General features: G+C 33.2%; 3 protein-coding genes across 10 annotated transcripts; 2 read left to right on the top strand and 1 right to left on the bottom strand.

The window, feature by feature from the left end:
- Window positions 1-19,577: 19,577 nt before the first annotated feature.
- LOC124368513 lies at window positions 19,578-30,713 on the top strand. Its single transcript, XM_046825758.1, has 2 exons — window positions 19,578-19,695; window positions 29,746-30,713. The coding sequence occupies exons 1-2, from the start codon at window positions 19,673-19,675 to the stop codon at window positions 30,260-30,262; spliced, it is 540 nt and encodes a 179-aa protein (XP_046681714.1). The 5' UTR covers window positions 19,578-19,672; the 3' UTR covers window positions 30,263-30,713.
- Window positions 30,714-69,976: 39,263 nt separating this feature from the next.
- Window positions 69,977-235,612, bottom strand: LOC124368992. 5 transcript variants are annotated; one of them, XM_046826586.1, is made up of 18 exons: window positions 235,406-235,612; window positions 233,151-233,357; window positions 229,285-229,541; window positions 225,878-226,227; window positions 211,920-212,072; window positions 200,987-201,251; window positions 198,496-198,589; window positions 194,208-194,419; window positions 186,306-192,771; window positions 125,886-125,987; window positions 121,262-121,517; window positions 97,150-97,238; window positions 96,183-96,254; window positions 93,730-93,851; window positions 93,052-93,211; window positions 85,755-85,911; window positions 79,041-79,159; window positions 69,977-70,275 (listed from the first exon to the last, which is right to left on the bottom strand). In XM_046826586.1, exons 3-17 carry the CDS (start codon window positions 229,530-229,532, stop codon window positions 79,044-79,046), a joined length of 8,862 nt encoding a protein of 2,953 aa, XP_046682542.1. In that variant the 5' UTR covers window positions 229,533-229,541; window positions 233,151-233,357; window positions 235,406-235,612; the 3' UTR covers window positions 69,977-70,275; window positions 79,041-79,043. The 5 variants fall into 5 exon arrangements, 4 of the variants coding, with proteins under 4 accessions (XP_046682542.1, XP_046682543.1, XP_046682544.1 ...); XM_046826587.1 differs by lacking the exon at window positions 233,151-233,357; XM_046826588.1 differs by lacking the exons at window positions 69,977-70,275; window positions 79,041-79,159; window positions 85,755-85,911; ... (3 more) ...; window positions 97,150-97,238; window positions 121,262-121,517 and adding an exon at window positions 160,312-160,431 and having other exon boundaries at window positions 235,406-235,611.
- Window positions 235,613-238,960: 3,348 nt separating this feature from the next.
- LOC124368991 (transmembrane and ubiquitin-like domain-containing protein 1) lies at window positions 238,961-268,045 on the top strand. 4 transcript variants are annotated; one of them, XM_046826583.1, is made up of 5 exons: window positions 238,988-239,098; window positions 245,018-245,070; window positions 253,566-253,744; window positions 258,525-258,972; window positions 266,854-268,045. In XM_046826583.1, exons 3-5 carry the CDS (start codon window positions 253,582-253,584, stop codon window positions 267,242-267,244), a joined length of 1,002 nt encoding a protein of 333 aa, XP_046682539.1. In that variant the 5' UTR covers window positions 238,988-239,098; window positions 245,018-245,070; window positions 253,566-253,581; the 3' UTR covers window positions 267,245-268,045. The 4 variants fall into 4 exon arrangements, with proteins under 4 accessions (XP_046682538.1, XP_046682539.1, XP_046682541.1 ...); XM_046826582.1 differs by lacking the exon at window positions 245,018-245,070 and having other exon boundaries at window positions 238,961-239,098; XM_046826585.1 differs by lacking the exons at window positions 238,988-239,098; window positions 245,018-245,070 and adding an exon at window positions 239,147-239,359.
- Window positions 268,046-288,358: the final 20,313 nt, after the last annotated feature.

Below are 288,358 nucleotides of genomic sequence, written 5' to 3'. Positions count from 1 at the left end.
CTCGGTGCCCTACAGTTCACGTTTTTGATTCCACCGTATCTCTTGAGGCTGCTAAATAACTACCTTAGGGATCGGAAACTGGTCTTTGGAACGTTGGACGGACCTAGTGGTAGGGAAGTGACGGCAGGTGCTGCCCAAGGCACGATTCTTGGCCCAGACCTGTGGAACATCATGTACGACGGGGTTCTTCGTATGGAGATGCCGCACGATACCTTCCTCGTTGGTTATGCAGATGACATTGCCGTAGTCATAACCGCGAGAGAGTTGGATGAGGCGCAGAGATTGCTAAGTCTAGCTCTGAGGCGAATACTCTGCTGGATGGGTGAGCATGGACTGTCTTTGGCCACCGAGAAGACAGAGATCGTGCTTCTCACCAGGAGGAGGATAGATCCCTAAGGAGGATAGATGACTAAACGTCACAGCTAAACGTCAACACGGAGCTCATCGATACCAAACGCTGCGTCAAGTATCTAGGAGTGAGAATGGATTCCCGTATGACATTCTGGGACCAGATCACTTATGCGGCCGAGAAAGCTGAAAGGATTGTGGCCAATCTTAGTAGGCTCATGACCAACGTCAATGGACCCGCGGAGGGTAAGTGCCGAGTCCTCATGTCCGTGACGAACTCGGTTATCCTCTACGGTTGCGAGATCTGGGCGGATGTCATGCGGCAGAAGCGCTACAGGAGGAAGGTCGTGGCGGTGCAGAGGAGAGGAGCTCTCCGGATTTCATCTGCCTATCGTACCGTTTCGGAGCCGGCCGTCCATGTGATTGCGGGGGTAATTCCCATAGATCTTCTAGCTCTTGAGCGGAAGCGTGTCTACGATGGGAATGGCACTGTCAGCCGTGCTGCTGCCCGTTCGCACACAGTGGATGAGTGGCAAACTCAATGGGAGACGGAGAGTCGAGGACGTTGGTCTTTTAGGCTCATAGGTGATCTGAGGGGATGGACCGAAAGAGAGCATAGAGAGGTAGACTTCTACCTTACCCAGCTTCTCACTGGGCACGGTTGTTTCGGCTTCTACCTCAACAGAATGGGGAAGATCCCGAGTCCGGAATGCCAGTACGGGGATTTGCATTCGGACGATGCCCTGCACACCTTCTTCAAATGTAGAAGGTGGGAAACGGAGAGAAGGGAGCTTGAGGCAGCTATCGGGCGTGTTTCGCCGGAGACCCTTATAGAAGAGATGTTGTCCAGTCCCGAATTGTGGAGCGCTGTCGCTGCGTTCTGCAAGAGGGTGCTAAGGCAAAAAAAGAAGAGAGCAGCTATAAAGCACCAGAATAGCTCATGTCGGTGGATTTTAGAATGAAGTAATGCCCATTGGGCGAACGATGGCACCCTCTTGAAGTAGTTGCAGAGATGCGTTCCCGAGAAGGGTTCCAATGCCTGGACCGGTAGGTTTTTAGTGGGTGAGAGTCCCACACACCAGGGCGAACATCTTTCCCTGACGGTGCATAATGCATTTTCCTATCGTAAAAAAACTACTACTACTACTACTACTACTACTACTACTACTACTTATACTACTACAGCTACTACCACTGCTACTGCTGCTTCTGCTGCTACTTCTGCTGGTACAGCAGCTCTAGTTGCTGGTGCTACTATTACAACTGCTGCTGTTGCATTTATGTCTATAAATATACTTATTTTTATATAAATAAACATATTTACGTTTATCCATTTTCAAAAATTTTCTTTCCAACGTTCATTCTGAACCTATAACGGAGTATAGTGCCTTGACACAAGGATTATGATTTCTTCGAGATTTAGATCTTTGGGGTCATGTTACTTTCAAAGAGGCCATAGATTAGACAGACAATAACTTGATATATAAGTACTTAAATACTACTGTTATGTGCTACTAGTGTGAAAATATTTCTTTCAATGAGTCTTTTATTGGTGGACACCCCTGTTTCGGACGAATTGGTATTTTATTTATTCAATGTTCCGGAAGATTTTTACAACATAAATAGGATCAATTCAATAGTGTTCTATCCCTCTGAAAGCATGCTTGCATGCCTCTATAAAGCTAAGTATACAGTATACAGCTAAGTCCTCCACCATCATCAAAGGTAAATTCTCTTCTTGCTCTATTATGTTTTAGTTGATATTTTGATCAACCCTCAATGAAGATGCATTAAAATAAACTTAATGAATGCGTCATCCAACTCCATCAAAGCTTATCTGCTCTATCATACCATAATTATACTTACTCCTGCTATCACGTAAGGTACAACCCAACATATGAAATCAATCATATCGTTATTATACTTACCTTTGCTGTTATGTACAGGACAACCTAATATATATGCTCTGCAATACCTACCATTTTATACATACTCCTGCTATCACGTGTAGTACAACCAATCTTACAGGCCTTTTCATATCATTAAAATATAATGATATATTTAAGGTTACACTGTTTGGGACAACTTGGTCAATTTGTCATATCTATTATAATTACCTCCATCTGTCATATATACAAAAAAGGAGAATAATATTTTTCCTTGTCTTCACTTTACATAACTATGATGGTAAGTGTCGATACAATGCGAATTGTGAGTTTAACCTCATTTCACCCTCCGTTTAGTCTAGAATCTAAAATCTAAAACTGGCACAGTCTTTCACAAACATTTCAATCTAACATCTCCTGGAGTTCATATATTAGACTAGTATGAATATAAATGTAAATATTATGTGTTTTATATATAATATATGTGTATTTATGTGTTTTTAATACACTCAACCATTCAGTGACATGTCTGGCACGTATGTCAATTAAAGTGCCATGTGATGTCATGCCATTACAGGGAGTGTAATCACCCTACTTCCTCAGGCTAACATCTGCTCTACTTCAAACTTTCCCCGTTTTTTGTTTCTGAGTTGAATACAGATATGGTAGATGGTAGATAATGTTTAATACTATCAGTGTTTCAAAAGACTTAATTTATTTGGATGGAATGTATGTTTTTAAACTACTATGGTTTATACTAAACGAACATGAAATTCTTATTTAAAATCATTCTATCTGTTATAGTTTTAAATACAATCCCAATTGAAATGATTTGGTGAAAATATCTTTGATTTGTGACACAGATGTAGCATTAATTTTCATTTGCCTTTAGTTAAACTAATGTCCAAAAGCTAAATAATATCTCTTTTAGAATTTATGTTTTTGTAAATGTTAAATAATTATCAAAGTAAAAATCTTTAAAGCAATTTAACAACCCAAAAAAATATTTTCTCTTAATTAATATTTCAATACTTTGTTTCGTTAGATATGTTTCATTAACTAGAGGTGCCGTTTAAGAATAAAAGGTTTCTAGAACTTCAGCAGAGAAAATGACTTTCATTCCTTGGTGCGAAGTATTTAATCCGTATCAGATGTGTGCAATAATATAATTTTTAAACTTTGGAGAATAACAGTGAATAATGTCTAATAGTAAAATAGCTATATAAATATCCGCTAGTTTAACAACTTTTATAAAATTTAGTATAGCTGCTTGAGTTGAAAAAGTGTCATTCTAGAATTTGAATAGAATAACAAATTTAGTAATTGAAAACTTCTTATACATGTAACTACCTGCGCCTCATGAGGAAATCATGTCTATGCTGTACTCATCTACGGGGTTATTTAGTTGGCATTTTCTCCTGGCGTAACTACATTATTCCTTTGTCTCACTTATTTCATTAAATACAGAAATGCTAAAGCAAATATATTTATGACAACATTAAATGTGAACTTTATCAAGAAGAAGCTCATTTTAAGTCTGACTGTGCCCTTTCTCAAGAGCCACCGACATGTGCGGGGATCTTATCAAAGAGAATAAGGAGAAAATTAAATAATTATGATTAGCATTACATATATTTCCACAGAGTTCTCCGCCAACAAGCATCTAATCTCGATGTCAATATCCTGATGTATATTAAAGCTAGAAGAAAAGTGATGGGGAGATACATTTTTAAAGTTTTCACTCATGTCAACATTTATCAACTAGTCCTAATCCTCCAAATATGGAAACCTCTGCTTGCTGCAACTTCTTCATTACCTCATGAATGTCATGTATTATAGTTTTATATATAATAATTCTGTAATCAATGATTAAGTTTCTTTATTGACATATCTTCGAACGGAAACTCAGAAATTTAGTTTCGGAAGAAGCCATTGTAGTTCAGTATTCAGTACGCTTCCATAAAGTTGAACTATATTGTGTTTTGACTCACCTTACTCTGTAACTCAATAGATTCATTTATGAAGGAATTAAATCCGTACGCTCTGGACAATTGGTATTGGTATGGCGCTCATTTGGTGTACAAAAAATTACGATAAGATATTGTATACTTTATATATATATATATATATATATATATATATATATATATATATATATATATATATATATAAATTTTAAGAACATACTGTTAGCTTTGCAAATGTTTTTGTAGGTTTATTACAAATGGGGAACTCAAGGAGAACGTTGGTAATAAGACTTCTAAACGCTAAAAAACATTTGATCACTTTTAACTAACTGCAGATTGAGTTGTTAATTTACAAAGTTAAATGAAATTACTTGCTCGACTTATCGTAGACAAGATGTGCGAGTTAAAGCAAAGTTAAATTTTGTATTCTGAACTCGTTTAACAAGAGTTATTACTCTTAATTTATATGAAGTAATTTAAATAAATGATAAGCCTATGTTAGACATCTTGTTCTTTTTACAAAGTAACTTAAATGTTAGCTATAACCAAACGCCATAGTTCGGCGTTATGGCGATAGGTGTTGTGTTAGTTTTACATGGATAGCGTAAAACTAATTTGTGTGATATTTTTTAGAACAGTAACCCTTTACTCCTTATATTTTACTAGATGGTAATCAGATTTTCTATGCATATATTGATGTTTTACCTCTATTTTGATCTGAGTAGAGACAAAGCGTTTGTTTGTTGGGAAAGCTATTAATGTTTCCCTTTGGTAATAAAAATATGAATACTGTTATTTGCATACTTTTGTGCATCAAAATGCTATTGAAAATTCAAAATAACTTTCAATGCTTTAAAGTTAAATTTTATTCGAAACATACAGTTAAAATATATAAAATAAAACCATTTATATTTAACTTTATTGAAATTGCATTTTTAACACATTAAATGTTATTCCTCGTGTACAAAATGCGAACTAACTGTATTTTATCGTAATTAGAACAAGTATTAACTATATAAATAAGCCGTTTCAAATTATTATCCAATACGTTTTCAGTGAGCAAAAGTTCTTTGAAAGAAATTAACAGTAACTCAACGACATCTGTTTTTAGATCAAATTTAACTTTAATAGATTTAATTTAAACCTATAATAGATACCACTACGATTGTTTAAATTTAATATTTTTTTATTTTTGTTTATAAAAGTCTGTCATCCAAAGACAGCATTAAATTTGTATATAAATCTCTAAAGCTTTCTTGAAGCATCTCTAGTTACACGTATGCGAATAGTACTATTTGATATCATTATTTTTATATTTAGATCATATACATAAACCACAGTTAAAAGTTATTATTTTTAATCAAAGTAATAGAAACTGACTAAAATGCTTTTGTTTATTTTATACATTTTATTTTATCATGTCAATAAAAGAAGAATTAGTGTTTTGAAATCTTTACTTTTATCTTTTCTTGGGAATGTAACTTTTGTAGAACAGAAACGATATAGCCCTGCTCACATCTGAGACACATTGTGGGCCAGATTATCACTGAAGGCAGATGAAACCTGAGTTTCACGGACCAATAGCGGTGGCCATTCAGCCATTCATCAATCAATCCTCCCTCACACGCTGCCTCAGTTATCGGTTAGTCAAGTACCGAGTACAGTGGCAAAACCACTTTCAAATATACTCAGATATTTATTTCGCTGGTTTGTGTAGTATATTCATTACAGTTTAATATAGCCTATTTCTACATTTATTAGCTCAGTGTTATGGTACTAGCCAGAGCTGAATATTCCTTTGTTAGGATTAGTACATTGGGTGGGAGTTCACAATATATACTATTTTATTTAATAACACCAAAATTAATCAACTGAATGTCCACACATGCACCCTAGATTCGTTTTCCAATTCATTTAAAAACAATTCCATGATGACCTCCTCCAGTTATACTCGTCCAAGCTCTCGAAAAAAGAGGGGTTAATTATTTTATTTGTTATTGTTCGTTTATCTTGAACTGTTTCTACATGCGGCTTTATTTAATTTATAATAATAATAACACTGTCTTTATTATATTAGTATTAGTTTAATGTGTTCCATTAATCAAAGATAATATTTAATCCATTCACTAACATTTATCATTCAGAACACAAATTAATAATTATATAATCAAAAGTAACTATTTTAACCCATTAGAAACGCTATTAATGTGCTTCATAGTTTTCTTATTCAACGTAATTATCGTATGAATATCTGGGAATGCATAATGCTTTACATAGCACAACAAATGAAAATATTTATGTGAATTCAAATGAATTATTAATAAATATTACTCATTATATGCCAAGTTTTTATGCTCTTAAAAATGAGGGATCACTTGAGAGAGGTTTTCATTTGAAATGTTTTAGTTTCCCCCAAAACCCCGCATTTTTTGGGGACAAACAAATCAAAATTACCAACAGAAACTCCCTTTTCCACATTATACCACTACCCAAGGGATATTTCCTTATATAAACTTTAGAACAAAATCGAGGGTGGGAGGTCCTTACTCTTTATTCAACCTGTATGTATTACTATGTTAAAATGTGATGAAACTAAATTGTTAATAGTTTGACAAACACATGGCTCTTTATTACTAAAGTTAGAAATGGAGATCATGAGATCCGTTCTCTCATCTTGGAAACTAAGTTGGACTTTATGATGTATCATTTCAACATCTTTTCTGTGAGGTAATGTGAATTTAACGTTGTTGACTTTAGGTTAAGTTATGTGATTTTAAGCTATGTTTCTTTTAACCTCTATATGAGCTTACTTAACTATCGTTAATTTTCGACGTGCATAACAATTATATGCGTAAGTAGTTCAGGCCTTACAGAGGTTTGGTATATGTATATCATACGCGATGTATAACACTTATTCTGACACAATAGAAGTTGAATATTCTGCATAACACAGGCATTAACAGCTCAGCTTCTCATTCTTTGCTTGTGGTACGGTAACTAAGACATCCAACTAATGCTGAGTTTGGAAAAGGTTCTACCATATAATGTACGTGAGCTAACGCCACTTCCTATTTTGAAATATCCATAGAATTAGCTCTCTTTTTAATTCATTTACGTTTGATTTGAATACTTCGATTTCTCTAAGCAAGATTTACAAACTCTTTAGATACATTTTTAGGTTGTCTCCCTAACTCCTTGTATTGGGTTTCACTCCAAATTGTAAAAATCTCCACTATCTCGTTGCCATGGGCTGAACAGTGTGTCTATTAATGTCAAATGGTGCAGTGTAGCGGGTACAGCGGTTATAGCGAGATAACCAAATCAAGCAACGCGGACAAGTCGAGCGTTGCTGCTGCTTGATGGGTGACTGCCGAGCGATACTGTCCTTGCAAGCACTCCGCCTACTACGCCATTCGTGGTGATTCGGATATAATCTGTCAGCGAACACTTAGTCCTAACTTCACCTGGTGAAATAAGACGTTCTTTGCCTTTTTGCCCGTAACGTAGCTGTAGTGGGAAGTGTTTATTCAATGCGAATGTTGAGTTTAGCTCCAGTTCACTTTCCGCTCAATGCAGCGTCTGAACTCTTGATACTGGGACAGAAATTACTCCTGGTAAATGGATTCTACGTCCGTCTGAAGATATCCAAAAACCTTAGGCGATGAAGACCTTCAAACCTAATGCTTTGCATCGTTTCAATCTCAGAGACACCTAGACTGTAAAAGAGCTGTGACTGGTGTCCTACTCTGTATAGTTGAATGAAAAGTAAAACCTAGAATCGGAAAGGTGAAATCAGTGTTGTCAGGGCTCCGTCAAAAACGAAACATTTTCCATTGCTATTTACATAAAAACTGATAGCTAGCTATTGTTATTAAATAATTTTACTTATATAATTAAATGCAGAAATATTCGAGGTAATGTTTAATACAACTCCCGTTATTGTATTTTTTTAGTTACTTTGTGTTTTTCCACATTTTTATACATTTTTTGATCAGAGTTCATCATTTCATGCAACCGGTGAACTGATGTAGTAGCAAGTTATTGTGAACAAGGATGGTACTAGAGGCCACAATTACGCCCCGAGTACCCAATTTGACCTCATCATGGGCTGTACTGTGTACATTATTTACCACTTGTTATCGATGATTCCGGTATCTATCTATTAACCCATTTTCATTCATTTATTTAACACTTTAGTTTTAATAGTTTATTAATTAATATGTAGCCGTGAAAAACAACATAGGACGTGAGAACAGATTTGTTATGAGGTATCACGATATAAGCAGACATCTTTTACTCAGTACTTTAACGGTTTGCAAGTTAAGATTGACAGGTAGTTGCTTATACGGTTTGCAGCTTATATCAACAGGTAGTATTCCGAATACTCTTGATTAGTGACAACGCTAGTTTGCGAAACAAAGAAGGGCAACGCTACCTCACCAACCTTAGGACCCCTAGGCTTTAAGGTATGGCGAATGTTCTAACTTCATAACAATCTATCTCTGTTTAGTACGAAAATAAAATGTTTAGTACTCTTGCTCGTCTAGATATATTTTTCAATGTTAGCAATATAGAACATTACCCTAAGATGGGATATAAAATATTATGACTTCGTTAAAAAAACCTTATAAACGTCATCTAAGTGGCATATTGAATAAATTAGTGTGACTAGTAACATAATGTCGTCATTTGAAGGACAAATCGGACATAATGACTATACTGGGAACTCTATTTCCAACTCTCAAAGTTATATAGAATATATTATTGCAATGTGAAGATTATCAGCTTTGGAGCATTCTGTAAAGCAAGTTTCATAGCAGCATAAGAATTCACTAGTTAAAATTTATAGGAACAACATATTATTTATAAAATCTTGGTTTTCTAGACCTTTGTTATTAAAAGGTCTGGTGTATGAAAATAAGCGGGCTTGGACAAATGAATAAGCAGAATTATAAAATAAAAATGAATTTTCATGTTTAATTTAATTTTTAAGATCGTATCAGTAGAAAATATTATTCAAGCGTGACCTTGACTTCTATATTTCTATAACAAATTAACAATTTGCCATTACAATATTTTTCTTTTATTACTTACGCAATACAGTCAGTACTTGTATCTAGATTATCCAAAATTCTGGTAATTCCAAAATTGATATAGAATCCCTCCTGTTGTCATCTATTTTAATCATTTGATAATGCCTCTAAACAGAGAACTATAGCAAGTGTAGATAGGATTATTTGCATTAACATTATCAGAATAAACGCTTCTTGGTGATTATTCGAGAAGTATTATTCTAATAATGACGAGTATGTCAACACATTTTCATTATTTTGAATTTTTTGTACTGATAAAACATATTGTATATAAACTCGAATCAGGGTATATGTATTGAAATACATTTTAACCGTATAAAAGGGTAATATTTACTTTAAATCATTTTTGTGTTAATTTTGAACTATTTCGTTTTAATGTTATACAATTTAGTCTCCTTAATATTTTACTATAAAATTAAAAACTCGTGAAAACGATGCTGAAAACAAGTTATTATGACAAGAATACTATTAAATCTTTAAAAAAGTTTAAAATTTAGAAAAATTTGAAATATGACGATGGTGAATTTTCCTAAATTTTGGTATGGTGTAGAAGGGAAATATTATGAGAAAATGATCATGTTCCACAACATAAAAACCAGGAGTAAAAATATATAACAACAATTTTGATGTAATACATAAAGCCTTAAATATCGCAAGTTTTCGGCCGCCATTTTATAATGAAAAATGGTAGTTATGTATATCTTAATAAATGTTTACACTCGAAAAATCTAAAGATTTGAACCCCATACTTACGTATTTTAGTACAGTCTGTACTTAAAAATTCGTGAAAACTTTTAAATCATGATTAGTTCTACGTGAAAACCATTTAACTACAAAATTTCGTTCTCTCACAATTGAATTAGACGCCTTATATGAAACATTATGAATAAATTTAGGTAATCAACGATTTAAATATTGACGTTATGTAAGGATTCTTTCAATTGTGTATGTTCAAAGCTAGGTAGTTTGTTTATGCTGTTATGTTACTGATCTAATCCAAAACAATTAATTACATTTCCAAAATAAATAGTTAATGTTTTAACAAATAACGTCATTGTCCTCGTAATAAAAATAAATAATGATGTTCTTAATGCAAAGGCGTTATTAAATTCGAATTATAAATTAAAATTAAATTTTAATTTATTTTCAGCACCTTATTCCCCCTGGATGGTCCTGATCGAACAACAATTCTTGGTTATTAATGAACTATATTATTATATGGTTCATAAAGAACCATAGTAGGTGCACAGCATTGTTGAACTTGTTCGGTGACTTTTTTGGGGCTAGGAACAAAGGCAGAAATAGCACGCTTGTTATGCTTGACTTTCCACTGACTTTTGACTCCTTGAGCCACAATATGCTGCTGGCAAGTATGCACTATTTCGGGTTTGGCAACAGTGCAGTGGACTGGTTCAAATCTTATCTTGGGGAGAGATTTCAGATAACGAAAATTGGCACCAGTAGTACACCTCCTCTTTTAAAAACCAGAAGTGTCCCGTAAGAAAAGTAATTCGGGCCTTTGTTGTTTTCTTTTTACACTGCATAGCAGTCAGAGTGATTGTTGCACTGCACTCTTCGTGCATATGCTGACGGTTTGTTAGTCAATCTGTCGTATGAACCGAATTAGTGGGAGTAGCCATTTCCGAACATAAGCACCGATATTAACAGTATATAAAAGTGGTGTATCCAATCATGTCCTCAAGCTTAATCTTTGTAAATGCCCAGTGACTCAGCAGCACATCACGTGATGATATGTGTGGAAGAGAGTCCTGTGCAAGTTAAGCTTGAAGGTCAGACTCTGGTCGTGTGTGAGACAGTGAAATCTCCTGGAGTGGTACTGGACAGTGACTTGTCATTTTCTGATCTTGTGATATATGCTTGCCAACGGGCTCTAGGTAGATTGAGGCTTATTGTTTCGCGGCTTATGGCAACCGCGTCTCAAAATAGGATGCAAACCGAATTCAAAGAATGCAAAACGTCGCATTGCGGTTTGTCTCTAATCAGAGGAAATTCTATCATATTTCTGCTTACTGAGAAGTTATACATATGATACCAAAGGAAACAATGATTATACAGACATGCTGTTTGGTGCAAGGATCAGTGGAAAAGTTTCTTATACTGAATGAGAAGCTCTCACATCGGGTGGAGGTCTCTCGGCGCTTCACCCGGCAGAGCGGGATGCCTCATTTGCCAATCGTTCTGCACATTAGAGATATGGAGAAAAGGGTTTAGGTTTATCGGCCCAAAACTGTACAAATACCTCCTTCTGTATAAACAGTAATCTCGTTCACTTATCCTGTACTGCATTTAAAAATTTTAAATTATATATAGTGTATATGCTGTAATATTTATTGTAATAGGTTATTTTTTGTTAATTTGTTTAATTTAGTTAGTTAATTTAAGAAATGTTTACTTCTTTTGAAAACCGGATGTATCTGAAAATCGCTCGACAATATAAGGATATTTTATAATTAATTTCTTCTCGGCAAACTGTCATTATGGGGGCCAACAAAACACACAATAAATTAGCTCAGTATAAAGTGTTTTCCATCTAAATTTTTAAGGAATTAAAATTTCTAAATGTAAGTTTCTTTGTAAAAACCTACAGAGCAACAGAACATCCTTGCATCTATAAAACAATCTAGTGGACCTACCAAGCTATGCAAAAAGCAATAGTCACGGCTATAAACTTAAGTAGAAGTAGGTTACAGTGTGTATGGCGTGTCTACAAGACAGAACTAGATGACTAGACGACGTATTTAGGAGTTAAAGTGGGTTGTATAATCATACTGAACATTTACAAGAATGTCCTCAATCTATAAGACACTCATATTTAGTGTTTTATGATCCAATTGTTTATAGATCGTCATATATACTTATTTCTTTAGTAATGAAAGATAATACACTTTATTAGCTTAAACTTGTTTGAATAAGTCACAACAATCATGTTTTTTAACAATAATATAAATACGCATAGTACGTTTTAACAGAATAATGATTAGGAGAGTAAAATCAAGTTAGTTGTTGCAACTAAAATATTCTTGCCATAATCAATTAATTATCTTGTAAAAAGCGATGACTCCATTTTAAAGATTTAAAGTCATAAATCATATTATGATAAATTCTACTTATGTTAAAGCTGTTATTCTTGCATGTATTTTAATTCTCACCTAAGCTTATATGAAAAATCTGTAAGCTCGATCTGAATGGGGTTCCTTATATTATGAGGCTTCAATAATAATTATACATTCAATGTAAAAATATATAAAGGTAAACAAAGTATTAAAACATACCTTAAGATGAAATACGGAGATAAGGTCTGTTAACAAAAATGACTACAACTCGGTCTACTAGAATTCTTATTTAAGAATAATAGCCTGTCCCTGTATTTAAGAATAATTTCACACAATCGATACGAGGAAAATTTCACTAAATTCAGTTATATGCATTTATGCTATTCATCTTGTTCTGTTGCTGAAAGTTGCTTTCTAAAATTGCACTGCTATTACAATCATCGCGACGTTGATAATCATAGTAAATGTTTATAAAGGAACATTGGCCCTTACCATACAAGTAAAGTAGCCTTTCGAACTGACATACACTGCAATAAGGGTTGGTTGAGTTTAATAGGCAATAAAACAGCAATAAATTTATATTAGAATATTTCCTATAAAACCAATTCTGGTGGACTTTATTGAATTGTATATGTACTAGACATAAAAAGGTCGGTTAACAAATTAGGCGCAGGAAGCATTTATTGCAGGCCACGGGTTCAATCGTAAGAGGCGAGAAAATTAAAGAAATAAAATGAAAATGAGAAAACTGGCTTCGGTTTCTCTTAACAAATGTGAAAGTTTAACCAGGAATAATGTCTGACCTGTACACCTGGGGCAGACACGACATTCATCCTGTCAAGTTATGAAATTGTGTATAAGAAGACTCGCTCTCAGCTAATTATCTCTGTTATTTCATTTAAAAAAATATAACTTCGGAGAAATTAAAATACTAAATGATTAGATGTTATCCTTAAATAATGGATGGAGTTTTCTCTTAAAAGTTCACACTGTTTCTAAAATATCGGTTATTTTAAGTGGAAAAAGGAACTATGAAATTCATTACTATGTTAAACTAACTAAGGTAAATCATAAACCTTTACAGTCATACTAATAATTTTTCTGAAAGTAGGTAAATGTGTATCCCCACAAATTCAGTGAATTCAGTTATTATAGATACGTGTTTAACACCCCGTTGGGTTGGAACTCTAACGTTAGGTATACTGTAGTGTTTCAAAAATTTACAATCCATTAAGGAAGCTCTGAATATATTCTTACTATTTACCTGGCACATTCCTCGATGTTATAGTCAAGTAGCAGGACATTGTGAGTGTGATAAGAAATCTATCACATTTTTACTGCAGGAAGCAATGCAATTAATTTTCAATGCCATCGATAATAATTAATAATGTTATGGTTTTTATAATAATTATACGTATTTTGACGTCAACTACTAAACATTGAAAACTGGTTTAATTATTTAATTATTTATTTTGCTATTCAATTTATCACTTGAATTCATATTATAAATAAAATTCAGAATCATAACAAAACATGATAGTGAAACAAAACTTCGTTATCACGAAAATAATGGCGAAAATTTAATGTGAATGTTTCTTGCTGATATTCTTCCATTACTATTTACCATTTTCTAAAAAAACCCTATAGTTATACCTTTACAATTTTTGATGTTAAATGAAAATGAGGTTTAAGAGTTTCACTGTAATATTTTATGAAAACATTTTAGTTTCAGAAATTTTAAAAATAAACTGCAATTAGCGTAAAAATACTCTTACTTTATCTATTTTGGTGATAATAGTAAAACGCAATTGTCTGTGTAAGTGTTTACAAAAACTGCCATGCTATAATTTTTGAAGTTCTATATATGTATAGTTTTCTGTCAATGACTCATTGGAAGAATAAAATCTCAAATTATAATTACCAAATAATCTCACACAATTGTGAATTATTTCTAATAAATGATTGTTGTTTTCTTACAAAAATAGCGCATTTCACGTTTACTAAACACCAATTTAATGAAACAGGAAACCGCTGACAAAGATTATAACACTTATATAATCAAGTATAACACTCATCTGAAACCAATTTTGATGGATCTTTAATTTATGTTAGGGTCTGAAATAAAAAATTATTTTTAATTGCCCACCGGTCAAAATAAGTTCCACAAAATGTATATGCCATTCATTAAAGTACTTAAAATTATCCAGCTTTCAGTGTTTTAGTGAACTTGATAATAATATAACGTTAACATAATTTTTATTTACGTTAACTTTGTAGATCAGAATCTAAGGGTTCAAGTGGAAAACAGTTTATTTAGCAAATGCTTATAATGATTAAATAATATATATGATAATAATGATTAAGTGATTATATTTAGCAAATATATATATATATATATATATATATATATATATATATATATATAATATCTTAAATATGGCAAAAATCTTACACCTACGGGTAAATTTGGCAGCGGAAGAGATATTTCCTCATGAACTGGTATATAAATGTGGCATTTTTATTGGAACTTTCGGGAATTTTTCATGTTGGTGCCCTTATTGTAATAAACCGAGATACTTTTCGAATACACTCGCCTCCCCAGTTTCTTTGGAAATTGAAAACAATTCCTTCCATATCATATCACAGCCTAAACGCTATTAACCTGTTCCTTCTGCAGTACCGGTTATAGTGAGAAAAGATAAACACTAAGTAGAAATTTTCAGGCTTAATAATGAACAAAACAAGTAAGCGATGCTAATTTAAAATATACATTTAGAACTATTTTCTGAAGCGCATCAAAAATTTATTTATAAATATTATACCCACAGGTACACAGGAAATATTTTTAAAAAAATAATGAAAACAACCCCAGTGAAAACAACTACGGCTAATTATAAGGAAAATATATCACTACCTCGAATTTATAAATCTTGATCAGGTTTTAAAAATGAAAGTCAGATTTATTATTCAAAGGACTAGGTTGTTGATCTTGATTTTCGGTCTCTGATTCGGTGCAATAAAGTGAAATTATGAGGCCTCTGGAATGTGTTGTGGTATTGGCAGAATCCAGCTACCTACCCTTCAATCCATAATCCATAGCATCCTCACTTATAAAAATCCATTGCAAGATAATTTGTTCTGCTGCCATAAAATATAATGCATACTGCAATGTCGTTGTTTGGAGCTAGAGGGGTGAAAGAAGGCAACCCCTTGCCAACTTTCAGTGTTCTGAGATAGATATATCATAGAATAAGAAGCCTCAAGGCTTATGCATGATATCGGCATTCATTGAGGTATGCTTTGTTGGTGACACAAATAAGGAGAACATCGGTTATGATATCTACCCGGATATATCATCTGAACTGGTACATCAACTACAAAAACCGAGGTAGTTTCAATGCAACCACGTGCAGAGAAATGGCGATTGTCATCGTTGGTCAGGATTTTGAGAGCAGGGATGTAATAATTCATATCAGAGGCGATAACATGGCCTTGACCTTTGAGAGTGACCACACATAATATTATAGTCACTGCGCGTCACTTGGAGTAGAAGTGGTTTACTTATTATATTCTTTTCTAAATAGAATTCACTTCAGTTTATTACTTAAATATTCAACTCCCATTTTATATCTTAAGTGTTTTTCAATTAGGCAAATATATTGTAATATCGCACAAAATTTTAAATAACAAAATAGAACTTATAGGAAATTATTTAAAATATAAGATATAACTTCAATGTGGACAATCTAGTATGATAAAACCAAAATGTACATAAAATAATATTCATAGCTGAAACAATTTGTTTTAATTTTGTATATTAAAACTCTTCTTACATTGTTAAACTTGTGTACAAAAACTGTATTACCTTATATTGAGTATAAATATTTATTTATTCATTATAATATTTATCAAGTTGTTCATAAATTCGGAATATACCATATCAAATGTCTTGTAAATTTTTTAATGATTAAAAGATTTCTTTAAAACTCTAACACTAACGAAGAACCTTAAAATATTTCACAACAAATAAATCTTAACATTTTCTCAGTTAAATATTTTTTAATAATATGTACTTCGTAATGCATCTATCCATTACACCGCTTATGAGTTAATGTTATATAACACACTGCTTGCACATTTTACAAGTATATTTTCATAATTTATGTACTTTACAATGCGCTAATTAACTATTACAACCATTATTCAACTGACGGTATATAACGCGTCTTATAAAGTGTTCATACTAGCATATACTGAATTCAAATTTACACTTCAATGTTTCATATAATTATTTCTTGTATAGTAAGAAGACCTGTATTTCTGTTGATTTAGTTCAGTTAAGACAAACTATATAAAGTACGCGCATACGTAAATAAATCTTTATTTGGCACGTAAATAAAGTGTTTGTTTTAAGGAAACTAGAATCTTAATACCTCTCCTATATTAGAGATAACTGTTACAGAGCTGTTTTAGAGCTTTGTTTCTTTTATATAATATATTTATTAAAGTAGAAAAGTCTGGTTGCTAAGTGGAAAAAATTAAGCCGGCCAGCTAAATGTTTTACCAAAGAATAGTAAGAAGAAAATGATCAACTGGTTGAGATGTGCGGTGGGCAAAATATTAAATCAACCAACGTGAAGCAAAGAATTCGTGAATGAGATAGATGGTAATCATCTAGGACGTTTTGACGCATTGTTTTACTTCGAATGTTCATACACCGAATGCTCCAGCTCCGAAAATGAAAAATCGTCCCTACACCGAAAAATATTTTCGACGTTGGAACGGTTTTGTAATAGCTTGCTGAGTTTGATGAGTTGTGTTGTCGACTACCGCGAGCCGGGAAGGTTTAAGCCCGTTTTTCAGGGCTTCTTAATATTGCATGGCGCATACAATTTTATAATTATTCTGATTTTGTACAACGTGGTCATTATAATGCGTGGAGCACTATAGTGTAGGTGCTCTGTTCTCAATCTAACCTAAACACTCCCAGTACTCTGGAAACAAACGGCCCAGATTACTCAGCATTATTGTTACGTCGCATATATTGTACCGTATTGTGATTGCTCTAGTTAATATTTAATTTAAAATACGAATGTAATAGTTTTATTATTTTAGTAAAGATTAATAATTAAGATTGAAAAATTTCACTAATATAAGCATTATACTACAAATCGAGATGAAGCAACAAATATTAATTAATTGCATTTGCATGGTCACCAATAGTCTAAACACACTTCTTATCAGTCAGTTGTTCTCCCTTTTGACTTATCGGAACCTACTTGAATTAAATAAATGAATACTAATTTTATATCTAATATTTTCCAAGGTATCATTTTGCGTGGCTTACAACTGCAGTTGTTACTTTGATTCTGAAATTTTGCATTTGCCTTGCATTTTCTTGATTATTATCATTTTAGTTTTTGCTCATTTTTACAATTTGACGGCCTTTATATTTAGCGCCCGGGGTAAGAGCACCGAACACCCCCCTTCCCTGTTCAACTAGTTACGTCTCTGGCGTGTTGTATTTAGTTTGACTGTCTTCGCTATCAAACTTTCTTAGACCAAGCAACAAGATCAACTATCCTAAATGTATTGCAACTACAATAGCTGATTTGTTTAAGAATAAATAATAAATTGATATAGAGCTCACACCCGGTGGCAATGAATGTTTCACCAATTTAAGGAACATTTTCTCCAGGACCATTTAAACTATAAAGTGCATAACTTAAACACTTTGCCTATTATTTTCCTTTTAATTTTTCGTGTGAATAGATGCTGATTAACTGTGTTTTTTGTAAATAAATTTCACTTAACCGTTTTCCTTGTCAACTTTTCTGGTAAACGAAACCTCGCTAGTAAAACATTAGGATGATTGTTCTCTGCTTTATCAGATAATTATCTAGTGATTTTATTATTTACCGGTCCACTAACTTTATGCATGCAAGTTCGTAGCGTTACAGATAGTAATATCTGAGAAGAATGGTTCGTAAATCAAGCTGTGTTATCTCCGGAGTCAACTGGTTAATTAAAAAATACGTAGAGATTGAGGTGATATAAGAACTAACGCCAATACCTGACATTTCATAGTCATCTTGCGCGTCTTGAAGATAGGAGGTTCGTATTTAACATTAACAATAAGCTGTTCTAAACTTATAATTAATAGCACTTTTTAAAACTCTATTAGCTCTATTAGGGCCGTTTTATGTTACAGTTGTTATTTTTGTCAAAGTATCTGTAAAATATATTTAGTATTATGATTAGAATGTTTAAAAAAAGTATATTTGCTGTTTGTAACATTGAAGGAAACATATAAAAAAGGAGTGTTTAGATTTGATTGCTGACAACTAAATATCATCTCAGCTAGAGGTACTTTTGCTCTAAGCATAAGAAACTTTGCAGTATTTTAAAAACTATATTCTATAAGGAAAGATCAGTTGTTTACAGTAAAAATTTTTAACTTCTGGCCTATGGAATGATAAAGTTGTAAATATATCTATAATTTTATTTGTGTTATCATTTAAACTACTATTTTAATTTTTTAATTTATTACATTAAAATTTATGATTTTATCGTACCATATTTCACAGTAAAAAAATAAAAAAGCATGTGTTTTTTATTAATGTAAATTGTATGATTATTTTATTTGGGACTATATTCAATCACTAACAACATAATTTATGAGTAACAATGTGCTGTGCTAAAAAGACTAATATTATTTTTAAACCCTAACGAAATTATAACTTTTAAAGAAATTTTGTAATTTCTGTATTTACATCGTATTTATTAATGTTGATAATACACTTTTACTTCTAAATACAAGCGTACTGGGTAGAAAAATGATGGAACTTGACAATATAGTTTGTTGTGTTTATATTATCTTAACGAATAATAAAAACAGCCTACAGCCTATTATCGTGCACGGAAGGTATGCTTTCAAATAAAATACAAACATGATATAAAATTGTATATAGAGAAAGTTCAATTGCTAGTTCTCTATGAAACATCTAACTGTATTTTTAAATAAATTGTTATGTTAATCGTATCTTTAAAGTCTTTTACACCATGTAAAGTTAGTTTTGGAAGGATTAAAATCAAGGCTAAAATGTAAAAATCTTTAGACCAAAGAGCAATTATAGACCCAAATTATATATAGCATTGTAAGGTAAACAATATTTTTGATCCTTAACTTTAACATCCTGATCTTGCTCTAGACAGACCAAAAGACCTTCATATAACGTGACATTGGGTTGTCGCCTCTTCTCTTCCTGTCACGCTCTGCCAAAGTCAGTGAATAGAACTGAGTCATGGATACGCCTTTTAACAACAGGTTAGTTTAGAGTGATTGTTCAAACTCTAGTAAAAACTATAGTTTAGGATATTTAGTTTCAAAATAAATATACAGTTAGTTTATTGGTTTGGTAATACCACTACATAATCCAAACTAAATTGGGTGTATACCGCTTGCACCGGTTTTGCGCTATGAGCACCGCAGGGGATTACTGGGAAGAGTGACATTTTGTACAGCCCTGACTGACTCGACTAGATAGTCGAGCATTAGTACCCTAAGTGTGAAGGAACCCCTCTAGAGAGAAAAACTCGGAAAAATTAATATTCTTGAATTGAAGACGACAACGTAGTTTAAAATAGGTACAATAAAATAGATATTATAAAGAATATTATAGAATTAGTTCCAACGGTTCTTTATTAAATAGTTTCAAGTATGTTACAAATAATGAGTACAATAAAGAAATATTATTTGGCCACAATGTCCAATTGGCTTGTATATACTTGTAATTATTGTTCACTGCAACGTACTGAGTCAGCTGAGTACAAGTGGCCACACTATCTTGGACCACGTATTTAGTAATATAAACAAAATCATTCTTTGACAACGATAAATTTATTGTGTTAATAAAGTCACCTCCCTAATAACTTCACATCTAGAATCGTACTAGTGCAGTAATTTAATGTTTTCAATGATAATAACATTTAATTTTTAAAATGTAAAAACTGTACAATTATTATTTTTATAACACATTGTTCCTCCAAAGACTTATTTCGTAGGAAATATGATACATATTGTCCCATAGTATAAAATCTTTTCCGAAGTTTTTCGTACAATATGAAACTAAGATATCTGCTTACAGGAACTTTCATTCATATTACCCTAAACGTTTGACAAATTTCATGGCTAAAATTTAATTATTTAAAAGAAATGTTACTTACTACTCAGCCGAATCGAATGATGTGTTTTCGTGAATCTTATTCTCTTAAATATTAGAATAATCACATTTTGACCCAAAACTCAACTCACCCTAAAAACTCAATCATGCAGAGCAAATGAAGTTTCATTTCTCAGTTTTAATTTTTGTGCCTTTTCCTTTAATTAAGTTTTGTCACTTATTAACCTAGGCTGCAGACTGAGGCCACAACGAAATTAGCCCGCGAAGCGACCAAGAGTGTCCCTTTCAAGATCAAATCAAATTCTCAAATTTCCTTTTAACACAGATATTTGTAGGGATAAGTGCATTGTACATTTCTGATAACTATTTGGGAAAAAATAAACTTGTCAATAGATCCATACGCTTGTGCCTGCGATAAATTTAATAATAGGGTAATAGGGTGTTGCTTTATTTTTCTAAATTGAGATTGCCATTGGTAAAACACAAGGATGACGGTAATATATATTTTACGATTGTGTTTTAATGATATTTTGTAATTATTAGTATTAATAATTATTTTTAATCCCAACGGTGAAAATTGTTATGTATGACTGTGTTGTTATTTTCTATGTAAATAAAAGCTTGAATGCTTTGCACAAAAGGCATTAGTTGCACTTTTGGAGTTTATCACCACAATTACAATTAAAAAAAACACAGCTGCAAGCTTTTGAGAATGTTGTTTTTAACATGACTCGTTATTAAAAATAAACTGCTTAGAAAAAGGATAAAGCGAAGATAAGCTCATAGAAGTGGAACATTGACGAAACTAACTTAAAGCAGCTTAAATAATATTGCAGCGCCTTCTTACGTAATTCCAAATCTCTTGAAAGAAAAATTAGCAAATAAATCGCACTCATAATAGCCAAGGATGCTTTTGCACCTGGTTTTAATAATAACCAGGATATGTATTCATTACTTTACTTAGCATTCCACACACCAGTGTCCAGTTATAACTGTACAACTTACAAAAGCGAACAAAACTTATTTGAATTTTCATACTATGATTAGTAAATTACATTTCTCACACGTTGTTATTTATTTTTCAAAGGAAATTACATTGAAATCTGTGCTATTTATCACTTAACCAAATATTTATCTGAAGTATATAACATGACTAATGTTAATTAAAGAATATTCAACACTAAATCTATAAAGTAGTAAGGTGTGTTTTTTGTGTTTATCCGGGAGATCTGGAGAACGGTAATCTAGCATTCTAGGAGTCTTATACTATCGTATTTAGCATGATTTGCCGATTTAGGAACCGCATAGGGTTTATTTATATAAATGTATTAAGTTATTGATCTACACAAACATTTGCAGTATACTTTTATAAACATAATGCATCTGTTATTGTTCTTCATTTCAATTCTCATTAAATAATTTTGATTGACGAGCAGATTTTATATACCTGAAATATAAGCCACCCTTCCCCCAACCACATCAAACAATACCATACTCAGATCATAATCATAATTTCTTTATTGCGTGTTTGACAATATATAACATTGTATTGCAATAGTCAAATGCATCATAAAATATATCCTAACTACACATTCACTCACAGTCATACTTACATCTCAGCATTCTCACGACACAATCACACAGACTTCGGATCCATGATTTTCAGTCATCACAAACCTCATCATGAATTCATCAACCGAGTAAAACGCAGGCGTCTGAGACGAGTTTTGAATTGATTGAGGTTGTTGGAGTTTTTGATATCCTCAGGGAGCTTGTTGATTAGTCTGACACCCACCTGCTGAGGGAGGTGTTGCGATAATGTCAGTCTGCGTTGATGAGTTCGCAAGTTGTCTCTGCCTCTAGTTTCATATTGGTGAACGTCCCTGCCACTTATCAAGGCACATCTCGATCTGCAGTACACGATCACCTCAAAAACGTAAAGGCAGGGCAATGTCATCAATCCCAGCTCCCCGAAAGATGCCCTGCACGTTTTAAAATTATTCTGACTGCTTTTTTTGGAGCCTGAAAACCCGCTCCATTTTGTTTTTGGCACATCCTCCCCAGAGTCTTAATCCATACACAAGATGTGGATGAATTAGGCCATTTTTAGAACTTCTAGGGTACAGAACTTTGCTAGGTGCCGTAGGGCAAATATGCCTGTGGTAACTCTAGCACAGATGCTATCAACATGATCATTCCAGGTCAGTCCTCTGTCAAGGAACACACCCAGAAACTTTGTGGAATCTGTATCCTCTAAAAGGACATAGTCCGCAAAGACAGAAGGTCGCATCGCATGATCATGCTGACGAAGACAAAAATTGATGACACTTGATTTTGACTGGTTTGTTGTCAAGTTCAATTCTGTGAAATATTGAATGCATGCGTTCAATCCCACAAAAGATTTGATTTCCAGGTCTTGTTTTGAATTGCTTTTGAAACAGAGAGTTGTGTCGTCAGCATATTGAACCAGTGCCCCAAGTTGGATTACTGAGTTCAATCTACAGACATAAATCAGGAAAAGGAGAGGTCCAAGGATAGATCCCTGAGGGACACCATGAGCCATTTTGATTTTGCTGTAAACGACGCTCGAGATCATCACACGCTGATCTCGATCTTTTAGATAAGAAGTGAGCCATAAGTGTGGGAGACCCCGGACGCCACATTTTTCTAGCTGTTGCAGCAGTGTCCCGTGATGCACACAGTCAAAGGCTTTGGAAAGATCGAGGAATATGCTTAGCACATGTTCACGACCTTCCAATCCATCGACAACATTGTCCAGAAGGCTGTTCACCGCGTCAATTGTGGATTTGTTTTTTCGGAATCCAAATTGTTCTGGATTCAGAATTTTGTTTTTTTTTTCTAGAAAGCTTTCCAGTCTTTCATAGAATAATTTTTCAAACATTTTGCTGAACACAGGGAGAATTGAGTCTGGACGATAGTTGCTTGCGAGGCAAAGATCGTCTTTTTCGAAAATCGGAATGACTTTGGCAGTCTTCAAAGAAGATGGAAAATCTCCAGTTTCAAATGAGAAATTGATCAATTTTGTGAGCGGTCTCAAAATGTGCTTGTAGCAACGTTTGAGTAGCCACACTGACATCCCATTGGCGTCACTGGTTTTTTTTTAGTTCAGCCTCTGTATGACATTTGCTACCTCCCCCTCCCACACAGGGGCCAAGGCCATAGATACAACCGGATCACTGACTTCTCTTCCGTGTGACTGAGATTCTTTAAATGACGAGTTCATTGTAGCCACGGTAGAGAAGTATTTATTGAATTGGTTAGCCACTTGAAATTGATCTTCGTAAATTTTGTTTTCAATTTTGATTGCAATCGGTTGGGAAGACTTTTTTGAATTTATATTCAAACGAGAAAGGTTGTTAATAATTTTCCAAGCAGTTTTTGAGAAATTTTCACAATTACCTAATGCTCTATTGATGTCATAGGCTTTGGCGGCTCGTATGACTTTTCTATAGATCCTGCGGTATGTTCTAAAGAAAGTTTTGAAATCTTCGTTTTGGGTTCGAATAAAAATATTGTGGTAGAATTTAAGCTTGTCTCGAGATATAAGAATTCCTTTAGTCAACCAGCCATTTTTCAGTGGTTTTTGATTTTGTTTCGTTTTTTAAACGGACAAGCAACATCCAAATAATAATTGAAACCATTACTGAAAGCTTGAAACCTGTCCTCAACATTCTCAAAATCATTTAAAAATGCCCAAGACTCGCGCTCCAGCAATTTATTCAGTCGTCAAATGTTTTGAAAATTGACAGATCTTGCAATTTTATATTTTGGGTTTTGATTTTCCAGCTTGCATCCATGAACCAGGACATCCTGCGCAAATTGGTCAGAGATCGCAGTGTTGAAAACAGAGACCGTGGTGCCATGAATGTTGGTGATCACATTGTCGATGGCGGTGCTCGTCGTAGCGGTCACCCGTGTTGGTGAATTCACAGACCAATTTAGGTTGAAGGAGTTCAGAATATAGCGCAAGATGATTACTTATGAAAAATAAAGAATTCTAAATAAACCATTATTATTGATTTGTCTTAAAAAATATGAGGAATACATGTTATATATGTACTTGAACCTAGAACCTAGCTGATCACTGTTGCGCTGAAACCCACGTCAATTTGCTTGATAGGTCGGATTTATTACTTCGGCGCTCAGAGAACATGGCACTCAGTGCTGGGCACTTTTGCGCTGACGATCAAGATTTTAATGAGTTTTATGGCCGAGTCAACCGATATAGCGATGTGCGCCGATAGTCCGTTCCTATTGTTGTCGACACAATAGGTCGAGAACTCGCTTCTCCCGACCTGACCACAGTCGGTGTGACACACTAGGATTGATAATACAGCTCTGAGCAACTAGGATTATTGGCAAATATTCTATGCTGTATGTTTTAAGAGATAAGCTTTTGAGCATACAGCTAAGTCCTGTACAATATATACGCTAAGCTAAGGTATGTACAATATACTGCCTCCTAAGCCTAAATGGCGTATCTCAGTATTTTCCAAATGTTCTAGAGAAAGAAATTATTAAATGTATTACAGCACAAATTTAAAAATCTAATATTATGTACATTTTTACTAAGACACACAAATTTTAATACTTTGTTTTTATATATGTGTTCATTGATTAATAGTCACTAGTTTTTTAATGATTTAAATGAGATACGCCTTTTACCTTAGCAAGTTTTTTGGGTGAGATGTGTCATTTGTACCTATCTCAAAAATTATATCATCATCTAATTTATGATAATGTCTATAGTACAAAATTAGTTATAAGAGTTTATTTAATACAATATACCTTTCTTCTACATTGAAAAGAAACCGTTTTGAATGATTTCATGGAGAAAAAATCGTTGAGAAATTAAAATAATATTTTATTCAATTGACATTAAATTAAATGTTTTAAATAATTTTCAATTAATTCAATTTGTTTATTAAACGTTTGTTATCTCACTGCATTGTTCCTAAGATTCTGGAAGATTTTCCCAGAATATCTGTCTTGTTTTGTCGATAGTTCCACCTAGGGTTTTTAGGATGTTTTGGTGTAGATAAGGCATCGGATTTCGTGAACTCTGTCTTCATAAAGTTGACCTCTATGTAATTTTCATCGTTTAAGTCATTCTTGTATTTAGAGATTTTAGTGTCTCTTGTAAAAAATAATTTCCACCATATCATGCAGGCACGGTCTGGGTGTTAAGTGGCTAAGTTTTTATTGAGAAGAGTAGTCATTTCACATAAAAAAAGTCCCTCAAATCCGTTGAGTACACTTCTGTCTTCAGTGCAGTCTTTCTAACAGCATCGAAAAAATCCTCAAGATCATATAGTTTGTTGCCTTTCCTTTGCATTGACAGCTGCACCTAGTGATGAAAAGAATCAGCAGCCATGAAGGTATCATGACTTTGTAACAGGTTCTAAGTAACGAAGTATTATATCCTCAACATTAATTTCGCCCGACGAGTGAACAATAATTGTGAAAAAAGAAAATAATGATCAGCGTATATTTTGTGCCGAGCAGTTATCTAGCCATAAAGTAATGGGCTTTAATTTCTTTTTTGAAGTGAAAACTTCTTTAGGCGCGTTGAGCGTTTTGGTAGAGGGTAAAATCCTCGGTTCGCGTCACCGACATGCTAATGATACTAACCTGCATGAAAAAGTCAGTCTCGCTGTGTTTTTTAACCGTAGACTTGGCCGCGGACTACTAACCTGCATGAAAAAGTCAATCTCGCTGTGTTAAAACTGTCCCGGCGGAGTATGAAAACAGACTGCGAAAATCAGTGACCTTTACGGCTTCCTCTCGCGATTTAAAAGTGAAGCCAATGTCGTACAATTCTGTAAGATGCGACAAATTAAAGCTCTTAATATTGGCAATCTATTGGTTACATTTTTAAATATTAAAAAAATTTCGAAATAATTTTGATTATTGTTTACATTTTACATAGCGTTTACAATGACAAGAAAAAAGTAGTAAGCGAGGATTTTTTTTATTTTTTGGTCAGACAAAATTTGTCAGCGAGAAAGTTGTGTGAAAATAGATGAATATTTTTTTTTTGTAATTTATCATTTTTTTATTGGAAGTTTAGTTTAGCCTATAGTAGCGTATGAAGTGATGAGTGAACGTTTCTGCCGGAACTGTAGTTGGCGCATTGGCTCACTGATACCGTATTAACTCAATAAATTAGTTTATTGTGCAATAAAAATACCTTTACGAAAGAACCAAGTTAATTTAACTAATTTATTAGTTTTAAAAATATTGTGGGTTTAATTGTTATATACTTGGTGCAATTATATACTTTATCCGTAGCAATAACTGTATTATTTACAACGGTGTTCAACTCACTGTTGTTCACTCGGTGTTTACTCACTTGTATTCTATGTTTAACTAACTATTAATATTGAGCAATTACAACAAGTATAATGATTGCATTGAACTTTTTTTCATTAAAATAATATTCTTTAATACTTACAGTACTTTTTTATTAAGATATTGTTAAGATAATTGTATATTAATTATTTTTTCAACCACTTTGTATTTATATTTTGTTCATGATTTGTTTAACCCATCATATGTAACTAATAAATAAAACATAAAAAATTTCATATAATTTTTGCATATAGTTTTAATTACTCTCAACTTAATAGTTCCGTTTTCACTTCTATCGGCAGTCCCACGACTGCTACTGTTTTTTTTTTTAATTAACTGGTATAGTTAAAAACAGATAAGTTCATCTTTCAATGTTCCAAATAAACCCTCATTCCGTAGGGCTGCAAAAGTATTTTATGGCTTTTGCCATGTGCCAATTGGAAAAAAACTTTCGTTGTTAACAACTATTCTGTGCATGAATATCGCACTTTGGACAACATCTAGCATTGGCAGCATGATGATGTTTTCCACGTCAGCACAGAAAATTATTGAATCCATTCTTTATCTTCTCAGTATTTTGTTCTTTATTTGATTGCTTTGTTATTATTAACTTTTATTTTTTTTTTTGCAAACTTTACATGATTTGTCAAGATATTTCTTTTGTGTGAGAATTACTGTGTACATTGAACTCTTAACAACTTTCGCATTCTTTATGGCCCAGTTTTAAAATTGACACACTCATTAACACGAGCAACAGTTCGATACTTTTCGTAGGAATAAAGGCTTCAATTTTTGTTTCAAAACCATTGTGCATTTTTGTAAATTTCAAATCAGTAGGTAATTATAATCTTTGAGGAGCATGCTCTCTTCAATTATGAGAATTTTCGCCTTAAATAAATTTATATTATTATGTATAGGCTCTTCATCGATCTTGTGTGGTTCGTGTGATTGATCCTCGTTTGTCTTTTTCTGCAAATACTTTTTCTATACAATTTTTCAGAACTGTTGGCAAAACCTTCTTGTTTTGGTCTTATCATATCCCAGAGAGCCAAAAAATGTATACCCTATTTTTAAAGTACCATTTACATCTTTCAGTGACAAGAATGATAACTTCTAAATTCTGTATCATTTGCCACTGCCCTTTACTTTACTAGCATAGCTGATACATGATAGAACATAAACGATTTTCTATCATTGGGATTTTGAATGTTCCAAAACTCAGCATTTATGATGAGCCACCTTTCTTCAGAGATCTTTGAAGAAAACTTATAGTGACACTTGTTAACACTGTGTTTTTGAATGATTGTATTGAACTTAATATTTTTGCGTTCTTCAAGGAGCAATTTATGTTTCTTTCTCTTTCTTATGTTACCTTTCTTCCGTAAATACGTACATAGTCATGAACTTTAACTTAAATATTTGTATAAAGAAAAAAACAGGCTTCAGAATGAGATTATGTTGGCTCCAAAATGGACAAAAACGTATCAAATTGTTGTAATTATAATTTAAATATTGTAAAAGTTAATATTTAGTAGGACAATACAAGTGAAGAGGTGATGATACTATTACTGAGCTATTCCTGAATGAAAAATAATAACAATGTAGTGATATAACTCTGATGAGGCATAGCATGTAATTTTTTCTTCATTTTAAGGCGACAGTTAAGTTCAAAACATACCCTTCCTCACTAAACAGCAACAGCTGATTTCCTTAACAATATAGTCAATATAGTGTTTCGTTATGACTTTATTCCTTAGCAAAAGCCGGATTTTTACTGCAGCATTAAGTAAGCAAAAGAGCGTATCTCTGAGCTAAGACTTTATTACTAAGTAAATTGAGATATGTTAAAATTGCTTAGTATTACATATTTTTTGAGACGCGACTTATTTTTTTAGTAATTCTCTACTATTTTTATGCGAGATACTTCTCTCTTACTTAGAATCTAGGTCGGGGAGATACTTAACTATCCTATAGGAACAAAATCTCAATAACAACAAAAACTTTAGATACGACCTTCAGGCTTAGGAGGGCAGTATAGGTAGTTTGGATGTATTAAAAATATATCTATTTATGTTGGACATATTTATTTGTATTATAATTCATAACTAACGTCTCCACAGTCCCAAAAGTGTAACCATTTTATAAAATAATGGGTTTAAATGCAAGCACATCTTTATTTATTTAATTACCTCATATAAAAGGGAAAAAGTTAAATAAATAGTTGTGCTATTTGCTATCAATTTTAATTATTATATGATACTAAAAATCATATCTACATTTCGTATTTTTTTAAATTATTCTTATTTACATACATAAAAAGAAGAAGTTTTCTTCAAAATTTCTACACAAGTATTTTTTTCCTGTGCAGAATTATTTTTCAGGGACGCCATATATTGAAGTGTTTAAACGTAGCTAGAGTTTTACAGTTGTACCTTTTACACTACTATTAGTGTTGGTACGTAAATTAATTGTTCATTCATAATAATGATAATCTAAATAGACTGTTGAGACGGAGAACTTGGGTCTTGGGTAACAGAAAGGCGACTGCTGGTGCATAATGACTGTCCCTGAAAATTGACCATCGGAGCAAATTATATGTAATATGGAGAGGAGCTCCGACATCGGCGCATATTGACTACTCCCATTATTTTACGCGGGTCGCTAACGTTCTAGTGGGACGAATCCAAAACAGTTTGGCACAATTGTTCATATAGTTTTTTGTATTATTTGACAGTTTTGTAAATATAAAGTGTAATACAATTTTTATATGAGTACTGTTATGGTTCTTATAATATAGGTCTAATGTTTTCCTTCCTTTTCAGTAATGATGAACCTCTACCGCCGGAAGCAATGTTAATCGATTGTGATCATGACGGTACCAATGAATCTAGCGAAGCCGACACTTATACTTTTCCACCACAAATTGATGATCCACAAGCACAGGAGGCTGACGATTCTGAAGATCCAGAAGGTTCTATTGCGCGATTGGTTCAAGATATGACAGAAGAAGAAATTCAATTTTTGTGTATGATCTATGAGAATGATTATCGCGAATCGAACCAAGGAATAGAACAGGCTTCGAACCAACCTAACGAATCACTGAGTACAACGTCTAGAGACCACTTAGATGCAAATAACCAGCCGCATTATAGTGGTCGCATTGAAATTCCAGAGCAACTACAGGATTCTGCTCAGCAAGGTTTTGCTGGTTCTGCATCACAAGACGAAGATTATGACAACTCTAACCCTCCGAAACGACGAAAGATATGTCACACTGAACAGGTTCGGCAGATACTGCAATTTGCCAAGAAAGCAGACACTACTACTAATAAAAAATAAAACTATGACTAATATCCATCAATTTGAAATTATTGCCACATCGTCCAAAATTCAAAAAGAAAAATAAGGAAACTTGGGTCCAAGGGATTTACAATCTACAAGTCTAGAAAATAATATTTTGCCTCAAATTACTTCTTTAGGGAAGGAACACATTAGACTCCTTCATGACGGAAGATTTCGCTTGAGAAATTTTTAAATGTTCAGGTACGTTTCAAATCAAATTGATGGGTTTACTGATTCAGACAAGAAAATTATTGTGTTAAGTAAACTTTTTACCTATGAAAGCTACATAGATAAAAAACAATACGTATGTCGTAGTTTGGAAAGCAATTAATACATACGGTAAGTGTTGTTCAAATTTACTTGTATTAAAAGGAGACTACTCTGTGTTTTTCAGTAATGTGTAAACCATTTTACCATTCTTAATGTCAATAAATGAGTTTGTCTATTACATAGAATATTTCTTTGCCTTACCTCAGTGGTTCGTTAACGACCCATGCTATAAAATCAAGAAACATCATAAAATTATTGAAAAAGATATTTACTTGTATCATGACATTATTTTTTACAATTATAAAGCAATTTAATAAAATTAGGAAACATTGGGGGCTTTAACTGGTTAAATTATATATATATATATATATATACTATATACATATTATATACTTGATCTCTGAGGTTGTAGTAATTAATACTAAGTATTGATAAGATTACTTATAAGTTTAATTCTACCAAATAAAACTTACAAGCACTACTTTTAGATGTTACATACAAAATTAGACTTAGCCTTGTCGCTGCCAAAATAGAGAAGTAATAAACTAAATAATATCTTGGGGGTGGGCCTGGTGGATCCAATTTTCTTTGGATTTTTGCCTACGAACTTAATCACTCAATAAAACCTTAAAACGACTTCTCGTCACGCAGATGCCAACAAACAGACCGCAGCGTCAGCATCTTGGCTCGACATTGTAGCTGTAGTCATAAAAAGGGAGAAAAGAAGACTATAAGTCTAGAACATGAATACTCGAAGTACTCGAAGTTGAACAAGAACTCGCCTAAAACAAAATTGTGGCGGTATTAGCCATTTATCAATATAACTTATAATCATGACAACGTGGGCTTGTGAGATAGATATCACCACAATTAATATTTGTATTAATATGGGAAATAAAACATGATCATAGGTAAGTCACTTTACTATTTACAAATTCACTTTATATTACATTCAAAATAGATGTCTCGCATGAAAGGGCTCATTTATAAAACGAAAATGTAAATTTTACTTGCGGACAAGGTGCGCGAGGAGTTGCTCGGCAGCAAGGTCTTCAGCTACAAAGTTCAAGAGAGGAAAAAATTAATACGCGTGCCAATTAGGTTATTATTCCGCCAAGAGTTTAGTTCCAAGAACATCGGAGTAATGAGTAACAGGGCAGATACAATACGATTACTGGATATCTTACTGATACCCGCGACTTCGATACCTTACTCCCAACATCAAAAAAGAAGCTTTATTAGTAATTGCTCAGAAGCGACATATAATCTCGTCAACCTGAGTATTTTACTTATTTTATACACATCTAGAATAGTAGCCAAAATTAAAATACCGAATGTCAAATCTCCAAGAGTGACCGCGTCCTAGATCTTACCGAATAAAACCTTGAAATGTTGGTAATTTTTTTCTTTTTCTTTCATAGCGCTAAACCATAAAATTTGGTGAAAAATTTAGAACTTTTTTTATAAGAATAATAACGTTCTACAATTTGAGGAAATTGGTTAATGTAGGTAAAATAGTTTGGTACGTATTACAGTCAAAAAAACATACTAGTGGCAACATTTTGTACAGTAGAGTTAAATTTTTAGCAACAATTGGACCATGGCTAGACCTCTTTATTTCAATCAGGAAAGGACTTGTGTTTAGTATTTCTCAGCAGTTTGCTGACCGTTGACTGGATCGGAACCACGGACCGGCTTGATTATTTTGTTTAATTAGTGGAGGCCTGACCAAATCACCTAACTCTTCCTACACCGCTCACTTCCTGCTCACTGCTCAAGCTGATCTACTAGTTTCAGTTTATGATAGATCTTTGAAGTATCTTATATAAGTAATTAGTAGGCCAGTGCAATTCCCAATAGTCACCAATTGTAAGTCGCCTTCTGATTCTATGATTTATTTCAATATTTGCATTGTAACTTAAATTTAAAATAGTTTCCTGGTAATTTGAGAGTCTGGAAAATTGTATGTATTAAAGAAAGAAGTTTCCGGGATGTTTCAAACTTTTTTTATTTGTAACCTTTGGGATTTTTTAAATTTTAGATTTTTAGTAAGTTATATAATTTTGACATAAATTAATATTTGTTGCAATTTTCACAAATTTAATTTCCAAGCTATTTTAATTTTACGTTCAACTTTTTGAGGTAAAATTAAATAGCAATTTGATCAAGATTTGTAAAGAAGGCTGAGAAGTATTTCTTAAAACATTTTTAGTTGCTTTTTTGTTGCAGAAACGCAACGTTTACTTTGGAAGATGCCAGACTATTTAGTTTTTTGTGTGTAAATGAATTATGTATTCAAAACACGAAGCATTGTATCACTTCGTAAATTAGTTGAAAAAATCAGAACATAGAATAATCATGTTCATTAAAAATATAAAAAACTTTCAATTCAGGCGATTTCAATTAAATAAGATACTCTTTAATCAAAATTTGCTGTGTATCGTAATAAATTCAGAATACGGTACAATTTCATAGTTTTATTCGCTAATGCAGAATGCGGTAACCCAAGGAGGTCGAAAATATATTTATCCATCTTTTTGAAGAGTGGAATATTTGCTCGTTATATTTGTTTTTGTAAGTGGATGACATTTCCTCTTCAGAACTACATATAAATTTGAATCAATGAATTTGAAGGCCAATGTGTAACATGATGTATACATATAGTTACTACTCAACCTTTTAAATTAAAAGGTCAGTGCCCCTAGGTCGTAAGTCATGAAACCGATATCCATGACATTTTTGTCATTTCGTGTATATTATAGTGTATGTAGTTTGTTCTTTTTTTTAATTTAATATATAAAATATGTTTGAAACACTGTTTCTAGTTTGTAGTTTACCTTTATAGCCTCTACGAGCAAACATGATTTGAGTTTGGTGCAGCAGCTTTCAAAAGTTCATCGATGGTTCGTGAGTAATACTGCGAGCCTTGAAACTCTTTTAGCTGTTTTTAACACGAATGTAAATACAATCATTAATTTATTTTTGAATTGAATAAATACACTGAATTGCATTTATAACACAGACAAAGCATCAACTATAAAATACTCATACATTATTAAAGTAAGTTATGATAGATTCGTTCCTTCAATGAGATATGTTTTAGGTTTACATTTCGAAATAAGGATTCGGTGTTTAACAAAATTTGTACGGATGTTTTTGTTCACTAACGAATGTCTCATGAAACATAACATTTCTTATCCACTTTGTAATAAATAACGATAGCAAATATTTACAATGATATTTCATTTACCCACTTACTCATTTAGTTTTATGCCCAGAAGAACAATATAAAACTCAAAACTACGTACGTTTTTATTTTATTCGTAAAATTATAGTCCCATTGTCAAAATATTGTTGACATTCATCCAAAAACTTTGTTTACACATTTTATACGGTTTGTATATTTAAACTACGGAGATTTAAAAATGGTTTCGGATATTTATGAAAAAAATACAAAATTCAAAACACTAAAATTTCTTTGGATGCATATTAAACCTTTAAGATGAGACACATCCCATAAATTCTATGACCAAAAATATGAAAGTAAAAATGTTTGAAATTTAACACTTTTCCCAAGGGGTGAAACTTGAATTTGGTTTTATTTAAGAGAAAGTAAAATACTTGAGCTCAAAGGAAAGACTGAAGGAACAAAAAGGCATTCAAGAACCGATATACACTAAAATGATAACTTCCTGTTGTTATAAATGGAATGATAATTAAAATATACATATACACTGTTAGAAGTAAAAATATTAAGTACCTGTTTATTTCATCAAAAGAAGTAGGTATTTGTTGAAAGAAATAGCTTTGGCAACAGGTAAAAGCTTTTAGTGAGCAGGACGCAGCCAAATTGATAATAGCTTTGTTATCCTTGCAATGGAGGTAAAATGCTTTCACTTGAGCTGCTGAATAATTAGATTGTGGGGAACACTCTGACTCGGAGTGTTTGTGTCATTACTGGTGACGGGGACTGAAAATACCGTCTCAATTTTACTGTAGCGTTTCTTTAAAATTATCCCTAGATATTTACTTACCATAGGAGTTTAATACTGTGCTTTAGTTTATTTTCTTTAATTAATTCTGATTTACAATTTGCTTAATTGCTTAAGAGGTTAAAATGGTTTTTATTGCATATTTTCATCGTTGAATGTTACTAAGTACAGAAGTACTAGATGAGAAATAACGGTTAGCGATGACAAAGGTCAGTCAGCGTCAGTTACAGTTATGGTACATTACTGATATCTCTATATCTTGCGGTGCATACGCCACAGACTTCACTGTCTATCTCGTTATACTTTGAAATAGAATTCATGTTAATGTTAATAGTAGAAACTGTTTTTTAGGTGACGAGGAGATATTTAATATCATATTGGTACCACTTAATGGTACCTTGGCTCAGCTTAGTTTTAACGGGTAGAGTTTCTTTGTGACGGTAGAACATGAACAGCCAGAAGTTCAATTTGTGAACATATTATCAAAATTCGAGTTAAAGTTTCTCAATGCTGAAACTCGCCTGAAAACGACGTTAATTGCAAAAGCATTTTACATTACAGATGATTTCGTCAATAGGAGACCACAGAATTAGGAGACTGAATGGATGCTGCAGTGGGAAAATGTGATAGATTGAGATGAGTGAAATGTGGAAGAGTTAATGTAACAACTCATCAACTCGTGTATCAACTGTTAAGTTAATTTACTTCTATTACTGTTATTGTTACACTTGCAACGTAAATATCCTTATCGTCAATGGCGGCCATAGGTTTGTTGCGATGGTTGGCCATGAGCCGCTCAATGTAATCCTTATAACATATTATACGTAAACACGAAATTATCAAGAATACTTTCAGATTCTCATTCTAATAGGTATTTTATGGTTTTGTAAAATGTAATTAGATCGGGGGATTGTTAGAAACGTTTCAAAATAAAAACATTTCCATGTAACATAATTATGCTGTGTGTAACTACTCATTGAAGACTCTTTGTTTGAAATTTATTTTTGTTGATGGAAGGATTGTGAAGGAAAACCGATTTTTCCGGACATTTTCCATCGTTCAGTGAAACAAAAAATCAGTAACACTACGATTCGAGATCTGTGGGAGAGAATGGGTAGAGCTCTCTTCGTGTTAAAGCAGTCAGCAAACCAAAACGTAATGAAGGACCTTTCACTGGCCGCTTTGGCCGGTAGGGGCTGAAACAGAGGAAGACTGCCCTTCTTTCAAGATGGCTTAATGTCCATTATCTGGGATTGTTGCACCATGGTATCTTGACATGAGGTGCCCAAAATCGCTCCCCTTGGACATCATGTCTCTCCAAAAGTGCCATAGAAAACTTCATAGTTAGTAGTGGTTTCTTCAATTCTTTTATTTTTGATAAAATATGTTTTTAAATATATTTTAAAACACTTTCATTGGAACCCATAACCTTTAGCGCAGGGCATACTCGGTGTTAGAACAGGAACAGCTTAATATTTCATGGATTCCTTATATACAATTTAGTTGGCATCATTAGCTTTGGTTCCACAAAGAAATTTTTGTGATAATCAATTTAAGAGAAAAACAAATAGGAAACGTTTCAAGAGATTCCAGTTCAATTATAAAATAGGAAATAATGATTTAATCCGTAATTCTGCATTATGATGAAAGTCACAGTGTTCAGTGTGATGCAACTAAGCAAACCGACATTACAATACAGATGTGTACACTAACACGGGAACAGGTAAACCACGAGACAGGGAAAGAGAGAGAGCACAGGGTAACGTTGTAACAGTTAATTAAACGACGGTATAATTACTCTCGTAGTGTTACACATTCACCCGAGTATACATAAGAGTACTTATCTGGTGGCGGCTAACTCGGGAACAGGTAAACCACGAGACAGGGAAAGAGAGAGAGCACAAGGTAACGTTGTAACAGTTAATTAAACGACGGTATAATTACTCTCGTAGTGTTACACATTCACCCGAGTATACATAAGAGTACTTATCTGGTGGCGGCTAACTCGGGAACAGGTAAACCACGAGGCAGGGAAAGAGAGAGCACAAGGTAACGTTGTAACAGTTAATTAAACGACGGTATAATTACTCTCGTAGTGTTACACATTCACCCGAGTATACATAAGAGTACTTATCTGGTGGCGGCTAACTCGGGAACAGGTAAACCACGAGGCTGGGAAAGAGAGAGCACAAGGTAACGTTGTAACAGTTAATTAAACGACGGTATAATTACTCTCGTAGTGTTACACATTCACCCGAGTATACATAAGAGTACTTATCTGGTGGCGGCTAACTCGGGAACAGGTAAACCACGAGACAGGGAAAGAGAGAGAGCACAGGGTAACGTTGTAACAGTTAATTAAACGACGGTATAATTACTCTCGTAGTGTTACACATTCACCCGAGTATACATAAGAGTACTTACCTGGTGGCAGCCAACTCGGGAACAGGTAAACCACGAGACAGGGAAAGAGAGAGAGAGCACAGGGTAACGTTGTAACAGTTAATTAAACGACGGTATAATTACTCTCGTAGTGTTACACATTCACCCGAGTATACATAAGAGTACTTACCTGGTGGCAGCTAACTCGGGAACAGGTAAACCACGAGACAGGGAAAGAGAGAGAGAGAGCACAGGGTAACGTTGTAACAGTTAATTAAACGACGGTATAATTACACATTCACCCGAGTATACATAAGAGTACTTATCTGGTAGCAGCTGATTGCGACTAACGGTAGCTCTAACAATAACTCAGTTGGAGCCAATTAAACAATGTCACCGTTTCATCAAACATTTGTTTCGGAACTACCCAATAAAAGTGACTAATGGTACGTCATCGTTTTATTGATAATAGTTTAATTAAAAAACTCTATTCCACACGAATAGTTTGGGATTTCTTCTTCCACTTTAACCAAACATTTCAATTAAAACATTTATATAGGTATATTGTGTTTCGTGTCATTCATTATCAGTTACACCGCTAACTACTTCTACATGTAGTTAGGTCCAGTGTGACCACAAAAGAAAATTACTATTAAGAGCAATGGAATGGCATTTCAAATTATAATATCCGGGAAATAACCTATATGAATTATTTATGTTTTGAATAGCGTATGTACACAACGCCCTCCTCGTAACTAACCATTCTCTCCCAAGGAAAATTATTTCGGGAATATGATTCTCCTTGCCATAAATTAGTCATGTAAGGGAACCAAAATTGTTTGTTTGAAATTATTCTGAACCGAAATTCTACCAAAACTTGGCTTTAATAAATGATCTTAGAACCCAATCTACTATAATCTTCTAGGCAGATTAGTAGAAGCGTTCCTAGCGATCTTCAGGAGTAAAGAAGAAATAATTATGACAGGCTATAAATAAATACTTTATACATTATCGCGACCATTAGCTTAATATTCCTTAACATATGTTTCATCCCAAAAATACACGGTCTTCACGTATTTTAATTGTACGAGTATATTGAGGTTTTTCAAACTTATCGTAATTTCTTATGGAAAATTAAATTTCATTGCTATTGTTTTTATACTAGTGAAACATATTGAGACATAACTATCTTTCCAATGTACAAACAATGCTGGTTATTACGCAAAATATTGTTAATATACATTTAACTTCTATAGTGAAGTCGTCCCCAGCCAGCCGTTAGCCGCCGAGGGCACCGACTCCTACTGCTTTCCGACCGTACTCAGATTCTCCTTCAGGAGTGAACCCTATATTAGGAGATTATTCTTAATTGTATTTCCTGAAACAAACGGTACATTTATATCCAAATTGTAGACTAAACCCTGCGCTGGTATCGCGCTTACTCTATCCTCTCTTAAATATTATTGCTTTATATATAATAAAGAAGAAAGGCCGCCAACCAAACTTTAATGAATTTCATACGCTAATTTTCTATGTCAGAGATTTTGTATTCCACACTTGCCCAAATGACATTAGTTACATCTACGTTATCACAACTGTGAAAAATTCAATGTTAAACTAACCCAACTACAAATATGACAACTCGATCTGCGAGTTAATATTCAAATACCACTGTGAAAAAAATTGAAATAATAAAACAATTATATTGAATTTTTATCCACCCCACTGGCCTTCAAATATTAAAAGTAAAAAAAAAGTAAAGAATGTCTTATTTTACCAGGCGAAGATAGGGCTAAGAAGCCCTCTCCAACACTTAACGTGGAGACCAACGGCTTAAATATGGCTTCCGAACCACCACCAATGGCCGGGCAGGCGGCGAGGACAGGATCGCTTAGCGGTCACCTATCCAAGCAGCGGCCACGCTCGACGTTGCTTGATCTGGTTATCTTGCGATAACCGCCGTACCCGCTACACTGCACCATTGGCAAATAATATAACAAGGTGGCATGGTGGTTTGTATAATATTTTGTTTTTAAATATTGACAAATAGTTAAAAACATTGTACAATTTTAAAAGTGACCAATCAAAGTAGCACCTATATTTTGAACCAAACTCATCTTGAAACCTGACTTTTTCCTCAAAGAGGAGCTTCCTTTACACCGTTAGCTAAGACGTCTATAATTATATTGTTGGCAATCAAATGCAGAGCACAACTGGTTAATCTACTTTACAAAGATTACATGTTATATCAAAATCAAAATGTGAGAGTTCTCTGTGCAATCCAAATCGATCCGAATCGGTTTTTTCACTTGCCGGAGTCTTAAATACAAAAAAATTGTATTTGTAAAATAAACACGAAACAGAAATGATTCGTGATTATTTTAATACTTGGTATTGGCTGGCGCTGACGAGTTTTATGAGCAACATTAGGAAATGTACTCAATCAATGATTTAACTTCTAAAATATCCAAATGCATGAGGAAATATAAAAGTTTCAACTCCTGCAGCACAACGGATCTATTTTGCGTGATTTTTAACTTGGATATCGATGATAACGTAACCGACTGCATTTATCAAGCAACTGGGGTAACCTAAAAGGTCATTTAAAACGTGTTTGGGAAGTTCCCAATACCAGTAAACACATTGCCTTTTCTCCTACTGACGGACAGTTATGCAATGATATGTTGCTACTAAGTACTGCTGTTTATTATTACACCTTTGGATTTTATTTTTCGATGCACATATTATTTTTGATTTTTTCTTTATTCTTTTACTATAATTTTGTGTTTTACTTTCGAGAAAAATTATTAATTCAAGATTATTTCCAACAGTTAACTATTGAGTCAGAATATGAATTAACCTATTTTTAGATAATATAGGCTAGTGGTTGAGTTGATTTATAAACCGTTATTGTCATGTAATGTCTTACTTTTGTAATAAGTTGCAAAGAATTCTGTATGTTTTCAATTGTGAAATGTTTACTTGGGCTTCAAAAAATTATGTGTTGGCAATTTTTTTATTTTTATTTCAAATATTTAATTTATTATTTCAACATAATAGCACATTTTCCAATAGCGCAGTGTAGCGGGTACGACACAAGATAACCGAGCCAAGCAACGTCAAGCGTGGCTACTTAGCTATCTTGTCCTGGCAAGCGTCTCGCCTGCTCGGCCATTGGTGGTGGTTCGGAAGTCACATTTTGTCTTTAGTCCTCCGGTTAAGTGTCAAAGAGGGATATTTAGCTCTAACTTCGCATGGTGAAATAAGACACTTTCTAATCCATATGATACTCTCAGTTATTTTGTTTAATTCTCCAGCTCCACGTAACATTCCTGTACCTTCAGATATAAATTATTTCTTAAAATTTTAAGGTATACATTGATGGTATACGTTGATAAGTACAGTACCGGAGTCAAAAACATTGAGCACTCGGATGCCATTATTGACTTCAAATCCAATAAATCATGAGTGTTCAACAAACTCTCAATTCCCAGTTTCTTTATAACATTAAAACCGTAAGTAACCCTGTAAAGAGTTCATTTAAATAAATCTGCGCCTTCCTTACTACTTACACAGAGAAAGGTTGAAAGTCCAAGTTGTTCATTCCAAAGATACGGAAGTAAGTAAATTTTGGATGTTATCATTTGTGTACCTCATGCCATATCCTGCAGTATAACGATGAGAACATATTATTTTAGCTTTAGTGGGTTATAATAATTTAGACCTTTTATAATAGAGAGTTTTATATAAGATTTTCCTGAATTAAGAACCAATAACTCTCTAATACAATAAATCTACAAAGAATTAAAGAAACGAGTTGAAATTTTGCAATTTTGCGAAGTAAGTAAATTTTAGATGTTTATCCTCTGTGTACCTCATGCCATATCCTGCAGTATAACGATGAGAACATATTATTTTAGTTTTAGTGGGTTATAATACTTTAGACCTTTTATAATAGAGAGTTTTATATAATATTTTCCTGAATTAAGAACCAATAACTCTCTAATACAATAAATCTACAATGAATTAAAGAACCGAGTTGAAATTTTGCAATTTTGCGAATTAAGTAAATCTTGGATGTTATCCTCTGTGTACCTCATGTCATATCCTGCAGTATAACGATGAGAACATATTATTTTAGTTTTAGTGGGTTATAATACTTTAGACCTTTTATAATAGAGATTTTTATATAAGATTTTCCTGAATTAAGAACCAATAACTCTCTAATACAATAAATCTACAATGAATTAAAGAAACGAGTTGAAATTTTGCACAACACTCACATTTACACATGAAAATGTGTTGAATAAGACTAACTAAGAACACAAGAACCCAGATTACCTCCCCTAGGGTTATCTTTACCTTCAAATAAATCTTGAATCTTAAGTATTAAACACTGAATCGAATGGACTGTATAAATCCACATCGAACTCATCACATTTGTTGGAAGCAGCAGAAATGTTTGTGCAAATAATTTACGAACTTATATCCTATGACACCACTTCATAAAGCAAATCTTACAGGACTTATATTTAGGTAACTAGACCAACCAACTCTCCTGTTTAATGCAATTGTGAAGAATAATAAATGCCTTACTCATTGAATAATCAAGATGAATCTTTATAAATTTGTAATTTAATTATAAGTCGTGTTTTAGTTAAAATCACTGTGTTATATAAGTGTGAAAGTAATAGGTAACATAATTAGTTAATTAATCTTAAATATTAAATAAGGAACAAATATTTATTTCAAAAAAATTAAATTTGTATTATGTACTACCCTATTTAATGTAATAAATTTTGGCAAAGGTTTCAAACCATATGAACCCCATTTTGCAATTAAACTAGATTGGACTTATGGAAAACACAAGTGTCCTGCTTGCTCCCCTGATCTGACTTTATTACACATTTTATATTGGCTGTATTTAAACATCACTGTATCCAAAATATCGAAGCTAACAATTTTCGATTTTTTAAAATAAAACAGGTCTAACTACGATTTTTAAAATCCAGATGTAAAATGACTTTTAATACATGTTGGCTTCTTTTAAAAATGTCTTTGAAGACATGCTATACAATCATATATTATCATATATTATATCACTGTAAGCTTAATAACAAGGGCATTATCATAACTTAAATAAATATAACGTAGAGTTGAAATAGAAATAATAATTAAATTTGTACCTAAAATAAACATTAATTTCAACCTATTGCGTTCAGATGTAAACTGTAATGTAATTTGTTTTATGCAAACATAAATACGAATGTGATTTTTATTGGAAATTTTAGAACCCGAGTCCTTTAATATGTGATCGTATTTCAGTTTTTGAATCGATTCTGGACTCTGTTATTGAGATTTACTTTGAATTTTAAACCTCAAACAACTCTGATGATAAACCTGTAACTTTTATTGAAATTATTAGAGCGAGAACGAAGCATATTAAAATCATAAACCGAAACAGAAACCAATTGACTTGAGTGCAAAACTACAAAGGCAATATTTCGTCAAGCGTCATAAATATTCCACAATAGAACTCCTATCGTTAATTATAGATAAGACACCCTGTCTTGTACATGCGTGTTTATTGTTTTTCCTTTTTCAACCTAATGTTTGTATTTGTGATTTTTTAACATATTCTCTTTACATTACAATGCCAGCCACGCCTCATATTTAGTTTTCTTAATGTTTTAGTGAAAATGTAGCACAACTTTTCTATGCAATGACATTTTCACAGCTATATTAATTTGTATTATTATTAATTGTGATTTTAGTTAGAAACAACAAAAATCATTTTACGAAAATGATCAAAATAGATTAGAAATTAGATCTCAAAATAGATTTTAAAAAGATCTCATTCTCAAAAGTTTAAAACATTTACAAGAGAGATAATAATTGATCAAGCAATTCACACGTTTTAATTTAACTACAAAATGTTTTGTACTAATTAATTTGTTAATAAATTGCTTTAAAAACCGCATGTTACCAAAGATTTTCCGGGAGTGGATTTCTGGGCCTCTTTTTCAGATGTGGGGAATAGTTTAATCCATAGATAACCCTACAGTGTCTTTACTAAATGATTTCTCATAATTGTACTGCTGACAAAGGCAATGGTGAAATATATTGGCTATGTCGTCAGACTTACCGTAGGTAAAATTAAAAAACAATTCTCCATCTTACTGAACTTAATCCAAATCGTAAAATCTGACTGATCTCTCAAGGTGTAATATTTTTTAAGTTGTAGTTTCTACCATCTATTGGCTTTTCAACGGTAAGGATTTAGTCAAAATTTTTAGATCCATGTTTTATGAAACTCATGTGTTAGCAAAAACATGATTTAAACCAAAAACGTCATTGATAATAATATTTTGGATACATTCACATGTACACTTGCATGACGAATTATACAATAGTCGGAAAAATATGTGTTTCTCTCGACAGTCCATGGGAGAATGGACAAGCGGGCATTTACGAAACCCATTTTTCAAAACAGGGAGTCCATTTCCACCAAAATTCCTAACTTTATGTATTTTAGTAAAACGACGTGTAAATTTACAGCGCTTATAAAACTCGTTTCTTCACAGTAAATTTCATTGCAACAATTCCTTATCAATGCTTATGGTGGTTACTTTAAAACCACCATATACTATTATGAACGTACCGCAATAAAGTTCGTTTCGTTAAATAATTTTAGCGCTAGTTTTTAAAGAGAACAATGTTGTAAAACCAAAAACAGGAGTTGTTCACAATACCACAAGTTAAATTACGTTTCTCTTTGAATAATTTACCCAAGTTCATGCAACTAGATGAATTGGTAAAACCTGTGGAGAAATTAATAAATATTCAATCTGGCTAACATTTTTCACTTCAGGTTTCTCCTTCCTGTACTAACTGAAGTCAAACACCTTGTTATTTATTCTTTTTAACAGGTGGAATTTATATATTTTCACCGATTGACGTTTGAAATATATATACTCATAAGCTTTACTCCAATTTCCTCTTTACATAGCAGTGATCATGCACAGGGTTCGATAAACACTGGGATCTGTTAAGCTCCATGACATCAGAGACCCAGAGGCTTCCAGCCCTCCACTCGACCCTTCCTAGTCACTGACTCCCACTTTGTGTTGTAATTAATTAGTGACACTCTGCAGTCCCCTGTACCTCACGCACGTATATATGATACAAGGTATATCAATTACTTTCTACGAGATGGATCTCTATTTATAACCTAAAGTGCAATTTGACGCAATCCCAACTAAAACTAAAAATAGTGTTTATTAACCATTATATATTTATAGTTTAATTATTATATGTTGTGCTGAAGCTTCTGTAAACTATCCTATTTCAATCAATCGATTAACATATATTACAAGGTATCTTAATTTATAAGTACATTGTATTTAGAGTTTACAAGTAAAGCCAAAAACAAAAAATTTGTGTTTTAAATTATTTTATTCACTAACAGCAGAGACGAAACTATTGGTTCCCCTCGTTGATAAGTTTTATTTTGAATATTTCGATAGTCATTTTTCTAATGACTTAAACAACGAATATTGTTTTAACAAGGAGGGTCGTTGAATTAATGATTAGTTTTACATTTATGCACTTTATTTAAAAAGTAAAAGATGATGATAAAAGAGTTCAACGTTTTTATCATTTCAAAAGTAAATGTATACTCAAATTTCGTGGCCGTAGTAATTTATCAGTCCTAAACAAATTCTATTTGTTTATATGGCTTGTTACGCTAAGTACCCTTAGTTACAATAATAAAAAATCAATACCTTAAACTATTAACGAAAACAAATAACTTATATATAAAATTAAGCTTAAATATTTATAAAGGTAAATAATAGGACACAAACACCATGTGGCCAAAATATTCATTTACTACATTTTAACAGATTTTAATTATAACGTTCAATTCTAAATATTTTGGGATTTAGAATTAATTGTGAATTCTCACATGGAAATGAGGAAAGACATTAAACGTATAACTGTCTGTTTGGGAATTATGCACAAAATTAATATAATAGAAGTCTGTTAGGCCTAAATTTATAGTAAGATTGAAGTATAATGTTAATACTATTTTATGAATATAAACAGTTAGTGAATATATTGTAAATGCTATTTTCAAAACTTATCATTAAAATCTAAAGTTTTTGTCCCAATTACTGCAATTCAGTGAAGGCCTAAATATATTCAAAGTTGTAAGTAATTAGTATAAAGCTGAAGCCTCCACATAATTTAATCAGACCACTAACAAAATGTTAATTTTCCATACTACCGCAAACTTACCTTTAGTGGGACTTTCTCCCAGCCAAAAAAGTGTGATTAATATCTTTAGAAATGCTACATCTGATCATAATGCTCTATGAAAGCTCTATGGAAGTTATCTCTCGGTTAAGATTGTGCAATCCGTGCCTAGTTCAGTTAATCTCGTTTAAATTTGTTTAAGTCATTTATTTAAGTCACGTACATTTAAGACATCTTTCTTGAAGACAGGAAATCTGTAAAAGTGTGTGATGTTTCTAAAAGGATTATATTAGTATATTATAATATAATATACTAGTAGGTGTTTAAATTAGTATTGGGGCCATCAAGCTCACATATGTAAATAAATGCCTGAAAGTAGGTATTGTATATTTTTACAGTAGGGCCTATGACTATGAAAGATAATGCTGCCGGCGCCGTCACATGGAGATATGCATTCTAAATCTACAGGATAGTCTTAGGTAGGTCTCTGTGTACATCGATCAGGCTTTTTAAGTGAAAATACCATAATTTTTACAATAGTGCTACTGACGAAGTTAGTCATTTTAGTTGTGTACACCGCTACTACGAGTGTCATTGTGACCATTCAGACTACCAAGTGTCTGAAGCCAACCATAACTCCGAGGTTGAGGATCTACTTTTAACCTCTTTTGCTCTAACATTGTCTACAAAATCACAGAAAAGTGTCTTTATTGTCGAAAGAAAGTTGGGTTCTTCATCCTCTACTCTACAAGATATATAATCAGAATATATGTGAAACCTGTCTTCTCCAAGAGGAATTTGTCTCTCCATACATATTGCTTAAGAACCGACAAATACAGACGCCCGACCGGTGTGAGAGATGCTTTGAAGTAACCTTCAAGTCACTAAGAACCTTAGCGTAAACAGTTGAAGGAAATCATGAGGACAACCTGCGAAGAGTGAAATTTTTACTTAGTGACTACCATTTAGGAAAACGATATGTACCTCGACCACATTGAAAAGAAACCTCTTCCCATTAATACTTGAGACCTATAATGTTTAAGAAATCGATTATTACTAAATACATATTATAAAACAGATTTTTTTTTTCATTTTTGTTATTTGAAATAGTAGCATCATTGGCATCAGCAAAGTTTTATAATATTTCTACAAAAAGGCACGACTTTTAGTTTATTTGCATACGTTCATAATTGTTTGGCTTCTAAATCATTGTTTAAATTAGGATTAACTTTAGTTTTACGTCTCCCTATAAAAAATTCTTTAAATTCAAACTAAGTAAATAACAATGCAAATGTGAATATATTGCCAATCATATACACTGACATGTTAAGTAGTATCCTGTTGGTTAATATATTCAATTTTATTTCAAACTGTATTAATGCACTTAATCCTGTATTTTATTAGCATTTATCGTGAATACAAGGTAATCATGATTAACTTGTAAACTGTTAGTGTATAGGACCAAACATACTACTGACAATTGGTCCAACAACCCGCTTAAATACAAAATTCCAATGCGAGGTAAGACTACACTATTGTTTGTGGACCCAACGACCCGGTTGAATAAAACCATTGATGAAGCGGTCGATTAACCCGCTCGGCAATTACTCTACTACATCTGCCGTTCCTCTTGTGCTTTAATAAAATGTTGATTGTCAGCATTGCAGAGTAAATGTTAGCATATTTTATGAAAAATAGCTGTCTATATAATATAAGTGTTATAAATACGAATTTATTACATTTGCTACTAATATAATAGCTATTAAATCAAATAGAAGCAGGGTATTAAATACAATATAAATGCATACAATATGAAACTATCATAAATTCAAGCTTATCAAAAACTGGGCACAAGGGAATAATTAGACTCCTAACATTTTTATATGTAACACTATATGTTGTGAATAACCTTTTAGAGCCTACTGAAAACCTAAAATATTAGTAAATAAAACACCGTTTTTAGAAAACAGCAGCCATAAATGAAAACTTTCATTGTTAGTATTTATTAATCTTCATCCGATTTAAGGCTATAGAAAGCTCTTTTTAACAACCAACATAACAATACAACTGGAGTGTCAACTCTCTCCCTACCGGACTGGCCTGTTGCCTGCTGTGGTATAAGTGTAATATTCCGCCAGTTACAGTCGCAACACTGAGTGTTTCCTCGATGTATTTCATTTTCTAAATTTTACCTTTTAGAATAGGCAGATAGAGTACAATTTTTCTTCTTTAATTTTAAGGGTTTCTTGACGATTTATATGTGTTTCGAGACTCCTATCAAGATTTATCTTCTAAGCCGGAGGGACAAAAAATGTATCTCTGAAATCACCCACTCATTCTGCTGTAGGGTAGGATGAAATGTTTTAAACCTCAACAAAGTAAACGTCAAGTCTTTTATTGCCGTTGATAATAATACAATTATGTGGCGAAAGTCACACCGAATAAATCTATAATTTTTACATTCGTTCACAATACCACATTCAGACCTACAATCGTTACATTCATCCATACCACTTACTCGCCAGTGTCAGTCTTCTAGATTGGAGGTCTCCCAACTATAATTCAAAAACTCGTCGACGCTATAGAATGCTTTAGATGCTAAAAAGCGCTTCAGACGAGTTTTTAACGCCTTGGGCGTTTGTACGTTTTTCATGGAATCAGGCAATCTATAGCGGCACTCGCCGCAACTGTTGATGAAACGGACACCTGCCTGCGAGGGCAGGTGTTCATAAACCACCGTTCTGTGTCGCCCAGTACGGTAGTTGTCTCTGCCTCTCGTTTCATATTCATGCACATCATGGCCCCTAGTCAGGGCACATTTTGACTTACAGAATAAAAATGCCTCCAAGATATAGAGACATGGCAGAGTTAACAGCTGCAATTTTTTGAAATCTGGTCTGCACGACTCTCTGAAGTTCATGTTGGCGATTGTTCTGATCGCTTTCTTTTGAAGCCTGAAAACTCTCAAAATTTGATTGTTTGAACAAGCTCCCTACAAAATCACTCCGTAGGAAAGATGTGGGTAAATCAGGCTGTAATACGCCGTCATCAGCACCTGACGGGCAGTATTTGACTAAAGATCTTAAAACATAAAAGCCAGATGCTAATTTTGTACAAACTGAATCAATGTGAACATTCCATGTCAAACCTCGATCAAGGTATATTCCAAGGCATTTGGAGGAGTAAACTTCTTCTAATGTGGACTCTACCAGCATGATGGAAGGCCCACACCCAACGTCCATTGGCCGCAGGGCGAAATTCAGAAAATTAGATTTTGTGGAATTTGTTTTGAGGTTGAGGCTGTGAAAGTGTTGGACACAGTTGTTAAGGTCAACAAAAGCTTTTTGTTCCAAAACTTCTTTTGATTTTTCGTTAAAACAGAGAGTCGTGTCATCAGCATACTGCACGAGATTCCCGTACAGAAGTGATGACTCGATGTCATTGACATAGACCAGAAAAAGGATTGGGCTGAGGATGGAGCCTTGGGGAACTCCATATCTCAAATCCAATGGACTTGAAAGGTGATTTGTAATTTGGACAGTCAGTGTTCTATGGCTTAGAAATGTTTTAATCCACAGCAGGAGCACACCTCGAATGCCATGAAATCCAAGTTTGTCAAGAAGTGTATTATGGTCAACACAATCAAAACAACAAAACTATGGCCGTTATTTTTACAAACGGTTTTATTTTCTTAAAATTAATCCCTTGTTCTTTTTTATGCTTTTAAATAACGGCAATCAAGATAAATTACAGGAATTAGTGTTCTGCTAGATAGCAAGCAGATTCAACCACATGCCTTCGAACATCACGGAGTCGGTGATAGTTATTTTTGGGGTATGTGCAATAGAATCGTGAAAAAGTATAATGTGCAAGATTTAGTTATTCTTACAGTAAACTAGCTCATCTTTTCTAAACGCGTCAGCAGTATTTCGAAAGCTATGTGGAGTTTTTGCTCGGTCCAAAGCCATCTTGAGGGTACGCCACCAGTGCCTGGAATAGGGACGGATGTTATTTAGATACAGCAACCAAACTTATGCCTTAATTGATGGTCTGCCTGAGTTAACTGAGCTGGTTGAAGAAGTTGTGCAAAAGAAACTAGAAGGTATTGTTTTCTAAACACGTTGGATGATAGACTTGTGTTTCTATTTCATACAAGGTGATACAGAAGCTTGGTGAAAGCTTTTTAAAGGTCAAAATAGACTATGGAGGTTTAATTATAGACCAATCATAGCTAGAAATGAAGACAACTTAGGGTCACCAACACTGCTTAGAAGGAAACCATATTCGTGTAGATATATTAGAAAGAGCACTCAACCTTCTACAGTACTGTAGAAATATATTATACAAATTTTATTATAAAAGCCATAAATCGCTATCTGTTTATACCGCTGTTACGCTACTGGAAAAGTGACTGCATGTGTTTCAGGCAAATGTTTCGTTCTTTAATATATAAATTGCGAAAAGGTTTAATTAAATTTCTTATTGAATTAAAATTTAATTTCTTTAGGCTATTTGTGCCACTGTAGCAGAACGTACAGTCAATATTGATCGACCAATACGAGAGAAATAATATCTAACATAAAAATCACAAATAGTAAACATATAGGTCTCCACGCGCAACTGGTTATCGAAGGAATGTATGTAAACTAAATATTTCTCAAACTTTGCCATAGCACAGTTGCATTAGTCACAAACCTATCACCGCATATTTTGAAAAGTTTTCAGGTACGAATTCGGATCTCCTTCACCACTTAACGAGTTGTAGCTTTTACAACCACCCAACGGGACAGTAAATCCGGGACAAAAGACATCTAACCCCATAAGGAATAACAATTCAATTCAAATTCAATTCAAAAAACTATTTATTTCGGCAAAAAATATATACATTTGTACAAATTATAACATAAAACCAAAACTAAAACTAAATAAAGTAGGGATCCCATAGGTAAAGTAAGTATTTACCGCTCACTCAGCCTTCTATGGACTGAGGTACCTTAGGGTCCAAGATTAAATTTTCCAAGATTTATTTTAAATTTTGCAACTACAAATTTATTAAATTTGTCCTACCAATTGCTAGAAATTGTATTCTATGATTTCAAACCTGTGACAGACCTCTAGGCATAGTATGCATCTCTTAATGCGTGGGAAGCAACATCTTCGTGGAGGTGGTGTTGGAGGCCTTGGTGAGGGCGATCATGTCTCACTAACAGAACCCAGGCATGGTATGCATCTCTTGTTGCGTGGAAAGCAACATCGTGAAGGTGGTGTTGGAGGCCTTGGTGAGGGCTATCACACCTCAGTAACAGAACCCAGGCATGGTATGCATTTCTTGTTGCGTTGAAACTGCATCTCTGCAAACTGAATCTATGCATCTCTTGAAACAGAACCCGCACTCGCGCACTCTTACTGGCCTAGTTCGATACGGTACCTATTTCTCAAAATATGTACATACTACATACAAATATGATCTGCATTAACGAGGGAACAAAATGATACACATTACGCCTATCTAGGAATAAGGAACTAATTAACAATGACAAATTAACGGTCGCAACAGAGCTGGTGGTTTGCCTGCTATTATGCTTACAATTTTGCGGCTTTTTTATATTTTTTCAAATAATGTAATAGGTATGCCTTAAACATTCTTGTAATAATTGTTTAGCAGTATGTTGAAAAATACAGACACACGTTTTTTTTTATTAAAATCACATGAGATATTTCACACTGAACACATTTAGTTAAATACAACGTACAACATTCTTGAAGCATTACTAATGAATGTGTATATTAGATTTCCTTGGGACATCTGTTTGAGAAAACTTTTTCGTGTTCAAATTTAATTAAATTTTAATAATATATATATATATAATATATAATTAATTAATATATATATATAATATATAATTAATTAATATATATATATATATATAATATATATACTTAATTAATTTCAAATTTTCGGGAAGATACACACTATTTCAGGTTTATATTTTTCCGTCCACCCCTACTTATGATAGATATTGGCCTGCATCCTTAATTGAAGTTTCTTCAATAGTTAATTCATCATAAATAATAATATCTCTTCAAGCTGAACACTTATGAGAATTTACTATTCTTTTTGCTGCACAACCGGTTACATATATATATATGGTTAAATATATATATATATATATATATATATATATATATATATATATATATATATATATATATATACATATATGTATATCACATAATAGGTAATAGGTTAGTCAGAGGAGCTATTCTGTATATATAGCTAATCTGCTCGTTTTGAGAAATGTCATAATTCCTTTCTTCATCTAGCACCAATATAAAGTCATCACATTCATTTTGGCCTACTTCACCTTCGCTTTCTTTTATGCTCAAATCTTTAATAGAAAACTCTCACACTTTGAAAGACTTTAATTTGAGATATAAAGGCTTTAAGATTATTTTCCGATTCCAAAAACTCTGTTATGTTGATGAGATCATTTCCGCCACTCATTTGGCGGTTCTAGCCAAACCTTGATTCAATGTCATCATTTTGAAATGTTCCTATTAGAACACATTCTAAAATACTTCTTTGGATATTTACACATAGCTATTATCGACAAGGTTGTATGTTTAAGTGAAAAATATGTTTCTTTGCTAAGCTTGCTACAAAAGCTACCCTATTTTTCCTTTCGCCTGTAGTTTCAAATGAAGACCATTCATCTAACCACTTAACAAATTCTTCCTACAAAACCATAGCCGGGCCTTTTTCAAACTTAGTTGGTTCTATGAAAATATTTTTAGACTTGTGTCCTATTATTGTACTTGTTTTATTTACTATGGTCAACCATATTTATTACTTTTAGAAATTCACAAGTTTCAGTTATTTCTCCTGCGACAATCTGTAGGATGTCTTGTACTTTTTTTATTTACTATGGTCAACCATATTTATTACTTTTAGAAATTCACAAGTTTCAGTTATTTCTCCTGCAACAATCTGTAGGATGTCTTGTACTTTTTTTATTTACTATGGTCAACCATATTTATTACTTTTAGAAATTCACAAGTTTCAATTATTTCTCCTGCAACAATCTGTAGAGCAGCTAAATTTTTTCATCGAAAAACTTAGAACACAACGCAACATTTTGCCTCTCTATACTGCTCGGGTAAAGTCCATGTTGACATAAGGATGAAGCTTCACAACTTTGTTTTGTTGCATTCTGTAAATATCCTTTAGATTGCTTACCTTTACGTGCATACAATTTTGAGAATAAATTATTTTTATTAGATCAGACTCTATATGCCTATGTGATTTAACAAAACCTCAGGTTTAGGAAACCTAAATGTTTGTTGATAATCACACTGATTCAACCACTTATTACGTATTGATATGATATGATACTTATTAGATATGAATAATTTATTCGAAAAGAAGAAAACGGGGAAAAGATGCAAATATCTTCTGTTCAGGACTTACAAAAAGAAGCTGGGATTTGACGTATTGACTGAGGTGGGAGGAGTCGTTCAGTGGTGTTATTATTGTGTTAGAATACTGTATCAAGTTTAATGGTGCAAGTGAATGAGTCGTACAATTAAGCACTCTCCCATATATATTTGTTTAAATAAGAAGTTTTAGGAAACATTATGATTAACTGAAGTGTGGATAAAACTTGGGGAAGAGAACAGGTACCATATGGACGGCTATGACTCGCTCCTGCAGAACAAGCCACATAACCAGGCCGGTGGAGTTGTAATCTAGGTCTTGACCTTGACCTACACGCACCGCCTTATCTTACCCACAGCTGAACTCGCTGTTTTTTTACTATAAATTACGACGCCCACTGCGACCGGCCCGGATTTCAATATACACGTAATGAAATGGACAACTGCCCACTACGACCGGCCTGGCCTAGCCCAGCCCATCAGGACGGAATCGGCCCATGCGGCACCGTCATAGAGGTTCCAAGAGACGACCGGGACCGAATAGACACCAGCCGGGCTGGGCTGGGCCGTGCCGATCGCAGTGAGCTCCGTGCTTAAACGTAAACAATTTTACTACTATTTTATATACAGGCAATGTGTAAAGTTCACTTATAAACAATTCGAAAAGAATTTTTTTTTAATTCAAATTATGCTACAATTATTATGGACAATGTAAATATTTTTGTTTTGAATGGCAAAAATAAGAGGCCTCCTAATAATTATTCAAATTTAGTATCAGCATACACGTTTCATAATTGTACACCAACTAAAATAATGAATGACAGTTGTTCTTGTATTGATCATGTACTAGTAAGGAATTAGGAATTACAGGTGAGCTATAGCACTGTTAATTTAGGTATTACATACCATTATGGCTTGAATGTTATCATTTTTGGCTCTGATCTTATTAAAAAGAAATTCTAAATTTGTAGACTATAACAAATTGGGAAGACTATTAACCTTAAGGGACTGGAGATGTGTTGAAAAGAGCCAAGGGATTGGAGATGTGTTGTAAATAGCCAATATGTAAGCCTAAACATGCTTTGAATGAATTTTATACAACCTACAATATTGTTTATAAATCTTCATCTACTTTAAAAAAAATAATAAGCAAAAACAAAATATGGAAGGAATATATCTCATTATTTAATCAAAAACATTGAAAAAGTGTTATATAAGACCTATTGTACAAATACGCTTAGTGTGCAGTTAAAAGAAGAATATAATAACCTATCTATAATTCAAATTAATGTATAAAGCATGAACAGCTTAATTATTATTCTAGGTTAATAGGTAATTAATACTAAGAAGTACTGGGGTGTACTTATGAAAATACTAAACGAAAGAAATAGATATTTAAACAACATAAAGGTGAAACGTTATCCAGTTAAACTAATGGGAAATGAGGCTCTGATTGTAAATGTATTGAAATTTGTTTGAATAAATATTATGTTAATGTTGTTTCAAAACTTAAGAAAAATTAATTTGGATGACTTTTTCCAGGAACTGATGTTTTATTAAATAAATTTGATATAGGTGAAATACATATTCATAGAATAGTTTGTATAATGAAAAATAAGTAGTTCTGGATTGGATGGTACATGTAGCATAGTCTAAAGAATAATATAGATATATTTGTACCTTTATTATATTCTATTTATAAAAAGTCTCTTGAACAAGGATTATTTCCTGATGAGTTTAAAATTGCTGTAGTTGTACTTCTGTATATGAACAGGGATGTCTCTGATGTGTCATCATATCGCCCAATATTGCCATCAATGCTATAGCTAAGATATTTGAGGCTTTATTTAAGGAAAAGCTGCTAAAGTGCTTTCAAAACTAATTTATTTTATAGCTATCAACATGGTTTTTTACCTGGTAAGGAAACTGACTTGGCAGCACAACATACAGTGTAAGCTGCATCACAAATTCAATCAGTGCTCATAACTAAGTCCTCGCTACTTTATATTTTAAAACAAGCCTTTGACCTTTTAGATAAATATATATATATATATACAAGAATTTAAAAAATATGTAATTGGAGGCTCAACCTTGCCTTGGTTAGTATATTTGTGCAAACATCGAGGACAGGTAGTAAAAATAAATAATGTACTAAGTGAGGTAATGGAATTATTTTACGGAACAACATAGGGGGTAGTTTTGGGTCCTGTCATGTTCTTGATTTCTATCAATGAACTCTTGGATATTGACCTTCACTCCACTTTGTTTGCATATGCTGATGATACAGGTTTGGTTTATTCAGCTGGCCACATAACCTATCTTAAGGGTAAAACTGATATGGACTTAGCTAGAGTGTCAGAATGGCTAATTGGGAACAGGTTATTAGTTAATGTATCTAAAAATAAATGTATTTTGTTTTATGATTATGGTAAGTGTTACCATAATGCAGCTCTCTGTACATCATATCAATTTAGAAGCACTTCAACTAGCAATACAGACCACTTTAAATGAGTTATGTTTCATAGTAGTTCATTTCCATATAGAATCAATTTCCAAGTTACCACACTGTTTTATTTATAAATTCCAATAATCAAAAGTGTTCCATGTGCCGCAACAGTAAGCCTAAGTCAGATTTACAGCACATATTTTATTTATTTTTTATAGCCACCAATGTTTATATAATTGTTAATCTTCGAACATGGAAATAGTTTACACTGTTAAGTACTTGGGAATGTATGTTGATTCTAATTTGAAATGGACATTCCATGTCAAAAAATCAAATGATTTAAATTTAATGTCGATGTGGCTAATAAAAACATGTTCAAAGCATATTTTGAAACCATTAACCCAATTAGTACATTTCTCTTTTGAACAAAGAGTTTCCCCTTACTCCTAAAAACCACGAAAGTAAACCCGTTTTTCAAGAAAGATGATTTCCACTCCCCACATAATTACCGGCCTGTCTCAATTTTGCCAGTTTTGAGCAAAATATTCGAAAAACTTTTCTTGGTAAGAATGCTTCAATTTTTGAATAAGCACAATCAGCTATCTGAAGACAAGTTTGGCTTCAAGAAGGGTAAGTGGACAATAGACGCAGTTGTACGTCTAGTCTATATGGTTGTAGAGGGGTTAGAACGTCGGGATCCCACATTGAGTATATTACTAGATTTATTGAAAGCATTCGACTGCGTTGACCATGTTACAATGCTTGACAAACTTGAATCACGTGGCATCCAAGGCGTGCCTCTCCAGTGGCTCAGGTCATTTTTAAGCCACAGAACTCAAATTGTCCAGATCTCAAACAAATTATCTGAACCAATTCACCTGAGCTATGAAGTCCCATAGGGCTCAATTTTCAGTCCAATTCTCTTTCTGATCTATTTCAATGACGTAGGTTTATCAATTCTGCACGGAAAACTTGTGCAATATGCTGATGACATGACTCTTTGTTTCACTAGCAAATCAAAATTGATTCTGGAACAGCAGAGTTTTGTTGAGATCAACAACTGCGTCCGACATTACAACAGCCTCAATCTTAGGACAAATTCTGCAAAATCTAATTTTCTAAATTTTGCTTTGCGATCAGTAGACAGGCTTGACGAGCTAGCTGTTATGTTGGCTAACACAATGCTGGAAGAAGTCTACTGCTCGAAATTCCTGGGAATATACCTAGATCAAGGGTTGACTTGGAATAATCACATTGATCACGTTTGCTCCAAATTGGCCTCAGGCATTTATGTTTTGAGGTCTCTAGCCAAATACTGCCCTAGTCAGGTTCTGATGATGGTGTATTATGGTTAAAAAAACAGAGTCAATACGGGTCGACCACTTTGAACGCAACAACTTGTTCTCAGAGTCCAAGCACGGATTTCGTGGGGGTAGATCAACAGTGACTGCGGTTTCACATGTTAGCTCGAGGATTCTCAACGCCTTTGAGGAAAGGGCTCTACAGCTCTTATCCTGGTAGACCTCAGCAAAGCTTTCGATTGTGTGTCACATGAAATGCTGTTACAGAAGCTGTAGATCTATGCAGTTCAACAGGAGGTACTGCAGCTACTACAGTCCCATCTGCAGAATCGTAAGCAGGTGGTCAGTCAGGGGGGCCAACTCCAAACCACTACAAGTGCACCAGTGTTCCACAAGGATCTGTTATTGGGCCAATTCTGTTTTTGATCCTCATCAACAATATCAGCTTGCTTGGTGATTTAGTGTTATTTGCAGACCATACGACCATTCTGTCTGGTGGTGATACTCCTGAATCTGCTGCTCTCCAAGCTGCCAAGATCTTTGCCAGGGCTGAAGATTGATTCTCAGCAAATAGGTTAAAGCTGAATATGGACAAAACGCAAGAGATGATGTGCACCTTGAGTCGAACCACTGGCTGAGGAACAAACACAACTAAACTTTTGGGCTTCACTCCTGACCCAAAAGCTGTCTTGGAGTGCACATATTGAGACTGTGTGCACAAAGTTGGCCCGTGTGACATTTTTGCTGCGTAAACTGACTCTCCTTCTTACGGTGGAACATCTTATCACCATCTATCATGGACTCTTCCATAGCCACCTAAGCTACGGGCTGTTGATGTGGGGCCATGCGCCTGGCTGCTCACAAGTGCTCCGGTTACAGGAGAAGGCTGTGCGCATCATCTGGGTACCTTGACCATTGTAAACCCATCTTTGCCAGACTGGGGATCTTGACTGTCTATAGCGGGTACATAAATGTTTAATGTACTGCCTAAACAAGTAAGGCATCTACGGCTGGAGGTCTTCAAGTCTAGGGTCAAGACTTGGCTGCTGAGGAGAGCATTTTACTCACTGGAAGAGTTTTTTAGTAGCGAGTTTGACACTATCTTGCCACCACAGCCTGTGTAAATAATGTAAATAGTTTGTAAATAGCTAAAATTTTAACAAAATGACTTGTATATGGCTAAATTTTGACACCATCGATCCAGCTACCTGGTCAGGGATGCAGATAAGTATCTCATGGGTTGGTGTTGTGGGGAGCTTGTACAAATAATCAATTTATGAGAGTGTTCAAGCTGCAAAAACAAGCGATCTGCATTATCGCTCAGTTGAAATTTAGAGAGTTGTGCAAGGAAGCCTTCAAAAATTTACAACTGTTGTCGCTGCCCAGTCTCTACATCTTGGAAACAACTCTGTTTTGTATGTCTAAATGTACCATGACGATTGACCGAGACATACATGCGTATGAGACTAGAGGCAGAGATAACTACCGAACTGGTAGACACAGAACAGTGGTTTATGAACGCTTGCCTTCACAGGCAGGTGTTCATTTCGTCAACAAATTACCAAATTCAATAAAAAACGCCCAGGGTGTTAAAAACTCGTTTGAAACGCTTTTTAGTGTCACAAACATTTTATAATGTAGGCGAGTTTTTAGCATATGATTGGGAGACCACCAATTAAAAAGACTGACTGAATCCGTCACCGGAAGTGGAAATCATTGGTGACAGAATGGATGTATGTAAATTTTTAAATTGTATGTTTGAATGAGATCTATTGTGGGGTTTATGACAAAATTCTAGCAAGTAAAAGTTGACTTTTGCCATGCGTTGTAGAACGTTCCAGCAATAAAAATCTGATTTGATTTGATTTGGTGCATAGATAGAAAAAGCTATTTTTTCAATAATAATATTATTTCTTTTGATCAACTGTACGAGCTGAAAACAATGATGTGTATGGATAAGCATCTGCAGAGATTTCCTTTTAAAATAACATATAGAGAGACAAGAGCTGTGTAATTCAAATTTCTTCATGTACCAAATTATTATAAAGAAATTGCACAGCAACAATTTTCCTATTTTGGCCCAACTTTAATAAATTTGTTATTAGATAAGGCAACAGTATATTCATTGAAGGAAAGCCTAAATTCAAGATGAAGAGTACAGAGCTCGCATTAGAGGCATGAGACACATACAGACTGTTGATCGTTAGTGCAAGTGTGTGTATATATTATTGTTAAATTGTTATAGTTTTACATATTTGTTATTTTGTTATATAATTACATTTTTTACATTGTTGTTATTTATAGGTAAATCTTAAATATTTGTTGTTTTCAAATATTATTTGCATTCAATCTGTTGTATATTAATCATTGATGTTTTCTTGTGTTTGTTTTTCATCAATTGTTAATGTGTGCTACTGCAAGTATTTATCATATAGGTTACTTGTGCTATGTAACTTTTAGTTACCACAGATAGTGATTTGCTAGTGCATGAAGAGAACTGAACTGTTCAGACTGCTAAAGTAAAAAGTTAATTTTATTGAGTTATGCCACCTTACATTCCGTGTGCACTAAAAGGTGCTTTTGGATTATATGTAAAATTACATTTTTGTATATAATTTAAATTGCATGTAATATAAAGAAAATATTGACACTCACGCATGCACACACACAGACAATTACTTTTCTATATATTTATAATTACAGTGCAACCTCGTTAATTCAGACTAGCCAGGACTGCGGCCAATCCGACATAATCAATATCTGAGGTAAACGAAAAATGTTGAAAAATAATAAAAAACAGGTAAAAAATACAATATTTGTTCATTGCGTGAAGACACTTAGAATACAAATCTTAATAAAGTTACGGTATATAAAGTTTAACTTTTCTTAAAGATTTCTGTTAATTTGAGTTACGTCAGCTTTGAACACTGCTTTTGGCCGTGCGGTCACACATCCTTTTCAACATGAGAAGTTCGGTCGGATTCGTTTCTTCTTGTTCAAAATAAACCATTAACTCGCCCAAATGAGATACTGCTTCTGTATGGCTTATAACTGTAATATTTTCAATGTTTTCTCAGTATCCTCCCTGTTATTATTATTATCATTGTTCTTCATTTATGTAGCCAACCACAAAGAAACATTTATATGTCACAAAATATATAGTGACTCAATTTTTTGTTGACTTCTCATACAACAAATTAACCATGCAAACAAACCACAAACAATGAACCAATTTATTTGCCCCCTCTAATTGCCCAGCTTACTTCATAACATGCTATCCCAATAGCCCACAAATACCCCTTGGGATTAATATGTGGTTGATATTTCCTGATTTTTGTTCCTATAATCAATATTTTTACCAAAGTGTTGTTTTCTTACATGTTTGACCACATATTACAAATACTTTGCAAGCGCTGATGATATATGTAATGTAAAAAACTGAGTAATATAGACATTTTGTAATTAAATTTGTGACTAAAAGCTTATTTTGAGATTGTAAATAGGTGATCTACGAAATTGCTAAGATTTATTACTTAACCACATAAAAAATAAATATTGAAAATCAGTAACATTTTTAATAAAAGGTTGATTCATGACATAATAAAAACACGGTGTTTACTTGCACCATTTTACCTGCTTCTGTTTTCAGTATAAAAATGATCTTGTTGACACAGTAGAATTAAACGCAATACATAGCAATTTGAACTATTTACAATATACAAAATATCATATGGGTAAAAAGGATTAATTAAAAGAAATTATTTACGTTCAAAAAACATAAACCATCATTTAAGAATAATAAGTTATGGCAACAAGCTATGTTGGAAAAGATCGACTGGTGCAAAGTTTAAGTGGTAGGAGTATTGGATGGCAGGTGACTAGAACCACATGGATAACTAGAAGAATGCACGGCTGTGGAGCATGAACTGCATGCATATCAAGCATTGGAAAACAATTTAATTTATTTGATACACGAATATATTTAACTCACCCACTTATTTGTGTTTCGTTAGTTTCAATACAACTACTCACATATAAATATTATGGATGGAATAACAACAATATTACTATTGAGCAAATGAACAAGGTAAAAAATGTATTCAAAATTCACTTTTTGAAAAACAGACTAAATACAAAATTATGAGTTTGTTACAAATTTTGGAATCAGACATGCTAATGTAAATCTTGACATTTGTAAATCTTTTATAAAATTTCTAGAACCAAAATATACCAACTTTACTAAATTTAAACACTAAAATACATTTTGTAAAATACTTTGAAAAATATTATTAATTATCTTGTTTATTGCGTCTTAAAATTATACAAAAAAGTTAAAACCTTTTTAAGTAAAGTTTTTAATTAAACTTATTGGTTCTTCTGAAATACTCAAGAACAAATCAAACTAATACTTGTTGACTAATATTTGTTGTGATTGGAAACGTAAAGAACATTTTACTGTTGGACACTTTATTATACAAAACAATAGAGTTCTATCTACACATAATATGATGAAATTGTAATAAATCTTTCAAAACTGTACGGTAATTCAATTAACTATTTACAGCATTATGTTACCCTTAAAGCTATTTATATAACTTCATATTATTTTAAACTATAATCTGTATTGCAAGCTAATTTAAATGTTTCTATCTAAATTGAACATTGTGAATAAATATTTACAGAATTAATTATGTAACAATCTAAATTTTTTAAATTAAATTATTATGAAAAAAATGTATTGTGCCTAATAAATTATTGTTGTTTTTTAATACCTAAACATGCAGGTACTGAAAAATGATTGTAAAATATAAATTTATTAACAATTATTTAACTAAATAAGAGTAGGCAAAAAATGTATATCTGCAGTCAGTTCAGTTAATCTTCAGGAATCTCAATCTGAACAAGATTAGAAAACTATAAGTATAACAATAATTACAAGGCATCATACATTCTGTTATGTAGCCATTTAAAATATTGATTAAGCAAAACAAAAATGTTCACAATTGCAGTCAGTTTAGTAAACCACTGTGAAAATCCATTATGAACACTGTGTTTTTGAATATTAATATAAAACTACCATGTAATTTATGAGTAAGCAAAACTAAAGTTCTTATGACAGCAATTACTTCACGCAATTACTAAACTTCATTCAGTGTGCTTATGCTGAACTAAGTTGTTAAACTGTAGAAATGCATAAGAAGTTATCATATACAAAAAATTAAAATATTGATGTACAATGATCAGATGAAATATCTGGTAAGCAAATTAAAATTTCTTAAAGCAGCAGTTACTTCATGTAATAATTATGAGATCTACTCACGGGCAGGTTTTTTTTTCAAAATATAGATGTACATGTTAACAATGTCTTTATAATTATGTATAAGTGATAATCTAACAAATATTACACCCTTAAAATATGAATACACAATAATAATTTTAAATATCAAATTACATTTCTCACAACTGCTGCCAATTTTAGTATTCTAAACTGAACTAAGGGTGCTCATTCTGAATAATTTTTTAAACCTGTATATGAACAAGACAATTTATACTAAACATTATTCCTCTTTATATATATATATATATATATATATATATATATATATATATATATATATATATAAGAGCAAGTACTTTTTGTGATTCAATGTTTATCAAAATTAATTTCGGTTATTACCATTTAATTAATGTAAATAAAAGTTGTTTGACAGGTATTTGGTCTTCCGATCATATGTTAGTTTGGTTATTTAAACGCATATGTGACAGATACGGCAAAATACAAAATAATTGAATCGTAAAAAGTAAGGGCTCTGTGGTGTAATGGTAGTACATTCACCCGGCAAGTGAGAGATCCGGGTTCGAGTCCCGGTGGAGCAAGTACTATATATATACGGGTTAATAAAAAGTCTGGAGACCCCCGACTAACATTGTAACGGCTCACACGAGAAAAACTAAACTCGCCACACATTTATGTTATATTATGAGGTACTTTTTGGGCATAATTACTGCTTCATTCACAAACCCAAAATGGGGGATTTTGGGGGCAGCTCAAAAATTTTAAATGTAAAGCACCATCAAGTGACCTGTCATTTTCAAGCCCCTGATAAAAGAAAACAAACAACGCAAACTAGAGGTCTCTATCTTAACCCAGTAAAAAATTACTGCCAATTGAAAATTTTATAAGCCAGAACAAACTACTTACAATATAGAAATAAGTAACTTTTGGGGCAGCTAAAAACTGTCACTTTTAAGCACCAATTCATGTAGTGCAAAAATCATCATTTGTCATTATACAACTACCCTCCAAAGGATATTGGTTTGTTTAATTCCGTTCAAAAGCTAGAAGGGAGATGGGACTTTTGGGACACCCGGTATATGCATATTGTACTTGCAGAGTGAGTGTTTGATGGATAATTCCGTCATGTAGGTGTGATATTGTATAACATGATGTTGGTTAAAGTCTCACTTGTTTGGCTACTTGCATGCTTTTGTAATTCACTCAATTTCTTCCATCAAGGTCATTACATTCATCTCCCACCTGCCCTCCCCCCCATGCCACCATCACCCCTGCTGCCATCTTCCCGCCTTCTTCTGGCCAATGGTATAAATTGGCAGAACAAATCATTGTCAGACTGAGATCAACCATACACCAAAGATGACAGGTATAAACATCCAGAATAAATTCATACAGAGCTAATGATGTGTGTATACTCGTGTTATATATGCCCATTATGTACCAAAAAATATTTAGTCCAAACTAAGGTTCATATTACATATTCTAGGTCATTCTGTAACACGTTATAACATAAAAATATTACAAAATTGTTGGATTCCAACCACTTTTAATTACTCATGCAATTATAATTCAGCTCTTGAAGAGTTAAATATATGTAAATATATTGAACAAATATTCAAGTTCAAGTGATCACCAAAGTGAACTATGGGTACTCATTTTGAAGGTACTCACACCTTCCTACACCTTGACATGCTCCATCATCGATGTTGCCTATAAAGTTTCATATTGTTATTATTTTATATAAAGTTTCATGCATAGCAGTAGTCTCCCTTCTCTTGTCTAAACTGAAAATAAATCATGCAAGTTGATAACAGCAGCACTTTTAAGTGTGTAATAGTTGTTGAATTGTTTAAATTATCTTAATAGCTTTTATGTTAATATACAAGGTGTTTGAAAAGTCTGGGTACGGCTTAATATTTTACAAACCATAGCAGATAACATCTATAAACTTTGCACAGTGTCATATGGCTATGTAAACTATTTTTCCTTACTATTACCATGACATGCAAACCATGGGGTGACGGCCCACAGAGGAAAACATGGAAATCTTAAATGAAAGCATGGGTCGAGTGATACCTCATTTGAAAGAGCTCACTTAGTAGAGTGTAATGCCGCAAACCACATGGTTTATCCAATCATAAATGGCGGGTTGTTTTAGGTACACATTGTGAAGTACATTATGCACTGCCATTTCTGACTGGATCCAGTAGACCAGTGGTTTCACTGATTAGTATTTATAAAAAATAACAACAAAATTTAATTAAAAAATTAAGTGGTTAGTTAACTATTTCACCAACAAAGAACAATGGTAGAACTTAAGTATTGATATTATCCACTTTAACATCTTTAAATGTTTAAACTAATTTATTTAAGAGGAACTTGGATGTTTACTATTGTAAAAGTTTCCATTCATGGATGCTGTCACTTTCTAATGTTAGACAAAATGACCTGGGTTTTCCCTCCTTATCATTTCAGTTTGTTATCAACAACAGACAAAGTCCTATATCTATTAATTCCTGTTATGGGAAATCACAATGTCAGTACTCAGTCCTTTCAGATTTTTTGTGAGTGCGCGTACAGTGTTAGTTGTTTCTAGTTTAAAATTGTTGAATTTCCAGTTAGTACCGAAAGAGAAATGGAATTATCAGACATTGACAGAATTAATATACTCATTATGAGGGGATATGGTGACCTCAAGCCCTCTTACCAAACCGTAGCAGATTTATTTCATGAAAGATTTCCAAACAGACCACCTATTTCAAAAAATGGTGTTGTCACCACCGTCCGCCGTTTTGAAGAAAATGCAACTGTAAAAGATCTTCATTGCAGTGGCAGACCTAAAACAGCGACTAATGAGGACATGGCTAACGACGTACTTGTAACAGTCATTGAAGAGCCACATTCGACTACCAGGAATCTTGCTACTGAGTATAATATTAGTACATATTCTGTATGGAAAATTTTAAATTCTAACAATTACCACCCTTACATGGTACATCTTGTACATGAACTATCCGAGGACGATTTTGATAGACGTATCGAATACTGAGATACAATGATGCAAAAGTTACATACAGACCCGAATTTTGTTAACAACATTGTTTTTTCAGACGAAGCAAGTTTTTTGTTAAATGGAAATCTCAACCGACATAACTGTCAGTACTGGTCAGATACAAACCCTCACTGGATGAGAGAAGCTCACACCCAACATCCATAAAAAGTGAATGTTTGGTCAGGCCTGATAGGATCCAATGTAATCGGTCCTTTTATTATCAATGGAAATCTAAATGGGGATATTTACCGCAACTTGTTGGTTGACAGAATTATTTCAGCTATCCGAAATTTGGGATTAAATTTTGATTCTGTTTGGTTCCAACAAGATGGAGCGCCCCCTCATTATGCAGTAAACGTACGTAATCTTTTGGACCAAAAATTTCCAGAACGGTGAATAGGTCGGAGAGGAAAAATAGAATGGCCTGCTAGATCACCAAACCTGTCACCTTTAGATTACTTCTTTTGCGGATATTTAAAAAATAAAGTTTATCAAACCAAGCCTTATGACATAAACGACTTTAAGACAATGAATATTACATGAAGCGGCAGAAATACCTCCTGAAATACTACGCAATGTTATGGATGGCTATTTAAACCGGCTAGCTCACTGTCAAACTGCAATGGGAGAACAATTTGAACATTTATTGTAAATAAAAGGTTAGTTGCAAATTATTAATAAGTAAGTACTTTGTTCTAAGATTGTATTTTCACATGGTGAATAAAATAGCATTGCTAGTGTGTAACTATGTTAATTCATAAACATCAAGACGACGAATTCATTTTAGTTTTATTTCTTGTGTTATAAATTTAGGACATAATTTGCTAATTAAAAAAAAGTCAGTGAAAACACATCGGTTAGTAGAGTGAAACACTGCCTACCGCATCAGAATATGACGATCCAGTCAGAAATGGCAGGTATCAATATTATGCATTTACAGAATAGTTCTGATTTGTCTGGTCATTTTGTAGTATGACGGAGGATCCTGTCCCATGGTGACCAGACCAGGAGTCTATTAATTATGTTTTGTTCACAACAATAATAACATTACAATTAGATATAACATTAAATTAAAAATAATTAAATCTGCGCATATATAAATAATATTTAGTTGTAATCAACTCATTAACACCTTAACCCTGGAAGCGTCGAACAACCCATTTGGTGTCAATTGCGTAACTTCCAATGTCCGATCAAAACCAAATCGTATTTTACCAATAAAATGGTAAAATAAAATAAAAAGCGTTATTAACAGTCAAAGACCCTTGAATTATACATCAATCAAAATCCTATGAGTTGTTTTTAATGTTTAGGGATCTTAAATTTTCTTTATCACAAAGTTTCTAGTTCACAATCTGTGTGTTTTTCCCAGATGGGATTTTGTTGTTAGTCTATGAACAGTGGAGATTGTTGTTTGTAAACAAATAATTTTGTTCTTTGTTCAGAGTTTTTATTTGATATTGAGCAAAGTTTGATCATACACTATTGATTGTACTGAAGTATATTGATCAAGAATGTACTGAAGTACATAGTTGATGTAGATCAAGTAATATTTGTGAAATTCTAATGGAATGCAACATGACTGACTTTTTAGAATCTGAAGTAGAAGTGTTGCATCTTGTTTCCTTTTTTGTTTTTTTATTAATTTGAAGTAAAAAACTGCCACATACACTGTTCTATTTCACAAAATGATTTACATCATAGGTAATTTTATTATGGTTATTTCATTGTATTTGGGTCATTCCATGTCAGTTCAACCAGACCATTTCACCCACCATCTCAGATTTGTATGAAACTTTGTACCTTTGTTCTAGATAAGTAAAACTACCAAATTTGGAATTTTTATCTCGCTTAGCTTTCCAGTTATAGCACTTTAAAGTTTTTACATTTTTCAATTCCCGTACTCTGGATAGCACCAAACAAAATATGACATAGAAAAGAAAATAATTTCTCATTTTCCTTATTTGACACTCAATCTTTATGAAATTTTCAACGCAGGTTCCTTGAGTACTCAGGAATTTGAAAAAAAACTAATACCTCAATAGTCCAAGTTGAACGTAATATGTTATAAAAAAAATTACATTTTTTATTTTTTGCTTAGTTTTAAAAACTCAAACATGTTTAATGTTAAATTCAATATCTCAAAAATGGAATGAGATAATCAAGAAATCTTTGTTCCTAAATTATCTGCATGGCATGGGCTTTAATTTAGTAAAATAGTTATTCTGTGTATTTTGTTCCTTCTATTTCTTAAGTGAATTGCAAGTTTCAATATGTTTTTTAAAAGTGATGTGAGGTTCTCTCATTCCCAATGAATTGACAGGCTGCAGTTACTCTGCACTCTGACTATTGATTATAAGTCAGTCTATTGCTAGTGCTCCTGAGTAAACATTGTTATAAGTGGTGTTTAGCTTTCTTTAGTGTATGGGTAAATTTATTTATGTTTAATCTATGTTTATTTATATGAATTCAACGTAATACAAATTTAAATACACAAAGATAATTAGTTTTTAATTTAAATTTTCAGTTAATTTGTTTGGTAAAGTTGTTTCTACTGAATTGCTTACATTTTTTGTTTTTTCATAATCCAATTATGATAAAGAACAATTTAACTTGCTTTTAAATAAAGTTTGATTTGAATTGGACAGTAAGTGTAGTATAGGGTTATTAAAACTGATAGAATGCCACAAAACCATGTATGTCAAAAAAGGGGTTGGAAAATGTGTGTGATCTGTCTGAAGAAGAGCTTAACTTGATTAAGATAAGAAGTGATTTACGTAGATAGTAAAGAAATAATAAACATCTGTTTTCATCATAAGAGTTTACAATTGACAAAGTACGAATTCCTACAAAAGGTGTGCTGTGACTCATATAAAAATCACAAGAAACCCATTAAAAATAGTTTAATGGTAGTACATTTATAGCTGAGTGAGGCCTGTGTCACAAAAGGTTTAAAACTAAAAGTGAAACCTGGGGAAAAGTTATGTACTAATTGCTATAAAACTATATTCTCAACTCCAATTGACTGTGAAGAAGAATCTGAAGATGATGATGATTTTATGATGTCAAATGAAACTGAAACTCAATTATAAAAAGAAAAGGCTATTTATTCTTTAAATGCTTCTTTCACGGATGTAGCGTGTTCACCTTTCAAATTACATGCATTGAATGAAAACTTCAAAATTGGTTATGCTCAAAAAACTAGAAAAACTACAACAAAATGTTAAAATGAAAATTGAGACAGTTTTAGATGTTGAAGTGCCATCAAAAGTACCTAAATTACAAAAAAATACTGAGCAAAAAGCAGCAGAAATTGACTTACTTGTTGAGAACATAAAAAGTGAACTGACCAAACTTTCAACAAAGAAGAAAATACAACTACTGACAATTCCCGCATCACTGAATTGGTCAAGAACAAACATCAAAGATACTTTAAAGTGTCCGATTATTCTGCGAGACAACAAAAAAATTTTATAAAGAAAAAGGGTTTTTGGCAGAACCTGAAGCAAGGAAACTAAAGAAACTGAGTCCCAAGGTTGTTGAGTTAGTTGTCAATTTCTATCAGAGTGATGAGCAGTCGAGAGTTTTACCTGGTATGAAAGATGTAGTAAGCTAAGGGAAAAAACAATATGAGAAGAAAAGATTATTTTGAAGTAATCTGAATGAAAGTTTTGCAAACTTTAAATGGTGAAATGTTTGCCCCAAATGGTGTGATCACCATCCAGATCTGGCTGGTGCCAGTGGAACTCACTCTGTCTGTGTATGTCCTATCCATCAAAATGTAATACTTCTAATGCATGCAGCACAACTATAAGAGAGTTACAAAGATCTACAAAAACTGGTTTTGTTACACAGATGGTAACACAAACATCAACTATTGATGAATTTGTTGATGAACTGTCGTCCAAAGTACAAAAGTTAATCCCTCATTCTTACATTGCCAAAAGCCAGTCAAGCTACTTTAAAAGCCTTAAAGATGCTTGAGTGTTACCACTGGACCTCAGACTCCTGCATCCAGCAATCATTAATTTGTGTATTGACCAGGAAAAATAGTCTCATCCCACTGTATCATTTCCGATGACTTGAATCAAGATGTTTGTATGGTTTATAAAATTCAAGAAACCCTAATAGAATTTGTCAAGGACCATTTTCTTAACATCACAGACGTTCATTAATTACAGTGACGGTTTGTACATATGAAAATCTCTGGTACTATGGAATAATAACAAATGTAGCCAAAGAAGATGGAGATGTAACAGTAAGTTTTTTCACCTAGCAGGACCATCCCCTTCTTTTTACTGGCCCGGACGAGATGATGTATGTAACGTGCCAATTCCACAAATCCTTGCAGTGGTTGAGCCTTCACACACCTCAACGGGAAGGACATCAATTCCTACCAGATTATTATGACACTAGTAAATTAATACTACTTTGTACGTTTAGATTACCCCTTTTTTGTTATAAATTGCCTTTTAACCGTTTTTTCTGCACCCCATGTTTTGGAGATTTCAAAACACTAAAACGAACATATGCAGATCTAAACCTCAATAGTGTAGTGTATGGTTGGAAAGCTTATAAAATGGCACAGTTTTTAAAAATATTTAGCTACCTTCTTGTATACAGGGTGTAGAAAAATACAATAGACCAATGTTTTTTTTATTTGTAACAGATACTTAAATTTTAAACTTTGGAACTATTAACAATGGAGTTTTTATTATTGGTCCTTTAAAATTTCCTAACATTGATTAAACGTGCTTTAAGAGTTCATGCCACTGATGATGAAAACTTCCAGTCCACGTAGCTCCTGAACCATTAGAGATATTGAAAAACTCTCAAAAGCAAAAATGTCTTATTTTTTAGAGTAGAATCTAGGGTGTTCCATAAAAGATTTTAAAGTTGGCCGCCATATTGGAAAATGGTGGCCATCTTCAAAAAATTTGAAAGTGTATTCCTGAGTGAAACTTAAAATTGAGCAAGTTCCAAATTTAAAGTGTGGAGCTAAGTTGTGTAATTAAAAAGTTAGCTATTGGATCACTTTAAAAAACTCACCTGGTATACTACTTTATACATATGCTACATAGAAGATTATTTGTACAATTTACAAAGGTCGTTGTAAAACTTTTAACCATCAGTGTGCACTTTAGAATTTCTGATAGACGCTTCCAGAGTGAATTCTTTACAAGATCAATACTTAATCTCAAATTTACACTTATAATATGTTTTCTATTATGTAAACATTATTATCTTTAGTTTTTAGTTATTAAGAATGAGACATAAAAATATTAATTGTGTTTAATGCTTTATTACATATTAGTTGCATAACAAACTAACTTTTACTGAGTGTAGGAAACATTATGCTACAATTGAAAAATTACATCTCATCAAAGTGTCTTTTCAAAACAGGAAAGACATAGCTGCGTGAAACTTTCCTCTTAATTGCATGTGTGATTTTTTTAATGCATTATACATGCAAAGTAACAAACTGTTATTATTTCATCATCACTTAGAATAAAAAATTTTACGTAAATTAACACAACAAATAACCACGTAGTGAAATACAGTCAGAGCTCCAAACCAGATTCTGAAACAGAAAAACACATTATACGTAAGTATTTTTGGTAAATTACTGTATTGATAAATTAAAGTAATTTAATTCTAGAATAAAGGGACAGCTTCCGAAGGATTAATGGTTAAGGAAAGGGACTGATGTCCAGCCACTCCTTAATAAAGTATCTAATTAGCCCGTGCCTGCAAGATGCTGAGGGAGATAATCTAATCCCACGTAATAAATTGTGATCATTTTATTATATATTATATTATATATTATTATCTCCCCAGCACATTATAGCATGTTAGGGATGTGTTACTATTCGTGTCCACTAGCCTAGACATTGGTACTAACACTAAGGTATGGTGTTCCTACATTAACTCCCCTGCATCTCCCAGCTCATTATAGCATGTTAGGGGTGTGTCGCTATTCATGTCCATTAACCCAGACGTTAGTACTAATACCAAGGTACACTGTTCCTACACTAACGCCCCTGCATCTCCCAGCACATTATAGCATGTTAGGAATGTGTCACTATTAATGTCCATTAACCCAGACGTTAGTACTAACACCAAGGTACCCTGTTCCTACACTAACTCCCCTGCATCTCCCCAGCACATTATAGCATGTTAGGGATGTGTTACTATTAATGACCATTAACCCAAACGTTAGTACTAACTCCAAGGTACACTGTTCCTACACTAACTCCCCTGCATCTCCCCAGCACATTATAGCATGTTAGGGATATGTCACTATTAATGTCCATTAACCCAGACGTTAGTACTAACACCAAGGTACACTGATCCTACACTAACTCCCCTGCATCTCCCCAGCACATTATAGCATGTTAGGGATATGTCACTATTAATGTCCATTAACCCAGACGTTAGTACTAACACCAAGGTACACTGTTCCTACACTAACTCCCCTGCATCTCCCCAGCACATTATAGCATGTTAGGAATATGTCACTATTAATGTCCATTAACCCAGACGTTAGTACTAACACCAAGGTACACTGATCCTACACTAACTCCCCTGCATCTCCCCAGCACATTATAGAATGTTAGGGGTGTGTCACTATTAATGTCCATTAACCCAGACGTTAGTACTAACACCAAGGTACACTGATCCTACACTAACTCCCCTGCATCTCCCCAGCACATTATAGAATGTTAGGGGTGTGTCACTATTAATGTCCATTAACCCAGACGTTAGTACTAACACCAAGGTACACTGTTCCTACACTAACTCCCCTGCATCTCCCCAGCACATTATAGAATGTTAGGGGTGTGTCACTATTAATGTCCATTAACCCAGACGTTAGTACTAACACCAAGGTACACTGTTCCTACACTAACTCCCCTGCATCTCCCCAGCACATTATAGCATGTTAGGGGTGTGTTACTATTCATGTCCACTAGCCCAGACATTGGTACTAACACTAAGGTACGCTGTTCCCAGATTAATTTCTCCTGGATCTCAGTACTTTATATCATGGCAGATAGATGGAGATTATAAACCATCTAGAGAAGAAATTAATGTTACTTTTGATGAATAGTATACATTAAATTCATTCACAGTAGTCACAGAAGTCTAATAAGATAAATCCAACTCAGGATGTAGTTTCAAGGAAAGTATTTCGACAGAGTCAAACTCTAAATAAAAAGTTAGAAATCTAAGTATAGCAATCCTAACTTAAACACAGATTAAATTAATAGCCGAGTATCCCTAGCCGAAGAGTTGGACGAAATAGAACCCTTCCAGAAAAATAAACTTGACTTAGAAAGGTCTGCACGGTTAGTTGAACAAGCTATAACAAAGGCCTACGAGAACAACTGCCCTCTCAGACAAAAAAGGCTGAAGAAAGATGTGCCTTGGTGGACTAGGAGGCTAGAGACACTAAGAACTAAAACAAGGAAATTACTAAAATGGGCAAAAAGGACATACGATCGGATCCCTTATCTACACGCCAAAAACAAATATAAAAGAGAATTAAGAAAGAACAAAAGAAGAACCTGGAGAAATTTCTGCAAAAAATACAAACAGCCTACAAGAGGCTGCCAGGCTTAAAGAAAACTCTCCAAACTGATCACACTAACCCAATCAGTTCCTTAGTAAAGGCTAACGGAGACCTTACAGTGAACAGGAAGGAGACCTTAGAACTGCTTCGGGAGACGCACTTTCCGGGGGTCACTTGACTCAAAATGAGGAAATTTATTCTCTAGTCAAGGGGAGATCCAGTCGAGATGTTGCAAAAGCCAGACAGCGGTCTAAATGAAAGAATTAAATGGATTGTAGATATTAATATTCAGACATCCAAGACGATATAAAATATTTTTTTGATTAGTAAGCTCCGATTAAATACTCAGTAAAATTTATTACTAGATTTTTAACTATGAAATATTATCTGGTTTTTCTTACATAAAAATCACAGTTCTAAATAAAAATAATGGATTTATTTTAAACTGGCAAATTAAAAAGTTCAATGTTTCAAAATTTTCATCACTCTATTTTCCACAAAGAATTGACAAACCGGTTATTAATATTAAAAAGGTCCTTGGGCAAGGAATAAAAATTTCAGTTAAATATATCAAACTAAAAAAAATCAGAGCTCTCTTCTGAAATAAAATAATAAAGTTTTCAAATAAAAATCAAATACCACTTGGAAATAACTAAAATTATAAAATGTTCACTTCTAACTAAGTTCACTCAAAATTCAAAAATAAAAAATCAAACTTCTCTTTCCACTAGTTGTACCTTAACTTTCAAGTCTTTGCAATTCAGATACAAGTCTCTCAAACAATTATTAAAGTTCAATTAATTTCCAATTAATAATTCACAATAAAACAGTTCCAATTAAATATTAATAAATTACTAAATATCCAAAATTCAATCAAAGTTATTAACAAAGTTCAATTATAATTCACTTTTCTTGCAAGTTTGAACCAAGTGTAACTTGTTTGATTCTATTGTGCTTTATTGTTCATTAAGAATCAGTTATGAAGATTGCTCTGTAGTTTCTATAAATTTAATTTTTCCTATAAAAAAAGAAAAAAATTAATTTAATATCAGATCTGGAAGACTATTTCAATATAACGTACAATAAATTTGGTGCTTACCTCAAAATCCCTTGTGGAAAAAATTTAGAAACATGGCGCGCACTGTCATCAACTTAAATCACGATAATTACCAAAAGAAGGCCGAAAAGTATGAGCTGGAAGTTTTTATACTTCCCCTTCCTCCCCCTTCTGATGGACATCCGCGGCGTTCTCTCATTGGCCCAGCCGTATCCAACTTAAGAACAATAGCCCTCTCAGATCTGAAGTTCTGATCAATTCAAGGCAGTGAACCACCTTCCTAATAATTTAAAGTTACCAGCACTAACTTGCCAAAGGATTACATATTCGTATTTATCCTAACTTTTCACAATCTAATTAAAATTAAATCCCAATATTTCTTTCCCAAAAATTTCATTTAATTTAAGTTTTAATTAAAAAATCAACCAATGTAGCTTTAAAAATGCTACACTATTGAATACTCTTATCATTCTGTTCAGAAGCAGTTACGCCTTAGGATATATTCCAAAAAACTGGAGGACAGCACTGATGGCGTTCATGTGGAAAAAAGACAGGGATCCGACTCAACCCAACTCGTACAGACCCATAAGCTTAACCTCTCTCATGGTGAAAACTATGGGAAAAATAATAAATAGACACATTAGGGATGAAACCTTACCAGTTCACCCACTCAGTTACCAGTCTCACTCAACATGCTTATATAGAAGGTAAATCAACTACCACCGCTCTTTACAGCTTAGTGGAAGCAGTGGAGAACTCCTTCAACAAAAAGGAAGCCCTAGTCAGCGTCTTCATGGACATTGAAGGAGCCTTCGAACAAGCTGCATATCAATCCATGGAGCTATGGAACGTTTTGGAGTTCCCTAAGATGTTGTCAAATGGACAGTAACCCTCCTAAAAAGCAGACAAGTAAAGGCAAAGTACGGAGACGAATCTGCCACAATCATGGCCCGGAAAGACTGCTCCCAGGGAGGAGTTCTGTCTCCTCTCCTGTGGGCGATGGTGGTAGATGATCTTCTTAGCAAAGCAGAGAAGAGGGGAACAAGGCTACTATGCTATGCGGACGACCTAGTGCTTATGGTCAAAGGAAAAAACAAAGGCACGCTGGAACGCCTAATTCAAGAAGAATTAAACCTCATAAGCAACTGGTGTCATGGGGAAGGTCTACAGATCAACCCATCTAAAACAAATATAAAAATAACCTTTGCCAGGAAAAGAAAGTTCCAGCTAACACAACCTGTCCTGGAAGGAATCAGAATAAAACAAACAAAGGAAGTGAAATATCTGGGTATAATCCTGGATGAGAGGCTTACTTGGAACTCACATATTGAGAACATAATATCCAATAATATTCAAAGCAACAATGGCCCTTGTGGCCTGGCCTGTACGAGACTTTTTGGATTTAAATGGGGATTGAAACCAAAATGATATACTTGGATTTATAAAAACTATAAAAAAAACAAATGGACACATATGCTGCCGTAGTGTGGTGGCCGAAAGTAGAACAAACAACAGCCGCTAAAAGGCTACAGAGTCTTCAAAGGCTAGCTTGCTTAAGCATTACAGGAGCAATGAGCCCCTGCCCAACACTAGCAACTGAAGCGGTCCTGGGCAATGAAGCTTCTAGGAACAAAGGTAATAAATACTACCTCCTTAGAAGGTCACATGAATATAATGCAGGACTTTCCTGAGGCTGAAATGCTAACCAATGTGTCAGAAGCAATGGTTAAGAAATACTCCTTCGAAAAACCATATACTGTCTCTATCGATAAAAGGGAGAAATGGATTAAAAAGGAGGCCTACCCTACAAAAGGAGTCCTGAAGTCTTACACAGATGGTTCACGCCTTGACTCTAGGGCAGAATACGGAATATACGGACCAGGAGTTAACATAGCAGTGCCCCTGGGAAAACATGCCACGTTCTTCCAAGCGGCAATAGACTCATGCTCCAGAAGACAAATGAGGACAAAACGATTAAAATACTTGATACTTTATGATAGTCAGGCTGCACTAAAGGTACTTGATACCTGTTCGTATGATTTGAAAGCAGTCTGGGAATGTAAGAATGCTCTAGCTGAGCTGGCAACGAATAACAGAGTAACACTCGGTTGGGTGTCGGGTCATGAAGGCATTCATGGAAATGAAAAAGCAGACATCCTTGACAAAAAGGGAGCGTCGTCCACAATGGTGGGGCCTGAATCAGGCTGCGGGATAGCTTTCTCTAACAGCAAAGCTCTTGTTAAAGATTGGGGAAAAGAGGATAAGAAACATTAATTGGAGTAGAGCCTCAGGATTAAGACTATCCAAAATGTTTATCTCTCCTTACGCTAAAGGGTGGGCAGCTCTCTTAGATCAGAGTAAGGAGGATATTTGAGTGATATTAGGGATGTTGACAGGACATCGCCCCCTAAGGAAACATCTTATGAGGGTGTGCCTTAGCCAGACTGACGAATGTATGTAGACTCTGTGGAGAAGAGGAGGAATCAGCAGAGCATATTTGGTTGATTGTCCTGCGATCTCAAAAATTCGGAAAAGATTCCTGGGAGCATATCTCCTCAGCCCCAAGGATATCAGAGAACAGGAGCACTCAAACTTGCCCCTCAAGGAGCCCCTGTAAAAGCCTCGTACTTTGAGGACACAAAGTTAAGTAAGGGAGGCGCAAAGGTCCTTTTAGGACTAAGCGCGGGGACAAACTGTCCTTTTCCCTCAGGACAAAAAAATGTTTAATTAAATAAGAGGGAAAATGAGGCTGCAATATGTAAGTAGGACAGTCAGGTCTATATTTTAAACAAACACAATATTAGCCAACAGTAACCCACGACTTCAGGATAAGGATTGCCTTTACAGATTAGAAGACAAAATGATATATTGGCAGATAAGTTAACAAATTATACTATATAGGTTTCTTGCAAACTTACCTTGTTTTAACTGAGCCTGTATAAAAAATAATAAACTGTTCCATATGATAATTAATTAATAACATTTAAAGTGATTCATAAATAACTTATTACAATAAATTTGATAACAGAAATCTCAAACGTTTGACTTAAAGTTGTTTTAATGTTTTTTTTTTCTCTCTTTTTTGTGTAGAAACAAACAAATAGACATCTTATACATTTAACTAGATGAGTAAAAGAACAAGACACTACACATAGTTACTAAAAAATGCATTATATGGTAAAAACAAATTCTTCCCAAATACATTTATCTATGTTCTATCTAATATAATAAGAACAATCATTACTTTAAAGTGGGACAAACAGCAGGTTAATTTCTAATTCCAGCAAAATTTTACTACAGTAGACTTCCAATATTTCGGCATACAATGGTCCGGACCATCCAATGGTATGGCACCAACATACGTACTGTATGTAAGTACATAATTAATTTGATTTAATTTACAGTACTACTAGTGAAAACATGCTTATACCGTAAATTGTGTTGAGGAATACAGTAGGCCCAGTGTACTTGAAAATGTTCTGCAAGCTTCCTCATTTGAGATCGGTGGTCTATTCAGACCGGTCCGCTTTGTTTTGTACTGTAACTTTCAGTTCGCCATTTTCTTGTGTGTTTGTTCATTGCATCACTTAGTCCAACACACATTTACTTGCTCTTGTGATTTAGCTCAATAGAGTGAGGAGGTTAAAAGTTGATTGTGTATCAGTGATTTCATAGTTCGTACTCTGTAAGAGTAAACTAACTTTGAAGTTAAAAGTGCGTTTGAAAGAAAGGTGAACATGTTTTCTAAACCATCAATAAGTGACTAAAACACAACGGGGCAAAAACGAAAATATGACACTCTCAGCATCAATCAGAAGGTAGAGATCATAAAATGTTTGGAGAAAGGTGACAATAGAAGTTTTAATGAAAGAATTAACATTGGTTCTTCAACTATTTATGATATTATAAAATTAAAAGATGAACTTATGCATTTTGCTTCTCAGTCTGTAATAGCTAGCAAAATTGATTCTCTGCAAACTTCAAAAGAAACCAAAACTGGAAGAATTGGACAGCATACTTTGCAAATAGTTAAGTGCAAAATGAGCAGATAGAAAGCCTATTAAGGGCTCTATAATTATTTAAAAAGCTAATAAATTTTTATAAGATTTGAACGTTTCAGATGGTGATATAATTATTCAGAAGGTTGGCTGAGAAACTTTAAGTTTCGTCATGGAATTCGTGGACTTGATGTAACGGAAGAGACACTATTAGTAAATGGTAACTCATCAAAACAGTACAATGACGAGTTTTAAAACAATTACTGAAACCCTGTCAGCTGATCAAGTGTACAATGCCGATGAAACAGGCTTACTTTGGCGTTGTTTGCTATTACTGTTTTTAGATAACTTTGTTAACGATAATACAAACAAACAAACAAACTAAATCTGCCAGAAGATTGTGAACCCCTCCTTATTTTGGACAAGTGGAAAGCCCATCCACCTATAGCTGAGTAGTTTCTGGCAACATACATGCACTTTTTCTACCACCAAATGTTACCTCCTTCATCCTACCCATGGAGCACAGTGTTATCCATAACTTTAAATGTTTTTACAGGAGCTCCTTCATTCAAGGACTTTTAAACTCGGACTGTGATGTAACTGACAACAAAATGTATATCAAGCATACTGTGTATGCTATTGCACTCTCATGGTCTCAAGTTAAGAAAGTCACTTTACACAGGTGCTGGAGAAAACTTTGGAAACACAATGCAAGCAACAAAGATGGTTCAATAACTCAAACTATTGAGAAAATTTGGATACAGTAACTGAATTGCTTGATGTTAGTCTAGATCTAGAAACAACCCTTTAGCAAATATTCACGAAGACAAAATTGTAGATTGGGTTGAGATTCATCTATTGAGGAAAACTTACACATGAAGCAATTGTTCAAAGAACCGTCCATTCTCAACCCTTGAATCTTGAATAGTGTGAATCAGACAATGAAGAATAGAAGAAAAGGAATGAATCAGCTGTGTTGAAGCAAATCAACCAAATCAGCAGTATAATTATGTTAAATTTTACAGTTTAAAATTGATTCATCAATTATTGTTAATTATATGTGTATTTTTTAATTTCATTTTATTTGAAGCAGCAGATAGATACATTTAAAAAGTTTACCACTTTTGCTGAAAAAACTCATGTTACATTTTATCAGAAATCATTGATTTGCATATTGTGAGAAATAACATTAAAAAAAATGATTCTAGAAAACAAAAGGACATTAGATATATTTTTAAATAAGATGTAAATTTACAAAATACAGTAAGACTTAACTTACTTCTAATATGCTGTCCTGAATATCAATTCAAAGTTTACTGTACGCCTTCTTTAGTTATGTTCTCGCATATTATGGTTTTACCTTAGTTATGTATTTAATTTTAGAAGTTATAAAGTTTTGTTTAGTTAATGTTGGTTAATGATCTGTTTTTAAAATGTAGTGTACAGTAGAAATAAGTTTTGTTCTATACTTTACAGTAGTTTTTAATTTGAAACGTTTATCCTTAAGTTCTTGGTAATAGATACAGTACTGTATTTACGTTTTAACATTATGTTACGGCTGTATTCTCTGTATGAATTATGATTCAGTGATCACCCACAGAAAGTACTTTAGTCCAAAGACTGTATTTAAGTCGAATTATCCAAAATTTCCGGTAATCCGGTACCAGAAATGTCCCGAACATGCCAGATTATGAGAAGTCTACAGTATTTAAGTACCTCACCTCTCATTTGGTCTTCGGTTTCTGTGGTGCTGGGGGACCAAACTGTACTGTGGTTGTATGGGTGGTTGTAGTACTGCTGTGATGCTGTTGGTAAAGTGGTGTCAATCCTTCTTGCAACACTGCCAACAAAAAGAAAATGCCATAATAACATTTCAATACATTAATCAATTTTTAAGTACCAAACATAAAATTACACAGAGCATAATTACTAAACAGTATTATGATTTTTGTACATAACTGTGCGACATTTAATCCATCATATTTTAATTTCAACTTCAAAAGTACATAACTACACAATGGTTTTAGTAAATTGCATAATACTTTACACAGTCAAATGATCAGTATTCAAATGTCTTGCCAATTAAGAATGAAACGTGACGAATACAAACTAATGGTATGGCACAGTATGACAAGTACAAATATGGAACCAGTGTAACAAAACAATAAAACATGAACAGACAAGTCACAGTGGCATTAATAACGCAAAAAAATACACAAATATCATGAATTCACATAACATGAACAAAGGCAGATGCACTATACACTAAAGAATCACAACTTTCCCTTAAATTTACGTGGGCTATCCAGAAAGTAGATTACGGTTTGCTCTGTAGCTGCTAGGGGTAGGGCTTTTGCCTCCATTTTTATATCAGGGCGTTTCTCCATTTAGAGGCTATCAAGCCCTGCTAGTGAGTGGTTTTGTCACTCCTTGTTGTTTTACAATAGCATTTTAAAATGTGTGACACAATTGAAAATCCCACAAGTTGTGAAATGCGGTCGGTAATACAGTTGACTAAACACAATAAATCAATTGAGATTTATCGCCAACCCTGTGAAGTTTATGCAAACAATGTGATTACTGAAGGTGGAGTGTGTCAGTGGTGCATTAGGCTTAAAAATAGCCAAACTAATGTGCATGATGACGAACAAAGAGGACGCCAAACATTGTGACCGATGAAATTATCTTAGTTTTCCTCCAATTTTAAGGAATTTTGTTACATGAAATTGTTAGGCAGAAGTTAGGTTACCATAAATTTTGTGCAAGATGGGTACAAAAAATCTTAACAGAAACCCATAAAAATCAGCGTATGGCTGCTTCACTCACATTTTTTGGACATTACAAAAAAGATAGTGACTCGCTGCTTGATCGAATTATTACAGAAAACGAGACTTAGGTAAAACACGTGAACTGCAAAACCAAATTATAGTCTATAGAGTGGAGAAACACACACTTCCCCAAAAAATCAATGGAAAGCATGCAAACATTGTCGGAAGATTATGGCAACTGTTTTTTTGGGATAGGAAAGGAGTTCTTCTCGATTTCTTAGAACGTGACACAACCATAAATTCTGCAAGGTACTGTCAAACCTCGCAAAAGTTATGAAGAGCAATACAAAACAAAAGCGCAGAGGAAAGTTAAGCTTGAAAATTTTGTTTTTGCACAACAACGCCCGACCACACACAGCAAATCAGACTAGAGAAGTCCTGGATGCTTTTAAGTAGGAGGTGTTTCCACATCCGCCTTACGGACCGGACCTTGCACTCAGCGACTACCACCTGTTTCAAGCGATGAAGACCTGGCTTGCGATGCAGCGTATTGATGACTATGCAGAAGTACGGGAGGGTGTGATTACCAGGTTGAAGTTTCAGGAAGCAGAATTTTATAGTGCTAGAATTTCAAAACTAGTATAATGAGTATCTAAATTTGTATGGTGACTATGTTGACAAATAGTATTTTAGTGTCACTTTTAAATGTATATAATATAATTTTTTTCTTGTACTTTGTTTTTTTGTTTCTACCAGAGCATAGTCTGCTTTCTGGATAGCCCACGTATTTGAAATCTAGGATAGAGGATTAAGGGTTTCACAATATACGTACAATAGTAAACTGCTCGTAAATTTATTCACTAAATCACATTTTCTATTTTTCTTTTCCAACTTATCAGTTATAATTTAGTAATAAAATCCCAATAATGAAGAATAAACTAGTTAGATACCGCCCACACTTCTGAGGCTAAGCTTTTAACAAGGTGTTGAAGTTTAATTGTCTTATAAATAGGAATTCGTCTCAAATCCCATATTGTTTCACTTCAGTAGCTTAAGATTTTAGTGCATCAATGTTGATTATCTGTTAATACTAAAAGTTTATAATTTATATACAAAAATACTATAAAATAGGAATCCAAAAGATTATTCTTGGAATAATCCTGATACCTAAAGCAGAATAAGAAAGAGAGTGATGGACAAGAGTGGTAATTTGTGTATGAGAAACCTGCTCGCCTCTAGACCCTATTAATTCTCCCTCTAGCATATCACACCAGACCTAAAGAAATTTAAAATTCAGTTATGGAAATGATTCTGATGCCTCAAACATGCTATACTTAATTGGGAAGAGCTTCACCCATCACTATAATCAATGATCACTTGTCTCAATGATTCTTCTAATAGTCATACAAATTTGACCATCAGAAATTGACAAGTTAAAATTATAAAAACTGTTTCAATCCCTTTTGTTGCTACATTTGAAGAGGTAAATATAGTAATGAATATGAGTGTACTATTTATAAAAGACTAAAGATGGTGGGTATTATTATGTTTTCCTGTATTATGTCAAGTTGCAGGGAAGGTGTAAGGTTTCCTTTCCATACTAATTTAAACAACCACACCCTTCCATTTATTTATAGTACATTATTATGAAGTTTTGACTGCCCCACAAAAGGAGGGGGCTTTGCATTGTCATTTTGAATAATTCAGTTTAATTATTTAACATGTTTATTAATTTAATCTACCAATTTTTTTCTACATAAATAATAATATTTGTATTTTTCTTCTACTGAAATACAGTTATGAGTCTCATGGTTACCATAGCCTTCACAACACATCACTAACTGATTTTAAGATCTTTTCCATTCTATTACAATTAATAAATGAACAATCCTGTGTTACCTTTATGATTCAAATTCAAATTCAAAATATTCTTTATTCATTTGTATACACATGTAGTACAGAATAGTGTCAAATTATTATGTAAATATTATAACTACTTATATTATTGTGCCAATGAAAATATTGATATAAAAGTACGCCAATTACCCTTGATAACTAACTTAGACCTAATCAAGATTAACTAACATACACTTTTTCAGTAGATATTTTATAAATTTGTTGACCCAAATACTAACTATTTCTATGATTATAAAACTCTTCTAAAGAGTAGCAAGATATGGTGGTAAGAAATGTCTTTAGTTTTCTGATAAATATTGTCATATTCTGTTCATTGGTAATGTTTTGAGGTAAGAGTACTGCATAAATTTTAGTCCTGCAAAAGTTGTTTTTTTTTTTATAGAGTTCCAAATTATGTCTATCACTAATAAAATGATGCCTTGTATTATATGTGTGACTTTGTGATATAGTGGGAATATTAATTTGTTTACAATATTTAACTGTTTCTAAAATATACCTATCAAATACCGTTAAAATTCCTAGTTCTCGGAAATGCATTTTTACTGACTCTTTACCAGCCAAGCCTAACATTATTCTAATTGCTTTTTTCTGTAATATTAATAAGTAATTCAAATTCTTTTTTGAAGTTCCGCCATAGATTGCTATTCCATAAGACATATGGGAATCAAACAAAGAAAAATATATAGTTTTAAGTGAAGTGAGGTTACAGTATTGTTTCATTCTGCCTAATGCATAAATACTAGATGATAAATTTTTTGACACAAAGCTTACATGATCATCCCAACTTAAATTATTATCTATAACTAAGCCAAGAAACTTTGTACTAGTTAATTGTTCTACTGAATAATCTTCTATTGTTATCAATGGATTTATTGTTTGTCTATTTTGTTTGGTGTGAAAAGAAATAAAGTTGGTTTTACTGGTATTTAATAATAAATGAGCTGAATTTAAAAATTGTTTTATTTTTGCCATTTCCGTTTCTGCTTTGTGTTCAATTTCCTGTTTATTTCTTCCTGAAAAGATAACATTAGCATCATCTGCATAGAGAATCATACCAATGGCATTTTCCTCACATATAGAAGGGAGACCCGTCAAATAACACACAAACAGTAGAGGACCCAAAATGGAACCTTGTGGGACGCCACACATAATTTTGTTTAGTGATGACCTATAGCTTTCAATGTAGTTTGTGTGTTGATGTTTTATTTCAACATACTGATAGCGGTCTTGTAAGTATGACTGGAACCATTTTAACTCTTTACCTTCAATACCAAGTCTAGTTAGAATTTTGAATAATCGTTCATGTGAAATACTATCAAAGGCTTTAGATATATCCAGAAATACGCCAATAACATTTTCTTTTTTGTCTATTGCATTGATAATTGTTTCTACGAAATTAACTCCCGCCGTCACTGTTGACCTACCTGTTCTGAAACCATGCTGCTGGTTGTCCAGCAGCATATTTTCCTCCAGATAATGAACTAACTGATTGTGCACCACTTTTTCGTATATTTTTGAGAAGACTGGTAATATAGATACCGGTCTGTAGCTTCCTATTTCCTCCATTTTACCCTTTTTAAAGATTGGAACCACTTTAGCAATTTTTAGTTGATTTGGAAATATTCCGGAAATTAAAGATGAGTTGATGATATGTGTTAATGGTTTTAATAAATAATCTTTTGTCTCTTTTATCAGACTCACAGGTACTTCATCAAAGCCCGAAGAACTTTTATTTTTAAAAGATTTAATAATATTCAGAATATCTACATCGGTTACAGGAGTGAATCTAAAACGGGTTTGAGAAAACCCCAGCTCATTTGCTCTATCTATCAAAGCAATATTATCTGTACCAGACTCGTCTATGAGGTCACCTAATTTTTCTTTTAGTTTTTCTTGAACCGTATTAATAAAAAAATCGTTAAATGCCGTGCATATTTTTTTAGGATCACTTACAGTTTCCTTTCTCAAATGTATCTTAAAATTATGATTTTCTTTTTGTTGTTTACCGACTTCCCTATTAATTATTTCCCAGGTAGCTTTCATGCAATTATCTGAATTTCCTATTTTTTTATCATAGTATTGTTTTTTTGCTTCAATGATTTTACTTTTGATTTCTCGTTTTTTTTTTTCCTAAGGTCCCTTTTAATTCCCTCCTCCCTTGTCTCCCTAAACAATTTACTAAGCTGTAAGATCTCCTCCTTGCCTTCCAGAATACTTTGATTCACCCATTGATTGGACTTATTAGAATTTTTACTAACATACATTTTAGGGAAATTACTGTTAAAATAGAACATAAAAAAATTGAGAAATATCTCATACTTTAAATTGACTGCAGCCTGGTAAACTTCCATCCAAGACTCTACCGCAATTTCTCTGGAAAAATTTTGTTTATTTGTTTTATTGATTTTTCTAGTTAGCTGTTTGTAATTTACATTGTTTTTTTCGGTATTTTTAATTATTTCGGTAATTTGTGCGTCATGGTCTGACAATTAATTCTGTTATGATGCCGGTAGTAACTAAATTTGGAATGTTGCTAATGCAGTTATCTATGGCTGTTGAGGTTGTTGCGGTTATTCTTGTCGGGAAGTCAACCAGGTATTTCAGATTGAAAGCAGTTAAAACATTTACAAAGTTGGTATAAGATACATCCCTAACCAGTACATTTATGTTAAAATCACCTACAATTATTATATTACTATTGTTTTTTAATAAACAGTTTAACAACAATTCTAGTTTCTCAAGAAAATTGTGTTCATTACATCTTATTGGAGATCTATAAATGCAAACTAATGTAATGTAATTTTGTTCAATTTTAAATTTAGTCATACAGTATTCAAAGACTTTCTCCTGTAACAGTGATTCACATCTAGGTTGTATAAACGCCTGAGTTTTTATACTATTTTTTGCTAAGATCATTACTCCCCCGCCCCCTGATTTTTCCCTCGCAAAACTAGCACAAATCTTGTAATTACTGACATTTACTCTTTCTATGTCGTGCTGCGAAACCTTATGCTCGCTTAAAGCTACAAAGTCAGGTTTCAACTCTTCCAAGGTCAAACTTAGCCCATCGATCCTAGACGGTAAATGCTGTATGTTTTGATGAAAAATTGAGATTGTGATATTTTTAGATTGAAAAACTGTTTTTTTTGGAACTGAAGGAATGGTTTTAGTAGAACTATTGGATTGAACAGTCTTATCTGAACTATTATTTTGGTAATAACTTGTTGGTAAGATGACCCTAGAAGAGTTATTTACATTGTATCTAACGGGTGATTGTGTAGTAAGTTTAAAGGGGTGCCTGGAGAAGCTGACAAGGATTCATTCGATTTGTTCAGGTCAGTCCGATTTGATTCCATTCCTGTTCCCCACTCCCCTACTGAAAAGAATGTCTAAATATGACATCAATTGACATTTGACTATTTAGCAGCTGCACAGTTGAGGACAGAAAATTTGAATCCTTAAACATCAAACATCACACACAGTATCCCAATGTAAAGTAAAATGTCTTATTTTACCAGGCGAAGTTAGGGCTAAGAAACCTTCTCTAATACAACCTGAGGACCAACGGCTCTAAGGTGACTTCCAAACCACCACCAATAGCCGGGCAGGCGGACTGCATGCAAGGACAGGATCGCTCAGCGGTCACCCATCCAATGTAAAGTATGATGTGACAGTGTACTAGGTATTGTTATAACAGTCTATTATTACTGGACATGACACAAAAAGGATCAATACATATACATTTATTACCTGTAAATGGTTGGGGTGGAACGTACATGAATCCAGGTGGTGGAGGAGGATAGTGAAACATAGGGGGTGGAGATCCTGGTGGTGGGGGAGGAGGAGAACTGTCATCCTCGTCCTCGTCATCCTCTCCATCTTCTACCCTGATGATCCTCACTTTTACCTATGGTAAAAATGTATCATGGTTTGACTGAACAATAATTTGTTATATTCTAAGGAATTTTTAGTATACACTGGTTTACTGTATAATAAATGTGAAAAGGTTTTAATAAGTATTATATAAAGATATAATCCGAGTTTTGATTGCTTTGAAAATTCTGCGTCAAAAATGGTTAGACAAACTTATAAGGCTCTTGGGGAGGCCAACAAATATTTTTGTGCCATTCTTATAACTATGGTTATGGTGTATTTTTTAATAAAGAATACAATTTTCTATATTGTACAGTTTTACATAGAAAAGCGCTTGGAGAAAACATAACAGATTTAAAACGTTTCCAAGAATTAACAAAAAAAGGTATAATTATTTTTTAAATAACAAAAATACATAAAATATCAACAACTTAAAGGTGTTTGCTACTTACTTAACATATAAACATTTGTTGGTTTGTGCATTTTTTATTGTATGGATTATATAATACTATATAACATTTATACAACATAATTATCTGTAAAACATCAGTATATATATATATATATATATATATATATATATATATATATATATATATATATATAAAACATTGAATCACAAAAAGTACTTGCTCCAGTATATATATCTTCCTCTCTTTTCTCCTTCCAAAACCCCAGATTCTTGTATCTTTGATAATCATGTCCTAACCATTTTTTCTGAAACACATAATGTGTTTATAAAAACCTTTTTACAAACAGGAATTTCACTTCCTTATTTGGGCAAAAAATATACAAAAGTATATGATCTTCGAGACTGTTCTTTTCCAGTTGTTTTTCTCTTAGTGGCTATTTTTTACATATCTCACAATGTATTCCCTTTGCAGTTGGAGGCTTCCAGTTCCATAGAAATCAGTCAATATTTGTTGTCTTTCTTCATCAGCAAATTGAGTTTATATTATTTCCCACAGTAAAACTAAGACTGACAGCTGCTACTTTTGTTATTGCCAACCTCTCCACGTGAAAAATCCCCTCGAAATTCACAGAATGGCTATTAAATGTTAATGTTTAACAGCACTAGAAATATAAGAAATATACATTGAACGACCTTAGTTCATGAAGTTAAGTGATTATTACTCAAAATAACAGATACACCAGTATGTCTCTGCCCTCTAGTGAACTGAACAAGTTTCGAGTTAAGAAACATATGGGCGTAAGTGCAGATACGCCTCTATGTCTCTGCTTCTAACAGCTGAACAAAATAGACATATGGTCATAAGTAAAGATAGGTCTGTATGTCTCTTGTATTGAAAGCATAATGTTAGATACAACCCCAATATTTTTCACAATAACTTTTAAACCGTAGGAGATGCAGATACGCCAGTATGTCTATTAAATAGAGCGCATAAAACATAGTGGGGTTATGGTCTTATCTCAAAATCGATAATTTTTCAGTTACGCCCTTATGTTTATTGCACGACTAAAATGTATAACCGTAGACTACGGTATCTAAAATACTAAATAAGTATTCCCTATAGGTCTGAAGTACAATAAGTGGCCACCATCACAATCGAATTATTGATATTTCTGATTAATCTATCTAAACTACCGAATTATATTATAATTATTTAAAATTACAGTATAGTATCGGAACTGGCCAACAGAATTTAAATTATCTAATATACTAAATAAGTATTCCCTGTAGGTCTGAAGTACAATAAGTGGCCAACCATCACAATCGAATTATTGATATATCTGAATAGCCTATCTAAACTACTAAAATGACGATCCGAATTAGATTATAGTTATTTAAAGGCTGAAGTATAATAAGCGGCCACCATCTCAATTGAATTATTGATATTTCTGAATAGCCTATCTAAACTACTAAAATGACGATCCAAATTATAGTTATTTAAAGGCTGAAGTATAATAAGCAGCCACCACCTCAATCGAATTACTGATATTTCTGATTAGCCTATCTAAACTACTGAATTTCATTATAGTTATTTAAAATTACAGTATAGTATCAGAACTGGCCAACAGAATTTAATTTAAAACCAACTCCTAAATTATTAACAATAGTTATTGACACATGTGATTCTCTATTAATTTAATATTACAATTAGCACTCACACAATAATTACACAATGATACAAAACAACACACAAATTTGATAGCAGCACAAACTGTCGGGAAAACCTGGAATTAAAATAGAAAAACATTTGAAACTGCGATCGTAGCGCATTCTGCTGGATCCAATTTAAAACATACCAAGATAAAAAACAATTTATTTATAAACAAAAAATTAACTGATCAATCGCTGCACATTTAATATTTACGAATTTCAGTTAAAAGTGTATTTTACTAAAACTTCCAATTTTATGTCTGGATAACCTCTATTGATATTCCTGAGTAACCTATCTAAACTACCAATTTTCATTATAGTTATTTAAAATTACAGTATAGTATCAGAACTGGCCAATAGAATTTAATTTAAAACCAATTCCTACACTATTAACAATAGTTATTCACACATGTGATTTGTATGCTACTTAATTTGAACTTATCTGACCAATTTTGACTGCAGATTAAAAATGTAAATTACAACAAATTATTTTAAATCCATTAGTTTAAAACTTGATTATCTAAAATGTTAACAATAGTTATTCACACATAGAAACACAACCTTTTGATTTGTATGCTGCTTAGGTTATTTGAGGTAATGCGACCAATAATCTCTATTAATGTACTATTACAATTTTAGCACTCACACAATAATTACACAATGTTTTATTTTTTATTTTCTTCTTTTTGCCTGTTGGCTGGCCTTTATAAACTTATAACGCGGCCACGTAGTACACTTTTTATAACTTCATTCTATTATATTTTAATGTTATTTGCCGTATTTACTTTTGAAACATGAACCTTACAAAACAACACACACACATTGATAGCAGCACAAACTGTCGGGAAAACCTGGAATTAAAATAGAGAAACATTTGAAACTGCGATCGTAGCACATTCTTCCAAGATCAACACTTAATATTTACTAAGAATTTCAGTTAAAAGCTAAAACTTCCAATTTTATATCTGGATAATCTCTATCCTCCAAAGTGAGTACAGAATATATTGAAATAAGAAGTGGTGTTATTTTTATATGTTTATGCTTACTCTATGCTTTCAAGACTATAATTGATTAAACGTATGGCTGTGTTGTAATATTATAATGTTTACATAGAACAATTGGTGAAAATTTAACTTTGCAATCTGCATTAGACTACTGATCAAACACTTTATAATAATGTAATCTAAATGTAAACAAATGTTTCTGCCTCTTTGGTGAACTTCAGCTGAAAATATTCACAGCTGTTAAGTATCAGTTCACTTTTTATTACGTGTCGTAGCGCAGTCTGTCGGATCCAATATAAAACACTCCAACATCAACAATTTATAATTAAAAATTTAATTAAATTTGACCGAATAAATAACTATAATGAAATTCAGTAGTTTGGATAGGCTACACAGAAATATCAATAATTCGATTGTGATGGTGGCTGCTTATTATACTTCAGCCTTTAAATAACTATAATCCAATTCGGATAGTAGTTTGGATAGGCTATTCAGAAATATCAATAATTCGATTGTGATGGAGGCCACTTATTATACTTCAGCCCTATCGGAAAACCATCTAATTTGTTTATGTACACTCCTGAAGGATTAACAAAAAATATTGTACATTCAATAGCATTACGATAAATTAAGTTGTAAATTAAAAAAATATACTTGTTATAAAATTAGTAATTTAAAATTACAGTATAATATCGGAACTGGCCAACAGAATTTAATTTAAAACCAATTCCTACACTATTAACAATAAGTAGTTATTCACACATGTGATTTGTATGCTACTTAATTTGAACTTATGTGACCAATTCTGACTGCAGATTAAAAAATGTAAATTACAACAAATTATTTTAAATCCAATTAGTTTAAAACTTGATTATCTAAACTGTTAACAATATTCACACATAGAAACACAACCTTTTGATTTGTATGCTACTTAGATTATTTGAGGTATGCGACCAATATACTCACTTCAATAAATTTGCAAAATGAGTTCAATAACTTTAATAAATAACTATAGTTTTTTATGCACTTCAAACATCTTCAATCTCTATTAATGTATTATAACAATTAGCACTCACACAATAATTACAGAATGTTACAAAACAACACACAAATTTGATAGCAGCACAAACTGTCGGGAAAACCTGGAATTAAAATAGAAAAACATTATGGCTGTGTTGTAATATTATAATGTTTACGTAAAACAATTGGTGAAACTTCATCTTTGCAATCTGCATTACACTACTGATCAAGCACTTTACAAATTTAAAATATGAACTTTCTAAATTTTAAATGTGAACAAATGTTTCTGCCTCTTTGATGAACTTCAGCTGAAAATATTCACAGCTGTTAAGTATCAGTTCACTTTGTATTACGTGTCGTTCGTAGCGCAGTCTGGCGGATCCAATGTAAAACACTCCAACATCAACAACAATTTATTATTAAAAAATTAATTAAATAAACTATTTAAATTGGACCGAATTGTGAATCTAAACCATTCTCGGATCCACCTGAAGACACACAAAAAGTTTCATTAAAATCGGTCCACCCGTTTAGGAGGAGTTCAGCCTCACACACACGCACACAAGAAATATATATATATAAAGATATATATATATATATATATATATATATATATATATATATATATATACTGCCATACAAATACTAGCTTGGGGAGGTTATGTGTACTTTGGAATGAAACAAATATGGTCTACAATAATTAATAAAATGTTGACATTTTTATTGTTAAATTATTAAAATCTTTAATAACACAATTTAACAAAAAACCATCTTAAATCAAAATAACCTGATTTTTTTAATGAAAAGAATCCAAAGTGGATTTTTGTAAGTAGTGGTAGCTATAATATTTGTAGATGCTTAAAGGGATATTGTTGAAGGAAGCGTACAAAAATAAGAGGGAAGACTCTTTTTGGATTCTGGACGTAAAAACATAATTTTTAAAGAAGAACATTTTTTCTTACAAATTTTACATCTATTATCCTACATTAAAAATTCTGAAACCGAAATAAAATTATATTTCTAGGTGGTCAAGGCTGAAGATAAAGTAATAAGAAACTAGCACTGCAAACTGCAGGTGACCAAAACAGTGGACTGGGATGTCCAATTGAGAGGTAATAGTTGTTTGTTGCTCCTGGCTTCTGCAAACGTACTTTTAAGTGGTCGTGCTCGCTTATGCATTGATGGATTTTGTTAAAACAAGTACCGTTGGAATTACAATTAAACTGTTCTAAGAGTTGGTGTTTAGTAAATTGTGTACAACTAAACTGGTTGTTTTGTTATTTGACTTTAAAAATTTTTAACAGGCATAAATTTGTTAATATTAAAGAAAATAACACAACTTTTTTAAATTTTACTCTTATCTATTTAAAACCTATGTTCCAAATTTGGCTTTAGCTTAACTAGTTTTAGAGACAATAATTTTTGAATACAAAATAAAAAGTGGCAGCTAGCGACTAAATGAAACATTTCTCGACCTATGTTTATATGATATTTTTTGTATGAAATGATGAGGACTACCAGCCACAGAAATTTGTAACACCCTTTTGTGAACACTCTGTATATATATATATATATATATATATATATATATACACACACACACACACACACACACACACACACACACACACACACAGGGTGATTCAAAAAGAATACTACAACTTGTACAAATATGTATTTAATGGAAAAAAACATAATGGAACCTTCTGTTATACATCATTACAAATAGTATTTTTTTAAATGTTTTCACACTCAAAAACAAGTTCAGAATGTTCAATATGACCCCTTCCAGACACTCAAGCAATATCAACTCAATACTCAAACTCATTCCACACTCTCAGTAGCATATCAGGCGTACTGGTTTGGCTAGCTGTTGTTATTTCTTGTTTCAAATCATCATTGGTGGCTGGGAGAGGTGGCCGAAACATCATATCTTTAGCATAAGAAAAAAAATCGCAGGGGGTAAGGTCAAGGCTTCTTGGAGGCCAGTGATGAAGTGCTCTGTCGCGGGCTGCCTTGTGGCCGATCTATCACCTCGAAAAGTTGACGTTCAGGTAGTCACGGACAGATAAGTGCCAATGTGGTGGCGCTCCATCCTGCTGAAATATGAATTGTTGTGCTTCTTGTTCGAGCTGAGGGAACAGCCAATTCTCCAACATCTCCTGATACTGTAGTCCAGTTACAGTAGCACCTTCGAAGAAAAAGGGACCAAAAACTTTATTGGCTGAAATTGCACAGAAAACGTTCACCTTAGGCGAGTAATGTTCATGCTCAATTGTTTCCTGCAGATTATCAGTGCCCAATATACGGACATTGTGCTTTCCCGTATGTGTGTTCATCACTAAACACAATCTTTAAAACGAAAGATTCATCTGTTTCCACTTGAGCAAGGATAATCTCACAGAAATTTATTCCTTTAATCTTATCAGCTGCAGAAAGGGCTTGAACCAATTTCAGACGATAGGGTTTCATTACTAACCTTTTTCGTAGGACTCTCCATACAGTTATCTGTGGAAGTTGCAGCTCTCTGCTAGCTCTTCGAGTCGATTTACCTGGGCTGCGAACAAAGCTTTCTGTAGGCGTGCTACATTTTCATTGCTCGTGCGGGGTCGTCCAAAACTTTTCACTTTGCACAAACACCCATTCTCTGTTGCCATTAACATTATCTGTTGCCGATGGCCGATGGCAATGTTGTCCCATAGCATCAATGGCTCTCAAATACCTTTGTCAAAAGTGTAATGTCATTGTGAATTTGAATAAGATTACGCTCCATTTTTCAAGCAGTAGAGATAAATCAGCCAACTCTTCTAGAGCATTATAAATAATAGCATAACACCTCTGCCCTATCACTATACTATATTTTTCTCAGTTCACCAAAGTAGAAAGAAGTCAAAGCTATCAAACTCAATTGTTTCATACAATTAGGAATTAGTATAACTGAGCTTTGGAATCATTAGAATTCTACTAACTTACACTACTAACAATAACTTAATAAACTACAACATTGGATATTTGATAAATTTCATACCTTGCGTTTCTTCTTGTTTTTCTTGAAGAGTTTTTCTTTGGGTTGAGGTGGAGGAGATTGTGGGTGTTCTTCATTCGGAGCTTCATCCCCTTCCCCTGGCTGCACTCCATCAGCAAATGAAACACTCTTCCGGACTTTCTCTTCCTTCAAGGGTTTCTCTCTACAATCAGACAAAACATCACAAATGCACATCAGACAAATGGTACTTTTAGTTTAAAAGCAGACTTTTGTTCAATACACTTATCAAGTTGATACTGACATCATTGCTTGGAAAAAGTATCAACACTAAAAATAAATTACTGTAATAACTTACAATTGCTTACAACTTATAAACTTACATTGCTTAATTAATAACTAATAAGTATTGTTGGTCTAGACAAAATCCATATATATTTTTATCTAAGATGAGATATATTTGTTAAACTATTAAAGACTAAGGTTATTTTTTAATTGTAAACACAGAGTAACTGATTATGTTTAGTATACTTTTAAGAAAAATTCAATATAAAAAATAAAAATGTTAATATCATTTATGTTAACCATTATATTTTGTACATAATATTTTTAGCCATTATATTTTGTTAACCATTGTATTTGTATACAATATTTTGCTAAACATTACATTTTGTATATAATATTTTGTTAACCATTACATTTTGTATATCATATTTTAATTACCTGAAGCCAGGTGATATTAGAATTCCTTTTTCAGGAGGCGGAGGAAGAGGAGCTAACACTTTGGCTTTGGCTGGAGTCACCATTACCATTGGAGAAGGCTCTTCTGCTTCTTCCACTACGTCCTGTGAGAACACAATAAATTGCAAATGTAGCATTTGTAGGTGACTAAATAACTCATGAGAGTCAGAAAAACAGAAAATAAGTTCAGTCTGATACAAAAGGTTCCTTTTTTCCCTAAACAAAATCATTCAATATGGTTCATGGATCACAATAAGGTGAAAATAATAGAGAAGAATACATTTAACAGTTGTTAAAAAAAGTTCGATAGCAACAATCCCCATTAGAATGGTACATGGTCCAGTAGTTGATATATTTTGGCAATTATAAGAGAAAAACAAAAAATATTAAAGAATATTATATCCACATTCACACAAAGAAATGAATAGAACATTCAAAAAGCTTGTATTTAATTGGGATAAATAGTTCCTTATTTATATTAAATAAACATATGATCCTTGTTGTCCTTGAAATGTCAAACTAAATATTCATTTTTAGTTTGGATGGTTAATTTGTACAACACTGATGATATGATGACTATGAAGGTTGGCATGAGACTCGCAACACTTCCAAACATTTAAAAACTCGATCGTCTTAAAACCTAAGGAACAAATATTTTAATACAAATACATATGTTTGTAAAAACGTAAAATTGATTTAGTTACAATCTACCAGAAATTGTATTTGTTAACATATTTACTTATAACAATGAAATATATATTTTATATACTTTCAAAGGAATTGTTATATTTCAGTTTTTTTTTTTCGTACAGAAAAACAAACAAGAGTTTTAAGAATTTGTCATTTACGTTTATATATAAATCATGCCGTTACGAATATATACGGTCATTTACGTTTGTTACGTGTTTTATTCTATTGAAAAGTTTTTCTAATAACAGTGGTACAAACCTTTAAATAATATGAACACATGGTTGACATCATTTATAACCAATTCAAACTGAAGTTATACAATGTTTGGATAAGTTCTTTGGCTAATCCCAACTAATAAAAACTTTCAGGATGGTGGCTATTAGCAATTGTACAAAATTTCGGTCTGGGATATTTTACAACATAAATTAGAATTGAGACAAAACTTTTAAACAATTTAAAGCTATTGTTATTCTTAATATGTTTTTCCATAAAAGCAGTCATTCAAAAGTTTTAGAAGTATACAAAAAAATGTAAACTTATAAAAATTCAAAATAACGGGAAATGTTAAATCTACCTTTCTTCCAACTAAGCCAGAAGGGAAATTTGACCTCTTGACATAGTTTCAAAAGTTGTATTGTGGCTGTTGTTATAACAATTCTCCATATATTGGATTAATCTGGTAAAATAATTCATAGCTATTTCTTAATCATCTTGAAACATATAAAGAGTTAAATAATCATATAAATTGTTTGTTTCATATTGATTATTGACTATGTCCGATGGAAGATTTGAAGGGATAACTGGATTTCGATGCTTTTAACTAGTCATTTGTCTAATCACTAATTGAAACTTTATGTTTTATAGAATGCATGTTCATAAAATTGCATTATTTCCTGATTTTGTACAATCACAAATTGGTGGATGGTAACCTTTTTGAAACTTTCTATTGGTTGAGAGACTTTTATTGCTAAATAATTTATCCAAACAATGTGTAAGTATTGTCTTAGTACTGATTTTTGTTTGAATTGGCTAGAAATTATGACATTTAACCACTATTTCCACAATATTACTGTATATTATTCAACACTGCACCGTTTTAATTTAATTATTTACCAATACGGACACAATATTACAGTTTTTAACACACTTTAATGTTACATAGTAATTGACAAGTTTTTATTGCACTTAAACTTTTTCGACAACTATTGAACCTTAAGGTTGACGGCCATTCCCAATTTGAAAAAGAATGGTTATATTTAACTCTTTATTCATGTTTTATTTTTAAAGTTGTAAAGACCAATTTTAGCAAAATTTTGCTATCTCACATTGTTTTGTCAAACTTGAAGTTTTTGTTTACAAACGTTACATTTGTATGTTCAACCTCTAAAATTAATATATAACAAGACAAGTGTATATTTATTGGTACATAAATAATCTTCAGAATTTTAAGAAGACAGCAATACCAAGATAAAAATATATGCTATGAATTTCTAAAAGAATGCATGCAAAACATGAACTAGTTAGTACCCTGCTACTATAGAAACTGCCAGATGTAGGGCTTCAGAGTTTTGAAAGAGGGAGATGAGCAGGTGGGACAGATAACTAATTCTTGGTACTTGGAATGGAAGGGGAATGGGCCAGCAAGCTGTTTCATTGCAGGAATGGTAAAAACCAGGAAATGATGATGTTCATCATTGTTAGTGTATGCGATGCTGACGCATGCACAACCTTAAAGAATTATGTACCTCAGATTGTTTTGCCTCTTCAGACTCAAGTTCTGAAACTGAAGGATACGTATCCTTCAATAGTAATGCCTTCTGTAAACATCAAAGTACAATACAATTAAAAAGCTGTTTTTAGATTGTAGTTAGTACACATTATAAAGACAACTAAAACTATAGTATTGATAGATAAACGAAAATACTAAAACTATCCGTAACAGACTTTTGTACTAATACAAAACCAATTTTAAAATAAAATACATTTGCTTATCAGCTTTCTTAATTTGAATATTATTGTAATTTTCCTTCTAATGGATTATTCTAACAAAATAGTGAAAGAAAATGATGATGATTGTGTCACATTTTTTTAATATAAAGTAATTAACTGATGTGGAGTTGTTTGCACCTTACCAAAAGAAAACAAAAGAGCTTAGTATTTGTGAGCTATATCTGTAAGCTTTGACTGTAGGTCGTGCAATACATTTTGACTACATAGCTTCAGTATTCCTCCACTACTCTAAATTTAAGTTATTGTGTTATTATATTTTCCATCAAATAAGCAAGTGAAATCTGTATACTGGAAATCCAGGACTATTAATAATAATGAGTCTATTAATCCAATAAGTGTCTTAATAAAATACATGCAAGAACCAGGCAATTATTTTCAAAATAACTGTTTTGTGATTTACTTGAATATGGCTGTAGAGCCGTTTTCGTCACAGTTACAACAATTAAACATCACCTGTTTTTATTCATTCATCTAGATGTGAAATCTAATATTTTTGTTGCTTTTGTTATAACCTTGCTTATCTGTCTTTCTAATACAAGGCTCTATTTACTAAATTACTTCTCCAACTCAAAGGAACTGAGCCATATGAAATCTAAGCCAAAGGTTGTCTTTTTCTTAAAACTACATTGTCATTTAGTAAAATGTCGAAGCTAATACACTGACAATAACCTGAATCTGATAGAGATATTGCCATATACATACCCTAAGCATTTGTTTTGATATTTTCTGCTGCCGCTTTATTTCTTTTTCTCTTTTCCTTTTTTCCTTTTCCATTCTTCTTAAAGCTCCGTCTAAACATTCAAGAAAGACAATGACAAGCTGGTCACTCAAAATCTTTGTTCAAATGCCTAGCAGAATTCATATAATAAGGAGCATTATGTATAACAGTAGCTTGCATATTAATCATAGAATTCTTTTAAAAATTAAAATATAGTATTATAAAGCTATTCCGCATTTTAGACCATATTTAAACAGGATATAACACATGGTGATTATAAAACAAGTGGCCTACTGTTTTATTAATATTGTAAAACACATAACTAAACCAACTATTACTTCAACAATTTAAAATTCTGTTCACGAAAACTATTTGATACAATTTTTGGTATTCTAATTTATTGTGTCTGTCGGTAATTAAACTGGCTGAAAAGGCTCACTCTGTACTAACAGAAGTAACTGGAATGATTTAAAGATATTTTACAAGAGAACTTAAAAATCTTTAAAGGTAGAATAATATTCTATTCTCTCCAAAATTTAAGTGGGTTTCTAAGCGCACCCTGAGGCAATCGTCTACTTTCTAATGATCAGTACCGGTGCTTTTTAAAACTGTTTTTCGTGTAAAATATATAGGTAGTTTAATATAGTGATTAAATTATACTAATTGTTAAATAGTACTTAACACTATGAATTGAAAGAAGATGTCATGTTAACTGTCTACAACTTATATGCAACATTCAAGATTACATTTGTAATATCACATAACAGCCTTGGCTTCGAAGATGCTTCCTTTACCAGTTTTGATAAATCATGTTAAACCATATTTCCAAACACTAAAGGAACTAGAACAAATTATGAAACAATTTAGAAATAACATAGAATTAATTTGGTTGTCTGTTGCAAATTGTGAGCTAAATGCAATCATACTCATCTGGGCACATGTAAAGGGGGCTGTTGCAAAATGAAATAAGATACAATTCTGAAGAGAAAGAAAATAGTATAAACATTACCAGAGAGTTGTGCTAAGAAAAACACATTTTTATCTGTGATTCAAGAACTAAGGGCAAAATATATGAAACATGCCATGAAAGCAGAAAACCACTATTGGGGAAAGGATTACCTTACTTAAGACCTAACACAAATTCAACCAATAACTGTAAATCTTCAAAGCTCAGACTCTTGTTACAATATAGAACTCCATGATAACTCTCTGAAAGAAATAAATAAGTTGCCACAAAATAAAATAAAAATACAAAAACATAATAAATAAAAACCAAAACAATTTGAAAGCTGCCAATGAAAGTTCCAAGCCCTTATGGGAAAATTGATAGGAAAGTTCAACAGTATTCAGCCGGTGAGGGCACAGCTTGGTAAGCCATGCGAAAGGGACCAACACGAACAATGGTCTGAGAGTGGCAAAAATCATTATTTTATTAGTTACCTAATTTTAAAATGTTGTATTTTTCTAATCAGAAGGAAGTACAAACAAATCACTTGACATTTTTTAAATAGAATGATTCAGGTTTGAGGTTTCATACAAGCTCGGAAAGTCAGAGATATATTGGAAATACCGATTGGGCACATTTTTACATGTCGACTTAGAACTTCAGTAATTTTTGTTGAATAGAGCAATGTTACTTGGTATCTCTCTCCCTTATTTACTCACGACTATAGCTAAGATGTTAAACAGAACACAGCATTTATTTTATACTTGTTTTGATATTTAAAGATTAATTTGACAAACATGACAAAAATGCTTAATACTTGGATTAAAAAAAACTCATTATCAATATGTGCCAAAGTGAGCTTACGATCAAAATATTCATTAGGATATGTTTAAACAAATCAGGAAATTCCTGCAGTAACCTACGGCCTTGGTGGACTTATCCTTAGATTGCTTTATATATCAGCTCTATCTGAAACGTCACCGTACAAAGATCAATTACTCTAAATTGATTTGATTAGATAATTCAATTCAATTTGCTTACTCATTTTGTTCATTAGAGTCAGTGATTAGTAATAAAAGGAAATATTCAGAGCTCTTAAATTGAGTTAATTTATGACCCTTAGAAGGTGCACATGGTTTGAACAAATGTAAGCAGTAAATCCAGTTGCGCAATGAAAAGCTAATCCCAAAGGGTACACAACGTTATATCTCAAATATAAAGTAAAATAAATATTCTTCTTCATTTTAATATAAAATGACAAGAAGTGGGTTGAAATAAGAGAACTTTTTCAAAAAGCGTAAAATATTTAAACACAGCGTATTTAAAAACACATGATGTATCAAGGATCTCAGAGCAAGAGCTCAGGTACTCCGCGAATCGTTGGGCCGAGTACACCCATTGGGGTGTATTCAAAACTGTCTAAGCAAAGTAAAAATATAAAGATTTTTGACACTGTTTCATTAGAAGTTTCAGGGGAACTGATATCATCTGCACACAACATTACAAGAAAGGAAGTTTTATTTTAAAATAAAATAATCTCTGCACACATCATTAATCCAGGAATGTCCAGTGATTGCAGTTTGCTCAAAGATTATCCATTGAAATACGAATTAATATTCATCCTACTTGTGACAAAGTTTTAAATGCAAAAGAGCAAGGTTATTGAAACAACATGATATTGAAATTTAAGAAACATTTAATAGAATGCCTTTACAATCGTTGTTTGACCATATTAGCGATAAGATTTTTTTTCCTGACTCAAAAATTAATCGGAAATATTAAAGATCAACTTATACTTAAGTTTGCACACCAATAAAATTTTAATTTTAATAAGAAACACCAGTATTAATGGAAAAAAGAAGTTCAAAGAACAAATAAACGAAATCTCACGACTAAATTGCTAATAAGGCTGTACGTAACTGTCAATCACATTTTAATGTTCTCTACAATAGATGAGAAAATGGTAAAAGTTGTTCCCTTGACCTTGTCATTACTTGCCCAACGTCTGTTTGCCCTATTTGTAAAAAAATCCCCTTGCATATGAATAGCCTATTCATATAACTTGAGTTCCTTCAAAGCAAACACGTAGGCTAAACACAAAAATGTATGGAATTCATATTACATACACTTTACAATGGTTGTTTCGAAGCTTGGGTTGTGATAGCACATCGGTACCATAATGAGTATAAGCAAAAATTCCAAAACGAGTACGTGATTCATATCTGTATCTTTCTCTGACATCTTTTGTACAAGTATGTATCTAGATAGAGGATACTAGTATTTTATTTTAAGAAAATTAAAGATAAGCTTCTACTAAAGCTTGCAGACCAATTAAATTCAAATTAAAAAAGAAACACCAAAAGCCATGAAAAAAAGAAGTTCAAAGAACAAATAAACTAAATTTCCATTACTGAAAGTTCACGATGACATCAATAGGCTATCACTAATAAGACTTTAGCCTAAGTAACTGTCAGTCATATTTTCATGTTTTCTACGATAGATGAGAAAATGGTAAAAGTTGCTCCCCTGACCTCCCATTACTTGGCCTACGTCTGTGTGCCCTATTAAAAAAAAAATCCCGTGCATATGAATAGGCCTTGTATTGTACCTTCCAGATAGAAAAAATTTTGCAAACCATTGTTTTCTGTATATAACAGTGTTTGTGTGGAAAATGTATAAATGTCCTAACTTAAAACCTTGGGATCTTATCTTGTTGATTGATCTAATTCTGTTAATTGAGGTAACATCGGCTTACCCACATGCATACAATAATCAGCACATCCAAATAGGTATAGAAACGTAATATTTATTTATATAGTCCAAACAATTAATAAGTTGTAGAATTTTAGCGTTTGTCGAGCACTGTAAGCAGCAATCACTTTACCGGCTCTGGCAGCCGATTAATTACCTCATGAAACTTGTACAAATATAAACCTTTTTACATTAATTGGATTCATTTAACGTGTTTCGTAATGATAAAATGTAACTGTAACTTAACTTACCCATCGATTACAACGATGCAAAGACTATAACTTTACGATCTCACAAAATCAAGAAACCGTTCAATTAGATAATGTACACCTTATCAATCCTCTATTGTTACACTAAAATTAAAACGGAAGTTGACGGGTTTTAAAAGAATACAAATCTATAGATGATGTACGGTAAAAACAAATACAAAATTTGTACTTTTTCAATTTAAACAGCGATATAAACTATTAGCACTTGAAATACAAATATTAAACCTTTATGAACTAACGTGAAATTCAGCGATTTGAACAATGAAATGGTTCAATTTCTTATAGGCCAATTGGTTTCCTATAAACATCATTTCCTTTAAACTTGGGTTATATAATTTCTTCGCCAACAGTATATATGTATATGAGTATAATACGTTAGTGTTAAATATTCACGATGTTGTAAACATATTGGTAAACAGTTTTAACTAGACTATCATAATGTAAACTATGACAGTAATTACAATTTAATGGAAAACCAATTCTGAAGATGATTTAAAAATAGAGCATATATATTCAACTCAAGCATAATGGATTTAAATTTGCACATTGATTTAGTATCCTGATAAGTGTAATCAATCACAGCTCTTACTTTACGAATTTAGATTGACCGTGTCATAAAATAATGGACTTTTTGAACTATAAACATAAAACTCGAACTATAAATGTAAAACTATAATAGTTTTTTTTATCATATAAAAATAGCCTATGTTAATACAGTATGAACATTTTGCACAATTCAGAAAATTAAATGGTTAATTAAATCTAAGTTCTCTTAAAATGTATACATTTATTACTCCAATAGTTATAACATAAAAGTTAATTTTCACAAGGTTTAACCGAATTTACGTTATCTTTATTCCTTGAAAACATCTGTCCCGTTTAAATGTGTTATTCGGATGAAAGGTTCTTATCTCGCGTATTATCTGACAGCTCGAGTTAGACTTTGAACTGTGTCTACAATTAGCTACATTACAACCTACAAGGTTTAGGCTAAAGTAATCGCGTTTATATTTCAATTCCTCTTCCTAAAGACATAATGCAACGAACACAACTCAACTCTTACTATCAAATACTAATATTCACATATGGCCATCAAAGAGAAAATATAAAAAAAAAGCGCGGGAAGACGTATCCCAATAAATGTTATCCTGTATGCGGGGGACAAGTGAATCGGATGGCAGCGACCAGGGTCAAATGCAAAGGTGGTGGATCCATCCCTTCTGTGTTTATAGTCCGTCCGATTCTTGGAAACAAATCCCCACGCACTTCATGCGTCGCTGTCGCTATCGTTCCGCTGGCGGCCGGACTGAGTAGACTACACGTATGAGTTATGAGTATTAATGCTAAAAACAGAATGCACTACTTTTGTTAAAAGATAAAATGTACGTATATGAATGGGATGTTTAGAAAATTAATGAACTGCTTATTTCCAGTATGTACTCAGTTGAAAACTCATGCAAAATATCTTCCTGTATACTTGTATCTGTCGGTCAAGCAAATACATCGTCAACGAAAAAATATTTATTTTAGAATAGTTTTGAAAGTATTTCTTAAGAATTAGCATTTTAAAACATATTTAGTTATAATCACACGAAGCAACCTAATATCTTGTCACATGAAGCTTCATATATGTTTAAAGATAACATTTACTAACATGTACGTGAAACTAAGGAATCAAATCACTAAACGATTTGCATTTTTTTACTAAATTCAGAAAGCTTTCCCTCCAATTCAGCCGTTTTTCCCGGGCCTCAGTTAAAATTGTAGCTTTTCTAATAATTTACTAGTTCATGCACATCAACCTCCTTTCTTTCTGACCTGATCCCTTCCTTGTTATAACTTTTCTTTCTTTGATAATGTTTCATCGAATATGGCGAGGGCCATATATATGGTGGGGGTATTATTCAGCCCACTACATGAATTTGTGCTATCAATGACAAAGATGTTTTGACCAACTAAGCTTACTTCAGGTACATTATCTATTAAAAATTCTTTGTTTACAAAAATCCACACTCCATAGAGAAATTTCAGAGCGACATGATCAATATAAGTATCATAAAGGTTTTCAACTACTTCTCGCAATCGAGATCCAGAAGGTCAACCACGAACCTATCCAACCGAGTCTAGGCTCTCGGAATTTTAAACATTTCTTTGATATCGGGAATATAGTAATTCAATCCCTTTTACTATATTTTAGTTGTATTTGCATCAGTGCCTGAAATTCACTAGTTGTTAATAACTCTTACAAATATTTCGTAAGATGTTTTTGTGATGACATTTGGTTCCAAACACGAGATTCAAGTAAGTATGAGAATTTCGGAGATTTCTCCATAATTCTTCCGATAATTTCTAAATTAATATTTTGACGTGGAGGGGGGATTCTCGTGGCTTATTAAACTCATAAAGTGCACGAGATTCCTATAAAATAGTTCGAATGAGAGATACGGTTTATAGTGCCATAATTATTATTATTATTATTATTGCGTTGAGTGTTGATTTATTGCACTCTCGTCACATTTGGGATAACGGGACAAGCGCAACATGATCGAGAAGACTTTCTGAACGCAATATACTTGAATAGTAACTTATACTTACTTGAATACTGTATATACTGTATCTTTGACCAGACTAGCTGGATAGATTGCGTCATTGTACTTAAAATTAATGAATACTATTTAAAATAAAACTATAGGCAAGATGGCGGTACTACACGAGATTGGAGTCCATTCCTCCACCTAAACAGCAAAAAAAACTCATCAAGAGAGTAAAATGATTTGGAGAGTAACCATAATTTAATTTTGACTTCAAATTCATTTTTCTCCAAACATTGAACGGCATCAGGGAGTTTGTTAAACATCCTGAGTGCCAGCAATGGGAAACAGTCCCTAGTCTTACTAAGCCAGCAGTAGGGTAAGTCCCTATTGTTTCAACCACGGTGATTGTAAGAGTGTGTGTCCGCTCTAGATTGGAAAGAGTCTAAGTTCTCTCTTATACAAACCAGGCTCTGAAGAATATATTGGCCGAAAACAGTCTGGATCCCAAATCTTTGAAAAATTGGAGCACAGTGATCTCGATAACCAGCGGATGAGATTATACGAAGTACTTTCTTCTGAAGGAGAAGCACAGCCCCACAGCCCGCCGCGTGACCCCAGAGCAACAGTCCATATCTAATGTGACTATGAACAAGGCATGGTAGCTCGTGACCAAAGGTGCCTCAGACAGCACGTTTCTAAGTCTTCTGAAGAGGAAGGTTATACTCGCCAGCTTGTTGCAAACATTGTTGATGTGGCCACTCCACGTCAGCCTTGTAGGTAGAGTGAAAAAATGTGACATTTAATATAAATTCGGTGAAACAATTACTGAAGAAAACGTGTGATTCGATCACTCAAGAAAGATTGTGGTAAAAGGTGTGATGAATAGTAGTAAAACAAACTTATATGAAACTCGAACCTCAAATCGACGAAATTACAAAACAATATTGTGATACTAGGCGACGACTCCGACAGTGACGAGTGGGAGGAAGAAAGTGGCAGTGATGAAAACAAGGAACCTATCGCCGACACTAGTGACAGTGGCGAAGATGATTTAACGGGAATTATACCCTTTGACTGTTACTAAGTACAGTAAGTTTCACTCAGGATTTGTCACCATCAGTTATATTACAAGGTAATTAAATAACAAAAATTAGTAATATTTTTAACTAACGTTTTAAGACGCGGATTCCAATATTTTTTTATATTAATTTTTTATTTGGTACAATACTATACATTTTTTTAATAATACAAGAGAAAATAAATTTAAAAAAGTATTAGCAAGTTCAACCTGACTACAGTACAAGTATAGACGATACACATAACGACGCAACGTAATACCGACTAGCCACTGACTTTGACAGTTCTCACAGAGACAGTGACGGCTGCAGTGCCCGTCACCGTTATGAGGCAGGAGCCAGCGCGGCGCCGCGGCGATACCACAGCTGAGGTAGTACCATCGTATCCACTCCCCCTAACGACGCAACATAATACCGACTGGCCACTGACTTTGACAGTTCTCACAGAGACAGTGACGGCTGCAGCGCCCGTCACCGTTATGAGGCAGGAGCCAGCGCAGCGGTACCACAGTAGTACCATCGTATCCACTCCCCCTAACGACGCAACATAATACCGACTGGCCACTGACTTTGACAGTTCTCACAGAGACAGTGACGGCTGCAGCGCCCGTCACCGCTATGAGTCAGGAGCCAGCGCAGCGGTACCACAGTAGTACCATCGTATCCACTCCCTCTAGTGCAGATTGTGTCCCCACGCGCTCACATCCCTTCACGATATACCTGACACACGAGATAAGAACCCGAGTTGGGCCCCGCCCACCACGATGCGATGGGTCCAGGTCGACGCGAGCGAATATACTGACTTTTAACCCTTTTAATGCCAACGATCGATATAGCGATCGTCAATGGCACTGCGAAAATTGCCAACGATCGTTATAAAGATCGTTCGTTTAAACTTACTTTACAGGCATTTAATGTACATCAAATCTCACAAAACGTATTATGCAGTGTCTAGAGGTTACATGGAACATAAGTAAATCTCATTTTATCCTTTTTGGATTTTACTCTATGTATTATAATCTATGAAAATATAGTTGTTTACTTTTGTTGTTTGGGTCACTTCAGTGAGACTGACAGCTCAGTGTGTTGAGGTTATTGTAGATGATTTATTGTTTTATAAAGATATTATGTATAAAACTTTTTCTTTTTATTGGTGTTTATATTGGTTTCGAAGATGAGTAAGAGGAGTAGATCACCAGTTAGTGAAAATACATTAGTAAATAGTTTGTTAGGAAGTGGAATTGAAGTCTTGAATGACTCAGACTATATTGATGGTTTTGTGAACAATCTTTCTGATTCTGAAAATGAATCAAGTACATCTGAGGATTCTGTGGGTCTAGGGGAAGAATATAATGACGATACGGACGCTGACCCAGACTATATAGGCCTAGAATCAGAAGACTCATCTGACGAAGGAGATGACAACCATAGCTTACATATCAGACGTAAACGTAGACTTGATGTACAAGACCATGTTTCTGTAAATGAAGTTATCGAAGATGTAATATCTAATTTTACAGATGTACTAATTAATAATGTAGGCCTAAACAACGTTCAAAATCAAAATATACTAAATCAAAATATCCCAAATCAAAATATACCTGGCTCTGACTGGAACGTAGTTGAGGAAAATAATGACACCCACTCCCAAACCACATTTGCATTTGATGAACTACCTGGACCAAAACATTGTCCTCCACATGATTCACCACCGATTTCATATTTCAATTGATTTTTTACGGTAAATTTGATCAATTCTTTTGTGCTTAGAACCAATCAATATGCCCGAGAATACATTGCATCCCATGCCCAAACACTATCACCTTCATCTAGAGCTCAACAATGGAAACCGGTAACTATGCATGAAATAAAAGCTTTTATAGCTACTATATTAAATATGGGAATAATTCAAAAGCCTACAATTGATAGCTATTGGTCGCTAACTGGCTCACTTAGCACACCTTGGTTTGGAAAAATGTTCAGCCGGAACAGGTTTCAGTGTCTCCTACAGTTTTTCCACATTGCAGATAACAGATTGTTAGCGAAACCAGGACATCCTGAATATGATCCTTGTGGTAAGTTTGCCCCTTTGTTAGAACATGCCAATAGGATTTTCAGAACTCACTACACCCCTCATCGGGAGATTTCTGTAGATGAAAGTCTAATAGGAACAAAGAGCCACTCGCAAATATTGCAATACTTGCCTAACAAGCACCACCATCGCTGGGGCATAAAGATGTGGATGTTATGCGACTCGGTGACAAAGTATTGTTTGGCCTTCTTCTGCTATAGGGGTAGTAAAAATAAAGATAAAGAAACTGGCCTTGCTTTCAATGTTGTTCGGAAACTTTTAGAAACTGGACAGTATTTAAAAAAGGGTTATCACGTTTTTATGGACAATTTTTTTACCAGCTTTCCTTTGGCTAAATTTTTATTTGAAAACCTTACGTACATGACAGGCACTTTACGGAGCAATCGAAAAGGGATACCTCATCAGTTCAAAGAAAAGTTTGATGTTGGAAAAAAGTTATACATGAGACAAGAAAATATGTTGATGTTAGGTTACCGTGAGAAGGCTTCCCAAAAAAATCCAGTTTTGCTACTTTCTACTAAAGAACCAGCACAGTTCAAACAAGTTAGAAGACAAAAAAGGCACGAGAACAATCCTAAAATAAAGCCTCAAATGATAAACTCATACAACATGTATATGGGCGGCATAGACGGATCCGACCAAATGTTGTACTGTTATTTAGACGAACGTCGGACCGTCAAATATTGGAAGAAGGTCGTGTTCAATTTATTTTCTAGAATGGTACTGAATGCCTACATAATTTACAATGAAAATAGTTCAGGGAAAATATTGACAAGATTTCAATTTACATCTTCAATAATTGAAGATCTTTCCAGTGAGTGGCTTAGGCAGAAGTCTCAACCTCATCGACCCAACCCGGATATGGGAGGGGGTGAGAATCTTGGAGCTAATCCCCCCTTTGGCCTAGAATCTCTTCCTGGGATCTTGCTAAGAAACTGTTGTGTTTGCAGCAAGCAAAGTACCAGTACTGGAGGAAGAAGAAAGAGAACAAAAACTGTTTGTAAAGCATGTAAGAAAGGTGTCCATCCGACATGCTTTGGTGACCACAGGTGTTAGAACATTACACCGGAAAATTGTATATAGTTCTTGTAAATATACATCACAATAGTATACACTACATAGTAATAAGTTATAAATTTTCTGTTTTTGAGTTTTCATTGTGTTTTTATTGGACTTAGAACAATGTATGATCTCAAAACCAATAGGACTATACGCGTGTTAGAATAAAGTGATTTTTCAAGATATGTATATATCTTGAAAATATAAAATAACTTCTGTATTTATTGAGGTAAGTACTTGAAATTTTGTGTGTGTACTAACAATTAACTGTGTTATTATGTAAAATATTGAAATTATTGTTGGTATTAATTTTAAGCTATCTTATTATAGAACAAACTAAAAATTTATAAAAAATATTTTTTTTAAATGATATTTTGTTATTTTTATTTTTTTTCCATTTTTGAAAAGTTTTAAACAATTATTTTTTTCAATAATGGAACTAAATACAAACAAAACAAGACCATTTCCATGACCCTATGACAATAAATTACAAACATATGAATTTTTATACAAAACTCTGCATTTTCTACAAAATAGGCTTGGCATTTGTCGCCATGTCAATCTGATATTGGCTTGGCATATTTTTCTACACAAGAAAAATTTATGCTGGCATTAAAAGGGTTAATAAATTGTCGCTTTAACAATTATTTCCTCTTTTTGATAAAATCTAGCATTTCTCGAGCTTTATCCTATCACAAAATAAAGGTGATCGATTTGCAATTGATACAACTTAAGCGTATTTTAATTTTCTAAAGACATTGCAAGGCAGCGGTTGATTTTATAATACTGTTGAAAGGGTTTAGATTAATTTTTACGTTCTGAATGACATTATTGTTTGTACAATGATATTTACTCTTAATGCATAATTTAATGAAAATAGGATCTGACTAGCTATTATTTCAGATTTTAAGTTGAAATAAAATACAAGAATATTTTAATGCATTTATGTTTTATTTAGACATTTCTCGATTTAATACCATATGTTATCTATTAGAACGCAATCAAGCAGACATATTTCTCGTTTGAAAATAATTTATTTTTTTAAGTAATAACAAATTTTAGACATCTAACCAATTAAGTTCCCACCACTTTTCATAATACCACGGCTCCCCTACTCCCCTGTCCAGTATTGCGATTACGTTTTATACTTAATCGGTGAGCAGTGAACAAAAGAATGACTGAACGACTGACCGAGGTGACCAGCTGAACGATTTTAGAGACCTACTACTGTAACCTAACGCATAAAATCTATAGGCAGTTTTAATTAGCTCCATACAGTTGTAAGCCATTTTTTCTATGGATAAGGGTTTTTTAATGAACTTAATTCTAATATTATAAGTTTTGACGATTCTTAAAAATTATATATATATTATTTTCAACAAAATATCAAATTTATTCAGTTGGCGGGAAACGTGAACGAAATATTCGGAGTGAACGGTTCTTTTGAAACACTGATCCGGATCACTCGTTCACCTGACTGACCCGTTCGAATCGAGTAGTTGTCGGTCGGGATCAAAGGAAGCTGCACGGCGAGTTGGCGGGAAGTAGGGACGTGCCGTGCGGTAAACAGGAGAGGGGAAAAGCGTTGTTTCCGAGATTTTGAAACAATGCTTTAGCTGTTTAAAGGTACATTAAAGAAATTGTTTAAATTAGGAAATTAAACTCCCGAAACGTCTTCTTTGACAGTGTAAAACCCCATCTAACTCACGCACGCCACACTGGCGCGTCTGCGTGATATCACCGCGCCTGCGCGACAGTAACAGAGCCATCCCTCCGGCCTCACCAGGTTCAACGGTTTAGTCGTTACCGTCTTATATCACAGTTTTCACGTGTTGGTTATTGTGTATGTATATATTGTGTGTGTTGTCAGATTTGGTTGGACGTCATCATATTATTATAGTGGTTATCAATTTGCTTTATGTAGTCATCAAGTTTTCAGTGTAAACAAAGTAGAATATTCAAGTGTTCTTTATTGTTATGATTGAAAAACTGGTCCTTACTTTTCCGGAAGTGGCTGGATTGTGGATTGTTTGTAAGTAGTTGTGATATAATTAATAATACTAGTTACTAACTAATAATAAACTAATGACATAGGCCTAATTAGTTTGTAGTAGATTGAGGTTATCATTATTATTTGGGAGTTGTCAGTATGAAACTATGGCTGTACGGTACTCGTTGCTAATAAAGAATGGAATATAACTGACACTTGCTACAAAACATATATTGAGATTAATTTAATGAGAGAACAGAATCGTTAACAGTTTAGTTTATTTTTAACTTATCAACAGCTCCCAGTAGGGTTCACTTCTGGTTGGTTCATACCTTCCAGAAACCTTCAAAAACCAATGTGTCAGTTAAATCTGGACAACCTTAAGGATATCCAGGGGCAGCACTGATCACAAATATCGAGATATTGGGGTACAAGGCTAGATTGATAGATCTTGTCTATTGCGGGAGATGACTGTTAGGGTTGGTGGGGCTCCCTAAGTGTTAAGGCTGTGCCACCCTCTCCTTATTTTGATTGGAGAGGCTGCTACAGAGCTGGCTTTTCCTTCTTTCAAATACACATAACTAAGGTTCATGCCAAAAATCCTGCCTCATGGATCTCAACAGGAGACGGCCCCTAACCCCAACCTTACCCATCCAGAATATCCTGTCATTCAGGAAGCAGCACACAGCTCCTTTTAGAACTAAGTGCAATGTCTCATATTCTTGTCTTAAGAGAAAAAAAATACTTATCAACAGAGAGAGAGAGTAAAAATTTTCTTACAATCATGATCCGGTTAACAGACTTGTAAAATCTCATATCCGATTTCACCCATAACGTCTCTTTCTACGAGTTCATACTTTGAGTGAGGCTAATATTTAGTCTATACAAATAACAAATCGACTTGCAATAATGCACCCAAATGATTTCATAAAAGATGATTAACTATTAGCGAGTGTAGGAAAGACAGTTGAGGGTATGGCCTGTATGGGGCGCTACTTGGCCTCAGCTTACCGAAATATGCTGTGTTGCCAAAATGTTCACCCGCCACCGAACAGACACAGAGCTTGACTTAGAGGACGTTCTTATTTTTAAACTTGGCACTCCAAAAATATAAATGAGCTGCTCTTAAATGCTATATAGATAAGGAAATTGAAAAGACTGACATTTTGGTTAAAAAAACAATTCAATTCAACAGACTCGTAAAATTTCATATCCGATTTCACCCATAATGTCTCTTTCTACGAGTTCATACTTTGAGTGAGGCTAATATTTAGTCTATACGAATAACAAATCGACTTGCAATAATGCACCCAAATGATTTCATAAAAGATGATTAACTATTAGCGAGTGTAGGAAAGACAGTTGAGGGTATGGCCTGTATGGGGCGCTACTTGGCCTCAGCTTACCGAAATATGTTGTGTTGCCAAACTGTTCACCCGCCACCGAACAGACACAGAGCTTGACTTAGAGGACGTTCTTATTCTTTAAACTTGGCACTCCAAAAATATATATATATATATATATATATGAGCTGCTCTTAATCAAATGCTATATAGATAAGGAAATTTAAAAGACTGACATTTTGGTTAAAAAAACAATTCCCTAGGCTCAAAATGAAGTCAATTAATTAGTGACTATATTCTTGGATAAAACGTGTACCCTGTGATTTACTTCCCATAATATGTTTCATTTAGTATTACCAGACTAGTTGTACACAAAATTAGAGTAAAATATTCATATTTGTTTTAAATTCGTGATGTTATATTATTCCAGTACAAACACAACACAGAAATGCCATCAACAGTAGGCTACACCAGCGGTTCCCAAAAGGTGGTCCGCGGACCCCTAGGGGTCCGCAAAGCTCGTTAAGGGGGTCCGCAGCGAGGTGGTATAAAATAAAAAAAACAAACTTTCTATTAAAAGTTATTCTATAATTTTGATTTTTTTAAAGTGTTAAAATATAACACTAACAGATATTTTAGGTATGCGAGTAAATACGATCAGCGTAGTTTGTAAGTCCATAATGTGAACTGTGACAAGCTTATAGAGACATAATTACTGGGCGAGTGACGGAGCGATAGTACGAGAGTGAGCGGCGAATGACGCTGATATACATTTCCCCACTCCAGCGAAACCGCTCCTAACCGGTTTGTCAGCCATGGGATTGACCCTGCTCCCCACTACGCGCCGTCGCCGACACTCGCAGTCGCTCACGTGATCTCTCAGAATAGATTCAGTTGTACTGTGTTGTACGTTCAGTGGTACTCAGTGTTGTTGTCTGTTGATAATTGCATTTATGTAACAACAGTTTAATTAATAATAGTTGGTCGGTTTAGTTTAGTGTTTAGTAGCCAAAAGTAACAATGGATCGTTGGTTAATTAGTGCCAAGTTAAAAAAGGCCAATATCTGACGTGGAAAAGGAAGAGCATCCTTCATGTAGTACTGCTATGGTCGATGAAGTGGCCAGCTTTGAACAGCCCTGTACTAGCTTAAGAAGCGTGAGTAAAAAATTAGGTACCAGTAAAAAAATAAGAAAATACAATAATGAATATTTGGAATTAGGTTTTACATATATTGGTACTGAAGAAAATCCAAAGCCACAGTGCGTTATTTGTTTAGAAGTTTTGTGAAATGAAGGCATGAATCCTGCTAAATTGCAACGTCACCTTGAAACAAAACATCCTGAATCTAAAACTAAGTCAGTAGAGTTTTTCAACCTCAAGCTAAACGAGTTAAAAAAATCTAAAAATATAATTAAAAAAGGTATTGTAGGTTCTAAATGTCAATGAAAATGCAACATTAGCTTCTTACCAGGTTGCTGAGCTTATTGCAACTTCTGGAAAGGCACACACAATAGCAGAAGAACTTATTATCCCTGCTGCTGTAAAAATGTGCAGAATTGTGCTTGGAGATCAAGCAGCTAAAATGATCAGCTCAATTCCATTATCGAACAATACAGTTCAAAGGCGAATAACAGATATGTCTGAAAATATCCAATACAATTTATTTATGAAAATATCTAATAGCGACATGTTTGCCTTGCAAATAGATGAAAGCACGGATATATCCAAGAAAGCTACTATGCTAGTTTTTTGTCAGATTTATTTTCGAACATCAATGTTATGAAGATTTTTTGTTCTCTTGTGAAACTTATGCATACAAAAGGTAAAGATATTTTTAATGCTATTGATAAGTTTTTTTCCCAACACAATATTAAGTGGGATAAATGTGTTTCTATTACAAGTGATGGTGCTGGAGCTATGTCTGGCTACAAAACAGGATTATTGGGCATATTACAAAAAGTCGCACCACATGTCCAATGGACTCATGGTTGCATCCACAGGGAAGCACTGGCAGCGAAAAAATATGCCAGTAACACTTATGACTACCTGTGATGAAGTTGTTAAGATAATTTAATTTCATTAAATCACGCCCCCTACAATCCAGGCTGTTTGGAAGCGTTATGCAGAGACATGCAGAGTGAGCATATTCAGCTCTTGTTACACACCGAGATTAGGTGGCTCTCTCGGGGAAAGGTACTTGAGCGGTTTTTTTTGAACTCAGAGATGAGGTTCGTGTTTTTCTCCTGGAAACACAATTTTCTAATCAACTGAACGATTTTAATTGGCTATGTAAGGTTGCTTACCTATCAGATATTTTTGGACACTTAAATGAATTAAATTTAAGTTTGTAAGGATTTTATGTGGATATATTCAGAGTGGAGGACAAGATTGCAGCAATGAAACCAAAATTTTAACTTTGGTCCAGAAGAGTTGAAAAAAGATCATTTACAAACTTCCGATTACTACAAATGTTTTTAGAATCTAACCAGCAGTTATCAGAAAATGTCAGAGAAGAAATATCGGCCCACCTTAAGACTTTAGCAACATCATTGAAAGAGTATTTTCTAGAACCAGATTCTAAGAACAGTTGGATAAGAGATCCCTTTACTACTATGGACATTGAAGAACTAAATTTAATTGAAAAGAACAAGACCAACTCATTGATTTATCAAGCAATGGCACCCTTAAAAGTACCTACAAGGACAAAACCACTCATGGAGTTTTGGTTGATAGTGCAGCGAGACCACAAGGAGTTAGCTTTTAAAGCCTTAAAACATTTAATACAATTTTGCACAACATACAAATGTGAACAGGCGTTCTCCACATTATGCTATATGAAAAACAAATATCGGAATCGTCTCAATGTGCATGACGATTTTCGTTTAAAGGTCTCAAACTTGCGACCTGATATGAAAGAAATTCTGGACAAAAAAAGATAGATTTCATCTTTCACACTAGGACTAATCAAAATCATATAAAAAAGTGAAAAAAATCTTTTAAACAATTCATAATATTATAAAATTAAATTGATAACAATTTAAATTATGTAAAATAAAATTATGTAATGTAAAATAAAATTTCATCTTTTTTAAATTTAATGTGTGCCCACTTATTTGTTTCCTAGCTAGGCAAACGAAACGTTTTTGGCATTTGTTTTAATACTTTTAAAAAAATATTGGATAATAATGTAAACACAAGAGTGCAATAATTACTTTTCAGTTTATGCTGTATCCATCGTTGGTATATATCCAGTAAGTATAAATAATATAAATATATTACAAGTACATTATGATTATATATATATATATATATATATATATATATATATATATATATACATATATATCCGTTTGTTTAAGTTATTAATAAATACCCACTTACCATACATTCAAAATTACTTTTAGGGGTCCCCAATGGTTTTGAGTTATTTTCAGGGGGTCCTCAACTCGTTAGAATTTGGGAACCGCTGGGCTACACCAATTATATCTTAAAAGCCTTTTAATATTAGTATATAATTTAATGTATTGTGATATTACGAGAACAAACCATTATTAATTCTCTGTGTTTAAAGTTTTTTATTGGCGATGGAAGGTTTTAAAGGATAACAGGATTTCAGATATTTACCATTGCTATATATTACAAAAGGTATAGGCCTAACACGTTTGGAGGATTTGGAATCTATGCTCTTCGTCAGGTGGGAGGTATTAATACCTACAAAATAAAGAAGAGAAAGAAAAGGGTCCAAACATACCCGAAAGCTGCATGAGTTCAGTCCAGACGTTGTCACTGCACAGGATGCAATCATGAGTATAAAAATTCAAGAGTACAATCATTTGACTTGTGCTCAGAACTTGCATACTGTACAGTGAAAACACCTGGACTGGACTCCAAGTAGCTTTCATTATGTTTCCAACCTTTTCTTTTCTTCTTTCTGTTCTTTATTTTTGTTTGTATCAATATGCACCCACTGGCAAAGAGGATAGATTCCAACCCTCAAAACGTATCGTATTAATCCTTAATCCTGCCTATTATTTATGAAGTTTTGTTTGTACTTGTTTTAACAACAAAAGTAGATGTTTGACATAGACTGACATTACTTGGGATTTAGTGTGTTGTGGAGCTTTTAAGAAATTTATTAATATTGGCAAATGTTAACGCACATTCAGAGTACAAAATGGTTGAAAACCTTTATATGATATCAATGATTTTTGATATCTAACTAAACTAATAAAATTTGTATTAAATGTTAAAGTAAATTATAAACTGATGAAACATAAGATCGGTTATTTTTACTGCCCCTTATTTCCGTTTTTAATATAATAATCCACAAATATTGAAATAGCCTACATTTGTATTTTAATGTATTTGTAAAATACTTTTGGATTCAAAAAGAAAAGGAAGAAGTCAATTTGTCTTGTTGGGTTGATTAAAGGATTGTGAAAGAAGTTAAGTGGATCTTTTCAACCAAAGACTATTATGATAAGGTGAACGTAAATTCGTTCAAAGAATCGTGTATTGACTTACTAAATCTGCTTTCTGTTTGAAATGTAAAAAATTATGTTCTTTGAAAAAAATATTTAGAGATAATATTATAATATTTTCCAGCCTTCAGAAAATTATTTTAAGGATATCCTGTGTTTATATGTATTACAAAACATCAAATAGAATGTGAAAATAGGCTACATATAATGAATTTTAATAAATTCAATAAATATTTCTTAAAATATGGTTTTCCTAATTACTTAGTAATTATTGTTAAGATTTACAATAAGTATTTTGATTTAGATTATGCTGACAATGACAAGTTACAGGCAAATGAAATAAATGTATCTGTAAATCAAACTAGAGACTAATGGCAATGTAAAGTAGCCTGAATTACGGTAATTACAAATTTCAGTAACACTTAGGCCTACTTATACCTAAGATAATTAATAAAACCCTCTAATTAAGAGAAAAATGGCTCTAATAGAAAACAAAATGAGATCTTCGATGAGAACTATCATCAGTGGAATCATTTGATTTCTTAGAGTATGAAGCACGGTACTGTAAAATCTTAAGTTTCAATGACATGATGGATGATAGAAAAGTCATAATATAAATAGCATACGTATTGTGTGTAAGCTTTAAATTATTTATATTCATTGCATTTAATATGGAAGTGGAAAGTAAAATAATTTTTAGAAACATTATTTTACGTTTTTAATAATACTAATAAATGTCTTCTATTTAGTTGTAAAGCTATTTTAATATTCATAATACTATTTCATTTAGATTTCTAAAATTATGACCAAACCACCTATTTTATAGAATATTTTAATTTTAATGTGATTAATGAACAATTAGTATTGAGGCTCCCAAACAGGTATGAGCCCAAGGAATCCCTCTCTGCACCCCTACAACTTATATATTAAAAACTTCTTGAAATACAAAGAAATTAATTTTCAGGTGTGATTTTTAACATGTTCAAATGAATCCCACATTCAATAAAACCTTGTATATTATAAAAACGCTTTATTTTCAAAGCTTTGTAGATAAAAATGCCTAAAAAATAGCGTAATGAAAAATATATGAAAATTCAAGGATTTAAAAAAAAATATTGTTTGCTGGAGCTCTTGGGTCACCAAGGGTCCACGGTTCTCCGGACATATAGTGGATGGATAGCTTAAAAATTCTTATTTGATATTATTGTTATAAATAAATTACTTATGTTTGGGAATAAATGACTTTTGACATTGCCTAATTGATTTAAAGCTATAAATTGAATTGGATGGAAGGAATCAAAACTTTGTTCTAGTCATTGCTAAATGCATTGAGAAATAAATAAATAGGCTAACACTAATGGATATTAACATATCTATCTAATTTTTGCCACACAGTGTCTTAATTGCAAACTGCAAAAAGAAGCTACAGCTACAGTACCCTTATTCTTACCACTTTTTAAATCCCATATTAGTTTGATATTTTAACTAGAATCTTAAATCTTTATTTAGCCATCTACATTTAGGGGCAGTTGTCTCCTCTACTTCCCCTTTATCACGTCCCTGGTTTACGCTTCCATAACTTACACATGTTTGCTAACTCTTCTCTGTTAATTATTCAGTTCAGTACTCTGTACCATTAGTTACGATGAGACCAGATCGTGCACGCTCATTCCTGGAGTACGTGTACGTGGGTAATTGTTAGAAGACGTAGTTTAAGTAGTCATTGTTTATAATTTTCAATGGTCAAATATTTCTTGTTTTAGGTTTTCTTAGCTTTGTAAGCTGTATTACAAACGTACAACAACTACCACTAGGTAGAAAACATTCAGAACTTTTATTGATTATATGAATACACATGCTAAAAGTCTTTAAAAATGAACATAGTCTAATTTGATAAAAATTGGTAGTAAACTTCTATGGCGATAGAGATAGAGATAAAGGATTTACCTAATGTTTATAAAAAAGGTAGTAAACTTCTATGGTGATAGAGATAGAAGATGAAGAAGATACCTCATGTTTATATTGCCATAAAGTCATCTTCAGCTCTTGTTTATTTTAATTTAGGCCTATCTTATATAATGACTGCAAGTAATATAGTTTCAGTTAAGCAATAATGTAATAAGAAAAGTTTAATTTATTTTAGTTATTAGGCATTGAGTTAACGTAGTAAAGAAATGTATAAACATTAAATCAGCCAAAACTAAACTAATAAGATTTCTGGTCATACCTTTTTCTTTAACCCTTTCAACTCAGGTCCCAAGGGAGCCCCAACGCATACTAAGTCGCACAAGTTCAGATGTCGGGCCGGCCCCGACTTTGCTATAGCAATACACTATGATTATATACGGATGATATTGCTTTTTTGGTTGCTAGTGTTGACCTTTAGATTTTTTCCAAACCATTTGAACATAGTTTCACTACTAAATACATTTTAGAAACTTAAACGTTCATTGTCTTTGGTTGCTCTATAAAAAGCTGTCAAACCAAACAATGTGATATTTGTCAGTTTAGTTTCTATATAAGTTCTCGCTAAAATAATCCGATGATGGCTGAAGAATAGTGTTGAATTTGTTGTGAGGTTTTTTAATTTCGTTTCAATACTCGTTTTGAGAATTTTTTCCTGTTGGTGATAAGCAATTATTTCTAAAAGTAAAGATTCAGACACTGAAGAAATAATGTTATTGTCTTTTTTAATATAAAAATCAGATGGTTGGAGTGTTTATTTAACTTGAGGTGCAAATTTTCAAGTTCACTTATTTGTTTACTGGTAATTGATCCAAGAAAAGAATTCTAGTGGAAAAGTTTAAAATTACTCAACAATACTGCTGGTCTGAAAATCATCCCATGAAATGGGGTGACGCCAATAAAATACACCAAGAGGAAAATATTTTCACACCAACTGATAAAGGCATAATACATAAAATTAACAAATCAACCACTAAGTCAACCTTCTCTATAAGCAACTCTGGCTATAAATATTTAAAAAAAAAAAATAAACAGGAAACCTAGACAGAAGTTAACAATAAAACAAACCTCGACACCATAACAGATTCTTCTTCTTCTTCTATGGGGCAGCCTACTGCCATTCACTTAAGCCTCAAGGGCATTTTGCGCACCCCTGAAGCACACCATGAGGCCTAACAGTCTATGATTTCAGCAGTACACAAACCGCAGAAAACAACCTATCAGGTCCTCCTGGGGAAATTCACCACCACTGTACGATGGCATACCGCATCCACAATTGTCTTCCTGTTTTATTCATCTCAGATGACGCACTGCGAGACCACAGGACGTGCCAACATTGATTTGGCACTGATTGATTTGACATTGCTTGGGTTCATCTTTCCACTCTAAACTTTATGCTGTTTGTCTGCTAGGTATTATTTATACCTTTGAGTGGCAGTCCATAACCACATTTTTTAGTTTATTAATTAATGTATTAAGGCTTTTACACCCGAATAAGAGGGTAGATTTCAATCATCGAAACAATGTTGTACTTTTTTGTTAGATATAAGGATGACAATGTCTGAAATCCTACTATCCTTTCAAATCATCCATTGCCAATAAGAAACATTAAACAAAGAATAATTCAAGTATTTTTACAACAGTTTATAGGTCTGAGTAATATGGGCTTTATATAAAGTTTTCTCTAACTCAATAATCAATAAAAAGGATATTCCGTAATAAAATAAATTATTTAGACCTTATAATGTGGACAGCATAAACTTACAGTTCAGAATTACTACTAGTAATTAAAACAAAACAAACTAAAAATAAATCAGTTATGCAGACATCAAAACACGACAGCCGACATAACGAATAAGACAATCAGCTAGTCACAGTCAAAACAAAACAGTTGTTCACACAAGACGTTCTTTCTAACTATACAAAGAGGAATTACGTGTGATTTATTGAGTAACAATATACTTCAATTGTTAGGTCGATTGTTCTTTGGTTTTGAACCGGAACATCAAAAATGCACAAAAAATAACTGATTTCTGACATGTCTGCTTATTCTGTATACACAGCAGTTGTCAGTTAGAGGATTAAGTAGCTTCCTTCCTTTTCCTTATAAAATAAAAAGAATGTAAACATCAAATAAAAACTCAATATCAAGAATAAAAATAACATAAACAAACACAGACCAATCTACACACCCAGTATGAATGATTGACTGCTTCGTTAACGTTTTTTTTTTTTTTTTTTTTAATGCCACAGAATGCCAAATTACAAAACCAACAACATACAAACAATATATCAATCAGTTGTAATATTATCGTTCAACATAACCTTGCAGTAAAATTTTAAAATCATACTTTCAAGTAAACCTATTAAAAGTAAGCCTCCGCACAATAACGATAACGATGACCGTAAAAGTCATAGTGTATGGAAATTAAAGGAGTTAAACTTAAAAACCAATTAATTAGGACTCATCAGGTACTTCTTAAAATAGTATTGTTTGTCAGTATGTGTGATAACTATTGATAGAAAGTTCCTAGATTCTTCAAAACTGGTATATATATTTCTCTTGGTCCAAGGAAGAACTCTATTGATTTTGAGATCAAAAGGTCAGCAGGCAGCAAAGTTACAGTCCAGCAAGTCACATATCTAGGAAAAAATTACAGTCAGTTTTTGGTAGACTGTTATTACATTCGGTCGGGACCTTCAATTCTCCAAATTAACAGTTAATTTTACTATTACAAAAGTGGTAAGTAATTTATTTCAGGAGGCAAGAACTAATTTTGAACACACAAAAATTTGATTTTCATTAAATAGATTGAATAATTTCCCCTGAAAAGAAAATGATTGCCATTTGTGTTTGTTTTGGTGGGAGTTGAAATGAAGTTTCAAAAAGTATAAAATGATGTATCTTTCAATAGGTAATATTTTTAGGCATGACACACTCAAAACAAACTACCACACATGTAAAACAATCAGTGTCAGACAACGAGATAAAAAGACTTAACATGGCTTCAGTGGTACAATTTTCGGTGAAACTACCTTGTTCCTCAGTTTAAAGTGAAACAAAAATTGTTTAAGCAATTATTTTATTCCGTTTTAAAATAAATTAATTTTACTATTAGTCTACAAAAAAAAATAACATCACCATGAATCTAATTCAAAGATAAATTTATTTGTCTAAATGAGATCATTTACACTGACAATTTGTAACACCTTTCATCAAGTCGTAAAATAACAACATGAAATAGCTAATCGCTAGAGGTAACTTTCAACTTATCATATAACTAGTAATTATTTAAAGTAAACCATTGGAAGAAACGAGAAAATATTAAAATGGTCAAGAAACTTCACACAAATATTTCTATGTTCTTTTAATCAAGTATTATTTAACAAATAATTAATCTTTTTATAAAAATTCATACTCCATTATTTATGCTGAACACTGATGACATTTATGTTTTATAAAACAGTTAATCTGATATACTAGCAGAAATATAACTTAAACACAAAAATTCACCATATATCATTGTTAAGTGAATTCCATAATCAATCACTTAAACAAACAACCACCAAACTGAACTGAGAGACTTACCATCAACCTTGATATTCTTCTTGGCAACAGGTAGAGGTAACAGTAGCGGCGAAGTGACTGTTGCCGAAGTTGTGGGAGCAGGGAGGGGCTCTGGGGAGGAGGGAGACGCAACAGGCAGAGGTAGAGGCAGGGGCAGTGGCAGAGACAGTACACTGGGGGTTGGGGTTGCCACTAATGTAGATGGCACCACTTGAAGCATATTGCCCACTTGTACGACCGTGGAAGTTGACGTGGACTGGCCTGACTTTGGTGTTACCTACAAAATCAAGGTCATCTAATTAATTTAAAATTCACCACACTATAAACTGACACATGAAACCAAATATTTAACTTTATACAAGTATCTTAACTTAACATCCTTTCCTTTATTTAATCCTTTGAATGTCAGAGCCAAAATAAAAACAACTTAATAAAAGACCACTGACAAGTAAATTTGTCAACGCGTACCTATGAACCAATTTGATTTATTTCATAATTGGTTACAATTCCACTAGAGGGAAAACTACAAAATAAATAACAGTAAGTAGTTTACTGTTTCACTACTAGATGGTGTGGGCAGGCATGGGTTTACATTGAAATGTGTAGTTTGCTTGAAGAGTAATAAGAATTGTGTTACCAGTACAATAACTGTAATGCATGTTTGTGTTCAACTCCATTTTTTATTTGAAGGATTAACCATACTTATAAAAACTACTAAAAGCCAGCATTCACAAACTAGGGTGTGTTAAAAGTGTTGTACAAGGATTTTTATTCATGTAAAACACTTATGTCAAATTCAATAAAAAAGTTCTGGCTGTTAGAATTGCAACTAGATATGCTATTACAGTTATATTTACACTGTTTTTACTTTTTAACAACAAAACACAAAATATTTGCAAGTATTTTCTGTTTTGTACCTATGGTATTTTCTGAAAAAGTCCAGGATGTAAACCTAATTGTCTTTTACCTCGTTTTTACAAAATAAGTCTTCCAACCCTTACTGGTTTATCACTACATACACTACAATGTGTTGCTGACTTTTTCATGTTGTATTATATGAGGCTTATATAACCCCATATTTGCTGACTTATTAAAATTGAGTTTTTGAAAAGGTTGAATCTGAAACAGTCTGAAATTAGGTAATTTCTGTGCCATGTGTTATGATTATGATTTAAATAAATGTTTCTAATCCAGATTAATCCAATGCAAGAAAAACGTCCGGATATGTGGCATAAGAATTCACCATTACAGTGTGTGTGTTCACACTTCATTGCTTGTTCTTCAGTACTGTAACAATGCCCCAATCCTCCATATTCCTCAGAAATGGCTCCGTTTAACTTACTTTTATTTTTTTATGCCATAGTTTTACAAGCATAGATGACATTAAAAGTGCATTGCTGAAAGAGCTAAAGGCTATCCCAAAGATTGAGTTTGAGAAGTGTTACGAGGATTGGAAGAAGCACTGGCACAAGAGCAAAAATATTTTTTCAAAAAATGAAAATTCCCGTTCCTTTTTGAACATACGTGGTATGTAATTATTAACCTGCCTTTAATATAATAATGTAAGCTATATGTATGTACTGAATTACTAATCCAATGAAGGTTGAATGCGCCTCACTGGGTTTTAACAAATTTAAGTGGAACAATTATGAAAAATAGATTAAATAGATTAAAAAAACTCATGAACAGTCCTGCTGTAAAATAATATTTTATTCCTAAGAAATGTCTTTTTATTATTACCACTTTATAATTCCACAGTGACTTTCTGTTGTAACACAACCATTGCAATGTTGTAATCTTGTTATCTTTTCAAATCACATATAGTTAATAAATATTTGAAGTGCTATAGTTAATTAACCCTTTGAGTGCCACGCGATGTGGCGGAGGTCTTGCAGCCAGTGCCAGTCATTTGTGACAGGCCATTCCCCTCAGTGCCAAGTACTATTTTTATGTTACTGCAGTATTTTACAAAAAAATTAACACCTTCCTTAAATATTAACATAATGGGACACTTTTTGCTTTATTATTTAGGGCAAGATACGGGCTACAAATTGGTATATATACATTTTGACCATAAATTAAAAAAATATATTTATATATGTATAAGCAAAAATAAAAAAACAAAAAAAACACATTTTTTTGTTTAAGATACAAAAAGTATTTATTTATTTTTGTTTTATGAGTTTTATGTGCCAATTTTATGTTCCCCATGTTAGTTGGAATACATGTACCAAGTTTCATAAAAATACATTTATATATAACTGAGTTTTGAATTTTTTTTATATATTGCTGCAAAATGCTGAAAACCTGCCCCAGCATGCACGCTTACTCTTGTTCATGTAAAATATATTTTACTAGTTTTATGAAATTAAATCAAGGTAGATTATACAACTGTTATTTATTTATTATGAACAGACATAAATTAATTACTTTGGGCTTATTTCATTAGGCCTATTATACTAAATCCTTCAGATGAAATAACTGAGTGAGTGTTTTTATCATAAGAATAAATTAATGTATTTTAATGTATTTTTGCGGTCAGATTCCGTTATATGCCCCCAACGCTTAAACTTTTTTCAATGAACTTAGAACGTTATAAAACGATGTAGTTGAGTAACAGAACTAACATTCCATCAATCAACAAGCATTTCCAGGTATTGCGATCGGTATTGTTGTCGCTGTTATCTTATCTTTCTCGAAAATCCCGATTACGGCAGCCCGCGCGGCATCACATGATTATTTAAGTTTAGGTTAGTTTAGTTAAATTAGCGTTGGGGGCATAATGTTAGTTTTGTTACTCAACTACATCGTGTTATAACGTTCTAAGTTCATTGAAAAAAGTTTAAGCGTTGGGGGCATATAACAGAATCTGACATATTTTCGCTTAAGGGCGATCTGTTCCTTTTACTCATTTCGGCAAACTATACCTTATTCAATAATGAAATTGAACTGAAGTAATATAAGTAGGAAACTTTTAAAACATTAATCAAAACGTCAACACAGCCACAATAGACAGCTAGCAAATTAAAACAACTGAACGTAAACAAAACGACTGCAGCGTGACAACAGGCGGTTCGCGCCACAGGCTTCTAGATATCAGCTACATAAAAATATTGTATACTATATATACAAACTATCACTACTTGAATTATGTCGTACATTTCTTGGGCTTTAATTTGATACGTTTTACGATATTATACGTCAATATTTAGCAACAGGATGACCAATATTGGAAAGGCCGATCTAGTCGGCCCTTGTCAATTTTCGTCAATACCATCGGGCCGATTACATCGGCCCTTGGCACTATGCGGAAACGTTGCTAGGCCGATTAAATCGGCCCTTGGCACTCAAAGGGTTAACATTTCCAAAAATATTAACTTCCTAGATCCTCCAAAGCTTACTGATCAATATATATTTTCTGTATTCTCTGTCGACCACTGTTTCTCCAAACGTTTCAGAATTTTCTTCTATGTTTCATCGTTTTACGTTTTCTTTATGGTCTTCATCTTAGATTCTGTTTTCCCTTTTGACAGGATATTCAGGATGGGTAAGGTTAGTGAGTAGGAGCCACCTCCTATCGAGAGCCATGAGGAAGAATTAGGGCACTACATCTCAAAGTCATGTCTCCCCGGAAGAAGGGGAGGCCAGCTCTGAACCAGCCTCTCCAGTCGAAGTAGGCAGGGGGTGGCATACCCATGTTGAGGTTAGCAAGAACCTCTGAGGTTAGGGAACAAACCCCACCAACTCCAACACAGTCATCTCCCACAGTAGACTAGACCTATCGAATTGCCCATGAACCCTAGAATCTCAACATTTGCAGTTAGTGATGTGCCGCTCCTGGACATCCATAAGGTTGCCCAGATTTAAGTGACACATCGGTTTTTGCTGTGCCCAGTGGTGGGTTTAACTGGAAGGTAAAAACCAGCCAGAAGTGATCCCTGCTGGGTTTATCTGATGATTAATTTAATATATTCATTGAATGTGGAACAATATATGTATGTGATAAACTACTATTATCTGAATTATTTTCTATTCCAGCATGTACATCATTAACCTCTCATCTGTCTATCCTGAGCCTCTGACAATGGAAGCATAAATAAAACCAGATTTGTACAGTAAGATTGATTTGTGCGTTAGGACCTCAACGGTGCACACTATTCCATGATCAATATTCAACTGCTTGTGTGTCTGAAGAAAAGTCACAATCCAGCCACATTTTATACACATCTAAACATTCATATCTTTACTGATATGGGACGAGCCACAGCTCATTAAACTTCAAATTTAATAAATATATATTTGCATGAACAAGGTTCGAAAAATTCTTTACCTGATATCTAAGCTTGCAACAAAGAAAAAATGTGTTAAGGACAAATTTCTCAAGCAGGGCTGGTTGAGACTCTTAACACTATTAAAATAAGACGACCTCAATATTATCCTCTTAAATCACCTAACTGTATACAATACAATACTAAATTTGTCTTATATATGACATAATCAGTATGGCCCAAGTCTGCAGGTTCTTAAGTACATTTTTTGGGAAGTAAAAGTGATCATTTCCCATATTCTGTAAGTTTCAAGTTTTTCTTCCTGTAATAATATATTTATTTTTAAAATAACATTTTTTTTTTTCGTTGTATAATACCTGAGTAGGAGTGGTGGGTGTTGGAACTGGCACTGGTAGCGGATTAGTGCCAGATGTTAACGAAACAGCTTCAGATGGCACCACCTGCAGTATGTTTCCCACCTAACAACAAGATTCCATTCTTTAATGCAAACACAACGGTTTAGCAATAAAAAGGTCCGAAAGAAATTTTTAAAAGATTCTTGGGCTGGAATGAAGAAATATCTGAAATTGTAACTGTGTTATTAGTAACAATTCTGAAATACCATAATAGTAACTGTGGTATTTGTTACAAGTCTGAAGAAATATCTGGAACAGTAAATGAGATTTTAGTATCAACTTTGCAAAAATACATGAAACCGTAACTATGATTTGAATATCAATTGTATCAAATAAAAAAAATTAAGAGCAGAAAGCAAGCCAGACCAGTAAAGCTCCAGGAAAGTTTAAACATTTTGAAAATAACAAACAAAACTCAACTTATGATTATTCATCAGTAAGTAATGGATGGTAGAATATTAACAAATCACCACTACTAATGGTTCCTTTAGGACAAGTGAAATGTTTTGACCAAATTGTAAATAAATACAAAATATTAGTGTTTGTTCTCTTTTAACTGTTTAATTCCAATGATTGATCAAGATAAGTTTCACTGTTTTTTGGTTTTTAATAAATTTTTAATTGAATAGTTTCCTATTTATACAATATTTTAAAACAAAATATAGGAAGGACACTGATTCATCATAACCAAAGTTCGAATTCAAACTTTATAGTTAGGAAAATTTGAACATAAATTCTACCCTGATTTGTCATATTAATCTTTAATCTTAAAGGAATAGTAGCAATACATGTCAAAATAGCTAAGACTCCATATGAAAATTGAGCTCTAATCAACTGTCATGCAATTGTTTGCGATTTTAGACTTGTCATGAACGAAGTTGTGATGTGACCAATCGGTTCTCAATAGACTTTTTGTTAATGTTTAAATTAATGACATAGAAGCATTATAAACAATTATCATATTAGACATTACTTCAATTAAATATATATCCTCTCTCTCTCTCTCTCTCTCTCTCTAATCTGTTGATCTAGCGTTACTATGTTCTGTAACACTTCTACACATTTCAAATCCATCAGTGAAGAGATGCCATTTGAACTATGATTTCCTGTCTAAGTCCCATTCTTCAAACTAATTCTGTGGTTGTTTTCTATGTTATATTAGATTTTTATCAAAATTATTATTACATACTGACATTTAAAAATTTAGGTAACAGTTTCTGAAATAAGCAACTATAATGACAAGCAAATGTTAATTTACAGTTGTAGATGTATGGTTAACAAAGGAACACTTTCATGCTCTATTCATGTAAAAAATATTGTATTTATAGTTGCATTAACAACAAACTTCCTGAGCTATATGATGACTTTTTATGTATTGACATCTTAAATATTAACAAAGTACTTTACATCTCAGACCATTTTGAAGTGTTTCTCCTTTTTACAATACCAACTTCAATTATATATAGATTTTTAAAGAAAAGTGGTACACCATTCTAATCAATCAAAATCAAGGAACAATTACTTTCTGTATTTTTACTGTAAAACAGTTGTGTATTACATTTTTGCTATCTTCAGTTTTTTGCATCGTTATATAATTACTATAATATTACATAATTTCACACTACTTTCTGATACAGTTTTTTATTTGGTATCTACCCACGACTCCAGCTGTACAGTGTTTATCTTTCAAATAACATACGAGTACAATATTTCAATTCAAGAGTAATTCATCAACTGCTTGTGCGAAATATTTGTTGAGTTGTTCTGCTGTTAAGGCTGGTCCATGCAGTGTTTGTATATTAATGCTTAACTGGATGTTAGGCTTCACATTTTTCTTTGTGTTCCTCTCCCCATTTATTTAGTCCAAATTGCTTTGGATTAGTTTTAGGAATTGTTCACAAACTCCCTAGAGTCTTGTTTTCCCAACATTTTCAATCTTAAATCATAATACTTTTTTGAGACTGCACAGTTTTATTTAATCTTTTCAGCTCCTGTCAATTAAAATTTGTTGAGGGCTTGTAAGTATTCTTATTATAATTCGAGATCTACATTGTCATTGTATATTTTTTATTTCTCTTTTTTCTTTGCCTTCTCTTTTTTTGGCAAGTTGTTTTTATACTTGCAGTAACTGTTGCAAGAAATCTGTTGTAAGCTTCTTTAGTATCACTGGCATTGTGTACATTATTCCAGTCGTTTAGTCCAAGAGTATATTTCAAGTGCTGTATCAACATAACCTGATAGTGTTATGCTGACTGAAGTTTAAGGTTATATATCGTGGTTCAAATGCATGTGCTAATGAAGTTATAAAATTATTTATCTGAGCTTTATAGTTTGATATTCCGTTTTGTTTAACCTGTACTGTCATGCAGGTTGGAACATACACAGTCAGTTGAGGATGAAATCGTGAGTCACTCTCTAGTAGGACATAAATTGATCTATCAATATAATATTGAAACAAGCTATATTCTAGCTATATCCTTTTAAAATCTAACAACAATAATACAAAAGTAAAACATCCTCATCAAAATCTTTCATGATAAATAGAGTTAGGCTATCTGCTTTATATTTTTCTATAATTATAGAACATCTTCTGTATAGGTGGTCTGTATAGAACAATAAGATGTATTACCCCATTTTCCTTCTTACTCTAATCATAGCACTTTCAAGGTTTGATTCTCTACATTCTTCTGATATATCTACTGATGTTGCGTCTTCAGAAAAGTATTGGTTTATTCTCATCTGCTGAAATCTAATGTTAGTGTGTAACAGACCATATTAAATCATCCTCAGTTTATTTAGCTCATGCTGTGTAAGAATAACAATGTCTGGTTCTATTGAAAGCAGTAAGTGATTTGCACAATCTAATTTGCTCTTCAATCCTTGTACATTTTGATGTAGAATTTAAATTCCATGTGCATTCCAAGTTTCAATTTCTTTTATAACCATACCAGTTTCTATGGTTTGCTGTGAAGATAATAATTCCTGTGCTTCAATGTTGAATTCATGAAAATTCTAGTTTTTCCGTTGTTTTTGTACTGTTGAGTTCTTCTAAAAACTGAATTTTTGTAAGGCACTACTTTCTTTTCTGACTGGATGTTTTGTTTTGCAAGAGATATTACACTGTCCAGTTTATTTTTTAAGGAGGTTTGTTTGTCTCCTCCTGTGTCTCTCTAATCTATCTGACAGTCTTGTCTTGAGGGAGATATTAAGTTATTTGTTTTATGTTTCAAGGAGGTTTGTATATATCTTTCTGTGTTTGACTCATGTGAGTGAAACCCTTGTCTAGAGGGAAAGGTCAGTAGTTCAGTATTTTTTCTAAAGAGGTTTGTGTCTGTCTCTGTTGGTTTCTGTTGCCTGGCAGTGATTTGGGAAAGAGAACATATGGATAATATTTTTTATTAAAATATCTTCAAAAGATTCATCTTTACCTAGTTTATATGCAGTATAAGGAGGTTTTTTGCCTTCTTTAAGATATGATTGATGTTGCTTGGTTACTCTTTCCTAAATTATTTATACTCACTTTGTTGTTGGAAACTTATTTCATCATTGTGTTTGCAAATGAGAGAGATAGATTCCAAGTGAGTAGTTTATGATCTTAGTGTTCAGTATGAGTTCCATTATGACATACTTCCAGTCAAGATTTCGAATTTCATCTGGATTGGTATCTGAGATGCTGGTGATTTGTCTTTGTACATTTTGCAGTTTTTCTTTATTTAGAGACCATGCACAATCCGTCAGAATATTGGTGAATGAATGGCTCAAAATTAAGGATATCATACTGTTGACTAACTGTTTTATTGGGATCATTCTTAACATTGCTTGTAATCTGTTGTTCCTGGTCTTGAATCTTGCTTGCTTCTACATTTAATTTATCTTCACATGCTAACAGTTGGAGAGGGGACTTTTTTGGCAACATGTTTCAATAGTGGGCTGGACTGATATTAGTATAACGTTCGGTTATAGTTAGAATAGAGTCTACGAATTATATTTTCTTCAGAAGTTCAGCATTAGTGCTTTCTAAATTTTCTTTGTCCATATGAAGAATTTTCACTTCCATCTCTAAATCTTTCTGGATGATTTTTTCATTGCTACATGAGTAGATAATTCACAATTTTTATAACTTTGTTTTGATTTTCCAGCATTTCTCATTTGACAATAACATTTTATGGTATTCCTAATTGGATTTTTTTAAACATGCTTGTATCATGATTTAGCTTTTTTTCATATTCTTCCAAGATTTTTAATATAGTGCTTCTAAAATTTTCATCTTGTTGTCATAAAAATGTTATTTTTGTTCGTTAGTCTTCAAAAATCTTCTAGCACTTTTTGTTTTCGTTTTTAATTCATAAATTTGCCCTAATAGCTGATTTTTTGCTCCCTTGATAGCTCTTCTTAATTTATCATCAAAGTCTATATGGCAATCGATGTATTTTGTCTTGAGATAAGATTTCTTGTTTGAGATTGTTATTTTCATTCAAAGTGTAGTTTCCTGCATCTGCAGCAATGACTTATTTATAAATCCTGCATATAATTTGTAGAAAAGTTAAAATTTGTTTTCATCTCTCGCAACAGTTACTTTTACAAGTTTCGGAGACAAGTGTTGCAGTTAATTTAATAGTGCTTCATCTAGAGTCTTTTGACAATCCGAAATCAAAATTTTAATTTTTGAAATCTAATTTTGAATATTTTGCTTTTTAACACGTTCATTGCGTTACGAGTAACCGGTGAATAAACGCACCTTAATTTATGTGCAGAAACAAAAATTTGAAGGTATTTACCCCAGTATGTTTAGTGTATTCCTGAGCCACAATCTTGATTTAAATGAAGAAAAATTTTATTTTCTATGTAGTTTTAAAACCAGAAATCTCATAACAAATAACAGGTTACTCGTGACGCACTGGAGTTATAACATTTTGATTGTGTGAGGAAGGAGTAACCGGTTACTCGTATACTTCAAGCTTCTTCCACTAAGTGCTAGTCTATTCCATCACATATGCTCCCGACTGGCACTAGGGCGATGTGAATGAGGTGTTATTTACATGATGCACTGTTGCCGAATCGTTAATTGTGATTGTGTTAATATGGATGATAATATATTCATTGTAACCATGACTTCGGATGGTGATGATAATCCAATTTACATGCTTTAGATATCACCATGGTACCAGAATTATAAAGTGGCAGGTTTTAGTCCCAAACCACAGTGAGTATTGGACTACAAAGCAGCTAAAAAGAGAGTGGAATCAGCAACCAAATGGCTGCCTACTACACGATCCTTAAAAAAACCCAAGATTGGTATACAAAGGTTGTTGTCGAACTATTAACAAGTACGAGTATGGTTAATTCCTGGATAGTTTTTGGTAAAACAACAGCAAGTACAATAGCAAACACAAGTAAATTGGTGATTCAAATTGAAACTTTTTAAAGTTAAAATTGTAATTAAACATTACTCTTAATTTTAAATTTAATTACTTTTCTGTACTTTAAAAGTGTTGGTTTTTAGCTTTTATCTGTTTCTAGCTTTGGCATAAATTGTGTAATACACTAAAGGATTGGCTTTTTTCCTGAAATATATAAATAAACAAAGTTATCCACATGGGTTTTATTCTATTTCTTTTAAACATGCGATATTTTTGTCAAGATTTTATAAAAAAAACTGCAAAAAAACTATTTTTTCATGTATCAAAGATTTACTGCTACTAATAAACAACAAAGGGTGTAGAAGTGGAGGGGTCTTCATACCCCAATACATGTGCCAAGCCAGAGCGTCCATGAAGCACACGCACAGCCATCTTCTCTCTTCTCAAGTGCTGTATTTTCGTGCGCGCGCACCTGGGAACTGCCTGATCCAAATCTTGTCTTCTTTGATTATTCCAATCAGGCTGAGCTGATCTGGCGGGCTTCTTTCAGACTATCCTAATCATATTCATTTTTCTTTTCGTACTACCCTCACCTGTCAGGTAAACTTGCAGGCTGCGTGATCAAGGGAGTGCTTGGTCGTTAATATGCGAACTCTGGATACCTGGAGACCTCCAGTTTAAATATATAGCCTTCCCCAACTAGAGCGGGACAATGCTTGGGATGACCTTTGGATCTCCGCTACTCGTGGGAACAAAATTAGCAAAGAAATACAAAAAAATGAAAACAAACCAGAGATCTCTTGTAGCACTCAAAGTGGATGAAACCCCACAAAAGTAGAGGGACTGGTGACGGGTTCTGGCTCTAGCTATCCTAAACAAACTCAAAAAACAGGCGGACTTCCTAGTAGAAGTCCTCAAACCTCCGACTCACCTAGAGGTGACACTGATGAAGAAGACGCCATACTGGAGGGCGAACACCAGAAGGAAGAGGAAGCAGAAGCCGAAAGGCCGTTCTCAGAACTGCCTAAACTAGGTGGAGCCAGGAAACGTTTGGTCTGGCTTCGGAAAAGAGGTTATTCTCAGGAAGAAGCCAGGGAATTGGCCTTAAAACCAATTCCAGAAAAACAAAATAAATTTTTGATCAAACAAAAAGAGGTAAAAAAAATCAAAAAGACCTCACTCTGATGGCTCCACATCGGAAGATCATCAGAGAAAGAAAACAAAAAACGAAGGAATACAGGGGGAACACAAGGAGCAATCTGCACAACCCCAGAAACCTTCATATAAACAAGCAGTAGAAGGTATAAGGGTGGGGATTCTACACTCCAACTTTCCCGAGACCCTACTCACAACAGAACAGATGGAAGAGATCCAGAACTTCATCCTGGAAGCAATCGTGGAGGAACAGGAGGGTCCCTACTCTCCAAGATTCTACGGTATCAACAGGAGACATCTTATAAGGGTGGGCCTTAGCTTGAGTAACGAATGTAGACTCTGTGGAGAAGAGGAGGAATCAGCAGAGCATATTTGGTTAGATTGCCCTGCCATCTTAGAAACTCGGAAAAGATTCCTGGGAGCATATCTCCTCAGCCCCAAGGATATCAGAGAACAGGAGCCCTAAGTGATCAAATGGTTAGAAAGAAGGTGCATTAAGGTCGAACAAATGTGCTTTATATGCAGGCATGGTAATACGTCACTGACACCACTATAGGTTAAACCAGACAATATGACCTGAAAATTTAGCTGCTAACTTACAGAACTGACCTTGCCATTCCACACTATCATACTTTTCGTCATGTGAAATCATTCTTGTGTGGTTTGCATTAGAAGAACAAAAACAATGTCACACACGTTTTCTAAATGCATATTTGGTAGTAGATGGTGTTATGAAAAGGATTTCTAAAAGTTTCTTATTTAATATGATAAATTCCTAAGGTCATTAGTATAGTTGTTTCTGTTCTAATTTATTTCCACTTCTAGGGTATACTCATTCCAATTTTACATAATTCCTAATGTAAAATGTATAATCACAACCAATAATAGAATTGACGGCTTATAATTTTAAATCTCAAATTAAATACCGTAGTCACATGTATATGGTTATAATCCTTAGTTTCTATTGCTGAAAAGTTATTTTAGTTAGATTGGGGTAAGCAGCTTGACTTCTAATCAATCATGAATGGCAATATTGCCATCATGCTGCATTTTGACAATATATTCATTTTATTACATGAATAAGTACCATTCTTTGGCACACCATTTAAAATCAATAATGTTTCTGTTATAACAAAATATTGCATTTATGTTCATTTTGTATGTTTTAATTTATATATTTATAATATTTATTTAATTGTTCTGATTCAGAGAAATACAATCCACTAAATAGCATTATTCTTGGAGTATCTTAAAAACAAAAAGAAGGCAGTCATAGATCACTATTTAATAATTAACAGAAGTGGCTTGTATCATATTTATACACTTTTCCAATAACCTGAAATAAACTGTAGTTTCGGGTTAGCCATAGTTAACTTTTTATTCTGTTTGGCAAGGCATCCACTGTGACCAGTCCATCCCGAACCACAACAGCCCACCTCTACCCATTGCGACCAGCCCAGCACAGATCACCTCGGCCTACCTCTACCCACTGCGATCCGCCCATCCTGAACCACTACGGCCTACCTCTACCCACTGCGACCGGCCATCACGCACCATTACTACTTTCTTCTTTGAGGTTAGTTTTTGCTAACATGTTGCTAACAACGGTAGAGAAAATTTTTATCGCAGAGCATTATTTTCACTCATACGGAATTGGACGTGCGGGTGGGCCAAGCTTGTCATACACTGCATTACGTTTTCAGGAACATTTCCACAAATACCCACCTAGTAATGCTGTAATTCTTAGTGTTGTTGAAAAATGTTGGAAGAACAGGTAATGTTTTGATACAGTGAAAGGACTTTTCAGGTCGCCCAACTACTGTCTGTACAAATGAAAACCACGGAAGAGTGTTGCAGCATGTGTTACAGTCACCGAAAAGAAGCCTAATGCGAACTTCTCTTAAACTGAATATTAGCAATACGTCAATGCGAAGAATGTTCAAAAACATTGGTAGTTTTCCCTACAGGATACAAACTGGACAACCTTTGACCCTGTAGAAACAAACTAGCCAGAGTTCAGTACTGTGCTTCAATGTTAGCAATATGCTATGAAGAACCTGAGTTTCTGAGTGATGTATGGTTTACAAATGAATGTCATGTGCACCTTAATGGTTTCATAAACAAGCAGACAACATGTTTCTTTGGATTTGAATGTCCTCACATTGTTGTAGAGAGGCCACAGCATAGTAAGCGTGTAACCATTTGGTGCGCTGTGTCTGGAAGGGGTATAGTGGGACCATACGTTTTTGAAGGCAACAATGAAGAGACTCTTACTGTAAATCGGTATCGATATAGGGCCATTCTTGATCGTTTTGTGACAGACCTCAGGAGATTTTGTCGTACACGAAACCTGCCCTAAACTCACAGTGGTTCCAGCAAGATGGCGCAACCAGTCACACTGCCGTTAACAACATTGCTTTCCTCCAACAAACCTTTGGCAACGGTCTCATCTCCCTTAGAACAAACTTTCCTTACCCAGCCCACTCCCCCGATCTTACAACACCGGACACCTACGTCTGGGGAATGTTGAAAGAAAACATTTTCCACGAGGACCCATCATCTACCATCGTTCAACTCAAAGAAAAAATAACCATGTGTATTAGGAGAATGGAACAACCCCTATTCATAATAATGATGCAAAACCTACAAGAATGGTACGAGTGTTGCCTCAAACTAAACGGGGGTCATATTGAACATGTTAATACCCGAGTTTAACCGATTTTGCTTCCTTTGACCTGTATTTATTGGTAACATCTATATGTAACGTTACTGTCTTTACCATAATAAAATATTACCATCTCAGTACCATTTATTTTGGCTAATACTGTACTTGGTTGTGATTTTTGATAATCGTTTGAAATGAAGTAATTGTGTATCATACAAGCAAACAAATATAATCATAATTATAACAATAATACTCAATTTATTTTTATATTTTGTTTTCTGCCTAATATACTTACAACAAATCTATAAAAATTATATATTATACTTACATACAACAGGGTGGCTACTTAAAACCTCTTCAAATATCAGAGTTTTTTTGGTCGAAAATTTCCGACACCCTAGTCCATTTTCAAACCAAATAAACAACTGTAATGCTGTATTTAACCCTTACGGTGATTTTAGTGTTGAAGGTTTATCATCACAAGCTGGAAATGCTGGAAATTTGCAGGAAATGCTATGAAGTTATGGTGGTACAGGAAATTTCTTAGCGATATACAAGAAATTCAGTGACGATTTATCGCTACCAGCTATTTTAAGCTCCTTAGTTTTTATCTCTGTATCTTTCAATGTATCGACATAACATTTTATATACCTAATAGCTTTCCTTTCTGTTGTGTTTATAAAATATACGTATACAATTAGGAAAAATCAAGAGAAAAAAAATTTCCAACCGGCACTACCGTGGGTCATTTCGTTACTATATGTTTCTAAATGGTTTTTATATACAAAGAGCTACATAAACAAGCAACTGGTAATTTGCATACTCTCAATCAGTTGTCCATGAATAAACAAGGTAGATTCTTGATGATGCACCAAAATAGATATATTATACAAATAATATTTTAGTTAAAAACACAGTTTATTACTAAAATATTATTTGTAATTACAGTAACTTGTTGATTTGGTTATCTATCTACATTTTATCATGCAGTAATTACAAAAATATATTAGCAATCTAAAATATTATTTGTTAAAGTACAATAACTTGTTAATTTGGTGATCTATCTATATTTTTTCATGCAGTAAGTAAAAAAATATATTAGCAATCGATAATTTGCGTACTGCCAACCAATATATGAAGAATGCATCTGCTATGGAAGTTATCGAATTGTGGTTAATTCACGATCTGTAGAATAAATAGACACCAGTACAGAACAGTACCATACTTGCCACCAGGATAAAAGCAAAATTAATGTATCAATAAAATTACTGACTCTTATATTTTGTGTTTCCCTTTAAGGTAATGTAAGAATATGGGTGCGGAAGTGGCGGGGTCTTCATACCCCAACACATGTGCCAAGCCAGAGCGTCCACACGCACAGCCACCTTCTCTCTTCTGAAGTGCTGTACTTTTAGTGCGCGTGCACCTGGGAACTGCCTGATCCAAACCTTGTCTTCTTTGATTATTCCAATCAGGCTGAGCTGATTTGGCGGGCTTTCTGTAAACTATCCCACAACATTCATTCTTCTTTTCTTACTACTCTTCCGGAGGACCGAGTCGGAGGTTTGAGGACTTCTACTAGGAAGTCCACCTGATTTTTGGGTTTGTTCAGGATTGCTAGGGTCAGAGCCCATCATCAATCCTTCTATGTTTTGTGAATTTTCATTCACTTTTTGAGTGCTACAAGAGCTCTCTGGTTTTGTTTCGTTATTTTTGATTTGTTTACTCATTTGTGTTCCCACGAGTAGCGGAGATCTAAAGGTCACCCCAAGCATTGTCCCGCTCTACTTGGGGAAGGCTAGGTTTAAACTGGAGGTCGCCAGGTATCCAGAGTTCGCATATTAACGACCAAGCACTCCCTTGATCACGCAGCCCTCAGCATATGCTGTTCCACCTTGGCTTGGATACAGAAGGAAATCTAGATTTAGGATAGTTTAAGATAGATTGTTAAGATTACCCGACAGGTGAGAGTAGTAAGTGAATGTTTGGATAGTTTACAGAAAGCCCGCCAAATAGCCTGATTGGAATAATCAGAAGACAAGTTTGGATCAGGCAGTTCCCAGGTGCACGCGCATTACAGCACTTCAGAAGCACGCTCTGGGCACATGTGTTGGGGTATGAAGACCCCGCCACTTCCGCACCCATATTCTTACATTACCTTAAAGGGAAACACAAAATATAAGAGTCAGTAATTTTATTGATACGTTAATTTTGCTTTTATCCTGGTGGCAAGTATGGTACTGTTCTGTACTGGTGTCTATTTATTCTACAGATCGTGAATTAACCACAATTCGATAACTTCCATAGCAGATGCATTCTTCATATATTGGTTGGCAGTACGCAAATTATCGATTGCTAATATATTTTTTTGCTTACTGCATGAAAAAGTCTCTAAGGAGGCCTCACTATTGGACCACTGCCCTATTAGGTTCGATAGAGGAGATAGGGGAAAGATACGTAACCCACAGGGTTCCTAAATCTACCAACTGGAAAGGATACCGAGTGTCCCTAGTAGAAGAGTTGGAAGAAATAGGACCCTTCCAGAAAAATTAATTTGGATTAGAAAGGTCAGCACAAATAGTAGAGCAAGCTATAATAAAGGCCTACGAGAAAAACTGCCCTCCCAGGCAAAACAAGCTGAAGAAGGACGTGCCGTGGTGGACTGGGAGGTTGGAGACATTAAGAAATAAAACTAGGAAACTATTAAAATGAGCAAAAAGGACAGACGATTGGCTCCCTTATCTACAGGCCCAAAATGAATATAAAAAAGAACTTAGAACGAATAAAAGAACCTGGAGAAATTTTTGTAAAAACATTAACAGCCTTCCTGAGGCAACCAGGCTTAAAAAAACTCTCCAAACGGAGCACACCAACCCTATGGGGACCCTAGTAAAGGACAATGGTGACCTAACAGTGAACAGGAAGGAGACCTTAGAACTACTTCTGGAGATACACTTCCCGGGGGGTCACCTGACTCGAAATGAGGATACATAATCTCTAATCAAGGGGGGATTCAGCCGGGAGGTTGCTAAAGCCAGACAGCGGTCTAAATGACTGTTAACATGAAAGAATTAAATGGATTGTAGATATTAATATTCAGACATCTAAGACGATTTAAAATATTTTTTGATTAGTAAGCTCCGAGTAAATATTCAATAAAATTTATTACTAGATTTTTAACTATTAAATATTATCTGGTTTTTCTTAAATAAAAATCATAGTTCTAAATAAAAATAATGGATTTATTTTAAACTGGCAAATTAAAAAGTTCAATGTTTCAGAATTTTCATCACTCTATTTTCCACAAAGAATTGACAAACCGGTTATTAATATTAAAAAGGTCCTTTGGCAAGGAATAAAAATTTCAGTCAAATATATCAAACTAAAAAAATCAGAGCTCTCTTCTGAAATAAAATAATAAAGTTTTCAAATAAAAATCAAATACCACTTGGAAATAACTAAAATTAAAATGTTCACTTCTAACTAAGTTCACTCAAAATTCAAAAATAAAAAATCAAACTTCTCTTTCCACTAGTTGTACCTTAACTTTCAAGTCTTTGCAATTCAGATACAAGTCTCTCCAACAATTATTAAAGTTCAATTAATTTCCAATTAATAATTCACAATAAAACAGTTCCAATTAAATATTAATAAATTACTAAATTTTTATAAGATCGTTTAAGCCATTTAAATCTCCTGGGGCGGATGGAGTTTTTCCAGCCCTTCTTCAAGAGGGGCTGGATATACTTTTAAATACTCTTAGCATTCTTTTTAGAAGCAGCTTCGCTTTAGGATATATACCAAAGAACTGGAGGATAGCACTAGTGGTGTTTGTACGGAAAAACGACAGGGATCCGACAAAACCCAGCTCGTACAGACCCATAAGCCTAACCTCCTTCATGGTGAAAACTATGGAAAAAATAATAAACAGACACATAAGGGACGTAATATTACCAGATCACCCACTTAGTCCCACACAACACGCCTACATAGAAGGTAAATCAACCACCACTGCTCTCCACAGCTTAGTGGGAGAGGTGGAGAACACCTTCGAAAAAAAGGAAGCCCTAGTCAGCGTCTTTATGGGCATTGAAGGAGCTTTCGACCGAGTAGCATATCAATCCATGGAGACTGTGATGGAACGTTTTGGAGTTTCCCCAGATGTAGTCAAATGGATAGTAGCCCTCCTAAAAAGCAGACAGGTGAAAGCTAAGTACGGGGACGAATCAGCCGTGATCACGGCCCAAAGAGGCTGCCCCCAGGGGGAGTCTTGTCTCCTCTCCTGTGGGCGATGGTAGTGGATGATCTCCTAAGCAAAGCAGAGAAGAGGGGAATTAGGCTACTATGTTATGCGGACGACCTAGTGCTTATGATTAAAGGAAAAAACAAAGGCATGCTGGAACACCTAATACAAACAGAACTTAACTTCATAAGTAACTGGTGTCATGGGGAAGGTCTACGGATCAACCCATCAAAAACAAATATGATTACCTTTACCAGGAAAAGAAAATTCCAGCTATCACAACCTGTTCTGGAGGGAATCAGCATCCACCAAACAAAGGAAGGAACCTGGGTTTAATCCTGGATGAAAAGCTTGGAACTCCCATATTAGAAACAGGATATCCAAAGCAATAATGGCCCTTGGGGCCTGTAAGAGACTTTTTGGATTTAAATGGGGACTTAAACTCAAAATGTTATATTGGATTTAAAAAACTATAATAAAACCAATGGTCACATATGCTGCCTTAGTGTGGTGGCTGAAAGTAGAACAAACAACAGCTGCAAAAAGGCTACAGAGTCTTCAAAGGTTAGCTTGCTTAAGCATCACGGGAGCGATGAGCTCCTGCCCAACACTAGCAATTGAAGCGGTCCTGGGTTACACTCCTCTTGGCCAGGAGGTGATGAGAACAGCCGCTATAAGCGCAATGAAGCTTCTAGGAACAAAGGTAATAAATGCTACTTCCTTAGAAGGCCACATGAAAATATTGCAAGAATTTCCTGAGGCTGAAATGCTAACCAAAGTGTCAGATGCTATGGTTAAGAAATACTCCTTTGACAAACCATATACGGTCTCTATCAGAAGTAGGGAGAAATGGATTAAAAATAAAAAGGAGGCCTACCCTACAAAAGGAGTCCTGAAGTTTTTCACTGATGGTTCACTCCTAGACTCTAGGGCAGGATACGGAATACATGGACCTAGAGTTGACATGGCTGTGCCCCTAGGAAGACATGCCACGGTTTTTCAGGTGGAGGTCATGGCAATAGACTCATGTTCCAGAAGACTCATACAATTGAGGACAAAAGGATTATCATACCTAATACTTTCTGATAGTCAGGCTGCACTGAAGGCACTTGATACCTATTCGTTTGATTCGAAAGCGGTCTGGGAATGCAGGAATGCTCTAGCAGAGCTGGCAATGAATAACAGAGTAACACTCGGTTGGGTACCGGGTCATGAAGGTATTCATGGGAATGAAAAAGCGGACATCCTCGCCAAAAAGGGAGCAGAATCCACATTGGTGGGGCCTGAGCCAGGTTGTGGGATAGCCTTCTCCAACATTAAAGCTCTGGCCAAAGATTGGGAAAAGAGGACAAGACACAATAATTGGAGTAGAGCCTCAGGATTAAGACTATCTAAATTGTTTATCTCTCCTTACGCTAAAGGGTGGACAGCTCTCCTAGACCAGAATAAGGAGGATATAAGACTGATATTAGGAATGTTGACAGGACATGGCCCTCTGAGGAAGCACCTTATGAAGGTAGGCCTTAGTCAGAGTAACGAATGTAGACTCTGTGGAGAGGAGGAGGAGTCAGCGGAGCACATTTGGTTAGATTGTCCTGCCATCGTAGAGACTCGGAAAAGATACCTGGGAGCATATGTCCTCAGCCCCAAGGACATTAGAGAACAGGAGCCCTTAAATCTGATTGGTTTTTACAAAAGCCTCGGTCTTTGAGGGCACAAAATTAAAGTAAGGGAGGCGCAAAGGTCTTTTTAGGACTAAGCGCGGGGACAAACTGTCCTTTTCCCTCAGGAAGGGGAAAAAAATGTAAGAATATGGAATCATCCCATCTCAACAACACAACTACAAAGTAAATAAACACACAGAAGGCTGTAGTTCAAGTCACAATGTATTCGTTAGATTATAGTCATGGACTACAAAACAACATGACGTAAGGCTTCTCATACAAGGACTATTTGATTTGAACAGTTCTAATTATCCAACTGATCGTCACATGTGAAGGGAAGTCATTCAGCTGAATAGTTGATCGGAAAACTGATGGAATCTCGTCCAGACATTGCTGCTCTGACGATGAAAACTGAAGTGCGTGGTAGATCCAGCCGGCTGGCCATCTGCAGTCTGGTGACAATATTAAGCTGCGTTTACACTGGCAAGTAAAGTTGAGAGAGAACTTTTGTGACTACTGTCACATAATGTGAACAAGATAAGAGATTTTACTTGTGAGAACTGCCGCAAGTACTTGCTACAACAATTTAGCTGGTTGTTGCGGGAGTCAATACAGTTTGTTCTCACATGACAGTGAGTCTCAGCAATGTTTATACTTGAAATTTTAATCGCCAACACTGCTCTACAGTTCTTGCAAACAACTGTCAGACACTGGTTTATGTTAATAGACCAAACCGAGGCCTTAGTGTTAATAGACCGATATGAGTTGTAAGCGGTGTGCGGCGGCTTAAAAGTTTAATGTTAACGACAGGCGTGAGTGGCAGGGCAGTACCACACGGTAACGCTGAACCGCCGCCAACTCGACATTAAATCTTTTCCCTGCGATTCAGCCCTCAGCCTTTTCTGTCATTGCTGTGCATCATGTCGGACCAAATGACCCCTTCTCGGCTTTACTTGTTGTCATAAAACCACAACTTTACTGGTGTCTTATCAGGTCTGGTAAAATCCAACAGACATTCTGGTGTGGTTAGAAATCGGGTTTTTTTTTTTTTTTTTTTTGTTCTCTTAGGACAAGAAGCTTATAAATTGCACTTAGTCCTGTAAGGACCTTTGCGCTGCTTCCGGAGTGATAGGATATTCAGGATGGGTAAGGTTAGGGAGTAGGGGCCGCCTCCTATCGAGATCCATGAGGAAGAATTAGGGCACTACATCTCAAAGTCATCCCGGAAGAAGGGAGGCCAGCTGTGAACCAGCCTCTCCAGTCAAAGTAGGCAGGGGGTGGCACACCCTTGTTGAGGTTAACAAGAGCCTCTGAGGTAAGGGAACAAACCCCACCAACTCCAACAGCCATCCTCCACAGTAGGCTAGACCTATCGAATTGCCCATGAATCCCAGAATCTCAACATTTGCGGTTAGTGATGTGCCGCTACTGGACATCCATAAGGTTGCCCAGATTGAAGTGGCACATCGGTTTTTGCTGTGCCCAGTGGTGGGTTCAACTGGTAGGTATAAACCAGCCAGAAGTGATCCCTGCTGGGTGTAGAAATCGGGTTACATCTCTTATCAAATCACCATACATACAATAATATTCATTGAACAGAACTCAGCCTCTTTATAGGGTGAACACTGTACATTTTAGATCTAACACACATATTTTCAAAATTATATTTTCACTCAAGAATAAGAGTTGGACAATTTCGTCCTGAGACCTCATTTCAATGGCTGAATAAAACCTAAAACATAAAAGAGCCACTTGTATCATGGCCACAACCGTTCTTCCGCTTTACCGCTTACATTGTACCGCTCATATAGTGGCTGATGCCTAAGACAATCAGTTGGCCGACTTTAATTGTACAATGGATTGTTACATGTTCGGGGGGAGCTTGTCAGGACACAGGGATAGAACTAAGTATGATAAACTTCACTACACTAGTGGATCAACCAGTGTCAGATGGGGCTCACGAATATATTTTGACTTTCATTCACAGTTTTACGGACTAACCAAGTTTCGAGATGAATCAAGTCTTGATTCAGAGAAAATTATTTTTTTTATTTCACAAGTTCTTAGAAGTAGAAAAATTACTTTTGAGATTTTCCCAGTTCTACACGAAGATTCCCAGTTTTTAACAACAATTAATGCTACTTCTGTCCCAATATACAAAACTACCCACTTTAAAAAATCATTTTCTTATAACAGCCAATGTTTTTCAATAAATTAGCCTACTAATTACATGGAAGGAAATTCCAACATTAAATTCTTTCAATAAGGTCATTAATTTTTCTGGAAAATGAAATATATGATGTTTAAACCCGATTCACCAGGAAGTTAGAAAGTATAAATAGTGACTGCCATAATTAAAATTATTTTGAAAATTTAGAAAAATTTTATTGTAAGATTAAAGTAAATTATATTAGTATTTAGGTTTCTTATCTACTCAAGACTTATAACATTGGAAACATGTTTTCTTGGGCTAATAAAGAATTTCTTTTCATTTCAGTCCAATTGTGTGTGATGTTGTGTACTTGGTATGCTGACATGTTGTGTTAATCTTTGGAATGCAGGTCTGTGATGGTGTGTGGTGCATGTGCGTGTGCGTGCGTGTGTGTGTGTGTAAGTGGTGTGATGTATGTCTTTTTTAAGTACGCTTATCTGTTAATCAACCTACAAAACAGTAATATTTGTTATGTTAATTATTTACACTACTTTTTAATATGCTATCCTCCATCCTCTTCAACATCAAATTCTACTCCTTTCTAATTTCAAAATTTTTATTTCTTTACTGGCTAAATGCATACAGGTGTTCCATTCTCTAGTCTCGTATCTTTTGTAGGTGTAATCTCTAGGTACTAGTTAATTTATTAATGAAAAATTTTTAACTATGTTAATTCATTCCATTCGTATAATTTAAGATTTTTGATAGTAATTACTGTAGTGCAGACTGATAAACTTTTCTTCCACACTACGATAAATTCATAGAAAAATATTTCAGATTTATATTTGTTAGTTGATGTGTATAGGATGGAAATACACTCAATCAATCAATCAATCTCGTATTAATGTTAACAAAAATAATTTTGTTCAACTCTATAAAATTAACTCAAGGGCAATATAAAGTACAATTGGTTCAGGAACTTTGTGAAATAGTGATGAGTTGTGTGAAGAGATGTGTGCCGGTAATAAGTTTCTAAGCAAATGATATATGCACAGACAAAGCTACATTTATTCTAAACGGAAAAGTAAGTAGACACAATTATCATTATTGGAATTAAGAAAAACCTAATTGGATGAGAGAGCCATATCAGATGGCCGAAAACGTTAATATGTGGGCTGGGATAGTTGGTAATAAGATAGTTGGATATTTCTTTAAATAAAATTAGAATGAGGATTGTTATGAATTAATCAGTTGAGAAATATCATTGTACCATCTTTAAGTATTTTATTATGCTAAAATAATAATACAGTTTGGTTTGAACGTGATGTGGCACGAACTGATTATGCCTTACAAGTTGAAACGCTGTTGGACAGAGAGCATTGCTTAGTATATAGAGGAGAACACAGTTGCCACCTAGATCACCCGCTTTAAACTCTCTAGATTTATTTTTATAACTGTTATTTAAGACAAAGGATTTATCTCAACATTACTACCAACAGTCAAAAACTAAATCAGTGTATCACTAAAGTAGTTTGCACAAATATAGAATAGAACAGAAAAAGCTTTATTGCAGTGTATTAGAAGCTTCAGTCATATTCATTATGACATGTCTAAACACAAAGATAAACTGAAAACTGTAATTATGTACACCTCCTGCTATGTGAAAGATATTAAGACAGCATTTCAAAACTAATTGTAACTATAAATTTCTAATTTCATTCTATTATTTAATTTAATTTACTGTCTAAGAGTAATACAGGGATGCTACAGGTCAGGGAAATCAGGAAAGTCAGGGAAAAAAAAAACAGGACTGGAAATCAGGGAAAAGACAGGGAATCCGGTCTCAAGTCAGGGAATCCGGTCTCAAGTCAGGGAATTTCGACGTTGGTCAGGGAAAAATATAAAATCCCTTTACACAAATAAACTATGTGCTACTAATTACTTATGGTGCAGTGTTCTAAAGTATTTTACTTCTGTGTTGTAAAAGATCATTTAAGTCAATCTTTTTGTACGTATTAAACTGTGTTCACTTTATTTTTTGCTTTTTTATATTTGCCACCCTGTTAGCCTCAACACCGCTTTTTTTCCACCCATTAATTGCCAAAAACCCTGGGGATTGCGTCGACAAAAGTCAGGGAAAAATGAAAAATTTGGTCTGGAAATCAGGGAAAAGTCAGGGAATTTCATTATTGGACTCGTGTAGCAACCCTGTAATACTACAAGGGTTATCCAGAGAGTAACCACAGTTTATGCTTAGCACGAAAAGTAGTGGAGGTAGCACCGTCATCGTCATGTTAACATCAGTCTGTACAGTCAGTGGTTCAGTACACTTCTAACTGTGGGAAGGTAGAGCATTGAATGTTCATGCGTTGTCCTCTTATAACCTCAAAACATGAGTGCCAAAATAGAAATTCCTATCACGTGTGAATTGCGTGTGTTTTTCTTTGAGTGAAAAATCACTCAGCAGCCAAGATTCATCGAGTATTGTATGTGGTTTACGGCCCAAACATTGTGAGTAAACCAACCACTTGAAGTCGCCAACAGGTTCATCCTGCAGGTCCCTTATCACTGAGGGCAAGTGCCTGTACAGTGTGTTAGTGACAGTAAGCATTAGTAAGATTAATAGATAGTTTAATGACATGGATCTGCAAGTCCACAATCACAGCGTTTCTTGTAGGGTAACTGTGAGAACGGCATCTTTATGAGGTTCGTTAAGAGCACATGTAGTGGTCTACGGTCCTAATAAATAATTGCCTAATTCTAAAAATATCAGTCCCAATAAATAAAAGGATAGAGAATAATATCTTGGCTTATTAAGAGCTGCATTAATTATTGATTTATGAATAACATTCAATGGTTTTAACATAGTTTTGTAAGACTCTCTCCATGCGATTATACCATATATTAAAGAGGTAAGCAAACAGCGTGCCGACTCACAGCATGCCTTGTATACGAAATGAAGCCATTTGTAGTGAAATCATTGTAGAGTGCTGTTTACTGTATGAATTTAAGATGTTTAAAACAATTGATCAACCCTCCGACTACAAAATACGATCAGCTATCCGGTTTTTTACAGCAAGGAATGTTCCAGCAGCAGATATTCATAGACATATAAGTATACGGCCCTAATGCAATGAGTGATAACAAAGTGTGGAAGTGGGTAAGAGCTTTCAAAGGTGGACAGGAAAATTCCGTGATGATCCATGATCTGGCCGGCTATAAGTGATCATGGAAGATTTGGTCAATGTTACTGATGAAAAGATTCATGAAGAACGGCGATTTAACATTTTACATCAGTATTGGAATTTCCGACCATAAGTAAAAAGAGGTTGCACAAAATTGTCTCTGAACATTTGAAATTTTACAAATTGTGCTGACGTGTTTCCAGGCAGCTTACTAAGGAACACAAAATGAGAAGAATGGGTTGTCTTGAGTTTTTCATCTGATATCATGAGGAAGGTGATACACTTTTAGAGAACATTGTCACAGGTGATGAAACATGCATGGGTTTCTCACACAACAAAACAAAATGCCAGTCAATGGAATGGTGTCATACAACGTCACCGGTTAAAGTCAAGGCCAAACAAACAATCTCAACAAGCAAGGTTATGGCAACCTTAGTCGAGTTTATGGTATAAAAAACAATAATAAATAGCCGCTTATTGCAATACTCTGACTAAACTTCAACGTGCAAATAAGAATAAGCGACATGGCATATTGACATCTGGAGTTCTCTTGTTGCATGACAACTCCAGACCCCACATCTCATCAGATCAACAGATTAACCCCATGCCGTACAGGCCGGACTTGGCACGAGTGGCTTTCACTTGTTTCACTACCTAAAGGAGTTTCATAGAAGTAAGCGCTTCAACACTGATGACAAGGTGAGAGAAGCAATTAAAGATTGGTTATCCTCACAGGCAGCAGACTTTGATGACATCAGCATTCAGAAGCTCAGAGACCTTATGATAAATGTTCAAACAAAGTTGAAACTTTGTTGAGAAATAGAAAAAGATATCAGGAATCAAATAAAAAAGTTTTTTTTTTTTTAATCTGTTATTTTTATTAGAAATCAGATTTTATTTTTTACGGATGATCATAAATAAGATTAATATATAGTTGTTTTGTATTTGCATGTCAAATGCCTATAAACATTAGTGTTTGTTTGAATGATTCCGGAGGAAAGGGGATGATGTCTCTTGGTCACATAGTACATCAACTTTTAACCTTGTCCTCTGGCTCTGGCATCCAAAGAAATGTTTCACCTTTAAGAACTCATAATATGATCTAATACTTTATTTGAACGTATTTATATTTTATTCTTTGTATAAATTCTAGTGCCCTGTCATACTGACAGTACATGAAGTTAGTCAGTATTTCCTTAGATGTTGTCTAATAATCACAAATGAGTGTAAACCATTGTAAGGAAATAATATGATAAGTTGGTTACTTAATGTTACTAATGATCAAAAGGGACCCCAATGTGGAGTGAGTATGTGGTGTTTCAGTGCTGGTAGGTTTATTTGGTTAAAATCTTTATAACGTTTAAAACTACTGTGGCCTTTTTCATTGATAACTTAAGTTTTTAATTGTGATAAAGTTCTGAGAAATCAGTTTCGACTTTCTGAGCCTAATTTACAATAATTGACTGGTTTTTTTAATTCTTGAAAAAAAAAAGTTAACCTATTTGGAGGTTATTTGAATACATTTATTTCTCTAAATAAGTGTGTTTTTTTCAATTGAAATATTAATGAAACTACTGCTACTAATGAGATGAAGGATTGTAAATGATAGTGAACAGCTGATTTTTACATTTGTATTTTGAAAAGATATGGCTGATGATAACTGAACTTTCCAGTGATAACAAGTTTTATACCTGCAGAACTAGTGTCTGTAAAGAGCAGCTTATCAAATCTGACCTACATCAACAAGTTGGCTCAACTGGTAGTGCAACATCCTATCATTCACTGGGACCTAATTTTGCTCAAATATAAATTTTTATTTTTTAATCAATAATTTAGAGGATGATAACATTTTATCTACCTGCTGCATTATATTAATTAATAAATTATTCATGAAAAAAAAAATTATAAATTGTAAATATACAGGGTGTCCCATGAAGAAACGGAGAAACTGTCAGGACTTGTTCTTACGGTGAAAATAACGAAAAAAGTTCATATACACATAGGTCCAGAAACGCTTAGTTAGCGAGCTATACAGGGTGAAAGATTTCACCCAGATTTCAGTGCCACCGTTAAAAGGGAGCCCTATTAAATTATTTTGGGCGTTACCCAGGACGTAAAATTTAATGTATATTATGCAAATTGAACTGAAAAATTGAATAAAATTGGTACCAGACCTCTAGCTGCAGTAATTTTTAAGATATCTGAAGAAATACGCAAAATTCGGTGTCCAAAAACAAGTTTCATTTAGGTTTCAAGTAGATTAACTTTGTTAAATGTGTAACAAACACGTAAAATTCTTTAACAAAACTTGTAAAGAATTAATTTCTTAAGATAATGATGTAAAATAAGCCAGTAAAAATTGTACGTAAACGTTAAGAAAATCAATTTTTAATTAAATAAATAACGTACGAAGAATAGACAAAATCGGTTACACTTTTTTTCTTACTGAATGTACATCCTAATATTTGGAGAAAACATGTTAATTATTGAAAATAATTATGTATAGATTTTAGTGTAAGTAAGAAAAAAAGTGTAACCGATTTTGTCTATTCTTCGTACGTTATTTATTTAATTAAAAATTGATTTTCTTAACGTTTACGTACAATTTTTTACTGGTTTATTTTACATCATTATCTAAAGAAATTAATTCTTTACAAGTTTTGTTAAAGAATTTTACGTGTTTGTTACACATTTAACAAAGTTAATCTACTTGAAACCTAAATGAAACTTGTTTTTGGACACCAAATTTTGCGTATTTCTTCAGATATCTTAAAAATTACTGCAGCTAGAGGTCTGGTACCAATTTTATTCAATTTTTCAGTTCAATTTGCATAATATACATTAAATTTTACGTCCTGGGTAACGCCCAAAATAATTTAATAGGGCTCCCTTTTAACGGTGGCACTGAAATCTGGGTGAAATCTTTCACCCTGTATAGCTTGCTAACTAAGCGTTTCTGGACCTATGTGTATATGAACTTTTTTCGTTATTTTCACCGTAAGAACAAGTCCTGACAGTTTCTCTCCGTTTCTTCATGGGACACCCTGTATATAAATAAAATAAATTAATTAACAACTATTTCATACTTGGCTGTTTCTCTGAAAATACAGGGTGTATATTATGTCTGGAAACACCCAAATATATCCTTTAATAATTTAAATATAAATTTGAAACCTCTTACAATCGTGATAGAGATTGGGCATCTACTTTTTGGAACAATGTTTTGTTATGTTCACACCAACGGGGGACGTCCTGCCGAGGGTATCATGAATATTCTTAATGGAAGCCTATATACCTTGTGATACATAATTTTTAAAGGTAATAGCTTACTGAATTGAATGCCACAAACCGCATCTCAAAGGAATTATTCTATCAGAAAATAGAGCATTTTAGTATTGAAAATTTACTGATGTTCAACAATGTAATTTTAACATGGTTCTTGCCACAAAATGTGTATACACTAATTTTTTAGCATTTTTTAAAATGTTCAATTAAATAAAACAAAAATTTCATTTTAAGCTGGTTCTATTAGCACAAATTTACCAGTTTTTATTACAGTACAATTATGGAAATACTTATGTTATTGATTTCTTATTACAAATAAAAAATAATGTATGCTGTTAGAAAAGTCTTACAACAAACGTTTTACCTGCATTTGGTGTCAAAGCAATTGTTCAAACTGTGTTCCTTCTACGGTTTGACAATGACCAATCTTGTGTAAAATGATTCGACAGAGTTGCCTAACATTTCTTCAGTTATCAAAGCAATCTCCTCTATAATCCTGTTTCTTAGGTCTTCCAAATTATGAGGCTTTCTTCTATAAACATTGGATTTTAAATGACCCCATAGGAAAATAATCGATTGGTGACAAATCCGGAGATCTTGGAGGCCATTCGATTTCTCCTCTTCGGCCAATCCATTTATGAGGAAACCTTAAATCCAAATACTCTCTTACCTGTCTCCCATAATGGGGTGGAGCACCATCCTGCTGAAACCATACATTATCAAAGTATTCTCCTGATGCAATTTGAATAGCTGGGATTATTTCATTTTGGAGCATATTGTAGTAAAGTTCGGCATTTAAATTTCCATTGATGAAAAAGGGTCCAACAATTTTGTTTACCTAAAATTCCACACCATACGTTCAGTTTTTGTGGTTGCCTGTGAATGGGACTCAGTAATCCAATGTGGGTTTTCACTAGCCCAGTTAACGGCAATTGTGCCTGTTAACATTGCCATTTAGGAAAAAAGTTGCCTCATCAGAAAATAGTATGTTGGTCAGAAAATCTCTATTGTCATCACATTTGCGCATCACAAGTTCACAAAACTCAACTCTTATGTCGTAATCATCCTCACTTAACTGTTGGACTAAATGAACTTTAAATGGTTTGTATTTATTAATTTTCAAAATCTTACTCACAGACATAGGGTGCATATCATGTTGCTGTGCAGCTTTTCTGAGCGATGTATGTGGGTCTTCAATAAATGTTTGCAAAACATCTAGTGCATGTTTCTTCATCTGTTGCAGATTGTATCCTACCCGACTTTGGCCGATTACGTACACTCCCTGTCATTTCAAAACGCTCAATAGTTATTTTTGATATTGTTGAAACACTTATGGGATTCCTTTCTGGGAAAGTGTCATTAAACAAATTACAAACTTCCCGATAAGATCTTTGAACGATCGCCATATCCTCCTCGCATCATCAACAGAGTAATTCGTTCTCTTTCAGACAATTCCATTAAAATGCCAAATAAAAACTGAACTACTGTAATTAGATAACTTGTTGACAGCAATGCTTCAGAGACACTGATTAACTCGACAGGAATGATATGACCTTTGTCCATTTGTAATTCCCAAGCTTAGACCTGTCTAGTTGAAAGCTCCATGCTCAACAAACTGAAACCTGTAGACCAGATGATTAATAACACAATAATGTTTCTCATAGGCTAGTGACCTTTGTCTCTTTAAACCTTCCTGCTGACTGAAAAACACACCAAGTACAGATTCATAAGTAATCAGAGAAAGTGACTCATAAGTTTTATTCATTGTAATAAAAACTGGTAAATTTGTACTAATGAAACCAGCTTAAAAAATAAATTGTTTATTTTATTTTAATTGAACATTTAAAAAATGCTAAAAAAATTAGTGTAACACATTTTGTGGCAAGAACCATGTGTTAAAATTACATTGTTGAACATCATAAAATTTTCAATACTAAAAAATGCTCTATTTTCTGATAGAATAATTCCCTTTGAGATGCGGTTTGTGGCATTCAATTCAGTAAGCTATTACCTTTAAAAATTATGTATCACAAGGTATAGGCTTCCATTAAGAATATTCACGATACCCTCGGCAGGACGTCCCCCGTTGGTGTGACATAACAAAACATTGTTCCAAAAAGTAGATGCCCAATCTCTATCACGATTGTAAGAGGTTTCAAATTTATATTTAAATTATTAAAGGATATATTTGGGTGTTTCCAGACATAATATACACCCTGTATATATTATATATTTTTTTAATATGTCAAGACATCCATGTGAAATATGTTCAAAAGGGGTCAGAACAGGAGGAATTTTATGTACTTGCTGCAATAAGTGGATTCACCTGAATTTTATGAACTAAGTCTATTCAACTGTGAAAAATTTTATTGAGGAAGAAATAAAGACATGGAAATGTGTTAATTGCTCTATTACTGCTACGGAGCCTGTAAATTGTTACTCTCTTGCCCAAGAAATAGACAGTGCACTTATGAAGGAAAATGAAGATCTAAGACAGGAGTTACATGAAGTAAAAAATAAAAGTTCTTTCTTTGAATTACAGCTTGAGGACGACTTAAAACAAAAATAAGAAGAACTAGAAACCATTAAAAAATGTCATGAGACCAAAGAAAGGGAGTTGGAAGAAAAAATAAAGTTACTTGAGGTAAGACTGGAAAAAACTAAAAAAAATTAATGAAGATATCAAGCAAGCTGAGGAGGAAAAGCTGGCCCTCAGAAACCGAAATAATAAATCACAAAATGTACATTGCAATGAATGCATGATACGCAGGGAAAAAACTAAAAATATGCTGATATCCATACAAACTTTAGAAACAGTGATTGCTGTATTAAAAAAGGAAAATAATGAACTTTTACACAGTATGGAAAATTCTAAATCAAACTGTATGACATGTTTCCCTCCCCTGTACAGTACTAAGCAGTCAATTGCAAACATCAGTTCAGATGAGGTGCCAAAATGGAAGGAAGTTAAACAGCACAACTCAAAACCATCTCAAGCGAAAATTCTGACAAGTACACCTGCTATTGCTTTAAAAAATCGATTTAATGTATTTTCTGACTGCACATCAGAAGAAAATGAAATTATTGAAGTGGATAAAGAAGAGGAACCCAACAACCCAAATAATGTATCAAAACCCAAAATAATAAGGAACAAAAAAGACATAAATTATTCTAATGACAGTATTGAAAGCAGAACTAAACTAGACAGAAGGTTAAAGAAGAGGAAAATTCTGTTATGCACAGATAGCCATGGAAGAGATCTTACCTTTCACTTGAACAACATTACACGTAGGTTTGATGCTCTGGGTTTTGTTAAACCTGGAGGATGTGCTAATCAGATCTTAACTGAACATAATATTGAAGGTGAACAATTAAAGAAAGGAGATGTTTTATTAATCATGGCTGGATCAAACGATGTTGCCAGAACCACAAGCTGCCATAAACAAAATATCAGATATAATCAAGAAATATCAGGAGCAAGAAATAATATTAGTTTATCTTCCGAAAAGGCACGATTTGGTTAACTGGTCATGCATAAACAGAGAAATTAGAAGAACAAATAGAGTTTTAAAAGAGTTAAGCTACAAATATAGCAAAGTAACTTTAGTTGAAGTAGGTTTGGCTGTCCGTACCCTTCACACGCCATGACCAACATTTAAATAAAATGGGTTAGCGCTGGCTAGCAAACAAAATATGCAAAGCGGCATCTCATACAATGTTGGAAACTGAAAGAGCTCCTACATCAGACCTAGAGAACAACAAGAGCACACCAGAAGTGATGATACCGGCCTCAGAGAAGACATCTTCAGAAGGAACCAACTTAATATCAGGAGTGATGACTGAGAAAGAAATAGACTCCAGCTCTCCGCAGGGAAACGATCAACAGCTGACAACACCTGCTGCACCGGCGCAGGTAGCATTAGACTAATTAATAACCTAGGATTAGAAGATAATCTAGTCTATTTAATGCACTTAACTATTCAAGATATTAAAAATAAGTTTGACGAGTTAAATTTATTTTTAGAGGAATCTGGTCAAAATACTTTGATTATATGTTTGAATGAACATTGGCTGAATAAAGAAAATGTTTGTTTACTTAATAAAGTTAAAAGTTTTTCATTAGTAGATTTCTATGTTAGAGAAAATGCAAGAAGAGGAGGTTCAGCAATCCTGTTGAGGGAAGATTCGGATATAAAATATAAAGTAAGAGACGACCCTAAAGTATTAAGTGATGATTTTCATTTTGAATGTTCAGCCATTGAAATTTTGAATTTTGAAGAACCGACATTGGTAGTATCTTTGTATAGAGTACCTGATAAGTCAACCTTAGATTATTTCCTTAAAAAGCTTGAACATTTGTTAAATAAATTAAAAACTAGGAAAAAGCTAAATTTTTTGATAGCTACTGATTGCAATATAAATGTTTTAGATGGCACCTTGTTGAATAGATTTCTAAATATCTTACATTTGAATGGATTTAAAATTAATGTTAATGAAGTGACTAGACCTGTCAGCCAAACTTGTATTGACAAAATTATTACAAACCTGACATTTCCAGTAGAAAGTTTTATTGTTAAAGATATTGGCCTTTCCGATAATAGTGCGATTTGGGCTGCATTACCCAAACAGAAATATACAACGAAATATCAAGGGTGCGCTCTCAAGAGAAGGTTTACACCAGACGCTACCAGAGGATTCAAGAACAAAATCAAATTAATTAAATGGGAAGTCAATTGGAATAATAGTATTAATGAAAACTATAATAATTTTCTTAGAGATTTTATTCTAACTATGAATGAGTCGTTCCCACTAAAGCCAAAGAAATTAGGAATAGGGAAACATGTTCAGTGGGTGACAGAAGGAATTAAAGTTTCCAGCAGAAATAAGAGGCTAATTCACAGACAGACAAAGATCAATGACAGTGCTGAAATAAACAATTACTATAAAACATATAGCCGAATTTTTAAGAAAGTAGTGCGAACAGCAAAATGTAAGGCAAATGACGAGTACAACAAGCAGTCAGTTTGTACAGCATCATGGAGAGTAATAAGGAATGAACTAGGGATGGTAAAAAATAAGAGTAAATGACATAAAAGAAATATTGGTTGAAGGTCGAGCTATAAGTAACCCCAAAGAGATTTCGGCTCAATTTAACAGACATTATCTTAATATACGAGAAAAACTAGATATCATAAGTACACCAGAAAGAGCAATTGAGAGTTGTAAAAGTGTAGTACCCCCTCAAAAGTCAGATTTTAATTTTAGAGATTTAGAAGAAAAACAGGTAGAAAAAATAATAATATCATTGCCAAATAAAAGGTTCTACTGGTTGGGACGAGATTCCATCCTATCTAGTGAAAGAATGCAAAGAATACTTAGCTAAACCGATCACTCAACTGATTAATCAATCATTGACCCAAAGGGGAATTCCCTACAAACCTTAAGATATCGATTGTTAGACCAATCTTTAAAAAAGGCAATAGAAATATTATTGAGAATTACCGTCCAGTTTCCCTCTTACCTGTTTTCTCAAAGATATTCGAAAAAGCAGTACATCAACAATTACAAGAGTATTTAGAGGCGAATGAATTACTAACTAAGAGTCAACATGGGTTTAGAAAATGTCACTCCACTAGCTCGGCACTGATCTCTGTAACAGATGATATTTATAAAGCATGGGATGATTCGGAAACAACTGTAGCCGTCTGTGCTGTGACCTTTCAAAGGCATTCGATTGTGTAGACCATGATGTACTGCTACACAAGCTCAAAGTGTATGGTATTAAAGGGCTGAGTTGGAGGTGGTTTAAGTCGTACTTAACAGAGAGAAGACAAAAAAACAGCCCTAATCTGTGATAATGAAAAATATGAATCAAAGTTTGATACTGTTATAGCAGGAGTGTCTCAGGGATAAATTTTGGGCCCAATTTTGTTCACAATATATTCCAACGACCTTCCTATGAATATAAATACCAAAATTATCATGTTTGCAGACGATACTACAGCACTTATAAGAGAAAAAACTTTAGAAGAACGCAAATGTAGGACAGAAAGTACAATGAAAGAACTAGAATATTGGTTTAAAATAAATGGGCTTTTATTAAATGCTGAAAAGCAAAATTGGTTCATTTTAGAAAAAGGCAATATAGAGAAGAAAATTTTAATGTAAAAATAGACAATAAGAAAATTGAATGCCAGAAAGCAGTTAAACTTCTAGGTGTGGTATGTGATGGAAAATTAAAGTGGGATGAACATGTAACACACTTAAGTAAAAGATTAAATAGCATATGTTTTAACATGACTTGTCTGACACACTGTATAAGCATAGAAACAAAACTAACATTATATTACGGTTATTTTTACTCATTAATGAAATATGGGATCACACTGTGGGGAGCTACTGAATTGATAAAAGAAGTATTAAAAACACAAAAGAAAATGCTGAGAATAATGACATCTAAACCACCTAGATATTCATGTAAAGAAATTTAGAAATTCTAACCGCACCAAGCCTTTACATTTTTGAAGTTGTATGTCATGTGAGAGATAACCTTAAATGGTATTCTCAAGAAAAAACTCAACACCAATACACTACAAGGAACAGAAATCTCCTTATCTACCCCCAACATACTACCTCTGCCTTAGAAAAAGGTATTTATTACATGGGGATTAAACTTTATAATAAACTGCCTGATAAAATAAATGCCCATCAGAGAAAGTAAGTCAGAGAAAGTTTAGAGAGCAGATCAAGCGCATGTTGATAGCAAAGGCCTACTACAGAATAAATGAGTTCATAAATGATCAATGTTTGAGCTGATGACTCTGGTCTCTCATAGGAATTCTTTCGAGGTATTTTAAATTTGGTTTTGTGTATATAAATGTGTTATTTATATTTGTATTATTTGTAAGTATTTTTTGTTATTATTTGTTACTGTATTTCTTAAAGCTAGTTTTAATCTCGGTTAAATGTAAAATTTGTTTATTGTTGAAGTTTTAGTATGGATGACTATTATTATATGTTTAGTTATTAATAGATTGTTTAGGTATGTCTAATTAATTATCATTATATCTAGCAGATAAACAATTATCATTAGGCCTACACTATTATGACGAAACTCCTGTCTTGGTACTTTGTACTTTTATAAGATGTAATGAGTTAATAAAGAATTTGATTTGATTTGTTATAAATAATCAGTTGATATTAAGTTGGTTAGTGGCATGAGAATAACTGTCAAAGCAAAATTTGCATTTTAGTAATCAGTTATTTTTACCTAAACAAAAACACTCTGAATATTAATTAACAACGGAAATTTTGTAGCCCGTGGGGTAGAGCCTATAGTCAAGTGTATTTCAAATTCACAGATGGCACATCTCGACAGTAAGAGCCTTTGATTTACACCAAATATATTTCTACAATAATAATTTTAGATACCTAAAATCTCCATACAAAAGTTAAGAATTCTTTTAATCATATACAGTAGTTGAACATTATCTTTAAACTAATAATTAACTCAAATGAGAGTAACGTCCTTGGAGCGTATCGGTAACCTGTTTTAATTTTTCAATTACGCAGTGAAACATAATACACATGTAATAGAATTTCAGACATTTGCACAAAATCATATGTTACAAATTCACACAACGCTTCGTGGATTGAAATCTATCCTCTTCATCAGGTGAAAAAAAAGTTAAGTCCATTACAAAAGAAAGAAAAGAAATATAAAAAGAAGAAAATGGGTCAAACATACCCGAATTCTGCTCGGAGTCCAGACAGGAAAAACTGAACCCAGGTGTTGTCACTGCACAGGATGCAAGTCACGAGCACAACCACGCAAATTCAAGAGCACTATCACACGTCACACCAGCACAGGCGAAAGTGGGATACTAAGAAAAAAATCAATGTCAGAACTTCCTATGGCCTCGCGGGGTGACATCTGAAACAATAGACAGGAAGGCGATGGTTGGGTGGGGGAAGGGTAAAGGTAGGCGTCTGTGGCTCTATGTTTTAGTCCTAGGTGTTAATGTCATGATGTGTATGAATTTTGTTGGTTTAGGTTTGTTTGATTTTTAAAATCTTTTTAAGTTTCTAGTTAATTTTTATTAATATTGGTACCCAAAGTGGCCTAACCTCAACTGAAGGTTGACATAGTGATTGTTCTGCTAATTTTATGAATGAAGCCTCAATAAATTTGCATTTAAAGAAATTCTTCTCACTGTGTATTACAATTGTTACACCACTTTTCATGTGATCATTTTCAAACCAACAATGTTGGGCAATTTTAGACTTTTCTACTAGTCCTTTTTGTGCATTTTCTTTATGTTCTTTATTCTCACATTTAGTGGTCTTTTTGTCTTGCCTACTATAAGAACATATTATATTGTAAATACAGTTTTTTAACTCCTGTGTGCCATTTTTTGGCTTGGTTTTTATGAGATTGTCTATGAGTGTTTTGTGTTCTAAAAGCGGTTCTAATATTATATTTTCTGCCTACTCGGCACACAAAGGATTAACATTTATGTCAAGTTATCTCTGTTTTTATTTTTTGACTCATGGTCTTGTCAAATGTTCCTTTTGCACTTATTTATGACAGGCTGAGTTTATACATGTTTTAAAAGATCCGTTTTAACATATTTATTTTCTTCTTTTAACCCATCTTTGTCTGACCATAAGTTCTTAGCTCTGGAAACAAATAGTATGCAACTCCTTCTTTGAAAGATTTTTGATAGTTCGATTGACAATTTAGATATTAGCCAATGAGTGTTTTCTTGTGATAAACTATTGTCTTAAGAACGTCCCTATCTCTTACTACACACATATCCAGAAAGGGGGCTTTGTTTTGGACTTTTACCTCTATGGTTAAGGGAATGGAGGGAGAAATGCTTGTTTATGTGGGACAAAAATTCATTAAGTTTAACGTCTCCATGAAGGAAGACAGCGAAAGTGTCATACACGTATCTCCACCAGACCCTCGGTTTGAACTAAGTTGAAGCCAGAGCTTTTTTGCTCAAATTTCTCCATAAAGACATTGGCAAAAATGGGTGATATAGGAAATCCCATTATCATTTCCTCATGTTGACAGTAAATTTTACCCTCTAATTCAAAATAGTTACATTGAGTGGATAGCTCTAATAGTTCCATAATTACATGGATTGGAAGTTTTATTCTCTTGTTTATGTTTGTTCTTCTTTTAGCCAAAATTCAATTTGAGCAAGTTTCAAAGATTTTGACTTCCCAACGAAGTTTGACTCTTTTTAATAAAGGAGTCAGTTTTTTTCCTACAAAGTGATGTGAGGATGCCCAAGACGACTTTAGATATTTCCCTAAACTGTGAATTTCGGGAGCTAACTATTGGTCGGAGAGGGATGCCAGGTTTGTGGATTTTAGGAATTCATATGTGTGGGACTTTTGAGTGATAAGAAGTTAATTTAGACCTGAATTTCTCTGAAAATTGTTCTTTATATCTATAAAGGATTTTGGCTGTTTCACACTCAAATGCTCAGTTGGAATTTTGTTTAGCGCAGTATATTTGCCAGCATTCAAAGTTTCCATAATTTTCTCTTTGTACGCTACTGTGTGAAGATTTTTATTGTATCATCTTACCCAAGGATCAATACAACCCTGAGTTCCTCCTTATTAATTAGCATCCTGTGCAGTGACAACGCCTAGGTTCATTTTCTCTCCTGTCTGGACTCGAAGCAGATTTCGGGTATTGACCCATTTTCTTTCTCTTCTCTTTATCTTTCTTTTCTTTTGTAATGGACTAACTATTTTTATACCTGATGAAGGGGATAGATTTTAATCCTCAAAACAATGTATTATACATTTTGTTATTGTATAACAATGGTAAATGTCTGAAATCCTATTATCCTTTCAAACCTTCCATCCCTTATAACAAACTTTAAACAAAGAATACATGTAATAATACATCTTGACATCCAAAAAAATTCCGGGCCAGGCTGGGCTGGTCAGGTTTCAGTGAGCATCGTGCCTAATTTATTATCATTAGAAATATACGTTCCTTAATGCTAATACAAAAAATATGGTTGTATTAGTTTTCTATCAATACCAAACATTACATTATTGACAACAACCATTTTTTTAAATTAGCACATTCATATACACAAGTTAAAAAAAGAAAGCATATTTTTCCATTGAAACTCTTGTTATAACATTAAAAAACATGACAAAACTTATTCAGAAATACATTTGAAACAATACTTCTTACATAAACAAAGAAGAATGTTTAGTTGATTTCTATCAATAAATTATTTGTTCTAGTTGTCCATAAACTCAATAAGCCTTACATGTTTTTACCCTGCAAATATTAATGAAGAATTATATAACTATACACAAGTACTACAGCTCTTATTCACTTCCTACTTCCAGTTGAGTTTCTTTGATTAAGTTGTTCTATTTACTGCTCATGCTCCAAATAAAAGTTTACTTGTATTTCAGACTTGAACCATGATTCTATCTAGGATTAATTTTATTTCATACTTGTATCATTGCAAATGTATCAAAAACTACATACTGTCACTTTTTCAGAATTGAATACACAAAACAAAACTGATTTAACTAAATCGCCCCCATCAACAGTACAACTATTCACTGGGATTCTTAACCGTGTATCAGTTGCTGTAAGTTACAGTAAAATGGCATTAGTTGTTGTGTCCCTTACCGTCTTCTAGCTTCAATGTTGCAGAACTTCATTGTCTTACAATATGCCAAAACCTTGAAACAAAACGTACACCTTCTCTGGATGGCACCAATAAAATGAATCAGCAGAAAACAGCTCAACCTGTTGCAGATATGACAGCAAATGAAAATTTCCACAGTATACATTGAATAGAATTTATATAAAATTCAGAAATAAATTTCACAACTTGATTATTTTCTCAATAAATAGAATCTCAAGAGAAAACGTGTAATAATAATTTAAAGTAGATGTTGGCGATCATGATGAATACAAAACAATTTGTAAATAAGAGGAAAAGTATTTTTTACTTGATGTCATTTTAGATTTAATAAAAAAACTGATTGTGTTTTTTTATTACACTTAGAAATTATTAAAATCAATGTCTCATATGTGTTTATTTTATGTAAAAGAAAGAACTAATAAAAAATAAATCAATGTCAATATTTTCTTTCTCTATGATTTAATGTAATGTGTTCAAATAACATGGATGGTCAAATCTGACTAATGAATTGGATCAGTTTTCTTTAGTTTAATTAATTTGTATTTGTTTTCATAATATTTGTATATTCAGTTTTAATAACCAGGTAACTTACATTAAACCATTCAAATGTAAACATACCTTGTATTCTATACATTATCTTAAAGGTCTTTCCCTCTGAAACATTTTGATGAAGACCAAATTGAATTATGTGTTTTCAATTTAAAATTGCAGTTTTAAATTTTACAAATTAATGTTTATAATTTTCAAACATGTAAGGCTGCATTTACACTGGAAAGTAAAGTTGAGAGAGAAATTGCACAATTGCTGTTGCATAATGTGAATAAGTATAAGTAGTTTTAATTGAGAGTACTGTCGCAACTATTTGCAACAGCTGAATCTCTGGTTGTTGTGGGAGTCTGTTCACATACAATAGTAATATCTTAGTTTAGAACGGAAATATTAGTGTCTGACCACTGTCCAACAACAGTGCGGCACTATTCATGACACTTCTCGTGGTAAGAATCTGTTTAGACTAGACAGTTTTATTGTCTGACACTGGTTATGACAACACTCGTGAGAACTCTTGTGCCCATTTAGTTTAGCAACTTTTACTGTGAGACACGAAACTTGTGCAACTTCTTACCAATGTAAACGCAGTTTAATTTACAATATGGAGCATACCCTACACTAGATGAAATAAAATAACTAAAAAACATCTTTTATATTTGAAGTTACAAAACTATTCAGACTTTGTTTAAAATTGTGCAAAGTTACATGACTTCAAGAAGATAAAATTTAATATAATAATACTTCACTACTGTTATTGAATATTGATTTTTTTTAAGTAGTAAGATAAACAAATCTGATTGCAAAGATAATAATTCCTTGGTGTACCAAAAACATTCCAAAACCTACAACACAGGATTGGTCTTATGATAAGTACGTAGTTTGTTTTTACCGACCTTACTTCGCACTTATTGATGGTGTGGACCCAAGATTGGTAGCTACTAGTAAGTATCCCATATGTGGAGCTTGTCCTCGAAGAGTAGTAACACTGGGGGAATTAAATGTGAGGGTGACTATTCAAAATGGTTTCTTTTTGCATATGCGGCTAAGAAAAAGAAGGGATTTTCCTTTTCAAAAGGTGAGAAGTTTGACAGTTGTACATAATCTTGCAAACAACATGAGAGTATTTCACCAGCATTAAAATCGTACAGAAGACAACAATAGTTCTTGTGACTGTTTATCATCTTATACATCATCATATTTGAACAGATCTGATCTTGAATCAGATGTGCCTGTCATAGCAGAAGCATGGTCACCTATTTCTTCAGTAAGTAGAAATATCTTAACTGTGAGTGGCCAGAAAGAAGAAATTAAACAGGCTAATGGAATCACTGACTTGGGATGTAAAAGAGGACTCTCGTAAAATTGCTCCTACATCATCTTTTTGGAACCAGGCAAAACACAACGGACACTGGCACATAGGCCTGTTATCAGCAGCTCTTGAATCTCACTGTAAGACTACTATCCACATCTCTCATACAGATTAGGTTAGTTTAGATAAAACATTAAATCTATGATTAATACAGGTTAGTTTGGATAAAAAAAAGTTGATCCATAGACTATGCCATGGCCTATGTAAATATTCAATCTATACGTAATAAACTGAACCATCCTAAGTGAAAAGCCTGCAGAAGTCATCTGTATAAATGAAAATTGGGTGAGGGAAGATGAAATTTCTTTCTACATCTTAACACGTTCGCTGCGGGCGGTAACTAAGGTTACCACAGAGGCTTTGTTCTGAAGTGAGATCAGTGTGCGGCCAGCACTGGAGCTATCACAACGCTGTATTTCTCACTCCTCAGGAAGTACTTTTCCCACATTTTTATGCACTACGTTCTCACATTAGACTTTTTCATTATTTTTTATGATTTTTTAAGATTTTATAGTAATAAGTGATTGTGCAACACAATGAATCTTCCCCCAGGACCAAGTGGTGTACAACAACCAAGCAACTAAGTTCTAAGCATACAACAGAGCCAGTATTGAGTTCAGATGATGAGGATGACAAAATGGACGATATGGAGTACCAAACAGACTCGGAAGTTGAGGATCCTTATTACAAGACCAACCCACCCCAATGGAGCGCTCACAACCCAATTGGAATACATTTTTATAAACTTATGTACTACAATATTTTTGTCTTGTTTCAAGTAAACATTTAAATATATTTTGTTATAATTACTCACCACATATTTGTAAATAATAACTGAATTTGAGTGAGTCAGCGGAGATTTATATATAAACTTCTTCACATTTACGTATAAATATTGTTTATGTTTGTCTAAAATGAATACAATACAGTTCACTTATCTACAGTGTATTCAATTGGAATATTCCCACTGCCATAGTAGGGCGTAACCCTAGTGCGAGTGGTAACTAGAGTTACCAGCTGGCAAGGAAGACTGTCACCGTGAGCTAGCGGTAGCCACAGTTACTGCATTCCCAAAATGGTAGAGAGAGTGATAATTTTTGTGACTTATGAGTAATTTTCATATATTTCTATCATAATTCATCCAAAAGTAAGTAAAAATATATTTTTAAAATTTCAGCATATAGGGGATACTATATACTGAGATACGTGTAACGTTTGCTTTGAACCAATTTTGTGATTTGTGTATCTTACATTGCACAATAATTTTACACAATGAGCGGAGTAAAACACAAACGAGTTGTTAGTGACTATGAAACAAACATTAATAAAATTATTAATTATTATTATTTATGTTATAAATAAAATTATACTCATTATGATATAAATAAGGTAAGGATTATAGAATGGTGATTTTTGTTTTAACTGACTTTTTCCTTATCTAACTAAAGTTCGGCCATGTAGATAAAAACTTATGTATACAATGAACAATGGGGAAAAAGTGAATCAAAATATAATATAACGTCGCTTAAGAAACAACACCGCCTATGTGACATTTTTTACGAAAATGAGATTTCTATTGCAGAGGTTGCCAGTCTGTCTTAGGACTACTCTGACAACGTAGTTTAGCGTAAAACCAACAGAATGCGCTGATATTCGCTTTTATTTTCTAACACCGCCTATCGTGTTCTTAAAAAGTAACTCCGCCTATCTCCTCTAGTCTGAGCATTACGTTTATGGTGGAATGAGTGATCGCCATTGCCAGGCTCGCAATTCCAGTAAGTAAACAGTATGTTTTAGTTAGAAAGATGGATGCAAATAGCTTATAAACTAACTTTAATAATTAGATTATGCAGTGGTCTTATAGTTTACCACCATTGTTAGTAATAATACTTGTTTAATGCTACTACAAAATGTCTTTGGACATAGGCGGAGTTGTTGCATGATTTATGTGTACAACTGATGGATATAGGCGGAGTTAATAATGATTGTGCTTTACATAAATTAACAGTATTATCTTTCACTTGTACGTTTAAATTTCGTTAGTTGTTTTTGCTTAAGTTACATTGGTTATTTTCAGAAAAAAATGAGTGAACGTTCAAGTGAAAGCGATGGGCTGGAAGGAGAATCTTTTTTTACGAGCGAGGAAATTATGCGTGAGATAGGATTTAACAACAGTCTCATAAAACAAGCAGCAAAGGAAATGTCAGAGTGTACGAACACGCAGATCAAGAGTGGACCTTCATGTGACTATACTAAAGTTTATAAAGAATCAAATTATGTGTTCTTTGTGTAGTAAATTTAATTAATCTGCCATTTTATGAATTCCAAAATTTATACTAATTTTTACATCATGCCACGAATTTTGAGTACATTATTATATGATGATAAACTAATTCATTGATTGACAAGATATATTACAAATATATCGGGTTATTTGCAGGTTTATCACGATGTGAACATAAAGAAAGTGCACTTCTAGCACAACTGATTTCAAACTTGATGGCTCGGTAGACCAAGATGCCCCCAGTACTTATATCAAGGAGCCAGAAACTATGGATTCGAAAATCGAGAGTGGTTCTGCAGGTAACTCTTTTAACTATTTTGATGCGTATTTATTGATTTTTATTGAATTTGTTTTAAAAAACCATTTCCATATGTTTCAATTTATAATTATGTATCTTTTATTTTTACTCTGAACAGTTAAAAAACACAAAAAAAGCGTTTTGTTTTATCAAATATTGAGAGATAAAATAAAATAATAGTACTTTATTAAGAATTTTTCTTATTTTTACAGAGATATCAAAGGGAAGAGACAAAGAAAATTTACCATGCAACTACATTGTTGCATGTTGCAACTACATGCAACAATCTAGATCTGAACGACCCCCAATCTAACCTGCAACAAGTTCAAGATGAAGCTCTTATTAATAGATTTACTCGTTTTCTTCATTGGACAGTTCTGTTTTCAACAATATTTCTGTAAGTGAAAATAGTATGATTGGGGAAGTTACAAATACAAGCTCAACAAGCATGACACTAGATATCGTTAGCACGTCTTCTATTCAAGAAAACAACATTGTAAAAAGAAAAAGCACACAACTGGAATCAACACATTATAGGAAAAGAGCAAAGATTTTTGAAGATTACTTATCCTCATGTGATGAATCAAATCCTAGTGACTCTGGTTACATTCCCAATACAAATTCGTCAGTTGATGAAAATGAAGAGAACTTAGTAGAACATAAGGCTAGTGATGTCCAAGTAGCACATCTATTTTCAGGAAATGTAAATCAGACAGATACGGAAGGAATTATTGAATCGAATCCAACTGTCCAGGAAAATCGAGACAATAAGATAGAAGGGTGAAACCTACTTGCTTCCTCAAATGAAGTGGAAACTCTAGATGAGCAAAACAGACCTACTAAACTCAGAAAGAAAAATAATAAACACAATTGGAGTAAAAACGTAAACTATGAAAGGAGGCAAAAGGGAGAAGCTTACGTTGGGTACAGAAGATCTGGTCCCGGGAAAACTGCACATGATGTACAGAGGGAAGCCAAGGTGATGGGCCCGCGCTGTGAATCAGGAGCTTGTTTACGTTCTAAGTTCAGATCTTGTGCTTCAATAACTGAAGAAGAAAGACAACACATTTTTTTATAGTTATTGGAAGACAATGACTTGGGATCAAAGAAGAGTTTACATTGTTAGTCTCGTAGAAAAAGCTGATATTTCTCGGAAGAAAACAGAATCTGAACATTCGAGGAGATCTAAAACATTGGAGTATTATCTTGTTGTACACAATGAACGAAAACAAGTGTGCCAAAGTACATTTTTAAATACCTTAGATATAAAAAAATGGACTGTTAGATATTGGTTGAACGGAGAGGGTGCTAAAGAAACTGCAGATCTCAATATAGCTGGCAACAAAATTGTGCCTTCATCAACAATCATTCATGAATCAAGGAAAGACCTCCAAAAGAAGAGGGAAGATTTTGAATTTCTAAGGACATTTTTTAAGTCCATTCCAAAGCTCCCCTCTCACTACTGTAGATCCAGTTCCACAAAACTATACATAGAGTCTACGTTTGAAACAATGAAAGAAGTGTTTGATTTGTACGTTGTTGAATGCAATAACAACGGAAAAAATAGCTTGAGTAGATTTACATTTGACAAGACATTCGAAAAAGAAAATCCCTCACCTTACCAGCCAAAAAAAGATCAATGTGACCTTTGCCACAGTTTCAAAGTAAACAGTAGAACAGTAACACAAGAACAGTACAAACACCACTTGTTGCAAAAAGACCAAGCTCGAGATGAAAAAACTAAAGATACAGAAAAACAAAAGGCTAAAGAAATACACGTTTTCACGCAAGACACACAGGCAGTAAAACTCGCGCCATGTGTCAATACCTTGGCCATGTATTATAAAACAAAACTTTGTGTACACAATTTTACGATGTACAACAACGAAACAAAAGACGCGGTAACTTATTGGTGGGATGAGACCCAGAGTGACTTAAGTGCATCATCCTTTGCAAAAAAAAAACCAATCCAAGATGGCCGACAGCCAACACATCTCTTAACATTAGTCCCACAATTTAAGTGCTTTTTAGTAGTTAAACCAACAAAATACTTCTGAAATACTTAAAATCCAATCAAAGTTAACCCAAGTTTCATTTAACACCAAAAGACAACAATCTATCTAAGCTTTTAAGACTCCAAACCCAAGAAGAACAGTGCCACATCAGAAGCCAACTTAGTGAACTAATGTTTCAACAGTGACCTACCTGAAGAAAACTCAATTGTACCGAATAATTACAGAAATCAACATTACTGACATTGTTATATAACTACACTAATATATAGTTCACTTATACTGCATTAACAGAAGCAATCAGCCAAAGCTTGCCTAAAAAACTGCCCACTTTTAATCAAATTTCATCTGTGAATTTCAATTTTTTTGTTTTCAATATTATTACATTACTTGACAGAAGCAACCAGCCAAAGCTTAGCCCCAAAAACTGTGAACTTCAACATTTTATTTATTTGGTATTCCTTTTAATCTAACCTGACAGAAGCAACCAGCCAAAGCATAGCTCCAAAACTGTGAAGCTCGAAACTTATTTCCCATTATTTTCTCTCTTCCTGATACTTGTTAAAAATGGACAACAAGCAGCCAGCCTATGCAGTGGGAGACCTGGTGTTTGCTAAAATTAAAAACTTCCGACATTGGCCCGCAACAATTACAAAAATCCTAAATGTTGAAAACAAACCACCAAAGTTTGAACTGCTATTTTTTGGAGACAACACTACCTCAAAGGTAAACAGTTCAAACTTATTTCCCTACCTAGACAACCTTCCCACTTTTGGTCAGCCTTTATCTGATAATTTCAGAAACAAATTATTTAATAAAGCTTTGCTAGAGGCTGATACAGCTCACAAAGCCTGTCAAACTCCAAACACCACTCCTCCATCTACTGAGGAGAAAATAGCACACCAACATGGACAACACCCGATGGAGGACATCTGTTCTAAAGTGGAACAACTACAAAACACGGATGACCTTAAAAGCTCTCTTACTCTAGCAGCTGAAGTTGGACATACGATTCTTGCAGAAAAGTAGAAGCTGAGACAAGACGTGCTTGACTTAACCTTCAAAAACTCTCAACTACTCGGAAATTTGAAACAGGCAGAAGAAATGAAATTTGAAATGAGAATAGAAGAGCTTGAAAAAGATAATGAGACTCTAACACAAAGAAACCTTACTTTAGTAGATACATTAAGAAAAGCAGAAGAGCACCTAGCCAAAGAGCGACGCCTAAGGGAAGTTCTTGCAGAAACTTTTGAAGAGCAAGATTTAGAAAAGGAAACCTTAATAACCAACCAAGAAAAAGAAATTAATAGGCTACAGGCTGTCGTAAAGAAGCAGAAAAGGATGCAAACAGAAGAAAGCAAAAAGATGTAGCCAAGACATTTAAAGATGTAGGAATGCAAACAAGCTCCACACGACAACCAGAGCCCAGTTACTCCACAGACGTCTTAGCTGAACTAGCACAGCTAAAAAACCGCCAAGAAGGAATAGAAAAACATGTGCTAAACTTCCAAACTCAGCTAGACAACAACAAAAAGGTACCCGAGGTTTTGACAAACCCACAAAGCTCTCCTGTCAGGCCTTCATCCTACCCAGCTCAGCTGAACCAAAACAAGAAAGGCAAGACTTCAGGAGACCTAGCTAAAATAGCTAGATCACAAATCTAACACTGAAGATGGTAATCCATTAATTTCAGACAGTTGTCGAAATAATGCACAAAATCGAGAACAAAGCAGTAAAAAAATATGTAATTTACCAACAACACAGAGGCCTCATGTCAGCATCTCCCTATAGGTGGCTAAACATAGAGGAAATCTCAATGCAATAACACCAAGCAATAGAGCCAGCACCAATCCAAGTCCAGTAAAGATATCAAATCCATCTATAAGCAAGGGACCCCCAATGAATCCAAAAAAGAAAATGGCAGGAGAGAGTTATGAAGATTTCTTCAACAAACACATTCAATTTTACAAAGAGTTACTAAGAATTGCCGAGACAAAAATCCACAATAACGATAAAAGACAGGCATCAAATCTAGAACTCGAGAATCATCCCTTATTACCACAATGTGAAGACCAACAAAACATAGCAGTTAAAGAAGTCACCTCAACCAATAATCAGACTATCTCCAAGACTAATCCAAATTCCCACAATTTTTTAGGAGTACTTCAGATGAAAAACACCAAAGAATGATAGGAAATACACTTGTTCTCCACCAAAACACTGACAGAATCTCTAATAAAATCGAGTGCCTTGATACTCTCCTTGCCAGCTTAGAACCGGATCTCGTAATCCTAATGGAACATGGACAAAATAAGGAAATAATTGGAAACACAAGGCTAATAGGATATGTGTTAGCTGAAGAATTCAGCAGAGAGCGTTATCGCAAGGGGGGATTAGCTATTTTCTGCAAAACCCACTTGAAAGATGATGTTGAAATACACAACACGCATGATCTCTGTGAGGAACTGGTCTGTGAAGTAGCGGCAGTTAGAGTGAAACTTGGAAAATGCTGCATTTTTCTTGTTGGAATTTACAGGAATCAGGGAAACATTGAAGCTAGTCTGGAGATAGTCTCACATGTCTTAGAAAAAGTATTCCAAAAAACAATCCAATAATCATCATGGGGGATGTTAACATTGACAATATAACAAAAAATCATGAATACACTCTGATGAGGGATATGTTGAGCGGACATGATATCCAGAGACTAGACCTGCCACCAACAAGAATAACACCAACTTCAGCAACGTCAATTGATTGTGTCTGTACCAATATTACGCTCGAGGACCTCAATGTAGAAATAGTCAACACTGGGATATCAGACCACACAGGTAAACTCTGCACAATTAACTGTAATAGAAAATCACCTCCACCGCCCACTATCGAACAATGGACAATGATTTGAAGAATATTATACTGTGTCTTTGGGTACCTTCCTCTTTGTACTGTTTACAAATGACCTCCCTATATACCTTGGCACCAATAACATAAAATCTATTATGTATGCCGATGACACGACATTGGTTCTGGCAAATGATAATGCACAAGAAATGTACTCACAGATGTCATGCTCAACAAACAAAACAATTCAGTACTGCCTGCAGAACAACTGGCTATAAACCCTTCAAAAACCATGCACATAAATTTTAGTAGGAAGCATGATCCAGTGTTAGAAAGCACAGATACTCTCCAAGAGAAACAAGCAAAGCTACTTGGTCTAACTATCGACTGTGGACTCACTTGGACAGCACACATAAATAATCTGTGTAAAAAGCTCAGCACAGGAATCTTTGTGATCAGAAGGATGAAGTGGATTGCAGGGCCTGAGGCAGCAAGGACAGCCTATTTTGCACTTGTTGAGTCTCATTTGCGGTATGGAGTTGCGGTGTGGGGAGGAACATCTATAAATAATCTGAACAAAATTCTCATCCAACAAAAAAAGGCCATCAGAATTCTAGCAGATCTAAATCCCACAAGACAGCTGCAGAGGAGCTTTTAAGTCTCTAAAAATACTGACCATTGTAGGTATATATGTCCTCACAGTGGTAACAGATGCAGACTGTATGGCAAATCAGAGGTGAGAACTTACACTCACATAACACCAGGAGGGCCACAGACTTCATTCTCCCTCCGCACCGCACTACCAAGTACAGCAAGAAGCCATCATACACGGGATGCAAGATGTACAATGTATTGCCGCAGCATTTGAAAAGGCTCAGTGGGAAAAATCTCAAGAGAAGTCTCCTGAACTGGTTGATGGAACGACCTTTGTACACCGTGAAAGAATATTATGAACTTACAAAACTTAATTTGTAAAGCAAGAGACATGAAGATATATTTCTTTGTAAAATTCTATTGGATGCCATTACATGTCTTAATGATAATGTAAATAAAGAGATTCTGATTCTTTCTGATTTTATTGACTATGTTTTAACGAGGAAATATCTAATAAAATTAAAAAACAGGTTTCCATTTTTATTTCTAACTCCGCCTAAGTCCAAAAAGCTTAAAAAGAAATGTGCAACACCGCCTATTTCCAGTATAATTTATTACTTTGAGTAATTTTATTTCAGTCTCATATTACTAACTACTAAAGAGCTAACAAAGAATAACAAAAAATATAAAACATGAAAACAATGTGTCCTTTAAAATGTACAAAGTTTTTTACTTCTCCTGTAAAATAACGAACATGTCACTTAGGCGGTGTTGTTTCTTAAGCGACGATAAACATTTTGTCCTTAGTCTAGTTAATAGTTGAGTTTTTGACAATACGCTTCAAAACTATATCAATGTAAATTGAATAAAAATCAGGATCAGTTTAAGATCAAATTAATATGGAGTTGTTTCAGATGATTCGAGTAGAGCTACATTTCAGGGAACGTATTACAGATATATTTCAAAGGAAAACTAATACCAAATACATAATCCAGAAAAGAAAGAAAATTAAGCCAATCTCATACACTGAATATAAGGAAAATGTAAATATTTCTTTTTATTTCTAGATATCTCTAAAAGATGAGAGAACTGAACAAAACTTATCTTTTTTAATGGCCAGCTTATCAGGTAAATCTTGGAGCCAACTGCAATTCATATTATCCTCTTCTAATCTTGATTTTTGAAGACATAACTTCAGCTGTGCCACAATGGTGTGAAACAACTTTTACAATAACGTGTTTTATTGTTTGTCATCAGGGCAGATATAACAGGTTTTACTATAATGCTCAATGAATGTTGGATTTTGTGCTTCGATTTAGTTGTGTTACGTGAGATTTTATTACAAATCGTGTTTGCATATCACTTCTGTAGCAAGCTAATTAATAATAATCTTTAATACTTGTGATTACTGAAAACAAAATTACTTGACCAAAAAAAACTATTTTGATTAGGTTGTTGGCTAATGCTTTATCAACAAAGTTGTGTTTACAAAACATGTTTAAAACTATAAAGATAATTGAATGAAATAACATTTTCTATTAAAGATTTAAACTCCTAAAAAATGAAAATATGATTTTTTGCATTTGAAAATACAATTAATAATTAATAAGACAGAACGAACCAACAAGTGTTGTATCATTTCATATAAAACGAATTACCCTTAACTTTTAATAGCTTGGGTAAGAAATTATATTCATAGACCATTTTGTTCAATAAAAATATCTTGAATAGGCTACTACAGTTGTAAAATAAATTACTGCAATCCTTATAAATATGGGAACTACTCCAAGGAATAATCTTGAGAAATATTGAGATACAAATCCTTAACGTGAACACAGTGCGAAACGTAAATAAAACGTCAAACATAAACATAGAACGTGGACACACCGTGAAACATGGACATGGAATGTGGACACAACATGAAACAAAATACATTATATTTGATTAAAAACCTATGTTTTGAGATGTTTTGAACTAATAAAAACAATTCTACATCCGTACTCAACTTCAAACTGACCTAGAAATCATCCTGGCGATGACCACTTGCTATATAGATGAATTGAATAAAATTTCTCATGTTGAACCTAAACAAAATATAAGTATTGATAAAAGCCTTAATATGCATGAAGAACAGAACGTACATCCAATATTTACCTAACAATAGACACTCCCGTTTCTGCTTGAAAGAGTTTGTGACAGTGACTCAAGCTACGTGATGTTCTCAGAAATTTACTATGGGTCACACACAGATCCTTTCTGAAAGTGATGATTCGCTTACTCAAAAAGATTGTCCATCATTTGTCCAGAAAAAACTTGTTAGATAAAGGATACCATTTATCGTTTTTTTTATCGTATCTGTAATTGTTATTTGTGAGAAATAAAGTTTCTTTCTTTCTTTTTTCTTTTTTTTCTTCATTTATTTATCGACAATTGGTATACTAAAATTCCTATAGCTGAACAATATTTGGAGAGAAACAAATTCCTGACTGGAACTATTAAGAGGAACTCCAAGGGACTATCTAAGGGCCCAACTTCAAAAAAAGTTTGATGCAACAGAAATTGTGTATTTTCACAAAAAAGACATCTCTTGGTTGGTTTCAAAAAAACCAAAATTGTTCATTGCCTTACAACTGGATGTCGAGCTGAAATTGTGCTTGTCCGTAGTAGAAATGAAAATGAAGCAACCAATCCCTTCTTACAAAGAAATATAATCAGTACATGGGAGGAATAGACGTAAAAGAGGTATAAGAAAATACTGGAAAAAGATATTCACCTATTTTCTTGACATATCACTATATTTTGTACAAAAACAACATAATAAAGCAAAAGGGACTTCTTGGTGAGTATAATCTCACATTTGTGTGAGCCAGACAAAGAAGTTGTTGATCCACTTGATAATGTCCTCTGACCTACTCGTGAACTACAAAACTATATAGTGTAAATAAGGTAAATTTCAAATTTAGTACTTTATTTTGTTTTTGTTTTAGTTATTAGAATAAATAATGCTGTAGTTCCATGACAGACTACAGGTCTATGGCTGTGTAGACATTTGACTGAAAAGTAACTGCACATTTTTATATGTAAAAAACTGAATTTTTGATAACTACATATTTTTGTATTCCTCATAAAATCTAAGACAAGTTATACATTACGTATTTGGTGTAGTACAACATACTTGTAATAAGTGAAAACGGAATATTTACAAAATATTTTGAAAATTGTATATTTTGTTTACTTATTAGGTCTAAAGTAATCTGATGTTATAGACACCATTGTTTTTTATTATTATTATATTATTGTCTACATATTTGTAAATAAATTGGCCCATAACAGTTTACAACTGGACTTATAAATAAAACAATGTGATAGATTATACAAAATGCTTGCAAGTCTATTAAAATAGTATTGCCAGTATATGCTGGTAACACTAGCAGTTCGAGGGTTAATATCCAAGATCATAGATGGGATTTTCTGAAAATACAGTGATTACTTGAAGAGATGCAAATAAGAAAACTGGATAAACATTTAACTATTCAGTCATGACCTGTTTTCTATTATTGAGGCATGTGGTCCTGATTTTAGTATTCAAGAAGAGAATGTCTCTGTTTTCTACTAACAGTAAAACCAAGTGACTATAAACTAATACAATTTTTTGTCTACTGATATTGGTGCAATTGTTATAATCATGGAATAACAAGTTCATTTTCAGTACACAAAAATAACACAATAATAAAATGTTTAGTCACGTTACTAAGGTCCATATATATATATATATTATATATATATATATATATATATATATATATATATATATATCGGGTGAGTTTTTTTAAAGTGATCCAATAGCTAACTTTTTAATTACACGACTTAGCACCACACTTTAAATTTGGAACTTGCTCAATTTTAAGTTTCACTCAGGAATACACTTTCAAATTTTTTGTTGAAGATGGCCGCCATTCTCCAATATGGTGGCCAACTTTAAAATCTTTTATGGAACACCCTGTATTTTATGTTGTTTTTAGATTCTACTCTAAAAAATAAAACATTTTTGCAATTGAGAGTTTTTCAATATCTCTAATGGTTTAGAAGCTACTTTGACTGGAAGTTTTCATCATCAGTTGCATGAATTCCTAAAGCACGTTTAATCAATGTTAGTTTTATGTGTTGTTAGTGTTTTATTATGCGTGTAATTTGTATGTGATTTGATATTAGACATATTTTACGCTGAGCATTAATCATTTTGCTTTGATATTCATTTAGAATCTGAGAGTAGAATCTAAAAACAACATAAAATACAGGGTGTTCCATAAAAGATTTTAAAGTTGGCCACCATACTGGAAAATGGCGGCCATCTTCAAAAAATTTGAAAGTGTATTCCTGAGTGAAACTTAAAATTGAGCAAGTTCCAAATTTAAAGTGTGGTGCTAAGTCGTGTAATTAAAAAGTTAGCAATTGGACTACTTTAAAAAACTCACCCGGTATATATATATATATATATATATATATATATATATATATATATACATATATTTATATATATACACATATATTTATATATATATATATATATATACATATATTAATATATATATATATATACATATATTAATATATATATATATATACATATATTAATATATATATATATATACATATATTAATATTGTGTATTGTATGATAATGACAATGAATGTATGTTGGAAAAAGATGGACCTTAGTATGCGACTAAACATTTTATTATTGTGTTATTTTTGTGTACTGAAAATGAACTTGCTATTCCAAGTTCACTTCATATATATATATATACAAGGTGTTTGAAAAGTCTGATCAGACTTGTATATATATACATTTCTCTAAGAAAAGAAGCTGTAAAAACTCAGCTCCAACCTAATATCTGTGAGGGAGATAGAGGCATTCTATGCCAAAATCCCATAGTACAGTACAGCCGGTTATCACTCGCTACTAACCACACCAAAAACGTTGCTGTCAAAATAACACCTGCAAAAGTTGTCTTCTGTTAGCGCCGGAGAATAAAAATGTATTAATGCCATTCGGCCTTTGTTTTCATTTAAGCTGAATATTTTCTGAACACCTCCAATGTGTTAAATATTATAATCGAAATATTAATTTCAATTCTGTGAAAGCAATATTAGTAGGTTCAAATAACATTATACGATATGGTTGAATCAAAACAAATTTCCCATAATCAGGTATATATAATTATCTGTTGTTACTATTAATACTTTATTTTATTAATAATGTTTATAAATAATATTCATATATATTGCGATTCCCAATAAGTAATCTATTCATACTTCGCAGTAATCTGTAATTGAATCAGCAAGAGTGCTATAAACTTTTATACATTTTATAACTTTATGTAGAACGTTTGTATTATGGCTTGGTTCATACAGTGTCTGATGTTAATATTCAGACATCATTAAACGTATTGAAAAATAATAAGATTAAGTCGTTTATCACGGACAAAATTCCAAGATAACTATTCTTTCATCCACTTTTAATGTATGGAATTTCGTTATAGGGAAATAGTAGGTAAGAGTGATTAAAGGTTTACCTGACAGAACTTGTCAAAGAACTTAAAATTATGACTCTGCCAAGTGTGTATATATATATATATATATATATATATATATATATATATATATATATATTCATGTTTATTAAAATGAAAAGAAAATTTACAAAAATATTAGCTCAGACAAAATACACACAATTATTATACAAGGAACAAAGGCAGCTAGATATGGTAAATTGTAGACTAGAAAAAACTAAGAATTAAGTAATTTATGTATGGAAATCAAACTTTTCAATAACTTGCCTGATAAAGCATGGACAGTTAGTGTTGTTAAGTTTAAAAGCTCTATTGGTATATGGTTGAAGAAAAAGCCTTTCATTCAATTGACAAGTATTTGTTCTGTGACATTAGTGAAATAAGATTTTAGTCTACAGTTTTTATATTTGTTGTTTCTGTTAAAATTGATTTATTAGACAAAGACTTTTGATGAGCATTTGTCCTGTGTCAATTTTGAGGCCACCGTTACTAATTTATTGAGTTGTTATTTATTTTATTCTCTCTTATTACTTCTTATACATTTTATTTGTTGTTGTTATGTTATGAACTTATTTATTGTAGTTGTACATTATTTTTTAATCATATATTTATTTTCTTAAAGGTTAATTGAACAATGTTGTATATATGAAATTGAGGAATTCAGTATTGGCTAGTTATACTAACATTATGAATTTTCTGGTGATAAACATTGCATTTGTATATGTTTAAAGAGATATAAAGAATCTTATTTTTCAAAATGTTTAAGTTACCCTTATTTTTTCCAAATATTTACTCTAACAACAACCGTAAAAGACTGTAAATATTTAAAAACGTCTGTATTATATAGTGAAGTTGGCTTTTTTACTGGGAAAGGCTGAGCATCTAAAGCATGAGAGTGTCTTGAAATAATCATATTCACCCTAAATAATGACTATAATTATTAACTAAAATTGGGTTAAAATGTATAATTTGTGTTTATTTGACTTTTTATATTATAAAGTATTGTACATCAAGACTGACAGGTCAGTTATCTAGTCCCACCCCTGCATGCATGACTCACACTGACTACAACACCGGTAGCCCTCTCTCCCCGCCCACCTGAGAGTCCAGCCCTTAACTCAAGCCCGCTGACTAAACAGCTGTACTGCACATCCACCATGACACGGAATAGTGGACACACCTCAAGAATCTCACCATGGAAAAAGGGAGCCACATAGCACTAACACAGTAGTGAACCCTTCTAGGGATTGGAGACCATTACTCATTACAACAAAAACAATCAAAGGTGGAAAGTATACGCACATTAGTAAAACAATATAAATATTTAAGGTGGTTGCCAAAAGAAATCCAGTTATTTGTATTAAGCGATTTTAGCTAGAATAATTCCAAACTAAATTAATGTTCAGAAGGAGTAAATCTTAGTTACAAATTAATTTACATACATTTAACTCAGTGGAATATATACAATAGAAATGGCATACTCTTGATTTGTATGATTTTCTTTTATTCTCCAACAACATAATGTTACAATTTCTTAATATTACATATATAATAGAAATTATAATTTCAATTATATCTTAAACTCCACTTAGATTTTATTCATAAGAAAGATTACACAACACTTAAAACTTTGAAATATAAATTTCACTTTAACAAGTTTTAGGGACAAATCACGTACAAAAGAAACAACACAATCATATAATGTCACTATAGATAAAGCAACTAACAATATTACCATCAGCAAGAGAGGTCTAGAACCAGCTAAGTCGGAATGAGGTTTACTTTGAGTTCCTTGATGAAACTGTCATAAATCCTGACAAAACTTGGCACTTGTCTCGCCCAGGCTCGTTCATCGCATCGACTTGAGAAAATCACAAATAAACATTTAACACTTCACAAAAATAGTCAATGTAACATGTAAATTCACTGAAAAATCAATAGCAAGGTAACTTTAATAAAAATACAAGTATTATCAAATCAGATAACTAAAACGATTAAAAATGATGAATTTAAATGACAACATATACAGAAATTTAAGGACTATAATGATATTCTTTCAATTACTATGTTACTGAAAAAGTATAATAAAAAATGGTGGACCAATTCCCTAGATTAGTCATGGAACTAATTTCATGTTCCGGATTGTATTGAAATGCATAAATTCAACTCATCTTCCTTTACCCATCATTTGAAAACACAGATGGAGTTAATTATTTTCTTTCTCTCAAAATCATTGCCAACTTTCTAAGGACTACATTTTTATAGAACACACACAATAATAATATTCAATTTATCTTTGTAAAACTTACCTTTGTTGAAAACCACTCTTCACTACATTAAAAATTACTAAAAACTATATAAAAATAAAACATTTGCATAGATTAAATGTATTTTACAATTAGAATACAAATATATGCAATGTGTAATATGAATAAAAACTAGCATGCACCAAACATTTTCTGTAGTCAATGTGTTATACTACTCTACAATACATATTTGTAACTAGATATTACATATAGTTAAAATATATATTATGGCTTACACTCTATTTTACATGTAATGTCTTGATGTGATTAAGATAAGAGCACTAAATGGAATTTACTGCACTCCATGTGTAAAATTTCTTATTCCCGTCACGTCTTTAAGCCGAAAGATTTTTTTTTTAGTTTAAGCTCAAAATATCTTCTAGAACAAGAGTTACTCAAAACTATACAACTGTACCACTATTCATAAATTATGAAGTTTTAAGTAAAACCCACAGACAAAAAACTGAACTAACATATCCAACCCTAAAATATGAGATGTTTTACATTTGTCTTCACTTAAATAAAAAATTTCCATGATGTTACTAGAATTCATACATATTACTATCATGCCTCCGCAAAAGATGTGACGTACTACTTTTAATAACACCAATATTCTTGTATTCTCCATTGTTCCAAACAGTCTGCTCTGATATCAATATCCTTAGTTCAAATAGTCACCATATGCAAAGCTAGTGCCACCTTTACTTTAGTATGTTTTTTATACTGGGGGCAAGAACAAGGGCAGATTTTTATACAGACTGTTTTATTAGATCAAGAAAATATAGTGTTATGTCATAATTAAATCAGAATAGTGGCACTTTTTGGTGTTGCACATCAATATTTATTATTTTTTCATAAATTTTAGCTTGGAATGGTTTTTAGAGTACCAATTCTGAGTCTAAATGTAGGAAGAACGAAGACTGTTCAAATTCGGTAAGATTTATCCTTCCAAAGTTTTTCTTTAAAATTACAATTTTAATTGCTATCCCAGGGGATGTTTATCATTTGTCACCAGCAGTAAGGGGCAGCACCAAAGGTGCTACTTTAGCCTACCTTATATCAGAGACGTTAATGATCAAGCCCTCAGTTATTATGATATGGTACCTGGTACTTTCAAGGCAAATGAAAGACAACAAACATCAGGAGCCTTATAAAGCAAATCTGATTCCTGAATGCTAAATACTTTTAAATTAACCTTACATAACAATTTTAAAATATCCTTTATAGCACAAAAACACTCAGGTTTTTATATTTCAATAAGATGTAAAACTTATGTCTTTAAAGATTGTGAAGTTGGTGGCCAAATTATATAGTGTTATAAACACTACTAAAGCAGTGTCATCCACAAATAAATAGGAATAACCTACTATCGATGTTTAATTTAAAAATGTTGCTAATCTATACACACACACATATATATATATATATATATATATATATATATATATATATATATATATATAAAACCCAAAAACCTCTGATTGAGATATCACAAAATCTCCATAACTATGGAACAATAATTACAGAAATTGGGACTTTGTCCATCGTCTTACCTCTTAGGTGCTTGCTAGGAAAAGAATTTGATAATTATGCAGCATAGTTGCAGAAATTCACGGATAACCACAATACTTTTAACCCTGACCATTATATCAAATGATGTGCCAAAAATACCAAGCCATTTTAGACTAAATGTACAAGTTTTGTAAACAACTCATATCTAGGCTATTTTTAAGTTATTAAGCATTTTTTTTTTACTTCTTATTAAAAGTAGTTTACAGAAATATAAAATACAGCTATCAAATATCTATTTTATGATAAATTTAATTCTTAATCTAAAGAAATAAAAATTATAGGCCTACCTTATTTACAAGAGGAGTAATATACATTTTTGTAAGGATGTGTCATTTTTCCTTTTTACCATTTCTGTGCAAGTAAATGCAACATGAAATTTGAAATTCATAATACTTCACATAAAACAAACGTTATTTCTGATATAATAACTAAAACTGTTTACAGCTCATATTTAAAACATTAAAAACGTTTTAATACGATATTTACATCACTAGAAATTATTTTCAGAAAAGTAAAGATAGCCATCACTCAAATCGTTGTTATTGTCCACATCCATACCACTTGTAAATAATTGGTGTACTTTCATTTACGAGAGACTTTGAACGATTCCTTTTACTTACTTTCAAATGAAATAAATAAAAAACTAAAATTTAACTGCCGTACTTTATACTGTTTTAACTTAATAACATTAAGCAAGGTGGAATATTCACAACATAGCGAAATACTGCTGTCTGTCACAATCAGTGAGCAGTCAAGTGAGATGAATTTCTCAATCACAGACAGACAAAAGATGTAGTCAAAACTTTACGAACTAATATATTTTGATGCAATACATCTTTGTACCTAAGTCTGTGGAATTACAAAGCATTTGGTAAAATAGGTGGCCAGTAAAATAATAATAAGTGCACGTCCGCCGAACGTCGGGAGTTAGCACCATTTTTATGACGTCCGTATAATATGGACGTTGAGATTAAAAGGACTAATAACAATATAACATTCAGAATTGTTAAAATATTTAAATCAACATTTTTAAGCCCCACATAAGTTCTATAGATATCCTCAAGATGAGATTTTTCCATTCTTTCATAACCAATCACAAGTCTTAGTGCTCATGGAAAACCTCTATATCACTCATGTGAACTCAAAATTCTTTGTAAATATCAGATACAGAAATTTGAAATGTGGATTGAAAATTGAAAACAATTTCTTATAATGATAATGTAATGGTGCTCGATAATATCCATACGTAAATCTATAAAAACGGGCTTGTGCAGTGGAAAGGGTTAGGGTGTAAAATTCAATGTCTTATTCTAGTGACTGTCACAGATTTTAGTGATGTTTGAGAACGGGTCGATACCAACATACAGGTTCCTGCTAACCCTCCATATTACATTTCTAATTATATCTTATAATACGTACATAAGCCTAATAACAATGGTACTTTGGTACTATCCGGAAGCCATTATCTTTTTAGTTTTTCAGTATAAAATTTTTACTGCGGTGGAGTTAATAGGTTAGTACCCTTCAATAGGTGAAACCAAACTGGGCCTGTACTATAAATTACAGACAGCAGTAATAAACGGGTGCTTCCTCCACAAGTCCATATTCAACTTCTACTGGATCACTTATACTATTAATTGAGACTCCTTGCATCTTTTTATGAAAATAATTCATGAACCAGAAGTATGTATTAATCATTGTGCCGATATTATTTTTTTTAATTTTGTGAGCAGTGTTATTCAACAAATTGCGTCAAAAGCCTCAGCTAGATCTAAAAAATGTATAAATACTTTGTTTTTAAACCTAAGTTTTGAACAATCAATGTATTAATACCAAAAGTGCAGCAATAACATGATAAATTTTTGTCAAAATTTAATTATTTTGAAGATTGTTGGTCAACAAAATCTTAATACACTTCTCCAAAATCCTAGATAAACTAGGAAATAAATCTAATATTACTCGTTGCAGCTTTAGACTCTGATTTAGAAATAGTAATAATTTTACTAATTTTAAATGTGTTAAGAAGTTTACCAGTACAAATATAAGTACGCAATATAATTTACAAATATTAATTTAAAAACATGTGACATAACATGGCATGTATGGAAAGATATTCTTTATTACAAATGTTTAGCCCACTGTAAGATTTTATTTTATGGCTATAAAATAGCAAGGACAGTTTTAATAAAATAACAAAGAAAAGTTTTTATACATGCTTGTAGCATTAAACAAAAATCCTTTTAATATTTTAAAAAATAAGTTCTATTCCTGGTTGTTGGAAAATCAATTTTTACAATTTAAATTAATTCTTCAGCTCCAAAAATATGGAATTTTAATTAATAGGATTTGTAGATGAACAAAAATCGTACCTATCCATCTACCTATTTGTATTTGTATTGTATCTATTTTAATTTGTAGCCATTTTCATTTTTTGTACTTAATGAATTGACTGTATATCATGAATTTGTCAATAATGTTGTACATTTTTTATGGCAAATAAAGATCATTATTATAACCTAACCTAAGTGCTGGCTGTGAGACAAAAACTAGTCTAGTATTGATCGACAAGCACACAGGTGGTTAAATGGTTGCAGCATATCTTTAACTGCCAAAACATACTTAGGCAGACAAATCTCGAACTACAAATTAAAAATTGGGTTTTTCCTGTTCACACTGCTTAATGCAACCCTCACACAATTACACAACTATGATGCTGCATTGGTAAAAATTTACTTTCCCCATATTTTACTTCCTCATATTTGAAAAGTGTAAGTCATGAAGTAATTTTATTAATCATCAAGTATTAGCAAATACCTATTTCAATCATCAGATGGATCATAACAACAGTATGTTATTACAATCCCTTTTTAAGTACGTGAAATATTTAATAATTACTTTATAAACGTTGTTAATAATTGTGTAGTTCTAAATCTTCTTAACTTTTTAAACAGTAACATCAATAACGCTATTATATATAAACCAATTAACCAATCAGCGGTTTTGTATAAATCCTCTAAGCAAAAATGAACTTTGCAAAGTCAAATCATCTTTTAGAATTAAATTCTCTACTGGTTATAATGAAGACTATCATTAAACATGCAAATATGAATTGATTAAACCATTAATACACATTGTTAATTTTTCTTTAATATGTGGAATATTTTCAAACAGTCTAAACATTTCGAAAATTAAAAGTCTTTAAGAAAGGGAATACGACTGATCCTCAAATTTATCACCCACTTTTATATAACAATATTACCAACGCTTTCTGAAATGTATTAGTGTGTAATGTATATCAGATTAGTGGAATTTTTGGAAACCACCACCACCACCATTTGTTTATTTGATGATGAGCAACATGGGTTCAGATCGAGCAAGTCTGTCATTACTGCAGGAATTAGGTTTTTAGAGTTAATTTTAGATGCCAGACACCAGAGTGACCATATTGAGATATCTTTATGGACCTCTGTAAGTATTTGACAGTGTCTGTCATAGTACCCTAATTAGAACAATAGAAAATTTAGTGACTGAGGGAGCTTCACTGAACTGGTGAAAATCATATGTAAAAAATATAAAAAAATATGTTTTTGGGTTTAATACTAGATAAGAGCTTAACTTGAAAAGGGCACTTTCTGGCCATTCAAAAGAAAATATCTTCAGGTCTGTATGCACTAAAATCTATTTCAAAACTTTGTACGCTGGAGGCTTTAAAATGTTTTACTACTGCCACATTTCTTTTGGTATTGTATTGTAAGGAGCAACTAAATGAAATGAAATGAAAAATAAATAAATAAATTAGTGATATAAATCTGTTAAGTATATGAATATTGCACAAGAAAGCTTTACGTAGTATGCTTAATTTACTGAGGCAGGAGTCAGTGAAAAAAATATTTTCATTTTTCAGGTATTCAAACCATTTATGGGCTGTATATAATAAAAACTGTCTTAGCAGTAAGGCTAGCTAATGACTGTTTACCTAAATTAGGCACTGTCCACAATTATTCAACTAGAAACTGCAATCAGTTGGCAGCCCCATAGTTTAAACTAGAATTTATCAGGAAAACACCAACAGTTGCTGCATTATATTGTATAATAATTTACCTATAGATACTCGTATTTTATCAACAAACAGTTTTATGAATTTAAAATTTATGCTTAAAAGGTACTTAATTGCCAGGTTATTGTATTCTTTAAATGAATTTTTCCAACAACTCTGAATGTATTCTTAAAATGTATTATTTTAACCTATATTTAATTTAATATTTAACATTGACAGGTGCAGGTCTAGATTAAGAGTCTGTAAATATTAGGTTATTATGGTTATTGACACAATTTCATGTTTGTGTGTGTCTGTGTGTGGGTGAGTGCATGTGTGTGTGTAAAATTTGTAATAGTATAATTACAATTGAATTGAATTGAACAATACACTAGCTAATACTCAATTAAATATATCTGAATGTAATGAAAAGTAACTAAAACCCTTTTAAAAATCTTTTTATTGACATAAACGTGTTTCGGTTTTTAACCCTTTCCGGGCCAGGTGGCAATATATTGCCACCATAGATCGCGTCTGAAAAGTGCCAGGCGGCAAAATATTGCCGTCGGTGACATACACGAAAAGCGCCAGACAGCAATATATAGTCTCCTTGATATTCGTCGTTTTCTTAAATAAATACAACGTCAAATGCTTAAAGTCTTGTGTTTTTTTATTCCCTGGTATATTTGTAGATAATTAATATGAATATAATTTTTATTTTGGAGGTCTATGCATTTTTAATTCGTAATTGTCACGTGACATTATCAGCTGACTCGATCTTTTGTTGTTAATTCTTTATGCTTTAGTGTAATCGTACTATTGTATGCTAGATTCTTCTTCATTATTTCATTTTGTGGTTGTAAATATTAGTAGTGTTAGTTGTTACATGCTTAGCTATTGTGTGTAGTAGTTACAATGACACAATTTGCGATCTCACGGGAGTGAAATTGTAAGTAGCACATTTGTAAATAGAAAAAGTGTAAATAAATTTCAAATAAAATTGTGTAAATATTTCTTGGTAAATAGTGTTTTTTAACTGTATTGAAACTGTTTATGGATCCTACAATCATCTGTTTACCGGTACATCCATAATGTGAATATTTATTTTAAGTTTCTTGCAATGTAAGAGTCAGTTGCTTTAACACTTATAAAATGTTGCGAAGTACAATTATGCGTATTTATACAAAATGTGCCATAAAAAATTTATTCATCAAAGAAATAACACAAAATGTTGGTATGGTTGTTCCTTTCTAAATGTACAATATAATAAAATAGCTACCCACAGTAAAATTATTTTTCCTTTTTTAGTTATTTGCAAAAAAAAATAAAAATTTGTTTATGTAATCTATTAAAACATTATTTTTTTTATTTTAAATTACTTAAAACTACATCTATATATTTTTTTGTTGATAGTATTTATCTATACGAGCAATTTGGTGCAACTTTCTGGTCATTCTCTAATTTTTATGAAAAATTATAAATTTTAATCTAAGAGACTGCAAAATCGCCAATTTTAGCCTGGCACTTTTGACTAGTCACAAGGGGATATGAGATGTGAAAAAAATTTGCAACATCTCATATTTGGTCCTGGCCCTGAAAGGATTAACCATCATCAGTGTACATTAACCTCTAAATAAAAAGATAAACAATAAGATATACACATGTGGACCTTTTAAACATATGTTAAATTTAAAAGACACAGTTTTAATTTTTTTTTAGTAATCTGTATTTAATATTTTAATAACAAGAATTATACAAACAATCTGGAGTACACAAAATTAACTGTAGTGACTGTGAAAGCTATTATATTGGGCACACTGGAAGAAATTTTAATAAAAGGTTTAAAGAACACATACAAGCTTTGAAAACAAATAACATGTCTACAATAAAATCAATTTTGCTGAACACTTATTGGAAACTGACCATAACTACACAAATATTGAAAAGAACATGGAAATTTTAGACATCGAAAGGAAAGTAGAGAAATTAAACACAAAAGAAGAATTACATATCTATCTAAATTATAATAAAGATCCTCATAACATTTTAAATCTTAATCTGAAAAATAAGACAAATCCAATTTTTGAAAAAATTAAAATATTAAATATAGACTACTAATAAAAAAAATTACAACTGTGTCATTTAAATTTAACATACATTTAAAAGGTTCACATGTGTATATCTAATTGTATATTATTTATTTAGAGGTTAATATACTCTGATGATGGTTAAAAACTGAAACACGTGTATGTCAATAAAAAGATTTTTAACAGGGTTTTAGTTACTTTTCATCACATTAATATACTCGTATATAGATAACCCTATAAGTGGAGTTAATAACATGATAAATATATATTATAATTAAAAACATTTTGAAAAACTATCCTATATACACTATAAAGATATTTTTAAAATAATGTAATGGTAAACACATTCCTAAAATAAACTGCTAAAATATTTCTAATAATAAATAGGTATGGTCAAAAATTATTTCATTTTAATTAATGGTCTCCTCATTATGAATATAAAAACTGTAACCTACCTGTAAAACTTGTGAAGATTTTCCCTGCCTCATAAGCTGCTGGCTAGCATCCAAATCAAGTCTTGGAGGTTGGACCAGGTTGGTGTTCCTCCGCTGCTGACTAGCTGGTTGCATTTGTATTTGACCATCATCATGGAGCGGGATCTGGTAGAAAGACTGGTATCCCGGGTAGCAACTAGATGGGGGAGGTGGAGGGGGGCTCTTTTTCACTCCTAGTTCAAGCTCTATACGATCATCCAATGGTAACCTCTTGGGGGAGAGAATAGCACTTCTTGTGATTTTTTTAATAGGAGGCAAGTCTGAATCACTAATTGTAGAGTCAGCTAAGCTCCGTTTGAATCCAAGCGGTGAGGGATTTCTTCCAGAATATTCTAGACTTCTTTGAGGTGATTTAGATTGGGAATTTTTTGGAACTTTTTGGGTATTGGGAGGGCTTGGAGGTCTCCAAGGACTAAGTGGTCTTCTCTGTGGACTATAAGACTTCCTTAATGGACTAGATGATCTTTTCCCTGGGCTTGGAGAATGTTTATTTGGACTTAAAGACCTTTTAGGTGGACTTGGAGGACGCCATGGATGTTGAGATGATCTTCTTGAAGGACTTAAATATCTTTTAGTTGGGCTTGACAATTTCAAAGGACTTTGCCTTACATAAGGACTAGGTGACCTATATGGGCTTCTGTAAGGACTTTGAGGACTAGGCGGTCTTCTTTGCGGACTTGCAGGTCTTCTTTGAGGACTAGCTCTCCTTTGTGGACTCAAGGGTCTTCTTTGAGGACTAATAAGTCTTCTTTGAGGGCTCATAGGTCTTCTTTGAGGGCTCATAGGTCTTCTTTGAGGGCTCATAGGTCTTCTTTGAGGGCTCATAGGTCTTCTTTGAGGGCTCATAGGTCTTCTTTGGGGACTCGAAGGTCTTCTTTGGGGACTCGAAGGTCTTCTCTGGGGGCTCAAAGGTCTTCTCTGAGGGCTCAAAGGTCTTCTTTGAGGACTTAAGGGTCTCCTAATTGGACTTGAAGGTCGTCTTGCAGGGCTGAGTAGTCTTCGGGGGCTTGGAGATCTATTCAAAGCTCTCTTTGATGGGCTTAATCTTTTAGGACTTGGTGAACGGTTCATCTGAGAAAGGTGTGGTCTCCTTTGATATAGAGGTGATTTCAGCAATGGGCTAATAGATCTTTTTGACGGACTTGGAGATCTGTAAGGACTGCTTTTGTTTTTATGTGGACTAAGAGATCTATGGGGACTATTCGGCTTTGTGTGTTTTTCTACTATTAACTTCGATGTTTCAGTTGTCCTTTTCTCCTCTAATATGCTGTCATTTCGGCTTGTATCACGTTTTTCAGATGTTGAAGAACGAATCTCAATCAAACTTTCTGTTCTTCTTGGACTTCTTTCTCGTTCTTTTGAGGGATCTCTTCTTCCTCTGGGACTTTTCTCTCTCCGTCTATCTCGAGAGGATCCTCTGAAACTTCTGTCTCTAGATCTATCTCGTCTTCTACTCCTTCTATCTGGAGAGTCCCTTCGATGCCTTTCCCTAGATCGATCCCGTCTTCTATCTCTCGATCTTGAACGAGATCGGTTTCTTCTTCTATCTTTATCTCTTGAAGAATCTCTCCTTGACCTGTCACGTCTCTCTCTAGATGATTCTCTTCTTCTTGAGCTACGATAATCCTCATATTCCTTCTTTTTTCTTTCTTCTTCTGAAAAATATTTACTTCTTTCTACATCCCCAACATCTTGTTCATCTGTTTGTACTTTCTCTATTGGTACTTCTTGAGATAAATCACTCTCAGGTTCTTGTTTAATTTCTAGGTTTGAGTCAAAATTTGAACTATCAATATTTTCATCATTATCCTGGTCATCAGATATGATTTCTTCTTTAACTGTCACCTCCTCTGTAGGTGTATCTACATCTTCTTTCTGTTTGTCATTATTTATTCCAGTATTACTCTTTATATTGTTCAAATCAGTCATTGCTTCCACAGTATCACCCCAAGAGTCTCTTGCATTTTCTACATCAGGATTTGCAGAAATCAAATTAAGAAATGTGTTTTGATCATTCGTCTTTTGAGATATCATTATTTCACTGAGTAAAGATTCACCTGCTTGATTTTGAGAACAAGTTAAATTTCCAGTAACTTGGAGTTGTTTTAAAGAGTCGTTTATTTGCAGGGTAGTATTATTTTTATCTTTCATTTGAACAGCTTGTTCGTGGACCAACAATGATGGTGAATTTTCTATTGGTGTATCCATTTTACTAGGGTGTATTTTACCTCTCAATCTCTTTTCAGCTTTCTCTACAGCTGTGTCTAAATTAGATTTTTCCTGATTGGTATGAACATCAAGAGGAATTTTGCTTAAACACTGTTGGTCACTTCCTTCTCCTTCTTCTACTTCATCATCTTCAAAAATGTTTATTGGTTTCAGTTTCGGAGTAGGTTTACCAAAATTCAGCTTCTTTGTCATTGGAATTTTTAAAGGATCTGCAAATAACGACTTTGCACCTGCATTAGGTGTTAGCTCAGACACGGTTGTTTGAAATTCAGTATTTTTCAAATGTTCTTCAACAATAGATATAGTTTTGGGTTCTGATGTTAAAGATGACTTTAATGGCAAATTTAGGATATTTTTGAAGGTAGGTGGAGGAACAGGCATAACAGGAGGTGGAACTGGTGCTGGTACAGGCATAAGTGGTGGAGGTATCATTGATGGCACTGGAATTCCACAAGGCGGTAAAGGAATATCCAACATATTTATACCAGACTCAATTTTATTTAGTTGTGAATTTTCTGGCTCACTGTCCAATGACATATCACTATTAATCTTTTCATTACTGGTGGGAGAAATTGCATCCATGTCCAATGTAGGACTGTATCTTTCAGAATGATCATTTTCTTTCAATATTATACACTTTTCTGATACTTTATTAATGTGTTCAAAATCAGAAAATCCACAAATCCCTTTTACACTATTTTTTGTTTGCGTCTCTTTCTCAAGAATGAAGCTATTACTATGAGAGTTTAAGTCCTCACTTACATTTGGACTAGAACCACTGCTCATTTGTTTTTTAGACAATTTCTCAGCAATGTTACTACGAAGTTTGTTATTTGATTCAATAGAATCAACTTCCCTTTCAAAAAATATTGATTGATCTTTACTTTTTCTACCAACTCGAAAGTCTTCATCTAGTTGTTCCATTTTCCTCTCACACTCTCCCTTCTTCTGTTTTTTATAACTGAACGTCTCATCATCTCCATCACCACTTTGAGAATCAAACATAGGGCAGGTGAGTTCACTTACTGTTTTATTGACTATCGTACCAATTGTTTTGTTTACAATACTGCCTAAGACTTCACCAGACACATTTTCATCCCTATTCTTTATCTGTTTTAAAAAACTTCCACGTGTCTCACTGTCATCACTCCAGTCATTCATTGGTCCACATTTTCTTGAAGGAGATAAACTCAACTTTGAGTTAGAGTGGTCACGATCACATTCATGACCCTTAGCTCCAAACTTGTTCTGATCCATCTTATCAGTCTCTTCTTGAGAGAGTGGATGTAACATATCAGAATGTTTGTTATTAGAACCACTTGACACATTTTGTGGAGCAAACTGTTCAAGAATTGCAACACTGGAATCAAAATGTTTCTTTTGTATCAATGGTTCTTTGCTAAGTATATCCGGCTTTTTTGATTTTCTCTCCTTTTTCTTTTTCTTTTTCTTGGTTTCTTTATTTCCTACTCTAATAGCACTAGCATCCTTTTCTATCCCTTTTTCTTTGCTTTTCTTCTTTTTCTTTTCTTTTTTTGATTTCTTTTTAGATTTGTCAATTTCTTTCTTCTCAATTGCATTTAGAGACTTAAATGGCTCCTTTGGTTCTTGCAAAATATCTGCTTTGTTTTTCAATATGTCTAGTTTGGCTGATTCAGTAGGGACCTGTTCAATAAATTCCTTTTCAAAGTCCTCCTCAGTCAACCTCCTACTTTGCCCTAAAAAAGACATTCTTTCTCCTCTATTTTCAATTTGAGTGACATCTTCATTTCCTTCTATTTCTGCATCTTTATGAAACTCAGTAGGCCTTTTAAGGGGAATTTCAAAATCTTCTTCAGACATTTTTATCCCAGTCTTGTTCACTTTAATGCTATTTGTTTTATCACTAATGTCATCAATGCATTTAGTGTTTTTAGAGGGTTTCAAGCTCTCTCCAAACCCTAAAAAAATATCTTTTTGTTTTTTCTCACCTTTCTTCTGTTTTTTATCTTTGTTTTTCATTTTCAACAATTTCTTATCAATTTCTTCACTATCTATGACTAAAAACTTTGATCTATCTTTCAAAGATTTCTTTTTAGAAACATCCTCTTTTAGTGTGCTTTCATCTTTTTTTAATTCTTCATCATTTTTCTTCTTTTCCTTTCCACCTTTGGTTTTCTTAGATTTTCCTGTCTTATTTTTCTTATGTATTTTTGATGCTTCTTCTAGTTTACCATCTAGTTTACTTTTTTTCTTTGTTGGAACATCTTCAGTATCCTCCTCAATGTCATATTTTTTTCTCTTCTTTTTCTGGCGTTTCTTAAAAACCGAATAGTCAAGTAAAGCGTCTTCAGTATGAATTTTATCTTTAGATTTTTTGTTTTTCTTTCCTTTTAATGTCTTTTCCTTAATCTTTTTCTTTCTTGATTTGCTGTCTTTAGACTTCCTCTTCAATTTTTTTTTTAATTTGCTTTCTTCATTACTAGAATCAGAAGAATCACTAGTTGATTCAAGTTTCTTTTTCTTCCTACGCTTCAGTTTAGCTTTCAATTTTTTTAGTTTATGTTTTTTCAATTTTTTTAAATCTATGGAACTGTCTGAGCTTGAGCTACTACCAGAACTTGAACTAGATTCACTTGAAGAGTCATCACTGGAAGACGAGGAAGAAGATGATGAAGATGAAGATGAGCTGGAGCTAGAAGAAGTTGAAGACTCACTGCTTGATTGTTTTTTGCGTTTCTTGGATTTTTTTAGTTTACCTTTCAATTTCTTTTTTATTTTAGAGCCTTGTACTTTGGTTTTCTTCTTTTTGCGCAGAGCTTCGTTAAGAATTTTGTGCTTTAATAATATTGCCTCTTCAATATTTTTAAAATCAAGAGATCGTGAAGAGCTAACTGATCTTGATCTATTCGAAAATGTTTTCTTTCTTTCCCAAACATCTTTTTCCATTGCCAAAATAGGCTCATCAGACTGCCCTTCTGGGATTTGGGAATCATTTTGAACTTGTAAATCATCGGTGATTGATACAGAGTCATTGTGAGTAAAATCTTCTCTTTCACTAGTTTCCTCTTCCCAATTATTCTTATTCTCCAGATTGGCATCGTCAAGTTTAGCTACTTTTTCTACTTCTTCAGTTTCATCCGGTTGATTTTCAGAACCTAGCATCTTCATGAACTCTTCATATTCTGAGGCAAGTTTCTCTACAACATCAGGAGGATCTGCTTTATTTCCTTCCTCTGATTCTTGTTGTACTCCTATTGAATTTTCACTTGTTCTCTTGCTGTCAACAAACTTCATACTATCACTTCTATCTTCAAATTTTTCATCTTCTTCAACTTCCATTGGTACCACACCCAAATTATCGTTGGTAATGTCTAGATTTTCATGTTTTACTTTGGAGTTGTCCTGTTCAACAAATTCAGGAAAAGATTCAAGTTCAACAGGTTTAGCTTCTTTAACATGTTCAAGTTTGTTTTCTTCTTCTGACTCTTCATAGTCACTATCCCACTTGGATCGAATTGCAGATTTAATTATAGGTTCTAGCTCTTCATTAATAACATTCACACTACTTTGACTGATATTACGAGACCTAGGTTTGTAATTATTTGTTTGATCAAAGTTTTCTTCAGCTAAATTTAACTCTTTGTCATTATACTGATCAACTTCCACTACATTTGGTAATAAAGCCAATTCCTCAATTTCTATATCGTCTTCTTCATGTAAGGGAATAGAAACAAACATCCAATCACTGATCTTCTGATACCAGCTGCGATGCTCAAGATTACAAATCTTACTGTCATCATCTTTGTTGCTATTTGTATTTCTTTCTTTTGCTAATTTAATTTCTTCACTGTTAACTTTACTATCAGCTACTTCATCTGATTCCCCTGGATCAATGCTAACACATTCTTCTTCTTCTTCTTTATTCATTTTCTTCATTTCCTCACTTTCATTATTTTCATCAACTATATTTCCACTTGGATTGACTTTAGCTATACTATCAAGAATTAGATTTACTTCTTCTTTATTTAAATCTATTTTCAGATCACTAGCCTCATGTTGTACATCAGAGACTTCTGATTTACAAACCTCTTCATCATTGAGGAAAGTTTTGTCACCAGAAGTAATTATTTCCCCCACATCTCGGCATGGATTAAAAGGCTCGACAAAATTCTTCACCCCCTCATTCACTTCATTAACTTTGTTTTTCTGCCTTAATCTGTAACACCATTTAGATTAAATAGGTTACAGGATTTTCTACATAATAAACATTGTGTTTATCTTTTATCAAAATTGTATAAATGTTGAGCCAGAATAAATTTAAATGTTCAGTTAAACAATATTTCTAACATATTGTCATATATTATAATATTTTAAAAACATGAAGTTTCAAAAAGAATGTAATATAATTGTGTAAAATGGTTAGATAGTTGTGAAATGGTAACATAATATGATTTTAGATGGGTGATGTTCTATTTCATTTTCCAAGTACATTAAATCAATATGTCAGACTTGACTTTCGCAGCAGCAACAACAGACCACCGAAGAAACATACAGGAGTTTGTTATCACTACAAGGCAACACAGCGCTGGGCAGTCTTATGATTTACATGATAAAACAAGCAGTTGCCGCTGATTACAGTCAATTGACAAAACCTGCTCAATTTAATCTGTGTTAAAAATTTAAAAATTTTTAATAGTGGTTTACAAAATTACATGCTCAAGATAGTAACTATGAGCTCCAAGACGTGACTAATGCCGAATTTTAAGAACTCAGTCAAGCATAAAAGTTAAAATGATATTTTAGTAACAACTTTATTCCCATGCTATTCTAAAAAATTACATACTCAATTACAGCACATTTGCATATATCTTGTATAAAAATCACATGTTTCGGAGTTATGAATTTTCAAAGTTGCAGTTTGGTTGAAAAACGCTAGAAACCGCTACTTTTCGCATTGTCATAGATGTAAAAATTGGAAGTTATTGTTAGTAAACAGATATATATGTAGAAACACAGAAATAAACAAGCTAAATTTTAATATAACTCCAGTTATTGTAGCTCTATTAGTTTGTAATCAACCTTCGGATAGCTACATAATCAATTTTTTGATCCAAGAGTAGATATCAAGATTTAACTTGGGTCTTAATTTGTGATTAAAACTTAACTACTTTGTTTAATATTTTGTTACTGTTATGATTAGATTTTGTTTTAGTTGAAGGGAGTCTGGCATAACTTTTCAAAAACATTGATTGTTTTATTTTATATATTTTTCTTGTTCCTTATTATTGTATAAATAGTTTGAAATACAATACATGTATATTTCAATTTGCTAAGCCACTCAAATAAATTTTACGTCATATGGCACATTGTTGTCCATTTTTTATTCTTATATAAACATAACTTATAAAATATTTATTTTTGCTCCATATTTTATGGATATACTGCTCTTTATTCCATTTAGCAGTTATGCCTAGTATCAAAAAAAACACACATGAATGGCATATGAAAACACACTTACAAAAAACAAAAAATGTCAATACAATATTAAACTCTATTGCAATAATAATCAATAAATTCTATTGCTTCACAATATAACTTCAAGCAAATAAATATTCAAAGCAGACTTGTATACTAATTAATTGCTATATTCACCGTTTAGGCCGCATACTGTTAAGAAAATGTACAATTATCTCCTCAATATCCCTTGGTAAAGTTGACATCATCTGTTTGCGATTGACAAGATGATAGGTGGCCTGGCTGGGATTTTCACAGTAGTTTATAGGAGGCCTTGTTTTGGTATAACGCACTAGGTACTCTGGGAACTCAACATCTTTTGTCCCACGAACATCAACTGCCACCAATACCTGCACAGATTAATAAATTACTAATCAATTTTTTCTCACAGATAATTCACTAATTTTAGTTATAAAATTAAAATAACCTTTTAGTTTATATGTGAGGTTGTTATGAAAGTTCACATATAAGTAATTTTAATAAAAACAATTTTAAACTTTGTTTATATCATATTAAAAATAAGAAAAATACATTTGATCACATAATGCTCGGATACAATAATTGCAAGACAAAAGTGGGAACACACATTACAATATTTATTTTGAGTGTTTTTGTCTCACAATGATCCAGTAGCAATTCCAGCCAAGATGCTGAATATTATTGTACAAAAACTATTTATTTGTTAATTAGAATCAATGGATTACACCAGTACTACAAAATTTCATGTTACCAAAATGAGTAATCAAAAAATGGCAAAATTTTTAATCAACAATTGGATATTTTAAGTGTACTTAGAAAACATTCACATGATTCGTAAGGATGAAAATTTTTACTGTTTTGCAGGACTCTATTTTCTTTTGGTATTCTTGTTCACAGATGACAAAACAACTTGAACCCTTTGAAAGCCATTGCTATTTTGTTATATATCCCCTTAAATTGGTAGCCTAATTTTTGTACATTTGCAAGCAATTTGGAAAAAAATTGTTCAATAACCACTTGACAGATTTTTATTATTTTTCTTTTTTGGCCATAGAATAAAAAACATAATGCATATAATTTCTTGTAAAAATTAAATAAATATTTTAATATGTAACAGTACAAATTTGTTTTAATTTTTTTATAAACTTTTAAGGTTCATTAAAAATTGTGCGTATTAATTATTTTTAGCTATACCATGTGTAAGGTCATGAAATTATAAACAAAATCCGTGTATAACATTATATTTTTCTACAATAAACAAATGTCAACAATAGATTGTCAAACTTTTATGAATTAGCAGCAATGCTGGAAACAATAAAACAAACAAAACCTCACCGATACGGAAACATCAAATATAAATATTGATATTATTGAACTATTAAATGTAAATTGTACAATGCTCTTAATTTTGATTGTACGGAATGAAAACACAATTAAGGAACAAAGTAAACAGTGTTACTCGCCAAACGTGTAATTCACATCCGACAAATTCATCAGTTCAGAGGAATTACAACATCATAGTTAACTATCATTCCAAAGACTTATGAGGAAAAAACTAAAAAGAGAGCATTAATTGATATAACAAAATATATTTAATGCAGCTGGTTACTCGGATATTTCAAATGTGTACGGTATTAAATATTGTCTAAATACGGATTGTTGAGCCAATGGACACTGGCTATTTAAAAGGTTTTTTACTGTGTCGGAAAAGCCAATACCACACAAAACTCAAAGGATTAACTGATGCACTTCACAGAGGAAATACATAATCACAAAAATGACATAAGGCAAACTGATTAAATAATTTATTCACAGTAATTGCACGACACCATTATTTTAACTTGTTGCATGATACAATATTTTAATGATAAAACAACAGTACTTTGTGTAAAGTTCTACAATCTATTGGGTAGTTACTACTAGAAGAGTAGAATATATGCAAAAGTTGTATCTTACGGTTGAATATACATATACTAAATAACAAAATACTATCAGACAGTCAGGCAGCTTTAAAAGCACTTGAAGCCTGCTCCTTTGACTCAAAGAAAGGAATGCCGGATGAACTAAATAAACTGGCAAAGAACAACGTTGTCCTTGCCAGGGTGCTGGCCATTATAAAGCATTTCTAGGCTTTGAAAGCCTTTTGGTAGGACCAGAACAGAGCTGTGGAGTAGCCTTCTCCAACAGTAAAGCTCTACTAAATGTCAGGGAAAAGAGGATTGGATCTGAGACTTAAAAGGCCTCAGAACTCAGGTATTCAATGAAAAATGTTTCTTTCTATATGATAAAGGGTGATCAAAACTCCTTAATCTAAGCAAGGAAGAGTAGTACTTGGGATACTGACAGGACATGGCCCTCTTTGAAAAAATCTGATGAAGGTGGGTTTAAGGCAGCCTGATGAATGCAGACTGAGTGGAGAGATTTTAAGCCGAAGTCCTTATTTCCTTATAATATTTTCTTTTCATATTTCATTGGGGCTAGAGCCACTTGAACTCCCCCTTGTGTGCCCCAGATAGAGTTTACTCAGAATTAGTACCTGTGTGTGACAAGCTCGGGTAAACTGTTACCCGAGCTTGTTGTGCCTCATGATGCTACACATTTTCAAAACACACATAGCTTAATACAAAGACAGGAGAATAGCCACAGATCAATGAAGCAATGAATTAGAAAACTAATATAAAAAATGCATAAATATGCCACAAACTTTGTTCCTTCATACAACAAACAAAAATGTTTTGAGGTGTTCTTTATCTTTATTATATAATTTTCATTTCAAACCAAAATTAAACCCTTTTTTCTAAGAATAATTTTTGGCAGATAAGGTTTGCATTTTTATTAAATAAAAATGTATATATATTATATATTTATTTATTAAACATTTAGCGCAATAGCAAGAGCCTTTCTCAAATTTATTTTGTGACAAATTAATGACACAAATCATAACTATTTGGGTTCTAATGAATAGTCCATAGCAATTTTAAACACCTGAACTGTAAGGACAGATTATACATCTCAAAATTAGGATACTCTCCCTACAAATTCCTGTAACAAAAATATAGCTTTCATGATCAATGTTTTATCTGTTAAACATTGCATATGTATTATGAAATTTTTTTAAAAGAAAGAAAAATTCATTGGTTTTTGTTAGCAGAAGTACCCCTGAATTTGTAAACATAAGTAATATAAATCGTGACAGTACTGAAGACAATCAAGTGCTAGAAGGGTTACTCAGATTTTCAAGTGACAGTGAAAGTGATGATTTATTCCAAGATGACACAGATAATGATCCTGATTTTCCTACCGATGGAATTGTTGACATTATTTTTTACTCAAAAAAGCAAATATTAGCATAATAGTAATAAAAACTTGTAACATTGTGTTTTTATAAATAAATGGTTTATTACAGAATCTTACAGTTTTTTCTTTATTTAAAGCTAGCTTCTGATGAAGATTTTGATGATGACCCTGGAAAAAGTGGGTTAGGGCCCCACAATAAAAAAAATTAAACAAGTGGATTTCAATTGTAAATATTTGTAGCTATATTGACAGTAATTAAAATACTGAATACAGCAAATAATAATGAGAAATATATTTATTTTATAGACTAGTACATGGTGATTTTTTGTCAACTTTTTATTTTTTACACAAACACAATTTTATGTTTTAAAACAAGACTTTCTGTTTTGAAATATTTATGCATTAGTATTTTTTGTAGAAAGAAGAACTCAGCTTTGAAAAAAAATGTATGTCCCATGGTTTTGTTATAACTGGTAAAAAATTATATTTATTTTAAAAAATCATTAAAACGGGCAGCAGTTTAAGAAAGTCAAAATGAGGAGGCTGCAGTGAAAGTTTTAATCAAACAGTTTCTAAGTTATGAATTTTGAAAGTTGCAGATTCGTTGAAGAGTGCCAAAACTTCATACTCTTTTTTGCTTTTATTGACATAAAAACTGGCAGTTATCGTTTGTAAATTATATCCTTTGTATGTCTAAACACAGAAATAAACAAGCTAAATTTTAATGTAATTCTCGTTATTTTAAGCTGTACTGGTTAGTTTGTGTTTAGCTTTCAAACTCGGGTATCAATACTGTTTGATCCAAGAATAGTGTTGTGAAAACTAGCATCAGCTACTTATGTGACTGTGTAACAATTGGGTAGCAGTTTAACCTACCTTTTTATATGTTAACTATATATTCTCTCGATTACTCTGAGAACGCCATTTGTAATGGCCAAATGTTTATTGTGTATTATGACACTGGCCACACTTCTTACCAATGCTCAATTTAGGTAAGTCTTCCTAATTCCCTATCTTAGTCTCAGCCATGCCTGGTCCCAGGATTTTATTAACCTTTCTTTGTTTAAGTTATAGATTACAGGTATCAGGGTGATCTATTTTGTAATTTCACTGATCATTAAAACATTTAAAGAATAAAATAATTGAATACCTTCTTGACAATCATAGGTGTTTCTAGTAGATTAATCCGGCTTCCTTTTTTGGAAGGACTTTTATCTTTCTTTGATCTATCTCTTGATCTTGATCTGAAAACAAAAAATACAACTACATAAATCCTTAATGGAATTGGTAGTGCCCTTCAAAAATCAACTACCTAAACTAGTAATTTGAACAACATGAATACAGTTTATTTATTTTCATTTCAAAATCAGAAGATTTATTATAGAGTGATTACATTATATATTGTGAAGAAAGGTGTCAAGCCCTATGAAATTCTTTAGCTAGTGTCCTAAAAATATTCAGTAAGATTTTCATATTATTTGTAACACATATCTTGGAGATTCTGTACAAAATTAATTACATTAGATGATTTATTTTATTTAAATAATGGTTGTTCAATTAAATTCAATTCACACTTCCGTTGCTATATGAGTAATAAAACATACTTGCCCTCTACTCACATGGGGCTACACTCCCTGGCCCCTGATGTGGTCTTAACCGAATTTGTGAATAAGCTGAAGTAGGTAGTAAGCTGAAATCTCACAAGAGGTTTCCCAGGAAGTTATAAAGACCATAGTGTGTATTAACATTTCTAAACGTTCCCATTCGGACCTGTAGTATAATTTATGTATGTTGAGTTTCAAAGTAACCAAGGAGATAAAGTTACCAAGGAGTTTTGGTATATAGGGGGATTAAAATGACTCTGTTGAGATCAGAAGTTAACTTCATTTGAGAAATCAGGGAAATATGTACACAAAGAGATTCAAACACTAACGAAAAGAATGATATCTAAGAGGATATACATAACAGTTACCAAATCAGAGAATTAAGTTGACCATAGAATTATATAACCCAGTAGGAAATTGCAAGTAAGACAGGGAGTTAACTTAAAAAGGCTAAACAAGAAAAAAAGTGACTGCTGGATAGGTATTTATAAAATTCAAGAGTTAGCCGGATTGGAGAGTAAAATAGAGCAGAATAAGTAAGCTAAGTAATTTATAACTTGACCATTGTGTTACATTAAAAAGATAAATGCATTATAAGGCGTTGTTTAAATATTAATATGTGTTATAACAAATTCAGACTTTTAGGGTGTTTTATGGCTTAGTTGTTAATGACAAAAAAGTAACAGGACCTTTTAGTAGAAATTTTAATTTCGGTATTTGAATCTGACATAAGATTTGAGCTATAAACTCTAATTAGACCTCTAATGGTCCTCTACAAAAACTCTCACTGTTTTGAATTTTTTTTAGGGGTCAAAAACATTCAATTTTTTGTTTTCAGTTATAACGGTTCCACAGCAAAAGCCACCTGCATACCAAATTTCATTTTTCTAGACCTTCTAGAAGTATGTTAGAATTTGTATACCGTAGTCAGTCAGTGATTTCACATGTGACTGTAAAGTATTTAGATAGACCCAAAACTCCAAATATTAACTACATAACAAAATCAGTCAGCAATGTAGCTAGGATTCTTGCTCAGGGGAGGGGAACTTTACTGGCGGATATCTGAGAAAAGGAGATCTGAAGACACTCTCCCAACAAATATTTGTGAAATAAAGCCATAAAACTGTATTTTAATATCTTTAAACAGGCTTATATATTATAAAAGCTGCTTATAAAAACCATGAACATTGTATTGCTTTTATACACACAAAACATTCTTTAAAACATATTTTCATAATTAAATAATGAATAATATTAAATAAGTGCTAAAGGCCTGAACATAATTTATTTCATGTTCATTATTGTTATTATTTAAAACGTATTTTTAATCGTCGTTTTTCACTTTCTGTTTCTTATAATCAAGGAATAAATGTACTATACAGTTAGCAATTGCTGAAAATTGGTTGTAGCTTACTTATTTTTTCATAGATAAAAATACTGTAAACTTATCTCACATTAACAAATATCATGCATATTCCAAAGGCAAGGCAACAGAATTTATGAAAACAATTGTAATTAGAACTTCAACCAACAATGCCTTTAACAGCAATGATTACAACAAAATTATAGAGTGTTTTATATTCTTTTTAGAGATACAAAAGACCTAGAATAAAATCCACAATTCCCATAGTATATTGATGGCTATTTTGTACAGGCTGTTAACGACAAAATTAAATACAGTCAGATTGGTAAGTTAATTTTACAAATATATACATCAATCATTCTGAGTATACATAAAATTTGCTTTTTTATATATTTGACGTTTTTTTATATATATTTTAATGCATTTTGCAGTAATAACTTGAATAAATATATAAAATTTGATAGAACATACTATCAAGATTCTATATAGAGAATATTTCCCTAGTATTTGTATTTTTCCACAAGAGTTTCATAACTTTTCCAGATTTGTAAAATCTTTGAATTTTCAATTATTGTTTTTCAGGAGTTACAAATTAGTAGACAATCTAAAATATTTCACAAGAGTTTAAATGTTTATTAACTGTTAGTAAAGGTTTGAAAAGTAACATTATTTACCTGCTACGACTTCTTTTGTGACGTTTCTTTTCTCGTAGATTATCCTTCTCAACTTCAAATTTGAAACGGCGAAAGTGTCGTATTTTATGTCCTTCTTTTTTAAATTCATTCCAATTGTTAGGCAAGGTTTTCTTTTTCTTTGACCTTTCCTTATCCTTATCAGATCTTTTAGATTTATTTCTTCTTCTATCTCCACTGCGACTTCTACTCCGATCTTTCTCCTTCCTTTCAGTTTCACGTTTCATCTTCTTTGCTAATACTTCCCCTATTAAACAAAAAAATTGTATTTATTTTGTTGAAATACAAGTTATCTATAAAACCAATGAACAACATTTCTGTGCAAACCTTGAAACATCTTGCTGATTCCCATAAAAATAATAAACCAAACCCAAATCAAATCTCATCCAATATTTTTTTATTACACGGATATCTGACATTTTATTTAGTGATTACTGAAATTTACTACTACTTGAAAATTACTATTATTCACCATATAACACATCACATTTTAATTTTTGTAAATTTGTAGACATTGTGTTTATGTCGAAAAGTGCTAGTGCTAACATCATACGTAGTAGAAACCACGTATACGTATAACACGTGTTACGTATATATATATATATATATATATATATATATATATGGTGTTCAACTTAAAAGAGGCTTTATTGCTCATTAAGTTGTACGAAATATTTGGAGAAATGCATATATTTGTGTGAAATGGGTTAAATACTGTTTCTAATGTTGGTATGACTGTAGCTGGAGTGGGGATGGCAGTTAACATTAAAATAAATATTCTTGAGTCCCTCTTAAATAAGCTGCAAGAGGAGAAAAGATGACATCAAAGTCTGTAAAACATAAAGAATTCAGATTAAACCAAATTATTTCTTAATCAACAAAAAAACATTTTTTTTCTAATGTTGTAAACCAAAATCCATAGGAGTGCTAATTGAAGCCAGCAAAAGTACTAGAAGCAATGACTTTTACATGTAAAGTGAAGAAAAGAACAATCTAAAAATTAATAATCTGGCTGATCTGGAAAGAAATTACTGACTATAGACAATGTATTTAGGAATGAACTAGAATTTGAAAAAGAATAATAATAATTTTTAGCTGTTTATAAAAGTGAATAAGTGGCTATTTTATGGTGGTGAGATCTGAGTATAACTGCTATGCCAGATTTGGCATCAGGGAAATCTCCTGAACGTGCTGCTGCCCAAGACAAAATATTGAGCAACTCCAGTTGGATTTACAACAGAAAACACACAGGATCAATAACACTAAGCACTGCCAAATAATTGTACCTTTCACAGAACTGGAATTAATTGGAGGTATAAAAAAATCCTTAAAAGCAAAAAATCAAAACCAACATATAATAATCTTATAGAAGACGGGGAGATTTGTTCATCTAACCAACGCCACAGGAGAGAAAATTAAGAAAGTTAAGACATAATTACAATCCTGAGATACATGCTGTTGAGAAACGGATTCAATCAAGAGATGTTAACCTGAAATGGATGCACATCTCTGGTTCAGGCAGTATCAGTGTAACATTACTTCATTGAAGTAAGTATGTTAGCAATGTTTTGACAAAATTTGAACAGGAAAACTTAGAAGATAGGCATGGATAATCAGTTATTTGTTTTCTACAATCAGCTTTTTGTTTTTCAATTGCGTATGATTTCATCACTTGACTTTGTCTACTGTGTTTTGCTTATGATATGTCTTATCTATTGTCTGTTAACATTTACAGGCATGTAAAAGATTGTGAGATTTTTATAGAGACCTATAACTTTAGATTTTTCACAAACACCTTATTGGAGTATAACAAAAAATAGATCTGACAAGTTTCTTTCACATAAATTAATAAATTAAACTAATTAGTGAAACTTCTCTTTACATAGGAATCTACAATTACACTACAAAGTTAATTGTTAAGTTAATCTAAATATTACCAATGTTTAAAATTATTTGGAATTAAAAAATGATTTTCAGAACTGTTGTGTTAAGCAAAAACACTGCACAAAATCTAAAGTGAAGAAAATTGAACAAGTCAATTTTCCACATAGAAATAAAAAAATGTACACTTTTAATTTGTAACACAAATAAGTATACTTTTAAATTATTACGGCTTAACACATCCCTCCCCCTAGTGATATAGTCATGCATGTCCCTGCCACATGTGGTTTTACATTTGTATTAATAGTACAAGACAGTTTCGAACCTGTAGAGGGATGTAAGTGTTAGCAATTCTAGCCTTCTAAAACTCTACCTACCTCACTTGAAACCAAGTTTTGCAATTATTCTGATTGCTCTATTTAATATCAGGACTAATTGTGATGTGAACCATCACCCCATGGAGTAATGCCATAAGACATTTGTAGGTATATAAGGTCAATATGCCATTTTTAATGTAACCTCATCACAAAATGTCACTAAGTTTCTCAACAAAAAATGCCAGAGGATATTTTCTAACAGCCAACATCAACATAAGTGTCTGAAGTAAGCATTCTATCAATATGCATTCTCAGGAATTTCTCATTGACCTCATTGATTACAGTGGTTTCATTTAATATTACTGATGGATGGCATTCATGAAGTAACCTTTTTCCAAAAAAAATAAATAAAATCAGATTTTGAGTCATTGATATGCAAATTTAGTTCTAATAAAAATTGCAAGTAATAATTTAAACTTTAAAAGCAATGCTTCTCTAATGCTTCCCTACAATTTCCTTGAAAACAGAGAGTAGTGCCATCCACATATTGAAAAATTTGGCCTGAATCTACCGATGATCTGAGGTCATTTACATAAATTAAAAAAATTACTGGACCTGAAATTGATCCCTACGGAACTCGTATTTAATGTGCAAATTCTGACTGATTTAAATTTAGCTGAACATATTGTGATCTTTCATGTAGGTACAATTTTAGCCAAGTGAGTGGTGTACCTCTTAACCCTCCAATTGATGACCGACGACACAGACGTTCATCAATACCACTTGTGAACTGATAAAGACGACACAGCCGTTGGTCAACTTTCCACTTATATTACATGAAATCCGTTCAAGTTATAAAGACGTAACTTGCACCAGTTGAATCCTCTACTCATAAATAGCAATTCATTTTCAATAGTTTATATTCGTAATATTACTCGTCAGCTGATATCGATCCAAATGCCACATGGCATACAGCTGACGGAAATGGAGCTGGTGACACGCTGCACGGCCTTGATGTTCTTTGTTGCTTCTGTTGCTAGGTTATTATGTAGGCTAGTTGTTTATAATTGATTGTTATGTTATGAAGTGGGCAATCCTCATTGTTCAAATTATATACGTGAATTATTGGATGATGAAAATATTAGTTCTGATGAAGAAGTTATACATACTTTACATTTTTATCAAAAAACTTTTTTGTGTTGTAAATAAGTGTATATATGTTATAATCTTTTTTTTTACTACAAAACTGTGTATATTTTGTACATTTACAATATCTTACTATCTCGAGTCACGTGAAAGTTACATGGAATGAAACTTCGAAAACGAAAGATTTACAATACACATTTTTCAATTTATGTAAAAAAAAAAAAAAAAAAAAAAAAAACAATACTCTAGTAAGTGTATTATTTTAAAGTTTTCTCTGGTTTCTAACAAAAAAATGATATAACACTAATTACTTAGAATTTAGCACATATTTTTAAAATATATCTGAAAAATATACTGCACAAAGACAATAACCAGTGTATCATTCTGGGATTTTCTTATTATCAGTTGGACGATTAACCCACAGCTATTTAATTTTGAGATCAGAAAAAAAGCAGATGGGAAATTGTAGTGTATTTAGTGTGAGAAGTACTAAGTTGGTAGGTATCCATAGTGATATTTAATGTCTGCACCAGTGATGTTGGCAGTATGTATTTGTCAGGCGATGTAACATACGATGTGGTCTAAAAGATAAAGAATGCTCATAGGCTGCTCTCCTGTGACGTCGTCACATCACGCCATACCCTACAACCAACGGTCCAAGCTGGCCAGCCAGCAGTCCACCCGGAGTCCACCCACAGACACCGTCATGTAACCTCCGCGTCCAGTCCGTTCCTTTACGAGCGGTCCTAGAGCAATGTTACTCTAAATGTGTAGTTTAATTTTATTCTTCCCGACCCATAGAGAGTACAGTGTCGACCCGCATTACATTACAGTGGCGACGAGGAAAACAACTGCAACAGTGGGAACGTCGCTTACAGTGGCGACGAGGAAAACAACTGCAACAGTGGAACGTCGCTTACAGTGGCGACGAGGAAAACAACTGCAACAGTGAATTACAGTGATTTAGTGCGGAAGGGCAAACAAGCGTAATGAACACGTGCAAATAACAACGAATGTGCAGGGACATTCGGGACATTGAAACAGTGAATTACAGTGATATAGTGCGGAAAGGGCAACTATCGTAATGAACACGTGCAAATAACCGCGAATGTGCAAGGACATTCCGGACATTCCAACGGTCGGGAGTAGTAAGGTACGCCGATCGATATAAACTATTCTTGGTGTAAGCAGCGCACAAGCTGATTTTAATCGTTGCAATTAATGCCGTTAGACGATTATTTTTTACCGGGTCGGGACATTTTAAACTGTTATTACGGAGTGTACAAGAAAACAAAATGGCAACTATCGGGTCTATGGGTTATTTTGATAGTGCGGAAGAATCGTGGCAGTCTTATATAGAGAGAGATTTGAGTTTTTTTATTGATTGTAATGATATCGATAATTCAAAGAAACTAAGCACTTTGTTGACAGTTATGGGTGTAAGGACTATACGTTACTGAAAGACTTAATTACACCAGACAAACCGTCTGACAAGTCGTACAAGGAAATTGTGGACACTATAGCGAATCATCTGCTTCCCAAGCCTTCTTTTATCACGGAAAGATTTAAATTTAGTAGGCGGAATCAATTGGATCATGAAACGGTTAGCGATTATATTGTGCATTTAAAACAGTTATCTAAGTATTGTTGAATTTGGTGATAAATTGCCAGACTACTTAAGGGACAGATTAGTCGCGGGTCTGCGAGACCAACAGAATACAGAAAAGACTTCTCGGGGAGGAGAACCTCACTTATGAAAAAGCCGTGCAACTAGCTACTGCAATGGAATTTGCTTGAGAAGGGGGCGGCCCAGATGACAACTGCAGGAGGACGTATTCACCGGATGCAGAGCAGCGGGTCGATACCGAAAAGGACACAGGCGGCGAGCATCGCAGCGAGACGGTCATCGGACGGCGGGAAGGCGCTGGGAGACATCACCTGCTATTGTTGCGGCAAGCGAGGATCACACACAGCATCGCAATGTCGGTTTCGTGAGTACACGTGTAATCATTGTAAAAAGAAGGGACACCTTGAAAGAGTTTGTAGATCGAAAAATTATGTTAACAAACCTAATGAGAACAAACCAAAATGTTTTTACAAATAGGTCTAAGGAGCCTTTCAGCTAAAGGGAAACAGTTTTACAGCAATAAAAAGCAATATGTTTATAAAGGTAGGCAGCACTATGTAGAGGAAAGTAAAGAATCAGCAGAGTCCGGTTCAGATAATCACTGGAAACATAAAGACAATGACGATGTGTATGACATTTCCAATCTATTTACGGTTAAAGAAATAGAAACTAAGATTAATAAAATTGAGCCAATAACGGTACAGTTATTAGTGGGAAAGTAAGGAAATTGTATTTGAAGTCGATAGTGGAGCTTGTGTTTCAGTTATGTCAGAAAAAGATTGTAAGACTAAGTTAGGAAATATAAACATGTATCCAACTAGCTTAGTATTAAGTTCATATACACATGAAAAGATCAGGCCTTTAGGTAAGGTTATGGTCAATGTACAACATAAAGGTAAAGAGAAACAATTAGCTTTATACATCGTAGCTAATGGGGCTAATCCCTTGTTAGGGCGTGATTGGATGCAAGCATTAGATTTAACAGTTAGAGTGCCTATAGTAATGTAAACAATGTACAGTCAGCTGATCGCACGAGCATGCTGGGGGTTGTGCCAACTGCAGGCGGCAGCGCGGCAGACGCATGCACGCCTGTCAGTGGAAGCCACAACACACCTGTAGAGGTAAACAAACAAACATCTGTCAATCCGTCTTGTTGTCAACAACAACAAACAAGTAGAATTACTGTTACAATGAGTTTCCAAATGTATTTACGGAAAAGTTGGGATGTTTCAAGGGTGTGCACCAGTTAAATTAAAGTTAAAAGAAAATGTAGTACCAAAATACTTTAAACCTAGGACGTTACCTTTTACACTTAAAGAAAAAGTAGAAAGCCGAGCTGACTAGACTAGAACAAGAGAACGTTATTTCACCAGTAGATACCAGTGAATGGGGGACTCCCCATTGTACCCATTATTAAGGCTAATGGGAAAAATAAGAATTTGTGGGGATTATAAAATAACTGTAAATCCTTTCTTGGAGGTAGACCGACACCCGTTACCGAAAATTGAAGAAATATTTGCCAGCCTACAAAACGGAGAAAAAATTCTCTAAAATAGATTTATCTTCAGCTTATCAGCAGCTTAAACTAGATGTAGATAGTCAAACGTATTGTACAATTAGCACACACAAGGGATTGTATGCTTACAATCGCCTATGTTTTGGTATCAGTTCAGCACCGGGAATATTCCAGAGAATAATAGAACGAACATTACAAGGTATCCCGGGGGTAACTGTATTTTTTAGATGACATTCTAGTAACAGGTAAAAACAATGAGGAACACATGCATAGACTTAGACTAGTGTGTCAAAGACTTGAAGACAATGGGTTTCACAGTGAGCAAGAACAAATGTAAAATTTTTCTGTGACAGTTTTAGAATATTTAGGGTTTTGTTATCAGTAAACAAGGGTTGCATACCGCACCTAGTAAGGTTGAAGCAATTGTCAAGGCACCTGAACCTCAAAATGTGGACACAGCTTAAAGCCTTCCTTGGTCTTGTTAATTACTATTCACGTTTCATTCCTAGGATATCCACTATTTTAACCCCAATGTATCAGTTGTTAAGAAAGGATAACCGATTTTGTATTTAATTTAGCATGTAAGAAGGCACTACAAGAGATTAAGCAAAAGTTAATCTCTGCTGAAGTTTTAGCGCATTATGATCCTGCATTACCACTAGTGGTAGCCAGTGATGCTAGTCCATATGGCATTGCATCAGTTTTGAGTCAGATTCAATACGACGGTACAGAAAGACCTATATCATTCGCAAAGTAGAGTGTTAAATAGCGCTGAGAAAAACTATTCACAAATAGATAAGGAAGCATTAAGCATTGTATTTGGTGTTAAGAAATTTAGTCAATATTTATATGGTACACAGTTTTTGTTAAAGACTGATTCATAAGCCTTTAGTGGCTATTTTTGGACCAAAGAAAGGGTTACCTGCTTTCGCAGCCAGTAGGTTACAACGATACGCTTTGTTTTTAAGTGGTTTCCAATATGAGATTGTGTATGTTAAGTCCCAAAACCATGGCAATGCCGATGGTTTATCTAGATTACCTGTAAATAGTGAGATTAAAGATGAAATCTCGGATGATGACCTTAATATTAATGTCATAGGTACCTATTTGCAGTGTTTAGCTGAAAATGACATACCATTAAGCTATGTAGACATAAAAAGAGAATCAATGGTAGATAGTGAAATCAAAAAAGGTAATATCCTATGGTAGAATTAGGTTGGCCTATTGTAAACTGAACCAGATCTAAAGCCATTTGAAATTAGACAGTCGGAATTAACCTTGGAGCAAGGAATCCTAATGTGGGGGTACAGGGTGGTAATACCTAAAAGGTTCAGAATAAACATTCTGAACGAATTTGCATACTTCACACATAGGTATTGTTCGCATGAAGGCATTAGCCCGTGCATATGTATGGTGGCCTAATATCGACCGGGACATAGAACAACTAGCTAACAGCTGTGCAGCCTGTTTGGAGGAACGAGCAAAACCGCCCAAGGCTTTCCTGCATCATTGGAATGTTCCGGAACGAGTTTGGTCTCGAATTCATATTGATTTTTTTTTGGACCTTTTCAGTCCAAGTTATTTTTTGGTGGTAAAAGATGCGTACTCTAAGTGGCCAGAGGTGTTGCCCGTTGCTTCAACGGCAGCTGTTCACACGATTGTGAAATTAAGGGAATTATTTAGTAGGTATGGTATTGTAGACCACATAGTGTCCGACAACGGGACCACCTTTTACCAGTCAAGAGTTTAAAGAATTTTTGATGTCAAATGGTATCAAACACACGTTTTTCACCACCATTACCACCAGAAACCAATGGTTTGGCAGAACGGTCAGTCAGAACTATTAAAAATAAATTGAAAACCGCTCTTCATAATTCCAAGGATTTAGAATTAGCTTTGAGTAACTTCCTGTTCACTTATAGAAATACAGTGCAGCATTCTACTACCAATCTATCGCCAGCTTCAATTAATGTTGGGCAGATCGCTAAAGTCTAGGTTAGATTTAATTCGCCCAAATGTTAAGGCAATAATGTCAGATAATCAAGAAAAACAACGATTGTACTATAGGGGTAGTAAAACTAGACAGTTAGCTATTGGACAACCAATCATAGCCAGAGATTACAGAGGTAGAAATAAGTGGATACCAGGTTGTGGTAGTTTCACGATTAGGACCAGTCACGTATTTAGTTGAACTGAATACGGGCATGAGGTGGAAACGACATATCGACCAGTTGGTAGGTTTACAGTGTAGTCCGGAAATGTCTGAGTTGACAACAATGCCTAGACTCCCAGACGCAAGCGTGGCAACAGAGCACACGCAGGAAACGATCGATATACAGTCGCGGGACAGAGCGAGCGCAAGGTCGCCAGTACTTTTAGCAACGACCTTGCCCCCCTCTCCGCAAAACCATAACAATAACAGAAAACGCTCAGGGGCAAAGCCCCAGCCCACGTACAAATGTAAACAATAACAGTTCCAGCGTTTCACCCAAACAAATGACACCTGTTAGACGATACCACTAAGGGATCGTAAACCTTTAGTCAAAATGGACTTGTAAATACAAACCCAATTGTGACTTGTATATAATTAATATTGTTTAAGCATTATTATTATCGATTTGTTAATTGTGTTCATTCAATGTGTTATTAATTGCTATATTCTGATTTATTGGTTTTGATTGAAGTGTTTGTGATTTGTGTTAAATGATTATATTGAGTTTGTATTTTGTTCTCTATAAATCTATACTTACAAAAATAAAAGAGTATAATGTCAAATTTTCTTATTCATTGTAATTGATTTAAAATTGGAGAATTGTAAAACAAATTGTATTTGATAAATTTCTAAAAATTGTAGGGGACTTATGTATGTATTTAAGGGGGAGGATTGTAGTGTATTTAGTGTGAGAAGTACTAAGTTGGTAGGTATCCATAGTGATATTTAATGTCTTGCACCAGTGATGTTGGCAGTATGTATTGTCAGGCGATGTAACATACGATGTGGTCTAAAGAATAAAGAATGCTCATAGGCTGCTCTCCTGTGACGTCACATCACGCCACTACCCTACAACCAACGGTCCAAGCTGGCCAGCCAGCAGTCCACCCGGAGTCCACCACCAGACACCGTCATGTAACCTCCGCGTCCCGTCCGTTCCTTTACGAGCGGTCCTAGAGCAATGTTACTCTAAATGTGTAGTTTAATTATTCTTCCCGACCCATAGAGAGTACAGTGTCGACCCGCATACATTACAGAAATTACCCACATTCACAAGAAAAATTAATAATTTTAGCTAAAGGTCACACAATTTTGTGGAAACACTGTTTAACCTGTTGATGAGTGCGCACAGCATTTGCCGTGCCGCTATGACGGTCCATACTGAGTGCCTCACTGACCAGTAACAGACTTTTAGGGAGTAAAATGTTTAAAAAACTTTTAAATGTTAATAAACTTGTTTATTATAGTTTAAATGTATATAAAAATACATTGTAGATTGTTAAAAGCAATAATCTCGTTTTAAAACTTTGCTAGTGTGTGATACTGCTCAAAACAAGGATATATACAATAGGCGACCTCACATGTTGAACATTCATAGCTGGTTTCTTTTCTTCTTTGTCCAGTTCTAGTGGTTTGTTTGCAGACATAGAACTGCCTGAGTAGTTTACGCTTCTTTGTGTCATTCTGGGGGAGTGACCTTATAAAATGGCGACCTTGGAGGCGTAGCGGGTCTTGTGTCCCGCCTCCGTAAAATAGTTTTAAAAGTTATCACCATGTGCCACCACGTTACAGGACTAGCAACACTGTACAGCGACACTATTAGAAACAACTGAAAAGTTCCAAAAATCTCCACTAGACGTCACAGTAAGTCAGTGAGAATGAACTGACAGTCATTAGTCTGCAACGGTAAATGCCGTGCTCCCTCATATGGGACCAAACGGCAAATGCTGTGCGCACTCATTTGGGTATGTTTTGCTGCACTCGTCAACAGGTTAATAAGCCAAACTGATATTCCATGAATGTCAGTAGAATGTTTGGGTTTCATGTCTCTAAAGATTGCTATCACCTCCTCCTTAGTAACAGGAGCCAACATCATTGATTCCGTTGTGTTATGTTGCCCTACTGGAACTTGGTTAATTGTCAAACAGCCACCATTTTGAGCAACATTCACAAACAAAAACTCATTCAATTTATCTGGAACCAAACAAGGATCTTTGATAACATTTCCTTCAATCTCAAGGCAAATAGGAGTGACTGGAACTTCATTTTTCCTGAGTTTAATTATAATGCTCCAGGCCGTTTTTGTTCTAAATATATTATAATTAGACATACAACTACTCATGAATTGGAATGACATAATTTATTAATAACACAATTAACATAGTCTATGAAGTAAACCCATAACCCATTTACCATACATAACATACTCAACTTACCAACTAGTTGGAAGGGCAGAGAAGCTGGGAGGTTGTGAGTATCTAGCATTCCCCAATGAGGATGCATGGTCTGCATATTTTCTATCATTTGCATTTCTTTACGTTTTAGCTCTTCTATCTCACTTATTGTATCTCTTGCCTTGTCTACAGTTCCTGGAATATTAGAAATATATATTTTCTTTCTCTTGTTGAGGTAACCTCTACAACTTAAACCTAAAAGCTCACCTACGAGGCTTTCAGAGCAACAGGATATTAAACCATTTAGTACCAAGCTTATTGGGCAGGTCGCATCATATAATGCCAGAATTATTATGCCGCGACATAGCCACTGGGTACATCACAGTAGCAATTTTAAGAGCTGTGGCAAACACAGACATACATCGTTTTCATTTCGCTAACTTTTAAGATAAAATAATGATTTGGTCTCCTGTTTTCGTTTTTAATAGGAGAATAATGACATGTAATGGAATTTATGAAATGCTGATCTTTAAAAATCGTATACCTTTAAAAGTAGATTTTTTTTCATTTTATTGTTATTTTGTAAATTTAGAGCTCCATAAATATCTGAAAAAATATTTTTACTCAACAAACCTCTCTATTACATTGTAATATATTTCATTGAGAAATCTCAAGATACTGAATCATTCCTTAATTTATTACGATCTTTTGATATGTACTGTTTGAATGAGAAGCCTACTAGGGGTGAGGCATGTTTAGACAACATAGTTACAAATGTCGATAGACATAGGATCAGGTGTTGTGTAATAGAAGCACATTTGTCTGATCATGCTGGAGTATATGCACAGTTTCATGAAATTAATGTTAAAAAAATAAAGGCACAAACACTTTTAAAAAAATTATAAGAGACTTAAATCCTAGAGCATATTCACTCTTAAGAAATAGATTATCACAAATTGATTGGATGCAACTGGATAAATGTTTAAATGTGGATCAAGCTTATGACCACTTCAATTTGTTACTGACAAATTCATTCAATGAATGATGTAAATCTAAAGAGATAAAAGTAAATACTTGTGAAAGGCCAAAAATAAAATGGTATAAACCAGAGTTAAAGAAATTTAGAGAGTTCGTCACAACATTCTATGATAAGTATAAGAATAGCAAGGGTACATCATATGAAATAATGTATAAAAAAAATCTAGATCCAAAAAAAGCATATAAAAATAAAATTGCCTCTACTAAAAATCTGGCAAATGAAGAATATATTACAAATTCCTCTAATAAATTTAAGGCAGCATGGAACCTGATCAAAACAGAGTCTAACTGTAAAAAAAGAAATCAAGAAATATTAATTAATTCCAATGCTTTTAACAACTATTTTGTGAACGTCATGAGTAACTTAAATGTAACCACTGTTAAGGATGTATCGTATATAAACCAGCCATAGACTTAGTAAATAACTTTACTCAGGGTCAAAATAGGGTCTGTAAAGTCTTTAAGTGGCATAAAATTAAACCTATTGATGTTATTAAGTTAATATGTTATGAATGTTAACAGTTTAAGTATGTCAGTGAAGATTGTTATGGTTTATCTAATAGAGTGTCATGAAGGAAATTATTGACGTTATAGTTGAACCAATGACATTTCTTTTTAATATGATGCTAGAACAAGGTATATATCCTAAAGCGCTTAAAGTAACAAAGGTGACTCCAGTTTACAAAAGAGGTAAAAAATTAAATGAATATAACTACCGACCAATTTCGTTAGTCCCTATAGTAAGTAAAATATTTGAATCGTGTGTAAAGGAACAGTTAAATACATTTCTTATTGCAAATAATGTTTTTTGTGCTGAACAGTTTGGATTTGTGTCCGGTAAAAATACAATTAAAGCAGTAGAAAATATGGTCAATGAAATACCAATAAACTTTGAAAATAAATTGTTATCCTCAGCATTATTAATTGATTTAACAAAAGCCTTTTATTGCATTTGTCACGAGCTTTTGTTTCAAAAATTTTTTGTTTATGGTATCAGGGACAGAGAGCTAAGGCTGCTGCAGTCATACTTGACTAATAGAGAGCAAATGGTTGTCCAGGGGAATGACAGATCTAGTTTAAAAAAGATAGAAAGTGGTGTTCCACAAGGATCTGTCCTTGGCCCCCTATTTTTTATAATTGCTGTCAATGATTTGGCTACTAACGTTCCTCGCACACAACAATACTGTATGCAGATGATACTGCACTTCTCAACAGTAATCACCATCTGGATGTATTAATAAGAGAAGAGAGCCAAGCTTTTGAAAGGACCTTAGAATGGTTTGCTACAAATTTCTTTGTAGTAAATGACAAAAAATCAGAAAAAATAATATTTTTCACTAAACCATACAATTTACAAAGATATCAAACCAGTTAAGTTATTAAGTATACATCTTGACAGTAGGTTGAGTTGGGATTGCCATGTGGAGCAACTATGTAAAAAATTGTCCAGAGTTGTGTTTCTTCTTAGGAAACTAAGAAACTGTATTACTGCAGATAAGTTGTTAACTGTTTATTATGCATTTTTCCATTCCCACATAAGATATGGAATAACTCTATGGGGCAACTGTTGTAGTGCACAAAATGCTTTCACATGGCAAAAAAAGACTTTAAGAACAATCAAAAATGTTTCTGATAGAGAGTCATGTTTATTAATTTTCAAAGAATTTAAAATAAAAACTCTTCCAAATCTGTATATTTATTGCTGCTTGATCGATATTAAGGAATTTTTAAATACCCTTCCTACAAGAAAACAGACTCATGATTATTTTACTAGGAAAAACCATCTTCGAACTGCCTAAAAATGCATGGGATGTGCCCTTGAAACAGTTAAAAAAAGTAATAGATAGATGGTTGTAGGATAATATTTTTTACTCAATTGACAAATATGGCCTGTGATATTAGTACATTAAGTTTTTGACGTCTGAATTTTTAATTATGTGTTTGTCTTGTTTTAATAGCTGTTATATATGTCTGTTGTTATTTTAAATTTTATTTTAGTATTAGTATTTTAATCAAAAATCACTTTGTTGTCTTGTCTAAATGTGTATCTGTAGAACAAAGTTTATAATATATTTTAATTAGGCCATCGTTATTTTATAACATTTTATTGTTAATTTGTTATTATATTGTATGTTAAACAATATATAACTGTAATTGTTAGTGAGTATGAACAGAGTAATTATAAGCCTATGACTTTGTTAATTACACATTTTGTGTTTAAAGACAATAAAACCTGTGTAAATTTAGTAAAACAATGCTAACAATTTACAGATTTAGTAAATAGAGTACAAAACTGACTTTTACCATAAAAACGCAAATGTTGCTAGATATAACATTTTAGTATATATTATTCTGTTTGAATATAATATCAATGTGAATACAATGTTACTTGCTACAATACATTTTATATTAAATCAGAAAATAAACTTAACTTTTTCCATTGATAAAAATTTAAATAAAATCAAATTTTGATGTTATAAATGTTTGACTTAGGTAGCAAAACAAAATAACATCTAAGTATTTTCTCTAGTATCTAAGTTTACTGTAAATAACACTCTTTTTAGAAACTTTAAAAGTACAAGTAAGTAATACTAAGAATTACTTATGAACTTAAGAATTACTGATGAATATTAAGAAATAGGGAATGATTTCACCCTCGTGAAATGAAATGAAATGAAATGAAAAATGTCTTTATTAGAGGCGAAGTTAGGACTATAAAGTCCTCTCTACCACTTAACCTCGTAAAAAATTAAACTAACATACATATACATGTATAACTAAAAATAAATCTATTTATTTACCTTATACATTAAAAGAATCTTAGCTTTAAAATAATAAAAAACAACATCTATAATTAATGTAACTTTATAAATATTTACAAAACTATAATAAGACATACACGCATGCATTCATTCAACTTGCATTCAGTTGCCTTAAGTAACACATTCCAAAGCCGCCAACCGCTATACCCCCTGAGCCCCCAGCATCAAGGCCCTGACCTCCCCGCCCCAAAGCGAGCGCGCTTATCAATGGCTCTGATGTTTATAGGTAAGGCATTCCACAATCGGCAGGCAGAAACTGTAAACGACTTACTAAAGGTAGTTGTTCGATGAATTGGTATAGATAATAAGGATGTACCCCTCCTTGTACTTCGTTCACTTATTTCAGACATAAATTGAAAGTTGTTTGAAAGATAACTGGGACAATTTGTATTTAAAAAGAGCGTGCAACAGAATGAGTGAGTGATAGTCTCGAAGATCTTTGTAATTTTAATATAGATAATTGTTTGAAGAAGGCGTTACGTGATTGTCTGAGATTAAAAATGAACCTAATTCGAAAAATTTTTTTCTTATGAGCACGCTGGAGTTTATTTGAAAGCTCCACAGTCATGTCATTAATGACTATGTCACAGTAGTTGAAGTGAGGCAGTAACAAGAGTCTTTATCATGCATTATTTTAACCTGGTGTGGGTAGATATGAAGCCAGCCGCTTGAGGCTGTGAACACCGGCAAAGACCCTATTACATATCCCAAAGAAGCCTGTTCAGTCCATCTTAAGTGTTTGTCAATAATAAGTCCTAGATTCTTTACTTTCTCAGAGTATTCTAGATCTTGGTCATTTAGTTTTAAATTTGGGAGCCGTATAGTAAAATCAATTTTACGAACAAGCTTTGAATGACCTATCATAATACACTGAGTTTTGTCTACGTTTAATTTTAGTCCATGTTTCCAAGTCCAGTGAGTAACAGCGTCAATATCGGAATTCATGAGAGTCACACAAGTTTGTATGTCCCTTATAGAAAAGTGGCGGTATAATTTTTGTAAGTCATCTGCATATAAGTGAAAATTGGAATGAGTAATTCGAGTAGTAATGTCATTGATGTACAGTGAAAATAAAAGTGGCCCCAGGACTGAACCCTGCGGAACTCCCACGAGTGACTGGTCTCCATCTCGACTGCTTCTCACCCGACCTGACACACTGGCGTCGTCCCGAAAGATAAGACTCAACCCACTTGACACTACCATCAGAGAAACCATCCTTCCTAAGTTTGATGAGGAGAAGGGGATAATAGACACAGTCAAAAGCCTTTGAAAAGTCGAAAAGGGTTAAAATGGTTACCTGACTCTTATCAATTCCAAGGCGTATATCATCAACTATTTTTAGAAGTGCAGTAGTAGTGCTGTGGTTGGAGCGAAAACCAGATTGAAAATTTGATAAAATGTTATTACTTTCAAGGTATATTGAAAATTGCTGATGAACAATCCGCTCCAAACACTTTGATAAAGCAGGGAGTAATACTTATTGGCCTGAATTTGTGAAGGATTTTGTGGAGAGGAACATTTCTGAAGTGGGCGAACTAAAGCAGACTTTCCATGTCAATGGGAACATTGAAGTAGCCAGAGATTTATTGAAAATAGCAGTGATAGTTGGAAGAGTAACTGGAAGAGTATCTTTTATTAACCTTATAGGAATGCCATCGCCCCGACTGCGTTACTGGACATCCTTATAATAGACTTTAACACATCTGTCTCTGTTACCGGAGGAGTGAAAGAGAACTGAAACTCAGGTTTATCAAAAGTAGCACCTTTGAGCTCGGAGACATACTCCTGAGCCCCAGACTGATCAACAGGAATCTCAACAAAGAAGTTGTTGATATCATCGAGATTAAGGGAAACCGGGGGGAGTAAGTGTTAGGCTTGCCAACTCCAAGATCTTTCAGTTTTTGACCATAAAATTCTGCTAGATTGTTTTTTAGACAGGGAAGAGTAGTAAAACCTGATCTTGGCATTTCTAATTTGTTGTTGCACATTGTTCCTTAATTTTTTATATACAGCCCAGTCATCACGTAACTTGGATCGCTTAGCCTTAAGGAAAGCTCTATCTCTTTGCTTCTGAAGGTGTCGAATAAATTCTGAGATCCATGGGGCAGGCTGTTTAGTTACTCTTTTTGAAACAAATGGAGCGTGTTTATCAAGAAGGCCATTCATTAATGAATTAAATTTTGATACCATAATGTCCACATTATCAGCGATGTGACCTCATGCCATGGAGTTATAGAAGCATCGATAAGCAGGGAATAAAGATTGATATTTTTGTAGTTTCTCTAAAAACATAACTTTTGGTTCGATCTTGGGAGTTCTTAGTTTTATAAGCAAGAAAAATAAGGTCATGTTTGGAAAGGCCAGGAGCAGGAAGTTGCCCGTGGTGCGCAACCAGGGTTTGGTCACAGACAGCAAATGATATCAAGCCAGGTGTCGGCAGTCTCAGTGTGGTGAGTGGCTTGCAGAGGAAGTAGGGTCATGTTACACGAGTAAAAACATATTAGTTAAAAAAGTTTGGTCATAAGTAATTGGTCCAAGTAAATCAGTATTAAAATCTCCCATCACAATAACATGACTGTAGTGAGCCAAAAAACCCAGAAGATCATGTTCAAAACTCAGCCATGTAGCCCAGGTGAGGAGCTCTGTAACAAACAGCAATTAAAAATGTGTGTTCCATTAACACAGACGTCCAGAAACATGTATTCTGGCCGTCCATCTCTGGATGTATCGGATGATAGCAGGACAGAGACAAGGAAGTGTGACCTGAACGTACACAGCTACCCCGCCACCACCTTTTGTGCAGGCGATCATTTCTGTACAGGTTAAAAACCTGGAAGCTCGACACTTCTGTCACTTAAGTGAGGTTTTCAGCCAGGTTTCTGAAATTAGAATAATGTCAACAGGAGATGGTTGAAACATGGAACGAAATTCATCAATGTGGCCATAAAGAGATTGTGCATTGACATGAGCTGCCTTTAAGAAGTTTGAGAAAGGAGTGAGAGATTGGCAGAGAAGATCTGGGAGGGCTGACGGAAGCACGCGCTGGCTCGGGGCAGCACCGTCAGACGCCAGCACCAACAACACGCCGCGAGGCCCCGCGGGCCGCGACCGACAGACCGTGGCTGCGTCACTGCAGACAACCCTTTCATGCAACACACACACACATTTCCAACTTCACCGTGTAGTTTTAATTTACAAAAACTTAAAACTAACATTATTCGAAAAAAGGGCTATATATGACCACATAAGTAACATACAGTAACACAACATAGATCCATCAGCTCAAATAAATACAATCTAATCAACTAAAATAAACAAAACCATATCAATAATGCTAAAATAGTAGTATAAATAAATACACCACAGTTGACTTCCACTTACTTAAAAAAAAGAAACTCACAATATAAAAAAATCAATAACTAACCATTAGATATAAGTACCTAATATTATTTACAATTTACCACAAACTTGTATATATATTATGACTATTGATTGTTATGTGAGATTTAATAGAAAATATTATAGTTTTGTATAAAAAATTATTGTTCTGAATGTTTTAAAGAATAATATTGTGTAACGAAATAAAAGTCATATTTATGAAATAAATATATTATATAAATACAATATTTTATTATTCTAGTAAAACAGAAAATAGTAAATGGTGGAAATCTATTGCAAAAATATTATTTTATACTGTAAACTCGTGGATAAGTTAAGTCAAAAATTAGTTTAATAGTTTCCAAGATATGATTTTTGAAAGAAAGGAATGAAGTTTGTAAAGGCATGCCCTGAGTTATATGTTACTAATTTTCATCAAGCTATTGGAAGTCTGGATAACTCAATGGTAGCGTGTCTGACTTTAAAGCTGAGGTTCTGAGTTCAAATCCTAAGACTCAAGCGAGCTTTTTTTGAGGACATAGTTGTCATTGAGTGGTTGGGGACAAGTCTTTACAGGAGTGGCCATAGTGTAAATGACTATAGAACAAGCCGAGTAGTGACAACTGTGGTTGGTGCACCATATGCCGAACCCTTACTCTATTCCTTAATTCCTTAATCCTTGCAACTCGATTCATCATTCACAACTCCATTCTCATTAATTCATTTGCCACTTCAATATCATTAATACAACATTATACACCCCACCCTATTTCCTAAAAATGTCTCTCCATCAACTTATACAACAACAAGACCTGAATAATGCTTCTAACTATAAGCATTGGACAGTAGCAGTGATGGGCAAAGACCTAAATAATGCTCCTAATTATAAACGTTGGACAGTAGCAGGGCAAGGCATAGTAGAAGTTGAATGGATATGAGAATCCCCAGAATGGAAACATGCACACTAAAAACAATAATTGATGATATTCACGTTGTTTTCTTTCAGTCCCTCAAAAATATATTCTTTAGCAAATGGAAAATCCCGTTTTCTTCTGTAATAATCTTTATATTCGTACACATAATATCCTAAATAGTTGTATAATAGAATAAAATTGTTTATATTTATCACAGTAGTAGAAATGTAAACACAAGTATTTGTGTTAAAATATTTATTTTTTAGTAGATATAGTTCTATAATTTCTCTTTGCATTTATAACAAAAATCTCTTTATATATAAATGAATGAAGAATATAGGAACTTTTATAATTACTCAGAAAGAGATGATATTAGTGATAAAAGATATCTAGTTTGTAAAAATTACAAATTAATCTTATATGAAAGCCCTAAACCTAAGAAAAAGAAACTTACACTTCTGAAAATATACTAAGAAAACTGCAATATGAACAAGATACACAAATATAATTTATAAAAGAATTTAGATTGAGAAATAACAATTCTGAATTGACATGAAGATATTGAAAATATCAACACATTATTTGAAAAGTATATTTTTTTATTTTTTCAATGAGCACATTTATTATGAACAGATAATACCTGTGATTTAGATATAAAATTTGATTACAATTTCAAACCTGAAATTTTTAATGATTTCATACGAAATTTGAGGGATATCTTGAAGAAAATATAAATAGTCATAGTCATATTTCTTTATTAACATACTCTTCCTTATTTATTTCTGTGAATTCTTCGAAGGTATATATTAGGTGGTCCACCAGGAAGTTGTGAAGTCATTTCTTCAAGGCTGCTAATACGTATTGTTCTTTGTCTATTTGGTCAATAACATGTTCAACAAGGCTGATGATGGCAGAGCAAGTTGATTTTCCTTTCAAAAGACCATGTTGCTTTTCAGTAATCAGATTTTCTTATTTTAGGTGAGCCATGAGTTTGTGTAAAGCTATTTTTCAATGAGTTTTGAGAACGTTGAAATTAGAGAGATTGGGCGGTAATTTTGGACTTCTGATGTTGAACCTTTTTTATGTTTGTGGTATACTTTAGAGAGCTTAAGGACTGTGGGGAACTCACAAAGGCTGAAAGACTTATTGATTATGCTAACTAAAGGCGGCGTTAGATCTTCAGAGCAGCGTTTCACAATTTTTGAAGAATATCATCCACTCCACTTGACAATTTTGATTTTACAGTTTTTATAATGTTCTGTACTTCATTGATGCATGTTGGGGTTAACAGTTGAGATTTATCAACATAGTTTAATGGATTTTGGTAGTTTTCAATGCCATCTGGTTCCCCTGGGGAGCAGTTATTCTGTTTGAGCGTCAATTCTGCTACTTCTATGAAAAAGGAGTCAAAGTAGTCTGCAGTTTGTGTGGGATTGTCGACATGTTTCCCATTCACTGAAAGACATATTTTGGTTGTAGTTTGTGTTTTCCTCTTTTCTCTTTGTTTATGACATTCCAAAGAGCTTTACTTTTGTTATCAGCAGAGTTGATGACATGAGCATTAGCATTTTTTTCTTAGGTCTCTAAGTTTGTTGTCATAGTTTTTCTTTTTTACCACCCTTCTTTGTCTTGGATATTTCCTGTGGTTTTGAATTTGATGTTTACTCTGCAGTAATATATTTTTACTGCTCAAAGTGTGGTCAGAAAGCCCAGTTTCGAGTACAGAGTCAATGTTGTCCTCTACTATGTTTGTGCATATGAAGTCAATTGAAGTGGCAGTGCTATGTGTGATACGTGCTGTAGGAAGTGGCAATCTTTGAATGTTATGGGTGTGTAGTTCATCTTCTAGGATAGTGTTGTCTAGCGTCGTTTTCATCCTGTCAATGTTTATATCTCCAACAAGCATGATTGATTTACTGCGTGCCTGAGTATATTCTAAGATGTTAGATAAGGCATTTACACTGGCTAGTACATTTTCTTTGGGGGATCGGTATATGCCAAGAGTGTGTATGTATTTACCCATGGATTCAATTGTTGCCATTGCTGCTGTGCAGTTTACCAGGGTTTTTTGACATGTATGGCTATACCACCAAGCTTATGGCTTTCTCTGCAGTATTTAGCTATCAGAAAGTACCCTTCAATTTTTGTATTCTCTATTTCCATTTTGATTAAGCCGTGTTCGGTAAGTACTAGTATATTGGGGTCAATGTCGTTAACAAGGTGGTTGAGTCTGTCTAATTTTTTGTCCAGTCCACGGATGTTTTGGTGTAGTATTTTTAGGTTATTTTGGCTTTTTTTACATTTGAGTTTATAATGTACCTGCTTTTGAATTTGGTCTTTTTCTGTTGGGTTTGATCTAAAAAATGAAGGTTGTTTTTATAACTGGAATTTTCAGTTACTGTCGTCAGATGGTGTGATAGAGCCGTTACGTTAGTTTTGGTAAGTTCTTGTGTTGTTTTATAGCACTCAATATACTTGTTCAAAAATCCTGGTATGTTTCATTAGGTGCTTTAAGTTTAGGTATACAAGGGGGTGACTTATTTGATTTTTGGGCTGGTTTATTGTAATTTTTAGTCTCTGGCATTGTACGATCATTTTCCCTTCTTTCTTTTTTTTTATTTCTTAGATTTTCTGTACAGTTTTGATTATCTAGGTTTAAAAGGTTAAGTTTTTGCTCTAGTAAGCTGTAGTTGTTTTTTAGTTGAACAATCTCTGTTACCGGTGGAGTTGATTCAGCTGTTGAAAATGATGGAGATCTGTGTGTGTACTATTTTCTTCAAGAACCTTTTCTTGTGATAGATTTTCTTGTTTTTTTTTTTTAATTAATATCTCTTTACATTGTTCTTTAATCTTTTATTCATATTCATATAGAACTTGTGCTTGTCTTCTATTGTGGTCTTCAAAGATCTGTTGTGTATCAATAAGCATTTTTTTTCTTTGCTAAGTTGCTTGTTCATATAAAAAGTTTTTTGTTGAAGATTTTCTACTCTTGAGATGAGTTTATTCTTCTCTGCTGTAATATTCAATTTATCCTCCATACTGTTTAGCAAAGAGTTTAGCCTTTGATTGTCTTCTTTGAGGGCCTCATTTTCTTTAAGCAGTGCTTTCCCCAATTTTGCTGCCATGATTAGACTGCTTCCTCATCTTGCAGTTCACTTTCAATTAAGCTTTCTTCTAGCTCTGGTAGTGTACTTTCTAATATTGAGTTTTGGCTAAATAGAGCCTTTTAGGCTTTAAGTGGGGCTGCTCTCTGTTGGAGATTTATTATAAGATATGTTTTTAAAAAATGTTTCAGCTTCTTTCAGTACCTCATTAAATTTTTTGTTTTTGTATTTGTCTGATTTTGGTTTTCCATGAATTAGTTTGTATTCCGAATACAGGCACATGTCATTTTGTTTAATATTTGCAGTGGTTTCATCTCCAAAGAATGTGACAATGTATTTGGTAGCTCTGACGGTTTTTGTAATCCCTTTTATCACTGCTGGTCAGTAGGGATATCCTTTGACCTTTGCAAATACCAAAACTCCTATCTCATACAGTGCATTTGTTTCTGTTGCCATTTTATTGGTCAATGGCTGAGTCAATGTTTTTCAAGTGTGAATATGTAAACTGTTTTTATAACGAGGTTTGACAGACTCCTTGTGGTTAATGTGAAAATGGAAAACTGTTTTTTATAAGGAGGTTTGGCAGACTACTTGTGGTTATATCCCAGATATACCAGGCAATTACCATCTGGTCAGTCAAGTCACTAATGTGTAGAGGCACAGGCAGAGTAGTTGTTGTATACACAGTGTCAGATGATGTGTCTGCACTGTCAGCACTGCTGGGTCACCGCTCCCGTATAACTGTGATGTTTGCTTCACAACAGGTGTACAAGATTGTGTGGCATAGAGCTAATTACGTCACAATTATTGTGTCACTAAATTATGAGTTGGCTATCCCAGTGTTGTAATTTCCTTTGTGAGAGTCAGTTATTTGATCAGTTGACTGGGTTAGCATTTATCCTTCAGTTAGCATAAAGAAATGTGGTTGGATCCATCTTTGTTCAAATAAAACTTTCTTGATGGTAATTGTTCTTTAAGTGATGTACAAAACTGCCTGTGAAACCTAGGTCAGCAACTTCTAAAGCTTTTAGGTAGTGCTTATTTTGTTTTTTTCAAAGAGTGTTTGTTCAGTTTATATTGCGAATGGACTTACAATACTCTAGATAAGACGGTGATCAGAGGTTATTTGTTTAACTAAACCTAAAACCATCACTAATTCACTGTTTATTGAGACCACTTTCACCGAGACTGTAGTCAGTCAGCCATTTCTTAATGAGTTAGAAGACTGCAAAATGCACCTGCCGAACAGATTTTTTACTATCCTAGACAACAGAAAGATCAAAGAGATGAACAAAATACAAAATTTACTCTTAGTTGTCACTAAAAAAAAAAAAATACAGAACGCCTTACTATCAATTTTGTAGAATAAATATTTTTCATTGGTTTTAGAATTTTCATTTGATTCTGAGCAGATCTTTCATCAATTTTTCAAGGATTTTTCAGAAAAATGTTAAGAAACATACAGCTTTAGATATGAGATTTTCTGTTTGGTTCAAACTGGATTTTGCATTGATTTACTAGTAGCCTCAAAAGTGTGCCAGAAACCCGAGATACATATCTACTTATCTCGTACTGGTTAAAGGTATTCTAGTCACACATGTGGTTTGAACTTCTATTGTCTTCAGATTCAAAGTCTGATTTGAGGCCATTAGCTATCCAATACAATGGTGGCTTGAAGTCCATGTAAAGTCAGATACATAATACAGGATGTTTACAAGATAATCACATATTTTGAAGAAACTAACACAAATATTTACTTACATATCATTACTTCTCTAATGGAAAAAAGAGTTTTATATTGTGCATTTTAACTGATTAAAAAAATTCATGAGGTTTTTAAAACAGATTTCATGCAAATATGTTTTTATTTCCCCGTTCAAATAAGGGCACTTATCATAACTTTGAAGAAGTCCACTGCTTGAGATCTTAACCACTGATTAATGTGTGCATGCATTTCGGCATCACTATTGAAGCACTACATTTTGAGCCAACTCCTTATCACTGGAAAGAGCTGGTAGTTACTTTATGCTAGATCTGGGCTGTATGGAGGATGATCGAACATCTCCCATCCTAAATCATCCAAGAGCTGTCGGATAAGATTCTGTGTGTGAGGACTTGTAATAGTATAGAGAAACAACATTTTTTTATCCCAGTTTCCCCGTTTGTTTTGTAACACATGTTATTATTTTATTCTCTTAGGACAAGAAGCTTAGAAAATTACACCTAGTCCTATAAGGACCTTTGCGCTGCTTCCGGAGTGACAGGATATTTTGGATGGGTAAGCTCGAGAAAAGGGGATGCCTCCTGTCGAGATTCATGAGAAAAAATTTAGGGCACTAACCTCAAGTCATGTTCATTCTGAAGAAGGAGAAGCCAGCTCTGAACCAGCCTCTCCAGTCAAAGTAGGCAGGGGGTGGCACACCCTTGTTGAGGTTAACAAGAACCTCTGAGGTAAGGGAACAAACCCCACCAACTCCAACAGTCATCTTCCACAGTAGACTAAACCTATCGAATTGCCCATGAACCCCAGAATCTCAACATTTGCGGTTAGTGATGTGCCGCTACTGGACATCCATAAGGTTGCCCAGATTGAAGTGGCACATCGGTTTTTGCTGTGCCCAGTGATGGGTTCAACTGGAAGGTATAAACCAGCCAGAAGTGATCCCTGCTGGGTAAAAGAAAATATTTGGCAGGAGTATTAACCTTATCTTAAAATGCCATTATACACAATAAATCTCTCCTACCTTTCTTTGAAGGTTTCTTCTTTGCGTCCTCTTTCTCATCCGAAAATCCTTTAGCACTCTCTTTGCTGATGGTTGGTTTTTTTGCAAGATTAAAAGAGACACCAGTGCCCCCACCCTGTTTTGTCATTGAAAAAGCTAAAAGACGTTTTTTGGCTTGGGTCTTACCCAGTACTAGGCTTCGTGTTTGAGTGGAAGAAGGTGTTGGAGATGAAGAGAGAAGAGCAGGGTTGCTGGTAGAGGGTAACGGGGCAAGAGAAGGTGGAGGTGGAGGCGGAGGTAAAAGAGGAGGAACATTAGACACTTCTGCCACCGGAAGATCATCTTCTTCCATTGGCACACTTGGTGAATACCTAGAACAAGTTTTACTATAATTTAACAAAGACAATTTTATGCAGGCAACCACTGAGTAAAAACCCTATAAACCCACCTACCCCAACTCTCCTCCAGACCTACTATAGAGACATTTTTATCATCTGATCATTATGTTATGTCCTTGTTTGCCACTACCTGGCTAGGCTAGTTGTTAAAGATTTAATATCATTATTAATGTAATATTTACCATTTCTATTGGTTACTGCATTTGCTTGTTGATGTGATTAATTGCTGAAGTAATAAGTTATTACGTATCAAATACATTTTTAACATTATATAGAGGTAAACTTATTGTAGCTCAATACACTGACAATAATTTTTAGATGCAGTTGCACGAGGGCAGTAAAAATATGTTTTCTCAATCGTTGTTTGTTTGATTCTTTCATAGAGGTGTTGGTTGTTATGAATGTTATATCTTCTCTTAGTCAGTTATATATTTTCAAAATCATGTTGTTGCTGTTAAAACAAATTTATTGAAATTTGATACATCAGCCACAGGTCAACAATAATTTTTTAGCCTGAAGTGTGACCTGAAGTGAAATTATAACCTGTAACTCATTATTGCTTTCTGAAATGATATGTTTAGCACTAACTATCAACGTTGTTATACGTGGTAGTTTTTGTTCCATTTTATTTAATATGTAATGCGGTTACTTATGTTAAAATTTCAATGTATGGTCAATTAATAATATCTCGCAGAAATAGTATCCACACAAATGCATTTACATGTAAAATTCCCAAAAGGAAAATATTTATTGTCCATAAGACAATCCTTAACAATTTAACCTACTCAGTGGGAATCTACTGCCTAGACTTGGCTCTTGTTTATTGACTTAACAAATAGTTCTAAGTAGTAATAACTTATCCCGTTACAATTACTAGAGTGGAATATACATGCAAGTTACATCCTAAGGTCAAGATTCAACTAACTTTTGCTTTTATCAAATGTCATATCTACCAATAGCATAAGCCAGCATTTAAATAATATTTTATTTACCACTGCATATTTAAACATGAAACATATTTCGTTCCCTTAGTTGGAAAACAAAACTTAATTTTCGTTATACTACGCTATATTCAGTAGTTTTTAAACATACTTTTAGAGTACAAAACATGTTTTTTAGAGACTGCAAATAAAATATCCCAACTTTAGTCAGAAAAATTGTTTTCTGAGCTCCAAGCAGATTTTAAATTAGAAGGAAATATTATGTATATAAATATAAATGTATTAAATTAACAGTTAAGCCCAAGTATTAAAATTAAAACTAGTGCTTGTTTTATTCTAGTTATATTCAGTTTAAGTAGCTAATCATAAAGTTGATAAATAAAAGTGACATTAGAAAATTTTGTTCAAAATTCAATTGTTAAATTTTAACATTTATTATACTATAACAATAAGAATCATACATTTCTCTCTTGGAAAGTTTTCTCTGTGTTTGCTTTATTTCTTTAAAATTGTAATAAGCTCTTGAATAAGGTAACTTTTATGGTTGGTAAAGTGTTTTTTATATATAGGTAATTATTTTTCAAGAACACCAAAGATAATATTATTGCTGGTTTTGTAATTCTACTACACATTATTTTACTTTATTTTGAGAGTTTTACAATTTTTCAGAATATTTATTTTCAGCACTTTGATTCTAAACACAATTTATTGAAACATGTTGATCATAATTGCAAAATTAGAAACAACAATCACCTAATTATGTATTAACAACACAGAACTGCATCAAATAAATCATTCACATACATTAAACAAATTACTTCTAAATTATTTCATTCTGAATCCAAATTTTAAAACCGCTTTAATGTACTAATATTTAGGAAAAAAGTGTTATGTTGTTTTTACTACATTTTACATTTATAGTATATTACATACAGAAATTCTAAGTCTTGGTCTACCTCATGTAACTTTGAAAAACCTACCTTACTTTTCATAGCCTCTTAAAGGCTCCTCATTTCGGTTTTTAATCAAATTGCAGACTATTAAACACACACACGCACTGCCTTTTTATAATACCTGTAAAAATGAGGTGCCACTTGCTAGGGGTTCCTATTTAAAGATTTTGACAACCTCAAACTACCCTATATTTGGAGATGGGGTCTAAAATTTTCATACATAAAAAAAATTCATATAAACATGTTCCAAAGTAAATCACTTCATACCTATTTATAAGAAAGTTAATATGAGGTGGGGGACTTATAAGGCACACTGTATATGAAGCATTGTTGTCATTTAATAAAGGTTAAATTTCTAAGGTTAAGGTACAGGAGGGTTTGTGACTGGAACCTAGCAGAAATATGGTATCAGTCTTAAAATGACTGGATAAGGTGCAGGTCTGTAAAGAGTAAAAGAAAATAAAACAAGCCCATAAAATGGTCCTTTTTGATTTTAGTTTTGGTTGCTAAAATTTTTATTTTTGGTAACACATTCCTCAAAAAGTACTCATTAGGCCTACATTGCGATGACATTTTCACACAATGTTTTTGGCACTGGTATTAATACCCACCTTGAACTTTTTGAAAAATGATTATGATGAACAATATATGTTTTTTTTTTATCTTTGTATGTTTTTAAATTATAAGAATTAGTTTTAAATGTAATAGAAAAAACTCAGGAATAAGTTAAAGACCCAATCTTATGAACCAAATTGCCCTTTTTGTTACCAATATTCTTGATTTTGTTTGATATTTCTAACATTCTTTATGTCTAAAAAGGCACAGCAGGATTGTTTAATAACTATATATTTGAAAAGAGACCATGATGGGTTTGTTGTTAGGATGGGTATTTTAAAAATCATGAATTGAGGTGAATCACTTACTATCAGTTGTTTAGAAGCCTTCAGATTGTATAAAGGTGTGTGTGTGTGTGTGTGTGTGTGTGTGTGTGTGTGTGTGTGTGTGTGTGTGTGTGTGTGTGTGTGTGTGCGTGCGTGCGTGTGTGTGTGTGCTTGCATGTAAGATTGTAAAACAAATGAGATTAAATTCTAAAATGTAACTTAATAAACAAATTACCTTAAAAAAAACAAAAATACCTATTAGGATCATAAGACTCATCATCTGTTGCAGTTGAGAATGGTCCAGGCTCAGATGGAAGAACAGGATCTATATCTTCAGGATCCTCTTGAGATGGCTCTGATAGAGTAGACTCGGCAGAAATGGCTGGAGTGGAGACAGGAGATCCTCTGAAAGGTTCTGGAGGATCATCTGGCATAGGAATGTCTGGTGGTTCTATTTCACTCAGGGGAACTTCTTCCCCAGGAAGGGGAATGTCTATATCCATAGTTCAGTTCTGGAAAAAAAAATTATTTATAGACTCTATAAAAATGTTTCCTAATTTTTGTTTCTACCCGGTTGTGTGTACTTTATTTATGCCCAAAAATATGTTATACACAAATATTTTACTCACATTTTGCTTATTGAATACATACATTTTAAATTTTCACAATATACATGAATGGGCAGAGGAAAAACTTAATATAACTTCTCATTGAATGTATGGGCAAGTGTTAATTGTGATGTGCTGATTGGTCCTGTATTTCTGCCACAAAGACTGAATGGTAAAAATTATTTGAATTTCATCCAGAATGAGTTGTTTGAATTGTTGGGTTTATACGTGATGGAGCTCTTCCACACTTAAGCGTTAATGTACATGCATTTTTGAACAGACAATTTGTAAATAAGTGGATTGGACGTAGTGGACCAGTAGCTTGGCCACCTAGATCACCAGAATCTGATTTTTATCTTTGGGGACACCTTAAATCCTTGGTATACACAAGTCCAATTGATACAATTGAAGATTAACAACAACGGATAGAAGAAGGTATCAGAGACATTAAGGCTACACCAGGAATCCGAGTAAGAGAATCGTTAGTATATTGACTATGGCAATGTGCTGTCAGCCATGGAGGACATATGAAACATTAATTTAGAATCTAATTATTTATAATTAATAAATTTAATTAAATTTTGTTATGTTTACATTTATTAGATATTAAAAGTTCAATAGTCAGTTTCATTGTTGCATTTTAATTACAGTAACAGCTGATTTAAATAACATCTGTTTAAATACTGTCAAATTATGGGCCATTTACTTTGCATGTGTAATATGAATATTTTCATAAAACTGTTATTTCTTATAAGTTTTGTAACAATTTTCAAGATAAGAACACAAAAACATTTTTAATAAAAAAAAACAAAATGGTGATAGCTGCTAAACAAAGTGTAATTTGAAAAAAGTTATTCTTCATTTTTAGGTTAGAATCACACATAGAATCTGAAAATGCATAACCAGCCCAAACTTTTTGTTACACCATGTATATATTGAAAAAGTAGGTTGGATAAGTATTAAATTCTTTAACTTAAAATGTTTTATATTTTCTACTAATTTTCTACATATTTTTACATTGCATGTTACCCAAATGGCAGTTCCCAGGCCACGCTCATGGCCATGCTCACACAATGGATTAAATACATTATTTCGGTCTTGCTAAATTTTTGTCTGTCTCAAACTTATTTTTTGAGTTTATACAACAAAATTTTCACGAAGGAGGTTTCTTGTTCCAGGTAATACTTACACATTATACTTTAAATTAATTTTCAGTTAAATGAAATTACTGGATGATAAATTTAAAGTATTAGCATAATTTTTACTAAAAATTTATTCATTTATGTAAATCGATAATGGCAGTTTACTGGTTACCTGTACTTTATGTACATGGTACATACATTTTGCAGTTATGTAAAAGTAATAAATTTGAGGTAATAAGGTAGTTTATTAATACAAAAATAAAATTAAACTACAAAAGTACTTATTTGTATTAAAAATCACACTGAATTGTACTGTTTATTTTCTTTATGTTATATTTACACTATGTTGATTACATTGCTTGATTTACTGTAAGACAGTGATGCTGAGAAGAAAAAGTATAAAAATTATGTACACTATGTTATTGTGTCATAAACACAATAAACTTAAAACATATTACACTGAGCACTGTACATAACCTTAGGCCTATAGGAAGCACGTGAACCGTCACTGCCACCAAAGTGATGAATACTTTGATTTTGACTGCCATCTGTTATTGTTGTGTTTATGCTGAAGAATTCTAATAACATATATAAGTCTCAGATATGATAACAGATTCTTTCCTGTCCTTTCTTTACCCTATTCAGAACTATGACATCTTGCAGTGTAAGTTTAAAAACATTTGGAGTGAATCAGTGGATATGCAGTATATTATAAATAAAAATACATCATATTTGTACCTGTATTTTCAAATCTGTACTTGCAAAGCTAGAATCTTTGTACTGTCACTGCAATAAAAATTGTCTCTTAAAAACAATAATAACAAAATCATACTAGCCTATTTTAATATTTCAGTGTTTAAACACTAATTCTGTGTGAATTAATTTACATATTATTTCATAATAAATGATAAGTTCCTTTCACACGAATCCAAAAAAAAAACAAGATAAAACAACACCACAACAAATAAGAAGAAAATAACCAAAAATTTAAATACACAACTAAAACATTCAAAGACTCAGCTGTTATATCATTAATGGCACAGAAGGAAATTTGGAAAAGTTAATTTTATATTAAATTTAAACCATTTGGGTATTTAGATTTTAGAAGTAACTGATGGGCTTGTTCAAGATTTTTTAAATTTTAACCTATTTAAATTTTCTTCAGAACAAGGAGAGACCTTAGTAATTCCTTTAAGATCATAACACTCTTAGATTTTGTCTTTTTTATGCTCAGCAGCATGTTTGGCCTTGTTTTTATGAAAAAAAAAACAAATCTGTGCCCTGTTATTCTGACTCTAAGGTGGTTAGATGTTTGCCAATGTACTGATTGTTACAAAATTTACAATTAATTTGGTAAATTACATTCTTAGAGTCACAGTTACCAATTATGGGATATATTAAACCAGTTACATTACTTTTGAATTCTCTTGAGTTTTTCATAATTTTGCAAGAACCGCAACATGGTTTGTTACACAGCTCACATCCATTAGTAACGGGTTGGTGTCATTTAGGTAGTTTAGGTTGGACAAGTTTGTTTTAAATTTGTAGGTTTTCGAAATATTACTCTAGGTGTATTAGCCATAAAAGGTTGGGTATCTGGAGAGGACAGTAAGACGTTATGGGCAATTTTCTTAATACTGTTAATTTTGTAGTCCAGGAAAAATTGTGTAATAAACTTTGGTTGTTTTATAATTGAAGCTACTTGTTGAATGTTTTAGTTTGTTTATTTGATTTAAAACATTTTTTCTGGGTAATTTAAAGTTTAAAATGTTGCTTAATTTTTCAATATCATTGGTCTATATCATGGTTGCATAGCTTCTTTGCTAGACTTTTTTATATACATTGGTTGGCAACTTAAAACATTTAGATAATTCATGGTGTTTGTTGTTTTAACATGCAGTTTGTTTTTATGTAGCCTGATTTGAACATATGTCTAAATCTAACAAAGTGGTAATTACATCAGAATAGTTGCATGTAAACTTCAAAGGCGAGAATTCTTGGAGATTCTTCAAAAGTTTTGTGAAGGTTCCATCCCATGATCCCAAGTTGTAACAATTAAAGAGATAATGCCAATAAAGAAAACTTATGACATATGGTATAAGCAAGAAATAATCACAAGAGTACAGGTCTGCTGAGGTAACTTGGGAAAAGTGTACAGCTGTGGGAGAGTATGTCACAAGTCAGACAGTGTTACAGGTTCTAGCCAAATAAATAGGCAAGCATGGGAAATCTTTTTAAACAATATAAATATAGCCAATAAGGAAAGCAGCATCAAAGTTTTCACTAATGTCTGAAATTTAATTAAATTTGAAAGAAAGGAAAAATAAATAAAGCCAATAGGACAACAGAATAAATGTAGTAAGTACATTACCAATAACACAGTATAGCGGGTACAGTAGTTGTCTCGATATAACCGAATCACGCAAAGTATTGTTTGGCTGCTGTTTGGAACTGCTGAGCAATCCTGTCTTCATAAACAGTTCGCCTACCCGGTCATTGGCGGTAGTTTGGAAGTCATCTTTAAGCCACTGGTCCCCAAGTTAAGTGTTACGAGGGGTTTGTTTGGCCCTAACTTTGCCTGGAAAAAGACATTCTTCACTTTTTTTTAGAAAAAAATGTAATTTTATAATTAAAATAATTGTAAATATTCAAAAAGTTCTACATTTTTGAGAACTGTACTTTCTTAATTTATTTTTTGGGTTCTAATTTACCAAATTAGGTATAACAATTTCAAACATTTTTTTTTCAATTTCTTACAATATCTTATATGTTTTAAATTTTAGGTTTATCAATCTAGGGCATTAAGGGGAATTAGGGTTTTCTGAGTGGGAGAGATAACAAGCTAAGGAGGGGTAGATATTGGTGGAGGGAATAATTGGGATATCAACATTCAGGTGAAAAAAGGAAAATTAATTTTAGAGGTCAATAACAGGTTCTACCTCCATGATGAAGATATTTTTCCTCTGTGCTCTTGGTCTTGTTCCTCTTTCTCAACATTTTTGCAACATTTTCTACCAACGTGCATCTCATTATTAAATTAATTTTACCGGTAGTATTAGATTTGCTGGTAGTACAGTTCTTACTTTGAAATTGTTCTTCATATTTGGTCTTTGCCATTACCAGTTTTGTTCGCACATAATGTATTCGCGTTTTATTTTACCTTCTACAAATACTTCTACTTAAATGTGAAGAAGTTATACCTGTGACTAATATGAACAGTGGATGTTCCCTGAATTTATTTGATTGCATTCCAATGAAAAATTCGGAAACTGTATCATTTTTAGTTCGACCAAAAATTTTTAAAGCAATTTTCCTTGTGTATAAAACATGCGGCCATTGTCTTCTAGCTGAGGATACATTGTAGTTTAATTGTTTTAGACACTGGACCAGCTTCATAACTTTCCCAAAGCAGCTGCCGGATTGTACCCTGCTCTTCATTTAATATTCTGAAAGTTTCTATAATTTTTATTTCTTTATTAGCCTACTTTATTTTAATTGTTTGAAATTTTACTACCTTAATTCTTGTGTTGGCTGGATGGTACCACCAAGGCCCAGGGGCATTTTCAATGTAATCTCATTTAATATCTTAGTTTTTACTGTGATTTGTTCCTAAATAAAAGTTCAAAATTCTCATTCAGTTCACCAAAAAATATAAATTATCCACTAAAAAACTGTAATTCCTGTGGACCAACTTGTTTTCTTCATTGAAATGTATGAATATTTATTATGAAGTTTATAATTAAGATTTTAATTTTGCAAGAAATGAACACTTTTTTGGTAATTTGGTAGACTATACTAATTTGAAATTTTATCTTGATTACATAAAACTAAGTAAATTGTAGTTGTGACTTATAAATATAAATATTTTCTATATTTTTCATACATTTTTTATATTTTCTTTAAAGGGTTAAACTTGGAAAGTTCACCAGCAAACCTTTTTACTGCTCTGTCTAAACGGTTAAATAAAATTGTAATTATTATATAAAATGTGATAGTATTTTCTCCTTTTACACATGTACTTATATTACAATAGTAAAACATTGAACTTAATAGAGAATTACACAAAATAGTTGGTCGGTAAAAATATTCTAACAAATCTAAATATATATGAAAACTCCATACATACTGAACAAGAAAATATGTAATTAGGAAATCAACTTTACCTCAATAATTAACTCTACAGCCGTTGAAATAATGATAGGCCTATAAACAAATAGCAAAAGATGCCTGCCATTACAGGTCTGACAATTATTTAAGATTAGGGTTAAACAAAGGACTTACTTGGCCTATAAAGTATAAAATCTATAAATTTCTTCCAAAATTATATTATTAACGTCTAGGGAAAAGCTGGATCCCAATAAATGAAGTGAAGTACTTAATGGAAAACTCAAAAACCTAAGCTAGAGAATTTAGTTATAATCTTAGCCTATCCTTACAACATGACTATGGATCATAACTTTATTTATGTGCTAAAGTATCGTTAATTGTTAATAAATCTGGTTAATTTTTAAGTTTGCACTAAAATTGCACCTAATTATAGCACTAAAACGCTCAGTAATGAGAACAAGAACGTAAACTCTGAAAGTCCTTGCTAATAAGTATGTGATTATTGACTAAATTACTTACTTTGCCGGTATATATTTATATCTATAAGACGATTGAGTTAATTCTACATCGAGATTTGATATTTGGTTATGAAACAAATGATTTGCCTCATACAATATTTTAATATGTGGAACACATTTATCGTATAAAACTTTAAGTATACTTTACAATTCACAGTCACGAATCACGAAGTCATAGACACCATCAAACAACTACCGTTCTCTAAGCTCTAACCCAATTCAGCCAACACAGCAGTATAATTGAGTAGGTTCGTGTCGCTGGCATAGATATATCACGAAAGGGACAAACAGTTACTCTAGGATTGGTATATAATAATAATATACAATTTTTTATAATTTGCATACTCTTCAGATAAAAGCTACACCAACACGCTTTTTGGGCGACATACATGCTAAACTAGATAATCCTGAACCATACATAAAAACTATGTACAATATCAATATGAAATTAATATATCGGCAACAAAATTTCAAAATTAAAGCAGCAAAAGCAAAAGAAATATAACTCGAAATAGGTTCAATAGAGCATGTAGCGTTAACATTATCACGAAGTGGGATACTTACTTACTTACTTGTACTTGAAGTCATATCCAGTTGACCAATGTTGGCGTTGGACGAGTCACAGTGCCTCTTGTAGTAAAGGGTCACTTTGGTTTGGGTTGGGGGGGGGGGTTTCACCACAATATTATAGAGTAGGAGATAGAGAATCGACCAAGGAGTGTTAGACGGATTTCATTAGGGCCAAGTTTTTAGCTCTCTAAGGGCTGAGTAAGACAAAAATTCCCATTGTTACACTAGACTCGATCTATTCCAGTCTAAACACTCGTTTAATCTCACCCCCAGATAGTCGGCCCCATGAATGACATCAAGCTGAGTTTCATTAAAGGAAAGAGTTGAAAATTTTAAAAGGCGCTTTTAATTGGTTTGAATACAATCCACTTTTGTTTCATCAGGATTCAATTTAAGAAACAGGTTTTGAAAAATTAAGCCATGTCATTAATTTTTTTAACATATTAGCTTCAATTGTATCAAAATCTTTATGCCTGGTGATGATTGTGGTGTCATCAGCAAACATAAAGTCAATCAAAGCGGGTTTCGGTATTACAGCGCCTCTCATCAATGCTGTTGTGCTCAGGCAGAATCGGATAAAGCCACAACTTTTTATGCTAAAACACTATCATAACAAACATAGCATACGTTTTATGGAAACTTTTATGAGTAGGCCGCGTACTATAATATATAACAATCGACACAATACAAGACGTCTTAATAAATGTCTGCATCTTGCAGTTTTTTGCAGGGGCTCTGTTGACTCGAATAAAGACATACTCAAACAGAGATTCCAGAGAAGCAGAGTATATCAATGCTGTTGATGGGGTAACATTTTGTAGTCTTTCTGGACACAAAATTGTTTCCGATCCATTTCACTCTGGTTCACCACAGTTACTACCTACGTAAATATTTATTCTCCACCGTCCTATGGAAGGGTTTTCTGAGCAAAAGCTAAATATATTTGTCACAAACAAGTCCGAAATAAAATATTTATTTCATAAAATTAAAGTCTAATAAAATCGTTAAGATATCAGTATAGTACAGACAACAAACAGTTTTATACTAGTGATTGGCAATTAGCAGATTGTCGTATTTTATTCTTATATAACACAAGAATCTTTTACTAATACTTTTTACCTTTTACTTGTGGTATACTTAGGTAAGTTTGTTCTTTCTTTCTTGTGATAAATATATATACCCTGGATAGAGAAGGTTTAAGATACTGACATTACATTTTGAAATATAGGTTGAGTTGGTTAATACACGTTCGAGACAGTTATAGTTAGGATTTTTTTTAAATATTGACCGGTACTCTGGTAGCAGGTTTACATTGCTCTCGGAACGTTCGGTTTCCTGGTCTGTTGTTTCACCTCGGGTAAGGTAGATCGGGGAACGTGCATGACAGTCAGGTAATTAGGGTAGGTAAGTTTTCATTCTTTTTTCTGAATATATTTGCAGTGGGTGGAATATGTTTGAGATAAGGATAAGACAAGTAAATAAATTAATTAATTTATTTCCAATCAAAAACAAAACTATAAACCATAACATTTTTAGAAATTGACTGGTCACCTTTTCAGGCAGTGTGGCCAGTTAGTAAACTGGGAAAACAATAAATACACACTTATAAGAGTAGCATCTTAAATTGCTTTAAGCCGACATATGGGTAACTGCTATAAATATGTATGTAGTGCATATTACAATTTAGAAAATAAATTATACACAATCACTAAATACACAAGATAAATAAATATGCAACATAAATACATAAACAAAAACGAATAACAATAAATACAAATAAACAAAGGTAAGAAGCAATATACAAAATATACAAGGACCATGAAACTCTGTCAACCTACCGGGGGCGCACCGACGAGGGGACGAACGGGACCTTCCCCCCAAGAGCATTTTATTTCAAAATAATCGATCGCCTGATAGTTTATTTTCGACTATACATAACATTGTAGACCGCTTTGAGTAGTCTGGCGATTTGCGCGTTAAAAAGGAAACGTTGATGATTACGGTAAATTAACAAAACCATCTCAACTTAATGTTTTGAATTGTGGTTTACAAAATCACACGCTCAAGATAATAACTAAGAACTCCACAACGCTGAATGCTGTGGACCAACTAGTCCCGGACAAGAATATAAGTCAGGATGGTAATTAACAACAACTTTATTGTTATAATATTCTAAAATTCTGAAATTGCATACTTAAATATAGGGTACACAAGTATCTATCTTGTATAAACACTTTATCTTAATCGGATTAATAGGTTGCAAGTTATGAATGTTTCAAATTGCAGTTTGGTTGAAAAGTGCCATAAACCAGCATGTTTCGTTGTTTTCGATATAAACACTGGAAGTTTTTTTATTAGTTTTATAGATGTTTTAATATAGAAACGCAGAAATAACCAGCTTAATAGACTAGCTCAAAAAAAAAGAAGAAGTACAAGATGAGGCATTAATTGTGAACACGAGTTTTCTGAGCAGAACTATAAAACCACCAGATAATATATGTACACCAGCGATGCAGTAATAGTCATTGCCATATTTACAGTGTTTCAGACGATTGACAAATAAACATTACCGTTATTAGCATTAAAAATAAAATATTAAAACAATACTTGAAACGTCGCATTCAAAGTGTGTTCAAACCCATCGAATTAAGGTGGATGTGAGCGTGAATAACCCAAGTTTTGACCAAATTCACTGCCTTTCTAAAGGTGCTCAATAGCGCATTGAAATGTGGGTCCGCAGAATTTGACATACACCTTACATATGAAAATATAACTTTGTAACATCACTTATATTTCATTTCAGTAGAAAATGTACACTTTCACGTGTATTATCGTTCGTCTATACATAATCAAGGCTAATGTTTAGCACATAACACTATTTAAAATTTTAATACTATGGGAAGCTTGTAAGGAGGTTTTCATTTTATGGAAGGAAGAAGAGGGAGTTTTAGTTTTTGGTTAGGGAGAACTGTTACAAGAAAAGTGGTAACTCTGGTTTGGGAATTGAGATTACTTGGTTTAAGTGGAGAGTCCGAAGAGACAGACGACAGAGAGGGGGTTACAATCGTAATAAAGATCTGGGTGTTTGATGTTTTTAAGAAATCGACCTTCTGAATCAATTAAGGTAAATCGTGCAATAACTGTGTTGTATAAGCAATTTCAGGACACCTAAAATTCATTTGTATTTCATCTGTAATTCTATCTTTTAAAGTTTTGAAGATTCTAAAACTGTAACATAAAACAAGCAACCATTTTGCCATCATTTTGTTTTTTAGTTGGACTCGGTTGAATCAAATCCGTAAAAAGCAGGTAACCTTGGTATGTTTGGTAATAACATTAATTGTGAAGAAACCAGTATTACGAGAGCTACTGTCTAAATTTTAAGGTAACTTGAACTGTCTTTTTATAATTGTCAACTAAAAACAACAGCATATAGAGGCGTTTCCTACAAGTTTGATTTGATAATTATTTTCCAAGATAATATTTAAGTTATGGAAACATTTTAGAAATGAATTAATGCATTGATAATAGAGTTGGCACTGACTGTGTGAATAGTGAAGACGAAAGATACGGTATTCACCATTAATAAGGGTATCCTCTGATTGCTATTGACTCTAGGTTAAGTCATCTTCATCAATTTACCCAGGTATGTTATGTCCAACTAGCCTATTAACTTTCGGATTTTTTTCATTCATGCAGTACTGAGTTGTTCTCAATAATATATATATTCCTATAAAATGAACACTGCTAGGATTTTTAATCTATTTATTTTCTGGATAAAGGCCTAACTAATATGCCTGGAAAAAGTGGGCTTTATTAATAAGCTATGTTAAAGTTAATATTTTAGGAGGCTATTTGTAAAATAAGTTACTAAGCTATCTTGAAGAAACATTTAAGTTAGGCTAGTGTAATTTTTACACCTAATCAATGAGAAACCCCCTAATTTTTGTTTTAGTTAAAATTAAATTTACTCCCATATATATATATATATATATATATATATATATATATATATATATATATATATATATATATATATAAAATTATAATATAATATATTAATTACATTTCATTTATTTAAATATGTGTATACACACACACACACTACAGGGTGTTTCGTGAGTGGAAGGTTCAACTTCTTTTTAAGAAAGAAGAGAGACATGTTTTAGAATGTTGGGTTTTTCAAGTTCATTCTTGACGAAAAGTTAACCTTTCTTGTCATTGTTTACTAAAAAGAACCCAGTATCAGTGTACTAGATGAATACGTGTGTTTGTAATTAAGAGTTAAATACTTTGTTACAATTAGCTGCATACTGATCACTGCCAGATAAAAGAATGAGAGAAACTAATCTATCTGATGTCTGCCAAATATGCATCAGTGGACTATTTCCACTTCCTTAATTTAAATTACAGATTACAAGCACTTATTCTAAATTATATCTAGACTTCAAATACTGTGTTTTTATAATGATGTTATTTGTTGTTGTATTCGGTAATATGCGTAGAATATTATAACATACTAATTTAAATATAACTTATTGATTTACATAGTTTTTACATGAGGTGAAACTTGAAATTAAAATATTAAATTTATATAATTTTGAGGTGGATCATGCATAACAAACTAGTATAAAGTTAGAGATTGTTAATTTCAAAATAGGTAGAAGATAGAAAAAAATCTAGTTTCAGAACATTTATAGATCTATGGGGTTTTTACAACAACAAATTATTTGGTAAGCTATTTACGCTAACGTAGGTCTATTTCAAAATGTGGATTAGGTTCAAAACAAGTCATTGATATGCAACAAAATACCAACACTTCTGTCTCAAAAATTTCCAGTATAGAGTAAATAACTAATAAAAAAGAATGATAAGGTAGACTTTGAAGAGAAAACTATTTACATTTGTATATTTGAAAACACGGTTTAGTGAGATAGACTTTAATACACTTACCGGCAAAACACCAAAACTTGCATAAAGTTGAAATAAAAATAAATAATTTCATGAATATATTTTGTCACTGACATAATCAGACTGAACTAGCCTATATTTATTGTTTTTCTGGTAATAAATGTATCAAATTCAACCACTGAAATAAATACTGAACGTCAATAACAACAGTAATTGTAGACTCAGCAGACGGAATACAATGGCAAACGATCATGAATCATAACAATTTAGAAGGAAGAATAAGAATAAAAAACATTTTGTGTTGATAAAACAACTCTTCCTCATTTTAATGGTACCTAAATATATCACCTAACTTGATTTGAAATGTTATAAATAAATTGATCATTTGACAACGTCATGTCGTTAGACTTTGAACGACTGTCAACTCCAGGGTTAGCTGACATAAACTGAGTACTAACTGACAGTCTTAAGAGCGTTTTGGTGTATTTATGTATGACTTGTAAAGTTAATGTAGAACTACTATAAGTTCTATTCAAATCATTACTTGAACTTATATGTTAGTTTTAATTATTTTTCTTCCAGTAATAGTTTTTGATGTGAAGGCCTACATTAGGGTTAAAGGAAAATGTATAATAAATGTAATAAAAATGTATTATTTTATATTCTGCTGAAGCTATAAAAATTAAACTTTTCGTCCTAAATCACTGTTCGATGACCAAAGAAATCCTCTTCCGATCCTTTTAATTGTGTGGGCATGATAACCAGGGATATACAGGGTGTATATTATGTCTGGAAACACCCAAATATATCCTTTAATAATTTAAATATAAATTTGAAACCTCTTACAATCGTGATAGAGATTGGGCATCTACTTTTTGGAACAATGTTTTGTTATGTCACACCAACGGGGGACGTCCTGCCGAGGGTATCGTGAATATTCTTAATGGAAGCCTATACCTTGTGATAGATAATTTTAAAGGTAATAGCTTACTGAATTGAATGCCACAAACCGCATCTCAAAGGAATTATTCTATCAGAAAATAGAGCATTTTTAGTATTGAAAATTTACTGATGTTCAACAATGTAATTTTTAACATGGTTCTTGCCACAAAATGTGTTACACTAATTTTTTAGCATTTTTTTAAATGTTCAATTAAAATAAAATAAACAATTTATTTTTAAGCTGGTTTTCATTAGTACAAATTTACCAGTTTTTATTACAATGAAATAAAACTTATGAGTTCACTTTCTCTGATTACTTTATGAATCTGTACTTGGTGTTTTCCCAGTCAGCAGGAAGGTTTAAAGAGACAAAGGTCACTAGCCTATGAGAAAACATTATTGTGTTATTAAATCATCTGGTCTACAGGTTTCAGTTTGTTGAGCATGGAGCTTTCACTAGACAGGTCTAAGCTTGGAATTACAAATGGACAAAGGTCATATCATTCCTGTCGAGTTAATCAGTGTCTCTGAAGCATTGCTGTCAACAAGTTATCTAATTACAGTAGTTCAGTTTTTATTTGGCATTTTAATGGAATTGTCTGAAAGAGAACGAATTACTCTGTTGATGATGCGAGGATATGGCGATCGTCAAAGATCTTATCGGGAAGTTTGTAATTTGTTTAATGACATCTACTTTCCCAGAAAGGAATCCCATAAGTGTTTTAACAATATCAAAAACTCTATTGAGCGTTTTGAAATGACAGGGAGTGTACGTAATCGGCCAAAGTCGGGTAGGAATACAATCTGCAACAGATGAAGAACATGCACTAGATGTTTTGCAAACATTTATTGAAGACCCACATACATCGCTCAGAAAAAGCTGCACAGCAAACATGATATGCACCCTATGTCTGTGAGTAAGATTTTGAAAATTAATAAATACAAACCATTTAAAGTTCATTTAGTCCAAACAGTTAAGTGAGGATGATTACGACAGAAGAGTTGAGTTTTTGTGAACTTGTGATGCGCAAATGTGATGACAATAGAGATTTTCTGACCAACATACTATTTTTCTGATGAGGCAACTTTTTTCCTAAATGGCAATGTTAACAGGCACAATTGCCGTTACTGGGCTAGTGAAAACCCACATTGGATTACTTAGTCCCATTCACAGCAACCACAAAAACTGAACGTATGGTGTGGAAATTTTAGGTAACAAAAAATTGTTGGACCCTTTTTCATCAATGGAAATTTAAATGCCGAACTTTACTACAATATGCTCCAAAATGAAATAATCCCAGCTATTCAAATTGCATCAGGAGAATACTTTGATAATGTATGGTTTCAGCAGGATGGTGCTCCACCCCATTATGGGAGACAGGTAAGAGAGTATTTGGATTTAAGGTTTCCTCATAAATGGATTGGCCGAAGAGGAGAAATCGAATGGCCTCCAAGATCTCCGGATTTGTCACCAATCGATTATTTCCTATGGGGGTCATTTAAATCCAATGTTTATAGAAGAAAGCCTCATAATTTGGAAGACCTAAGAAACAGGATTATAGAGGAGATTGCTTTGATAACTGAAGAAATGTTTGGCAACTCTGTCGAATCATTTTACACAAGATTGGCTCATTGTCAAACCGTAGAAGGAACACAGTTCGAACAATTGCTTTGACACCAAATGCAGGTAAAACGTTTGTTGTAAGACTTTTCTAACAGCATACATTATTTTTTATTTGTAATAAGAAAATCAATAACATAATTATTTCCATAATTGTACTGTAATAAAAACTGGCAAATTTGTGCTAATAGAACCAGCTTAAAATGAAAATTTTTGTTTTATTTAATTGAACATTTAAAAAAAATGCTAAAAAAATTGTGTAAACACCTTTTGTGGCAAGAACCATGTTAAAATTACATTGTTGAACATCAGTAAATTTGCAATACTAAAAATGCTCTATTTTCTGATAGAATAATTCCTCTTGAGATGCGGTTTGTGGCATTCAATTCAGTAAGCTATTACCTTTAAAATTATGTATCTCAAGGTATAGGCTTCCATTAAGAATATTCACGATACCCTCGGCAGGACGTCCCCCGTTGGTGTGACATAACAAAACTTTGTTCCAAAAAGTAGATGCCCAATCTCTATCACGATTGTAAAGAGGTTTCAAATTTATATTTAAATTATTAAAGGATATATTTTGGGTGTTTCCAGACATAATATACACCCTGTATATATATATATATATAAATATTTAATATATATAATCAGTTTATTCAGTATAATCAGTTCATTTAACATGTATAGTATGTATAGTATTTTAAAATTGTTTAGTTCAGAGTTTATGTGAAATATATTTTCTCTCCAAATATACCCCAAAACATCATGCCAACGGGAATAATTCTAATAGTGTACTGCAAACAATACTGAATTACAATAGTAGTATCCAGTATTATTTGTAGAAGGGGCTATTGATGAATTCAAACCATTTAGTGTATTCTGGTTTAACATTGCTGTAAAATTAAATTAAAAAAACTAAATTGGGAATATATGTGCACGTAACATATCCAAAATCAGGTTCTTTTCATATTCTGGCTTCCAAGCACTTATTGTTATATTTACAGTACCTGAAGCAATAATATAGAAGGACTAAGAGTTCAATGAGTTTCCCTCCATGACTATAAATTGAGGAAACCAGCAAGCCTGTGTTTATTGTTAATTGAAAACCATTGAGGAGGCAACAAGTCCGTTTTGCACCAATGGGATATTTGATGTTGTTTATGTATATGAAATTTATGTAATTCCTACACTGAACCAAAGGAAAAGGATAGTACAGTTTCTAAAGCAAGGACTTACACTGAGATCAATCTATATAAAGTGGTTCAGAGGTGGTTGTTTCAACATTTTAATTATTTTTTATTCCTGCCATAGAAATCACAATTCATCGGAAGTGCAAAAAAGCCATTAGTGTAATTTTTAGGTATTTATTTAAGTTAACCAATAAAGCCAATGATCTCTTCAAAAACATCTGAACTTTAATAGAGATCTTTTTAAGTATCTTTGCATTAAAAGCATTGAAGCATATGGGTTCAAATACTCCTTCAAAGTTTGATGTAATAATTTAACAAAACTGAATTTTCAAAAAATTTTATCAAGAAGACAAGTGACTATGTATTTGTTGCTTTACAGGTATAGGTGGGTGCTCCAAATTCTTAAAGCTAACAGGCTGTGGACTTGCATAGGTATTTAAATAAAAACTTTTTAAATCATAAGATTTGAAATTTTGGGGCTCAATATCATTGTTGACATGAAAATAAACATTTGCCTCAAATTTATTTGTAAGTAAGAGGATTGTCCTTTATACATTTCATTTTGTGGACTACTAATTGTCTAAAATATGAAACATTGAAAAGTACAGAAATAAGTTACTACATTCTTAGCGGTATAGCAGCACATGTATTTTTTGTTCAGTATATTTACTCTTATAATGTGGAATTTTATGTAGTGCTACAGGCTAATTAGCTGATCATTATTTTTGTAGCTGGTTAGTATTGAGAAGCTGTGAAATTTCATCACTCAATGCTCTCATGATATTGTAGTTACGCACTTTGTTGTGGTTAGCTCTAGTGGTGTGAGATTCTTAATACATCACTTAAACAGGACCCATGCTGCATCTCTCTTGCTTAATTTAAATGAAGTTCTGGGTCCAGATGGTTAAACAATTAGTCAGAATTATTCATTGTGCTCAAGGTTTACTGATTTTATTTTTCGAATCTACCATTGTTTGTCATAAGTACAGCAAATGGTATCCTCTTCTTCCAAATCAAATGAGATATTCTTTAATGTTTTTTTTTTTTTTTAATTTCAAGCATTTGATATTTTATATATGTGTGTGTGTGCATGTATGTGCGTGTGTATGTGTTATAAGGCTCCATCATATTAGGGTTGCCACATCACTGGATTTCCACAGAGATTACCTGATTTTGAGGGTTTAATTATAGCACCAGCTATATATAGAATTTCAGCAAAAAACTAAAAATTGTCCAAAAACATATATACTTAGTACCATCTACCATTTCCTGGCTCTGGTACTAGCTCAATTCCATAACAATGAGTGGTGCATCCTTTCAGATGATAGTTCTGAAAATTATTAAGTTTTTATTTTATTTATTTATTTATTTTTTATTTTGACTCATAAATAGCTACAGGTCATCAGTTACCTAAATTAGCTATATTAAATAAGACAAAAATTATACTATCCTCTAACCTAAGTGCAGTGCAAATTACAAATAAATTAATAATTATACTAGCTCAAAAAACAAAATGAACGATGTTATTCTTAACAATAGAGGAAAAAAAAACTTTCACCTTGAAATAAATAACATGCACAACATCTTAAAATTATATAAGAATTAAATTGAAAGAGCAAAATGAAACACTTCTAAACAAATAATATCTAGATTGGTTACATGAATAACATACAAAAAATCCTACAAATAATCCAAAAACTTAACTTATTGGTAAGAATACTAAGAATTAAACAGATTATTACAGCTTTTCGAGTAAAAGTCTCAAACTAAAGGTTTTAATTTTCCAATAAAATCTTTTGCACTTCCTAAATGTAAATCAATATAAGAATGGTTGTTATTAATAAATCTAAAACTCCTAAACAAAGAAAAATAATAATGGCTGATTGTGTTACATCTAGGAATAAAAAACAATATTTTGGACCTTGAATGAAACTTAGGGACATAAAAGTTTATATTTTTAAGTAAATGTGAACTATCAATCAGGTTATTTAGTAATTTAAATAAAAAAGATAGATTAAAAATTAGTCTTCTTGCTGAAAGTTTTTGAAAATTAAATAAATTTCTTAAAGAATCAGTGGGGAAATTTCTATCACAATATGTGTTGTGTTTTTTTACATACAAATATCTTAAAAAATTATTTTGAATAATTTCAACGGACTGAATATTTGTTAATGTATAGGGTTCCCAAATAATTGAACAGTATTCCAATCCACTTCTAACAAAAGAAAAATATAAGGATTTGATTGCGTCAATGGATGAAAAATATTTTGCATTCCTCATAACAAAACCTAGCATTTTGTAAGCCTTACTGATGGTAACGTCTAAATGTTTGTCGAACTTAAAATAAGAATCAAACATAACTCCTAGATCTTTAATTTCTTTCAGATTTTCCAGTTTGTACCCATTTATAAAATAATTAAAAGTTCTACCCTTTTTTGATCTGGAGTAAGTCATGCAGAAACATTTTTTTACATTTAAATGTAACCTATTACAGTTACACCATTCAAAAAGGTTATCCAGAGATTCTTGCAAGAGTTTAGAATCATACTCATTGTAAATTGGTCTGTATAGTTTTAGATCATCAGCATAAAGAAGCGGTTTTGAATTCTGTAACTTTTCAGGAAGGTCATTGATAAAAGCTATGAATAAAAGCGGTCCCAGGTTAGACCCTTGAGGCACACCTGAAGCACTTAAATACTGTTTTGATTTTAAATTTGATATTGATACATATTGTAATCTATTTTTGAGGTAAGACTCAATAAAAAGTACAAACCCATTGTTAAATTCGAACTTTAACAGCTTCCTTAACAGAGAGTCATGATTGACCTTATCAAAAGCTTTGGCAAAGTCCTTATATATTACATCTACCCTTCCACCATTGTCTAATTCAGCAGAAATATCCAAGGAAAACTCCATTAAATTTGAAACAACTGAGCGACGTGGGAGAAACCCATGCTGCTGAGCTGACAGTCTACCTTTAATATTTGTATATATATGTTTGTAAATTAACAGCTCAAAAACCTTGGCAAATGAATTTAATAAAGATATTGGACGATAATTTTCTACGTTTTCAGCTTGGCCTGACTTAAAGACAGGAACAACCTTTGCTTCTTTCCAACGTTGGGGAAAATTAAAACTTGACAAGGACAAATTAAAGAGATAGCACAGTGGTTCTGCTAAAACTTCTCCACAACCTTTTACAACATATGAAGGAATATTGTCAGGACCTGAGGACCTCTTTGATTTCATTTCATTGATAGCTTCTATGACATCTGATACCGAAAAAACTGTCTTTATTTCTTTACATAAGACAGTTGGGTGTATTGAGTTTTGCAAGTCATAAGCAGAAGAATTCTGGTCAAACACCGAAGAGAAATATGAAGCAAAAGCATTTGGGACATCCTGCTTACTCACTGCATTATTTTTATATTTCATGTCAGCTTGACCTAAATTATAACATGAATTGCGCTTGGAGCTAATGTAGTTCCAAAAATACTTTGGGTCAGTCTTTATTCTTTCTTCAACAAAAGATAAATAATTTTTATGAGAAATCTGAATCATCGTTTTAAGTTTAGTTCTGAGATGTTTAAACATTATATCATGGTATTTGGAATATTTTCTCTTTTTGGACAATCTGTTCTTCAGTTTAATGTTCTTAATTATTTCATTTGAAAACCAAATAGGATACTTTGTATTTCTACAATTGCGTTTTTTAGGCACAAACTGATCGATACATGAGAACACTGTGTTGTAAAATAAATCTACTGCTTCATCGATGTCTTTAGTCTTAAACAATGAACTCCAGTCACTAAGTTAGTTTATTAATTAAATTAATTGAACATTGAACTAGTTTACTAACTTATAAGACTACTTGAGATATAAAGCCCAACCAGTACAGTCAGATACTTGCGGCAAGTTAGAACAATTTGAACATATTAGATCCAAGGAATTATTTGTCCAGAATATGGCCAAGTTATGAAATTTTCACTTGTTGAATGAATGATTTTTTTTTATTATGTAGTGAAACAAATAAGTTTGACAAATAGAAATAATTTCAAAATCTGCAATTTCATTTGGCTTATTAATCTTAGTGATTTTATAACAGATGCTCAAAGTGCACCCCATTGACGGTCTGAGAATGTGCTAACCTGTTGTAAAATCTTAAAGTACCAAGTTAGATAAATTCATTCTTTGAATTTCCTGCACAATTTGGTTTTTCAAATCATTTATTTGCTGTTGTTTTCATTAATGTGTAGGCTACATTGTCTTTAATGTGGCCCCATAGAAAGTAATCTAATGGTGATAGATCAGGTGACTTTGCAGACCACTCAATAGCTCCTCTTCTACCTATCCAGCGAATGGGAAACGTGTTGTCCAAATACATGCAGGCATCCTGACCTTACTGCAGAGGTGCTTCTTCTTGCTGGAACCAGACTACATCAAAGTTATTTGCTGCTGTCCAAAGAGTTGGAATAATCTGCTGTTGCAACATTTCAAGATGCACTGGGGAAACAAGGTTTCCTTCAATAAAAAAAGATCCAACAAATTGAGTCCCTACATTACCCAATAACATTTCTGGTTAATGAGTATGTTGCCCTCTCATCCAGGGAGGATTAACATCAGGCCAATACCGACAGTTGTGCCAGTTTACATCACTGTTTAATAAATTATGGTTTGTCTGTGAGAGCAATGTTATTTAATGCTACTGTATTATTTTCATTATTCCAAGAAATTAACTTCAAAAATTAGACTCGGCAATTGAAGTTGACCTCAGGAACTTTATGAACTAGGTTGATTTTGTAAGGTTTAAATTTGTTATTACGCAAAACTTTACATACTGACATTTAAGAAATATTGAAAGTTTTCGAAACAGAACGAGTTGGTATTCTGTACAACATATTGCAAAACATGTATTGTCATTTCATTGCTAGTAACTGACTTTGGTCTTCTGGTTCTGGGAAGGCCCTTAACTCTGGCTGTCTCTTCAATACATTTTATGTTTGCACTACTGGTTTTCAAATAAGGTTGCAATTTGTAAAAATGTCATTGAATACGTTTATCAGTCATGGTAAGGTCTAATCTGATCTCCATAACCATGCATCATTAAATTCGTTATACCTATTCACTTAACTCTATACTGTACAACTAGTAGATAACTAAATGAATAACTGCTTCTTAACTCTGTGAACACCATCACAAACTAGCACATGTTCTCTTGAATCAAACAATACCTGATCAGACTGGAGACCCTCATTTGTTGAGTCAGGTCAAAGTTAGTATATGTTATTATGGGTTTTGCTCACTGTTAAACTGTGTATATTGATTTTTTTTACTTTTCTGTTTTAAAAATATTTCAAATTGGAATTAACTGCCATTTTTTTTCTGGCTTGACACAGCTACCTCTAAGATTCACTGTTTCATAAAGACCTTTAAAACAATGTGTAACTTGAACGGGTTTACATTTAAAATTATTAATGAGGCCGAAATTTGGTATTTTGGGGACAGGGGCAATCTTGTGAACTACCCGAAAAGTGCAGTTATGTACCTTATATATTTATAATGAGTTTGATTTTTCTAGGTGTGATCATAAAAAAGTTAATATGGGGTATCTATACTTTTTATTCATCCTGTATATGACCATGCCTGTGGCAGCTTTTGTATCCCCCTTGTAATGGACTTGTAATGGTAACACTAACCTCCCTCACAAATTATGTATTGCTGCCACCAACACCCACTCCCCAACTATATTACTCGAAAAATTGTAATGTAACAGTCAATTTCAATTTATAAAATGTGATTTATTACTATAAAACCAGCATTCCACAACTGTACAACATCGTTTTGAACTGTTTGCTGTTTCTCCTCAGGATGTGTATTTTTGTAATTTAAAACAGTTTTACCCTCTCTACCTTTATTTAGATCTAAATGCAACTACAGCGTAATAAGAAAATCACTACACCATCGTTCGGCACAACTCTCGCTGTACTGTGCTTTTTTCCGAAGGAAAGAGATAGTTGTTTCCACACGTAGTCTTAAAAGGACCTTTGCATCTCCCTTACTTATATTTCTACCCTCAGAATCTGAAACTTTACACAAGCCAATCAAACTGGAGGGTATCCTTGGGGCTGAGAAGATATGCCCCTAAAACTTTTTTCCTACTTTTAGATATGACAGAACAATTTAGCTATATGTGTTCCGCTGATTCTTCTGCTTCTCTGCAGAGTCTGCATTCATCAGTCTGACTAAGACCCACCTTCATAAGATGATTTCTAAGGCGGACATGTGCTGTCAACATTCCTAATACAAATCTTATATCCTCCATACTTTGTCCACCCTTTAGCATTAGGAGAGATAACGTTTTTGATTGTTTTAATCCTGAGGCCTTACTCCAGTTTAAGGGATCCTCTTTTCCCAATCTTTTGTGAGAGCTTTTCTGTAGAAGAAAGCTACTCCACACCCTAATTTAGGCCTTACCATAAGGGATTTCATACCTATTTTGGCAAAGTATCTGCTTTTTCGTTTCCATGAATGCCCAAATATCCCAGCACCCAACTGAGTGTAATTCTGTTCTTCTTTGCCAGTTCCACTAGAACATTCTTGCATTCCCGAACTGCTTTTGAGTCAAACGAGTAATTGCCTTTAGTGCAGTTTGGCTATCAGTTTGTTATTTTGCTCCTTTTGGCCTCATCTGTATGAGTCTTCTTGCGCATGATTCTATTGCCATGACTTCCGCTTGGAAGACCGTAGCATGTAATTCCTGGTCCGTAAATACCAAATCCTACCCTAGAGTCAAGGCGTGACCTATCTGTATAGAACTTCTGGACTCCTTTTAGTAGGGTAGGCCTTCTTTTTACTCCATTTTCCTCCATCTTCAATACAGACTATGCATGGTTTTTCCAAGAAGTATTTTTTAACCATACTTTCTGATACGTTATCATTTCAGCCTCAGAAAATTCCTGAGTTATTTTCATGTGCCCTTCTGAAGAGGTAGACTTAATCACCTTTGTATCCAGAAGCTTCATTACACTTAATGTGGCTGTCTTCATCACCTCCTGCCCCAGAGGATTGTATCCCAGTACTTCAAGTGTCAGGGTTGGACAGGAGCTCATTACCCCTGTGATGCTTACACAAGCTAACCTTTGAAGACTCTGTAGCCTCTTGGCAGCTGTTTTTGTTTTACCTTTGGCCACACTAATGCTGAATATGTGACCATTGGTTTTATTATGGCTTCATAGATCCAATAAATCATTTTGGGATTCAGTCCCCATTTCAGTCCAAAGACTTTTACAATCCCCGAGGGCCTTTGTCACTTGGGATATTGTGTTCTCAATATGTGGATTTCATGTTAGCCTTTTATCCAGGACTACGCCTAGATACTTGACTGCGTCAGAATGATTTATCTAGATACCTTCCAGAATAGGTTGTACTAGCTGGAACTTTCTTTTCCTGGTAAAGTTTATCATACTTGTTTTTGATGGGTTAATCCGTAACATTCCCTATGACACCATTTCCCTATAAAATGTATGGCTTCTTGAGTGAGGCATTTCAGCGTGCCTTTATTTTTCCCTTTGACCATAACACCAGGTCATCAGCGTAGCATTGTAGACTTAATCCCCTCTTTTCTGCTTTAGTTAGGAGGTCGTCAACTACCATCGCCCTCAAAAGGGGGGACAGAACCCCTTCCTGGGGGCTTCCTTTCTGGGGTGTAATTGTTGCTGATCCATCTCAGAACTTTGCTGTTACTTGTCTACTTTTTAGGAAGGCTACTTGACAGCATTTGGGGGAACTCCAAACCGTTTCAGAGCTGCCTCCATAGAATTATATGCTATTCAGTTGAAAGCTCCTTCAATATCCATAAAGAAGCTGACTAGGACTTACTTTTCTTTGAAAGTGTCTTCCACTAAGTTTTGAAGAGCAGAGGTAGTTGGCGTAGCTTCCACATATACATGTTGATATAGACTGAGTGGCTGTACCAGTGCTTTGGGGACACACTGACTTGGCTCATGTGTTGGGGTGTGAAAACTCCACCACATCGCACCTTGCTATTACACTCAACTGTTATATGCACACACACACACACACACACACACACACACACACACACACACACACACACACACACACACACACACACAACTTGAAAGATGATTTATCATCTGCTTGTTTGTTGTGCCAATTGTGATATGCCTGTTTGACAGCACCGTACCACCTGTCTTGTACTATGGCAGACCGCTGATTTTTTTCTTTTTTACCAACTCGCATATTTGGATTTATGATAGAGACAATGTTTACCCACAATGTTTCGCAAGATTTTATATGTACTGTTTGGCTTAAATCTCAAAAACTCCTACTCAGTCAAACACTTGATACAAACAGATTTAAACAAACTGCTTTACCATTTAAGGAGGTGTTTATATGGATGATTGAGACTTATTTCCATTTGCTTTTTTATGCAAAGGGAGAATATAATAATAACAATAAAATCTTTGGTAGGAAAACAGATAAATTTTGTGAATAATTTATTATAATAATTAGCAATTAATTTTTGAGGTTTAATAGTTATATAACACTGCATCATAATCACCCCCCCCCCCCTCTCCACAACAGTCCGTAATTCTGCCGAAAACCATCCCCTCCCCCTTGGGCACTTTCAGGGTATTGGAATGTACCGTAATTTAGGGACAGCCCCTAAGACAATGGCAAATGTGTTTGTCGATGGTAATACTTCAAAGGACTCAACACTGATTTTTATCCTCATAGTTACATTTAAATGGACCGTGACAAGCACTATGCCATAGTATTAATATGATTTAATAAAAAAATGTCAATGAATTAGTTTTTAAGTTGATGTAGAGTAGAATATTTCCATTCAACTGTCCACACGATGTTTAATTTTAATTAAATATTTCTTTGTTTTTTTTTTACAGAAATTTAGAGTGGAAAATGTCAGTTATAGAGGGTATTGGCGATGAGGTCGTACAGTTTTTCTCTGTAGTTTTGGTAGTAGTGCTTGCAGTAGCAGCATGGTGGTCTACTAGTATAAGAGAGAGCCACCACAACATCAGAACAGTGCTTATATTAGAGCGCCGGTCACGAAACAGAACAGGTTAGTAAGATACTCTTAGGATATCTCTATGGTGTTATCATTTCTTTTGGTATTGATCTGTTCGTTCTAACAAATATACACTTAGAACCAAGAATTACTAAAAAAGAATCTCTGTAAATATATATTTGCATTTAATCACCTAAGTGCTTCTAGGCAGATGAGAGGCGTACTACGTGTATGTCCAATCTCTGCTCTCTTTTGGAATAATCACTTGGGGTGGTGTATATAAAACAATACTTGAACCACTCAATGTTCAAAAAACTATATTAAAAATAGGATTTTAAAAGCCCCGAAGATTCCCAACTGACACTCTATACAGAGAAACTCAAATATTTACTATAAGACAACTTTATATCAAGAATCTCCTACTTTATATTTACAAAAATTCCAGTAACGTCTTTTCTCCAGTTTCACATAATACCCGTTATTCCAATAGTACTAGAATTCGATCTCTCAAGAGTGAATTAATCAATATCAACTACTAATTGATACTACATCTCCCAAATTTTATTAAACAATACTAATATTTTTTTCTGCGCCTTCAATGTTTATTTAAAAATAACACATAAATAACATAATTTTTAATTTTACTGTATCAGAGGCCAAGTAACTGATAGCAACCAACGATGGTTTTGACTTCTACCTCTCCGCCCCCCCCCCCTCTCCCACGGACACACCCCTTCACATTGACTCTAGACATATACATTGGCATTGCAAACAATAATAGTTCAAACTCATTGTTGCATTTATTGGTTTTACTTGAGCAACTCGGGTCTACACACAGGCCACTTTGTCTATGTAGACCCATTTCCTTAGAGCAACTTTTCCTCAGGCACATAAGATAAGAATTTATTATAAGAAACCTGTTTAGTTACTTTTATTTGTTCCTTTAGATTAATAATTATTATTACGTGTATCTTTTCTGTTCCTGTGTATATTGTAAAATCTTGATGGAAGTAAACTAATTCATTCATTCACTCACTTTGGAGCTCTTGATACTTTATGGAAAAAATTAACATAGGAGGACTTTACTAAAGTCTACAGCCACTTAAAAAAAAAACTTATTTTCAGGTGTCCAGTACTGTTGAAGATTCTAAATTTTCTCAAATCTCAATTAAAAAAAAAAATCCCAAATGAATTTTGTATAGTAAATCAAATGTAGACCAAAAGTTACACTTAAAAAGATTGAAACTTCCTCAACATTGACAGTAGATTTCTGAATCGGACCCAATCATTTGTACTATCTAAAAATTAATTTAGTAATGCTTCCTTACAAAGATGTCTTGTAAAGGGTTTTATGCTATCAAATAACAATTGGGTATTTATTAGCAATTTAGCCCAATTACAAAAAGTACTATTGTGCTAAAATTCTTATTTGTGAGTATATCAAAATGATGGGTCAGTTTATTGTTATAGGAATAAAGTTTCCCACATGCTCCCATTAAAGAATGTATTTGTAAGGCATTATTAAGGTATGATCTAAAAATAATTTCTTTTTGAAATAAGAACAAATAAGCAAATATTGCAAATCCCACCAATATTTGAATATGACAAAATATATGTTATCACGGTCCCAAAAAACTCATCACGAGATGATACCATGATGATACACATGTTAATAAATATAGTTTTAAAAATTATTATGGGCCCAAATAATAAAGTTTATGTATTAAAATTAAATGAAAGAACATATATATATATATATATATATATATATATATATATATATATATATTCGGTAAAACAATTAATCAGTGTTTAATTAATCATTTTGTAAAACTTAACTTTTTTATTTGTAATTATGCAATTACATGCTGTAAAATAAAATAAATGATAACCAGATCCTGGTGAAGTAGTTGAAACTAAAATGATTTCTTCATTTCAGCCAGGCAAGATATTTTTCAACTCTAGAAGATTCATCTATTAAAGACTGATATGGTCCTCACGTTTTATGTTATGGAGTCTAAACACAATTTCAACTTCTGCTGAGCAAATTATAGTAATATTAAAATTAGAAAGTTTCTGAATGAGATGAAACACCTGTATTTATTAAATAAAGTAAAATGCAGAATTTGTAACCATTTCTATAATTTTGTTAAATTTTCTTTGGATTGGGGAGAATTCCTGACAATCTCAAGTTTGCTGAGTTGTAACCAATGTTTAATATAAAGCCAGATTTGAAAATGTGGTTAACCAGGTATCAAAGAATTAAATTTGTTTTCAAATATGCAATATTGCGATGTATAAATTGCAGTCTGTTAGACATAATTGAAATAAATTTAAATGAACGACTTTTTTAGTAATTATACATTACTTAACAAATTGATAAATGATTAATTTATAATGTTTATTATTTATAATTACTGACAAATTCAAATTACCTAATTTTATATTTAAGTGTTGTTGATTTAAAATAGTTTACAATAGTACTTTTATTCTAACACAATTAACTTGTGTTGTAAATATGAGTATAGCCCATGTTACATTTCCAGATGGTGTACAAGCAAAGTAGATCCAGTATTTAAAAATGGGAAAAGAGGTGATATTAATAATTATAGGAATATCACTCTGGTTGCAATTTTTTCTAAGCTCCTTGAAATAGTTTTATGTAAGCAATCAATGTCTTATATGGGATATAAATTATTACCTGTTCTCAGGTTGGTTATAGAGAAAGTTTTTCAACAAACACATGCTTTAATAAAATTGGTTGAAGAAATGTTAGATTGCTTTTAGAAAAGGAAACCTTGCTGTAATGACATGTTGCTATCTTAGTAAGGTCTTTGATTAAGTGTCTCACAATCTGATTATGAATGAACTAAAACACTGTAAAGTTAAGGATCAGGCACTTAGCAGCTTTAAATCGTATTTGGAGAACAGACAGTAATATGTATTATAATCGTTATAATGTTTCAAGTCTTTTACCTTTAACAGTAGTGTCCCATAGGGCTCTGTTTTGGGTCCACTATTCTTTATGGTAACGTTAATGACCCTGATTGCACATTACCTAAAGAGGTTGTCCTGCATGCTGATGATAACACAGTAATAGAGAAATCAAAATCTAATTATTTGGAGTAGTAAATAATCTAAATTTTGTTCAAAATTGGTTGTCTGCTAATGAATTGGTTTTTAACAGAGAAAAACAAAAAAGTTCATTTTCGCTTTGCCCACAGGCCCCTATTTGAGTGTTGGCTAAATTCGGGGATAAGAGAAATTTTGTGTTAAGTTGAATTCGGAAATGAGGTTTCCCAGGAAATTAAAAGTAGTCTGTAGTTTATATACTTTTCTGAATTTAATCATAATTTTTATGTTGAGGGCGTTTTGTGGCTTAACCGTTGGAGATGGGGCAAAAAGTGACTGGACCTTTTTTAGATTACGTAATTTCCTAATTTATATAGAATATTATATTTGACCAGCATTCAATATAGTGGTCAGCCACTATTTTGGTGAAATTGTTTATAATCAGGAAATCTCTGAAATTTCAACTATACGAGCGTTTTGTCGTGTATACATAAGAGATAGGACAAAAAACACTGGACCTTTCCTGCAGTACCCTTCATTCACCACTAATGATTTTTCATCAGATTCAAGCCAGCTCTAACAGTTACCCACAATCGCCTTCAAAGAAAGTATTGCAAGGGTGAAATATGTGCCAAATTTCACGAATTTTTTGAGGGGTTTGCAAATAAAAATTTCTGGTTTTCAGACTTTTCCTATTGGCTATATGGCAAGAGGCACATGTGTACCAAATTTCAAGTTTATAGCACTTTAGAAGTATGTTAGAATTTGTATTACTTTACCCGAATTAGAAAGCAATTGGCAGTACATAAACACTCGTTTGTATTTCATTATAAGGAACAAAGCTCGGAAGGCATTATGTTTATAAATAAAACCCCAAAAGACTTGTTCAATATAGAATATGTTATTGTTCAAAAGCACTTTAAATTATTTTGGACTAATAAAGCTTTATATTCATTTGAAGAATGTATGGAAATATTAAAATATTTAAAAATAAAATATAATTGATGCTCCTCTTTATTTGTATAATTTTAAACATAATTGTACACATCATATGAATAAAGTTGTTTTTGATTTAAATTTATATACATGTATCAATGAGTCAGCTACACATGCGGCTGTATAAGTATTTAGATTGAAGCGATTAAATGGCAAGTTGGATCAGGAAGTCCCCCAGGCATATTTTCAAGCCCATATGACATATCAACTGATAATTTGGGGAGGAGTTGCTCAATATCAGGATGTTTCTTAATGCAAATAGTTATCATTATATATAAGTCATTACAGGAAATACAAACTGGCTCTTTGTGAGAAATTTGTAGAATGTTAAGAATTTGTACTCTGTACTCTCTCTACATATTTCAGTAAAATATGTAAATGGGATTAAATCATGACTACGTGCAATGAGGTAACTTACATCCACTAACCAGCTAATTTTGTTATCATAAATGAGACTTGTTAACAGTTGTGTGAAGTAGGTTTATGAATAAACTACCATCTACAATGAAGGAACTAGATAATAAGTATTTTAGATCATATAAGTTTTTAATGAGACATCTTGTTAATAAAATTAAGTATTTTTTTTTTAGAAGAAAGACTGAAAACCACATTTGATGTATTTATATATTTTAAATTTTGTTTTGCCTGAATATTTCAGGCAAATATTCTGTGGCTAATATATTATTCTAATCTATTTTGTAAAATTGAAAATGTCTTTAAAAATAATTTGGAGGGAAAATTTTGAATGAAATAAAATTTGTTGAAGGTGGAGAATCAATTCAACCACCAGCAGCAGTCCCAGACACTGACAATGCCATTGACACAGGCCAACAAGATGCCTCTGATGGTGTTGAGACTGAAATATTGACTGACGATTCTCAAGAAAAAGATGACAGTGAGTCATCAACTACTTGCGTGAGTGAAGGAACAGATGCAAATCCAAGTCCAGAAGCTACACAACTTTCTCCAGAAGAAGGATCAGCAGCCACAGAACCACAGTGTGATTCATCTTCTAGTGAACAGAATCTGAGGAAGAGGATAGGGCCATTTTTAAAAGCACAGGCAGCTACTTTACTGTCGGAGCCAACAAGGAACAGTGTGGAGGAACAGACCGTGAGAGAAGGGGACCAGATCAGGATCAGGCTGAAGTACTTGAATGAGGATCAGAAACTAGTAGAGGGTAGACTACAAGAACAGCTTGGAGAGTTCAAAAGGTAATTTAATGTGTCAAGTTTCTTAGTACTATTTTGTGAGCTTTGATAAATAATAATTTAGTTTTCTAACCAACCACCTTAATTTTGTTTAGAACAGAACATTAGTAGTGTCAGCTAAATCTAAGATCATTATTCTAATATTCTTTGTTATTAAAATATAAGCTCTATCCAGAAAGTAACATCTGTTTTGAGATAAAAAGTAATTCAGTGAAGATGCAAAAATGTTATTATATATATTTAAAAACTTTAACTCTTCTCTATTTTTATTCATAATCGCCAAATAGATTCAAGCACTTGTCATATATTAGAACAGTCTTTAAAATACCCTCTTCTTAAAAATCTGCCACTTGTGAATCTAACCAACCTGTCACACGGTTTTGAAGCCCTATTTCATTGGTGAACCACTGAAATGTAAACCACCGCTTAATATACGGAAAAAGGTGAAAGTTGCTGGGAGCCGTCTAAAATGTATGAGGGATGATTAGAAATGTCCTATTTGAACTTGGCCAAAATATTTATTTGTTCTTAGAACTGTGTGAGGATGAGCAGTTTTGGTACCCAATGAGCACAAAACTTGTGGTATCCTAGTTTTTCTGTACTGACTTGTGTAAAAGACTTGGAGAAAAATTTGAGGAAAGTGATAGGAAATTACGGAAATTGTGAAACAGTGGTTCTTACGGAATTTTCTATTCAGTTTTTCATCACTGACAAGAGAAGGCCTACCATTCTTTTCCTCATCATGAATGTTTGGACTAAAAACACACACAGTTCACAATGAATCTCGGCTGCTGAATGATTTTTTGCCCAAAGAAATCCAGTAACACTTCACACTTGGTGGATTTTTCAATTATGCCACTCATGTTTCGGGGTTATTACAGTGCAACGTTTCAGCATACGATGCTACACCTTGCACTGTTTGAAGCTTACTGAACCACTGTACACACCAATTTCAACATGGTAGTGCTATCCCACTACTTGCTGTGCTATGCTTAAATAAGAGTTATTTTCTGAATAACCCTTGTATTATTACAACTAAAATAATAAGGTGCAATTGGTTAACCTAAGTTTATTCTCAGAAAGTTCTCAAATTTTCTAAATCAAGAAATAATAATCAGAACAAGGAGTGTGGAAAGTGTTAACTTGAGGCAGAATTTGAAACGAAATGTTCTAATACTTAAATACAAATATGTAACTGCATAGTATACTCCAATGTTTTAATTTTTAATCAGCGGTTTACATGAACCAGCAATGTTAAAAATAGAACAAATTTACATATTTCTATTACTGTAGGTACCAAACTATTCTGTAATTTCTTTATTTTTATAACTTCACCTCTGTTTTCATTTATGTTATGGTAGTGGAAATAATATAACTTTTAATTTATTAAATATATTCAATTTTATTTATTTTGGTTTTTTGTTTCTTCATATAAAATATGACTTAATTTACCAATTATTTTTTTCAGTTCAGAGTCTATTATTTATTGCTTAGTTTTAGTTTAAGCATTTCATAATAGTAAGGACTTTTTATTCGTGCACATTATTATTTAAACCACTTTAGATTATGTATTAGTGTAGGTATACACGTTTATATATATATATTCTCATTGAGTACATCACAGAAAACGATTTTATGAACTTGAATTTATAATTTATAAACTAAAGCTTTCTGCATTAGAAAATAATATATTAAATCTGCAAATAAAAATCCATTATGTTATCAGTGTGTCTTACAAAAAATAAAACTTTTATTGCAGTTCCAAAATGTAAGAAAAGTATTTCTTACATAAAACAAAATTTTACTTTTCCAATTAAAAATTTTAATTTTGAAAATAATATAAGTTAAATCTGTACATTAAAAATACAGTTATTTCACAATGCAAAATCTTATCAAATAAATTCTATTATACATGCATACAATACAGTTTCACTTACCTGATCATCACGCATTAAGGTTAAGGCATTCTATCTGACATTGTTCAGCGAAAAATGTATTTGATTCTTAATTAATTATACAGGCAGAAAAATTTTTAATAAAAGACAGACATTTATTTGTCATAAGTTTATTTACATGTTCACAATACATATTGTAAATAACATATGACACCTCAAAATATACAGTTTTTTTAAATACTATTTATATTGTAATTTTAAAACAATGTTCTTAAAACTTACCAGCTAATTTTTACAGTAATAATTCCAGCACATAATTTGGAAATTTAAGAATAAGATAATTTTAGTGTAATATTAAATTCATGCTTATCATGCTCATTCTTCATGTCTTCGGGAATACTAATGTGGTATGAAAAATCATGTTTATACCCTGTATTATAGTTATTTATAATATTACTTGAATAAAGATTATTAAAATACGGTATAATGTGTGTAATTTTAATGTATTATTTTATAGTAGCGTGGGTTTTAGATAATTTGAAATTTGTAAAATGATACTTGTCCATTGTACATTATTCCTAAAAGTAGACTAGTCAATATTAAAGTGCAATGGATCATCTGTGTAGCCCGTTTCCGTACTGACAGAGTAGGTTGATGTTTACATTATGTTTACAATAAAGAGTTCCCATCACACCACTGACCATGGCCATATAATTTTCAACAAATTTAGCAGTTATACACGATCTGAAAATACTTTGATTAGCCATGCAACGCATTTGTCAAAATGAATGTATATGACCTGCATGTAATGATTTTCTTATTGCATGAGACTGTATATTTGTTTATTGTTTGAAGAATATTTAATTTTGTTCCTAACATTATTTGTTATATAAATATTACAATCAAATTTGTATAATATTTGAATTTTGTCACTGACAACATGACTTACGAATTACCCACGTTCCCCACTGTATTTATGTGTAACAGGTGCTAATTCAAGTATGTACATGCATGTATATTTCATAGTTTAAACTTAAAATTAAGAAGTCAATGAGAATGCAGTGGACCAGCATCTCTAGATTCTATTAGAGCTTTTTCTTTTAGTGTAAAATCATCACTAATAAGAGTGAAATCTAAGGAATGGATTACATAAGTTGTCCCTGACATAAAATAAGCATGGTATACTTGAAAAGCGACATCAGAACCTGCTGATTTATATATTATGTAATTGACTGTTGCATTTAAGGTTTTGATCCATGTTAATGCTTGGTTGCCTTCACACATTTAAATTTTTCTCTGGAGGTCTGGTATTAAATTAAACATTTCTATTTGAGGTGTTTGAAAGATAAGAACATAGTTTTTTGTACTATTAAGATGTAGCCAAACTATATTCTTATGGTCAGAAAAAATGACACCTGAAATGGATCTCCATGTGTCATATATTATAAAAAGAAAAGCAAACTACAAACTCTTAGTAGTTTATATTATGACAACCCCTCCTCATATTGCTCTTGCTATAAACTACATCAGAGAACGGGTTACAAGAATGAACAATGTAAATGTTATTGACCTTGAAATATTTATAAGAAATAATTATTTATGCTGTGGTGTGCATTTAAAATATAAGAAGGAAAAGAAGCCTGCTTTCATAATATTCAATTTTGTTAAAAACTTCCTCACAAAAACACAGGTAACGTGCAAAGATGACAAGTGACATTTAAAATGACAGATTTCGATACTCGACTGTTCACCCAATAAAAGTACATTGACATAATTAACACGTACATGATAAAATGGTAGGTTTTGCCTGCAGTATTTCTGCTGATTTTTATGATCCACATTGCAAGACAGCTGGAATGTCAGTTGTTTTCAAAGAGCAGTTTGGGAAACCTAAAAACTCACACTCTCACACCAGACATCTGGCACTACAGGGTAGTCTAACCTCTCTTTACAGTCTGATAACAAAGGGTAGATATTTTGGAAACCATTCAAGTATGACACTACTTTTTATGACTTCACAAAGAACTTCAAAAGTAGGGGATTAGAACGTAATGTATTCCCGAATTGGCTGTGTATGTTGTATGTCACATTTTATAGCCTACGTACTGAAATTTCATCACTTAACAAATTCTAGTCACTATTGTATTATATTTTTAAAACTCTAATCAGATATTAACACATTCGGTACCAGGTGGCGCATATTTGCGCCGCCCGGGTCACCGTAACAGACCAACGTTACAAAATGTGGTTGTTCTACACAGACCGAGAATAATTGGTGTGAGACTAACCACAGACCAAGATAAAATATTGTTGAATTGAGCTATAATTCAATAAAATAACCTAAAATGTACGTCTGTATTGTTCTTATTTGATATATTGCTGATTTGCATAATTTTTACGGCGGCGCATATGTGGGATGCTCGGTCTATAGCATCAAAATCTTAACACAGACCAAGCGTCCCATATATGAGCCACTAATTATTTGCTCAGTTACTGTAGGTTTTAGGGTAAGTTTCAATCAAACATGCATATCTTATTATGAGAGTATATTATTTCATGGTACAAAAGCTAAAATAACAGAGTCATAAAAATATAAGTTTATTGAATGTATTATTATACATATCTTATTAGGCTATAGGCCTACAAGAATTTTAAGTTTAGAAATTAAAAAAGTAGAATATAAGAAAATAAAGTAGAAATACAGTTTTTTTTCATGGTACAAAAACACAAATGGGATTCTTTTTACTCTACAAGACATAATACACGACTGTTAACCCATATCTCATAAATATTTTACAAAATAAGTGAAAATTTATATAAGTTATTAAATTTACACAAATATTCAGAATGTACTATGTTACATTAATAAAGTGCTCACGCGTTCATAGTCTAATTATTGTGCCACTGGTTATAACAAGTTGGCATGCATAGGCCAAACGGTTTGTTATTTGAGTCTCTGCAGACGGAGCAGGTATAAAATGTTTGCTTCCTCTTCTGGTTTCTCTCTCTACAAACATGGCATCTCAGACGCTTTTCCAGCTTCATGGGAGTATGGGCAGACTGTGAAGAGTGGCTGGAGCGAGGATTCCTTGGCATGGGCTCTATCTGAATGTAATGTTTTATTACGATGATCCTGAACTTCTGGTAGGTTGTTTTGGTGGCAAGCTTTGAGAAAATGTAGACACCGTTCCACAGGAGACGTCTAGCAGATGGAAAAACATTTTTACGTACCATCGCAGAGACTTTCTGGGAGTGGAATAATACGAGATCATTTGATCACTGCGATCTATCCCACTCATGTCTTTATTGTAACGGACAACCATGCTAGGCTTCATTGTTTGTTCCCCTCTTTTGTTTGTTACCAACTCCATCTCAGGGCCATTCGACGTTGAAATGGTTAACACATTTCTCTTGTCACGCCACTTCATAACTGTAACATCTCCCTTTTGGCGACTTATAGACTCCCTTTTTCTCAACTTTGTTTGAACCACAACCTCCGGATTACCAGCTCTAGTTGACCTCAAAGTACCACTCATGTTGGTCTTGTTATTCATGAGATACTCCGCTAACTCAACGCTATTATAAAAGTTGTCTAGAAAAAGTATGTGGCCTTTGCCAATGTAGTCCTTAATTAACTTTTTGACCACTTCAAAGGAGTGGCCTTTATCTGTGTCCATCAGAGTCCCCTTTCCTTGATAAATTATAATATTTATAAAGTATCCTGATGTAGTCAGCTCGTAAAGTTTTATCCCATATTTTGTTGCTTTATTTTTTATATACTGCCGAAACGACAGTCGTCCTCTAAAGAGGACCATAGCTTCATCCAATGAAAGCGACTTACCAGGGCTGTAAACTCGAGCACAGTTTGCTAAGATATGGTTTACTACGTTTTCAATTTTATGCATTCTGTTGTTTGTGTTGTCGGTGTCTGGATCATAAAACCGTAAGCATCTTAAAATGCACTCAAAACGGTTACGGGACGTTGTCCGCCCAAAAGTAGGATGTTCGTATAGGCTATCGTTGGACCAATAGTGCTTTATTGATGGTAAATTTACATTACCCATCAACATGCACAAACCCAAAAACTTTTTAAGTTCTTCGATATTGACATCCTCCCAAACGTTCAATGATGCATGTTTAGGAAGAGGACTTCCTCGAATGATTGATGCTCTCTTATTTGTCCAAGTAACTATTTTTTCTAGGAGAACGTTGTCAAAAATAGCACCAAAAATTTCAACGGGATCTGTTGTTTGTAAGTGTATTTCTTCTTTACCTGTAAACTCGTGAACTAGTGGAACATTGTTTGTGTTGGTCCAACAAGCAACTGAACTAACGTAGGCATTGTGGACTTCATTTGTTACAAACTGCACGTTAGAGTCATCTGCCAAACTATTTTGAGACTTCAGTTTCATCAGTGACAATGTTGGAGTTGTTTACAATTTCGTTAGCCTCAATGTCAAACAATTCATTTTGTCCTACTACACTACTATTAGAGCTCGGAACGTACTCACTCTGTCCATCTGATGAAAACAAAGAACTTGAGTCAGATTCACAGTCACTATTACTCAGTTCACGATCTATTTCACTGTCAGTACACACAAGCTTACGTTTCTTATTTCGTTCCATTTTGTTCTACAATAGTTTCTAAATACTGACAAAACTTAACCTCAACCGTAGTTCAGAAGAAAGAAGCCCGTGGTGTGAGGTGTACAACAAGAACAGTGTAGGCTACAATGAACAAGTTTACCAACTGTGCGGGACGTAATTTTTAAGATATCCAGAGACCAAGCGTCCCACATATGAGTCAGACATCCCCATAGACCAATACAAAAGTATCAAGCCTCTAAAATAGATCAGTGATTTTTCAAGGCAATAATAGTGGCATGCAAACAGTGGCGCAAATATGGGACGTCAGTCTATTTTAGGTGCCCCGAGCGGCGCATATTTGGGACGCCGGTGCACAGGTAGAAACCGTGCGCTCACATTTGAGCCGGCTGGTCTATGGGTATACGACTTTTCTTAACATGGTGGTAGCGAACGTGTTAAGAAACAGAGTGTCCTATGAAGTCTTCATTATATAAATGAAAGACCTTATCAGTTAAATTTCCAGAACATTTGTACTATCAGTGTCTTGTGATGACAGATCCCAGAAAATATCTGATCTTGTAACAGTCTGAGTAGACATGGAGCTAGCAAAATCCGCTTCAGCGACTACTAAGGTCAGACCAAGAGGCATTTGGTAGTTTCACTGAAGGTTTATAATAGTTTGTACATTTATTCACAAAGTATGAACAAAAAATGTTTTTACAGAAATATTACATGACTTTGGTTAATCCTTTCTATTCTCTTCAGTAAGATTGTCCATAAAAGATATATATATTTTTTTCTAATGGCATTAATATTATTATTGTGATTATTACAATATAATAGCATACCCAAAAACACAAACTTTAAAAAATTGTATTAGCCTACAGTAATCAATTACTATGTTATTTCAATATCTGAATATTGTTAATTTTTAATTATATTATCTGATTTTAGACTTGGCTATCAGAAATAAATGTAATGTCTGTATAAAACAATAGTGAATTGTTAAAGTGAAGGGTTTTAAAATTATTACCATCATCAATCATGACATTGTAGCGTACAAGTTAAAAGCATAATACAAACACATATACAAGAATGTTAAAACTCTTTAGATATTGAAATGTGTTATTACACAAAATAGGTTCATTTAAGCATTTCAGTTTTTAGTTTATGTACTATTTCAAAATGATCCTTGCTCTTCACCTTATAAATAAAATGGTTGTGACCAAAACTGGTTTTGTATCAAAGAGTTGAAACAGAGACAGAAATAGTCTGAACTCATTACTTTATGAATTGTTTTGTTCATCAAAACAAAATTTGTTTTACTATCTTTACCAATAATAACAATGATTAATGATGTAGCTGAAATTTCATTTTGATTAAAGTGTTATTTTTGTTGCAGACGACATTTTAGTATTGAACTATCAGCGGATAAACTGGTCCGGTTGATCTTCAATGGCCAAGTTCTGGGAAGTGATCAGCAGACCTTGCAGGCGTGTGGATTGTATGATAACTGTGTTGTTCATTGTCTGGTGCACAGCCAGAGAGTTCCCACCAGACCCCCCACTGCCCCCAACACTCCTGTCAGTCCAGTCCAACCCCCCGACTGGAACCTTAGCACCCTACTTTACACCTGCCTTTCTCTGGTCCTATGCCTCGTCTGGTACTGCCGTTACCAATACGCTCAGCTCTTCACACTTACCACAACTGCTGCTCTAATAGGCCTCACAGGAATATTTACTGTGTCGGTATTCAGCCTTTACCTTCCAGATCAGGACGGAATACCTCATTAAAATAAGGAATCACTGTGAATATATTTAATTTAGGCAATAAATTTAGTTTGAGCAAAACTGACTATCAGTTTCTTGTCCAAAGACATTTCCTTTTAAAGTGATAAATTATGTGGTTGATTTTGTAATCCGTGTGATAGGGGTGAACCTCGATATTTCTATTTTTAGATTAAATTATATTTATTTTCTTAATATGTAGATTAGATTCAGTTACATAATGCTTTACATCAAATTTTAAGTTCTGTTATTTTTTTAGTTTAAAAAATTGTTGAATGGTTTATTACTTTGTAGGAAAATATTTATTACTTATTTGTTTGGATTGTACAAATATATTTTTGTAAATAAAAAATATGAGCTTTAAGCCTTTATAACACTGTTATTGAATTTTATGTCAAAATATTCTGTCCCAATAGTGAGAGTTCTATTGTTTATTTTATTTTGGTTGTTTGAGGACAAATTATTTTAAGATTATAAGTATATTAAGTCATTGTTGCAAGATCCATACAAAATTTTAAATTCATTTCAAATAAACACAGATAATATTACATATGTTCTTTAAAATGAAAAGTTTTGAATGATTTTATTTTTATAACCCTAAAAATAATGAGGTATAGATTTTTAAGGTAGATTTTTTTTATTACTTACTACTCAACTTATATTACATTTGAATTCTTAATATCAGCTGATACTTTTTAATTTAGGAATAAATAGTTTGTGCAACATTTTCAAATATTGCTTATTTGCTATACACTACTTAATCTATGTATGAAACACTGTCCAATAAAATATCTTAAGTTATTCAAACGGTTTTATATTTATTTAATTCCTAAGTGAGTTGTTTGCATTTTGAACTAGCTCATGCTATAAACCATGATTAATATAGACAATAGACAATAGACAATAGACAATTTATTGGCCATTAATAATTTTCAATTAAAATTACAATAGGCTTCGTCAAATATTAAGGCTTAAAATTACTAGCCTAATCTAAAGTTAAAAATCCTTATGAACGATCTCACAGCTAAAATATTCATTAATATTATAGAAAGGTCTATTTTTTAGCCAAGAATACAATTTATTATTAAAAACTTGACATGGTAAAGTTTGTTGAACAGCATAAGGTAACAAATTGAACATTTTAATGCCTAAGGTTGTATGGTAATTCATGGTTTTTACCTAATCTAGCTCTATGTACATTTAACTTATCTTTATTTCTTGTATTATAGTGATGAACATCATTTCTCTTCAAAACCATGTGTGACTTTTTTCTTACATCTACTAATACCTCATAAATATACAGATTTATAACAGTTAAAACACCAATATTTACAAACAAAGGTTTACAATGATCTAACACAGGTGCATCCACTAAAATTCTCACAGCCTTCTTTTGGATTACTAGCACCTGATCAATGCCTGTACCATTACCCCAAATTATTAAACCATATCTAATAATACTTTCAAAAAATGCAAAGTAGGCCATTTTTATATACCTTTGTGATACTATTTTTTTTAAATTACACAATAAGTAAATAACCCTAGATAATCTCTTGCATACATAATCAATGTGTTGTTTCCAAGATAGCCTGTTGTCCACTATTATCCCCAATAACTTAACAAAAACTTCAGATTCAAATATAGGCCTATTAATATTCTTAAGAGTTATATTAACATTTGTTTTGTTTTTTCTGCGTTTAAATAGAGACCATTTACATTAAACCAGTTAACAGTTTCATTCATTGTAGTCTCTACCAAGTTGTTTAAGTAAAGCAAATTTGTGTGACTATTTAACAAAGTGGTATCATCAGCATATATATAGTAGTAAAACTAGAGACATTAAAACTTAAATCATTAATAAATATAATAAACAAAACAGGACCCAACACAGATCCCTGTGGCACACCTATATTTATATCAGCCACTTGGGAATAAGCTCCATTAACCATAACAACCTGTTTGCGATTTGCAAGATAGGACCTTAACATGTTCAAATTCTTTTGCACGAAACCCATAGAATTCCAATTTGTTCACCAATATATCAGGTCTAACACAATCAAATGCTTTGCTCAGATCACAAAGTGTGATCTGAGCCCAACAATTATTTTCCAAAGCTAAGAGAACATTATTTACAAGAGTATTTACAGCTTTAACCGTTGAACAATCAGTGCGGTAACCAAAATTGACTAGAACTAAATAATTTGAGATTTTCAAAATGAATACATATTTGATGTTTAAGTAATTTTTCAATTACCTTAGACAAGATTGGTACACATGAGATAGGCCTATAATTATTCGGACAATCAAGTGAGCCATTTTTATACACAGGTACAACTTTTGAAAATTTTTAAACATGTTGGAAAAATCCCTTCCAATACACAACAATTAATAGAATATGTCAAAGGCTCAATTATATAATCAATAACAGCCTTAATTAAAATACTACTCAATCCATACACATCTTTAGAATGGGAATTTTTTAGAGATAAAACAATTTTACGAACATCATCTACAGTGACAGGACAAAAAACACACTCCTCAAATGGAGGCAATAACTTATTAAGACATTGATTTGCACTATTCACAGAACTTTATCACTTTGGCACTGATCTCTTCAATAGCTGTCACACAGTGTGAGTTGAATTCATCAGGCAGAATATTACTGGACCGACTGCGTAGGGTTTTCCTTCCCCCCGATGCCTTGTTAATGATTGTCCATGCTGCTCTACATTTATTGACTGAATTTTTCTATGTAATCTTCATTACTCTGTCTCTTTGCTTCTTTAATAGCCAGTCTATAGCGCCTTCTAAGAGTTCTCAGCAAGTTGAGTAAATTATCATTATTCGTTCTATTATAAATGTCATGACAACACAAAATTTGCTTTTTCATGTTCTCTAGCTCTGGGTATACCAATTTAAATTTTGCTTTTTAGTTCTATTATTAGGTTTATTAATCTTTATCTCTTGCATTGGATGGCATTGATTAAAAATTTCTAAAAATGTATTATAAAACAAATCAAAAGTTTCTTCTGCTGTTAAGTTACAATTCTGAGGAGCAATAAAATTCCAGTCTACCTTACTTAAACAGTATTTAAACCCCTCCAGGTTCACAGTTGTATACCTTCTTGCAAATTGAATCGAAAAGGCCTACTTGAATTTATTTTACCGGGGCCAACAGTCTTATCATACAGGGTTATCATAAAAGAATGGTGCAGTTTCAAACATGGTTTAAAGGAAAACCCAAATTACTTACAGTTAATGTTGTTTATTCATCTAATTTGTCATCGCAAACAGTTTTTTTTTTCATGATTAATAAATTTCAATATGTGCGCCCTTAGTCGCTTGACAAATGACCAAACAATACGCAACTTCTCTCCAAACATTTGTTAAAATTTCTTAGGTTATGGTTGTCATTGCTTCATTAATCCTGTGTTTTAAGTGGTTCAGATCTTGAATTATTTGTGAATAAACAATGCTTTTGATGTACCCCACAAGAAAAAATCACTTAGGTGTCAGGTCTGGACTCCTTGGGTGCTACAACATAGGTCCTTGCCGGCCTATCCATCGATCTCCAAATCTTTCGTTCAAAGCGTTTGTGACCAATGCACTGAAGCGTGGGGGAACACCATCTTGTTGGAAATGAAGTTGACGAATGTTTTCAAGTTCATGTAGCTGAAGAAAACAATGTTAACATGTCAAGATACACAACTCCATTAACCTGTTGACGAGTGCAGCAAAACGTACCCAAATGAGTGCGCACAGCATTTGCCGTTTGGTCCCATATGAGGGAGCACGGCATTTTCCATTGCAGACTAATGACTGTCAGTTTGTTCTCACTGACTTACTGTGACGTCTAGCGGAGATTTTTGGAACTTTTCAGTTGTTTCTAATAGTGTCGCTGTACAGTGTTGCTAGTCCTGTAACGTGGTGGCACATGGTGATAACTTTTAAAACTATTTTACGGAGGCGGAACACAAGACCCGCCTCCGCCATTTTATAAGGCCACTCCCCGAGAATGACACAAAGAAGTGTAAACTACTCAGGCATTGCTATGTGTGCAAACACACCACTCGAACTGGACAAAGAAGAAAAGAAACCAGCTATGAATGTTCAACATGTGAGGTCACCCTTTGTATATATCCTTGTTTTGAGCAGTATCGCACACTAGTAAATGAAAATTTCTGGACTCCTGATTTTTAGGCAAAAAACAAGATTAATTTATAGTGTAAAACATACTATTCCAGTAGCATGACTACTAGTCAATTTTGTTGCACTGACCACTGTAATTGTTTAGGATATGTCGGCAGTAACAGTGTCGAGAATTCAGTAGTAGCCTGTTTGCCATTTTGTTTTTAGTGTCACCATTTCATTACAATCATTTTGATGTGCTCAGTACATCTATGGCTGGTTCTAGTGAAAAACTTATAATGAGTTGTTTTTCAAGAAATTTGGACTGATGCCCATATATTCTTCAATATCAAATTGCAGCAATAAAAGAAAGTAATTGAAATGGCATCACAAATAAGCATGCCACAAAATACAGTGTGTTACAAGGAAAAGTTCGGAATGATAAGGTCCTTGACTTAAGGTGATAATGTATGTGACTTAGGGAAAACAAATTTTAAATCAGTAATTTATATTTAATAAGTAGCTGTTGAGACAGAGAGCTGTGTCAAGGTAAGCTCTATTATGGTTGAAAAGATTGCTAAAAAGTCCAAACCTTATTTGGATGGAGGATTTTTAAAGAGTACATGGAATCCGGTGGTGAAATTTGTCTGGCTCAAAAACAGTTGAATTCAAAAGTTAGTTTCTGGTTCAACTATTACAAGACGTATTGACGAGATCGTTGATATTAAAACTTCTCTTAACCCTTGAAAATTGGAAAAAATATGTAGTTTTAGGATCGGAACAAAAAAGATATTTTATAGAAACACGTTTTGATGTAAAAGTGGTACTGACACTTAGTGTGTGGTAAATGTGCACCAAAAGCTTTTTTTGTCCATTTTATGGCAATAAAAGTCATGCTGATATATCCGTCTGCAGTGTTGCCAAAGCACAAATTAAATTTCTCTTAAAATAATCGTTAAACTCGTGTTTCAAGAGTTTTTATTGATATTTTATAAACTACTTGTTATGAATGCGGTTTTATATCATCAGGGTGTATCGATTTTCATTTTTTATTATACTCCAAGCAGCTTTACACTTATTTGTAGCACTCACAATATATATGCCATTAGCTAATTTCATTTTCTGTGCCCTTACTTAACTTACATCTTGATAGATTAAGACAAACAAGTAGTGTTTTTGGTATGATTACAGTGCTGTTACTAGATCTCTTAGTACATGAAGTGTAACCATTTAAACTTAGACCTGATTCTCAATGTTATCTTAACATCCTTAACTACACAGCATTCTTCTAGAGAACCTGTCAATGTTTGCATAAAAAATTAAAAGCATTGCCAATAGATAAAAAACACCTGTGGTCTGTTACCAGTACTACTCAAATCATCTTTATTTCTTCTTGTACAGTTTTACAATAAATAGCATCATAACATATTATAATAGTTTTAAGATATTTGCAACTGGAACACATTTCATTCTAAATTAACAGTTTGAATTTTATAATATATTTAACAGTAAACATAGTCTAGAGAGTGAAATTCATCAAGTGAATACAAGGCCTTCTCTGATAACAACTCTTTTAGTTGATTTTAAATTTATTATTGTCTTCAACGTCCTTAATCTTCTTAGGAATATATTTCAAAAATCATATTTCAGCATATGAAGGACTATTCTTGATATTATACTCTAATCTATGATGGTGTAAATTTTGTAATTTTTGTTTCTAATGTTGTAATAGTGACAATGAACTTTTGCAGAATAACTTTTGAAATAATGTTTGTAATTTCTAACATACATGACACACTCCAACAAAATATACAATCCATACACAGTCACAACCTTTAATTCAAAAAATTTACAATCCATACACAGTCACAACCTTTAATTCAAAAAATTTATGTTTAATTAACTAATCGTAATTTAGTTTTAATATTGTTCTAAGTTCTTTTTTTGCAAATATAAAATTTTGTTGACATTTTTATTGGCAGTGCCCCCATATACAAGAGGCCAAATGAAATACGAGATTTGATATGTGCATAGAAACATGTTATTGATACAGGAAAGTAGTAGAGATATTTTAATTGTTTTGGTGCAAATAGTCCGGAATTTATTTTCTTGGTGATACATTCAAAATGAAAGTCCCAACTAAGATTTTGGTCAATTAACAGTCCTACAAATTTTGTTTTCTGCAGCTTCCAGTTTATCATCGTTGATCACAGTTTCTAGATTAAGTGTTTTTTTTTTTTTTTTTTTTTTTTTTTTTTTTTTTTTTTTTTTTTTTTTATGAAATAAAATAAAGTTTGTTTTACTTGAGTTAAGAATTAATGAATATTCACTAAAAAACTGTTGTAATTTTTAAAGCTCTTCTGTTGCAGCATTCTCCACTTCAATCTTTACTTTTAGCAAATACAATCAGGTAAGAATCATCTGCATGAAGGCACAGTTGGTGTTTAATATGTTCATAGTTTGATAGAGATTTCAGCATATCTTTTAAGTAACAAATAAATAAATAATAGGGGTCCCAAGATTAAACATTGAGGTACTCTATTTCTAATTATTTGAGTGTAAGATTAGAATTTTCTAATCTTATTATTATGGACGAGTTATTTCAACGAATTACCTCCTATTGGAGAGGAATAATTTAAACCACTTTAGATGTATAATTTTAATTCCAAAGCTTTTTAAGCATCCTTTCATGGTATGCTACTGATAGCCTTAGGTCCAAAGATATACCAGCAGTTTTATCCTTTTTGTTGACTGTCTCTATTAGACTCAGTAAAGTTTATTAAAGCTGTGATGGTGGATTACTTTTTAAGAAACCCATGCTGCTCATCATCAAAAAGTGTTTTGTCGTCTAGGTAGTTAACCCTTTAAGTAGTACGGGAAACTGGTTCAAAATAGTAATGACGTTCCAGAACGTCAAATGAAAAACAAGCCAAAAGGAGTAGTGACGTTCCAGAACGTCAGTAATTGTTTGTTACGAAATTGATTTTTTTCTTTTGTTTTTGTGTTATTTGCATCCATTTAGAACCATATAGTTATTTAAAACTAATTTTAAGCCAAACCATAGTTGTTAGTGTAATTTTTGAGGCAGAATAATCGGCAAATAAGACATTATTATCAACCATCTTATTTCTGACAGCGCACCATTTTGCCCGCCCCCTCCCTACTCCTGAAGGTCAAGCAAGGGAAGCTCAAAAGCGGTGTTATGTATGCTACAACACAACCACCCATGAAAAGAAAAGGAAGGATACCACATTTCACTGCCTAGACTGCAATGTAGTATTGTGTATTTACCCTTTTTTGAGGAATTTCACACAAAAAAAATTTGTAAATCACAAAAAAATGTAAACATTCCAACTTTTGTAAATTTTTATTTGTAATCATTTAAGAAAAATACGTTTTTAGTGTTTTTTTTTTTTTTACTCCTGGTTTGTATTTTAATGTTTCAGCTGTTACTCCTGTGGAACAGAACCTAGTGACGTTCCAAGACGTCATTACACCTCAAAGGCTTAAATAATCTATTATACATTGATCTCTCAAATAATTTGGAAAATGGTGGTAAACTGAAACTGGTCTATAATTTTGTCATTTTCAGTTTATCTGGACATATTTATTAAATAAAAGATGAGTTTATTAAATGTAACAATAGCTTTATCAGAGGGACCCTGACAAACTTAATAGCCTTGGTAGGCACTTCATCATATCCCACTGATCACTTATTATTAACCGAATCAAATATTTTATTAAGTTCATCGTCACTGACTGGGGGACTATTTAATTTTTGACAAAATGCTATATCTTTTATTTTTTATTACTTCTTGGATAACAAGGAGGTAAGTCATTTAAAATTTGATCTACAATACTTATAAAGGCATTACTTATAACTGATGGGTCACTCATGAACACCTCATTATCTTATAAAACAATATTTCCTTCTGGTTTATTACAATTAACTTTTGTTTCCATATTTATAATTTCCCAAGACGTCTTGCAGATGTTTACAGAATTTTTATTTTACCATCAAAATAATCTTTCTTTTTCTGTTAGTTTTACATTAAAACTCAGCTTTTTAATTTAGTTAGATAGTTTTCTTGACCCTGTTTGCTCAAAGCAACAATTTAGTTTTTTTCATCAATCAAACTCTGTTATCCAATTTTTAGTTTTTTTTTTTTTAGTTGGAGGAAAGCAAAGGTCAAAATAATATTTAAAAATAGTATCAAACTGATCATATTTCCCATTGACTGGTGAATGAAAAACTAGAAACCAATTTTCTTTTTCTAATAGTGCCTTAAATATTTTCAAGTAAAAAAAATTGTCTGATAAAATATACATTTTTGAACTGGCTGAATTCTATACAGTTCTAATAATTAACCAATGTAGTCTGACAACAATGTTACAATACTTTACACTCAATATCACTATTTTAAATGTTCGTACAGAAGTTATCAAGGCATGACATAGTACTAGATGTAATTCTAGTAGGGAAATTGACTAAAATCTCATTCCGTGGCTAGTGAGTGTGAGTCTAAGACTCTTTGAATCATTACTTTCTTTTGATACGTCTAAATTGAAATCATTAGCAATAACATTTTTTCTTTTTTATAATGGTAATCAATTAGGTTAGGGCCTATCTAATCTTTAAAGAAAGTCTTTGCTTTGAAATTGAGGTTTCCTGTATATACCTGCAAGTAAAAGACTGAAATTCCCAACACTAAATCTAGCCACACATGACTTAAATAATTTATTTTGGTACAACGTTCAGTAACCTCAGACAAGCTTCTTTCCCCTCAGATTCCCTTCTGCAATAATTAGTACAACTTCTCCAGATGTTACTTATATATGGGAATATTGTGATACTAGATTAACATTTTTCTAGTTTAGTTGATCCAATTCTATAATTGTGTTCTGTTAGAACTACAATATTAGGCATTAATTTGGAAAGGGTTATTTCTAGAGGTTCAAAACATGACTAGATTCAACATGTTTTGATTAAATATTACTGTTTTTTGTGACTTTGATTTTATGTTGGGTATAGTTTATGTTGAATTTTGAGTTTGTGTTATATAGAAGTTTAAATGTGAGAGATGCAGGTTCTTAACATCAGGATCAATCCATGTGTGGCCAGACAGTGGAGGGAAATCAGACATGGAAGCCAGTGCTTAATTTCTAAAATTTTAGGTGTGGGAACTCTTAAAGCGGGAAGCTCAGACCGGTGGGTATGGAATACACCCCAGGAAGGAGGGGGGCCCTCACCCAGGAAAACTTTTGAAAATTATAACTGTAAACCTTTGTTTTTAGGCCACCCAGACATAATAATACATTCATTTTTATAAAATACCAAGTGATATTTTAATGCTGTTTATTTTCTTTAAGGTGCTTGATTAGGATGTAAGAAAATAAAAACATGAATTTAAATTATTGAGTTTACTCTCTACTCTACTCTACTCCATTAACACCTTGTTGCCTACTTTAAATTTCCCAGAAATATTTGGTTTGATTTCATTGACCATTTTGTTTGAATCAATGAAGCTCGCCAATATTAATTTTTTAATGAATGGTAAAATAAAAACAAATTGAGCCTTATTCACAGTTTTATTTATACACATTACAGTAGTAATAATAATACATATTAATATGTAAATGGATGTTTGTTAATATAACAGCTTTTTTACAAGTTTGCATATTTTACAAAAAAATTGCATACCTTATGGGTACAAAACAATATTAATACATTCAAAATAAACCAACTTCTTGGAAAGGAAAAGGAAGCGTTTAATTACACACAAAATAAATGACACACAGAGTGGAGTAACACGGTTTCATTTTTTAAAATTTAGTGTAGTTTTAAAAAGTTAAGGTTGATTATTTTATTTGCTTATTAGTTATTATAACAAATATGTACGGATTTGTAGTATAATATTGTAAGGTAATGCCAAGACTGTTGGTAAACTTAGTTTTAGTTGTTTGTTAATATTTTAAAGTGAAAACTACAAAAGAAACAAAACAACAATACACAAAACTAACTGTAAGTACAAAAAAGAACTCAGAAACTTGAGTTCAGAACACAACTATAAGTTAGGCATAGGCTAGTTATTTTAATGAAAACTTAATGTCATGAAATTCTAAAAGATATTTAAAAAACAGATTTAGGAAAAAAGTTCCCACAATGCAATGCTGTCTTCATGGTAAGTTTTCTGCCCTCGTTGTTTTGACTTGGTGTCAAGTGCAGAATGGTGTCCCTTCGCCAGCCAGGTTTTGACGTGTCGCTCGGGATTGTATCTAGCCACAGGAGGTCCTAGGAGCCTGATCCGCAATAAATCGCAAACAGTGCTAATGTAGAGTGAAGATCTAAGAGGAGACATAATTAGATTCATTGCAGAAAACCCACGTTCACATTCAGCACTAGACACTGCAATACTATTTATGATGGAAATCAGTTTCTTAAACGACGGCGGTTGCTCTAGAATAGTAGGTTTCTCTCCACTTAACATAGGCTTCAGTCCCTGCTTGAAGTGTCTGAAGTCTCTAATTATATCCTGAGAGCTGCTAATCTTAAATCTATCGCAGATTCGCTGGATCTCACATTCTCCGTAGGTGATGGATAAGTCTTTTGGCCAATACATGGGGTGGATCACTTTGATGTCATTCATGATTTTGGTGTAGTGTTCAGCCGCATTTGAAGATGATGATAGCAACCTTGAAGTCAAGTTGTTAGCGAGGCTCCGATAGAACTGTTTTTCTGGAATACTGGGTATCTTGGATCTTACACAAAGTTTAACATCTTGAAACATCAAATCGTCAATAGCAATTTTAGCTTCCACTGAACGTCTACCCATGTTTTCAACTCGGTTTTCAAACACTTTGATTAACAGTGTTACATCACTGTGGGCTTGGATAAGGTTGAGGCTTGATTTTTGAAGCTGTAAGGACAAATCCGATAACTCTTCTAGAGCATCGAACATCAATGCCAGGTTGTGTACAAAAGTTGTAGAAGATAATGTACTACAAAGCCCTTTGTAAGTTGAACGTTGCTTCGAGTCCCTTTGTTTTTCTTCAGATGCTTCAATGAAATGATTGTACAAAGCTTTAAAATCTGTCCAAACTGCTTTCACCGCCATTAAGCTGGAGGCTACCCAACGAGTATCTAAAACACGGCCGATTTTCAACATTTGCTCCTCTAGTCCTTTAGCAACTTCTGCCAACTCCCTGCTGTTTTTCGGTGAACAACTAAACATGTTTCTAATTTTATCCATGAATATCTTAAAATGATTGATTCCAGCTACTTCTTCTATGGAATCGTGCACGGCAAGCTCTAAACGATGGTTCAAACAATGCCAAATGAACAAGTTGGGGAACGTTTTAGTAAGCTGTATAGCAAGGCCAGATTTCTTGCCTAGTAGCACTGAAGCACCATCACAAGTTAGAGCAATCATATGGTCTTTCATGAATTCAAAGCTTAGACCTAATGCTTGTAACTGATTTAAAAGTTCTTGTAATATACCAGCTGATGTTGTGCTATTTAGCTCAAAAGTGTTAAGAACACTGTCACAGGGTTTTGCATTCCCTTTAGAACAGTTCTGATATAAACCACCAAAGCATTTTTGTTTGAAACTGAAGTGGCTTCATCCAAAAGCAGGGAAAATTTAGAGTCTGACTTGATTAGGCCATTTATCAAGTCTGATTTCATTTCATCAGAAATATGATGAATTATATTGGAGCAAGCTACATTTGAATGTAGGATTCGCCCCATATCTAAGCCATTCATTATTTGAAGATCAATTTCAGTTTCAAACTCAAAAAATGGCCTATTTAGTTTAGCTTGCTTATAAGCCGTGTGGAAAATGCGCTCAGTTACAATCTGCTGCTCTTTATGCATAGAAGCAATAGCTTTTTTCATTGTATCTTTCTTAGCTTCAATGAGTATTTTTTCAGCTAAAGAATGAGCTCGAGACCCACGGTGTAAAAATATCTTTTTCCTAAGAGAGGATTGCTGGTCTTTTTTATTGTTTCCATAAGCGGTAATAGTTCCTAAAACCCACTCTTCGCTAATCTTTAGGCCCTTCGTTTTCTCTGCACCTAGAGTACTCACACTACGGCAAACGTTGCAACCTAGTTCTCTGTTCACAATTAACCATGGATTTTTAGCTTTAAATTCAACAATTTGTTCTTCAGACCAACAAACTGGCTGTTCACCCCTATTAACAAAATCATTATTTTCATTACTAACCTTAGCTTCGTCTGCATCAGATCCCAAACCCACCAACCTGGATACTATTTTGACCGACGAGGAAGTCGAAGGGGAATGGTAATCGCAATTATCCTCATTGATCCCGATTGCGTCTTCTTTTTTATCTTGATCAACAATTGAAGTTGTAGTCAATGCTTCCGAACTGCAGTTCTCATTATTCGCATAACCTTTTTGTTTCTTAGGGTTAGGTTTAAAGAAATCAACAATTTTTCTGGTAGTCATAGTCAATTAGGAAACTATTTAGCTGCACCAGCACTAATAAGCATAAACACGAACACAATCAACGACCTGCACCTCAAAAACGAACTCAAGCGTGATGGGATGCGATGCAACTTGTAACTTAAACGCGAAACACACCAAGGTCAAGTCAACTAGTCAACACACTTGTGATCACTGGGGCGGTGGCGCGGTGAAGGAATGGAGTGGGAAAGGAAGGGGGTGGGGTGGGTATTGCTTTGTTATTGAGAGGCGCAGCCGCGCATGCGCGAACTAGGATGACTCGCCCGTCACCTTCCTCCTGCCTGATTCCGTGCAAGACTCATCACAGCACAGCTCACAACTGCTTGTACGGGCGCTTACTATCTGCTTACGAGTCACTCGCAAACAAAGCATAGCATAATATTGATCCTACCTACAATTTTTTTTAACTAAAACTTGTACTCGTAGTTTTAAAAGCGTTCCCTTGCGTTCCGGCACTCTTGGGAGGTAAGGGAACGCCGTTCCCTTGCGTTCCCACTGAAATTAACCACTGATGGAAGCAGTCTTGAATAAATGAGTATATCTTAGTATTATGGTTATCTGTCTTTTCCATTACACCTTCCCCTGCACTCGCACTGATCTCACTATAATGCTCATTCACACCAACACTACCACTCAACTTGCTGGAGAGGCTTGACACTGAGGAAACTGGTGCAGGATCCTCTGCTGGTTGTGCAAGCATGACAAATGACCGAGTCACAATAGAATCCTGTGTGTCCTGCTCAAGAGTGTGACATATTTCATGTTGCTTATCCTGTAAGATGAAAATGCTGTATTGAAGTTCTTTTAACGGTGCCTCATGGGTCATTCTTCTTCTAAGTCTATGATGGGATCTCTCATTAAATAAAACTATTATAACCAAAGCTTCTAAGTCTATGATGGGATCTCTCATTAAATAAAACTATTATAACCAAAGCTTGAATAATCTGTTGAAATTTTACTATGCTTGATACAAAGTGCTTGGGGGATATTTTTTGTCACGATCTCACCCCATCGGTGAACAGATAAGGTGTTTGAATTGTTTTTTTTTTTTTAAGTCTTCAGTTAATTGTTCAAAAGCAGCATTATAGTCAGGGACTGAAGACAGAATAATATGTTGGTTTTGTAATGAGGGTGTATACACCTCCTCCCCCACTTACCTCCTGAAAGGCTAAGCTGTCCTGGAGGAAAGTCTGTTGTGTTGGGCTTGCCGAAGTGTTGTTTAAAAACAACTGCTACGCCCGCACCCATTTGTATGTCAAATGATATGCAATCTGAGAAATCAGTATCTGCACAAACCTACCTCCTGACAATGTCGAAGTGACTGTTCTAGAAACAGATCTATCAGACCATAAAGGCCAACTTTTAACATGAAACATTGCCAAGAATAAAACCCAAAATAATACAAAAATTGGGAAGCAGATGAATAAAAAATCACTGGATCAGCTGAAAATAAAAATATCAAACCATGACTGGAGAAGGGTTTACGCTTCAGAGACAGTGGACGAATCCTACAACGTTTTTTTACACATCCTGACAATGGAACTTAACGCAGCATGCCCTGTAAAGAATATTAAGCAACGAGGAACAAACAGAGTGCAACAGTTCGCAGACAGAAGACCATGTTGAGCTGGATCTGACAGGTGAAAGATAGAGACTATCTTGTACTGGTCTGTTATCAGTACAGTTTATAGGCCAATTGGTTAAGTGACAGCTGACCCTGAGATTAGTGGTTCAAATCCTACTAGTGGCATGTATTTTTGCAAGCTTGAAATCAACTGGTGTAGCATATTTAATGATTTATTGTAATAAATATATGTTGCAATAATATTTACGAGTATTTCAAAAATTTTCAGTACATTTCTGCAATTTTACAGCTATACATTTATTATTTAATTATTTTTATTTACTTAATGTCAAAGAATAATGAATACAGACTAATAAAGGAATCATTCTTATAGAATAATATAAAACTTTGCTAACATTAGCTAATTTAACATTCAGAAAGAATAAATTTCAGTCTTTAGTTCTTTTGAACATAATGAACTGTAAAGCTTCAAAGAAAACCAAATATCCTTGTGGAGTTTGCCAAGGTAGTGCGAGATCTGGTGCTTTGCGTTGCAATGGGCTGTGTGATTCCTGGTATCACTTTAAATGTTTGAATATTACTTATGCTGAGATCAAAAAATTTTCCGAGGATGAAATTAAATTGTGGAAATGTTTTCGATGTACAGCAGCAACCGACATGGGGGAAAATGATTCAACCAGCAACAAAATTAAACTTTACACACAGCTAATAAGCACACAAAGTGAAAATGATGATCTAGAAACTTCACTTCATCTTGCAGCTGAATTAGGTAGTGCTCTCCTGGAAGAAAACGGTCAGCTAAAACAAAAACTTCATGATGAGAAATTTCGAAAATCTAAATACGAGTTGGAATTGGATGACAAACTAGAAGAAGCAGAGTATAAAATTGAGAAATTGATATCGGGAAGTAATGAGAATGGAATAGATAAGAGGAAACAAATTAAAATCCTAGAAAATAAATTGAAAATTATTGAAATTTAAACAATGATTTGACTCAGCAGCTGGAAAACATAACAATGAAAGTTGTGAAGAATGTAACATGTACAAAGACAAGGTGAAAAAATGGCAGAAACCATTGAGAATCTTGTATTAGAAAACAAAAATCTGAAAAAGGATTTGGCAGTTGAAACCTAAAGAAAACCTACAAAAGGAATCTGATTCATCATGTTTATCCTTATACCCAATTGTTATCATTAATACGGGATCTCAAACAACTGAATGGAGCGCAAAAGACTTAGATATGTGCTTAAGTCCTGCAGAATATCAACAGTCTTCTATTTCTGTTATAAACTGTTTAGAAGCTGACAATCAGAATTGAAATCAATGTGTTGACAGTAAAAAATGATAAATTGCAAAGTACCATAAACTTCTTGACCTCAGATTCTGGTGTTAAAGACCACAAGTCAAATACCATTGAATATGTAATTAACCCTTCTATTCCGATGAACAACAGATTTGCAGGGCTGAGTGATCCAAAACTTCCTATATACACTTTGGCATGGGAAAATAACACTCCATCTTGTCCTATACAGCAAAGAGACGCTATATGGAAACCTAAACCTTGCCAAACATCATCCTGCATGTCAACTCAGACATGTAACAGCTCTTCAACTGGCTCTACAAGAAGTTTAAAGGAGAAGTATCACAGTATTAAGTGATAGTTATGGGAAAGACCTCTATCATTGCATTTCAGAGCTAGAAAAGTATTTCAATGTTATGGTTCTTTGCAAACCCGATGCTACCTTAAACCAAGTGGTCGAAGATGGAAAAGCTCTAATTGGGGACCACACACCTAATGATTATGTGATTGTTTTAGCTGGTACTAATGATGTCTGCAATAAGAAAGGAAAACATTCTCTTAATCAAGGTATTGACCACCTTCTCTCCTTGAATTTACCAACTAACGTTGTCATCTGTGAGGTGCCTTATCGCTACGATACATCAGAGCTAAATAACTTGATATATTTTGCTAATTTGGAACTCCAAAAGACAGTTCAGTTTTACCAAGGCAATGGCAGTCTAAACCTATTCAAACACAATGATAAAACTAATGAGAAAACATTTTACTTCTCATGGACTTAATTTGAATAGACATGGAAAGCACCATATGGGGAAATTACTGATTGACTTTGTAAAACTAAAAATGAAAACCAATTCCTTGGATTCTGATAGAAGAACTCTAACTGAAGCAAATAAATTACTCTACAATACCGACGTGGAGTCCATGGAGCAACTAAATTTACAATTACAACTTGACAATCTTCAAGAGTTTCCTCCTATACAAGAGCCTAGGCGGAGAACTCAGACCACCAGCCCGCAGTCTGCAAACACAGAGTCCTCTTCAAAAGTGACAGCATGTACAAAAACTGCTTTTCCTGAAAGACTGACCACAAGCCCACGGTTTTTGGAATCCTGTGTTGAGTCCTCTCCTTACGTCATAGCTTCTAGAAAAACACAGGTTCCCGATAAAACGGATTTTCCTGTAAATACCTCTAAGCCTGGAATTTTTTTAAAGTCCAAATATAGTAATACAGGTTTAGAGTTGGATAGATGGCAAATGCTTACTATAGGCAATAATGAGTTTAAATTAGATTCAGGGCTGTGTAAGGATATCTCTGGAGATTTTACTATAAGAAATGTGTGCGTACTTCACCTACTTCACCAAAATGTACAACATTTGCTGTCTCGAATAAACTTGTTAAAAATTTTACTAGATGAAGTCCAGCCCGATGTCATTGCCTTATCTGAACACAAAATGACACAGACTGAACTTGAAATTTTAAATATTACAAACTTTAAAAAAATGTCTTTTTATGCCAGAACAACTTCCAGTGGAGAAGGTGTTGTAATCTTAGCACGTAATAACTTAAAATGCAATAACATCTCAATCTCTCCAGTAAAGTATCTGGAAACTGATAAGGAGTTTGAGTGCTGTCTCTCTGAGATACATTTAAAATCATTTTCTTTTGTATTAGCCCGTTTGTATAGAAGTCCTAATCATTGTTACATTGAGCCTTTTTTGAATAAGTTAGATGCACTATGTGACATTCTGTGTAATAAATTTAGAAATATTGTATTGGATTTTAATATAAAATGTATTAAACAAAGATAATGTTCATAACAAATTTAACAGCATTTTAAAGTCATATAATTTACAGTATAAAATTGATTTTCCAACCAGAGTCACTTCTGAATCACAAACAGCTATTGACAATATAATAACAAATTTACCTCCTAAACAAACTAATGTTATTGGCATTGTTACACATATCTCTGACCATGATGCACAAATACTGGAAGTTTTTTGTCATGGTAACAAACAAAACTGCACACTAAAGAAATTTATAAGAAAATATACTCCATGTAATACCAAATCATTTTTGTACAGCCTGTCTAAGACATCATGGTTAGATGTATATCTAGCACCAGTGAATATGAAGTATTGTGTTTTTAATTATATTTTTTTTAATAATTTTGAAGCAAATTTCCCCAAAGTAATGGTATTAAGTAAGGAATACCATAGAAATAAATGGATTACTGATTAAATAAAACACAAACAAAGAGAACTGATTAATTTAGAAAAAAACTTATAGAATATCTAAAGATAACAATTTAAAATTTATAATTAAAAAGGATTTGAGAAATTCTGTTGATGCTGAAAGGAACACTTTTTTTGATGGGAAAATAAATAATTCTAGGATAAGACAAAATAAACTTAGCAATTGATCAAATCTGAAATTAATAAAAAAATGCTTGTAAGGAAAATATTTGTGTTTTAAATGAGGATAAAAATGAGCTGACTAGTGATCCTGTATATGTTGGAAATTGTTTTAATGATTCTTTTGTGTCTGTGGTTGATAAGTTAGTGTTACCTAATTTACCTTCTTGGGATGTAAACCATCACAACGTTCAAAATTTTAGTGAAGCACCAAATAGATTTAGATTTGAACAGATTACAGAAACTACATTGGAAAAGATTATATTACAATTTCAGAATAAAATGTCTACAGGACATGATGAAATACCAATTAACTGGTGAAGCAATCTTTTCCATTCATTCTAAAACCGCTTACTTATCTAATAAATGTGTCTCTTATTTCTGGCCAGTTTCCAAATGAACTTAAGGTTGCTAGAGTAATTCCTATTTTTAAAAAAGGAAAGCCGAATGATCCATCAAGTTTTAGACCAGTGTCCCTTCTGCCAGTTTTTTCAAAAGTTTTTGAAAAGGTTGTGTACATTCAACTTATGAACTACTGAGAATTCAATAACTTATTGGATAATCAGCAACATGGTTTTAGGAAGGAGAAATCAACGATTACTGCAGGCATTGAATTTATTCGATCAATTGATATAGGTGAAAAAGTAATTGGAATTTTATTAGATTTCTCTCGAGCTTTTGATAGCGTGTATCAACCAGAATTAATATTGTCTCTCAATAATTTAGGAATCCAAAATAAAGAACTGTCATGGTTCAGATCATATTTAACAGAGCGAAAGCAATATGTTGAAGCAGAGCACACATCTCCACAATTAGAATCAAGTAAATACTGTTACATTAGGAAATTCAAATCTGCAATACAAACCATAAAATATGGAGTACCACAAGGGTCAATTTTGTGTCCTTTACTGTTTCTGTGTTACATGAATGGAATGCCCAAAATAGTCCCTCAAAATTGTTATATTTGTCAGTTTGCGGATGATACTAATATTACAGTATCTGGTAGTTCACAAGAAGACATTGAAATATCTTCTCACATCAGCATAAATTTAGTAAAACAATATTTAGATAGCAAAAAACTTACTTTTAAATTCCAACCAGAACCAAAATTAATACTGGCATCAATGTAAACGAAGACGAAGTAAGCCAAGTTGAATACACCAAATTTTTAGGTGATGAAAACCTTTCCTGGAATAAACATGTTGACCATATTATTTATAAAATGTCTTCGGTATTTATGCACCGAGACAATTGTCAAGGGTTTGTAGTTTACAAACTTTACAATCTGTATATTTTTCTCTAGTGCATTCACACTTATTATATGGAATAAACATATATGGCGCGACAACAAAACAGAATCTGGATAGGTTACTAGTTCAACAAAAGAGAGCTCTACGGGTTATCCTTAGGCTTAAAAAGACTGAGCCCGTTAAGACATTATTTACAGAAAATGGAATTTTAATGGTATACAGTTTATATATTTATGAAACAGTTCTTTATGCGAAACAAGAAGAAAACGTCACTCCAATTCTAGTTAGTCATCAATACAACACAAGGCATAACAGAAATGTCCCACAAAATAATCTTGAATTAAAAAAAAAAAAAAAACTGATTTTATGGGACATAAGTTCTTTAAAGACCTACCAAGAAAGGTAAGAAAAGAACAAAACTTTAAAAAAATGAAAATGAAATTAAAATCTTACCTGCTGAAACTAGCACTTTATTCTTTTGAGAAATACAGTATTTGGAAAGAAGGTAAATTGGGAGCTATTTTATATATACCCCCAACATATATATTTTTTGTTATGTGTTGTGTGTTTTATTTTTTATATATATTTTTAATTATATTTTTTATTTTTTATAGCTTTTTTATATTTTATGCTATTATTTTTTTTATTTTTTATTGTATATATATACTTTGTTGTTATCTTTATATACATTTAATTAATGGTATTATAATGGCAAATATGTGTTTTTATTTTACAGTATTCTTATTATGAAAGTAATATTACTTGACACTATTCTTGTACATGATGTGCATTTCACGAATAAAGACTTTTTGAATCGATACAGTTAAAACAAGACTATCTCAACTCTCTTCATAGGTATGAGCTAACTGGGCGGACAGAGGATAAAACCATCATGGCCGAGAGGAAGAAGTGTTACGACCTCAACCTTAAGCAAGCTAAACAAGCAGAAGCAATCCAAAAAATCTCCAATCAGACAACAAGTCTAAAGCAGTCGGGCAGATAATAATAATAATAAAAAAAAAAAAAAACAGCAAACCGAGGCAAAAGAGAAGTCCAGCCCATGAAACTTGTAACTGCAGGCAAAGTAAATGAAATTGCAGAGGAATTTAATAAATATTTTGCTAGTATAGCTGAAAATACGTTAAAAGCAAACAAAAAGAACGCCAAAAGTGTAGTAATAACTAGTACACCATCCTCATCACAACAGAATCTGACGAACAAGAAGTTAAAGATCCAATAGCTAAGGTAAAAAACAACGCCTCCTGCGATGCTGATGAAATTTCGGGAAATTGGTAAAGCACAGTTTGGATGCTGTTCTGGCACCACTGACTACTATTATCAATAGGTCTCTTCAAACAGGAATATTCCCCTCTGCTCTTAAAGAAGCTAAAGTGTACCCAAAGTTAAAGAATGGGGACAAAACCGCAATTTGAAACTACTGCCCATTTCAATTATTCCTACTTTCTCAAAAATACTGGAAAAGGTTGTATTAAAAATACATCTGGCCCATCTAATGGAGTTAAACCTTATAACCAACAGCCAACACAGATTCATCAAAGGAAAGTCTACAACCACAGCCATGATAGATCTTGTCTATTATAGATTATCTTGACAACAGAAAGTTCACAACAGCAACAAGGTGCTGCTAATCAGGTGTTACTGAATTACTCAAAAGCATTTGACTGCATAAGACATAATATAATTCTAGATAAACTTGAAGGGCTGGGAATAACAGGCACTCCTAAAACCTGGTTTGAGAGCTATCTCACAGGACGAAGCCAACTAGTGGAGCTGAACCAAACTACTAATGGAGTGGCACAGACAATCAGATCAAAACCGCAACCAATGACTAGGGGAGTCCCTCAGGGATCTGTGCTCAGCCCTGTCTTGTTTATACTCTTGACCAATGACTTCCCTGACTATGTAAAAGACTTCAGGTCGGTAGTTATGTTTG

Source organism: Homalodisca vitripennis, chromosome X (assembly GCF_021130785.1).
Source record: "Homalodisca vitripennis isolate AUS2020 chromosome X, UT_GWSS_2.1, whole genome shotgun sequence".
Taxonomy (NCBI): domain Eukaryota; kingdom Metazoa; phylum Arthropoda; class Insecta; order Hemiptera; family Cicadellidae; genus Homalodisca; species Homalodisca vitripennis.
This window is presented reverse-complemented; position numbering and strand designations above follow the sequence as displayed.

Excerpts from the sequence above, each read along its gene's own strand:
- LOC124368513 (XM_046825758.1), top strand. The coding sequence starts at position 19,673 with ATGGATACGCCTTTTAACAACAG. Across the intron at positions 19,696-29,745 it reads GATACGCCTTTTAACAACAG|TAATGATGAACCTCTACCGC; the intron begins GTTAGTTTAGAG and ends CTTCCTTTTCAG.
- LOC124368991 (XM_046826582.1), top strand. The coding sequence starts at position 253,582 with ATGTCAGTTATAGAGGGTATTGGCGATGAGGTCGTACAGTTTTTCTCT. Across the intron at positions 253,745-258,524 it reads CCGGTCACGAAACAGAACAG|GTGGAGAATCAATTCAACCA; the intron begins GTTAGTAAGATA and ends AATTTGTTGAAG. Across the intron at positions 258,973-266,853 it reads CAGCTTGGAGAGTTCAAAAG|ACGACATTTTAGTATTGAAC; the intron begins GTAATTTAATGT and ends TTTTTGTTGCAG.
- LOC124368992 (XM_046826586.1), bottom strand. The coding sequence starts at position 229,532 with ATGGATATAGACATTCCCCTTCCTGGGGAAGAAGTTCCCCTGAGTGAA. Across the intron at positions 121,518-125,885 it reads CACCCACCACTCCTACTCAG|GTAACACCAAAGTCAGGCCA; the intron begins GTATTATACAAC and ends TTGATTTTGTAG. Across the intron at positions 96,255-97,149 it reads TATCAAAACAAATGCTTAGG|AAGGCATTACTATTGAAGGA; the intron begins GTATGTATATGG and ends TGATGTTTACAG.